This window comes from Bufo gargarizans, chromosome 6 (genome assembly GCF_014858855.1).
Source record: "Bufo gargarizans isolate SCDJY-AF-19 chromosome 6, ASM1485885v1, whole genome shotgun sequence".
NCBI classification, from domain to species: Eukaryota; Metazoa; Chordata; class Amphibia; order Anura; family Bufonidae; genus Bufo; species Bufo gargarizans.
This window is the reverse complement of record NC_058085.1, coordinates 84,292,438-84,580,795: the sequence shown is the minus strand read 5'-3', so window position 1 is coordinate 84,580,795 and position 288,358 is coordinate 84,292,438. Positions and strand designations below refer to the sequence as shown.

The window sequence follows — 288,358 nt, the reverse complement described above, 5'->3', positions numbered from 1 at the left end:
ATGCATCTTGCAAAATTTAGTTGGACAGAAATAATGGTCTGGGGATGTTCTTCATTGTTTGGGCCCTGAAAATCAAGTGAAGTAAAAATTGTAATTCTATTGCATACAATGACATACTGTACTTACCAAGCATCTGTCAGCATGATCAACCCTATTAAACCAGGCATGCTGATTAAAATTATATATTTGTTACAGTATGTCTGTAGGTAGATCTGTTGCCAAAACATCAGCATTTTAAGAAACATGCAAATGAGATGGTTTGAGCATCAAGGGGCCAGACGGAGCCCTCGGAGCACTGCTTTTCCCCTTGATTGACCGAGCTAGACAATCAAGCAAGCGGAGGGGGAAGTTCAGCAGATTGCAGGGGTGGTGTGGCAAATGGGAGTATTAGTAGTCACAGTTCAGATGCTCCCTGGGCCGTGCAGTGAAGGAAATGGCACACCTTTCTTCCCCTCAGGGCACTCCCTGATTCTGGGGTTCTCCTGCCTGGCGTTTGGTTGGGGTGCCCTTGGTGTTCAAAGTTGCTGTAAGGTGCAAGGCAGGGTCCCCTTGGCAGTAAAGGATGTTGGTGCAGTGTAGCAGTCTAGGAAATAATGAGACCAAGTTAACAGCAGAATGATTATTTTCTGAATCAAAGTTCAGGTACATTAGTCACAGTCCTCAGTACGCAGGGACTGGCATCTCTTATAAGTGCAATTTACACAGTTCTCACAGGTTACACAGCTACAGTAACAGTTAATAGGCCAAGATGTCTTTAAAAACTTCTCAAGTTCTGCACCTTTTTTCGCAGGTTGCTGTACCCTCAGTTAAAGGGGTTATCCGAAGTCTCAAAGACCCCCCCCCCCAATGCCCAGGCCCCTCGTAGACATTATACCTACCCGCTGCCCGGCCCCCCTATTGCTCCAGATCCCTGCATCTCCCTGTCGTATCCGGGATAAGGGGTGCAGCCAATAGCAGGCTGTGATAGTGACTAGCTTTACTAGCAGCTATCTAGGGATCATTTAGACTTCAGATAACCCCTTTAATGTTACTACAGGTTTCCTCTGTGGGATGTAGCGTGGTGGGCATATAAGGACTGTCTAGGCTAGAAGCCTTTCATCTTCTGGACAATGTCTGCTATGTAGTCTATAAGCGTCTCTTTTAGGCAGTTAATCTCCACAGATATTCTACACTCACCTCCTCTCAACACTGAATGCTTTTCAATGTTTTTCTCCACTTAAGCTTTCTTCTTTGTTGTAAAACAGCCCCACCTAGCAATTGGTTGGATCTATATGCATCAATATACAATAAATCACATTTTTGACCTTTTTGCAGCACACATATAAGAAATGCCCAGAAAATCCACACTGCCGTAGCTGCGGGACACTGCAGAAGTGCCCAGAGCATTGGGGTGGTTACACAAGCAGTACTAATGTGTTTTTACTAACAGTCCAACCAATAATCAGTAATTTAATGAATTAATACATGTTATCTGCAAAGAAAACATATTAGGACAGTCCTTGTTTCTTCTAATATCGTTTCAAGGGAGGTGAAAACAAAGGCTTTGTAATCATGAGATATAGTTTATTATCTAACGCTCACACTACAGATGGGCCATGTGCTAGTTATCTTTACATCTACATAATAACATAATATTTTGTACTCACAGATATAAAGCTGTTTTGGTGGCATGACCAAGAGACACAGAGCTAAGTAATAATTGTAGCATTTCCAGCTTCAGCAGTAAACAAGTGTTCCAATATTCAGTATTCTAACCAAGACCATATCATTGGTTTACAAAATTTAAAAGCCTGCTTTTTAGCTGTCTGGTATTGATTGATTCATTCATTCATTCATTCAAGTGGCCGGAGATTAGCTGCAATACCAAACACAGCCTATGAACAAGAGAGGCGATCTTTTAAGAATAAAGCCTGTATTACACAGGCAGATCAGCAAATGATTGTCGAGAGGGAAGCGTTCTCTCCCAGCAATCACTTACTAGCTAGCGGGGGAGACTGCTGCTATTACATGCAGTGATCTCCTCTGCATACCCATACTACAGATAGCAAGCCGCCCGCAAGCTCTGATGCTTAAAAACGTTTGCTCGTTCATCGGGTAATCGGCAGCAGTATCAGGCTACTTTCACACTTGCTTTCAGAGCGGATCCATCTGGGGTCTGCCCAGACGGATCCGCTCATATAATGCAGACGATGGGATCCGTTCAGAACAGATCCGTCTGCATTATATTGTAGAAAAAATTCTAAGTGTGAAAGTAGCTGCAGATGGATCCGTCCAGACTTTACATTGAAAGTCAATGGGGGGCGGATCCGTTTGAAATTGAGCCATATTGTGTCAAATTCAAACGGATCCGTCCCCATTGACTTACATTGTAAGTCTGGACAGATCCGTTTGCCTCCGCACGGCCAGGCGGACACCCGAACGCTGCAAACAGCGTTCAGATGTCCCCCTGCTGAGCGGAGCGGAGGCCAAACGGTGCCAGACTGATGCATTCTGAGCGGATCCGCATCCACTCAGAATGCATTAGGGCAGTACGGATCCGTTCGCGGCCGCTTGTGAGAGCCTTTAAACGGAACTCACAAGCGGAGCCCCGAACACTAATGTGAAAGTAGCCTTACACTGCAAGATGATCACTAATGAGTGATCATGCAAACGCTTGTTAGTGATTATCGGCCAGAGTAATACAGCCTTAAGAGACCCCTTTTTATCTAATCCTGAACAACTCCTGTAAGAGCTCCAGGTCTAGACTCCTACTGTATACTAGATCCGTTTAACACCCTTTCACGAGGGTTGTGATATAACAGCAGAGGTGATGTCATAATAGGCAATGTCAGTGACGCTGTCTGATATGTTCCTTTTAAGGCCACAGAACAGACATTGTGATGAAAAGAGAACATTGTGGAACATACCTGCGTGTAAAAGACTGTGGAGAGAACTGTGAACAGAGAACTGTGGACTCCAGGAGATGAAAGACATCAGGAGCCTGGACATACTTTAGAGGCATGTATGGTAAGGTCAGGCAGCACTGCGCGTTAGTCGGCGGGTGCTCGGTCTTGCGGATGTAATCCCGAAGTCTGCACAACGAAGAAAAACCGGCACTCCAATTTTCTTTGCTCAAAAGGATTTGTTGGTCACTCATGTGACGCGCGTTTCGACACTCACAGGTGTCTTTTCAAACAGAAAGTGAGCAGCAGATACTGCTGAAGTGAGCAGCAGATACTGCTGCTCACTTTCTGTTTGAAAAAGACACCTGTGAGTGTCGAAACGCGCGTCACATGAGTGACCAACAAATCCTTTTGAGCAAAGAAAATTGGAGTGCCGGTTTTTCTTCGTTGTGCAGACTTTAGAGGCAGACTGATGTTCTCCTAAACCTGTAATACCGCATTGTGAGTATAAGAAGAAGAGAAAGTGTGTATGTGCAGACAGCAGCAAGAGAGTTGCTGCACCCTATTTTCTGAACGCTAAAGCTAGAGAGAGAAGTGCAGTGTTAGGAAGATTGCTCCAGAGAAAGAACTTGGCCTCTTCACTACCATTGCAACCTGTGAAACTGTTAGGCTACTTTCACACTGGCGTTTCTGGGTCCGTTTGTGAGATCCGTTTCAAGGCTCTCACAAGCGGCCCAAAACGGATCAGTTCAGCCACAATGCATTCTGAATGGATAAGGATCCGCTCAGAATGCATCAGTTTGGCTCCGTTCAGCCTCCATTCCGCTCTGGAGGCGGACACCAAAACGCTGCTTGCAGCGTTTTAATGTCCGTCTGACGAAACTGAGCCAAAACGGATCCGTCCTGACTTACAATGTCAGTCAATGGGGACGGACCTGTTTTTACTGACACAATATGGTGCAATTGAAAACGGATCCACCTCCCATTGACTTTCAGTGTAAGTCAAAACGGATCCGTTTGCATTATCATAAACAATTAATTTTTTTTTGTTCATGGTAATGCAAACTGATCCATTATGAACGGATACAAGCGTTTGCATTATAGGTGCGGATCCGTCTGTGGAGATACCAGACGGATCCGCACCGAACGCAGGTGTGAAAGTAGCCTAATAATTGTGAAAATTGCAATTTGTGTGAGAACTGCCAGTTCATGATTCCTGAGAACTGTGAATGCTGTGTTTGAATTTTATTTGTCCTTAACCCCTTCCCGCATTATCACATACATGTACGTAGGGAATGTGGTGCCTTACGGCATTCCCACCTGCATGTACGTGATGGGATCGGGTGGGTGCAGAAGCTGCACCCTCCTGATCTGCAGCACGGTCCCAGCTGTTACTGATAGCCTGCGGCATCCACCGGCATCGCTGTATGCGGCGATGCCAGCGGATTAACCCTTTCACATGCCGCGGTCATCGCAGACCGCGGCACGTGCAGGGTTTACAGAGGGAGAGGGCTCCCTCTGACTCCATCGTGACACATGTCAGATTTGAAAAAAATTGCCTGGTCCTTAAGGTGAAAAATGGCTTTGTCCTGAAGGGGTTAAAACTCTGTTCTACCGTTACACCGGCCTCATCAGTGCCTGCACCCACACTTGCATCGTTGCACTACAACATCGTCTGCCTGGGACCCTGCCTTGCACCTCAACTACTAACACCTTGTGCCCTGAGGGCACATATGCAGCTAGTAATATAAACTGGCTCACCCATTTAAGTCTTAAGATTCCAGAAGAATGCACTTAAGCACCTGTGACGTAGATTATTCTTGACATGACATGTAGTTTGCATAGATTTCTGAATATTGTGAGATGTATATGTGGGGTTGGCCACTTTCTGATTACTGTTGACCAATATGTATGTAAGATGATTATATGGCACTTACTAATATAGCCCTTGTTTAAATTCTGCACCATTTCCTATATTTGATAAGGTATGCCCCCTTGTTTGCCAAGTCTTTTGTGCTGTCCACACAGAGGTCTTGTCCATAATATGGCTGCTGATGGAGGGTCATGTGATCAAGCAAATCACCTCCACGTGAGGTCTCCTCCATTCAAATACGCTGCACCTGTCATCTGCACTTGCAGTTGCATTTAGTGCAGGTGTAGTGTGTCTAAACACAGGAGACATCACATGGAGGTGATTTGCCTGGTCATAGGACCCCCCATCAGCAGCCGTTAGATGGACAGGACCTCTGTGTGGGCAGCACCAAAGATTTGCCTAACAAGGGGACCTGGTTTATAAAATAAAAAATATAGCACAGAATATAAACAGAGGCTATATTAGTAGGTATCATTTAGTCATCTTACATACACATTGGGCACAAGAAGCCAGAAAGTGGCCAGCAGCTTTAAGAAAAGCACATCCTTGAGCTTCAGTTTTTACGGTAGGAGCTGTCATCAGCATCTATGCCAATTGCTGACAGTTGTGAATTGTTGACCAAAGATTTCTGCACAAGGGTATCAAAATGGGAAATGTAATACTTTACACATGATTGCAAAAATCCCATTAAAGGATGGAGATTAAATCTGTTGTAAAGCCTTTTTCAATTGATGACCCATTCACTGGGAGCAGCAATGCAGTTGCGAGCAGTGTCCACTACTAGGTTGGCAGTGCTGTGTAGTTCTGGTGCCAACTCCCAGTGGTAGAGCTAGACAGAACAGCTGATCGGCGGGGTGTGGATCAGCTAGGGATGGCCTATCCTGAAGATAGGCCATTACTTAAAAAAAGCTGGACCACCCCTGTGAGTCAACCTTGTTCCAGTTACAATAAAATAGATCTACCCCACCACAGAGCTATTACATTTTAAGGTGTCCCTTAGGATATTCTTGTAAAAAAACGTGGATTTTATGTGAAAAAGGAAAAATATAAGTTCTGGGTTATTTTTGCTCCCATAGACAAGGCACTGCACTGTATTTAAAATAAAACCAGACAAGGAGCCGTGAGAGCAGATGAGAAGGGTGAGGAGAAATGATGATCCATTCATGTCTGTGATGAATCTGTGACCCAGTGACAGGATTATAGTTCCATATCTGATACAATGGCTATTATAACTATTTCCTGAACTCAAGCTCCAATACAACATAGGACAACCACAACACATATGATAGAACAAGACAAGGTATCATAGCTAGTTGAGTTTTGAGATTTAAAGGGGTTATGAGTAATGTAAAAAATTAAATCAGTTATCATATATTAACGAACTTAGAACCAGCCCTGTACCTCACATGTATCCAGAGATCTGCCCATTCATTGCTGCAATTGCTCTGCTAGATCTACATGATTTCAAGCTGTGATCTCAGGGGACGTGCACTTTCTCAGGGCTGTGTCCTTTCTGTTGCAGCTGGGGGACGTTGTAGGATTGACCTGAGCATGTATGTGAATCTCAGTGAGCTGGACACAGAATTTAGAAAAAGAGCAAACAGCAGGTGGCGCTGTAGAGATACATTTCAATGAATAACTCAATGGCTATATGACATTTTTAATTACATGCAATTACAATAGTATTCAGGTGCTGGTATGAAAAATGTAGAATGTTTTTCATGGGACAACTCCTTTAACTAACAGGACCAGACATCTGATGGCTTATCAAATATTCCAGATTATTTCTTCCTATTCAAAAAAAAATTGTCAGGGATGACCTATCCTTAGGGTCCATTCACACGTCCGCAAAATAGGTCCGCATCTGTTCCATAATTTAGCGTAACAGGTGCAGACCCATTCATTTTCAATGGGGCCGGAATGTGCTGTCCGCATCCGCATTTGCGGATCCACACTTCCGTATCCGTGCTTCCGTTTCCGCAAAAAAATAGAACATGTCCTATTCTTGTCCGCATTTTCTATTATAGTGCCAGCGATGTGCGGTCTGCAAATTGCGGAATGCACATTGCCAGTGTCCGTGTTTTGCGGCCCAGCAATTTGCGGATCTGCAAAACATTTCTGGACGTGTGAATGGACCCTTAGGCCTATACTACAGTCAAAAGCTGCTTGCCAAATTCTGCAGGCTACAGAGCTGAACTCTCCCAGTATTCCCTGCTTGTTCACTAACTGCACAATCATTCTGTGTTCATTGGGAAATACAGCGGTGTTCAAAGGCGAGTATATAGATCTGGTACATGATCCTAGTTGTTTGTACAATGCATGGTATATGGATATAGGCATTGCATTGAAGGGATTGTCTAATGGCATGATATGACGTCAGTGTTCCATCATTAGGGGTCCATCAGATGTGCTGCTTGGCAATTGCTAGAATTAAAGGGCAGCTGTCAACAAATTTGTGCCTATGAAACTGGCTGACTTGTTACATGTGCCCTTGGCAGCTGAAGGCATCTGTGTTGGTCCCATGTTCATATGTGCCCGCATTGCTGAGAAAAATGATGTTTTAATATATGCAAATGAGGCTCTAGGAGCAATGGGCTCAGCTCTCTCTGCAATGGCAACGCCCTCCTAGAGGCTTATTTGCATATATTAAAACATCATTTTTCTCAGCAATGCGGACACATATGAACATGGGACCAACACAGATGCCTTCAGCTGCCAGGTACACATGTAACAGGTCAGCCAGTGTCATAGGTACAAAACTGCTGACAGATGCCCTTTAAGTAGAAGCAAGTGTGGTGTCACTTCATCTTCTCTGACTTCCACTCAACCTTTTCCAGAGGCAACATGGTCAACCCATTATAGTCAATGCCCAACTATGTAGCCTTCGGAAAAAAGACAGTGTGGTCAATGCCTGACACAACTCCATTGAGTCCTAAATACTATTATCCCAGTGAGAAGTGTGAATGTCAGAGTAAATTTACTCACAAAACTTCACAAAAAGGAGGACGACTGCAACCACATGTTGAAGAAAATAACTTATATTTCTCCGTTTTGTATTTTCCACATGATATTTTTACATTGGTCTCAAGGCACCCATTTGACACATCACTTTCAAATGTCCCCCACTGCGTCTGCCAAATTACCATAGCAACACAAGGTTTGTCATAAGAGCGAGATAAGTGGGACATAATGATGCAATTTGTCATATTATGACTACCAATGAGGTCCGGAATTGTTTTCACGCTTGCCACATAAATTCAGCACATTTATAGAAAAATATTTCAGAAACTTCTTCTGCAAACAGCGAGCTGTGTAATCGATCACAATTACTGAGAGTGGCACAAGGCACTAAGGGTAACATTACTTAATTCTAATAAAGTGGAAATGCAAATATAAAGTAAGCCGATGTTAGCAAACAATTGTGCTAACCTGCAATTGGAAGGCAGACGGCAAAATCTGGGACCTACAGAAGAGCAAGGTCAGAGCAAGGACAGTACCCCCATCAGGGAGAACATATCATAGATGCAGTACCCTGAGGATGCAATGGAGATAATGAAGAGGGGTTCTTAACTCAGGTTACTCAGGTTAGTCCCTAGGATGGGTAACAGGTCTATCCGCTGGGTCAGGAGAGTCCTTCAGGCTTTATTTAACAGTATACTCTGAAACCCAGACCAAATTTATGCTAAGAATATACTTATTCATTTAGGAGTTGAACTCTTGAAAATCTATCTTTTGCAGCTCACTGACATCCTATACAAGATGGTTTCCTATGCTATTGTTATTATTACAGACGATACATATGATCCTGAGAAGACACAAAAAAATTATGTCTAAAGCCTTTAGAACAGGGATGGCCAACCTGTGGCTCTCCAGCTGTTGCAAAACTACAACTCCCAGCATGCCCAGACTGCCTACAGCTGTTCCCTTGCTTACCGCCGCGGTCCCGGGTGCCGTCTTCAGCAGTGCTTCCCATTCACCTCTGAAGTCCTAGGCTCTGTCTGTGTGGGTCCTGTTGTTCTGGGATCTGCTCCACAGTTTGCTCTCAGCTCTGGCCACAGCATGTTTGCTATTTGTTTCCTGCAGCACTTCCTTAAGGGCTGACACGCGTCACTTCCTGGGCTTTATGGGTTAGATCATGTGACCTCGCTGACCTATCCTAGCCCTCCTGCGCATATATAAGTGGTTCAGCCCCCTTTCCAGATGCTTAAGTGTCCAGCTCCTTGTGTCCTGCTAAGGTTCCTGGTTTCTGCTAGTGGGCCTTACTCGTATCTGTATTCCTGGACTCTGCTACCTGTTAGATCCTTACCTTCTTGCCTTGACTCTCCTGTTACCGACTTGGAACCTGTACCCTGACCTTTTGCCTGTCTGACTACGCCTTATCCTTTGGTCCCGCACCTCTGGTACCTTTTATTTGGTACCTCCTGGTCTGCCTGGACCAGCTGCCTTGTGTGCCAATCTTCCTCAAGAGGTAGCGACCTGGTGTTCCCCTCGGGAAAGTCTATGCCCACCATCAGGGGTACTGTGAAGATCAAGGGGTTCACTTAGACAACGCCCTTAGAGGAGTTAGGACACGTGGCACAGTGCGTTTACACCCGCTGGTTCATGACAACCGCAGGTTGAACATCACTGCTTTAGAACATTTATATGGGTCAACACATAGAGCAGTGTTGGTGAACCTATAGCACGGGTGCCAGAGGCGGCACTTAGAGCCCTCTCTGTGGGCACCCGCACCCTGGAAAAAGTCTTTGGCGTACTAATATGCCTTCGATTTTTACTGCCCTTTATCAGCACAGGGCTCACTATGAATAGCACAGGCAGCGCACTGAATGTAGGCAGGATATTATAGATAAATTATAAAGTACATGGAAGATATACTATATTGGTATTCAGGTTAAATTGCTGTGTTGGCACTTTGCAATAAATAAGTGGGTTTTGGGTGCAGTTTGGGCACTCGGTCTCTAAAAGGTTCACAATCACTGACGTAGAGTAACCGCTTTAGTTTGTGTAAATTACAACTTAAATTTCTAGTTGGGCTCAACTTTCCAAATCTCGGTGCTTACAGTCTAGTCTTGGTTCTGATTTTTGCAGTGAGCTGGATTAGAAAAAGTTTACATTTTAGGGTCCTTTCAACATGTGCCAATGAGCATTATTAGTACATCGGGCAGTGATCAGCCAACAAAGGAGCAAACTTGGATCTTTAAGGCTGGGGCTACATGGCAACATTGTATCTCATGATGGTCAATTGGGTCGCATTTAAATGTTTGCTGGTCGGCAGTGTAAATAGGGCATGTGCTGCCAACATAACGTGAAGTGTATGTGGTTCAAATGATCATAATGATGGACCAAGTAAAGGCTGTCTAAACAAATGTCGATCAACTTATTATATTTTCAATATTTTCGCTCTTTATTCCAGGGGCAGACTGGCCATAGACCCTATAGGGAACTTTTCCAGTAGGCCGATGCCCAGGGGGCTGCCTAAACCCTCCTCATGGACATCGGCCGGATACATAGCGATCTGATACTCTTAGCATTAATTAATGCTAGGAGCATCAGGTACTTATTTACCTGGCCGGCGGCCGCAGGTGCCGTCCTGGATTCAACTGTATCTCCATCCTTAGAACAGTGACACAGCTGAATACTGAAGCAGCATCAGCATTTTGTGCTCCACTGTGTCATTTGGCTCTGCTGGGGTGCAGAATTTTGTACCCTCCCCTACTTCTGTTGTCTCTGCTTACTTGTGTTGCCCGCCTTCTGTCAATCTGCACCCGGCTACAACATGTGGCCACTTTTTTTTTTTTTTTTTTTCCAAGGACACTTTAAGTTCCTAGTCCATCCCTGGTTATAGCCCTGCATTTGGCTGTATGAAAGAACCTTTATCAATTTATCTTGACTTTGGGTTTAGTGCACCCAGAAATGACATTTTATTGTTACAAATATATGTGAAAATGAGTAAAAAAAAAAAAAAAAAAAGTAAAATAACAAGTCTAAATGCATGTGTCATAAACAAATCACTGCAAAATGATTTTTGTTGCCCATGAAATAAAATAAAAAAGTTAGGGTTGTTAAACCACCACATGTGCAAAATCGCTAAATAAATGTCTGGTCATTTAAGGTCATAACACTGGATTTATTAAACCCACTATTCAGTGGACTAATTCATTTTCAGGTCCTGGAAAATTGACATCACAATTACAGTCTCTCTTGTTGTGAGATGTTGTAGAGGCAACGTCAATCAATATGATATGAGTGTATCACATCCACAAAACCATGGCATTAACGATTTCTCATCGAGCGTATATTACACAATGGACCAAGTCCACATTGTCACCTACAGGAATAGATGACTGTTCTCAATGCTCACTGCCCCAGGCTGATATCTACTATTTACAGAATGTCCTAAGATTTTTGAGGTTTGGCGTCTGGTTTCTCTTACCCCTTAGCGGGGCCTGTTTAATATTATGAGTGATCTGTCTTCTACTACAGGTATGTGTTTGGGCTGTAATCGCCCATAAGAGAATTCTACAGCACTAGGTATAGGATGAAACCTTCTTGGAGTCTTTTTTAAATTAAACTAGATTTCCGTTTCAGAAAAGACTGGACTGAGACATGACTTGATAAAGGAATCACCACAAGTTTTTTAATGATGTAGAAAAAATGTATTGTTGCATAACCACAATTGATTTCTGACTGTTCGCTTGCCTTGTGTTCTGGTTGCCTTTGCTTGAGGTTGATCACCTGGTTATCTAATTTACTCCTATCGTCTATTTCTGTACTGTGCTGCTCAGGTAAGTGCTACTTTGCCTCTATTCCAACCTATTTATTCATGAACTACTTTGCTCTGAATACCAAAGCCAAAATTGTACCAAAAGGGATTCCTAATAGTGAATTATGTACAGACCAGTGGTGTAACTAGGAGTCACCTCCCAGTCCATCATAGTCAGTCTTGTTAGCGGTCTATGAATTATTGAGGCTGTACCTTGTGGTTCTGTATACTTTTGAGTCATCAGTAGTTTAGATCTTACCTGAGAATTTTGGAGGGCTATGTTGCGACACCACAAATGGAGGAGAAACATGCTAGACCAACCACCGGGCTGCGGATCAGTACCAGGCCGTACTTCATCTGGTACTGGTCTGCAAGGAGCGCTAGAGTTGAATTGCGGGGACAGGCACAGGGAGATGCACTACTGGGGAGGGGGCTATTTTAAAGAGACCACTATTGGGGGGCACTATGTTTAAAGAGACCACAACTGGGGGGCACTTTATGTAAAGAAGGCACTACTGGGGGGCACTACTTGTGAAAAGGGCACTACTGGGGGACATTATATGTAAAGAGTCCACTACTGAGGAGCATTATATGTGAAGAGGGCATTACTGAGGGGCGTCATATCTACTGGGGCCTAAATGGGTATGATTACTAAGTAGAGGCATAAAATGAGCCATTAATACTAAATAGGTGTGGCCAAGAGACATCATCAGAGTGATCTGTGCAGGACTGAGAAAAAAGGAAAGAGAATGACTCCAGCCATAGGAGACATCACCTGTAAGCAGGGCCGATTCTAGCTCTTCTGCTGCCTTAGGCCCTCTGCACACGAACGTGTGCTTCCCGTTGCCATATTGCGGACTGCATTTGCGGATCCGCAATACACAGGTGCCATTCCGTGGGCATTCCGCATCACAGGTGCGGACCCATTTACTTGAATGGGTCTGCGGACCCATTCACTTGAATGGGTCCGCAAATCCAGAGATGCGGAATGGTACGGAACGGAAGCACAGAATGGAACCCTACGGAAGCACTATGGAGTGCTTCCGAGGGGTTTCGTCCCATACTTCCGTTCCGCAAAAAGATAGAACATGTCCTATCTTTTTGCGGAAGAATGGCCGGATCGTGGACCCATTCAAGTGAATGGGTCAGCTATCCGCTGTGGCTGTCCCACTGACTGTGTTCGTGCATTGCGGCTCGCAGCACGACCACAGGGCGCACACGTTCGTGTGTAGGGGACCTTAAGCTAAAATTTTAATTGTGCCCCCCTCCCATTAAAGAATAGTATGAAAGCCAAGTAGCCACCGAACTCCGAGACTGTTCTGCCAGATCTGGGCAGTACAAGTACAGTTGATGTTGTTAATATCACCTATCTTTGAGTACAGATACTATAGTAGATGGCCAAAAGTTTTGAGAATAACATAAACATTGGAAATTGGAAAAGTTGCTGCTTAAGTTTTTATTATAGCAATTTGCATATACTCCAGAATGTTATGAAGAGTGATCAGATGAATTGCATAGTCCTTCTTTGCCATGAAAATTAACTTAATCCCCCCAAAAACTTTCCACTGCATTTCATTGCTGTCATTAAAGGACCTGCTGAGATCATTTCAGTAATCGTCTTGTTAACTTAGGTGAGAATGTTGGCGAGCACAAGGCTGGAGATCATTATGTCAGGCTGATTGGGTTAAAATGGCAGACTTGACCTGTTAAAAGGAGGGTGATGCTTGAAATCATTGTTCTTCCATTGTTAACCATGGTGACCTGCAAAGAAACGCGTGCAGCCATCATTGCGTTGCATAAAAATGGCTTCACAGGCAAGGATATTATGGCTACTAAGATTGCACCTCAATCAACAATTTATAGGATCATCAAGAACTTCAAGGAAAGAGGTTGAATTCTTGTTAAGAAGGCTTCAGGGCGTCCAAGAAAGTCCAGCAAGCGCCAGGATCGTCTCCTAAAGAGGATTCAGCTGCGGAATCGGAGTGCCACCAGTGCAGAGCTTGCTCAGGAATGGCAGCAGGCAGGTGTGAGCGCATCTGCACGCAGTGAGGCGAAGACTTTTGGAAGATGGCCTGGTGTCAAGAAGGGCAGCAAAGAAGCCAAACAAAACATCAGGGACAGATTCATCTACTGCAGAAAATATAGTGAATGGACTGCTGAGGACTGGGGCAAAGTCATATTCTCAGATGAAGCCTTTTTCCGATTGTTTTGGGCATCAGGAAAAAGGCTTGTACGGAGAAGAAAAGGTGAGCGCTACCATCAGTCCTGTGTCATGCCAACAGTAAAGCATCCTGAGACCATTCATGTGTGGGGTTGCTTCTCATCCAAGGGAGTGGGCTCACTCACAATTTTGCCCAAAAACACAGCCATGAATAAAGAATAGTACCAAAACACACCAGAGCAAGATTACCCTATGCTAGACTGTCTATGAGGAAGGAGCACGGCGGTTCGGGCTTCCAGACCCATATGTGTACTACAAGGCAATAATTATGAAAAGGTGGCTCCAACTCAACTCCAGAAACCAGCACATTTATGGAGTGGATATGGATCACATCTCTGCTACTCCTCCCCACCTAGCGGGTCTTTGGGGTCTGAAAAAGAATGTACCTCCCTTCACTAACCCGATACTTCAGGGCATAGCAACAATGATACGCTCAGTAGAAAATGATAGGGACATCCTGGGTTCGCCCTCGCCTTTAATGCCAGCCTCGCTGATTCCTTTCCTGTTGAGGCCATTATTCCTTAATGTGCCTCAGATTTGGAGTAAGTTCAAAGACCAGACTTGGGCTAGTTTTAATACTGGCATGGTTTACAGAGACTGGTTGCCTCAGCCGCCGGACGTAGATGCGCTCTCATCCAATTTTCTAGATAGGGCGGAATTGCTATCAGCATGTAAGATCCTACATTCCAAAAGTCTGCAGATAGGAGATTTGACTTGGTTTGAAAAAATCTTAGCCAAGACTGATTTACCCAAGAAATTAGTCTCAATCTTCTACAATTCTCTTTTAACGGGGCAAAACAAGGGTACACCTGCATATATAGCCCAATGGTCAAAGGAGTTAGGTAGAACATTCACAGAAAGAGATGTAGTACGGATGCATTCATGTTCACATGGGTTCTCGCGTTGTATCAGAGTCCAGGAACATTCTTATAAGGTCCTAACACGCTGGTACAAAACCCCGCAGCATTTGTTTTCAATAGGTTTTGCTTCGTCAGGGAACTGTTGGCGATGTGGGGAAGACTCAGGCACATTGAGCCATATTTTGTGGTTCTGTCCTAGAATTACTGGGTTCTGGCGTAGAGTGGTTACGGAAATTGAGAGGATCATAGGCAAACGATTGCTGTTGTCTCCTGAATCCGTTTTGCTCTGGCTCCCTAATGAATCTTGGTGCCCGGGCAGGAAGGATCTCGCGACGCAGTTAATCCAAGCAGCTAGACTGCTTATTCCTCTTAAATGGATGGACACCAATCCCCCGACACTGGATATGTGGATTGACAAAGTAGAACAAATCTACAGATTAGAGGAACTCGTGAGTTGGGAGCTGCGGAAACGCCAGGGGTTTCTGAAGTTCTGGGCTCCTTGGAAACAATACAAGACCCAAGTCCCTCCAGATTGATTTTATGTTTTTTTGTCTGCCTTTACTGATGCTCTCAGTTTCTGGTTAACGCAGCGTATTCATGTAAATTGGAGTCAGTAGTTAAATTGTATGCTCTTGGCCGGTAGTGGAAACAGTCACAACCTTTGTCCTTTTAACATCAGCATTGCCTTACCTTTCCCCACTTCCTTCCCCCCCCCCCCCCTCTTTCCCATGAGTTCCCCTCCCCCCCAATTTTCAACTGTTTTTAAGGCATGTGTCCCCACACGGCTTTCATATTAAAGATGATGAAGGTGCCTTATTGATGTGTATTGTACAGTTATTGTATGTTTTCATGTCTCGATGCACGTGTGAACTGCTATGTCGGCGGTTATTCAGAAATGTTCATACAATTGGAACTTTTACCTCGATGCTGTATTATTTGTTTTTGCTTTCAATAAAAAGAAATTTGAAAAAGGAAAAAAAAAAAAAAGTTACGTTTTAAACATTAGTGCACGATGACTGAGTGTCATGAATTACTATTATTGTAAACGTCATACACTGAGTGGTCTTATTTGCAACTTTATAGTAGTAATGCCCTCTGTGCCCCCTTTATAGTAGCAATGCCCTCTGTGCCCTTTTATAGTAGTAATGCCCTCTGTGCCCCTTTATAGTAGTAATGCCCTCTGTGCCCCCTTTATAGTCGCAATGTCCTCTGTGCCCTTTTATAGTAGTAATGCCCTCTGTGCCCCTTTATAGTAGTAATGCCCTCTGTGCCCCCTTTATAGTAGCAATAACCTCTGTGCCCCCTTTATAGTAGAAAAGCCCTGTGTGCCCTCTTAATAGTAGTAATGCCCTTTGTGCCCCTTTATGGTAGTAATGCCCTCTGTGACCCCTTATGGTAGTAATGCCCACTGTGCCCCTTTTGTAATAGTAATGCCCTCTCCTCTATGTCCTCTTTATAGTAGCAATGCCCTCTGTGCCCCTTTTATAGTAGAAAAGCCCCCTGTGACCCCTTATGGTAGTAATGCCCACTGTGCCCCCTTTGTAGTAGCAATGCCCTCTCTGTTTAAAAATAAAAATAAAAATAAAATACACAACAAAAAATGACAGTACCTACTGACCTTGTCCCGTTCCTGAAGCTCACAGTGATCGCTCTGCAGCACTGTGTGGGAGGAGCTTATACAGATTTCCAGGCTGCAGGCTCCTGCCACACAGGCCGGCAGTGCGAACGGTGCCTGCAGGCTGAATGGTGGAGCAGGGAAAAGTCTCCGGGCTTCACCATTCTGTGCTCTGCCTGCCCTAAGAAGCTAAGGGAGCTGAGTGGTCGGTGAGTGACAGGAACGCAGCTCCAGAAGGGGGAGGGTACGGCTTAAAGGGAACACTGGCGACATCCACCAGCAGTGTTGCCGCCCACTCAAAAATAGTGAAAACTGCCACCTGAGGCTAGATTCTCATCTCGCCACATGTCAGAAACGGCCCTGCCTGTAATTCACTGAACGACTTACAAGGACCGAGAATCCGCCAGATAATTGCAAATAAGCATTCATAGGTATACTCATTAGCAATTATCTGGTGGTGTAAAGGTAACACCGATTACACGATGAACACTCGTTCGTTGGGTAATTGAATCATTTGTGCAGGCACCTAAACTGTTGTTTGCCGACAGCAGATCGTGCTGTCTAAACACGCTTTGCTGCTGACTGACAACGAGTCTGTATGGGGACAAGCGATGGCATTAAAAGATCGCTCCTCCGCATACTGTGGAGGAGATCACTGCATGTGAATGCAGCAGCCTCTGCTGACAAGCAGGCGATTGCTGGGAAGGAGCACTTAGTTCCCGACAATCACCTGCTGAATTGTCTCATCTAAAGGGACCTTAGGTCTAGGCTAAATGTTCTATATAAACACTATTATACAATACCGGAGATATAAAGGCTGTGTAAATGCTATAAAAGCAAAGACAGACTTTTTAGGCTCACAAGGGAGAGGAGGAAACCGATACAGAGGTCGAGATGCTCAAGGAGAACACAGCAACACTAGGATGCAGACGAGATGCCAGGTAAGGCTACTTTCACATTTGCGGCAGAGTGATCCGGCAAGCAGTTCCGTCGCTGGAACTGCCTGCCTAATCGGGCAAAATGTATGCCAACTGATGGCATTTGTAAGACTGATCAGGATTGGTGTCATCCGGCAAAACAGATCCGGCATTTATTTTTTTTCACCTTTTTTTCGGTCTGCGCAACGGATCGGGCATTCCGGTATTTTAAAAGCCGGATCCGGCACGAATACATTCCTATAGAAAAAAATGCCAGATCCGGCATTCAGGCAAGTCTTCAGTTTTTTGGGCCGGAGATAAAACCGTAGCATGCTGCAGTTTTATCTTTTGCCTGATCAGTCAAAATGACTGAACTGAAGACATCCTGATGCATCCTGAACGGATTGCTCTCCATTCAGAATGCATGGGGCTATACCTGATCAGTTCTTTTCCGGTATAGAGCCCCTGTGACAGAACTATGCCGGAAAAGAAAAATGCAAGTGTGAAAGTACCCTAAGGAATCAGACGTGGACTTCAATATCTCTACACAATTTAACTTAATCTGAATTGACTCTACTACAAAAGAGATTATCATTTTGCCCCACAACCCCTTAACATGTTTCAATTACAGCAGGAACTCATGAGGGTCTACCAAACCCTGAGACTAAAAAACGCACATTGAGCTTTGCTCTCCATCACCTAATACATCCCACACAACAACTGGAAGTCTCTATTACTAATCTGGGTCTGAGGATCCCCAGCAATTTCAGCCCTTCACGAACATACCACGCTACATATAGATAATAGATCTGATTGACCGAAACGTTAAACAGATACTCAACCCATACCAACCTTGTTACCCTCCCACACAAGAGAACCTCAGAAGATAAATTTAAAGCATTAATATCCCTTAAAGGATAACTGTCATTTTTTTTTTTTCTAGTATTGGATTGTGGTGATTAATATCACCTTGGTGGCCATATTTCAACTTTTCACTGTATATTCAATTACCCCTTAATTCCACAGTTTTGTTCTCTGTACTGCCTACTTTTACCTCTGCTTAAAATCAGGTTGCTAGGCATGGTCCGTCTATGTGTTGAAGGACGGAGGACGCAGAAGCACGCAGCGTGCAAGGTCAGATTACTGACAGCCAGGGACTGTAAGTAAATGATTAAAGCCAGGTCCTCCCCAGCAGCTGATAACAGTGCCTGGGCTGTGTGCACTTCTCCCTGTCCCTGCGCTTGGCAGATGCCCCCTCACCAGGGCCGGACTGGCCATAGGGCAGACCGGGCCGCCTCAGGGGGGCCGCCTCAGGGTTCGAGTTTGTGTGCCGTGACTGCCGGCCGGGTATGGCCTAATCACACCCCTGTCACTGTGACTGCTCCGCGTCCTGCCAGCCCCGGCCGCCCACTGTGACACAATGAACAGACACATATACTGACTGTGTGAGACTGTGCTCCGCCTCCTGTGCTCCGCCTCCTGTGCTCCGCCTCCCATCTTCCGGCGGCCGGCAGTGTAACGTCGCTCACTCCGACGTCACGCGCCTGCTCCGCCTTCAGTGTGGGAGGAGCAGCGCGTGCGACGTAACGTAGTGAGTGACGTCACGTCACAGTTACGCTGCCGCCGGCCGCCAAGTTTGAATGTTGAAGAGCGGGACTGGAGCACTGCCACGCCACCAGCTTCTGCCTGCCAGTGCCCGCCCCTGCGCCCCAGTAGTGCCCAACTGGCTGTCGCTGCCGCCTGCCCATGCCCACAGTCTGCCACAGACTGTGCAGTAAGTTAGTGATGATAGTGATAGATTATATTAGATAAGATAGTAACTTATGTAAGTGAGCTATTGAGCTTGTAAATAAACTTGTGCAAAGTATATGAGTAGTTACTAACTACTCATATACTTTGCACAAGTTTATTTACAAGCTCAATAGCTCACTTACATAAGGAACAGCGGGGTCTGTCTTACAATAGGGAGGGACACTGTTATGGGGGGGGGGGTATATCTGTGAATCATGTGGATGATGACACATATATATAGCACAAGATGCTTGCGCTGCCATATATGTGTGTCATCCACAGATCCCCCCCGGCCACCCATAACAGTGTCATCCACAGATGCCGCCATAACAGTGCCATGCAATCCACAGATATCCCCTTAACAGTCTATTAAGGGGATATCTGTGGATGACACTGTTATGGGGTGGGGTCTGTGGATGACGCACTGTTAATAACAGTGCATCATCCACAGATGCCCATAACAGTGCGTCATCCACTGATGCCCCCATAATAGTGTCATCCACAGATCTCCCATAACAGTACGTCATCCACAGATGCCCCCATAACCGTGTGTCATCCACTGATGCCCATAACAGTGTGTCATCCACAGGTCCCCCATAACAGTGTGCCATCCACAGATCCCCCATAACAGTGTGCCATCCACAGGTCCCCCATAACAGTGTGTCATCCACAGGTCCCCCATAACAGTGTGCCATCCACAGGTCCCCCATAACAGTGCGTCACCCACAGATCCCCCATAACAGTGTGTCATACTGTCATCCACAGATCCCCCATAACAGTGTGTCATACTGTCATCCACAGATCCCCCATAACAGTGCGCCTGCGCACTGAGGAGAGACAGAAAGGAGGGCAAATAATCATTGGAAGCAAGCAGAGGATGGCACAGCAGACGACTGAACAGCTTCTTTTGTAAGTAAATTGTTTTATTATAAATGTAGTTTAATGTTTTTGTCTTTTATTATATTCTGGCTTTTGCTTGGTTATGTATGATGCTTTTTGATAATAAGTAAATGTAGTGGTGCTATAATGTGGACCCCAGGCCTCTCTGATGTCCTGCAGGCTGGCGCTGTGGCAGCATACAGTTGGTCAGGCAGCAGAAAGGCTCTGGGGCTGTCATTGTGCTCTGGAACTTTTCCCTTCACAGCCACCTCTCATACAGTGCAGACTCTGCAGGAGGCATTCCGTTTGCTCTCCGTCCTCTTAAAAGTCTATGGGAATCAAAACGGATCCATCTGGTTACTGTTATGCTGTCGACAGGACTTTGTTTTCCGTCTTGCATAAGGGGACCCAGACTGATCCGTTATGCTTTCTCATAAACTTCTATTAGGACAGAGCAAAACGGAATGTCTCTTAGGGTCCATTCACACGTCCGTTGTCTCTTTCCTGATCTGTTCAGTTTTTTGCGGAACAGATCTGGACCCATTCATTTTCAATGGGTCCTGAAAAAAATCGGACAGCACAATGTCAGATTTTTTTTCAGGACCCATTGAAAATGAATGGGTACAGAACTGGTCCAGATCTGTTCTGCAAAAAACGGAACAGATCAGGAAAGAAACAACGGACGTGTGAATGGACCCTTAAAGGTTTCCGTTTTGCATTCCATCTGGCCATTCCGTTATATTCCGTTTGAAACGGAACCTATAACGGAATGGCATAACGCAGATGTAAACCCACCCTGTACGGAATAGGTGGTATTTGCCAGAGTTGCTGGAGAACTGTGAGTGCAATTTCGGGGGCACTGACCTGTACAGGGTGTGAGGATGGGGAGGTTGAGATCCACTGAGGATATTATAAGACTTTTCTGTAGCTTCCTATATTGTTGCAAAGCTTGTGTGTTGGCTGAAGCCTTCCTATCTTACTGGTGGCTGGCCCTGCCCCTCAATTGTGCTTCCGGGTTTGGCTCCGCCCCTAGACTGCAAGGGGGTGGGGCCTGTTGGGGGTCATGTGATTGGGCTGCTCAGTCAAAAATGCCCGGGCCTATTTTTTTGTCCCAGTCCGGCCCTGCCCCTCACTCAGCAGACTGGGACAATGCAGAGCCGAAGCAGCGCAGACCAGGGAAGGGAGATCTGCCGTCTGCTCAGTGTATAAATGAAAGCAACATGTGGTAAGAGGACCCCTTTGTGCTGCAGGAGATTAACCCTTTAGGGGGAGGGCTCTGGTTACTGACACTTTTGGGGGGCTATTGTTACTGGCTAGTGAGGGCAGGCGGGATTAGCCTCAGGGTGAGGGCAGTGGCGGCCATCTTAGGCTAGTTTCACACTAGCGTTCGGCTGTCCGCTCGTGAGCTCCGTTTGAAGGGGCTCACGAGTGGACCCGAACGCTTCCGTCCAGCCCTGATGCAGTCTGAATGGATGCGGATCCGCTCAGACTGCATCAGTCTGGCGGCGTTCAGCCTCCGCTCCGCTCAGCAGGCGGACACCTGAACGCTGCTTGCAGCGTTCGGGTGTCCGCCTGGCCGTGCGGAGGCATGCGGATCCGTCCAGACTTACAATGTAAGTCAATGGGGACGGATCCGTTTGAAGATGCCACAATATGGCTCAATCTTCAAACGGATCCGTCCCCCATTGACTTTCAATGTAAAAGTCTGGACGGATCCGCTCAGGCTAATTTCACACTAGCTTTTTTTTTGCCAATATAATGCAGACGGATCGCTAGTGTGAAAGTAGCCTTAACTGAATAGTGAAATTGCAGTTTTATGCAGACTGGTTGCTAAGGGCTGAATCTTATTAAATATGGGGTAAGTCAGTCTAATAGTAACTGATTCTGGAATATCATGTTATTAGTAACTGCATATATGAAAATTGAAATTAGTTTCTAAATGTGACAGTTATCCTTTAAGAACAATAAAAATATTGTTATTAAACCCACCGATAAGGACGGGGCCATCGTAGTGATGAAACGTAAAGACTACATAGAAGAAATACTATGTCAACTACCTGACACCACTACTTAGGCCTCTTTCACACTTGCGATGTCCGTCGTGTACTCCACTTGCCGGAATTACACGCCGGATCCGGAAAAACGCAAGTGAACTGAAAGTATTTGAAGACGGATCCGTCTTCAAAATGCGTTCAGTGTTACTATGGCAGCAAGGGCGCTATTAAAGTCCTGGTTGCTATAGTAGTAGTGGGGAGCGAGGGAGCAGTATACTTACCGTCCGTGCTGCTCCCGGGGCGCTCCAGAATGACGTCAGAGTGCCCCATGCGCATGGATGACGTGCCATGCGATCACGTCATCCATGCGCGTGGGGCGCCCTGACGTCACTCTGGAGCGCCCCGGGAGCCGCACGGACGGTGTGTATACTGCTCCCCACTACAATTTACCATGGCTGGCAGGACTTTAGCGTCCCGGCAGCCATGGTAGCCATTCAGAAAAAGCTAAACGTCGGATCCGGCAATGCGCCGAAACGACGTTTAGCTTAAGGCTGGATCCGGATTAATGCCTTTCAATGGGCATTAATTCCGGATCCGGCCTTGCGGCAAGTGTTCAGGATTTTTGGCCGGAGCAAAAAGCGCAGCATGCTGCGGTATTTTCTCCGGCCAAAAAACGTTCCGGTCCTGAACTGAAGACATCCTGATGCATCCTGAACAGATTTCTCTCCATTCAGAATGCATTAGGATAAAAATGATCAGGATTCTTCCGGCATAGAGCCCCGACGAAGGAACTCTATGCCGGAACAAAAGAACGCAAGTGTGAAAGAGTCCTTACCGTAAAGTTTCCTTTGACAAGTCTCTGCAAAAACCTCATGAGAGACCGATTGTGGCCTCAACCAACTCCCTTAACACTGGAAAGAACCACAATCGACAATAAAACATACTCTTACCTTTCCAATTCATACCCAGTAATCTCTGTTTTTATACATTTTACCAAACATACATAAGTCTCCACAAAAACTCCAAGGGAGACTGATTGTGGCCTCAGCCAACTCCATTCTCGCCCTATTGTCCATTTTCCTGGAACAAATCTCACTCCTCTCATGAAGGAAACTCTTTTCTCTTAGATACCAATCATTTTCTTCAGTTAATTCACAAACAAAAACAGGTACTCCCACATAGTATTTTAACTACTTTGGATGTTAACAGTCTATATACATCCATACGCTATGATCTAGTATCACTGCGGCACTCATATTCTCAACCATACAAATATCCTTCTGTGTGTGCATTTTGATAAATTATTTCAAATGGTAATTGGATTATGGACATTATGTTTGTTATTACCTATGGGTGGTCACATGTAATAAAAACTACTATTGCAGTACCCCTGAATAGGGTTCTTCCAAATTGTTTTTATTGCATAATGTTATTATGTTAAAGGAAACCTGTCACCTGGATTTTGGGTATAGAGCTGAGGACATGGATTGCTAGATGGCCGCTAGCACATCCGCAATACCCAGTCCCCATAGCTCTGTTTGCTTTTATTGTGTAAAAAATCAGATTTGATACATATGCAAATTAACCTGAGATGAGTCCTGTACGTGAGATGAGTCAGGGACAGGACTCATCTCAGGTTAATTTGCATATACACAAAATCCCGGTGACAGGTTCCCTTTAAAGGGATTTTCTGAAACTAGATACCTATCTTTCGGATAGTTAATCAGTATCTGATTGGTGGGGGTACGACACCCAGGAACCCTGCCGATCAGCTGCTTAAGAAGGCACCGGTGCTTGCAGTAGTGCTGTAGCCTTCTCTCAGCTCACCAACCACAGCACCCTACATTGTATAACGGCTGAGCTTGCTATCGCAGATCAGCTCCATTCACTTCAATGGGGATGAGCTGCACCTAGGCCATGTGACCAATGAATGTGACATGTGATCACATGGCCTAGGCTAAGCTTGAAGAAGGCCACGGCAGTACTGCAAGCGCCAGTGCCTTCTCAAATAGCTGATCGTCAGGGCCCTGGGTGTCAGAACCCCACCAATCAGATATTTTTCGCCCTATAAGACGCACCGGCCCATAAGACGCACCTAGGTTTTAGAGGAGGACAATAAGAAAAACATATTTTTTAATAAGACTTCAGGTCAAACCACCAATCATACCCCCAATGTTAATAAGACCCCAACAAGACCTCAGATCAGACCCCCAATGTGAATGACCTCCAATCAGACCTCAGATAAGAGCCCCATGCCTCTCATCAGCCCCCAGCAGTCTCATATCATCCCCCAGCAGCCCCCATTTCCTCTCATATCAGCCCTTAGCAGTCCCAATTGCCTGATAGCAGCCCCATATTGCCTCAAATCATCCCCCAGCAGCCCCATATTACCTCAGATTACCCCCCAGCAGCCCCTCTGCTACAGGGCTCTTCTTCCTCCTCCTCCATCGGCTGTGCTGTGATCTGACACGCACAGCGTGAGGTCACAGAGCGCCCTTACGCTGTGCACAACCACTGCACAGCCGACAGCCGAGGACCAGGAAGCGGTAAGTACACAGCCTTCACCGCTTACTGGTCCTCCGGTACTAATGAGCGCTTCCATAATGGAAGCACACATTAGTATTTGCCCCATAAGACGCAGGGGCATTCCCCCCCCCCCCTTTTCCCACACAATGCATCTTATAGGGCAAAAAAAATACAGCACTGATGATCTATCCAGATATCCAGATCCATCAGTATTAAAGTCTCTGAAAACTTTAACACCTGTCAATAGAACTTAGTTTTCCGTCCAGCATAACGGAAACCAGACGGATCTGTTATGCTTGCCCATATACTTCTATTATAACGGATCAAAACGGAATGCCTCTTAAGGTTTCCGTTTTGATTTCTGTCTTATGGATTCTGTTATTTTCGGTTATAACCATGTTATAGTGGAAAGCCATAATGAAATACATAATGGTGATGTGAACAAGCCCTTACTGTATCCATATAAAGGAAAACTCATATGAATGGGTTATCAGATGGTACTTTACGACCCAATTCTTAGCGGAGAAAGGTACTGTCCCATTGGAACAATGCTGGAGGTATGGAGTGAGTTCTGGGTCCTTTATGCCTCTGTGGCAAAATTGGAGAGTGACAATTACTTAAAACATAACTTTTACTGGTAAATATATTAAAATGTAAACATAACCACTGTATAATGCATCAATAATGAGAAAACCAGGGGTCCAATGCTGGTACCCCAACACTGGTAGAAAAGTAGAAAAAATGTATCATGCTCAACCTAGAACTAGGTGCGAGCAGTCTTACCAGAACCAAAATACGTAATGGGACCAGATTCTCCTGGATATTTCAGGGATGGCAATCCAGGATGAGAGCTTGACGTGAGTCCAATTGAACAAACCAAGGCTATAAAACAGGGTCTATGTAGATGGAGGAGCTCTACACCCTATTATGCCCTACTTGTAGGGGAGGGGTCTATTTCCATCCTACCTATCTATACAGAGCACCCGCCCTGATAGGGGCGACCCCGTCTGGATACCTGTCCCTGATCACGGCCCGGTCCCTGGTTCTAAATACTGATGAAACACTTTAATCAGCTCCTAATAGCATCCCCCAGTTGGACTCACGTCAAGCTCTCATCCTGGATTGCCATTTCTGGATTGCCATGCCTGAAATATCCAGGAGAATCCGGTCCCATTAAGTATTTTGGTTCTGCTCGCACCTAGTTCTAGGTTGAGCAGGATACTTTTTTCCACTTTTCTACCAGTGTTGGGGTACCAGCATTGGACCCTTGGTTTTCTCATTATTGATGCATTTTACAGTGGTTATGTTTACATTTTAATATATTTACCAGTAAAAGTTATGTTTTAAGTAATTGTCACTTTCCCCTTAGGGGTTGTTTGCTGCTATTAGATTTGGGAGTGCTTATTGAGTTGTACACTTCATTGTTCTTGCCAGTGATTTATTATCTGTGGCAAAATTGCCCTAAAGTCTGGCCCTACTGGCTAGCAGTTGGTGTTGCTATTAACAAGATTTGTTCTGTTTCTTTCCAATTAGCTCCAGAGCATGTATCCTTTTGGCTCACTAGGGGTGGATTTTCCCCAAGAGTAAATGACTTGGCTCCCCATCTTCTACAGCAGCGAAATTTCTGATTCCTTTTTATTGGAGGAATCCTGACCTTTCTACCATCAATATGTAGGTGACCCGGGTGCCGCAATTTTGCAGAATGGAGGAATTAGCAGGTTGGGAGACTAAAAATAGAGCCATCTTCTTGAGGGTTTAGTCATCTTAGTTGTTCTCTGGGTATCTACCTAATTCATCTGTTTAATCCACTCCCTACCACTCCTCTGATACCCTCACACCTTTGCCATAGTTTAATCGTCATATTAAAGCTATCTTAGCCCTCCTGCTTGGCTTCCTTCCTGCACTGCAAATATTTGCTTCTTTGCTAGTTACTTTTCCATGTAAGCCGTTAATGTTGCATGTTCCTTGATGTCAGAGTCTATATTTTCTGATCTAAGTGTTAACTAAATTTGCTCATAATTAAGGATGATATCCTTAATTGCATTGAAGGCTTACACTTCTGTTAACTTATACATATGCTTGGGGCAGGTAAAATCTGAAAAGGCGCCAGGAAGTGACGGGCTCCCTTTTGAAATTTATAAAACCTTCTCCCAGGTGTTAGTACCTGAATTAAAAACAACATTGGACGAGGCAAAAAAAATTGGGGACTTACCAGATTCTATGAAAGAGGCAATCATAATACTAATTCCAAAAAAGGGCAAAGAACAACTAGACCCGGGATCATATAGGCCAATATCACTTTTAAATACCGATGTTAAAATTTTGGCAAAAGTTTTGGCCGATAGACTCTCAAGGGTGGTTAAGGGTGTAATAAACCTAGATCAAACAGGTTTTATACCTGGTAGAACGATATACTCAAATATAAGAAGGTTGTATTTAAATATTGAAGCTAATAGAATAGAAGCGGGGGAGAAAGCCGTACTATCATTGGATGCCCAAAAGGCATTCGACTGTATTGAATGGGAATACTTATGGGCAGTATTAAAAAGGGTCGGTATAGGGGAAGGATTTATAAGATGGATACAGTTAATATATCAGGATCCGCGGGCCAGAGTGATGGTGGATGGGAGCTTGTCCCTGCCCCTTACCCTATATCGGGGCACTAGGCAGGGATGCCCTCTCTCTCCACTATTATTCGCCATTGCGATTGAACCTATGGCATCTATAATAAGAAACGATAGGGAAATTAAAGGTTTTCACTATGATGGTGGGGAAGAAAAATTGTTAATGTATGCGGATGATATTTTATTATTTATGCACAATACTGGAGACCAGTTTAATAGAGTTATAGATATAATAGATAAGTTTGGTTCTCTTTCTGGATTAAATATAAATTGGGGGAAATCATATATGTTGATGTTGGGAGATGCACAACCACAGGGGTCTTTAAAGGTGCAGGTGTTGGGAAAACAAGAAAACTTTAAATATTTGGGGATACAAATCTCCGGAAACATAGGAGAATATGAGAAATTAAATGTACTTCCCCTAATAAAAGAACTTAGGGCTAAAATACATGTCTGGCGTAGACTACCAATTTCAATACAGGGTCGGGTAAACTTAATAAAAATGGTCTTTCTCCCTAAAATATTATATGTCCTTCAAAATGCCCCAGTCAGGTTGTCGCAGGATACCTTTAGATTGCTTGATAGGTTAATGGGAGATTTCCTTTGGAAAGGTAAGATTCCCAGAATAAAGAGAGAGATACTTCAGCTCCCAGTGAGAGAAGGTGGACTCGCAGTTCCGAACTGGTTTTTTTACTATATAATTACACAATATGGTCAAATAAAGAGTAGTTTGGATGGGTTGGTGGGTAGTCAGGTAGTAAATAGACTGGGATGGAAAGAAGAATGGAACTTTTTAGAGGTGTTGGAATCGGGTACACTGGGGAGAAATAATATAGGAAATAGAGTTTTAAATTTAATGGAATATATATGGGTGGAGATTAAAAAAATACTAGAGATTAAAGGGTTTTTGCAATACACACCTACAGTCATGTGAAAAAATTAGGACACCCTTTGAAAGCATGTGGTTTTTTGTAACATTTTTAATAAAAGGTTATTTCATCTCCGTTTCAACAATACAGAGAGATTAAAGTAATCCAACTAAACAAAGAAAACTGAAGAAAAGTCTTTTCAAGATCTTCTGTAAATGTCATTCTACAAAAATGCCTATTCTAACTGAGGAAAAAGATAGGACACCCTTGCCCCTAATAGCGAGTGTTACCTCCTTTGGCTGAAATAACTGCAGTGAGACGGTTCTTGTAGCCATCTACCAGTCTTCGACATCGGTCTGAGGAAATTTTACCCCACTCCTCAATGCAGAACTTTTTCAGCTGTGAGATGTTTGAGGGGTTTCTTGCACGTACAGCCCTTTTCAAGTCACCCCACAGCATCTCAATGGGATTCAAATCTGGACTTTGACTTGGCCATTCCAGGACTCTCCATTTCTTCTTTTTCAGCCAATCTTTGGTTGATTTACTAGTATGTTTTGGGTCATTGTCATGTTGCATGGTCCAGTTCCGCTTCAGCTTTAATTTTCTAACTGATGGTCTCACATGTTCTTCAAGCACCTTCTGATACACAGTAGAATTCATCGTGGATTCTATGATGGTGAGCTGACCAGGTCCTGCTGCAGCAAAGCAGCCCCAAACCATGACACTTCCACCTCCATGCTTCACAGTTGGTATGAGGTTCTTTTCTTGGAATGCTGTGTTTGGTTTACGCCAAACATGTCCTCTGCTGTTGTGTCCAAATAATTCAATTTTGGACTCATCTGTCCAAAGAACATTATTCCAGAAGTCCTGGTCTTTGTCAACTTTATCTCTGGCAAATGTCAGTCTGGCCTCGATGTTTCTCTTGGAAAGCAAAGGTTTCCTCCTTGCACACCTCCCATGCAAGTTAAACTTGTACAGTCTCTTTCTGATTGTAGAGGCATGTACTTCTACATCAACAGTAGCCAGAGCCTGCTGTAGTTCTCGAGATGACACTTTAGGGTTTTTGGAGACCTCTTTTAGCATCTTGCGGTCTGCTCTTGGGGTGAACTTGCTGGGGCGACCAGTCCTGGGCATGTTGGCAGTTGTTTTGAAAGCCCTCCACTTGTAGACTATCTTCCGGACAGTGGAATGGCTGATTTCAAAATCTTTTGAGATCTTTTTAAATCCCTTCCCAGACTCATAGGCTGCTACAATCTTTTTTCTGAAGTCCTCTGACAGCTCTTTTGCTCTCACCATGGTGCTCACTCTCACTTCAACAGTCAGGAGCACACCAAACTAAATGTCTGAGGTTTAAATAGGGCAAGCCTCATTCAACATGCAGAGTAACGATCTACTAATTATGTGCACCTGGTGTGATATACCTGTGTGAGATCTGAGCCAATTTAAGAGGGAATACATGTGAGGGTGTCCTATCTTTTTCCTCAGTTAGAATAGGCATTTTTGTAGAATGACATTTACAGAAGATCTTGAAAAGACTTTTCTTCAGTTTTCTTTGTTTAGTTGGATTACTTTAATCTCTCTGTATTGTTGAAACGGAGATGAAATAACCTTTTATTAAAAATATTACAAAAAACCACATGCTTTCAAAGGGTGTCCTAATTTTTTCACATGACTGTATATGGAAAAATATTAACCTTAAGGAACTGCAGGGGATCAAAATGTATATAGACTGGGAGAAAAATGGGATGAAATACTTAAACCAGATATTCGAACAGGGTAAATTAAAAGACTTTAATACAATGGTTAGAGAGTTTGGTATACCGTATAAGGACATATATAAATATTTTCAGCTTAGGAATGCATTGAGGTCAGTTATGCAAGAGGATAAATATAAGATGGAAAGATCTGAGTTATTACACAAATTTACTAATCTGGGTGAAAGAAGAGGAATAACGGCAAAAAGATATAAGATACTGATGGGGGGAAAAAAGAAACGGGTCACAATATTAGCTAGGAAAAAATGGGAGAATGAACTGGAATTCTTTACGGAAGAAAAATGGAATGATGCATTAAAGAATTATTCTCGAGTCTCAAACAGGGGTTCACATAAGATTTCACAATTTTTTGTGGTTCATAGGTTGCATAGATCCCCATGGATATTGAAAAGAATGGGCGTAAAATGTTAATGTGAAGGACTATTGTAACGACCCGTTGGACGGTCTGATACTGTATATTTAATGTGTTTTGTATAATAATAAAGAAATAAAAAAATAAAAAAACTTATACATATGCTTGACTGTTAAAAAAAACAAACAGTTTTGAAAAGTATTTTTCCTAATTTTCTCATAAATGATTTTAAAAAATCCAAAAAGGAAAAAAAAAATTATATTATGTATACAAATACTCACAGTATAGTATGTAATAGCATAAAATATAGAATGCTTTTAGTATATTCATAAATAATATAGAATAATTAATGGCCAGCAATTGGTATAGTGTCCTCTACATTTCCCTTCCATATACTGGTTGGCTCAGGCACAGAATTTGCAGCAGAAATCTGGCTAGTAGCCACTACAACATTCAAATGGCAAGTAGCCAGTACTACGGTTATTTTTTTTTAAAGAATATAATTGAAAATTGTTAAGAGTTTAAAAACTATGTCAAGAGGGTCTTCATTCTTAGTAGCTAGGTACCACCAGGGATGGATTAAGTGTATCATAGGCCCGAGGCTGTTTACCCATCTTGGGCTCTGCAACACCTCACAGTATGCAGTATAACACCCTGTGTAGTACCCCACAGTATGCAGTATATAGTATAACACTCCACATTATGCATATACAGTACTGCACTCCACATTATATAGCTGTGATGGCTAACCTTGGCACTCCAGCTGTCGTAAAACTACATTTCCCAAAATGCACACTGTTCTCCATAGAAACTAATGAAGCATGTTGGGAGTCATAGTTTCACCACAGCTTGAGTGCCAGAGATTAGCCATCACTGGTATATAGTATCCCACAGTGTGCAGTATAGCACCTCACTGTATATAGCACCCCACAGTATGCAGTATACAGTATAACACTGTATGTATTATATGCTATAACACCCCACTGTATGCAGTACTCCTCAGTATGCAGCATATACTATAAGACCCTCTGTCACCTTTTCTTGATGTAATTTCCACATAAAACTATAGGAAATATCTCCTGCAGCAACACTCATCCTAAAGGAAAAGGTCATGTGTTTAAGTAATTGCCATGTGACGACTAACATCAATTTGTTACTGGTCACATGGCGATGATGTCATCACAAGTCCTTTCATCTACAAGCATCACACTCTCCTTCCAGTGATGGGCGCTACCGAAAAATCTGGCCCGGGCCTGCTGACCAAAATGTCTTATCATAATCTGATAATCTGTCATTGGGTACCACAAGCCTGTGTTTTTTTTTTTTGTTTTTTTTTTTTTGTTTTTTTTTTTTTGTTTTTTTTTTAAGAACAGAAAAAACCTACCCCCTTCTCTTCTTTTCAAAGTGCACCTCCAGGGAATGTGACATCAGAAAATGACCTGTTGTTTAGATCAGATTTTTATGTTAAACATTTGTAAATAATTTTTGGTGATGTGTTTTTTAATTTTTCCATATCCAGGTCACCTAGCATGTCTAGAAAACTCTCCCATTGAAGATAAAGGGCTCCCTTTGGTTTATTGTCCCATGGTGGCTGCTGTAAAGCATATCTCTAAATGCTGCTTAGGCAAGATGGTCCCCCCCCCCCAAAATGGGAAGCGGAGATGGGGCCGTTAGAGGAAACCCAGTGGCAGGAGATATTGGAGAGGATTCCGCAGCTCTCTCTCAGCGAGGCCCATAGGCTGTCGCACCTATATCTAATTCATAGGGTTTATAGAACTCCTCAGTTCCTGTTTAATATTGGACTTCGGTTAGACTCTAAATGCCCGCGATGCGGGGAGGAGGATGCGGGTATGCTGCACATGCTGTGGTCGTGCTCGGCACTGGAAGGTTTTTGGCGCGCAGTGCTGCATCTCATTAACTCTCTGTATGAAATTACGCTGGATGTGACGCCATTTGTCTGTATATTGGGGTATGTGGAGGACTTGCCAATCACTGAGCCCAGGAAAATAGCAGTGGCCAGAATGTTGTATATGGCTCGTAAGCTGATTGCTCAACATTGGCTGGATGAGGGTAGTCCTAGTAAAACCGAATTTGTAGCTAAGATTAATTGGTTACTTAACTTGGAACGAGGGATCTATAGAAAGAGGGGTGCCATGGCCAAATTCGAAAAGCTCTGGACTCCTTGGATTGATGCCCCCGGGTTGGCGTCCAGGGAACTTCAGAGATACCGTCTGGGATTAGTGTGAGGGATTTATCGATCATTGTACGTATTTGGCTCGGTGATTGGCGATTTCTCACTGAAGACATGGAATTCTTTTACGATATGTAATGTGGGGAGGTTATGGCCGATGACAGATGTATAGTCCAACTTCGATTATAAGATCATAAACTGTCTTTCAATATTTTGTGGGATTGTTGTAGGGATGGGGCTTGTGCCTGTGTAATTTGAATGCAATTGCACTGATGTAACCGGATGTTGCAGCTATGGAAGATGGAGGGCATCACACTGATGGTTTGTGGGGGGAGGGTATGTGGGGGTTGGGGCCTTACGTTTGTAATATTAAAAACTGCTAATAAAAAATTACTTAATTAAAAAAAAAGATGGTCGTCCCCATAGTCATGTTCATAAAATAGAATAAAACAATATACAATCACAAAAAAACTGATTAGAAAAAAAGGAATTGTGCCACTAGTTGGTAGCACAAAAATATACAGGTGACACATTCCCTTTACGATGTCATGTCTGATCGGACATCAGGATATTCTGCTGTACACTAGTCTGCACAGTTTGCCAGGCAACCTTATGATGCCCAGAGAGTGTTGTGAATGAGTCCTATTAATTAGAATAGGATCCAGACGTTCGGCATTGTATGATTTAGATCGGCCTCTGTAAAGCTCACTGTGTAGTCTCTCTCCAGATGTTAGATAGGGCAGAAGATCCTAAGTGAAGGTACACATTAAATGTGATGCATTAATGAACTGATCATATTTGTGAACACATACAGTACAGACAAAAAGTTTGGACACACCTTCTCATTCAAAGAGTTTTCTTTATTTTCATGACTATGAAAATTGTAGATTCACACTGAAGGCATCAAAACTATGAATTAACACATGTGGAATTATATACATAACAAAAAAGTGTCAAACAACTGAAAATATGTCATATTCTAGGTTCTTCAAAGTAGCCACCTTTTGCTTTGATTACTGCTTTGCACACTCTTGGCATTCTCTTGATGAGCTTCAAGAGGTAGTCACCTGAAATGGTCTTCCAACAGTCTTGAAGGAGTTCCCAGAGATGCTTAGCACTTGTTGGCCCTTTTGCCGGATGGAATAGCATGCCGCTGCAAGATGCTGTGGTAGCCATGCTGGTTCAGTATGCCTTCAATTTTGAATAAATCCCCAACAGTGTCACCAGCAAAGCACCCCCACACCATCACACCTCCTCCTCCATGCTTCACCTTTTCTGCGTCGCACAAAGAAACGGTGGTTGGAACCAAAGATCTCAAATTTGGACACATCAGACCAAAGCACAGATTTCCACTGGTCTAATGTCCATTCCTTGTGTTCTTTAGCCCAAACAAGTCTCTTCTGCTTGTTGCCTGTCCTTAGCAGTGGTTTCCTAGCAGATATTCTACCATGAAGACCTGATTCACACAGTCTCCTCTTAACAGTTGTTCTAGGGATGTGTCTGCTGCTAGAACTCTGTGTGGCATTGACCTGGTCTCTAATCTGAGCTGCTGTTAACCTGCGATTTCTGAGGCTGGTGACTCGGATGAACTTATCCTCCGCAGCAGAGGTGACTCTTGGTCTTCCTTTCCTGGGGGCGGTCCGCATGTGAGCCAGTTTCTTTGTAGCGCTTGATGGTTTTTGTGACTGCACTTGGGGACACTTTCAAAGTTTTCCCAATTTTTCGGACTGACTGACCTTCATTTCTTAAAGTAATGATGGCCACTCGTTTTTCTTTACTTAGCTGCTTTTTTCTTGCCATAATACAAATTCTAACAGTCTATTCAGTAGGACTATCAGCTGTGTATCCACCTGACTTCTCCACAACACAACTGATGGTCCCAACCCCATTTATAAGGTAAGAAATCCCACTTATTAAACCTGACAGGGCACACCTGTGAAGTGAAAACCATTTCAGGTGACTACCTCTTGAAGCTCATCAAGAGAATGCCAAGAGTGTGCAAGGCAGTAATCAAAGCAAAAGGTGGCTACTTTGAAGAACCTATATGACATATTTTCAGTTGTTTCACACTTTTTTGTTATGTATATAATTCCACATATGTTAATTCATAGTTTTGATGCCTTCAGTGTGAATCTAAAATTTTAATAGTCATGAAAATAAAGAAAACTCTTTGAATGAGAAGGTGTGTCCAAACTTTTGGCCTGTACTGTATCTCATAGCATCCCATTGGCCTCCTGAAGGATCAGAAGATGCTCTGTTGAGCCCAGGTTCTGACATGATAATGGGATCACAACAAAGTACAGTATCTGTTGTCCAGCAGAAGGCAACTATGACTGAAGCTGAAAGTAAAGCAGGGTCTCTTTTTTTAACAGTTGTTTCATAAATAACCCTTTGGGCATTACTGATGGCGAGGCCTACAACAGAGGTTATCATGCCACTTGAAGGACAAAAATTTACTCATTTAGCAGAGATGGAATGTGCATTATCACAATCATTTTCTGGGTCAAAGATACCTCAGTTAAAGAGCATATGTGAGTGGGAGAAATCCTATAATACCTGGTGGGGTTGACCCTGCTGTGTAAAATGATACCTCATTTAAGTTTCTCCATTGCGCAGTTCCTGAGAAAAATAACTTGAGCTCCCCAGAGCATCAGAGCTCGCCTACTCTGCACTTTACATCCAATGGCCCATTGTAGCAGAAATCTGGCTAGTAGCCACTACTACACTCAAATGGCAAGTAGCCAGTACTACAGTTATTTTTTTTCCTCAGCGCTGTTATTTGTTACTATGTATGTTACTAATCTGGTTTGGTTACTGACTCCTACACCATATGTTGGCTATTGCACCCCCTACACACCCTGCCTTGCATGCATACAAAAATGAACACCAAGGGCAACTCAATCTACCATCAGACAAAAGCCCTAACACCGGCGAGTACCCCGAGGGAAGAAAGGGGGCACCCTCCTTTCACTGCACTGGCCCTAGGGAGCTACGGTGTGAGGAAAACCACTGTGATAGACTTTCTGCAGCCAGAGCCATTACCACTCCCATCCTCCTCTCTGGCTGATCAGGGGCTTGCAGCACAGGCATTAATACCAATCAATGATAACACTTAACAAAACACAGCAATAAGTGGAATATAGTTTAGTAAATTAGTATATTCCCTTCCCACCAAGCTCTTGAGGGTGTCCTACTGGATTAAAGTAGGGTCTTTCATTTTAATTGACTTCAGAAGGAACATGGCCCTTACATATTTACATGCTTATATTTCATACACATAATCATAATATTGGCCACAGGCCATCAAATGTGCACACCCATTTTAAAGCAACCCTCCAGTTGTGACCTCAGAAAGCATGTGTTAATCAGTAACTGTAGGGGATGTTCGCCTGATGTTTATTTGCCTCAGATCTTGTTGCTTGGCTGCTTTTAGCTCAGCTCCATAAGGGTAGATTTGAAATCTTTGACTACAGTTTAGCTACAGTTCCTACAGGGGTCTGGAGGAAGTCTGAGATACGCCTCCTGTCTCATCATTGGTTCAGGCTCCTGCTCGCTCCCACCTCCTGAACCTCTGCCACCGCTGACTGGCTGTTATTTATTATTTAACACAAGCCTATCACAGCCTCCCCTGGAAGCCAGTGCATGAAAAGTGGATGTCCGCTAAACCTCCAGTGAGAAAAAGGTGGATAGAAAATAATTTTTCTGCATGTAGTGAGTAGAGTTGAGCGGACACCTGGATGTTCGGGTTTGATGGGTTCGGCCGAACTTCACAAAAAAGTTTGAGTTCGGGATCCGAACTTGACCCCGAACCCCATTGAAGTCAATGGGGAACTGAACTTTTGAGCACTAAAATGGCTCTAAAAATGTGATGGAAAGGGCTAGAGGGCTGCAAATGGCATCAAAATGTGGTTAAGAGCATGGCAAGTGCTCTGCAAACAAATGTGGATAGGGAAATTACTTTAAATAACATCAAATACGTAAAAATAAAAAATTATAATCTTGATCTAGGAGGACGAGGTCCATATGCATAGGAGGTTGAGGAGGCAGTGGATGTGGCGGTGTAGGTGTAGGCGGCAGTGGAGGAGGTAGCCTACACTGCTTTTTGGTTTTACATTTATTTATATTTTTTTAAATTAGGGTACACTCCAAAACATTGCGAAATAGAACCTGTGATAACCCCCTCCAGCCATGCTAAACACACGTTCAAATAATACACTGGCTGCAGGGCAGGCCAGCACCTTCAAGGCGTAAAGGGCAAGCTCAGGCCATGTGCCCAATTTGGAGACCCAGAAGTTGCAGGGGGCAGACCCATAAGTCAGTGTGTGTAGGCGTGTGCACACATAGTGCTCCACCATGTCGCACGTCCCTGTGATGTCCACGATCCAATTGGATATCTGCTCTATCAACTTTCGATGTTCTTTTCTGCGCCTACCATGGTGATCACAGTTAGCGGCGAATCAGGGTTCCACGCCGGAGAGGGAGCGTGAGAAAGAGAGACCACATCCAAGGGAGGTCAATGGATAAAATTTAATTGTGATCGAGCGGAAATGTGGGAGAAGCTATTAAAACTGAAGCATTGAAGGAAAGGAGGGGGCGTGTGGCAATTACCCACTCCTGACTCGGGAGGTAGTGATGATAAATAACAATACAGGACTCTTCAGATGCCCTGTTATTGGAATGATTAATGAAAAATGATAGGGAATGTCACTGCGGTATTTTGGATTTGGAAACGTTAGACAGGTGAGGTCCACAATCCATTTGGATATCTTCTCTATCAACTTTCGATGTTCTTTTCTGAGCCTACCATGTTGATCATGGTTATCGGCGAATCGGGGTTCTACGCCGGAGAGGGAGCATGAGAAAGAGAGACCACATCCAAGGGAGGTCAATGGCTGCAATGTGATCAAGCTGAAATGTGAGACGAGTTATTAAAGCAGAAGGATCGAATGAAAGGGCCAATTAAAGATGAATTTTACAAATTTAATTCCCTGTCACCTATGCAGGGCAGAGTTTTTCATCGCCAGAAATGGGTTAATGTCACCCACCAATGGAACAGATGATTTTTAAAAATTTCGGTCCCTGTCACCTATGCAGAGCAGGGGTTTATTCACGGCAAAAATGGTAAAATGTCACCCAAGAATGTAACAGAAAAATTTGTGAAATTTATTAACCTGTCTACTAGGTAGAGTAGGGGTATATCACACTCAAAAATTGGTGAATTACACCCGAATATGTAACAGACATATTAGTGAAATGTTTTTACCTGTCTACTAGATACAGCCGGGGTATATCACACCCAAAAAGTGGTAAATTTCATCCGAAAATGTAACAGACAAATTAGTGAAATGACAAAATAAAAGAAAATATGTAAAAAAAAAAAAAATTGATTTATGAGGTGGAGTTCCATATGGAGTAGGAGTTTGAGGAGGCGGTGGATGTTGCAGTGTAGGTGGAAGCGGCGGTGGAGGAGGACGAGGTAGCCAACACTGGTTTTTGGTTTTAATTTAATTAAAGATTTTTATTAGGGTACACTCCAAAAGAGTGTGAAATATCCAAAATACAACAATAAGCAATTGCGCTGTAGTATAACAATGGCTGGTTAAGGCCGGTATACATGTCTATTCTGCACAAGGTACGGACAAGTCCTGTAGGATCCATGCCTGGTTCATTTTAATAACGTGAGCTTGTCCACATTGGCAGTGGACAGACGGCTGCGCTTGTCTGTGATAACGCCCCCTGCCGTGCTAAACACACGTTCAGACATTAAACTGGCTGTGGGGCAGGCCAGCACCTCCAAGGCGTAAAGGGCAAACTCGGAGACCCAGAAGTTGAAGGGGGCAGACCCGTCATTCAGTACGTGTAGGCGTGTGCACACATACTGCTCCACCATGTTGGTGAAATGCTACCTCCTGCTAAGACGTTCCATATCAGCTGGTGGTTCTGGTTGTTGTGGCATGCTGACAAAGCTTTTCCACATTTTGGCCATGTTAACCCTGCCTTCTGAGGTGCTGGTGGTGCCGCAGCTGCGTTGGCGACCTCTTCCTCTGCCTTCGCCTTGTGCTTCCACTGTGCCCCCGCTGTCATGTGGGAATGCCACCAGCAGCGCGTCTACCAGCATGCGCTTGTACTCGCGCAACTTACGATCACGCTCTAGTGACGGAATTATGGATGGTACGTTGTCCTTGTAACGGGGATCTAGCAGCGTGGCCACCCAGTAATCACCACAAGTTAGAATGTGGGCAACTCGGCGGTCGTTGCAGAGACACTGCAGCAGGTAATCGCTCATGTGTGTCAGGCTGCCCAGAGGCAACAAAAAGCTGTCCTCTGCTAGGCACCAGTGATGGCTATGAGCTGGTTTAGGTGCCACCCCACTGTGAACACGGTTCCTCCTCCTCCATCTCCTCATCCTCTACCTCGTCATCCTCCAGAACTGTGCCCTGGCTGGACAATTGTGTACCTGGCATTTGTGGGTGCAGGAACCCACCCTCGGAGCCACTTGTGAATGACTGGCCGGAAACCTTATGAAATGATCTCTCTTCCTCCTCCTCCTGTGCCATATCCTCTTCCATCATCGCCAGCCAGGGCCAGTGCAAGGATTTTTGCAGCCCTAGGCAAAGATCCATTTTGCCGCCCCCTCATGTCACTCACTCACTGACAGACAGACACACACTGACAGACAGACACGCACACAGACACTCACTGAATGACGTACACAGAAACTCACTGAATGACGTACACAGAAACTCACTGACAGACACACATACGCTCACTGACAGACACACACTCAGACACTCACTGAATGACGTACACAGAAACTCACTGACGGACACACATACACTCACTGACAGACACTCACTGACAGACATACACCTCCTCACTGAAACACACACAGAAACTCACTGACAAACACACAGACACTTACTGACATACACACACAGATACTCAATGACAGACACACATACATTTACTAACAGAAAGACAGACATACATACACTCACTCACTGACATAAATACACAGGCAAACACTCACTCAGTCAAACACTTAAACACTCACCTCCCTGGGGTCCAGTGTGGTGCAGCTCCTCAGTCCTCCAGCGCGCCGTTTAGTATGCCGATGCCGGAATGACATCATAATCCGGCAACACAGAGGGCGCACGAGGGAGGAGTGGGGAGCTGCTAGAACAGCCTCCCTTGCCGCCCGCCTCCTCTCCTCCGGTAATTTACTGGCAGAGCAGACACCTGCCATCAGGGTAAGCAGATGCCTGCTCTACCATATTTAAGAAGGACCTCCACCTCCTGGCCCCCCTGTAACGGCGCTGGGGAGCCCACCAGGGGAGCCCACCAGGGCGACCCCCCCAGCAGGCCGGCGCCCTAGGCGAACGCCTAGTTCGCCTATATGGTTGCTAAACCGGCTAGGCCCAGAGGTGCTACGAGATTTCACCCTATATCGCACACCACCAGGCTCTACTTGAGGCTAACTGGCACCAACCACTCATCGGTGTGTTGTTCAAGGCCCGTCTACAGATCCTGCATGGTGTAGTGTTTGTCCCCCAAACAGGTACGTTTTAAAACTGCCTGCTGTCGTTTACCACTGGCTGTTATGAAGTTGGTGGTGAAGGTGTTACGCTGACTGGATGAGGAGCCGGTAGAGGATGAGGAAGCGAAGTAGGAGAAGGAAGCAACATGAGGCAAACTGAAGCGCCCTGCAATCCTCGGCGGTGGAAGGACATGCGCCAAACTGCTATCCGCCTCAGGCCCAGCCACCACTGCATTTACCCAGTGTGCTGTTATGGAGATATAACGTCCCTGACCATGCTTACTGGTCCACGAATCCGTAGTCAGGTGGACCTTGCCACAGATGGCGTTGCGCAGTGCACACTTGATTTTGTCCCCCATTTGGTTGTGCAGGGAAGGGATGGCACGCCTGGAAAAGTAGTGGCGGCTGGGAACGACGTACTGTGGGACAGCCACCACCATAAGGCTTTTAAAACTCTCCGTCTCCACCAGATGGAATGACAGCATTTCAAAGGACAGTAATTTTGAAATGCTGGCATTCAGGGCCAGGGATCGCGGGTGGGTAGGGGGGTACTTCCTCTTCCGCTCCAGTGTTTGGGAGATAGAGAGCTGAACGCTTCCGAAGAACTGCCACGCCAGGGAACTCCTTGGAGCTGGCTTTGGTGTGCTCGGTCCCTTGCTGCGGTGGGCAGTAGCAGGTGTACTGTCTAGGGGCGGGAGTTCCACTTTTGCACCCTCTTCTGCTGTGCTGGTGGCTCTGTGCGACCACCGCCTCTTCCTCCGAACTACACAGTTCACTCGCATGACCTTGATTTCATGTGGGGTCGAGGTCCTCCATATCATCTTCCACCCAGTCTTCACCCCTGCCCTCCTTGTCTGTCTGCACACTTTTGAAAGCCACAGCAGTTGGCACCTGTGTTTCGTCATCATCCGAGAAGTGCTGCGATGGTCCTCCCATGTACTCATCTTGAAACATAAGTGGTTGGGCATCTCTTCTAATTCTGGGGCAGGGCTAGGTGGATGGCCCTGGGAAACCCTGCTAGCAGAGTCATCAAAAAGCAGAAGAGACTGCTGCATGACTTGGGGCTCAGACTACTTGGCTGATTTGCAAAGGGGTGAGGTGAAAGACTGATGGACATCGGTTGCAGGTGCCAACTCTGATCTTTCAGCAGGAGCCTGGGTGGGAGAAAATGTAAAGGAACTGGAGGCACTGTCAGTAACCCAATCTACTAACGCCTGTACTTGGGCTGCATTAGGCCCAACCAAATACCGCTGAAGGTTCTGTCACCTACTCGCACCTGAAGAAGGTGTTTTTCACTTGTGCGTGTAGCTGGCACAGATCAACCACATCCTCTCCGTGCAACAGGAGCTCCACCAGCAGCACCACGACCGGGGCCACGTCCCTTATTTGACGCTCTCCTCATATTTCTCAAATTTAGGATCTTGCCCAAAATGGGTGTTTTTTTAAATAACAGAATAGAACAACAGTATCTAACGCGTGTATCTCACAATGACAGATGCAGCAAAGGCTGCAAAATTAAGTTTTTTGCCCTAAATGGGTGTTTTTTTAATAGTAGAATAGAACAACAGTAGCTAAAGGGTGTATCTCAAATGTACAGATGCAGACAAGGCCGCAAATTAAGATTTTTGCCCAAAATGGGTGTTTTTTTAATACGAGAATAGCACAGCAGTATCTAAAGCGTGTATCTCACACGTACAGATGCAGACAAGGCCACAAATTAAGTATTTTGCCCAAAATGGGTGTTTTTTAAAACCCTGAAAATTATTAAAGTATTTCAAGATTGTTTTAACAATCACAGATGCAGCAAAGGCTGCAATATTAAATACTTTGCCCAAAAAGGGTGTTTTTTTAATACCAGAATATGACAACAGTATATAACGCTTGAATTTCACATGTACAGATGCAGACAAGGCCGCAAATTAAGGTTTTTTCCCCCAAAATGGGTGTTTTTTTAATACCAGAATAGCACAGCAGTATCTAAAGCGTGTATCTCACACTGACAGATGCAGACAAGCCCGCAAATTAAGTATTTTTCCCAAAATGGGTGTTTTTTAAATCCCAGAAAATTATAGCTGCATTTCTAGCTTAAATTGCACACTGACTAATGCGGCAGAGGCCCCAGATGGAGAGTATTGCCAAAAATAGGTGTTTTTTAAAACCCAGATTGTTAAAAAGAAGCTTGAAATACTTCAATAATAATCACAGATGCAGCAAAGGCTGAAATATTAAGTACTTTGCCCAAAATGGGTGTTTTTTTTACTAACAGAATATGACAGCAGTATATAACGCTTAAATTTCACACTGACAGATGCAGCAAGGGCTGTAAAATTGAGTATTTTGCACAAAAAGGGTGTTTTTAAAAACCCTCAAAATTATTGCTGTATTTCTAGCTTAAATTGCACACTGACAAATACTGCAAAGGCACCAGATGTAGGATCTTGCCCCAAATGGGTGTTTTTTTTAAACCCAAATTATTATTGCAGTATTTCAAGCTTGGATTTGAATGTCACAAAAGCACATATGCTGTCCTGGTGCACTGAGCTTGCATAAAATGGCCGCCGCCACCCACCTAACTAACAAACGGATAAAAGTTATTTTTCTCTGTCACTGGGCTCAGGGCAGGGTAAAAAGATTGTGCACTGCACCCACAAAACTAAATCTAGGTAGATCGCCGAGTTAAAAAGCACTTCTGATTAAAGATTCTTTCCTATTCTCTCCCTCACAGCAGAAGCATCCTATCCCTACACTAAGCACAGCAGAGTGACGTGCAGCGCTACGTGACTCCAGCTTATATAGAGGCTGAGTCACATGCTGCACTGGGCAATCACAGCAATGCCATTAGTAGGCATGGCTGTGATGGCTACTAAGGGCACAGAGTTAAATGCTTGTTTATTGGCTGCTCTGCAGCCTTTCAAAAACCGCCATATAATAGCCGAACACCGAACCCGAACTTTTACTGAAATGTTCGGATTCGGGTCCGGGGTCCAAAAATCCTAAAGTTCGGTACGAACCCGAACTTTACAGTTCGGGTTCGCTCAACCCTAGTAGTGAGGTAAATGAGCCTTTGTAAGAGGGAGCCTGGAGGGTTGCTTTAAAAACTGCTTTCAAACTCAAGCGCTACTGATTCTAGAATGCATAATGCATATTCCGGGTCAGTTATGATTCTGTGACACAGTATTGCATGAGCATGTTATCTCTTCTACCTATATCTGGAGCCTTCTATGTAAATATACTTTTATCTAATATTTCACAAGCTTCACTCTGTGGTAGGAAAGGAAGGGAAAGGTCGTAAGCAGGGAAGAAGGTCTATGTGCAATCTGCAAAGAATATGATGCGATTTACAATGCGGTAGGATTTTGTAGGTTATTGTGTGCAGTGTGAATGGAAAAATATGGTTGGAAAAATATAGGTTCAAGTGTAACTGTCATATTATTTTTTATTTGCTAGTTTATTAGAGCTAGGCATGTATATCTGAGTTAGTCTGTCAATGATTGTCAAAAGATCTGTAATTACCATATAATAACAGTTTTTATTAATGTCCCCTGTCCCTTTCCACTGCTCCCTTAACCTCTTAAAGTCCCTGAGATTTTCCATTTTTGCGTTTTCGTTTTTGACTCCCTGCTTTCCAATTTTTTTATTTTTTCCATTCACATAGCCTTATTTTTTGTGGGACAAGTTGTACTTTCTAATGGCACCATTTATGGTTGCATACCATGTAGTAGGAAGTGGAAATATTGGGAAAAACCACAATTCTGATAAAGGTTTTTATTTTATTTTTTTACACTGTACCCTATGCGGTAAAATTGACCTGTTATCTTCATTCTCCAGGTCAGTACGGTTACAACGATACCACACTTGCATAATTTTTCTTGCATTTTAATACTGAAAAAATAATTAAAACCTTTTCTGACCCCTATAACTTTTTTGTAGTAAGGGGCTGTGTGAGGGCTCATTTTTTATGGGATGATCTGTTCTTTTCAGTGATACCAATTTGAAGTGTGTGCAACTTTTTCATCACTTTTTCTAAAAAAAAAAAAAAAAAATGTATAAAAAAAATGGCAAATTGGCATATTTTTTTTTCGTTACGCCATTTGCCGTATGCGATTAATATTGCTAATTATCATTTTCGCACACGGCGATGCCCATAATGTTTATTTTTTGGGAAACTACGGGATAAGGTGGCAGTTTTGTTTGGACTATTTTTAGGGTACATATGATTTTTGGTTGCTCTATATTACATTTTTGTGAGGCAAGGTTACCAAAAATAGAAATTCTGAAATTTCATCTCCATTTGCCATAAACTGTTGAGGAACACCTAAAGGGTTAATCAAGTTTGTAAAATCAGTTTTGAATACCTTGAGGGGTGTCGTTTCTTAGATGGGGTCACTTTTATGGAGTTCCTACTCTAGGGGTGCATCAGGGGTTCTTCAAATGGGACATGGTGCCAAAAAAAAAAAAGGCCATCAAAATCTGCCTTCCAGAAACCATACGGCGTTCCTTTCCTTCTGCACCCTGCCGTTTGGTCGTACAGCAGTTTACGACCACATATGGGGTGTTTCTGTAAACTGCAGAATCAGGGTAATAAATATTAAGTTTTGTTTGGCTGTTAACCCTTTTGTTACTAAAAAAAACGGTTTAACATGGAAAATTTGCCCAAAAATACCTTTTTTTTGCACCGCTTTGATTAATTTTTTTTGACTTTGTTCATCTGAGGGGTTAGGTCATGGGGTATTTTTATAGAGCAGATTCTTACGGACGCAGCGATACCTAATATGTCTACTTATTTTACATTTATTTAGGTTTTACACTAAATTATCCTTTTATAAACAACCCAAATTTTTTTTTTGTATCTCCATAGTCTAAGAGTCATTTTTTTTTTATATTTTTTTTTTAGCTGGTTATCTTATGCATGGGCTAATTTTTTTGCGGGATGAGAGGAAGGTTTCATTGGCACTATTTTGGGGGGCATATGACTTTTTGATCGCTTGCTATTACACTATTTGTGATGTAAGGTGACAAAAAAATACCCTTTTTTGCACCGTTTTTATTTAATTTTATTTTTACCGTGTTCATCTGAGGTTTTTTATTTTACAAAATAATATTTTTTTAGTGTCTCAAGTCTAAAAACCATATTTTTTTTTTCCCGATTGTCAGTTGCTAAATGGAATAAAAATTGGGGAAGGGGATTATAAATTTAGTACTCCATGGAAGTGTGGTACTCCCTGAAGCAACCAAAAATGTAGAGGCCCAGATGATCAGGGCACGTGTCACACTGAGAGGTGGTGTCCTTCCGTATCCCCCTCCTGTGACATACTGCACCTTTTTTGGGTCCGTCCCTTCTTTCCAGTATGGGGGACCACACCTAGAAAGTGTTGGCCAGGGACGATCCGGGTGCCTCCAGTTCTTTCCCGGTCAGAAAAGATCAGGGCCTTGAGGACTAGCCTCATAGAACTGGAGGAATTTCCCTGTGTTGCCAGCGCTCCGGGACAGCACAAAAGAGTAGTACAAGGCAACCTGTACCAAGTAAACCGCAACTTTTTTGGACCATGCCAGGGTTTTGCGCATGGCATTATATGGCTTGAGGACTTGATCAGAGAGATCTACTCCTCCCATATACCGATTGTAGTCGGCGATACAATCGGGCTTGAGGACCGTTGCCACCGGTACCTAGCACAGGGACAGGGGTGATGCCGTTACCGTGAATTGTGGACAGTACAAGGACATCACTCTTGTCCTTATATCTGACCAGCAACAGGTTTCCACTGGTAAGGGCACGGGTCTCACCCCTAGGGATAGGTACCTGGAGGGGGTGGGTAGGGAGGCCATGTTGATTTTTCCGCACGGTCCCACAAGCGGACTGGAACAAGGGGATACTAGTAGTGATGTCCGGATCATGAACGAATCGTTCTTTTGAACCGATTCAGTTCACTGATCCGGAAGAGTCGGTTCCTCTGACTGAGCTGATCCGAATGAAACGGCTCAGTCAGATCAGCAGCAGGCAGTGTAATAGGAGCCTCCAGTGGACGCTAGCCCCGCCCCTCCCCGCCCTCCAACCAATCAGAGGCAGCCAGCACTGCCTACCAGCACAGGGGGAGTCGCAGGGACATCGTCTGAGTCTATTAGTTAAAAGAATCGAATGAGTCAGAGACTCATTTAATTCTTTTGAGTTAAAAGAACCGTGAGTCACCGAGTCCCTGCCAGGCTCCCTGCTCTGCGGCTCCCTGTAAGTCCGTCCGTCCGGGGGGAAGGGGGGGCATTAATCTAGCATGTAGCAGAGCTGTGTGTGTGTACAGGGTGCATGCAGCAGTATAGCATCATGCTACACTGCTACATGCACCCTGTACACACACAGCTCTGCTACATGCTGTAGCAGAGCAGGAAGTCTGGTAGGGACTCGGTGACACGATTCTTTTAACTAAAACTCTCAGACAATTATCACAGTCTGCTTCACTGCAGCAGAGCTGTGTTTGCCAGAAGCCAGTCCCTCTTGACCTTCGGTTCACTTGAGAGCCGACTCAGCAAGTGAACCGAAGATTCGATGAGCTGAGCATGCGCATTGATCTTCAGTTCACTTGCCTCTGCCGGCTCATGAAGTGAACCGAAGATCCGATTCATGAATCGGTTCATTTGAATGAGCTGATTCAAATGAACCGATTCATGTGAAAGATCCGAACTTCCCATCACTAGATACTAGTATAAAGTTATCCACGTGCAGGTGGTAACCCTTATCTGGCAGTGGGTGCATAAGGTCCCACACAAGTTTCCCGCTAACACCCACAGTTGGGGGACATTCTGGGGGTTCAATACGGGAATTTCGCCCCTCGTACACATAAAACTTGTAAGTGTACCCTGAGGTACTCTCACAAAGTTTGTACAGCTTCACGCCATACCTCGCCCGCTTAGAGGGAACATACTGGTGGAAAATGAGTCTCCCCTTGAAAGCAATGAGAGACTCATCAACCGCGACCTCCCTTCCAGGTACATAGGCCTCCAAAAATTTGGCCCAAAAGTGATTGATGACCGGCCTGATTTTGTACAGGCGGTCATAGGCAGGATCACCTTGGGAGGGACATGCTGCATTATCTGCATAATGCAGGCATTTCCGGATGGCCTCAAACCTCTCGGCTGCACTGACCGGAGTCCAGCCACCGGCCCTAGCCAAAAAGGAGCCCGGGTGTTGAGCAATGAACTGTTCGGCAAACACGTTAGTTTGCTCCACCATCAGATTCACAAAGTGGTCACTGAAAAAAAGACTAAAATACTCATATTCAGTGAAGCCCACTGTGGGAATCTGGATTCCTGGTTGACCAACAAAATCAGGAATTGCAGGCTCAAAATGCTCTGGGGTACAACATGCAAGTTCATTGGTAGGGGGCTCTGGTGGACTTAACTGGTGGGCCGGAAAACAAATACGAGCCCCAGAGCTTCTCGTACTAGTGTGGGCCACAGGGTTCATATCATGGCGGTCCCCTTGCTCCGCTTGGTGGCATCTCCGCCACCTTGGGGGCTCATCATCATCGCTAGATGATGAGGAGGACGTGGATGACAAAAGTAAAGTGGGGTCATCCTCGTCCTCACTGGGGCTCTAGGAGTCAGAGGCAAGCTGGGCGTATGCCTCTTCGGCCGAGAACATCCGGTGGGCCATAGGGGAGTGTGTGTGTGCATGTGTGGAAATCTTTATTTAGTGTGCGTGTGTGTGGGGGCACGGGTGTTTGCGGACTTTGCCCTAAAACTAACATAAAAAAATTAATAAATTAATTTAAAAAAAGGCCAAAAAGTTGAAAAAATAAATTAGAAAATTCAAACTTGCTGATTAGGCCTCTTTCACGCTTGCGTTGTCCGGATCCGGCGTGTACTCCACTTGCCGGAATTACACGCCGGATCCGGAAAAACGCAAGTGTACTGAAAGCATTTGAAGACGGATGCGTCTTCAAAATGCTTTCAGTGTTACTATGGCAGCCAGGACGCTATTAAAGTACTGGTTGCCATAGTAGTAGTGGGGAGCGGGGGAGCGGGGGAGCGGTATACTTACAGTCCGTGTGGCTCCCGGGGCGCTCCAGAGTGACGTCAGAGCGCCCCATGCGCATGGATGACGTGCCATGCGATCACGTGATCCATGCGCTTGGGGCGCCCTGAGGTCACTCTGGAGTGCCCCGGAGCCGCACAGACGGTAAGTATGCCGCTCCCCACTACACTTTACCATGGCTGCCAGGACTTTAGCGTCCTGGCAGCCATGGTAACCATTCAGAAAAAGCTAAACGTTGGATCCGGCAATGCGCCGAAACGACGTTTAGCTTAATTCAATTTCAATGGGCATTAATTCCGGATCCGGCCTTGCGGCAAGTCTTCAGGATTTTTGGCCGGAGCAAAAGGCGCAGCATGCTGCTGTATTTTCTCCGGCCAAAAAACGGAAGACATCCTGATGCATCCTGAACGGATTTCTCTCCATTCAGAATGCATTAGGATAAAACTGATCAGGATTCTTCCGGCATAGAGCCCCGACGACGGAACTCTATGCCGGAAGAAAAGAACGCAGGTGTGAAAGAGCCAGCCGTCCAAAGCTGATCAGCGGTGGGGTGTGCGATGCGCTAACAGTGGCCAGACGCTAAGAGTTCCCCAAAAAATGTGTGAGGGGGGAAGGGGGGCAAGCTGGGGGGTCTAGGGTCACACAGCTGTGCTGTGGACCCCAGACACCCGATTAGGGTGATGCAACAGTTAAAACTATTTTTTTTTCCCACTAAACTTTCCCTGAATATCCCTGCCTAACCTAACCTGTCCCTAACCTTTCCGTAAATACCTTTTAGTGCCAGATGGCACTGTGGAGGGTCAGAAGGGGGTGCTGAGCACAGATGGGGGTGCTGGCTCTGGAAATCCGATTGCAGGCTCCTCTCTCCTCTCTCCCGGACACAGAAAAAAGGAGGAGAGGAGCGCTGCAATAATTTGAACCTCACGCCCGCCCTGCAGCCAATCAGAAGCGATCCTGAGAGGTGATTTCACCATCACCTCTCAGGATGGTAATTTGTGGTGTATTATCACACCACCGATCACCATCCTGTTCCAGGTTATCGGGTCTGAATTGACCTGAGGTTTGCCGCGATCGCCAATACGGGGGGGGGGGGGGGGGAGTTACAGGACACGCCCCGCATTGTCCCAGGGTGCCTGCTGATTGATTTAGGTAATGTGTCCCCAAGAGGTTAAGGAAAGGGGGGTGATTTAAACTTTTTTCTTTATATATATATATATATATATATATATATATATTTGTAAAAACTTTTTTAAAGTCTAGCGATGATATATTTGTAAAAACTTTTTTAAAGTCTAGCGATGATGATGAGCCCCCAAGGCGGCAGAGACGCCACCAGGCAGAGGAAGGGGACCGCCATGATAGGGACCCTGTGGCCCACACTAGTACGAGTGACAATATCTGGAAATCATTAGATTGCCTATTGTGTTCATTGATGGCTATATAGCCATCATTGACTCCATTTGCACTATACATACAATGGTGCCATCTAGTGGCAGGATTAAAGCTTCGGGCTATTTCATAGATATAGCAAGTTCCCCTGATCTCAGCCGGGGAATGCTGTTACAGGAGCTGAATCGCGTGACTTCTGCTTCTGGACTGATCAGATGCCGTGGTCACATTTGACCATGGCATCTGAAGGGTAAAATGTATGCAATCAGCTTTATGGCTGATCGCATACGTGCCGCGGGTCTCTGCTATTTAAAATAGCATAAACCCAGCGGATATGGCGCCCGCAGCACGCGCGAGCGGGCGCCATGTTTGGGGACCGGACTTCCGCTGTATATATACTATGGTTGCTATGGCTTGCCTGTATTCCCTTTAGTATAAACAGAAGACAGAGGGGCGGTCCTTTACACTGCATGTATGCATTAGGCTTCAGAGTGAGGAGGTGTGTCTCTCAGTAATCCAATCTGATTGGCTGGCAGGGAGTTGCTGGCTACAGCAAGTGTGTATGTGAAGTGAGGGAAAGCAGTTTTGGCCTCAGAGAACTGGCAGAGGAGCCATCTTGAGGAGGTCCTCATATTGTAAATGTTTAAACAGCCGTAACTAAGGGAAAAACTCAAGGAAAACAGTGGTATGTGAAGAAACTAAAGATTGCTTTATGCATAATGCTGCTGCCGCAGTATCATATGCTAAAATTTATTTTTTTTGTTGAAAACATGACAGTTACCCTTTAAAAAAAAAAACTTGATTTAGCCACATCAACATGCTAGAAAAGTGAATATCAGGTTAATCTCGCTTTAATAGAATTGATGAATCTGTCAGGAAACCTGAAAGCAAAAGTTCAGCTCTCCTTCAGCGCCACCACAGGGAAAATACTGTAAGAATTTATCAGTACCTTATGAAATCAAGTGTGAAATATATGGAGGATTGAGTCCAACATAATTAGGGTATTAAATCTGCACAAAAAAATGCACATACCGGTAAGGCGTCATGCACACAAACGTATTTTCATTTAGCGTCGACTCCGTTTTTTTTGTGGACCGTATACAGAACCATTCATTTCAATGGGTCCGCCCAAAAAAACGGAAGATACTCCGTGTGCATTCCGTTTTACATATGTCCGTATTTCCCTTCCGCAAAAAAATTATTGTCCGCATTACGGACATAGATAGTACTGTTCTATTAGGGGCCAGCTGTTCCGTTCCGCAAAATACGGAATGCAGACGGAAGTCATCCGTATTTTTGCGGATCCATTTTTTGCGGACCGCAAAATACATACGGTCGTGTGCATGAGGCCTAAATCTGCACCCTTTATAGTGGTTTTGGTGTGTTTTTTTAGTGCACTTCTGCTTATGTTAACTACCCCATTGAAGTCTATAGGGAAAACCCCTCTACATAAGGTGCTGAATCGCACAAACAATTGACATGCTGTGAATTTTAAAATCTGCAGCTCAATTTCTGCACCTAAGGAAAAATGCAAAGTATACAAGAGATTTTTCTAATCTCATTCACTCTGCTGGTACTGTATTATGCTGCATTTTTTTTCCCACATGAAATCCATGCAGAAAAATCGCACATAATCCGCATCCTATGCAGCCACCATAATGCTAATTTCGTGCCTGCAGCAGGGAACTCCGGCAGGCGGTTCTCCAAATTCAGCATTGCTGGATACTGCCGCCTTCCTGCTGGACTCAATTGACTATAATGGGGTCTGGCAGAGATCCAGCCGCTACCCGGCCAAAATACCGAATCAACCAGAAAAAGTCGCTGCAGGCAATGATTTTTGCCTGGCCTATTCCTGGCAAGGTCTGCAGGACCTGATGGCCGAAACACCTGGCAGCAGGTGTGAAAGAATCCTTAGAGACACTCTCTGTAGAGAACAGGTTATAAATGAGGAATTCCCCACCGTTAAAGGTAATGAGGGACATTTATTAAGCACTTTAGGCCACTATTGTGGGGTTAAAAACCGCATATCACAATCACAGCGTAGCGCGTCATAGCCAGGGAGAAGGTGAGCTTTTTTTGTCCTTGGCTGTGATGCTCTCCGCTGTGATTGGATCGCGGTACAGCCAGGAAGAAGGAGACGCCCATTGAGAAACCCTGTACCGATGCTCAGTATTAGCATACTGAGCGCAAAAGCTGCAGGGAGGAAAAGCGGGGCGCAGGAGCGATATTTAAAAAAAATCAGGCAGGGTCGCAGCATCAGCAGGGGGTACTTTCCAAGTAAAGGTATTTATCTCAATTAATAAAAAACCATGAAAGGTCCTCTTTAACATGAAAACCTGATTATAGCAATTGGTCATTTTCGGATGACACATTCCCTATAAGGTTATTTCTAAATCAGACAGCCCCTTTACACTTTATTGGTGTTAGCATCTTCTAGTCCCTGTAAAAAGCAACATTACCCGCCAATACCCTGCAGCAGAATACAGGCACAACATATGGCAACCTGTATTCTGTCAGTGATCCACTTACTGAGGCTGACGGTCATGGGCACATTGCCATTGCCTCTTCATAGACACAAGCTACTGTAAAGGTACTTTCACACTAGCGGTTTTGTTTTCCGGTATTAAGTTTCGTCCTAGGGGCTCAATACCGGAAAAGAACTGATTAGTTTTATCCTAATGCATTCTGAATGGAGAGCAATCCGTTCAGGATGCATCAGGAAGTCCCTCTTCCGTTTTTTGGCCAAAGAAAATACTGCAGCATGCTGTAGTTTTCTCTCCGGCCAAAAATCTTGCTGAATGCTGGATCCGGCATTAATTTCCATTGAAATGCATTAATGCCGGATCCACCCCCAAGTGTTCTGGCAAAACAGATCCGTTCTTTCCGTCTGCGCATGCGCAGGCCATAAAATCTGTGAAAAAAATTAATACATTTTCCAGATCACAACCGGAAAGACGGATCTGGTATTGCAATGCATTTCAGAGACGGATCCGGATCCGTCTCACAAATGCATCCATTTGCGACCAGATTGCCGGACGGCAGGCAGTTCTGGCGACGGAACTGCCTGCCAGAATCCTTTGCCGCAAGTGTGAAAGTACCCTTACTTGTGCCGGCAATTTGATGATGAAACCTTTATATCAGCAGGTAAAATTCCGATTTTCCTCCAGCCCTGCAGCCATATCCATAAAACCATAGCTGTTTGTAAAGGGGGTGGTTATAAATGGCACATGCTCTAAATGGACAAATTTTAGAAGCAGTGCACCCTCCGAGTTTTCAACTCTTACCAATTCCGTGCAAGAAACCTAATGGCAGATGAAGTTTAATGGTGATAAATGTAAAGTTATATATATGTTGGAATAAAAAAAAAACAACTTTTAATTACCGGTACGTTTTTTGCAAAATGTCCTAATAATGCTTTTTCTAATATATTTTATTAATGGATTTAGAATTTTTAAGAGTTTTCCATCCTTAAAGCGTACCTCTCCCAGTGCACTTTAAATTCACTTTTCTGTACACCGCTGACTACTCAGTGGTGTACGGAGTACAGACTGTACACTTTATGAATGGGGCCACAGTGCGCGGAGTACGGGCAGGAGCGCATATCAGCTAATCCTGGCATAGCACATTGTTATGGGGTAGGAGCAGTGTGCTTCTGCCCATACTCCATGCGCTGTGGCCCCATAAAGTGTAGACTCCATACACCGCTGAGAAGTCAGCGATATGCCAGAAGAGTGAATTTGAAAGGTGCACTTTAAGGAGGGAAAATTCAAAATCCATTTATAAAATATATTAGAAAAAGTATTATTAGGGCATTTAGTACATTTTATAAAAAAAAAAAAATTTTAAGATTAATTAAAGGGTCCTAATAATTGATCATTACCCAAACTATAGCACGTAATGTCAATCTGCTGTGGCCAAAGATGACATCATGTTTTCTTGTATTAGTAAGGGCAAGAGAAGACGGCCTTATTTTCCAATTCGAAGCGCACAGTGAGACCTGACCTTGGATGCGCAGTTCAATTTGCTGCACAAATCCATAGAAAGAAGACCTGAAAACTGGATCAAGTGCAGAAAGGGCAGCTAAATGAATAAGGGGCTTGGAGCCTTTGCAACAATGTATTCAAATTATTGCCCCTACAGAGAACGATAGGTAATTCCATTTTTTCCCCACCATTAGAGGGGCAAAGAGCTGTGGAATGTGCTCCCCCCGATACAGGTTATGATGGAAAGTGTTAAGAAGGTCTTGGACAAACATTAGAAACACAATATACCAATTCACCAGTATGGTTGAATGGCTTTTGCAACAGTACAAAACACCCTCACCCCCATCGAGCAACTGTTTGAAGAGGCCACAGGGATGCCAAGCACAGCATTGTCCATCATACAGCAGCTGTGCTTGGCATGCAGCGCAAGCCCATTCACTTGCATGGAATCGAGCTGCACATGCGCGATGTAACCGTCACTGGCCTAAGAATAGGCTCCACCCCTCAGCAGAGCACTGCGTCTCCATACAGCTGACTGGTGGGAGGGTGGGAGTGCCTGGAGTCAGACTCCACTGATCTGATATTGATAACCTAACCTGAGGACATATCATTAATATCCTACTCCCAGAATACTCCTTTAAAGGATTTGCTCATCTCCATTCAGGAGTGAAGAATTGACTTGTCCCCTTCAAGTAAATGTCCACCATATTTTACTTGTGTTCCTTATAGAAGGTCTACAGTCGTGGCCAAAAGTTTTGAGAATTACATAAATATTGAAAATTGGAAAAGTGGCTGCTTAAGTTTTTATAATAGCAATTTGCATGTACTCCAGAATGTTATGAAGAGTGATCAGATGAATTGCATAGTCCTTTTTTGCCATGAAAATTAACTCAATCCCAAAAAAAACTTTCCACTGCATTTCATTGCTGTCATGAAAGGACCTGCTGAGATCATTTCAGTAATCGTCTTGTTAACTCAGGTGAGAATGTTGACGAGCACAAGGCTGGAGATCATTATGTCAGGCTGATTGGGTTAAAATGGCAGACTTGACCTGTTAAAAGGAGGGTGATGCTTGAAATCATTGTTCTTCCATTGTTAACCATGGTGACCTGCAAAGAAACGCGTGCAGCCGTCATTGCGTTGCATAAAAATGGCTTCACAGGCAAGGATATTGTGGCTATTAAGATTGCACCTCAATCAACAATTTATAGGATCATCAAGAACTTCAAGGAAAGAGGTTCAATTCTTGTTAAGAAGGCTTCAGGGCGTCCAAGAAAGTCCAGCAAGCGCCAGGATCGTCTCCTAAAGAGGATTCAGCTGCGGGATCGGAGTGCCACCAGTGCAGAGCTTGCTCAGGAATGGCATCAGGCAGGTGTGAGCGCATCTGCACGTACAGTGAGGCTTTTGGAAGATGGCCTGGTGTCAAGAAGGGCAGCAAAGAAGCCACTTCTCTCCAAAAAAAACACATAATAGGCAGATGTTAAATGGTTTCTTTGGGAGTAGAATATTGATGACCTATTGATGATCAGTGGGGATACGATTCCTGACACCTGCCCCCCCCCCCCCGATCAGCTACTGAAAGAGACCACGATGCTCCTATGAGTGCTCTAACCTTCTCACAGCATACCACACACAGCGCCGTACATTGTATAGTGGCTATGCCTGGTATTGCAGACTAGGATCATTCACTTTAATGGGACTGAGATGCATATAGGCCTGTGATGGCTAATCTCCGGCACTCCAGCTGTGGTAAAACTACGACTCCCAAGATGTAAACTTGCTTGGCTGATCTTAGAACTCCATAGAAATGAATGGAGCATGCTGGGAGTCAGAGTTTCACCACAGCTGGAGTGCCGAAGGTTATAGGCCATATAACCGATGAACAACTTATAGGAAGAGGCCACAGAACTCCCCGGACTGTGTGGACCTTATCAAATATCTGATGGGTGAGGAAGTTGGGACCAACCATCAATAGTCTACTCCTGTAAAGCCTTGTTAAATTAAATGAAAGTCAAGATGCGCAGTCCTGGGCCTACATGATATTTCTGTGATTATATAAGGCTATGTTCACATATGTGTGTCACGCTTTGGTGTGGGAGGGAAACACCACACAGAGCATAGGAGGGAAGGGGGAAACAGGAAATCAGGCCTGAGAACTAGGGAAGGAAGATGGACACCTCCTAGTGAAAACCCTAACCATAATCCTGACTGACTACCAGTATGAACAGACCCCAAAGGGGTCCTATATGCATAGAGTCCTATCTAGGCCTATAGGACCCTGGTACTAATGGCAGAGACGAGACTACCTGTTCCTCCAAAAGGAAGGACGAACAGGAGTCTCCCTCAGGCCTAATACAAACAATAGGGAAATGCAACACACAGAACATAAAGAAAATACAAAAGGGAAAGAAAAGACTTAAATTCAAAGAGGCTATGGAAGCACCAGGAACTCAGCCAAAATCCAACCACAAACAATCCACAGGCACAGAAGCTATAAACCGCACAGCATAGTGGGAGAAGCAACTATAATTAAGGAAGGTTAAATGACCACATAAACAACACCTGGAGGCAAGGGGTGTGGCCATTACCAGAAATAACATTGACACCTATTGATCCGCAAGGAAAACCTGTCAGATCAAACAACGCACAGATCTCCTGTCACTCACTGTCACCGGGACGTCCATGTGTCTCGGTACCTCCGTGACAATGTGACACAGAAACTAGAATGCAGTACTAGATCCACCACCAGCACCCTCAGATTCCACAAGGTGTCCATCATTTTGACTGAGAAAACAAGGCAGCTTGCAGTGCTATTTTTCCTGTGAAATATGTCTAAATCTACAATGGAGGCAGCCAGATGTGACTCTAACTTTACCAAATCTTCTGTATATGTTTTATACTAGTATTCATGCTTCCTCCCACACATCTAATACATACTGAGGCTTAAATGGCTTCCTACGAAAATATGGCTATAGAATTTGTATATCTTATGCCTCATGCATACAACTCTATTGGGGTCATTTATTATACTCATAACCATGTACCGAGGTGGGCTCCCCAGGATACAGCGAAGTCACGAACGAGAAAAACAACTCCACCACCAGCTTTTGCCAAAACAGAATTTTACTTAAATGTGGTAATGAACACAACCACAAATGCTGGGAACATACAATAAATTTACATACACCCAGCCCGAAGGCTGAGACCCTTGTGCTGCACAGCACGGCGCCCTCCGATGGATGCAGGAGGAAAGTGCGATAATTTACCTATTGGCAGGCACAACTAAACTGCCACACCTTACCTGTTATTACCCTAAAAAAACAAGAATAACTGTATGGGTGTGTGGTGTGGGCCAGCCTGCGGTGCAGCACAACAGCTTACAATCTTACAATGCTCTACAGGATTCCCCCTCCCATAACTGGTGTTGTAGCACGTGCCTGACTATTCCTTCTGTGCAAAATGCCAGCCTGGCTTGAGTTTGTGGGAAGCTTATCAGCTCTCCAATGTGAAATGTTACTTTCAGTTATGGAGTCCTTGCAATGGACAATAGCAACAATTGTGGCCTGACACAAACAGAGACCCTATACAACTAACTACAGGCCTGGTCTCAGTCTCTAAGCGCCAACACTGTAATGAGGTGCATCCACAATCTTACCGACCCGGGTCTGCTCTGCCTCCGCTGGTGACTCTGAACCGAACAAAAGCCTCTCCAACAAGCATTCAGTCCTGCAGTGTATGTCGCTTTGCTCCTCAGCTCTCATCAGCGTTCCTGAAAGCAATTCTTGTTCCTCTGGACAGGATCAGGGTCTTGGACACGATCAGCTTCACTTAGCTGCAGCTCTCGTCACTGAGGTATGCCCCCACACCTGGATGCCGTCCGATCCTCTGCTGACACAGTTCCTGAGTCTCAGCTACCTCTAAGATGGCTGCTCCCTTTCTCTTCCTCTCCAGGCTCTGTGTAACTCCACCTCTCATAAATATGGAAATATATGCAGTCTGTAGCTGTGTTTAGGAAACAGCAGCATCTTGTGGCCAAACAGCAGAATGTCAGTCTAGGACCATGTAATCTACACAAACGGTGTTCAGACAATGAGAGCTGTTTCCCGGTCTGTGTTGCATTGGCATTTTTTTGTGGACCTAATAACTTCAATGGATCTGTGGTTGGTATCTTTGGCCAAGGACATGTACTATCTTATTGCGGAACAGATGTACGGAGGCGGAAAGCACATCTATGTGCTTTCTGCATCCGTATTTCCGTTCTGTAAAAAGACAGAATATGTCCACAAAATGCGAACCACGGACCCAGTGAAGTCAATAGGTCTGCAATAAAAATACGGAGCGCACACAGACTGCATATGTATTTTCCAGCACAGTCACAAGGTTCAGATAGCTCTTATAGATTGTGAGCTCCACTACTGACAGGGACTGATGTCTACATGTTATATACAGCATAGCGGCATACACTGCCCCTATATATTTGAGGTAATAACATTTTCACCTTTGTTCATGACAATGAGGATTGGATTCCCAAGTTGCAGTCCCCAGAATAAGGCTACTTTCACACCAGGGTTGCTGGATCTGTTTGTAACGGATCTGTCACAGAGATTATCAAAATGGAAGCAAACAGATGTCAATTTAATGGATCCGTTCGGTTTGAGGAATTATTGTTATTCAAATTATTATATATATATACAAATACATATATGTATGTATAAACACACACTACATTTTTTTCAATAAAAACAAGGTACTTACTCTGCAGGCCTAAATGTGCTGGTCAACAAGATGACCAAACCAAAATGTCCGAAAGGGGAGGGTTTAAATACATGACATGTGATTATCATCAATATCACGTGATAATCAACATGTCACACATCAAACGGATCTGGCCAAAACGGGTGCTTACAAACCGGATCCGGAAACCATTGACTACCATTATTTTTGGTGTCGAATGCGTTTCTATCCATTATGAAGACCGGAACGTACTTTTGACGGAATGCAAAACATCCTGATGCATCCTGAACGGATCTCTTTCCATTCAGAATGCATGGGGACATAACTGATCCTTTTTTTCTTCTGTTTTTGAGCTCCTCTGCCGGATCTCAAAAACAGAAAACTGAAACGCAGAAGTGAAAGTAGCCTAATCAGGTTTCTATAACCAGCCAATTCTGAGATCATCAGGCTGTGTTGGGCCATTGCATGAATAAGCACAAAAACCTTGGTGGCAGAAGGACCAGCTTCTACCTAAAACAGTACACGGCCATGAACACCAGTGGCACTGGATCAGAGCACATGTATGTAAATTTAAGCTAATACTACTGTCTTCAATTGTCATGTACTAGCTGTGGCCGTAGAAAAGGTCATTCAGAACATTCTTTTTGCTGAATGAATGGCATTACCCCTCTACATTTTTCAGATTTCTTTGTGAATTTTTTTTGAAAGGCACCGTCATGCGTACCGCAGCTGTCATGGATACTTTCAATACACACAGCCTTGAAACACAGACTGCTGATAAAGTCACAAGGCAGGAAATGAATTTACTACTGTCAGAGATTTCCATGCTTGCAGAAGGAAATGTGATTCAGTGCGAATGCTCGGGCAGTGGTCCTAGGGTAGGACGGAATTGATTTTTTTTTTTCGCAACATCTGATGGCCACATTCACAGCTACAGATGTCCAGTACTTATGCTTTTGCAGAACGCCTGGATTTTTACACTTTGCAGGGCACACATAATGTGCCCAGTATACTGAAGGCAAAGCAAACGCCCCACTCACATTATAGACACAGAATCTAAGTCCAGTACAAAGAGAGTGAGGAGAACAGCCGTTGTATGGAAGTGAACCCCAAACGATGTGACTGCCGGTATAGCATTCAGAATACCCAACTCCTTCCAGTGGTCTTCTGCCTACTGTATGCCGAGAGGCTCTGGACATTTTAGAGTAGAGACACCATAAGTATGACAATATGCACATCAGATGTTAGGGGGTTAGTCTACGGTATACCGTCCACGGATAGGTCCATGGATATAAAGATGACCTCGACTGGTCAACTTCATGCCATGAAACACTGACCTAACACCTTCCAGTGGTCTTCTGCCTACTTTATGCCAAGAGGCTCTGGACATTTTAGAGTAGAGATGCCATAAGAATGACAATATGCACATCAGATGTTAGGGGGTTAGTCTATGTTATACCAGCCACCGATAGGTCCATGGATATAAAGATGACCTCGACTGGTCAACTTCATGCCATGAAACACTGACCCAACACCTTCCAGTGGTCTTCTGCCTACTGTATGCCGAGAGGCTCTGGACATTTTAGAGACACGATAAGAATGACAATATGCACATCAGATGTTAGGAGGTTAGTCTATGTGATACTGGCCACCGATAGGTCCATGGATATAAAGATGATCTCGACTGGTCAACTTTATGTTATGAAACACTGACCCAACACCTTCCAGTGGTCTTCTGCCTACTGTATGCCGAGAGGCTCTGGACATTTTAGAGAAGAAACACCATAAGAATGACAATATGCACATCAGATGTTAGGGGGTTAGTCTATGTTATACCGGCCACCGATAGGTCCATGGTTATAAAGATGACCTCGACTGGTCAACTTCATGCCATGAAACACTGACCCAACACCTTCCAGTGGTCTTCTGCCTACTGTATGCAGAGAGGCTCTGGACATTTTAGAGTAGAGACACCATAAGAATGACAATGTGCACATCAGATGTTAGGGGGTTAGTCTACGATATACCGGCCACCGATAGGTCCATGGATATAAAGATGACCTCGACTGGTCAACTTCATGCCATGAAACACTGACCTAACACCTTCCAGTGGTCTTCTGCCTACTTTATGCCAAGAGGCTCTGGACATTTTAGAGTAGAGATGCCATAAGAATGACAATATGCACATCAGATGTTAGGGGGTTAGTCTATGTTATACCAGCCACCGATAGGTCCATGGATATAAAGATGACCTCGACTGGTCAACTTCATGCCATGAAACACTGACCCAACACCTTCCAGTGGTCTTCTGCCTACTGTATGCCGAGAGGCTCTGGACATTTTAGAGACACGATAAGAATGACAATATGCACATCAGATGTTAGGAGGTTAGTCTATGTGATACTGGCCACCGATAGGTCCATGGATATAAAGATGATCTCGACTGGTCAACTTCATGTTATGAAACACTGACCCAACACCTTCCATTGGTCTTCTGCCTACTGTATGCCGAGAGGCTCTGGACATTTTAGAGAAGAAACACCATAAGAATGACAATATGCACATCAGATGTTAGGGGGTTAGTCTATGTTATACCGGCCACCGATAGGTCCATGGTTATAAAGATGACCTCGACTGGTCAACTTCATGCAATGAAACACTGACCCAACACCTTCCAGTGGTCTTCTGCCTACTGTATGCCGAGAGGCTCTGGACATTTTAGAGTAGATACACCTATACATTTTGTGTTTGTATCCTGGACACCATCCGATGTACCAGATGAAAATAATATATTAGTATTGCTTCATGCCAGCCCAATAGGATATATAGAATGTTACACTATATATATATCTATATACAGTACTGGTAGCATTGCTGCACATAGATGGGACCTAGGATGCCAGCAGTTCAGCTGCAGAGCCTATTAGCTTGATTGCAGTCATTGTGAGTCCCTGCAATCCAGATGAGGCTGTTAACCCCTTGCAGCCTGCTGAATCAGCAGGGGACAGCCCATGACATCAGCTCTGGCTAGGGCACTGACCCCGCACATGCACTAGGTGGGGCATCATGTATATGTATTGCACTCCAGCATACACACCAAAGAAAATATCTTTTTTTTCTATCTGTGGAGGCTGGATCTGTCTCTCCTCCCTCCCTGCTCTCTCCCTCCCTCTCTCCTTTCTCTTTCTCTCTCTGCTCCAGCCTCCTTGTTTTCCTGCACTGCCCAGCCTCTTCTACCTTTTGCAGTATTCTCCGTGCTGCATTCCAGCTCCTCTTATTCATTTTATAGCAAGAGGAGGCTTCTTCTGGTTTTTGGGTGGGGGGAGCCCAGGAGGGTCCGTGCACGGTTTTGCCACATTGCCACTGCTCATTTTGCTCCGGCTTTGCCTGCGGAGGATGCATTCTAGACCGAGATCTATGGCTCGCTGAGAGGGAAGCCCACCCATAGCCCTCTGTCTGCTGACAGGTAAGTGACAGCCTTTTGCATGGGGTGTACACGGTTGTAGTCAGCTGCTGTCACATATGCGGAGTAGGTGCCATTTTTTCCCCCTAAGGTTCCACTTTAACCCTTTCCGCCGCAGGCCTCTCCTCTGATCTGCCCATTTAAAGGGAGCGATTAGGGGTCCAGTGTCAACCCTTTGCGAGCACCCGTAATAATAATGTCATTTTTGTAAATTGACTGTGCATACCTAAAAATGGAGATGCCAACTGGTGGCGTTACTGGAAATGACTGGGATTTTTGCGATCCCTCTATGTGGGTAACAGAAGGGAACTCCCTGATGATATGAAAGTGTCTGGATCCATGGTCAGACCCCCACCCTGGATCCTGCACATCACAAGCCGTCAGCTAATCCAGTGCACATCTGTCTGAGGCTGCAGTGCACCCACACCAGCCTCCTGCCCTATCCATGTCACCCACACCAGCCTCCTGCCCTATCCATGCCACCCACACCAGCCTGCCCTATCCATGTCACCCACTTGCTACCCGCTGGCACTTCACTGTTTGTCTGGGAATCTATAAATCTGCCATTTTTATTTTATTTTTTTACATACTGTATCATTGTGCAACACCACAATGTGCTGGGATCTTCTGTGAACACACATGCACACACCTACCTATGTGCTGAGGTAGGTACACACCCTTCATAGACAGTGATGATGCAGGCACAATGACACAAATCTGCCTTGCCTTTTGCCTTCCTGCTTATTGATTGCTTTGCACACCTTAAGGGCCAGTGCACACAAACGTATTTTCTTTCCGTGTCCGTTCCGTTTTTTTTTTCCGGACCATTCATTTCAATAGGTCCTAAAAAAAAAAAACGAAAGGTATTCCGTGTGCATTCTGTTTCCGTATGTCCGTTCCGCAAAAAGAATTGAACATGTCCGCATTACAGTTATGTGAAGGGCCAGCTGTTCCGTTCCGCAAAATACGGAATGCACACGGACGTCATCCGTATTTTTTGCATACGTTTGTGTGCACGAGCCCTAATGATTATAAAGTCATTAGGTGGCGCGTTGCTGTGTGCGGACCTCCACACCCATGAACAGGGGGGCGACAGGGGCTCCACACATGTACGGAGGGCACTTTTTACACACCTGATTGCACAGTGGCCAGCATTGCACGCATGTAATCTCCCAACCACTCCCTGTGCAATCTAGTGGGAAGAGGAGAGGGAGAGATAGTCTTTGTACACATAGGGTGTGACACAGGCAACACGATTTTCTTGCACAACACAAGCCAGTCATATTACATTCATTAAATGTACTCCTTCTTATTGCAATGAATGGATTCATTTATTCTGCATTCATGGTATATAAAATCAACCGTCATACAGCACTCAGGCTAGACATATATTAGGATTATTATATGTATGTATATTCAGGGCTGTTAATACCAATGCTCACATTCTATTAAAAAAAGCAACAAAATATTTAGGCTGGGGGTACACGGTGGCAATAAAATGGCAAATGTCATGTTGTGGTGTGGGTCTCTGACGACTGCCATGTCGCGGCAACCTGTGGGTCACAACGTGGCCATATTCACTATCCTTAGCTGCGTTGTGGTAGCATGACGCTGCAGTCTTATGTCGCCTGACTACAGGTCACCAAAATCAAGATTGTGTCCTTTGCCGGGAAGATACTGGTAAAATGAGTGTAAATTATATAAATCCATTAAAAGGAACAGGTAGCAGGTCATAGAGCAGGAGGAGCTGAGCAGGTCAATATATATATATATATATACACTCACCTAAAGAATTATTAGGAACACCATACTAATACGGTGTTGGACCCCCTTTTGCCTTCAGAACTGCCTTAATTCTACGTGGCATTGATTCAACAAGGTGCTGATAGCATTCTTTACAAATGTTGGCCCATATTGATAGGATAGCATCTTGCAATTGATGGAGATTTGAGGGATGCACATCCAGGGCACGAAGCTCCCGTTCCACCACATCCCAAAGATGCTCTATTGGGTTGAGATCTGGTGACTGTGGGGGCCATTTTAGTACAGTGAACTCATTGTCATGTTCAAGAAACCAATTTGAAATGATTCGAGCTTTGTGACATGGTGCATTATCGTGCTGGAAGTAGTCATCAGAGGATGGGTACATGGTGGTCATGAAGGGATGGACATGGTCAGAAACAATACTCAGGTAGCCCGTGGCATTTAAACGATGGCCAATTGGCACTAAGGGGCCTAAAGTGTGCCCATCCCCCACACCATTACACCACCACCACCACCACCACCACCAGCCTGCACAGTGGTAACAAGGCATGATGGATACATGTTCTCATTCTGTTTACGCCAAATTCGGACTCCACCATTTTAATGTCTCAACAGAAGTCGAGACTCATCAGACCAGGCAGCATTTTTCCAGTCTTCAACAGTCCAATTTTGGTGAGCTTGTGCAAATTGTAGCCTCTTTTTCCTATTTGTAGTGGAGATGAGTGGTACCTGGTGGGGTCTTCTGCTGTTGTAGCCCACCTTTCTTTCCCATTCTGACATTCAGTTTGGAGTTCAGGAGATTGTCTTGACCAGGACCACAACCCTACATGCATTGAAGCAACTGCCATGTGATTGGTTGACTAGATAATCGCATTAATGAGAAATAGAACAGGTGTTCCTAATAATTCTTTAGGTGAGTGTATATATAGTGTTGTGACAAATGATTCAGCATTGCTGGTAATTTATTCACTGTGGTTCCTGCTCTTTCTGTGCTCAGGAGTCCAGTGGGCGGTGCTGAAGAAAGTGCATACAGATTTAGCTGTCAGTCACTCAGTAGTACCGCCCACTGGACTCCTAAGCACAGAAAAAGCAGAGATTAAATGAATACATTACAAGATCTACTGAATATTTTCCCACAAAATCTACTGCTGAAGGTGCAGGCAGATTGTGCTGCATTGTCAATGGGGCTGATTCCCTTTGAGTTTCATCTACAGAAATATATTACCGCAAATTGATAGATTATATTTTAAGTCTTGCTGTAAAATGGCCGTCATTTCATTTCAATACGAATTACGCACGGACATTGGATATATCCAGTGAAATAGATAAATACCGTATCCCAATGTATGACACCCACTATGAATGAAGGTGACTATGGATAAGATAAATACTGTACATATATTTTGGGTGATGGTGTTGTCTGATTGAGGGCAATCTTAGATATTAGAGGGATTCCTCTGACTGGGACCTCCACTCTATAAGGGTACTCTCAGACTTGCAGAATTTTCCGCGACAAAATATGCAACATAAAGACAGCCCCTATGTTAGCCTATGCAGTGATAGGCAAACTGCGGCTCTCCAGCTGTTGCAGAACTACAACTCCCAGCATGCAAAGACTGCCTACAGCTTTCAGCTTACAGCAGAGCATGGTGGGAGTTGTAGTTTTGCAACAGCTGGCCTATAGGGATGAGAAGTGTCAATACCAGCAAATGCAAATAATGTTTTGTTGCACATTTCCTGTACCTGAATGACTCCATTCATTTCAATGGAGATGTAATCCGCACAGAAATCCACAACATAAGGCCTCTTTCACACGACCGTATGGCTTCTTCAGTGTTTTGCGGTCCGTTTTTTCACGGATCCGTTGTTCCGGTTTTTGTTTCCGTTCTATTTTTCTGTATGGCATATACAGTATAAAGTAATTACATAGAAAAAATTGGGCTGGGCATAACATTTTCAATAGATGGTTCCGCAACGGATACACAAGACATACGGATGCATTTCCACATGTGTCCCGTATTATTATTTTTTTGCTAACCCATTGACTTGAATGGAGCCACGGAACGCGATTTGCAGGCAATAATAGGACATGTTATATCATTTAACGGAACGGAAAATCAGTAACATGGAAATGGAATGCATACGGAGGACATTCCGTTTTTTTGCGGAAACATTGAAATGAATGGTTCAGTATATGGACCGTATACGGAACGCAAAAAATGGCCCATAAACGGAACAAAAAAAAAAAAGGTTGTGTGAACGAGCCCTAATTCACAAAGAAAATAACAATCCTATTCCATTGTGGAAAAATACGCAACTAAATCTGCAACAAAAAACAACTTTGTCGAATCTGCACCTGCACCCTAAGGCCTCTTTTACACGAGCGAGTTTTCATCGCGGGTGCAATGTGTGACGTGAACGCATTGCACCCGCACTGAATCCGGACCCATTCATTTCTATGGGGCTGTGCACATGAGCGGTGATTTTCACGCATCACTTGTGCGTTGCGTGAAAATCTCAGCATGCTCTATATTGTGTGTTTTTCACACAGCCCTGGCCCTATAGAAGTGAATGGGGCTTCAGTGAAAAACGCATTGCGTCTGGATGCAATGCGTTTTTTCACTGATCGTTGCTAAGAGATGTTGTGCGTTGCGTGAAAATCTCAGCATGTTCTATATTGTGCGTTCTTCACGCAACGCAGGCCCCATAGAAGTGAATGGGGCTGCGTGAAAATCGCAAGCATCTGCAAGCAAGTGCGGATGCAGTGTGATTTTCACGCACGGTTGCTAGGAGAGGATCGGGATGGAGACCCGATCATTATTATTTTCCCTTATAACATGGTTATAAGGGAAAATAATAGCATTCTTAATACAGAATACATAGTACAATAGGGCTGGAAGGGTTAAAAAAAATAAAAAATAATATAACTCACCTTAATCCACTTGATCGCGCAGCCCGGCTTCTCTTCTGTCTTCTTCTTTGCTGTGCACAGGAAAAGGACCTTTATTGACATCACTGCGCTCATCACATGGTCCGTCACATGATCCATCACCATGTTAAAAGATCATGTGACGGACCATGTGATGAGTGCAGTGACGTCATCAATGGTCCTATTCCTCTAAGAAGAAGACAGAAGAGAAGCCGGGTTGCGCAATCAAGTGGAATAAGGTGAGTTAATTTTTTTTTTTTTTTTTTTTTTTAACCCCCTCCAGCCCTATTGTACTATGCATTCTGTATTAAGAATGCTATTATTTTCCCTTATAACCATGTTATAATGGAAAATAATAAAATCTACACAACACCTAACCCAAACCCGAACTTCTGTGAAGAAGTCTGGGTACCAAACGTGCCGATTTTTCTCACACGCGTGCAAAACGCATTACAATGTTTTGCACCCTCGCAGAAAAAAACGCAAACATGGAACGCAATCGCAGTGAAAACTGACTTGTTTTAGTGTCAAAATCGCACCATTTTCCCTGAACGCATCCGGCCCCAATCCGCAACGCCCGTGTGAAAGGGGCCTAAGTCTAGCAGCACACAAATTTCCATGGGGGGGATTTCTGTGTGTTTCCATCAAATCTGCATTAAAATCTGCTTGCAGATTTTTTTGCTAATTTGATACATATCTCAATTGAAAAGGGTGAAATCGACACCGGAAATCGCAAAGAGAATTGACATGCTTAGGTCAGTTTCCACACGGAAGGAAAAAGCAAAGTGTACATGGGATTTTCTAATCCCAAACACTTTGCTGGTACTGTATCACGCTGCGGTTATTCTGCATGTATGGGCGGACTGGCCATAGACCCTACATGGAAATTTCCCCGTGGGCCAATAATGCCCCGAGGGCTGCCTAAGCCCTCCTCTTGGCTGCCAGCCAGGTACGTAAAGTTCTGATGCTTTCAGCATTAATTAATGTAGGGGCATCAGGCACTTATGCACCCGGCCAGCCGCCGCAGGTCCCCTCCTGAATTCAACTGTATTGCAGTCCTCAAGACAATGATACAGTCTCATACTGTGGCACTGGTGGCAGTATTTTGTGCTGCACTAGGGTAATGTAGGCCCTGTCTACTTCTGCTGTCCCGCCTTTCATCAATTTGGACATGGGGCCACTTTAAGTTCCGAGCCCGCCCCTGTCTGCACGAGAATCGGTACAGCAAAAATACGTGTGGAGGTAGCCTTACCTAGAGCTGCCGCCAGCACGTTGTCTCTGAAGGACCACCACCGCCCATTCTAATCACTGTGCATCCATTCATTTTCATGGACATCATGCAGTGTTTCTTCACTTACGCTGGGTTCACACCTGAGCGTTCGCGATGGAGCGCTCTGTATGCGCGATTGTACCGGCGTTTGCAATCACGCATACAGAGACAAGCGAACGTCCATTGTCGCGCGTTCCCAAAAGTCTATGTACGGGAACGCGCGACAAGACGCCCCAAAGAAGCTCATGTACTTCTTGGGGCATCGGGCGTTTTACAGCGCGTACTGGAGCGCTCTGTATGCGCGATTGTACCGGCGTTTGCAATTGCGCATACAGAGACAAGCGAACGCCCATTGTCGCGCGTTCCCAAAAGTCTATGTACGACAAGACGCCCCAAAGAAGATCATGTACTTCTTGGGGCGTCGGGCGTTTTACAGCGCGATCATACGCGCTGTAAAACGCCCAGGTGAGAACCATGCCGATAGGGAAGCATTGGTTTCTCCTTGTTGAGCGTTTTACAGCGCGTAGGAACGCGCTGTAAAACGCTCAGGTGTGAACCCAGCCTTACACAGTGGTGACAACAAGTGCTCATGGGTACTCCCAGCAATAGGATTCACCCCCTTACCGCCTTTTTTCTGGTAGCGCGTTGGTATTATAATAATAATAATAATAATGCATCATTGTAAAATGAAATAGTGTGATTTATTATAAAATCCTATTAAAAATTATGGCATAACCCCCCCCCCCTCTCAAATTTCCATATAGTAATAATAGCACCAAGACTGTATAAAGGTCTAGAATAAATGATTCAATCCCACAGAGGTGCTTCCATAGACTTGCGTAACCATCACCCTATGGTGAAATCTTTCATTTTTTTTACTACAATCACTTCGTCAGAGGTTAATATAGCATCTGCCGTCTGCTTGTCTCTGCTATGCCGGCCTAGCTGCCTGCAGCTGAGGTCACAAGACTCAAACACAACGTCAGCCATCTTTAAATATCCCCTCCAGCGATAAAAGGGTCCATTGGTGTTTCTTTTCTGTCGGATTTGACAGCAAAAGGCGTGATCAGTGCGGCTTCTGAGGGCATAAAAAAAAAAAAGATAAGAAGCGAGGATGGAGTCATGTAGGTTATTATATTAGGAAGGGTTATGTCTGAAAGGCGTCTTTGCAATCTGCATTTCTGGCTTCCCTGTACGGTGTGGAGAGAGTTTTCCACTGTGCAAATAAAAGAACATTTACACAAGATAAACTACTTATCCGTCTATTCAATTTGGGGTCAGGGGCATAGAAAGGGTTAAAGGGGCAGGCTGTAGCGGGTGAGCGTTGTGTGTGCTCATATGGGTTTCATAGCACAGATTTCTTCCAGCTATAATGAAACATAACAGAAAAATAACATGGGGGGGCCTGGCATAAGTTCACTAAGGCCCCTTTCACACCAGCGTGACGGATTACGTCCGGATGCGTTCAGGGTGCGTTCGGTGAAACTCGCACCATTTTGCAAGCAAATTCAGTCAGTTTTATCTGTGATTGCGTTCAGTTGTTTCCGCGCGAGTGCAATGCGTTTTAATGCGTTTTTCACACGCGTGATAAAAAAACTGAAGGTTTACAAACAACATCTCTGTATGGCCAGATTTAGAAACCTCGACAAACCTCTCAGTGGAGCATAACCCCACATCTATGGTGCTCTCTGCCGCTAAGTCTTTGGGGATGCCAATCAGGATATCCTAACAAACATTCTGTCATAAATGGCATCCGTATTCTGCTGACAGAACCCAACACATCATTGATGGATAGAGAAAGCTGAGTACAGAGCATTGCCTTCTCCATCAGTCCCATGAATGGAGGGGTACTGTGCATTTCAGCCACCACCATTCTCCTGACTGGTTGGACCACCACTAATCTACCAGTGATCCCCTATTCAGCAGATAGGGCATAACATTACCAGAATACCTCTTTTAATTGTCTGATTCAAGGGAGGGGGGGGGGGGATGCCAATCAGTGGGACATCACCAATCCCAAGCTTCCTATTCCTGGCATAGAAACTGGCTGTGTATGGTAAATCTTAAGGGGCAATCTCATACCTGGGATGGTGGAAATGAATTGCATATCCTATCGGCCTTCCATAAAAGTTTTCAGTGCCGCGGGGACCTGTCACATTAACATGATGCCTAAGCTGCAGATATCATGGTATAGAGCAGGAGGAGCTGAGCTGACTGATATATCGCTTTATAGGAAAACTTGTATTTCATTATTTTAAATTCCTGCTGATTCTGGGCTTTGGAGTCCAGGAGGCGGTCCTATCAGTGACTGACAGCCTTCCCTCTATAACTGTGTATACACAGATAGCTGTCAATCACTGATAGGACCGCCTTCTTGCAGTGAAAGTCCAGAATATGCAGGAATTTAAAGGAATGAAATACAAGTTATACTGAATCTTTTCCTATAAAACTACAGCATATACAGTCATGTGAAAAAATTAGGACACCCTTTGAAAGCATGTGGTTTTTTGTAACATTTTTAATAAAAGGTTATTTCATCTCCGTTTCAACAATACAGAGAGATTAAAGTAATCCAACTAAACAAAGAAAACTGAAGAAAAGTCTTTTCAAGATCTTCTGTAAATGTCATTCTACAAAAATGCCTATTCTAACTGAGGAAAAAGATAGGACACCCTTGCCCCTAATAGCGAGTGTTACCTCCTTTGGCTGAAATAACTGCAGTGAGACGGTTCTTGTAGCCATCTACCAGTCTTCGACATCGGTCTGAGGAAATTTTACCCCACTCCTCAATGCAGAACTTTTTCAGCTGTGAGATGTTTGAGGGGTTTCTTGCACGTACAGCCCTTTTCAAGTCACCCCACAGCATCTCAATGGGATTCAAATCTGGACTTTGACTTGGCCATTCCAGGACTCTCCATTTCTTCTTTTTCAGCCAATCTTTGGTTGATTTACTAGTATGTTTTGGGTCATTGTCATGTTGCATGGTCCAGTTCCGCTTCAGCTTTAATTTTCTAACTGATGGTCTCACATGTTCTTCAAGCACCTTCTGATACACAGTAGAATTCATCGTGGATTCTATGATGGTGAGCTGACCAGGTCCTGCTGCAGCAAAGCAGCCCCAAACCATGACACTTCCACCTCCATGCTTCACAGTTGGTATGAGGTTCTTTTCTTGGAATGCTGTGTTTGGTTTACGCCAAACATGTCCTCTGCTGTTGTGTCCAAATAATTCAATTTTGGACTCATCTGTCCAAAGAACATTATTCCAGAAGTCCTGGTCTTTGTCAACTTTATCTCTGGCAAATGTCAGTCTGGCCTCGATGTTTCTCTTGGAAAGCAAAGGTTTCCTCTTTGCACACCTCCCATGCAAGTTAAACTTGTACAGTCTCTTTCTGATTGTAGAGGCATGTACTTCTACATCAACAGTAGCCAGAGCCTGCTGTAGTTCTCGAGATGACACTTTAGGGTTTTTGGAGACCTCTTTTAGCATCTTGCGGTCTGCTCTTGGGGTGAACTTGCTGGGGCGACCAGTCCTGGGCATGTTGGCAGTTGTTTTGAAAGCCCTCCACTTGTAGACTATCTTCCGGACAGTGGAATGGCTGATTTCAAAATCTTTTGAGATCTTTTTAAATCCCTTCCCAGACTCATAGGCTGCTACAATCTTTTTTCTGAAGTCCTCTGACAGCTCTTTTGCTCTCACCATGGTGCTCACTCTCACTTCAACAGTCAGGAGCACACCAAACTAAATGTCTGAGGTTTAAATAGGGCAAGCCTCATTCAACATGCAGAGTAACGATCTACTAATTATGTGCACCTGGTGTGATATACCTGTGTGAGATCTGAGCCAATTTAAGAGGGAATACATGTGAGGGTGTCCTATCTTTTTCCTCAGTTAGAATAGGCATTTTTGTAGAATGACATTTACAGAAGATCTTGAAAAGACTTTTCTTCAGTTTTCTTTGTTTAGTTGGATTACTTTAATCTCTCTGTATTGTTGAAACGGAGATGAAATAACCTTTTATTAAAAATGTTACAAAAAACCACATGCTTTCAAAGGGTGTCCTAATTTTTTCACATGACTGTATCAATCTGCTCAGCTCCTCCTGCTCTATAACCTGCTGCCTGCAGATCGCACTGCATTTTCAAGTTGACAGGTTTGCTATAAGTGGGTATTCTGACTACAGGCATTTACGGCATTACCTGTGGATGATGGCTAGGGTCCCAAATACTGGCAAAGCGTGGGATTCCAAGCTACAGTGTGACAATCCGAGCCGTCTGCATACAGGAGGAGTAGTGGCAGAGAGCTGCCGGATTATTTCTGTAAGGCCTCTTTCACACGACCGTTTTTTTTTCCGTTTACGGGCCGTTTTTTGCGTTCTGTATACAGAACCATTTATTTCAATGGTTCCGCAAAAAAAAAAACTAATGTACTCTGTATGCATTCCGTTTCTGTTTTTCTGTTCTGTTGAATAATAGAACATGTCCTATTATTGCCCGCAAATCACATTCTGTGGCTCCATTCAAGTTAATGGATCCGCAAAAAAAAAAACGGAAATGCATCCATATGTCTTCCGTATCTGTTCCGTTTTTGCAGGACCATCTATTGAAAATGTTATGCCCAGCCCAATTTTTCTATGTAATTACTGTATACTGTATATGCCATATGGAAAAATGGAACGGAAAAACTGAACAGTAATGGAAACACAACGAAAAAAATAAAAAGGAACAACAGATCCGTGAAAAACAGATTGCAAAATACAAAAAAAGCCATACGGTCGTGTCCCATCCACTTCAGAGCTGAGCATATACCTCTCTTCTCAGATGCAGCCATGGATTACCAAACAGGGGTCAGGGGGCACCCCATTCTCCTATTAAATGTCTGTAAGCTATGGGTGACCCCTGTCAAGCATATGGATTAGCCAGAAAGCAGACTCCCTGAAAAAAGTGTCATTCCCGACTCATCTATGCATTAAACGGATGGCCCAAAGATATCAGCGGGGGTCAGGTAATGCTTCATCACCCTCAGTACTTCCCTCGCAGAGCTCAGGTTACCCTGTATGCACATTAAAGGGTTTCTACCACCAGAAATACTGTTATGTAGCTGACTGATATAGCGATACGCTAATGTCAGCACTACATAACAGTATGTTTCTAACAGTAGTTCCTGCAGCCGTTTTTGTTAAAAACGTACTTTTATAGATATGCTAATGAGCCTCTAGGTGCTATGTTGGCGTCATTAGCACCTAGAGGGCTCCGTCCACTAACCATTTCAGCCGCCCATCGCATCCCTCCAGCCCGGCCCGCTCCTGTTGATTGACGTGAAACTTCTCAGTATCGAGTACCAATTCCCGCGCCTGCGCCGTGCGCTTCTGTATTCGGCGCAGGCGCAGTGAGTGAATGCCACGCTCCTGGTGCCGGCTTCCTCATTGTAACGTAGTTGGCGCAGGTGCAGTGAGGAAGCCGGCGCCGGAAGAATACAGAAGCGCACGGCGCAGGCGCGGGAATTGGTACTCGATACTGAGAAGTTTCACGTCAATCAACAGGAGCGGGGCGGCTGGAGGGATGCCATGGGCGGCTGAAATGGTTAGAGAACGGAGCCCTCTAGGTGCTAATGATGCCCACATAGCACCTAGAGGCTCATTAGCATATCTATAAAAGTACGTTTTTAACAAAAACGGCTGCAGGAACTACTGTTAGAAACATACTGTTATGTAGTGCTTACATTAGCGAATCCGCTATATCAGTCAGCTACATAACTGTATTTCTGGTGGTAGAAACCCTTTAAAGTGGACCTGTTACTGGCTTGCATCTTTTCTCATAACTTTGTATTGTGCTGTTCCTCTGCAATTCCTCCTAGCAGTTTATAAAGAATTTGAAAACGGGGTGTTACCATTCCCTTTGTCAAAGGGGTGTGTCCCTACACAGTCTGACACTGGCAGCACTGATTGGATAGTGTCAAACTCCCGACTGGTATCACCTACTTGTTAATGTATTCATACATTTGTAGGAGGAACAGCAGAGGAACAAAGAGATTTAAGAAATTCCAGAATATTTCATGGGTAATATGAGAGTACTGTATTTACTAAAACAGAAATATCAGGAGAGGCAACAGATCCTTTTTAGAGATTCACATAACTAAAACTGCTCTCATTTACCTGCAGTCCGGTGACTCCTCGGGTTTCGTAGAGCTGTAATATAGTACACGTGAGTGCAGTCTTCTTCAGCCATGAGCACTTATACTTAAAATATGCCATCCCACACGTGTCCAGGAATAGCGGCCTGATTACAGACTTCTTAGGAAAACTTTTTTGTACATTACTTTTTATATTGTGCTACCTATCATATGACATTGTGTCATATATGCAGTTCAGATTGCTATGCCTACTCTTTCACTATATTTGTACATCCACAAGATATCTCCCCGGATAAAGTGTGAAAAACTCTACCCAAATATACATTTCCAGTTCTGGGTAAAGTTACATTTTTAAAGGGAGTCTATCAGCAGTTTTGACCCCTGAGAACTGCTGACAGCACACTATAGGTGTCAGAGAGAGCAGTGTAAACATACCTGTGCCTCGGGTGATGACCGAGAAATCCAAGATTTTATCCTCTCAGTGGCGCAATTGCGAGAGCCCAGGAAGCGGTCCCTTCATCTTAAGTGCCCTCGAATTTCTGCACTGAAAACTCTCCGACCCCTCTCCTCTGCTATCAGAGACAGCTCTTTGGTTCTCCTGGCTGGTGCATCATGGTGAAGTCAATGACCAGGCACTTGGGTTTCGATAAATAAAGTCTCTCTTTACAGAATAGATGTTGGGAGTTGCAGTGCATATAGCAAAAATAGGCTACAGTTCTGAGATATATTACAGAGTAGGCTTTTTCCATCAGCTGTGTATAGGAGCAGCAATGATGGTAGTAAGAGTTGGTTCACATAACGTTTTTCCCATCCGTTTAACATATCCCCTAAAAAAGTATACATTAAACGGATGCCTCAGACTGATGCCATACAGTGGCATCCGTTCACCATAGAGTTCCATTGTAAAAAAAAAAAAAAAAAGGTATACTTTTTTACCGGACTGTGCAGGATACAAGAACGTGGTGTGCTGCGTTTTTGTATCCTTTTTTTTTTCTCTAAAATATACGTCAAACTGAGGCATTAAACGTGATGTGAACCCACCCTTATCTCACTGTAAATGCCCAGTCCGTCTCCAAAGTGTTATCCACATGCAGTAAAGTCTTTTGCCATAAACGAGCATTACCTGTCCAGCACAGCCTTGGTTCTCAACCATCTATAAATGTACGGTCTCCTTCTCTCAGGGGTAGTCTTTCAGTCAGTTGCTTTTCTGGCATCTTTTAGTTTCACGCATGAAGATTCCATAGTTTTAAGGAGCTCACACAAGCATGTCCTCGCTGTAGGCTGATCAGCAAAGACCCTCTAACCAGGGGGTAGGACTAGCCCATCACTCTGGCAACTACACTAAGACTGCCAGTTTTATCTATCACTAAGTGAATGGTATCATTACATGCGCCAGTTTTTTGTCGCACTTTACGCCAGAGTACTGGAGTGCAGGCTTTGCATCATATTTACGAACTGTTTTACAATCTTTTCTAAGCATTTTATCTTTTCCGACAAGGGGGCGTGGCTTTGCTGGAAAAGGGGACGTGGTCTAAATGCAGCACCATGCACCAAAAATGTGCCTAAAACTAGGCCAAATTTTTGTTGGTGTAAACATAGATTTTTTTCTGGCGCACAGAACCAGTCATGCATCCCCGCAGGTTACATATTATTTATAATTAGGCTAATTGCATTTGAATCTGATCATCTATAAAGCCTTAATAGTCAAGTGAGTAATTGGCTCCTAGGGTGTTGGCCTAAAGGGTTGTCCAAGATCACAATACTGACAGCCTATCCTTAGACGGCCATTTCAAACAGCTAATTGTCCAGGCTGCTGAGAACCAGACCCCAACCAATCTAATTATGAAAGCCTATCCCAGTGATGACTAACCTCCGGCACGCCAGCTGTGGTAAAACTACAACTCCCAAGATGCACACTTGCTTGTCTTTTCTCAAAACTCCTTAGAAATGAATAGAGCATGCTGGGAGTCGTAGTTTCACCACAACTGGAGTGCCGGAGGTTAGCCATCACTGGCCTATTTTAAGGACAGACCATCCATATTGTGATCTATGGACAATCCCTTTAACATACTATCACTATGGTAAATAGCTGCTCTGTAGATACAATCTAGAGCAGCTTTGAGCAGGGATCGGTGAATTATTACGCAATTGTTTCATTATTTCGAAAAGAGGTAAGTCTTAGGTAAATACACTGCACTTATGGCAGTAAGTGAACCTTATAAAATGATAGCTGGGTCTTAGTTTCTTTGTGTGTTTTCATGTACCCAGGATTTCTAAATAAAATGCAGTGAATGTTCACCATTCAATACCATTTTGTATGTTTATCTAAAAAAAACCTCAGTGCTGATTAATTACTTAAAATATTTGATTACATCGGTCTGAGCGCCTTTTTTTTTTTTGTGCAGACCTCCAAATGCCCTGCACGTACATAGATACATAGATTTAAAGATACAGGAGAACTGCAGCTACCACCAGGGGGCGCCTAGAGGGTTACTGCACATTGGTATATATTGAGCTCACAGTATTCGGTGAGCTCTGCAGCTCCCTCTAGTTAGTGTTGACTGCATTCATATCTTACAGTGCTGCCCATAATTATTCATACCCCAGGCAAATTTTGACTTAAAGGGAACCTGTCACCGGGATTTTGGGTACAGAGCAGAGGACATGGGTTGCTAGATGGCCGCTAGCACATCCGCAATACCCAGTCCCCATAGCTCTGTGTGCTTTTATTGTGTAAAAAAAACGATTTGATACATATGCAAATTAACCTGAGATGAGTCCTGTACGTGAGATGAGTCAGGGACAGGACTCATCTCAGGTTAATTTGCATATGTATCAAATCTATTTTTTTACACAATAAAAGCACACAGAGCTATGAGGACTGGGTATTGCGGATGTGCTAGCGGCCATCTAGCAACCCATGTCCTCAGCTCTATACCCAAAATCCCGGTGACAGGTTCCCTTTAAAGTTACTTTTATTCAACCAGCAAGTAATTTTTTGACGGGAAATTACATAGGTGTCTCCCAAAAGATAATAAGACGATGTACAAGAGGCATTATTGTGGAAAAAAAAAAAATCTCAGCTTTTATTTACATTTGAGCAAAAAGTGTCCAGTCCAAAATTCTTCATACCCTTCCCAATAATCAATAGAAAAGTATTTATTGGCTATTACAGTAATCAAACGCTTCCTATAATTGCAGACCAGCTTTTTGCATGTCTCCACAGGTATTTTTGCCCATTTATCTTTAGCAATGAGCTCCAAATCTTTCAGGTTGGAGGGTCTTCTTGCCATCACCCTGATCTTTAGCTCCCTCCACAGATTCTCAATTGGATTCAAGTCTGGATTCTGGCTGTGTCACTCCAAAACGTTAATGTTGTTGTCTGCTAACCATTTCTTCACCACTTTTCCTGTGTGTTTTGGGTCATTGTCATGCTGAAATGTCTACTGGTGCCCAAGGCCAAGTTTCTCTGCAGACTGCCTGATGTTGTCGTTGAGAATCCTCATGTATTGCTCTTTTTTCATGGTGCCGGTTACTGTGATTAGGTTCCCTGGTCCATTGGCTGAAAAACAGCCCCAAAGCATTAGGTTCCCACCACCATGTTTGACAGTGGGGATGGTGTTCTTTTGGTTGAAGGATTCTCCTTCATACTGCTGTCTTGAGATGTTATTAATTGGAATAAGGCCTCATGCACACGACTGTGCTGTTTTCGCAGTCCACAAACTGCAGATCCGCAAAAAACAGAAGCCGCCCATGTGTCTTCCGCAGTTTGCAGAACGGAAGGCCCATTGTAGACATGCCTATTCTTGTCCGCAAAACGGACAAGAATAGGACATGCTATATTTTTTTTTTGCGGGGCCTCATAACGGAGCAACGGATGCTGACAGCCCATTGAAGTGAATAGGTCCGCACCCGAGCCGCAAAAACTGAGGCTCAGATGTGGACCCGAAAAACGGTCGTGTGAATGAGGCGTAAGATTGTGATAATTATTGCAACTTTTTAAGAATGTCAAAGTGTGCATTTTATCAAAACTGTTGTAAAAGAAAACTAGTATAGTTGCCCTTAGCAACCAGTCAGATTCCACTTTTTATCCTCCATAGCTCCTTTAGAAAATGGAAGGTGGAATCTGATTGGTTGCTATGGGCAACTAAGCCAGTTTTTTTCTTTACACCAGTTTTGATACATCTCCCCCAAAGTTGATAAATTTGGCTTTATTCAGCTCAACAGACTAACTACACTCACTTTCTCATCCACTTTTTAAAACTGGGGGGAGTGGTGTAAAAATGTTAAATGTTCTACAGTTTTTGCACTAATAAGCCCCAAAATTGGAAAACTCTGGCAACTTTTTGAAGCCTGAATTCTAGAAAATCTGCCCTATAGCTCTCCTTACATCTCTGAATCAACATGTGTATGGCCAGTTTTACTAGAGATATGTCAAACCTGAATGCTGTCCCTCTATTGCAAGAGGTTGTTCACTCAGCGTTTGGTGCAGGCAGAATTTGGCATGGATTCTGCACCAAAAATCCCCTTCCCATTGTTTTAAGTACATTCTTGGCATGTTTCTGCTATAAACCACGGCTGTATCAACAACAGTGCAGCCTCCAGTAAAAACACTGGGAGGTGGATTTCGCTCGGCTGGTGGCTTTTTGGTGTGGAATCCTTGCCAAATTTTGCCTGCACAGAACACTGTGTGAACGACCCCAAAGGCCTCTTTCACACGAACGATACGTATTAGGTCCGGATGCGTTCAGGGTGCGTTCAGTGAAACTCGCACCATTTTGCATGGAAGTTCAGTCAGTTAGGCCTCTTTCAGACAGGCGTTGCGGGAAAATGTGCGGGTGCGTTGCGGGAACACCCGCAATTTTTCTGCGCGAGTGCAAAACATTGTAATGCGTTTTGCACTCTCGTGAGAAAAATCGTGCATGTTTGGTACCCAAACCCAAACTTCTTCACAGAAGTTCACAGAAGTTTGGGTCTGGAATCGGTGTTCTGTAGATTATATTATTTTCCCTTATAGCATGGTTATAAGGGAAAATAATAGCATTCTGAATACAGAATGCATAGTAAAATAGCGCTGGAGGGGTTAAAAAATAAAAATTTAACTCACCTTAGTCCACTTGATCGCGCAGCCCGGCATCTCCTTCTGTCTCCTTTGCTGAACAGCACCTGTGGTGAGCATTCATTTCAGGAACAGGACCTGTGGTGACGTCACTCCGGTCATCACATGATCCATCACCATGGTAAAAGATCATGTGATGGAACATGTGATGACCGCAGTGACGTCACCACAGGTCCTGTTCAGCAAAGGAGACAAACGAGATGCCGGGCAGCGCGATCAAGTGGACTAAGGTGAGTTAAATTTCCAGCCCTATTGTACTATGCATTCTATATTCTGAATGCTATTATTTTCCCTTATAACCATGTTATAAGAGAAAATAATAATGATCAGGTCTCCATCCCGAACGTCTCATAGCAACCGTGCGTGAAAATCGCACCGCATCCGCTCTTGCTTGCGGATGCTTGCGATTTTCACGCAACCCCATTCATTTCTATGGGGCCTGCGTTATGTGAAAAACGCACAAAATAGAGCATGCTGCGATTTTCACGCAACGCATAAATGATGCGTGAAAATCACCGCTCATGTGAACAGCCCCATAGAAATGAATGGGTCAGGATTCAGTGCGGGTGCAATGCGTTCAACTCACGCATCGCATCCGCGTGAAATACTCGCCCGTGTGAAAGGGGCCTTATGTCTGCGATTGCGTTCAGTTGTTCAGTTTTTTCCACACGCGTCATAAAAAACTGAATGTTTACAAATAACATCTCTTAGCAACCATCAGTGAAAAACGCATTCACTTCTATGGGGCCAGTGTGGGTGCTATGTGTTTACGTCACGCATTGCACCCGCGTGGTAAACTTGCTTGTGTGGAAGGGGCCTTAAACAATAATAAACCAGCCAAAATACACTGGAGGTCATTTACTGGCGTTTTATGCCAATCTTTGATTCCCCCTGTGCTGCCAAAGGGTGCTCCTAATTTATGACGAGACGTGCACCTCATCATAAATAAGGCGCACTTTTAGCAGTCCGTGTGCCTGGCGTGAAAACTACTTCGGCCTCTGACTGGAGTAGTTTTTCCCCAACATTTACACCTGTTTCCAGACGTAAATGTTAGTAAATTTGCCCGGGCTGATCTCCCGCCCTCCCAAGTGGCGAGGACGGTATAAAAGCACCTGTGCTTAGGGGTTTTAAAAGTCGCAACTTTTTTTAACGTAAAAAACTGATGTAGGGGTGTTAGTAAATTACCCCCACTGTATGCCACAGTGACATAACACATTTATTTTTGGACCTTTATTTCCCCAAAATGTGTGTAATATAATAACTGCAAAAACATCACTAAGGAAATTCAGTGGTCCAAAAAGTAATACCTGAAACTGGATGAAGGGTGTGTACTTTGTTGACAGCGTAAGTTTTAGGTGTATCCCTATGGTTGGCACCAGGTGTGCTGCTCGTGTTCCGACCTGTGTAGTGAGGGCGTTTAAGGGGCATCTCAGGGTGTGTAAGAAGTTTAGGCCTTTATTATGTAAGGAGCAATGTACCTGTCTTATGTAAACAGAATCCAGCTTTACTATGCTCTCCACGATCTTCCCTATGCGTGATCGTGTACTCAGAAGAATGTGCCTAACAATATTTTGGAATTAAAAGGAAGAATTTAGGCACTGGTCTTCAAGTTGTGACTCTCCAGTTGTTGCAAAACTACAACTCCCAGCATGTCCTGACAGTGCAGAGAATCTTATCCGAGTTAAGAAAGGACGTAGTTTGTTAGTAAAGTATAATCTTGATGATCTTCGAACATCTGTCAGCAGATTTGTACCTATGAAACTGGCCGACCTGTATGTTGGCAGCTGAAGGCATCTGTGTTGGTCCGATGATCATATGTGCCCGCACTGCTGAGAAAAATTATGTTTTATTACGGTATATGCAAATGAGTTTCTAGGTACAACGGGGGCTTTGCTGTTACAGTTAGGGCTCACAAACATATTTTCTTTCCGTGTCCATTCAGTTTTTTTTTTTTTTTTTGGACCATATGCAGAACCATTCATTTCAATGGCTCCGCAAAAAAAGGAAGTTACTCCGTGTGCATTCCGTTTCCGTATGTCCGTTCTGCAAAAAATTAGAACATGTCCTATTATTGTCTGCATTATGGACAAGGATAGTACTGTTCTATTAGGGGCCAGCTGTTTCATTAAATATGGAATGCACACAGACGTCATCCGTATTTTTTGCAGATCTGTTTTTGTGGACCGCAAAATCCATACAGTCGTGTGCATGAGCCCTTAGACCAGGCATGCTCAACCTGCGGCCCTCCAGCTGTTGCAAAACTACAACTCCCAGCATGCCCGAACAGCTTGCAGCTATCAGCCTACAGCAGGGCATTTTGGGAGTTGTAGTTTTACAACAGCTGGAGGGCCGCAGGTTGAGCATGCCTGCCTTAGACCATAGGATCAGGCCACTTCGGTGATCTGTGGGGGCACAAAATGGGGTTTTATTTACTCAGTGTGTGGGCAGTCGTCCTCTACTTCCCATCAACCGACATATCCAAGAGGTTCGGGAACACGTGGAAGAGAGTATAACTGCAGGATCTGACTACACAGGTTTTGACTGCAGTCTGTAAGTATGGAGAAAAATAGGACAGCAAACCATATCACTTTAAGGGTACGTTCACGAATAGCAGATTTGTTGCAGAAATTTCTTAGGTTGAAAATAATTTTCATACATCTAAATTGGGTTGATTGTGCAGCAAGCACATGGAGGTCTGCAAGCCCCATTCAGATGAATGGGACAGTCACAGGAATTGCAGCACAACTGCCATGTGGGAATATGTCCTAGTGAAAATGGCAAGAGTTAAAAATGGAGCTAAAAAAATTAGCATTTTTTAAATGTATCTTTATTACCTGTGCTTACTGGTATTTACACCTTTTATTTATTTATTTATTTTTTTACTTTGTGCACTAAATAAAAAACAGGGAAACTATCTGCAAGCAGGCTTCCTGCTGTATCTTCTTTTGGGTTGTGAAAATTAACAGGATCAGTCATCTTATGAATACCTGATGTTCATTAACCTGTACATATGAATATATATGACAGGCCGTGCCCTGTCTGATGACAGCCCAGTCAAAACAGGGATTTTTGCCAATTATGCTATTGTAAGGTTGGCGCGCATACAAATGTAATCACAAACGTTTCCCTCAGTTTGGACAGAATGCTTCCTGTTCCCTCTGCGCAGACTGTAAGGTAAAGACAGCGATGCTGTCCAATAATAATAATATTAATATCGTTTTTTTAGGTCTTATCCACAGTGTCATTTTTATGCTGTGAACAAATCAATCCCGCCGCCTGCTCACTAAGTAAGGGCTCATTCACATGACCGTATGTATTTTGCGGCCTGCAAAACACAGATAAAAAAAAAAGAAGACATCCATGTGATGTGTGTGTTGCATACGTTTTTTTTTTGTTGCAGATCCATTGTAACAATGCCTGTCCTTGTCCACAAAACGGACAAGAATAGGACATGTTCTATTTTTTTGCGGAACACAGACTTGCGGACATATGGACATGGGATGCACACTGTGTCATTTCCGATTTTTTACGGACCCAATGAAGTGAATGGTTCTGCACACGGGTTGAAAAAAACCCGGAATGGACATGGAAAGAAAATACGGTCATGTGCATGAGCCCTAATAAAGAGTCACATAACAATAGCAGATTTGCCAATAGCAGCATGTTGACAGCAATAGGAATTTTGTACACTACGCAGGGTAAAAGAAACGTTAACTGTAAAATAAAGGTAAATAAGATATATTAAAAAGATGCAGATTTCAGATTTTTTCTCTCCAGTAAAACAAGTGATGATCAAAGATGTTGCAGCGAAGTGGATAAGATTTGAAAGGGAGTCTATCAGCAGTTTTGACCATGTTAAACTGCTGACAGCACTAGGTAGGGAATGAGGACAGCAGTATAAACATGCCTTTTGTGAAACTTTTCTCATTAGCAGTAGTGAGAATATTACATTTTATTCTGCCAAATTCTACTCTCAAGTGCCAAGGAGGTGGAGCTTCAATGTGAATTAAACTGCACTGAGCTGCTTCACAGCCCCTCCCCTCTGCTCATCTAACCAGGAGACCAGTACATCTGCCACTCAGAGCAGAAGGGAGGGGCTGTGAAGCAGCTCAATGCAGAGAGCGCTTCACAAGGAAGCCCCGCCTCCTGGACACGAGAGACCTGGCAGAATAAAACTTTATATTCTCACTACTCCTGATGAGTAAAAGTTCCACAAAAGGTATGTTTGCACTGTTCTCTTAAGCCCCTAACTGGTGCTGTCAGCAGTTTAGCATGGTCAAAACTGCTGACAGACTCCCTTTAGAAAATCTTATCCACACCCAGTGAAAAAACAAGTGCAGCATACCTGTGGTTCAATTAATGCTGTAGATGTCCAGTGCAGATTTTGACAATTGCAATGCAAGCAAATCCGCACCAAAATCCTCATCAAATCTGCAGTGTCCACTATATGTAGTGATAACAAAGGGTCATCAAAAGCTTCTAGGAATTTCAGTTTTCTAAAGTATCATGTGACATATCATTTGACATTCTTCTGCTGACAGGCACTGCTTATGTTTTATGTGTTATGGTAAGAAGCGGTGACATTTACTAGGCCTTTTAATTGAGGTTACAAAAGTTGTGTAAAACATTTACTAAGCTAACAGCAAGGTCGAGCGCAGGGAGACGGCGTCACTGGGTTACATCATTCTTGGGAGCTATGTTAGTATTTATCTCTGTATTATACACAGAGCACTGTGTGTATCTGTATTATAAACAGGGTTATTTATCTGCCTTTTATACAGTGCAGACTGTGTATCCGTATAACAGTGTAGTGTGGGGTTAGCTATTAGACACAAAGCTTTGTGTGCATGTATTAGATATAGAGCAATACATGAGCAGTGTATGAATCGTATCGTGAGGGGCCATAACTTAAAGCACTTAGGCATCGCTGCAAAATCTATCAAGGCACCTTTAAAGGAGTTTTCCGGTTATAATTATATTTTATGGAATGACCCTAGCCTGCCTGCTGAAAAAGAAGATTGGTACTTACCTTCTCCACACCGCTTCGGTCCTCCGCTGTCTCCAGCTTCCAGTCCCCGCAAAGTGGACGTGGTCATGTGCACCATTCCAGCCAACAACTGGTCACAAGCAGCACGTCACCGGTGAAGCCAGTCATTGGCTGGAATGGTGCATATGTCCATGCCCATGGCCAGCCGGATGTAAACGGCGCGGGGACCAGAAGATGGAGACAGCGGAGGACCAGAGCGGCATGGAGCACGTAAGTATGTTTTTTGTTTTTTTTCAGGAGGCAGGCTGCGAGCATTACATAAACTATAATTATGACTGGAAAACCCCTTTAAGGGTGTGACGAATACCAGACCTCGTGCCCTCTTGACGTCGCCTATGTCGAGCTCACGAGTCGCGGTATGGTCACGGGTTACCAAAAACGTGACGTTACGCCCTCCAGAGGAGCAGGTAAGGTCAGCTTGGTACAGTTTACACACACACCTCGCGGGCACAGAGAGGCAACAAGCTGAGAGAGCCTTTTCACTGCCGCAGTGAAAACAGCGCTGTCTCAGCCCAGGTATCTGCCACCAGCTTCTCGTTTGCTATAAGCCTGATCCGCTAACGGGATTATATTATATAGGGTGAGAAACCAACCCGCGGTAGCTTATAACTAGGCCAAAACACGGATGTGGGGATTCGTGATCGAGATACAAGATAACACAAGATTAAATTATATATTTAATCGCCTTAAGGGCACACTAGATATAACACTATACACAGAGAATATATACAGTGGTCTGAGGTTACAGATACAGGTGATATAGTACAAACAGGATTAAGCTGAGCAAAAGTCAATTACCGGGTAGATGAAAGTTCCGTTGGGTTGTGATGGGTTCTTTGCTGTAGTCATATGAAGGGCAGTGATCTCAGCTGGTTCCTGGGTTCCCCTAAACACATTACACGATGTGACCCTTCTTCAGAGAAAGACGCCGCCCGCTGGCTTTCATGGGCTTATGACCTGTAGCCGGCCGCTCTCCACACCGGCTATGGGTAGGGTCCACCCCTCCTACTCTGGTGCTGGCAGAAAATGACCCATAAAACCCCTTGGGGCTCATAGCCCCAGACCAGAATGTCGCAGGAAGATAGTTCCGGGCCCAAATGATCCACCTGGGTTCCGGCTAGAACTAGAGTCCAAGAATGATACCGTTATTTGGTTTCTGTGGGGAGATATGTATATCTCCACTCCCTGGCATTCCACCCTCAAACAATGACCATGGGCATGTACATCGTGGCCATTGGGACACAAATATGTATCCGGTTTGCGTCTGCGATGGCCGGGTGATTCATAATTCCTTATGAAATGTAAGTGCCAACATGTCTAGGAAGTATCATTGATCTTGGCAAGGGCTGATAGCTCCTGCTGGGGGTTTTCCTGCAGGATCCGTGCTGTCTGACTGGAGGTGTGAAATGTAACCACATGTAGCCTGCTGGGAGTTTTCTGCTATCTGGCTGCGGCTTTGAAGCAGGGCCCCCCTGTGGAGCTTGATTTCCTCTGCCATCTTTCAGCAAATGGTGGGTGTGAGGACATGGCTGACAGTAAATATTAATCCATATTCCTCACAAGTTGTCCAAATTAGATAAAAAGTGTGGCTAGCCCCAGGAAATGGTCAAAAGCAACAAACTAATTGATGTGCATCAGACCTCCTCGCAACTACCCGTATATACTCGAGTATAAGCCGACCCGAATATAAGCCGAGGCCCCTAATTTTACCCCCAAAAAATGGGAAAAATTATTGACTCGAGTATAAGACTAGGGTGGGTAATGCAGCATATGTGGGGGATCTGTGGAGGACGCTGTTATGTGGGGGATCTGTGGAGGACAGTGTTATGGGGGATCTGTGGAGGACACTTATGGGGACCTGTGGATGGCACTGTTATGGGGTGGATCTGTGGAGGACAGTGTTATGGGGGATCTGTGGAGGACACTTATGGGGACCTGTGGATGGCACTGTTATGGGGTGGATCTGTGGAGGACGCTGTTATGGGGTGGATCTGTGGAGGACGCTGTTATAGGGGATATGTGCTATGACACATTGGGCCATGAGGGGGGGGGGCAGCATAAGACATATAGCATCTTATGCTGGTCCCCCTCATGGCCCTATGTGTCCCCTCATGTGTCCTAAACTGCGCACATAACTGGCTTTGTGTGTAAAGTAATTTACTAGTGTGTAAAACAAGCTCTCTCCTATTGATAACAGGTCCGGCCTCTGTACTCACTGTCACGATGAATGCACTACAGCGAGCGGGAGCTGGCCGGCCGGCGCGTGACTGACGTCACTTAGTAACGCTCCTCCCACTTCAGGAAGCAGGAGCGTTACTAAGTGACGTCAGTCACGCGCCGGCTGGGCCGCTCGCTGCAGTGGCATTTTCGGGTCGGCCAAATCGAGACTCGAGTATAAGACGAGGGGGCTTTTTGAGCACAAAAATATGTGCCAAAAAACTTGTCTTATACTCGAGTATATACTGTATTTCTTGGCTGCAGTGGTGACAAACCGTGGACATAGATCACCGCTGCAGCCTATCACAGGCCTCACCAGCTCTCACATCCAGTATAGAGTTGAGGCCAGCGGGATAACGTAACTGCTGCAGTCAGGAAGACTATGTCAGTGGCAGGGAGGACTGGAGAGTGCCCCTGGAAGTGGCAGTGGTGAAAAAGGATGAGTTTTGATTCTTTTGTTATTTTATTACATTTACAAGGGCTGCTTGAGCTTTTGTTGAACTCGGACAACCCCTTTAAGTACTGCAGCCCTCTGAGGGTATGACCACACAGCACGGTCACAATGCGGTTAGGAACCGCAGCATCTTATTTTTCAAGTCAATGAAGAAATATTATTTTAAGACAGACACAGCACTTTCCATGGTCCACGTACAGCTGGTCTACGTACAGTTGATCAGCCGCTTGCGGTATATGTTTGACATATTTTACCACATGCATCACTATTTGAAGTTATTCAGAATGCCGAAGAACCAGGAAAATTCACAGCATAAACGATTGTGAACAAAAAATGCACCCCAAAAGCATGATGATACCTGTAGTAACTGCAAGTGCTCGGCCGCACGTGTTCCCTAACTGCAGCAAAACCGCGCCGTGTGATTGTACCCTTATATGCCAGAGATATAGATAGGCTGTAGGGCCCCTCGGGGCACCATGGTCTGGGTGAGACCCCCTGTAGTTACATCTCTGAGTGTGTGTATATCTGCAAGCCCGTATACGTGGAGCAGCGTGTGCTTCTATACTATACACATAGCAGTTTGTATACTGTCCGAGTGTAGTTTTTTATATCATGTATAGAAGATTGTGTATATTGGTATGTGTATTATGCGCACAGTAGTGTATGTACGTGAAAGATACATGGATCGGTCTCTCTTTTACATACAGAGACATGTATCAGTGCTTCATTAGTTTTACAGCTTGGAAAGTTTGCAGACTTTGAGTATACATATTCTCTCGGCCAGTAACCTCCAGGCAGATCAGTCTGTACTGATGTTTGCTTGACACTGACACAGCATACATAATCAGATAAATATCATTTGTAACTGCTACATGCAGATGTAGCCGAGCTGTATACAGTTGCAAGAAAAAGTATGTAAACCCTTTGGAATGATATGGATTTCTGCACAAATTGGTTATAAAATGTGATCTGATCTTCATCTAAGTCCCAACAATAGACAATCACAGTCTGCTTAAACTAATAACACACAAAGAATTAAATGTTACCATGTTTTTTATTGAACACACCATGTAAACATTCACAGTGCAGGTGGAAAAAGTATGTGAACCCTTGGATTTAATAACTGGTTGAACCTTCTTTGGCAGCAATAACTTCAACCAAACGTCTCCTGTAGTTGCAGATCAGACATGCACAACGGTCAGGAGTAATTCTTGACCATTCCTCTTTACAGAACTGTTTCAGTTCATTAATATTCTTGGGATGTCTGGTGTGAATCGCTTTCTTGAGGTCATGCCACAGCATCTCAATCGGGTTGAGGTCAGGACTCTGACTGGGCCACTCCAGAAGGCGTATTTTCTTCTGTTTAAGCCATTCTGTTGTTGATTTACTTCTATGCTTTGGGTCGTTGTCCTGTTGCAACACCCATCTTCTGTTGAGCTTCAGCTGGTGGACAGATGGCCTTAAGTTCTCCTGCAAAATGTCTTGATAAACTTGGGAATACATTTTTCCTTCAATGATAGCAATCCGTCCAGGCCCTGACGCAGCAAAGCAGCCCCAAACCATGATGCCCCCACCACCATACTTCACAGTTGGGATGAGGTTTTGAAGTTGGTGTGCTGTGCCTCTTTTTCTCCACACATAGTGTTGTGTGTGTCTTCCAAACAACTCAACTTTGGTTTCATCCTTCCACAGAATATTTTACCAGTACTGCTGTGGAACATCCAGGTGCTCTTGTGCAAACTGTAAACGTGCAGCAATGTTTTTTTTGGACAGCAGTGGCTTCCTCTGTGGTATCCTCCCATGAAATCCATTCTTGTTTAGTGTTTTACGTATCGTAGATTCCCTAATAGGGATGTTAGCATATGCCAGAGACTTTTGTAAGTCTTTAGTTGACACTCTAGGATTCTTCTTCACCTCATTGAGCAGTCTGCTCTGTGCTCTTGCAGTCATCTTTACAGGACGGCCACTCCTAGGGAGAGTAACAGCAGTGCTAAACTTTCTCCATTTATAGACAATTTGTCTTACCGTGGACTGATGAACAGCAAGGCTTTTGGAGATACTTTTATAACCCTTTCCAGCTTTATGCAAGTCAGCAATTCTTAGTCGTAGGTCTTCTGAGAGCTCTTTTGGGCAAGACATCATTCACATCAGGCAATGCTTCTTGTGAAAAGCAAACCCAGAACTAGTGTGTGTTTTTTTTATAGGGCAGGACAGCTGTAACCAACACCTCCAATCTCATCTCATTGATTGGACTCCGGTTGGCTGACACCTCATTCCAATTAGCTCTTGGAGATGTCATTAGTCTAGGGGTTCACATACTTTTTCTACCTGCACTGTGAATGTTTACATGGTGTGTTCAATAAAAACATGGTAACATTTAATTCTTTGTGTGTTATTAGTTTAAGCAGACTGTGATTGTCTATTGTTGTGACTTAGATGAAGATCAGATCACATTTTATGACCAGTTTGTGCAGAAATCCATATCATTCCAAAGGGTTCACATACTCTTTCTTGCAAATGTATATCATCTCAGTGTTTCTTGTTTGCAACTCGACGACTGTACATTTGTACTGCTCATTCATAAGGAAGGGGGTGGCGCTCCCCAAAAACATCACGTGGCGAGGTGCAGTGATGAGGGGCCTCACAGTTTTTGTGGTTTGAGGCAGATTTACTAATCCTGTCTAAAAAGCAGACAGAGTAAACTATGGTGTGCAGTCAAGATGCACCACATTTATCATGGTGGCTCATGCTGCATTATAAATTTGGGGCATGGCACATTTTTCTAGCTTTACCCTAGGTGGCTTACTTTGGGGCATAATTTTGGTGCACACTGTCACAATTTAAACCACGCCCGTACTGTTAAGCCATTACTCCCATCATCAAGCCAGGCACAGTGGAGTATTCATCTCAGAGAATCTGCGTCTGAAACAATGTGTATTGTACTAGAAAAGCACCAAATTCTAGGCGCAATCACATTAGTAAATAAAACAATAAATGTGGACATTTATCCTTTGTACTACAGAATTGTGAGTAGTTGCTTAGTTATATTGTCATGGAGGCTAGCCCAATGTACACCTGACCTGATTTGCTTTTGCTATACAGTCACTTTAAAGGGCATCTATCAGTAGATTTGTACCTATGAAACTGGCTGACCTGTTACATGTGCGCTTGGCAGCTGAAGGCATCTGTGTTGGTCCCATGTTCATATGTGCCCACATTGCTGAGAAAAATAATGGTTTAATATATGCAAATGAGACTCTAGGAGCAACGGGGGCGTTACCATTACTCCTAGAGGCTCAGGTCTCTGAACTGCTACTCCGTCTGCACTGTGATTGACCAGGTGTGATAATGTTTTCACTGCCTGGCTCTGTCAATAAAAGCGCATAGGGCGCGGCAGTTGCAGAGAGAGCTGAGCCTCTAGGTGTAATGACAACACCCTCATTGCTCCTAGAGGCTTATATGCATATAATAATGCTTAATTTTTCTCAGCAATGTGGACACATATGAACATGGGGCCAACACACATGCCTTCAGCTGCCAAGTGCACATGTAACAGGTCAGCCAGTGTCATAGGGACAAATCTGCTGACAGATGTCCTGTAATAGATTTCCTGTGGATATATATCTATATGTATGTAGACCATAAATATAACAACGTACATTAGGCCTCTTATTCTAAAACTAGTGTAAACATCAATGGAACTGTTGCCCATCGGATAAGTTCAGGTTAGATTAAAAGGGTCATCCAGGAGCAAAATATTGATGATCTATCCTCAGGATAGATCATCAATATCAGATTGGTGGGGGTCCAACACCTGCCACCCCAACGATCAGCTTTTTCAAGAGGCTGCAGCCTCCTCAAAGCATACCGAGCACCACGCCGTTCATCGTATAGTGGTTGTGCTTGGTATTGCCTAGGTCAGTGGTGGCGAACCGTTTAGAGGCCAAGTGCCCAAACTGCAACCCAAAACCCAGTTATTTATTGCAAAGTGCCAACACGGCGATCTAACCTGAATACCACAGTCCAATATACTATAGCTTCCATGTACTTTATCATTTAGCTATAATATCCTGCCTACATTCAGTGCGCTGCCTGTGCCATTCATAGTGCGCCCTGCACTGATGAATGGCGAGAAAAGTCTAAGTCATAATGGTACACCATATACTTTTTGCAGGGCGTGGGTGCCCACAGAGAGGTTTGCCACCACTGGCCTAGGTCACGTGACTGATGAACGTGACGTTGCTGGCCTTGGGAGAGGCCGCAGAGCTCCAGAGGGTGCTGCAGCCTCTTCAAACAGATGAAGAGGAGGTGTGGGGGTGCCGTGAGCTGGACCTCCAATGATCAGATATTAAAGGGTTTCTACCACCAGATTTGGTCCTATTTAGCTGACTGACACTAGCGATGTGCTAGTGTCAGCAGTCCATAACAGTGTTCTTACTTATCATCTTTCTGCTGCCGTTCACCTTAAAAACGTACTTTTAAAGATATGCTAATGAGCCTCTAGGTGCTATGTGGGCGTCATTAGCACCTAGAGGGCTCCGTTCACTAACCATTTCAGCCGCCCATCGCGTCCCTCCAGCCCGCCCCGCTCCTGTATCTCGTACCAATTCCCGCGCCTGCGCTTCTGTATTCGGCGCAGGTACAGTGAGTGAATGTCGCGCTCCTGGTGCCGGCTTCCTCACTGTAACGTAGTTGGCGCAGGTGCAGTGAGGAAGCCGGCGCTGGGAGAATACAGAAGCGCACGGCGCAGGCGCGGGAATTGGTACGAGATACTGAAAAGTTTCACGTCAATCAACAGGAGCGGGGCGGGCTGGAGGGACGCGATGGGCGGCTGAAATGGTTAGTGAACGGAGCCCTCTAGGTGCTAATGACGCCCACATAGCACCTAGGGGCTCATTAGCATATCTATAAAAGTACGTTTTTAAGGTGAACGGCAGCAGACAGATGATAAGTAAGAACACTGTTATGGACTGCTGACACTAGCACATCGCTAGTGTCAGTCAGCTAAATAGGACCAAATCTGGTGGTAGAAACCCTTTAATGACCTATCCTTAGGATAGGACATGAATATTCTAGTCCCAGAAAGGCCCTTTAATGATCTCATTGGCTGGTATGGTAACTGCTCTCCTTTCTGCTTCTGCTAGCTGTCAGGCCTGTTTATGCAGAGTTGTCAGAGGTTGTTGGGGACAGTGACCTAGCACTGAGTCATTGTGCTGCTCATCTCTGAAGACTAACATGCTTATATTCCAACAGAACGTGTATCTAGGTGAAATCCTTTCTAGTGTACAGAATCAGTAAACCAATATGAGGGATAGATGGTATAATGCAGGGATGCCCAACCAGCGGACCTCCTGCTGTTGCAAACCTACAACTTCCAGCATGCCAAGACAGCCTACAGCTATCAGCCTACAGCAGGGTTGTGGTGGGCGTTGTAGTTTTACAACAGCTGGAGGGCCGCAGGTTGGGCATCCCTGGTATAATGTATTTGATGTGTGTGACCCAGGACATTGCTGTATTAGTCTGGCAAAGCTGGTAAATAGTTTAAAAATACATAATTTATTTTTCAGAACTTCATTAAAGCGTGAAGCCGCATGGCTGTATACCTTTCTACATGTTTTCTCTCTTTTGTAACCATTTTGAAATGCTGTTGGGCAGCACATAGGAAAAATTTCCAATTAACAAGCTGCGTTTATTTCAAATGTGATACAATACAAAATTATTGTTAATAGAACATAGCTCCACATTCCTCTTACATCCAGTGTGGACATTCTCTTTCCTCATCTTCTCCATTCGGACCAGACCACCTTGACAACTTCTTTCAGCCACGTCTCTTCTTTCTGCAGAATATGGCACACAGATATCTTAGGTTCCTCACTTTTCCATCATACTCACTCTCCTGGTACCCCAACCTTGTCATCCTGCTGCCTCCCCCAATACTGTGCCCCCCAATGCCCACAGACATTATACTGCAAAAATAACAGTGCCATAGGATAGTCCCCCATAGTAATAATGTTCGCAGACTGCCCTCAATAGTAATAGTGCCCCCTACAGCACCGCCAATAGTGAGAATGCTCATTAGTAGCAATACCCTCTATATTGTTCCCAATAATAATGCACCCACGGTCCCCCCAGTACACCATGGTGTCCCCTGTAGAAATAAAACACCCTCCCTCTCATACCCCTAGCAGTAACAAGGCCCTTCTATGAGGCACCTCTTTACAGTCCCCAATAGTAATAAGACTGATCTATAAAGCACCTCTATGGAGCCCACAGTGGTAATAAAGCCCCTTTTAATGTCCCCAGTAGTTATAATGTTCCTTATAGTGGCCCCAGTATTTATTATGTCACCTGTAGTAGCTCCAGTAGTTAAAATGCTCTCTGTAGTAACCCCAGTATTTATAATTCCCCCTACATTGCCTTGTGTAGTTATATTGCCCTCCTTTTGCAAATACAGCATTTATTGTACTTAGAAAGTTGCTTAAAACACAAACATATCAAATTTAAAACCGGTCTCCCGTCATGTACCCCACCCGGGTTTCACCTCTGCTTCATCAGGGGCATTTGCACCACCTTTTGGGGGCATGTCCGTTATACCTAGCAGGGAGTAACTCCTCCCTCTCTATTTCATATTCACATGCTATTTCTTTGTTTCATTTTTCACCATATCCACATAAATTTCTGTCCATAATATACACTTCATTGTCTTATCATAAAACCAAAAATGACAACCCTCCGAAAGGTATTCATTCTTCCTCTATACCTTTCGGAGGGTTGTAATTTTTTTTTATTTTTATGATAAGACATGAAGTATATATTTTATGGACAGAAATTTATGTGGATATGGTGAAAAATGAAACAAAGAAATAGCATGTGAATATGAAATACAGAGGGAGGAGTTACTCCCTGCTAGGTATAACGGACATGCCCCGAAAGTTAGTCCACATGCCCCTGATGAAGCAGAGGTCAAACCCAGGTCGGGGACATGACGGGAGAACGGTTTTAAATTTGATATGCCTGTGTTTAAAGCAACTTTGTAAGTACAATTTTGTAAGTACAATAAATGCTGGATTTGCAAAAGTGGTTGCAGTACTTCACTATCTTCTGCCGCTCTGTCCGCTTTAATACAGGAGGGGCGGACCGGAGTCATTGTGGAGTCCACGCCTGATGAACCAGTGATTGACTACATAGAGAAAGTTGTCTATATATTTTGGAATGGCTGGATCTGTATCTACTGGGAGCAGCACGGTCTTTTACGGTAACTGCGCTTCCTCGAGCCAATAGCTTAGTGCGCAAGTATGCGCTTTTTTCTAGCGTCATCACTCACCTGTATTATAATGCCCCCCCTTGAGTGCTCCAACCTATATTAATGCCTCAGTAATGGCTCTATAAAAAAAAAAAAATTACTACCCTGACTCCTGCTCTCTGCCGCCTGTGGCCCAAATTGCTGCATCCCAGCGCAGGAGGTCGCAATGCTACGACATCACCACAGCCTCCTGTGCAGGGGCTCAGGCCGTGCAATGATATGGTCATGAATGCCAGCGTCCTGACACTCATCGCAGGAGGCCGCGGTGATGTCATTGCAACCTTCGGCACAGTTCTACTGTCTCTCTGGCTTCAGGCCTAGTGGCCTGAGGTTCAACGGCAGGGACCGGAGCCATAGGCTCCATTGGTCTGCTGTAAACTGCTGACCGCTGCCTTGAGCATCTCGCCTCATGGTCGCGGGCCGCAGATAATTGCCTCAGAGGCTGTATGCAGCCCGTGGCCCATGTGTTTGAGGGTATGGCATACAAAGCAATCAGCCATAACATAAGGTAAAGCAAATTGATTAGACTGGGTAGGTTATATTAGGCAAAAAGTAAGCAGTCAGTTCTTGTTGATGTAATGGAAGCAGAAGAAATAGGCAAATGTAAGGATCTGAGCTACTGTGTAGGGGGAGCATTGAAAATGTTTTATTTAACCCTTTATGATCATGACAATGGCACTTTAAATGCTAACTGAAAAAAAAGTGCGGTTTCAATTTGTGACCATATTGTAAGCAAATCTGTCTTTTCCATTTGTACAGTGCTGTGATTATAATTGTTTTTGGAAAAAGATGCTCTGGTTACACTTGCATACATCATCAGAACCACAGATGCTGATGTTTTCCTCTGTCTATTCATGTGGGTTTACATGGATATACACACAGTATCATGCCTACAGAACTGCCATAGACAGTACATGAGCAATAGATTTCTGACATGTTTTTTTGTTGTTTTTTTTTGTTTGGTCAAAACATAGTGCATAATAATGCAGACAGGCCTACATTTATAATGCAGGTAAAACTTTTCTACATAGCTAATGCCAGTGCGGGTCTGGTATAACCTGCAGAACAGTATTGCAATGTTACATGTTGGCATTTACTGCTATAGGTATTACAGCACTCTATACCTTGTAGCATATTCATGCCAATCACTTTGGGACGGGTTAGTTCTGGCCTTCAGGACCCTAATAAACATGACCGTATTTTTTCTGGATCAGATGCGAAGGAAGAGGAACACTATGTGTGGCACGCAAAGCAGCAACTTTTTTCCACACTAGGCACTCTAACTCTGCCCAAAACATAACTATACACCTAATCCCACCCAGTCCCCTAGTAATTATTCCCCCTTTTTGCCACCACACAGTAGTTATGCCCACATAGCAGCCTGAGCTGGTGTTAGGCAGCTTGCTGCAATGTGCATGCAGTTGCACATGGCAACCTGTCTTTGTTAGGTGTGTCTTTTGTATGTCTGGTGTGCACAGGGTTTTAGTTATGTGTGCACTTTCCCCTTTAAGTGGCTTCCATCCCTTTCCTGGTGTAGGAAGGGGTAACTCCCTCTATGTGTGAACACTGGGTGTGTCTGTGTGTGGGTGTGGCTACATGGGCTATTTAGCCTCAGTTGAGAGCAGAGGTCTGAGGGGTACTCCAGGCATGTTGCTGGAGTCATCCTCCTGGTTTGTATACCATCTGCCAGTGAGGGCCACCCTTGTGGTCATAAATGTTATATGCGATGTTAAGTTAATGTTGCCTTCCTTTTCATGTTTATTACAGCTATAGATGTCCTGGTTTCCTGTGTGTTTTGTGTGTTCTGTCTCCTTAGTGTTTGTGTGGACAGCAATACCTGGTGCATGGGTTCCAGTCAGCAAGGCTGTGGCAGGTTAGTTTGGAACCAGTGTTGTTCACCTGCCATATCTATATGTCTCCCCTTCCTTGCAGCTTGGCCAGTGAGACTCCCGTTCCTCCGTATCCAGGAGGAACAGGTCGTCTTACCCTGCTCCTAGTAAGGGCCACCCTGAGGGCTAGTAGGGACTTAAAGGTTCCGGAGTATGAGCCCTCCTACCATCAGGGTCGGCTCATACAGCTAGGAGTAAGGGTCAGATTAGGGATGCGATTAGGAGGTGACCTGCTCCCTAATTCTGTCGTCCTGGTCGAGCAGCGACCACCATCTTCTGGCATCGCACGGCTGAGGGTTTTCCCCATCCTCAGCTGTGACAGCCAATCACTTGCCACAAGAAAAAAGACTTAGACCTTGTTAATTATATGTCCTGTGTGTGCAAGAACAAAGAAGATTATGATGAAAAAATTGGAGGTGCACATGTTCTACAGAGATGTTGGGTGGGTCATCAGAATCATTTCTTCTGGTGGGCCCAGGAATAGCAGCCTGACATTGCAGTCATACACACAGACTATGTACAGAATTGATGTGTAATAAACGTACAGTACCTGTCCAAGCTCCATCATTGCGATCCTTAGGCCCAGCATGGACGATTCGGGAGAGATGTGCTGCTGAGCCACAACCCCTAATGACCAGTGCAATGCTCTGTTTCTTGGTACTTCGTAGCCCTTCTAGTTCTGACCCATTTGTCTGTTGGTATTTGTCCATATCTGCACTTATTTAGAGTAGGAACCATCGTCCAGTTGCATTTCTGCCAAGTAGGGTTTATACTGCAAGTAGGTAGGGAACGCGGGCTGGGTTCTAGGTTGGGGCTCACTGTCCCTACTGACAGGCATTACATGATGGTTGTTCTTTTCAGTACTTGATCAGTGGAGCTTCTCTATGTGACCTGCACAACTGACATGAAGGAAACATGGTGACCACCTGACAATTAAATTCCCTAATAAAGTAGTGACCAACTTGTGCCTTCCTTGTCAATTCAGATTGCAGGGGCAGGTAAAAGGAGCTCTTAAATGCGAGGGTATGCATTAGAGCACCCTAAAATTAGGCCTTGAGTATCACTGTATGATTTTGGGGGTGGTGAGGCATGGGAGATTAACTCAATTCAGTCATGGACTTGAAGGTTTGGTTGGAGTTGTCCTTCAAACTCTAATCTAGTGCATCTTCCCATATGTCATGTCGAGACTCCAGACAAGGTTTTGTGACATAAGGGTCATAGAGACCTAAGGTCTTAGAAAAACTATGAGGTGGCCACGTTGTTGTTCTTCTTACTAGGTTAATGTGTCTCTCTACTGGACCTGGGAAAGTTTGGGCAGCTGTAACAGGGTACAAGATTTGTATACTTGTCTTATGGATAGCTGGCACTGGATGCAAGGGTAGGCATAGCATTTGAAGCTCTGGGTACCAGGTGGGTCAGCTCCATAATAATAATTCTTGCTATGATCCTGGCCTCAAGTAAAGAGAGATCATTTGTGCAGACCGGTTGAGTTACGTTGACTTGCTTCTATGACCTTTACCTTACAAATTCTCGCATACCTTTCACCATTAATACTCCCTTTAATACATAACTGTACAGTGTAGCTTTACATTTGTTAAGGAGAACACGTTTAGACATTGATACTCGTAATACCCTTAGGTTAGCTAACATATGGTCATAATAACTGTCCATTACTTTTTCCCCATGGAGCCCTAGCCTAATTCTAAACCAATTTCTAATCTTTATATACAAATATGCTGTAATTTTTTTTTAACCATTTCTTAAAGCAGAGTATTGCATGGGGTTAACACCACCACTCGTGTGCAGATGAGGCTGTTGCACATATGTATATTGCTTTCTGTTGCAATCCTCTCTCTGTCTAGCCAGACATCAAACTAAGTCAAGGTCTCACCCCACCGCTCAACATTTCTGTGCTATAAAATTACCAAGACACAGACAGGTTTTTTATTGGCAGCCTCCTTTCATGAACACTATCTATGGAGAAAAAAAACACTTGCTATAATGAGTAAATCCTTTGCTTTAATTCACAAGTTGTTCCTTCCTATGTGTTATGTATCAGTCAATAGAAAGTAATGGCCTCTTCTGCCAAGCAGAGAAGTAGTACATATCAATATATCATCTGGAATGTCCTCATACACGCTGGTAGGGGCCTCCTGTGGTCATTTCCACTCCACAAGAAAACTTACCATGGAGATGGAAAACAACCATTAGATGAACATCTGATTGGCCCTCATGAGTGATTGGGTAAATAGCATTACAAGCAAACTAAATAGTTAATTGCAAAAAATGAAACACCCCCGTGGGTGCTTTTTTTATAATGCCTGATTGCCTGTATAGTATGCACATGTATGATTAAAGAGGTTGGATGACCACAGATTCTTATCCGACTACTGAAACTTTCAACTTTTGCTAGAACAAAGCTGGAGCATCTAGATAACTGCTCATGAGAGTCGTTGGTGAATGAACCCCTATAAAGGGCATCTGTCAGCAGATTTGTACCTATGAAACTGGCTGACCTGTTATATGTGTACTTGGCAGCTGAAGACATCCGTGTTGGTCCCATGTTTATATGTGCCCGCATTGCTAGGGAATATTATGTTTTAATATATGCAAATTAGCCTTTAGGAGCAACAGGGGCGTTACCGTTACACCTAGAGGCTCTGATCTCTCCTCAACTACCGGGCCTTCTCTGACAGGGCCAGGTGTGATGATGATTTTACTGCCTGGCGCTGTTAATCAAAGTGCAGAGAGCGCTGAGCCTCTAGGTGTAATGACAACGCCCCCGTTGCTCCTAGAGGCTCATTTGCATTTATTAAAACATCATTTTTCTCACCAATGCGGACACATATGAACATGGGACCAACACGGATGTCTTCAGCTGCCAAGCGCACATGCAACAACAGGTCAGCCAGTTTCATAGGTACAAAACTGCTGACAGATGCCCTGTAAGGCATCATACATTATTGCTATATTCCAGCTCTTAATTTTCAGAGCTGTAGTAGGACATCCATAAAGGGCACCATCGGATGCCACACTACAAAAGTGTTGTCTCCTAGAAACAGAGCTGTGGAGAATATCTCTCCCATAAGCTGAATATGGTAGTACACTAAGTGCCTACGACTCTTTAATATGAAGCCATAGAGACCCTGTGTGCCACCATATACGGTAGGTGCCATGCATGTCATACCCATGAAGCCTTAGACTGAATGCTTCAAGATGGCAGATCATTTTTTTTTTCTGTTGGCAGGATAGAAAGCTATAATCTCGCATCCAAGTTTACCAACAAGGTCTGACACAGATCTAGTAAACCACTACTCTAGTACTGGAATCTGATATAAATTTGGGATTATGCACATATTGAAATCAGAAGAGTGCTGAAAATGGATAGCCATGATATGGTAAACATGCAAGTCCACGGTACTGAAGGATGGAAATACGGCAGTTTCGCCTGCCGGATCCGGCAAACTGTATGCAAACAGATACCATTTGTAAACGGATCCGGATGCGGATCCGTCTCACAAATGCATTGCAATACCGTAGCCGAAAAAACGGATCCGGTATATATCTTTTTCACATTTTTAAAGGTCTGTACATGACCAGATCAGTTTTTCTGGAACACCGCATTGCATCCGGCATGAATGCATTTCAATGAAAAGAATGCCAGAATTCCGGCAATTGTTCCGTAATTTTGGACGGAGAAAATAATGCAGCATGCTGCAGTATTTTCTCCGTCCAAAAACCGTACAGTGACTGAACTGAAGACATCCTGATGCATACTGCTGGATTGCTCTCCATTCAGAATGCATTAGGATAAAACTGATCATTTTTTCCAATATTGAGACCCTAGGATGGAACTCACTACTGGAAAAGTTTAACGCAAGTGTGAAAGTACCCTTAGGCTATGGCTACACGGTGACATGTGTCACGTGACGAAAAGGGTACAGCTACACTGCGACATATGTCGCACAACATTTTTTATAATGATAGTCAATCGTGTGGTACTGGAACATGCTGCAACTGTGACAGTCGCACAGAAATCCAACTTAGATGGATTTTTTTGCGACTGGCATGTCGCAGTCGCAGCATGTCGCATCAGTGCGACACCCTTTACTATCATTATAATAAATGTTGCTGTGTCCTGGTTATTAAATGGTGGTGATGGATGGTCATGTGCAGGGCCCACGTCAGCAGCCGACATACGCAGGCACGTGCCAGGGCCCACAGCTGTTTGCAATGGTGAAGCAGGGAGCCGTTTACTCCCAGCCTCAGATCAGACCCCCATGAGACCCTCCTAGCCTCAGATCAGACCCCCATCAGACCCTCCCTAGCCTCAAATCAGACCCCCACCAGACATCCCAGCCTCAGATCAGCCCCCATCAGACCTCCTAGCCTCAGATCAGAATTCCATCAGACTCCCAGCCTCAGATCACACCCCCATCAGACCCTCCCTAGCCTCAGATCAGCCCCCATCAGACCCCTCAGCCTCAGATCAGACCCCTCCCAGCATCAGATCAGACCCCATAGCCTCAGATCAGACATTCCCCACCCTCATTTAGCCTCGGATCAGCCCCTATCAGACCCCAAAGCATCCAATCAGACCTCAGGTCAGACGATAAAAAAAATATAAAAAACGTACCTCTCCAGCTCTGGACGGCGCTGCCACTTGGCAGATTCACTTACCCTCCCTGGTCTTCTTCCCGCCGCGCTGTACTGTGACCTGTCAGCGCACAGAGTCAGGTCATAGGGCGCGTCTACATGCACTAAGTCCTTACACTATACATGTCAGGACACAGAACGGGGCCGAAAGAAGACCAGGGAAGGTGAGTACAGCCTATGCAGTGCTGTTTTCACCTACCTTGCCTCCCGCATGCTAATGACCTCTTCGATTATGGAAGCGGTCATTAGCATTTTCACCATATGTTATGGCAGGGGGCTGGGGGCCACATGAATTGATCCCGGGGGGCCGTAAGCGGCCAGCGGGCCGGAGGTTCCAAACCCCGCCATAGAGGAAAAAGACACCTTTGACTTATGGCCTTTAAATGGACCAACTTGGATTGAGCATTTTGAGTACAATCTACACATAGTTCTTATTAGAAAATTAGGTCAAGGCCTCATGCAGACGACCATATCTGTTTTGCAGTTCGCAAATCGCAGATCCACTGAGTCCGTTCCACCTTCATTTGCACAGTGCCCACTTTTCTGTCGCTCCTTGACACAGCGTACCCCACTGTCCGTCTGATGGTGCTATGTGTGGCCATTACTCATTTGGACCTGAAGGCCTGATTTTACTGTATTTGGAGCCAGTGGTTGTGCTGTCAGTTGCTGTGTTACATTGCCCGGCGAGTTTATGAAGGTGAAGTACTGGTGTGAGGCTGTTTGTGTGTCACAGGCATGTGAAGGTCGCTCTGGGGGGTGGAGTTGTTCCTCAGGTAATATTTCGGCAAGTGCAGCTGGTGCAGATTTCTGACGGTCTGCAGCACCGCCCTCCAGAACCTGTTTGAGGATCACTCTCTAGTTCCTGTACACTCCCACTGCTTTGCTGTCTATTGGTAGGGTTCACCCCTTCATTGCCAAGGGTCTGATTCACCCATATTATAATCTGATCCCTAATATTGAGCAGCCTGTGACGTTATTACCGTCTGTGATGGTATGGCAGCTCTTGTTCAGACTAGTGCTTTATTGTACATTAAGAGAGGAGTCTTAACCGGGAGCTAATGATTTCTTCTTGTTTTCTGCAGCCCCTGAGAAGAGCCCTGTGGAGCACGGGAGCTGTAAGTAACATTTGCACTGACATTTCTGGGTGTCTTCTGCCCTCTGACTATAGAATTACTATCAATGTATCCGATGACATAACGTCCACCTAAATACCGCCCTCCCTATTGTTTTATATTATCCCTTAATCCCTGTAGTTGATGTCACTGATTTACTTTTTTTACTTTTATTGTTTTATCTTAAGGGTACTTTAACACTTGCGTTGTGAAGATCCGACAGACAGTTCCGTCGCCGGAACTGCCTGCCGGATCCAGAAATCCGTGTGCAAACGGATAGCATTTGTAGACGGATCCGGTGTCGGATCCGTCTCTCCTTCTCTTGAAAAACGGATCCGGTGTTTATTTATTTTTGTTGCATTTTTAAAGGTCAAGGAAAAACTGGATCTGTTTTGCCAGAACACTTGGTGCCGGATCAGGCATTAATGCATTTCAATGTAAAATAATGCATTCTGGCAAGTATTCCGGAATTGCTGCGGTATTTTTTTCCGGCCAAATACCGTGAGAGTGACTGAACTGATGCATCCTGAACGGATTGCTCTCCATTCAGAATGCATTAGGATAAAGCTGATCATTTTTTTTTTTCCCGGTATTGAGCCCCTAGGACGGAACTGAACTCAATACCGGAAAACTTTAACCAAGTGTGAAAGTAACCTAAGATGGCTTTCTTAGACATAATGGTGGTAATTAATGACTTAAGGGATGATCATTATGTTCATAGCATTACATAGTTAATACGGCTGAAATAAGACATAAGTCCATCAACCAAGCCGTATCGTACAATGTTAAGCTATCAGTCATAGCTGGTTAATGCGAGGGGATGGTATTTGTCATTATCCCGGCTTCTGCTTGAATGCATCTTGACGGCAAAAAATACTAGAAAGTTTGTCTAATGTTGGGGGGCAAGCAGTGGGATAGCTAAAACAAAAGCAAATTTTTGAACAGGTCCCCCGCCCCTCAGCGACTTCTTTTGAACCCCCTCCTACTGTTGAGGGGGCCCTGACAATAAAATCTTTTACTCTTCCTCCTGGGTGGGCCCCTTCTGAGTTTGGGCCCCAAAGCAGCCTCTACCCCTGCAGCTATGCACCTGGGGGCAAGAATCTTGCATGACAGACCAGTCCATGTAATCAGTTTGTCCATTCTTTTGTAAGTAAAGATCAATCTTTGTACAATTAAACGTTACGCAACTTTGATTTATACTTTGGGTTTCAATTTTCTAGAGATTTCAAGACCATTCAAGTCATTAAAGGGGGTTATTCCATGAGAAATGTATCATATAGTATGTGCCAGTCTCTTTCTAACCAGCCCTGTACCTCACATGAATACAGAGATCTGCCCATTCATCGCTCCAATTGCCCTGCTAGATCTAATTTCAAGCTGGCAGCTCAGGGGCATGTCCTTTCTCAGAAGGTGTGTCCTTTCTGCTGCAGCTGGTGGCAGTTGTAAGATGGAACTAAGCATGTATGGGTCCGTTCACACGTCCGTGGTGTATTGCGGATCCGCAATACACCGGGCCGCATGAGGCCGGCACTAAATAGAGAAGTCCTATTTTTGTCCGCAGCTGCGGACAAGAATAGGACATGCTCTATTTTCTTGTGGAGCTGCGGACCGGAAGTTCGGGGGCGCGCTCCGGAAATGCGGATGCAGAGAGCACATAGTGTGCTCTCCACATCCATTCCGTCCCCATAGAGAATGAATGGATCTGCATTGTGCGGAACGGATGCAGACCACACTTGCGAATGTGTGAATGGAGCCTATGTCCACCTCAGTGAGCTGGACAGAGAATTTAGAAAAAAGCCAGACAGCAGGTGGCGCTTTACAGATAGATTTCAGTGAATAACTCAGTGGCTATACAAAATTTTTAATTACTGTACATGCAGTTACAATAGTATTCAGATCCAGGTGCTAGTTTGAAAAATGTAGAATATTTTTCATGGGACAACCCCCTCTTTTTTTAGATCCAGAGCCCTGATCATGTCCAACTGACTCAGAAGCATGGCTTCAGAGCTGTCTTTTTTCACGAGTCTTGCGCCAAGGGGACATGGTTAGTACAGGTTCTCAGCCTCTGAATGTAAAGAAGAAAGTTCCTATTCACTGACAGCAAGAAGAGATCTTGGAAATTGTGAGGACTGGAAAAAAAATAGTACTAGGTTGCTTGACTTAGGCTTACTTTCACATCTGCGTTTTTATTCTCTGGTTTGGAGATCCGGCATGGGATCTCAAAACCCTAGCAAAACGCATCTGTTTGAATAATACAATCAGCTGCATCAGTTCAGAACTAAGACCATGGTGTCCGGAAAAAAAACAGATCTGACAACATTGACTTACATGATTTTTGGTGCTGGATCCAGCTTTTTAGTTTATCATGCCGCACACAAAAATGTTGCTTCCAGCGGTTTTGTGTACGGCATGGGAACGCAACAAACCGGAACGGAATACGTTCTGGGGCACTCCGTTCCAGTTTGTTCAGTTGTCCCCAGTGACAAAACTGAAACGTTGTGCTGCGGTTTTGAGACACTGTGCCGGATCTTAAAACCGGACAGCACAGATGTGAAAGCAGCCTTATATTAAAGCCCTTCAGTAAAAGTTCCATATGCAGTCCTTAAAGTTCTGCAGATCTGGATAGATCATCAGCATCTGATCGGCGGGGGTCTGACACCCGGGACCCCCGCTGATCAGCTGTTTGAGAAGGCAGAACACCTTTAATTATGCTACCAAAGCTTCAGAAAAACGGAAGGAAACAAGTAGGGACACTGCGTATACTCATGTTTTACGTACAATTGGTATGTGCATTTAAACAATTTCCAACTGCCACCATCTAGGCCGTTCTGACCTAGATGTTAGGAGGTGTGGGGGCAGTTGTTACATAAGGACACACACGCAGAGAACAGGCTCCACACAGCTCAGACAGACCACAAGTAGAGAGGATAGTCTTACCACCCAACAAGCATGAGCAGCTCCCACAGTTGTTTGTTCACCATCCTGACACAGGTGGCTTCTTCATTACACAACCCTGTCTCTGCCCAGACCATTCCCAGCACTTAGTAGAAGAAAATTTGGTGTCACAATGCCCATGTACTACCATTCATAGCCAGCCAACCTTTGATTGCAGTAGTGTTGTGACCGGGAAACCTGGACGGCTATGGACTGGAACCATATCGTCTTTAGCGACGAATCCAGGTTCCGTTTGGAACCCATCGACGGTTAGGTTAGGGTATGGAGGACTCATGGTGGGCGCTTCAATCCTGCCTTTGCACTGGAGCAACTGCTGGTGTGATGATCTGGGGAGCCATTGCATAGGTCGGTCACCCCCAGTAGTGATACAAGGGACAATTACAGCTCAGCGATATGTGCAGGACATCCTGCAGACACATATGTTACCTCTCATGGTAGGACTTCCAACTGGCATTTTTCAGCAGGATAATGATCGCCCACACATATCAAGGGTTTCCTAGGAATGTCTCTGGAAAATTTCCACTCTTCCTTGGCTGCCCGGTCACTAGATTTATCTCAAATCGAGCATTTATGGGACCAGCTGGGACGCCAGCTTCAGCAACCTATGAGTGTGCAGGATCTACGGGGCCAGCTGCAACATCTGTGGGCAAATGTGCTGCGGGATACCATACAGAACCTGTATGCCTCCATGTCCAACCGTATGTCATACTGTATCCAGGCTAGAGACCGTATCTTATTTTGTATCTAGGCTAGAAGCCATATCTCATCTTGTATCTGGGCTAGAGGCTGTATCTCATTTTGTATCCAGGCTAGAGGCAGTATCTCATCTTGTATCCAGGCTAGAGGCAGTATCTCATCTTGTATCCAGGCTAGAGACCGTATCTCATCTTGTATCCAGGCTAGAGGCAGTATCTCATCTTGTATCCAGGCTAGAGGCAGTATCTCATCTTGTATCCAGGCTAGAGACCGTATCTCATCTTGTATCCAGGCTAGAGGCAGTATCTCATCTTGTATCCAGGCTAGAGGCAGTATCTCATCTTGTATCCAGGCTAGAGGCAGTATCTCATCTTGTATCCAGGCTAGAGGCTGTATCTCATCTTGTATCCAGACTAGAGGCTGTATCTCATCTTGTATCCAAGCTAGAGGCCGTACCTCATCTTGTGTATGCCGTACCTCATCTTGTGTACAGGCTAGAGGCCGTACCTCATCTTGTGTACAGGCTAGAGGCCATATCTCATCTTGTGTACAGGCTAGAGGCGGCCAATAGGGTCCTAGAGTCTTCTTTCAATTGTACAGTTTTCCCTAATAAACTTATCTTTTCCCTCTAATATTGTAATCACCTACATATATCATCATTAGGGTCCATTCACACGTCATAGTGTGCTCTCCGCTTCCATTCCGTCCCCATAGGCACCCGTTCCGCAAAATTGCGGAACGGATGTGGACCCATTTGCGGACATGTGAATGGAGCCTTACAGTCACACATAGAAAATGTCATTCCATTCCAGCAACTACTTCTTGGTTCTTTTTTTTTTTTTTTTTGCCATCCACAGATCCCCTCCATAAGTGCCATCCACAGATCCCCTCCATAAGTGCCATCCACAGATCCCCTCCATAAGTGCCATCCACAGATCCCCTCCATAAGTGCCATCCACAGATCCCCTCCATAAGTGCCATCCACAGATCCCCTCCATAAGTGCAATCCACAGATCCCCTCCATAAGTGCAATCCACAGATCCCCTCCATAAGTGCCATCCACAGATCCCCTCCATAAGTGCCATCCACAGATCCCCTCCATAAGTGCCATCCACAGATCCCCTCCATAAGTGCCATCCACAGATCCCCTCCATAAGTGCCATCCACAGAACCCCTCCATAATAGTGCCATCCACAGAACCCCTCCATAATAGTGCCATCCACAGATCCCCCATAACAGTGCCATTCACAATTTTTTTTAATATGGCCTTTGAACATAATTTTTCAAGTAAAATCATAGAAACCCCTTTTTTTGTCATTTTGGTGTTTTTTCCCAATTAATCGATGAAATTATCGACAACTAATCAATTATTCAAATAATCGTTAGCTGCAGCCCTACTACAAAGTATTGACTTTAGGGGGGTGAATAGTTATGCACATTGACCTTTTCTGTTATTTTGTCGTATTTGTTGTTTGCTTCACAATAAAAAAAAAAAAACATCTTCAAAGTTGTCGGCATGTTCTGTAAATTAAATGATGCAAATCCTCAAACAATCCACGTTAATTCGAGGTTGTGAGGCACCAAAATACGAAAAAAGTCAAGGGGGGTGAATACTTTTGCAAGGCACTGTATATCCCTACAGAGTCAGACTCTGTTAGCGCTGTGTGAAATTATGCAGGGACATGCACTCAAATGGTAAAACCCATTCGCCATTTTTTTTACATATTTCTAGGAGGAAGAAGAGATGAACTGTACAATGTAGAATTCTAAGAATAGATGCTCCAGTATTGTTACATCATGGAGAATGCAAGTGTTTATTTAAACAGACACGTCAGGAGAGATGACAGCTCCCCTTTAACCACTTCACATCCGGGCCATTTACCCCCTTCCTGTCAGAGCCTAATTTTGCAAATCTGACATGTGTCACTTTATGGGGTAATAACTTTGGAACACTTTTACTTATCCAAGCCATTCTGAGATTGTTTTCTCGTGACACATTGTACTTAATGACAGTGGTAGATTTGGGTCAATATATTTAATCTTTATTTATAAAATAATCCAAAATTTACCAAAATTGAGAAAAAAGATTTAATTTTCAAAATTTCTATTTCTCTGCTTTTAAAACAGAAAGTGATACCTCATAAAATATTTATTACTTAACATTCCCCATATATCTACTTCATGTTGACATCATTTTGTAAATGTCATTTTATTTTTTGGGGACGTTAGAAGGCTAAAAAGCAATTCTTAAAATTTTTAAGAAAATTTCCAAAATCCACTTTTTAAGGACTAGTTCAGGTATGAAGTCACTTTGTGGGGCTTACATAGTAGAAACTACACCCCTCAAGTTACTTTTTTGGCAGATTTTCCATTTTTATCGAGGGTCAACAGCCAAACAAAGCTCAATATTTATTACCCTGATTCTGCGGTTTACAGAAACACCCCACATGCGGTCGTAAAGGTGACAATTTTTTTTTTTTACAGTTTTTATTCTTTTTTTATGGTGTTTATCGGACTGGGTGGATCATGTGATATGTTTATAGAGCCTACCGTCACGGACGCGGCAATACCAAATATGTATACTTTATGATTTTTTTTTCTATTTTTAACATTTTTTTAAATTCCTTACTTGGGGAATTAATTTTTTTTACATTTGAAACATTTTTTAAATTTTTTTATTTTAACACTATTTATCTTTATTTTACACTTTTGCATTCCCCTTAAGGTCATAGCGCTTCCTGATCTGTAAACACAGCGCTCGTTGCAACCCCCATGTGTGTTTAATTGCAAATGTTTTTATGGTGTTTAGTTATATATGGTATGCATTTGGGACTTTAATAAAGCTTGACAATATCTTTTATATTTGCCCTTGGTGTGCTAAACTTTATTGCCTACCATTCTTCTTTAGTGTTGTATGGTTATCTTCAGGTATGGCAGTGTAGCACCCATCTGTTGCTTGTGTATATTTTGGATTGTTGCTGGTGTGCTTGCACAATATAGGAAAAATCTCTGACCTCTGTACATTCCCATGGTCTCAGCCACCAGAGAGGCCGTCACTTTTTTCCTATGGTGTGCCAGCACTGCCACCGCAGATGGTATGCAGGGTGGTCACAACCCCTTTAAACATGCAGTTTGTGATGTGATGGAAAAATGATTCCAGCCAGCAAAGAAGACAATATGGACAATCACCATACATTAGTGGCTTGTATTAACTTTCTATACATGATAAATGCAATTTGCTGAAGTGAGACAACCCCTTTAAAGGCTCATCCTGATGCTGAATATTTCTTCAGCTGCTTCTTACAATGTACCCTATTAGTCAATTTTGATATCCTAAAATGCACATAGGTATTCAGTTCCTGATAATTATAAAAATGGTGGTATATAACACAATGTACAGGACAGCAGAGACTGCATGTGATGACACTGCTGTGTACTGTATAGATATCCTAGAATACTGATTAAGAGCACCATAATACTTGCCTATTACAATATATCGCACATGGTTAAGGGTAGGTTCACACTTGAATTTATCGGATTCGTCTTAGTGAGATACTTCTGTTCACTGACGCATCCCATTCAACGGTTTTTGTTCGTCTGGAACCAAGGTGTCCGGACCCTCGCCAGATCCCATTATAGTCAATAGGGGCCGGCGGTGAAAGGCAGTATCTGGCTAGGCTGGATTCGGTGAACTCTGGAAGGCTGTTGTCACGGCGCGGTGTGGGGAAAACACTCCACAACAAACACGGAAGGGAAAAGGTACTAGGCCTGGAAACTAGGGATGGGGAAATGTCACGACCTAGTGAGTCCCTGCGCCGAGCCCTGACTACTATCAGTATGAACAGACCTTGATGGTAGGAATGTTCGTACGCAGGAACCTAAGCCCTCTCTCACCGGGCCCTGCAGATAGTGTCAGGACACAGATGGCCTATTCCTTCCCATGGTGGAAGGAATAGGAGACCCCCTAAGGCCTAATACCAGATGGTAGTGGAAGACAACAAACAATAGGAAGAAAATTACACTTAACTCCGATGTATGCGGACGAGCAGGAACTCAGAGGAGAACCAACACCAGCGCTTCCACAGCCAAAAGGATCTATCAACCGCATAGTATCATGGGTGAGGCCGGACTAAATAGAGGAAAAGGAAAGACCACTTAAGCTACACCTGAGACAAGAGGTGTGATCTTCCCAAACAACAACACAGAAAGATAAAACCAAAGAGGCTGTCAATCACGTGCAGCCAGTCTCCTCGATCTTCTAGTCCCCATCACAGGCGGGACTGTGACAGCTGTTTTCTGCTGAAAAGTGTGAACTACCCTTAGAGGAGTATGGGATAAAGAATTAAAAGGTTGCCTAGTATACTCTAATTATCCAAACCGGCACTGCAACAAGTGATCGAAAGAGAGGAGCAGCTGCAGGGGATTTACTTTCCTTATAGCTGCCAGAGGATCTCTGCATGAGGCCTTAGGGCTCATGCACATGAACGTATTTTCTTTCCGCATCCTTCCTGTATTTTTTATTTATTTTTTTGCGGACCGTATGCCAAAATTCCCATTCCCATTCATTTCAATGGGTCCACAAAAAACTGAAGTTTATCCATGTACATTCTGTTTCCGTATGTCCGTTCCGCAAAAAAAATAATAGAATATGTCCTATTATTGTCCACATAACTGACAAGGATAGGACTGTTCTATTAGGGGCCTGCTGTTCCATTCAGCAAAATACGAAATGCACACAGACGCCATCCGTATTTTTTGCGGACCTGTGTTTTGCGGACTGCAGAATACATACGGTCGTGTGCATGACGCCTTATTCACACACCAATGTTTGGTCAGTGATTTCCATCAGTGATTGTGAGCCAAAACCAGGTGTGGGTAAAAAACACAGAACAGGAGCCCATCCTTCTATTTATACCTTATCTTGGTGAAGGAGCCACTCCTGGTGTTGGCTCACTATCACTGATGGAAATCACTGACTGGACACTGACTGTATGAATCAGGCCTGAGCTGTTTACTTTGGCATGGATTTCATCCTATGCATTGCAAGTGGTGAAATCCACACCCTAAATTGACAGATTTTTTTTTCCTGCAGCATGTGTACGAGATCTTATGAAATCTTCTCCACTTTGCTGCAAATCTGCAGCACTTTCGCCTTGTAGAAACATACCCTTATAGGCAAGGATAGGATCAGATTCCCCCCCTGTGAGAACACCTGTATTAGACATATCTGGGTCACTACTGTATATATATAATCTTTCCAACAGAAAAACAAAAATGGTATGCACCATCAAATAGGTTTTACCAAGGCTGCATCACATGGAGCAGAATATAGCAGTACTTGGGAGTGCCTTTGGCTCCGTGGTATAGAGCAACAGGGACTCTGGGTGCCATTATTGCTTGCTGCAGACACATAGCTGTCGGCAGAGCATGCATGTGTCCGCAACGGGTAGAGGGGAGAAAGTTGCAAGAACAAATTAGTGGGGTGTGTTGAAATCCAACAGCTTGATCCTTATTCCTCCCAACATCTGTCATCTGGGGGGAGTCAGGAGTGTCCCATACAGATTAAATGGTCAGTCGGTGCTACTGACGTGCTTACGTTTGTTTGGGGAGGGCGACAACTGTGTATGGACAACATAAATTTTACCTGTAGACTTTTCTTCCCGTCATGATCAGAAATTGAAGGGACTGCTTAGTGAATTACTGTACTCACAAACCGAGTACTTTTAGATTCCATCATTTTAAAGAAATGTTATTAAAGGGACTGTCCTGCCTTTTTAAGTAATGGCCATTTAGGTAGGCCATCACTAGCTGATCGACGGGGGATCTGGCACCCCGCATCCCTGCCGTTCATCTGTTCTCTGTAGCTTTGTTGCTGGAATTCGGCACCAGAACTACACTGCAGTAGTGGACAGCGCTCATCAATGCAGCACTCCTCCCACTAAAGTCAATGGCAGGAGTGCTGTGGTGACTAGCAATGCCCACTACAATGTTGACGGTGCTTTATAGCTCCAGTTCCGTCTTCCGGAGACAGACCTCCCCCCCCCCGCTGATCAGTTGGCAATTGCCTGTCCTGAGGATAGGCTATCAGTTAAAAAAGGCTCGGCAACCCCTTTTAAAAGGTAGCAGTACCATGTATTATATTCGCATTCAGCTGGTGACCATATTAACTCAGAACTAAACAAGGACAGCGCGTGTATCCATGCCTTACCTAGCTGAATAATTTCATAATATACCGGTACCTTACCACCTTACCGGTACCTTTTCTGTTCCACACATTAGATATTGCAGAATGATCTGATTGTATGTGGTGCACATCATCCATAAAATGCTGAAAATAAAACAGATTTCCTACTCAGTCCTGTGCCATAATGCTCCTATTACAATCAAGGCTCCCGCACCTAATGTCATGTTTTAAAAAATGATTCCAAGATAATATGACATGAGTTACTTAATGTCACTGCTTAATGTGGTCGATAGACGGGAAAAAACGAAATATGGCTTTCTTTAACAGTTCTTTTAGACAGGCTGATTATAGCCCTGAATAAGCGCCAGTTGACAATATAACAAGCCGACTGACACGCGTTTAAAGGACCTTTTAGACAGTCTAAAAGCGAAAGGGTTAAAAAGTCAGATCAGTCGTCCCCCTTCGGCTGATTGTTGGCGAGTATTTTTCTGCTCACTTGAAAGATCCATCCTGTTTACATTGGGCAATGATCAGGAACGCGTATTCTGTGTAAAATATCCTGAATTAGGTTCCGTTCACACCTGCGCTATGGGATTCAATCAGGTTTTCCCTCTTTTTTAACGGCAAGAATAGTGCAGCACGCGTCATTATTCTTGCCGTCGAAATAATGGAAACCGTGATAGAACCCTAAGCATCCGTTACAAGGCAGTGGTGTCCTATTGGTTGCAGTTCAGAACCTTTAAACATGGATCCAGCAAAGAACAGAATCCAGTGTCAAGTGAACCTACCACCCAAGAGTCTCCTTACAAATAATAAAGTTAATATTCCAAATTTTTTAAACCAATCCAACACCTGGATCTGAATATTTGTGTAATTGCGTTTAAGTAAAAACATAGTATAGTCACTGAGTTATTAAAGAAAATGTATCTGCGTAGCACCACCTGCTGAATGGTCTTTTGCTTATTTGTCTGTCCACTTCAGTAACATCACTGAGGTGGTCGCACATGCTCAGTTCCATCTTTCAACTGGCAACAGTGCTATCTGCTGTTCTGAATCTGTGACAGTTAGGGCTCATGTACACAAACGTATTTTTTTTCTGTGTCCGTTTTCTTTTTTTTTCAGCCTGTATGCGGAACCATTCGTGTGCATGAGACCATACATGGATAGAGACATGCCCCCTGAGAAAGGACATGCCTCTTGATCTGCCGAAATAAATCTAGCAAAGCTCTGGGTAGATCTCTGGATCCATGGGAGGTACAGGAAAGGTTCCAGCTTTGTTTGAAAGAGACTGTCTGTCTGATTTTTATTCTTTACATCAATCATGGGATAACCCCTTTAATATAATATTCACATGACAATACATAGTAACATAGCAATGCAATATATTTGTGCATTTATGTTATTTATAAGAGGCAGCCAAAGCTAGAACCCAAGATCTAGGATTGTTGTGACAGTTGTGTCCCTGAGAGAACAGACACATCATTTGACCATGCAGAACCAGTTGGGTGACACTGTAATGCAGGAAGTCACATTGCCCATTGAGACATGCATTTGTCAGTGACTGCATTGTAAGATCAGCTTAAGGCTACATGGAGGAGATGCATGAGATCTTCATATTTCTTGTTATTATTCAAAATAATGTAATAAGAATCTGGAACCTAATGCTCCTGTTGACATGAAAGTTATTCATCTCTTTGGAGGGTTGTAGTACTTGTGCCTGAAAACCTCTGCCGTGTTGATCCATACATGTTATATCTCTTAGATGTGGCCTAATAAAGAGAGAAAGTTGCATTTTATAGAATAAACTGTGTTGTTGCAGAAGGGCTCATTTAGATTAACTATTTTCCCATCTGGGTGCTTTCTAAGTGTAGACTGATCACCTAACTAAAGTAAATGAGGCCATTCCCATGTGCCGCTTTCAGCATGGACCATTGATACATGCAGAGAATATCACTATATTTACCATCCACCTCTCATATTTCCCACAAGACTCAGATAAATGCCAGAACATGGACGAGTTTAACATTGTTCATCTGAAAGCGCATTTCAGGTTGCAAATTACACTTTCTAGGTCACGTCCTGGAAAATCCACAATGCTGAATGGCAATAAATTTACAAAATGACCTGATGGGTATGCAATGATGGTGCCACTCCCTAGCAAGGAACACTTGGTGGAGCCAGGACTGGTCAGTCACGTAGGATTTACTATTGGTGGTTCAGTGGAAACATCTTGTAGCCTCCTCCCTGGAAGTTTCCTAGTGCCTGAGGACTATATTAGTAGTTAAGAAACCTTGGCCCAGATTGTCAATTGGTTGGGCCATGCTGAGACTCTGCAGGCCATTCTATCACCATTGGAGCGTGCACAGTTCTCACAACTACCAAAACCATATAGTTGTCTGACTAGCTTGTTCAACCAACACTTATAAGGAGTTGAACTGTGTAATTACCTACAGTCTGTTGGATACATTAAACCCTTTAAGTAAAGCCTAACAGTGCGACTGAACGCGGTTTTGTATGCCCGTTGGCTGGTGTGGGTGTGCCATGCGGCCAGACATGCCTACAGACAAAGTGATAAACTCTGTGATGATATGACTACAAGGCTGCAGAGCTACTATTATGGGACGGAGTTCAACACTCTGGAGTATGGTTCAATATTGTGTGGTTTATTACTGGTACTGGTCTTGGTGTTAGGTCTATGCATTTAGAGTTACTTGAGGAAATTAGCAACTGCACACTACAGACATTATAATTAAGGACATACTGAACTTAATATAAGGGCAACTGAACTTGCGATCAAAGCCCAATTAATCCTAGATGTACGGCGCATGATGAAAGACGTAAAGAAGCTGAATCATAAAAGGCATATGGACGTCAGTGACCGCCGCCATGGGTCAGAAAAAAGAGTTCTGGTGGCCTCAAGCTGTCCTTTTAATTAGACAATTGCTTGAACAGTATACTGTGTAAAGAACAAAAGTACAAGAACTTCAATGGAAGTGCCCAACTAGCTGGTTTCCACATTTACCGTCACTTGAATCCTGCAGGAATAAACATTTTTCCTTGCATTATTTTCTTTTTATATAACACACATTAGCTTTGGTAAATAGGGCCCTCAGACCATTAAAGTCTGAGTGCATTTACTACTGCCTCTCCGCATGTTACCACTGGGTCCATAATTTACCTGTTTACTAGCTGCAAAGACATAAAGGGTACATTGTTTGACACATTTAAAGAGTACCAATCAACTGGATTGGGGCCACAAAACCACCAGCTTGGGATTTAGGGTCCCAAACCTGCCCATAGCAAGCCCATCCATCCCTGCAAAGAATAGTAAATGGAAATAGAACCCTGTCAGGGGCCAGACTGTCCACAGAACCTACAGGGAAATGTCCCGGTAGATCGATGTCCACGGGGCCACCCAAGCCCTACTCACAGCCGCTGGTAGGGTACATAATGATCTGATGCTCTCGGGATTAATAAACGCTGTGAGCGTCAGGTACTTATTTACCTGGCCAACGGCCGCAGGTGCTGTCTTCAACTCAACTCCTCAGGACTGTGATACAGTTGAATACAGTGGCGAGGATGGCAGTATTTTGTGCTGCACTATTGTATTTGCTTCTGCTGAAGTGATATTTTGAGCTGCACTGTGATATTGCTGGCCCCAACCCTTTCTGTTGTCCCAGCCTACTTGCGTTGGTCCGTCTTCTGTCAATTTGGACCCACCTAAAACATGGGACCCATTTTTTGTTTTTCTTTCCAAGGCCACTTTAAGTTCCCATTCTGCCCATTTTACCAGGAGAGGAGCCTGGGACTCATCTCCAGTGGCTTCGGGCGTAGCACGCTGTGCCAATACAGCCGAGGATGTGCACAGTGAATCAATGTACCGTTCCCGGCTTCATCAACTGTCCAACACCACTTAGTCCCTCACTCAACTCCTAGCAGTTCCATTTTCATTTACTATTCATTGCAGGGATGAATGAGTTTGCTATGAGCAGGTTTGGTTTTGTGGACTTAATCCAGGTTCTCTTATAGGAAATTCACCAGTCATTAAAACATAATAAAAAATGAAATCTATAAGATGCTAAGAACTCCTCAAATATCTGAACCCTTCTTTTGTTATCGACCTTTAACACAGATATTTCTATAGCTTGCAAAAGGTGAAAACCCATTAATATCAATGGAGTGAAGGTTGTTTGTGTATAGTTGAAGGCAACAGGGACAGGTACCCCCATTACTGTCATTTTGTGACATTTCCAAATCCTGACATCTGCACAAACAAGCAATGCTAAGGACAAAGCGTGGTTCATTTATTAAATTGCACCTTTGAGCCCAAAGGCCTTGATCACGGTATCAGAAACTACCTTTGCTTCAATATTATGTTTGCCATCTTCCTAATAATAGGTTATATTCATTCATGGAAAAGTGAATGCGCTTTGATCGGTCGTGTGCTTAAAAGAATGAAACCGTCCTTGACTTTCCTCTTTTATTATCATCGTGGCTATCATTGTGAGGCCAATTAAAATAATGAGATTGCGTACGCTGTTATTTCAGACATTAAATCTATATCATGTGGAGGTCTATGTCGCTGTCTTCTTCTTCCTTAGGCTACTTTTTACACTAGCATTTTGGCTTTTCGTTTCTGAGATCCGTTCAGGGCTCTCAGGAGCGGTCCAAAACAGATTAGTTTTGCCCCAATGCATTCTGAATGGAAAAGGATCCGCTCAGAATGCATCAGTTTGCCTCCGTTCAGTCACCATTCCGCTCTGGAGGCGGACACCAAAACGCTACCTGCAGCGTTTTTCTATCCGCCATGTGGTGCGGAGCAAGACGGATCAGTCCTGACACACAATGTAAGTCAATGGGGACGGATCCGTTTTCTCTGACACAATAGAAAATAAATCCTTCCCCTATTGACTTTTAATGGTGGTCATGACAGATCCACCATGGCTATAGAAGACATAATACAACCGGATCCATTCATGACGGATGCATGCAGTTGTATTATTGTAACGGAAGCATTTTTGCAGATCCCTGACGGATACGCAAAAGTCGCTAATCTGAAAGTAGCCTTACATTGATAGAAATACCTTTGTAGAGATATATAGTCAAGTAACTCGTTTTATGCAGGAATATTATACTGGCAGCTATAATTTTGAATGTTCAAGTGGGAAACAGTCATAAAACCTAAACCCGAATTGTATTTCCTCCAAAGTGATTGTTCTTATGACATAACGAGATAATACTTTTGTCCAATACATTATATTTAGATATGAGCAAATCGAAGTCGAATTCGATCCGAATTTCTTCACGCTTCGTGGTAACAAATCAAATGTTTTCCTAAAATGACTGCTGCACATGTTAGGACATGGATCAAGGAACTCTGGGAAGGCGGGATCACCCACAATGCCATGCATGCAGCCAATCAGCAGCCAGCCAGCCCTGTGATGTCACAGCCCTATAAATAGCCATCTTGAATTCAGCCATTTTGCAGTGTACTTAGTGCAGGTAGAGACGACAGCAGGTGCTAAGGACAGTGCTAGGAAAGACTTGAAAACTTATATTTTGCTCAATAGAAGTTCAGGAAAAGAGCATTAGAAGTTCAGGGAAAGGATAGGGAGGAATCATTCCACAGTATTGAAGCAGAATAGGGTTCAGTAGGTGAGGTTACAGCCTGGGTAACAGGAACAATCCTATTACACCTTGCTGCACTGACTGCGAATCCAAATTGCCATTATCCAGCTCTGTAATTCCAGCAAACCGTTCTTGTTATTGGGGTGCAAGTGCTGTTTGATACAGCCATTAACAGGGTTTATTACCAGGAAATATTTATATGTCTTATTTGCCCTTGAGCGATGCAGTTATATGTTCTAAAGCATTTTTTGGCTTGTGTTAGTGGGAAAAAGGGCTTATTTGCCGTTCAGCAGTGCAGCTATATGTTCTAAAGCCCTTTTTGGCGTGTATTAGTGTAAAAACAATATATATTATTTGCCGTTCAGCAGTGCAGTTATATGTTCTAAAGCCTTTTGTGGAGTGTATAAGTGGAAAAAAGTAAGGGCCTATTTGCCGTTCAGGGGTGCAGTTATCACTTTTTAGCGTGAATTAGTGGCAAAAAAATATATATCATTTGCCGTTCAGCGGTGCAGTTATGTTTAAAGCCTTTTGTGGCGTGTATAAGTGGAAAAAAACATAAGGGTCTATTTGCCGTCCAGCGGTGCAGTTAGATGTTCTAAAGCCCTTTTTTGGTGTGTATTAGTGGGGAAAAAAGGGCTTATTAGCCGTTGTGTGGTGAAGTGAGAAAATTACAGACTTTTTGGGGGTGTTTTAATTTACTATTTATTTATTTGATCTAACAGTATGTCAGACAGAGAAGTGCCAGGCCCTGCACAGGGGAGTGGCAGAGGCCTAAATGTTTCTAGCGCAGGCACACGTGGCAGCAGGAGTCGCAGCGAGAGGCCTGAGCTCCCGGTATCATCTAGCCGTCGTGTCTTGACCAGCAACCCAGTGGTTCTTGAATAGTTGACTCGGTCCCAAGAGACCTCAGACACCCCCAGCCAAGAGTCAGTAGGTTCGTCCGACACAACCCTCAGTTGGCATGGCCCGGGAGCAGGCCCTGTGCCATTACCTGTCCTCAACCTGCCTCTGTTCTTTTCTGTTCCCTCAGCCAGAGAAATATTATATGCTGTGGGCTCAGCTCCACTATACAGCGAAGACGAGCTGCTAGAGGACAGTCAGCAGCTACTGGCCAGCCAAGGAGTGGAGGAGACATCCGCTGCTTCCTCCAGTAGACGGGCAAGTAGTGATGAGGAGAGTGGCATGGGAGCAGGTGTTGCGAGCGGTCAGGCTCCTGACCCAGAGACCGTTGAGGAGGACATCAGTGACGTGCAGACAGTACTCGATGATAATGATGTAGCTGATAGCACTTGGGAGGCGGGTGAATTAGGGGCTTCATCATCATCGGGAGAAGAGTGTGGAAGCTTGCCTGTGAGGTAGCGGCGGAGCCAGCAAGTTGCTAGCGTTGCCGGGAGTCAGCAGGGTGACAGCAGTCGGGAGCCAAACGTGCCCTGGGTAGACTACCTGCTTCACAGAAGCCTACCTGCCCGGAAAGTAGTGGTGCAGGGGTTCACGGAAACAGCGGCGGTAGCAGTCAGTCAGTGCAGAGTGTTGGGGGTAAAATCACCTACTTGGCGGTGTGGCAGTTTTTTGTTAAGCCACCGGGGGAGGTGAACATGGCCATTTGTAGAATCTGTGGGCAGAAGGTAAAGCGTGGCCAGGGTGCCAATGTTGGCACCACGGCCCTCTGTCAACATATGCAGCATCACCATAAAGTGGCCTGGGAGAACTGTGGCTCCGATGTGGTGGTCCAGCCTGCCCCAGCAATTGCTGCATCACCCAGTGGCATGCACCCGATTTCAGGCAGTCAAGGCTCCACCAGCTCAGCCAAAGAGAGCTGTCTGTCCTTCCCATCATCTGCTGGTCCTGATGCTCCTGCTTCTCCTTCTACTCCTTTTCAGTCATTCCGTCAGCAATCAATGACCGAAGCGATTGCCAAGAGACAACAGTATGCGTGCACTCATCCAACGGCACAGAAGCTGAACATGCTCCTGGCCAAGTTGCTGGTGCTGCAGTCCCTCCCTTCCCAAGTGGTGGACTCTGCACCTTTCAGAGAACTGATGGCTTGTGCCGAGCAGAGGTGGAGAGTCCCAAGCGGTAATTTCTTTGCCAAAAAGGCAGTTACCAGCCCTGCACATGTATGTAGAACAGAAGGTGGGCCAGTCCTTGAGCCTGTTGGTGTCTGCCAAAGTACACGGCAGCGCCGATGTGTTGAGCTGTAACTACCGTCAGGGACAATACATGTCATTTACGGCCCACTGGGTGAATGTGATTCCTGCACAGCCACACCAGCAACTTGGCCAGGTGACGCCGCTTACGCCTCCACGTTCTCACACCATTGGTCCTGCAACAATGTTTGTCTCTGCCTTCTCATCTTTCACCGTGCCCTCAGCCTCCACTGCAGGGACAATTCACAGTGCCCCTCCAACATACCACATGTGCAGGACACGGTGGCGTCACGCTGTTCTGCACCTCGTTTGCCTGAGCGAACGGAGTCACACAGAACTGCTCCGTGTCCTTCATCAAGAAATCAAATCCTGGTTTTATCTGCAACAACTCAAAATCGGAACCATGGTGACCGACAACGGGAAGAACATGGTGTCGGCGCTGCGTCAAGGAGGGCTGAGCCATGTGCGCTGCATGGCATACAAGTTCAATCTGGTTGTCAAGCGGTTCCTGAAGTCTTCCACTCATCTGCAAGACATCCTAAAAATGGCCAGGAAACTTTGCATGAGCTTCAGCCACTCGTACACCGCAAAGCACACCCTCCTTGAGTGGCAGAACGGCATCCCCAAACATAGGCTGATATGCAACATTTCCACCCCTTGGAATTCCACCCTCCATATGTTGGACCGACTATACGAACAGAGAACGATTTCTTGAGGATCTAAGTGGACAGGAGTACTCCCCTGTGTAACTTCAATGTCAGCCAGTGGCAGCTCATGCGTGACACCTGCCGTTTGCTCAGGCCCTTTGAGGAGGCCACGTTATTTGTCAGTCGTCAGGACTACGGGATGAACAAGGTCATTCCACTGGTTCATGTCCTGGAACAGATGCTGGTAGATCTGGCTGGTCAGGGGACTGGAGACGTGGCGCCTAGATCTCACGGCCACATGAGCCCTGTGGGGGCTAAGCTGAAGGAGGAGAAGGACATTGGAGCAAAAGCAATGTGTAGCGAAATGGGTGGTTTTTCTACAAAGGTGACTGGAGAGGAGGAGCAGTAGCAGCCAGAGGAGCTACAGGGCGATGGGGAAGACGAGGCAGAGGACCCAGACACACCGTAGCAGTATGCAGTGGAGATAGAGGCAGGGAGTCCCTCCGAGTAACTTGCACAAATGGCCCGAAGCATGCTCACTTGCTTGCGTAGTGACAGCCGAATTGTCACCATTCGGCAAAGGGATGAATTCTGGCTCTCCACCTTGTTGGACCCTCACTACCGGTCCAAAATGGGGGCCTTTCTTACACCCGCTGAGAGGAAGGACAAACTGAACTACTATAGAGATATCCTATGTAGTCAGTTGGCCACTGCCTATCTGCGGCCTAGTCTATCCTCTCGCAGGTCTGACCGGGGGGCCCTTTGCGCTCACATTCCTCTGCCATGGCTGCTGTGGCGGGGGGTAGGAGCAGTTCTAGCTCCATCAGCAGCAACTTGAGTCTAGAGTTGCTGATAAGCGGCTTTCTTCACCCGCCTACTGAAGAAACTACTCACCAGCAGCAGCAGCTAGACCTGGAGCAGGACCTGAACCAGCAGGTGGTGGCATACTTGGACAGCACCTTGCCACCCCAGAGTTTGCCCTGGAAAATCTGTCCTGCCCAAATCTGTCCTGCCCGGCCAGTAGTGTGGAGAGACTGACCTTTGTCAAGATGAATCAGGTGTGGATCAGCCACCAATGCCTGATGCATCAGACTAGATCATCCATGGTGCCACACCAACACTGACAAAAGAGAATGGTTTCTTCTGGCTACCTGCCTCAGCTACTGTTCTGATGCTGCCACCCTCCTGATGACACATCTGATGCCAAGTGCTCCTTCTTTCACCCACCATCTTCAGCTAGTACTGGTATTGCCACCCACCTCCCCACTCTGTGGTCTCCTGATGCTGCTGCCACCTCCACACTATGTCACCTGGCCACTCTGTGGCCTCCTGAGGCTGCCACCTCCACACTGTCATTGTGCCACCCTGTGGCCTTCTCCTGATGCTGCTGCTGCCACCTCCACACTATGTCATTGTGCCACTCTGTGGCCTCCTGATGCTGCTGCCACCTCCACACTGTCATTGTGCCACCCTGTGGCCTCCTCCTGATACTGCTGCTACCTCCACACTCTGTCATTGTGCCACTCTGTGGCCTCCTTATGCTGCTGCCACCTCCACACTGTCATTGTGCCATTCTGTGGCCTCTTCCTGATGCTGCTGCCACCTCCAGACTCTGTCATTGGGCCACTTTGTGGTCTCCTCATGCTGCTTCCACCTCACCACTATGTCATAGGGCCACTCTGTGGACTTCTCATGCTGTTCCCACCCTACTCACTTCATGGTCACTATTTTGCCTTTCGCCTGGCTGACATCATCATGTATTTGACCCTTCTTCTGATCTGTCAGAAGGAAGTTAAAATGAGACGCACAACTGATGCTGTCTATGTAACAGCTGTAAGGCCTGCATGACATGGTCCCTATTTTGCATCAGAATTGGCAAAACACAGAAGACATGCAAATATTCCATTCATGTGTCATCTCTGTTTTGGATCCATTCCTGTTTTTTTGGCTTTAGCAATACTGATGGCTTACTGACCAAATGCTGACCGAGTGAAGGCGGATGCTCCACAGACAGGATCCGTTTTTTGGGGGTTATTGTTCTGACGGATCAGAGGAAGGGCAAAATAATCAGTGACGTCAACACAAACTTACTGCTGACACCCTCTCCACTCTGTCGGGGGGCTCTACTTGTAAAAGTGATTAAGAGAACAGGTACTACAGACATCTATGTGGAATCAGCTGCCGACAGAGTAAAAGGAGTGCGCTTCTTCTTGACGCTAACATTGACCTGTAAGACTGAGTTCACACTTTAGTTATTTGGTCAGTTTTGGCCCCGTAACTGCCCAAATAAGTGAAGTGTGCAGTGATTCTAAGAGCGACGCAGGTCATCTGCATGTCATACTGACTGACAGTATTGTTTCACTACCACAGCAGACTCCCCATGCATGTTACTGCAAGACACAGTGTTCTACACCACTATAAAGGCTCTCTGCAGCCAGAAAATAGCAATTTTTTCACGCAATTCGCTGCGAATAAACTCGGATCGAATCAAATTTTTTTGAATAATTCGGCGAACCGGTCGAATCTAATTTTTGAGAAATTCGATCATCTCTAATTATATTATTTCATAACCTCTGTGGATGCTGTTGGTTGCCTTTCCCTAGCAATAAACAGTAATCTTTGGGGGATTACCTGCAATAATTTTGGTCTGGAAGGGTCTTAGGTCATCTTGGTAAATGTGCAGTGAAGACAAGATCTGGCCCAGATATCTATTTTGCTAATATCCTGTTGTTCAGCATACTGGTGGTTATGTCTACATATATTAATTTACAATGAGAAGTTTCCATACCAACTCCAGCGTGGAATAAGCTTGAGCTTTTTGTAGGACAAAAGTCATTGTTGTGACTGTGGACTCATAAGCATGTGATATCAGTGATTATCTACAGATAGAGCACGATGGGTGTTTCCTGGCAGATCTTGCAGATTGGGTAGAAGAGTTGATATGTGTCCTTGTGTATGTCAGTACAAATGACATTTACATTTAACTGTGTGTACACTAAAGTAATCATTGATATCTAGTATAATGACTAGGGATTCTCAGATTCATTAAAAAAGCTGCTAGAATAGAAAAATACTGCAGTTTACATTTCTGACTATGGTAAAACGTTTAGAAATGGCCATTAAAGGAGTTGTTGTGTTCAGACAATTGCCTGCAGTGACCACTGCTCAGAAAATTACCGTAGTTCTAGATGTCAGCCACTCAAATGAATGACCAACCATGTAATAAATGGATGAGCCAAGTCTACCAGAGAAGATTATGAGGTCTTAAAAGGCATCTGTCATCACTTACCAGTAGGTGGAATGGTTGGCTGCTGTAGATTGGTGCTTATAGACGATGATGATATCTCTGGTATCTCCATATTTCCAGGCAATCAGTAGGAAAAAGGCTTTTTATAATATGCAAATTACCACCTAGGTGCAACTAAGGTGGTGCCATTGCATCCGGAGGATTCGCTCCCTCTCCTATGCAATGCCCCTACCACTGTGACAGACAGACCAAACAGTGAAAACATATTCACACCTGCAGGGGCGGACTGGCCATAGACCCCACAGAGAAATTAGCTGGTGGGCCGATGCCCAGGGGGGTGCCCAAGCCCTCCTCACGGCTGCCGTCTGTATACATAATGATCTGATGCTCTAAGCATAAATTAATGTTAGGATCATCTTGTACTTATGTACCTGACTATCATTCACAAGTGCCGTCCTGAATTATTACGTCCTCAGGACTAGAGTTGTTGCGATACCAATTTTTTGATTCGGTTTCGATACCATGAAAAAGTATTGCGATACTCGATACCATTCGATACCACGCGAAAAAAATAAACAAAAAAAGCCACGTGCATTCCTCATTTTTAAAAATGGCGAATCGCGCAGTTTTTATTTTATTTTTTCTGTTCCGGCATTCACCACCTAGATTTTTTTAATATATTTTAATAGTTTGGACTTTTCTGACGTGGCGATGTAATATGTTTATTATTTATATATTTTATATGTGAAATTGGGAAAAGGGGGTGATTTATACTTCATATTTTAGTGTTTTTTGTTTGTTTTTTTTACACTTTTTATTTAATAACTATTTCCCCCTTAGGGGCTAGAACCTGGGATCTTTCATCCCTTTTCCTATTCAGCCTGATAGATCTCTATCAGGGTGAATAGGACTCCACACTGTCCCTGCTGCTCTGTGCTTTGTGCACACAGCATCAGGGATGTTACCATGGCAACCAGGGCTTCTGTAGCGTCCTGGCTGCCATGGTAACCGATCGGAGCCCCAGGCTTACACAGCTGGGGCTCCGATCAGAAGCTGCCACTGCACCACTGCACCACCAATGGCTAAAAACCACAAACATGGCTAAGGATCTGGTGGATATGCTGTGGACCCCCTTTTACTGAAGCGCTGCGGATTTTCCATTTGGATATGCATACAAAAATATGCAGCTGATTATAGTAGGAGAAAGTGAGTAAGATTTATGCAAAGCCATCTGCATACATTTTTAAATCCACAGCCTGTCCATTTCTGACAGGATTGTTGCAGATTTTTCTCCATTAGAAGGGGTGGCACGTCACTAGGATATACAACCAATGTCCTCTGGAACGGGACCCCCAAAGAGAACTAGAGCGCACTGCGCGGCGTGCTCTCCGCTCTCTTCTGTGGGAGATCCAAGAACAGCAGAGTGCTCCAAGCATGCCCATCTCCTCCGTTCACCTCTATAGGACTGCCGGAAATATTTTCGGAACTTCCACAGAAGTGAATCGAGGGTGGCTGCACTTGTCCGCTTCGCTTTCGTTCATTTTGTGAGCCCCGTTTAGAAGTAGGTGGCATATCCTCAGCAATCCTAAAATGTTTCACATTTTGCTGAATTACCCATGCAGCCACAGCAAAAGTCCTAAATAAATAAAAATAGCTATACTGCCCTCCCTTCATCCCATGCCAGTCTCTGTACAACCTGATTTCCTGAGAGGACATTGCAGACAGCCTGGTTATACAAAGACTGGCACAGGACCTGGTACAGTATGTCAGGTAGTGACAGAGGAGGGGTATACTGCTTCATGTTCACCAGGAGCTGGAGCCGAAACCCAAAAGCAAATCTGCTCAATTTCCGCTGCTTTGGGCGCACTCAAGGGTAAGTCTGCTGTGAATCTTACTGCATTTCTGCAGCGAAACCCATGGAAACCGGCAGCAAAACCCACCGCTGATTTTACCATTTGCGCTGCAAAGTGTGAAATTCACAGCAGGGGGAGAGGGGCGGAGGAGGGGCGGCAATGAGAAGAGAGGGGCGGAGGAGGGGCGGCAATGAGAAGAGAGGGGCGGCAATGAGAAGAGAGGGGCGGGCGCACTGCGCCACCAATGATAGGATTATTTCCACACAGAGCGGCGCCCAGCGATGCCCCAGCACTCACCATTAGTCCTGGGCGCCGCTCCGTTCGCCCGCAGTGCCCCATTACTGTCTCCTCTCCTGCTCCACATGCTGCTGATTACTATCGGAGCGATGGGAGGAGACATCAGATTCACTAGTGGGCGTTCCGTCTCCCTGGCTGTAGCGCTGTCCAATCGCAGCGCAGGGAGAAGGAACGCCCACTAGTGAAGCTGATGTCTCCTCCCATCGCTCCGATAGTAATCAGCAGCATGTGGAGCAGGAGAGGAGACAGTAATGGGGCACTGCGGGCGAACGGAGCGGCGCCCAGGACTAATGGTGAGTGCTGAGACATCGCTGGGCGCCGCTCTGTGTGGAAATAATCCTATCATTGGTGGCGCAGTGCGCCCGCCCCTCTCTTCTCATTGCCGCCCCTCTCTTCTCATTGCCGCCCCTCCTCCGCCCCTCTCTTCTCATTGCCGCCCCTCCTCCGCCCCTCGCTTCTCATTGGTGGCAGCGGCAGCAGCACAGGGGGAGGGAGGACAGCTTCCTTCTCCCCGTGCTGCTGAGAGAACATGAGCGCGCCGATAGCAGCGCGCTCATGTTCAGAGATACTAGACTGCGCAGAAGCGCAGCCCAGTATCGAAAAAACGGAAATCCCGGTATCGTATCGATACCGGGACAAAAGTATCGATTGGGTATCGAAATTTCGATACCCGCAACAACCCTACTCAGGACAGTAATAAAGTTGAATACTGAGTCGCGGGCGACATTATTTTGTGCAGCACTGTGGTATCTGGTTCTGCTGGGCCAGTATATTGTGCTGCACAGTGGTATATGGTTCTGCTGAAGCAGTGTTTTGTGCTGCTGGACCGGTATTGATATGCCGCATTTTGTTATTTGGTTCTGCTAGGGCACTACTTTGTGCTGCGCTCAGGTACTGCTGGCCCCTGCCTAGTTGTGTTGCCCCCTCGTCTTTCAATCTGGATACAAAATGTGGCCACTTTTAGTTTTTTTCAGGGCCACTTTAAGTTCCCAGTCCGCACCTGTATGCCTGGCCCTGAAGTCTCGCAGGAGCGTGTTCGGCACATGAGCTGTATTGCTACATGATTTGGATTTGATTCGGAGCTGCCTTTGGAGCCAAACACATGCCACTAGGGTCTATTTCTTTGATTAAAAACCTGTCAGACTTTAGTGATTATATATGGGAATGGGCCTTGACAATAATTTTCTCTGGTGGGCCCCGGGAACCCCAGTCCGACACTGGTCGCTTACTTAGAAACTGAAGTTCCCTGCTATCCTTTTTCATACCCAAAAAATGGACAGGGCTTAGAATGAAAAAAAAAATTGTGTTTTTGGTTAGATGGGTGTACACTGCATAGACTTCCAATTTTTAGTGCAGTAGTCAGGCCTACCATTAAAAAAAAAGGTCCTTTATAGTGGCTGCTTTGCTAAGGAAGGAGCACTTCTAAATGTGTGCCTACATCTCTAAATTAAATTAGCACATAAATAATATATAAGCTTTCCCTGTTAATGAAACTTTGATTATTTAGTAATCAATGGCAGTACACCAGTAGACCTACACTGGGGCAAGCCAAGAACTCCATGTCTGTGTGCCATTCTTCTAATGCCACCATCTTGCTCTATGCATTTAGGATGTGTCCTACAAGTGACACAAATTAGCCTACAATTTTAGGAAACTGATCTCTCCCTTACCTTTTAATTACATCAGAACATGGCAATTTTTATTTTTTTTACCAGTGTGCATGTGATCTTCTGGACATAATTATTATCTATAATGTCACTTAGTGCTTATACAATTAATCATCTGCTGAAAATCGTCTATGTGGAATAGACTGTTACGTTCAATGACTAGTAGATTATCTTTTTTAACACTTTGCACACCGCCATACACATATGACTACTGCAATCATGAAATCTCCAAAAAGAATTCACTTGAAAGTATCAGATTATTTTCACACAGATTTACTATTGATGACATCACGTTAAAAAATTGAAGCTGCTATATCATAAAAGAACAGAGTACGTGAAAAATTGTCAAAAAATCAATTAAATTTAATGCCACTCAATAAAAGACATAAAATTTAATTAACATAGTGTGAAAATATTTATAGTCGGCATAAGCTACCTCTCCTGTAATTGATTTTATATAGCTCACTAATTAAAGTGAGGCGTTATTGAGAGAGTGAAAGCAGCTGATGAGGAATGATAGTGTTGTGTTACTAGTAATAATTGGGAACATTAAGGAAGATTTCCAGCAATGCATTTTGGTGCTACTTTTCCACGGTTCATGATTTTCATACCACCATATTTATCTCCATGTAATTTAGGATATTGGATTGTAGGATTGATCATTATCTGACCTGAGTAACCATATAAATAGCTAATATTTGAGAAAATGAACAGAAGAAGTGGCCAAAGTGGAGGTGAAATATTGTTGTTACTAGCATGTTATTCATGGCTGGTGCTTTGGAAACAGCAGATACAATAGAGATTAGTGTGGTGGTATGGTGGGCAGGGGTAACATGGCATTAGTTGGACTCCAGCAGAGGACTAACGCAGCACATATTGAGGCTGGCAGGAACAGAAAACTGTATGTCTTAGGTCTAAGATTTTTATTTATTCCACCCACCCCACCCAGCGGTATTTGTGATGTATACTTACCTACTCTACTACAGGTCTGTGGCTCCTGGGCTTTCTTAACTGCGCTCCTGTTCCCGGTCTGTCAACTACTGCATGGACAGGGTCACGTGGGCTGCTGCAGCCAATGAGTGGCCTCAATAGTGATGTATCCCCAAGAGGCACTTTACTGCTGGGTGAACTGCCGCTTAGTGAAACACCACCTCTGAGGCCGGTCATTGGCTGCTGTGGTACATGTGATCCATTGACAGACAGAGACAAGAAGGCCGGAAACAGAGCAGAGGGGAGCAGATAACTATAGATGTCTTCACAGGTACCACTGGGGCTGGATAAAAAAATAAATAAAAATCCTCGAATCCCATTTAAAGGGGTGTTCCCATCTCTAACATTTATGACATAATTACAGCATATGCCATAAATGTCTGATAGTTGCAGTCTGCATTTCTGAGATCAGCCCCAAGGATCAGTAAAAGAGGATCTTCCGGTGGGCACAGACTCCCTGATTCAGTAGTGGTCCCGAAAGTTCTAAGAGAAAAAAAAACATTTGAAGCTGCCGGTGGGGATAACCATTTGCCACTAGGGTCTATTTCTGTAATTCACAACTTATTAGACATTATTGATGATATAGAAGTTTTTTCCAGGGCCACTTTAAGGTCCCAGTCTGCCCCTGCCTATCACTAGAACAGGACTACCAGCCCAAACCAATCCCAACTGAAAGCAGCGACCAGAGGCAGTCAGAACTACAGAAACATTTTATGAGGCTGTGCTACACTGTCTCCATAGCTCCCATACAAGCAAATCTAAATTTCACAATCCCTGCACTTCAAGTGCCACCTTATAGTGCTCAATATGTTATCATATGTGAGAGATATTCTCCCCTAAAATAGAATATTTACGGAATAGTGTCCAACAGATTGCCTCCGTATGTAACTGGAGGTATATGGAGATGCAATCAGCTTGCATATACTTCTTCAGGCGCTGTATTGGCTCCACACAACTCTGAGGTTGTAGAAAGTCAAATTACAGGCACCTGTATGAAGACTAAGGGACAAAAAATGGTCATAAGCAACCTGTAGAAGCTGGTGACAATCGCAAAGTAATAATTCAAATATAGAATGCCGACCACCCCTACGTATGCCAAGAGCCTCTGTTTTATTTACACAGGGACCTATTTAATTATAGTACCGTAAAATTCTCCATGTCCAACACCAAGCTTTGTCCATTAGTCTGTTTATAAAATCATCGGCTGTGAAGCTCAATACATGTCAGTACAGTATGTCCTTGGTAGCATGCATTTTCAGAATTCCAGAGACAGCGAAACCGGAAGCCCTGTTCTGGATTTTAATGTACTGGCTACGGGGAGAACAGCTGGTGGATCAAACCCCAGGCAGGAGTCCATGTCTAGCCCACATGGCCTAGGAAAAACTGGAGAAGGCCGCGGCGCTACTGCAAGTGCCGCTGCCTTCTCAAATTGCTTATCGGCGGGGGACCCCCACCGATCAGTAAAAAAAACTTTCAAAAAAACTCTTTCAATAATAGGGGACCCAGCCATGAACCTTGGGGTACACCACTTATAGGACCATTCTGAATAGGAATCATTGACCACAACAGTTTTCAATCCATTTACAAACTATACTTTCTAAGGGCTCTTTCACACCTGCGTTCTTTTCTTCCGGCATAGAGTTCCGTCGTCGGGGCTCTATGCCGGAAGAATCCTGATCAGGATTATCCCCATGCATTCTGAATGGAGAGAAATCCGTTCAGGATGCATCAGGATGTCTTCAGTTCCGGACCGGAACGTTTTTGGGCCGGAGAAAATACCACAGCATGCTGCGCTTTTTGCTCCGGCCAAAAATCCTGAACACTTGCCGCAAGGCCGGATCCGGAATTAATGCCCATTGAAAGGCATTAATCCGGATCCGGCCTTAAGTTAAAACGTCGTTTCGGCGCATTCCCGGATCCGACGTTTAGCTTTTTCTGAATGGTTACCATGGCTGCCGGGACGCTAAAGTCCTGGCAGCCATGGTAAAGTGTAGTGGGGAGCGGGGGAGCAGTATACTTACCGTCTGTGCGGCTCCCGGGGCGCTCCAGAGTGACGTCGGGGCGCCCCACGCGCATGGATCACGTGATTGCATGGCACGTCATCCATGCGCATGGGGCGCTCTGACGTCATTCTGGAGCGCCCCGGGAACCGCACGGACTGTAAGTATACCGCTACCCCGCTCCCCGCTCCTACTATGGCAACCAGGACTTTAATAGCGTCCTGGCTGCCATAGTAACACTGAACGCATTTTGAAGACGGATCAGTCTTCAAATGCTTTCAGTTCACTTGCGTTTTTCCGGATCCGGCGTGTAATTCCGGCAAGTGGAGTACACGCCGGATCCGGACAACGCAAGTGTGAAAGAGGCCTAAGCCTATAGACCTTATTTTACCTATTAAACGTCTATGAGGGATGGTAACAAATGCCTTTGCAAACTCCAGAAACACTACATCCACAGCCGCCTCTCTGTCCAGGCCTCTCCTTATAAAAACAGGTTAGAATACGATCTGTACTTATAAAACCATAATTTAGAATGTAATTATAAGTGAGCATGTGTTCTGTTTGTTGACTGTAGGCCCTTGTAAGTAAATAGTGTAGAGCATAACAAGTATGTATCTTCTTAGTAGTCTTTTAGGATGGTTTTTTCCTAAAACATTTTTGGTTGTGCATGTATTTTGTATTTCAAAATGTCCTACAAATTAATTAACATACTTAGACAACAACCGTGCAGCCTTCTTTCTGAAGCTCTATATATAGTCTTTAACAAGTTAATGTTTCGTATCAAAGCATTTTTTATGCATATTTTCTTGCCGTTGCTATGACAGTTGGCTCTGGTAGCGGCAGCGCTGTGAACATTGTAATAATGCTGGACAAGGTTTTTTTGTTTATTAAGTTTGTAATACTTAGATTGTCCTGTCCCTGAGGGCGTCCTAATGGGAACATGTTGATCTAGCATCGGTAGGCATCCAGACCTACCCAACCTAAGAGGACACTGGAGCTTTACCAAGTGATGGGGTAATGCATTGCTTTATACTAGTTACATACAAACAGGGGCGTATACAGATCTGAGTGTGGGCCTCTTTGCCCAATCCAGTTTCCCAGGAAGCGTGCAACAATTGCTCCCAAGCAATGCAAAGCACAACACACATATTTATGACAAATTCTAGTTTAAAAAAAAAAATAAAAAATCGTTTTGGTGTCCACCTGGCCGTGCGGAGCCAAACGGATCCGTCCTGAATTACAATGCAAGTCAATGGGAACGGATCCGTTTGACGTTGACACAATATGGTGCAATTGCAAACGGATTCGTCCCCCATTGACTTTCAATGTAAAGTCAGGAGCCCCTTTTATACCATCGGATCGGAGTTTTCTCCAATCCGATGGTATATTTTAACTTGAAGCGTCCCCATCACCATGGGAACGCCTCTGTGTTAGAATATACTGACAGATCTGAGTTTTCACGAAGTGAAAACTCAGCTCTGAAAAAGCTTTTATGCAGATGGACCTGCGGATCCGACTGTGTAAAAGTAGCCTACGGCCACAGACGCGAATGCCAATCTTGTGTGCATCCGTGTTTTTTCACGGACCCATTGACTTGAATGGGTCCGTGAACCGTTGTCCGTCAAAAAAATAGGACAAGTCTTATTTTTTTGACGGACAGGAAACACGGATCACGGATGCGGCTGCAAAACGGTGCATTTTCCGATTTTTCCACGGACATATTGAAAGTCAATGGGTCCGCGAAAAAAAAACCTGAAAACGGCACAACGGCCACGGATGCACACAACGGTCGTGTGCATGAGGCTTTACTGTGTAATGTTTGAACGGCTGAGCCAATATAGCTAGACAGAACTGTCTTGATGCCCAAATGTATGATTGTCCTTAAATCTACAGACATTGATGTCTCTCTGCTCAAGTTGGGAAGGGGGGGGGGGGGGAGGGTGTTATTGTGTTATTGAATACAATGTTACGATACTTCAATCATTTCAATGCTGTATTGTTCATATAAAAACCTTCACTTCCCATAATTGCCTTAGGTGCCTGCGTACACCAATATCTTTGTATCTTGTTGTACTTATTTCCAACTATACAAAAAACTAAGAACTCCTTTTTGATGTTTATGTGATAATGTTTATTTCAATAAAAATAAACTGATAAAAAAAAAAATCTGTGTTAGGCTACTTTCACACTAGCGTTCGGGGTTCCGCTTGTGAGTTCCGTTTGAAGGCTCTCACAAGTGGCCCCGAACGGATCCGTCCAGCCCTAATGCAGTCTAAGTGGATGCGGATCCGCTCAGAAAGCATCAGTCTGGCACCGTCTGTCCTCCGCTCAGCAGGCGGACACCCGAACACTGCTTGCAGCGTTCGGATGTCCGCCTGGCCGTGCGGAGGCAAACGGATCCGTCCAGACTTACAATGTAAGTCAATGGGGACGGATCCGTTTGAAGTTGACACAATATGGCTCAATTTCAAACGGGGCGCACACGCCAGTGTGAAAGAGGCCTAAGGCTACTTTCACACTTGCGTTCAGAGCGGATCCGTCTGGTGTCTGCACAGACGGATCCGCTCCTATAATGGAGACGATGGGATCCGTTCAGAACGGATCCGTCTGCATTATAGTTTAGAAAAAATTGTAAGGGCTGTTTCACACGAGCGGATGCCGTGCGTGGCATCCGCTCCGTGAATGACAGCCAAGACCCGATGCAGACTGCAGAGGCACGGAGCATTAACATGACTGATAATGCTCCGTGCCTCTCTGTGACCTCTTTACTACGAAATCACAATGACAACTTTATCTCACTGGGATTTCGTAGTAAAGAGATCACAGAGAGGCACGGAGCGTTATCAGTCATGTTAATGCTCCGTGCCTCTGCAGTCTGCATCGGGTCTTGGCTGTCATTCACGGAGCGGATGTCACGCACGGCATCCGCTCGTGTGAAACAGCCCTTACAATTTTTTCTAAACTATAATGCAGACGGATCCGTTCTGAACGGATCCCATCGTCTCCATTATAGGAGCGGATCCGTCTCTGCAGACACCAGACGGATCCGCTCTGAACGCAAGTGTGAAAGTAGCCTTAGGCCTCTTTCACACTGGCGTGTGCGCCCCGTTGCCGTATTGCGGACCGCATTTGTGGATCCACAATACACGGGTGGTGTTCCGTGGGCATTCCGCATCACGGATGCAGACCCATTCACTTGAATAGGTCCGCAAATCCGGAGATGCGGAATGGTGCGGAACGGAACCCTACAGAACCGTACTTCCGTTCCGCAAAAAGATAGAGCATGTCCTATCTTTTTGCGATCCGCACACGCCATTGTGAAAGAGGCCTTAGTGAGCACTTCTCCTTTGCCAAGATAATCCATCCGATCTCACAGATGTGGCATATCAAGATGCTGATTAGACAGCATGAATATTGCACAGGTATGCCTTAGACTGTCCACAATAAAAGACCACTCTGAAATGTGCAGTTTGATCACACAGCACAATGCCACAGATGTCGCAACGTTTGAGGGAGCGTGTGATTGGCATGCTGACTGCAGGAATGTCTACCAGAGCTGTTGCTCGTGCAATGAATGTTCATTTCTCTACCATAAGCCATCTCCAAAGGTATTTCAGAGAATTTGGCAGTATATCCAACCGGCCTCACAACCGCAGACCACGTGTAACCACACCAGCCCAGGACCTCCACATCCAGCATGTTCACCTCCATGATCGTCTGAGACCAGCCACCCGGACAGCTGCAGCAACAATCGGTTTGCACAACCAAAGAATTTCTTCACCATTTGTCAGAAACCGTCTCAGGGAAGCTCATCTGCATTCTTGTTGTCCTCATCGGGGTCTGGACCTGACTGCAGTTCGTCGACTTGAGTGGGCAAATGCTCACATTCGATGGCGTCTGACACTTTGGAGAGGCGTTCTGTTCACGGATGAGTCCCGGTTTTTACTGTTCAGGGCAGATGACAGACAATGTGTGGTGTCGTGTGGGTGAGCGGTTTGCTGACGTCAACGTTGTGCATCGAGTGGCCCATGGTGGCGGTGGGGTTATGGTATGGGCAGGCGTATGTTATGGACAACAAACACAGGTGCATTTTATTGATGGCATTTTGAATGCACAGAGATACTGTGACGAGATCCTGAGGCCCATTGTTGTGCCATTCATCCACGACCATCACCTCATGATGCAGCATGATAATGCACGGCCCCATATTGCAAGGATCTGTACACAAATCCTGGAAGCTGAAAACATCCCAGTTCTTGCATGGCTAGTATACTCACCGGACATGTCACCCATTGAGCATGTTTGGATAGCTCTGGATCGGCGTATACGACAGAGTGTTCCAGTTCCTGCCAATATTCTGCAACTTCGCACAGCTATTGTAGAGGAGAGGACCAACATTCCGCAGGCCACAATTAACAACCTGAACTCTATGCGATCGAGATGTGTTGTACTGCGTGAGGCAAATGGTGGCCGCACCAGATACTGACTGGTTTTCCCACCCCCACCCATTAAGGCAAAACTGTGCACATTTCAGAGTGGTCTTTTATTGTGGGCAGTCTAAGGCACACCTGTGCAATATTCATGCTGTCTAATCAGCACCTTGATATGCCACACCTGTGAGGTGGGAAGGATTATCTTGGCAAAGGAGAAGTGCTCACTAACACAGATTTAGGCCTTGTTCACACTTCAGTGTTTGATCAGTGATTTGTGAGCCAAAACCAGGTGCAAATCTAAACACAGAACAGGAGCAGATCTTTCCCTTCTACCTCATGTCTGTGGAGGCTCCACTTCTGGTTTTGGCTCACAAATCACTGATGGAAATCACTGACCAAACACTGAAGTGTGAACGAGGCCTTAGACAGATTTGTGAACAATATTTGATAGTAATGTTTTTTTTGTGTATGTAGAAAATGTTCTTTCAGTTCAGCTCATGCAACAAGGGAGCAAAACCAAAAGTGTTGCGTTTATATTTTTGTTCAGTGTAGTTTCCTTCCATGCTCGAAAAAGATTCAAATAGGTTAATCGGCCCCTATATGTGTCTGAGGCCCCATTCACACAACACATTGAGGACCGCAGACTGCGGGTCAGCAAAACATGGGCACCGGCTGTATGCACTCTGCATTGTGGTGCGGACCCATTGACTTCAATGGTCTACAATCCACAAGATGCGGCGAAAGATAGAACATGTTCGATCCTTTGCAGCGCAGAGGCATGGACTCGGAAACACACGACTTTGCGCTGCCAAAGATAGGACACATCTTGCGGATCGGGGACCCATTGAAATCAATGGGTCCGCACCATTATGCATAGTCCACACGGCCAATTCCCGTGTTTTGCAGACCCTCGGTTTGAGGTTCGCAACACAGGCAGGGTGGGCCCCACGGTTGTGTGAATGGGGCCTGAGGTAGGGACAGATGTGAATGACAACTATCTCTGTACACTGCTGCAGACTATGTTAGTGCTATATAAGTGGCTTTTTATCTCTATTGGCTACAAAAAGGACGCCTTATCAGAAACATAAAAACGCATTAGGATTCATTACCTACTGTAGGTGCTCCTAGCTGTGGAAAATAGAGATTTGGACCTCTGGACCTTTCTTCTGGTTCCATGCAAATGGCAGACATCTACGTGTCTTGTAAGGGGTTGATAACTTTAATTAAAATAGGGATATATGGGGTGATTGGGCTGGATAGCGTTAACGCTTTGCACTGTGCTAATTTTTCTTTCCCCATGCCTTGCTAACATTACATGTGTAGAAAGATGAGGATTTATGTGAGGATTTGTCATAGTTCTTCCATAACGAACTGCCTGAGGTTTGGGTGTGATGAATGACCGCCATCTCACCTCACACCCTGCTTGGCACAAAATGCTGTATACTCTAATAGAAAAAAAAAAAAAAAAAAAGACGTGGGAGAATCAAAAACAATTGGCAGAAAATGGGTGGTAGGTTGAAGGATAAGCAAGAGGCATGAAGAAAGATGGGTATGTAGATGGAAAACAGCACAAAGTGAAATGAGCAATAGCAGAGCTCACTAATGGGGGTAGAGAGGCACTGCACCGTATACATGTATACATGGGAGGTGTCAGCCAGCACAGCCGGTGACGGTGATGCTCCCACTGCAGCATGCATTAAGAAGGATGGGTAAGGGGGGGAGGGGGATCTTGTTCTTTCACACCCCCACCCGGCTATGCAAAGACATCTGTGTGGGTGTAGTAAAGATATTTTTTGCTTTGCCAATCTGGGGTAAAAGACAGCACAAGAACAAGGCATGAAAATTCCGAAATTCAAGGCAGTTGTTTCCTTATTATAGTCTTTGACATGAATCAAGAATACTTATATATTCAATGACAGAACCACTTATATATGTATCACGCAGATTGTAAACCCTCACGGGCCGGGTCCTTTCTCCTTCTGTGCCAGTTTGTTAATTGTCTTGTTCACGCTTATTGTACTTGTTTTGCTTTATGTATGTTCATCCCTTTTCATATGTGCAGTGCACCATAATACTAAATATTAATAGCATATAGGTTACAGATTATCAAGAAGTGATTGCATAGCAGTGGAGTTTATTGTACAGCCTAGTGACAGAATGCATACTGGTGGTTTCCATATAATGTCCAGTGATCTCCTGACTACAGATTATCAGGACAGGATCAGACAGCGCTGGGTTTCCATATAATGTTCTGTGATCTCCTGACTACAGATTATCAGGACAGGATCAGACAGAGCTGGGTCTCTATATAATGTCCTGTGATCTCCTGACTACAGATTATCAGGACAGGATCAGACAGTGCTGGGTCTCTATATAATGTCCAGTGATCTCCTGACTACAGATTATCAGGACAGGATCAGACAGAGCTGGGTCTCTATATAATGTCCAGTGATCTCTTGGCTGCAGATTATCAGGACAGGATCAGACAGAGCTAGGTCTCTATATAATGTCCAGTGATCTCCTGACTACAGATTATCAGGACAGGATCAGACAGCGCTGGGTCTCTATATAATGTCCTGTGATCTCCTGACTACAGATTATCAGGACAGGATCAGACAGTGCTGTGTCTCTATATAATGTCCAGTGATCTCCTGACTACAGATTATCAGGACAGGATCAGACAGTGCTGTGTCTCTATATAATGTCCAGTGATCTCCTGGCTACAGATTATCAGGACAGGATCAGACAGTGCTGGGTCTCTATATAATGTCCAGTGATCTCCCGACTACAGATTATCAGGATAGGATCAGACAGTGCTGTGTTTCTATATAATGTCCAGTGATCTCCTGACTACAGATTATCAGGACAGGATCAGACAGTGCTGGGTCTCTATATAATGTCCAGTGATCTCCTGACTACAGATTATCAGGACAGGATCAGACAGAGCTGGGTCTCTATATAATGTCCAGTGATCTCCTGACTGCAGATTATCAGGACAGGATCAGACAGAGCTGGGTCTCTATATAATGTCCAGTGATCTCCTGACTACAGATTATCAGGACAGGATCAGACAGTGCTGGGTCTCTATATAATGTCCAGTGATCTCCTGACTGTAGATTATCAGGACAGGATCAGACAGTGCTGGGTCTCTATATAATGTCCAGTGATCTCCCGACTACAGATTATCAGGATAGGATCAGACAGTGCTGGGTCTCTATATAATGTCCAGTGATCTCCTGACTACAGACTATCAGGACAGGATCAGACAGCGCTGGGTCTCTATATAATGTCCAGTGATCTCCTGACTACAGATTATCAGGACAGGATCAGACAGTGCTGTGTCTCTATATAATGTCCAGTGATCTCCTGAATACAGATTATCAGGACAGGATCAGACAGTGCTGGGTCTCTATATAATGTCCAGTGATCTCCTGACTGCAGATTATCAGACAATACAAATTTTCTATTGAGATGGTTGTAAATATTAGTAATAATTGTTACATTATTATATTGGTTATTATACATAACCAATCAGCTATGGGGGGTGCAGAGGTAGTAGTCGCTACTAGGCCTAGGAGCCTGAGGGGGCCCAAAAAAACCTCTGCCACATAAGACATCATAATTGTAGAATGCAAATTGTAGGTGAGTGGCCCTGTTATAGATTTTGCACTGGCCCTAGGATCTTTAAGTTACGCTTCTGATGACTTTCAGATCACTTTTTGAAGGACTTCTTCATTGTTTGCCGACCTCTAGTGCAGGAAAAGGAATTTACATGTGAGTGTTTGTAGACAGGCCGCTCACATATAACAGGTCAGAGGATGACTGTAATATCTGGGAAATGCGGAGGAGGTGAGTCTTCAGTAAGGTTGTGGCTCGCTCTGGGTGCCCGTGTTATATAGGGATATACTTTTATATAACTGCATTTATTTTTATAGGGCCAGTATATTCTGCAGTGTTGTACTGAAGTCACTTCCATTTTGTACTGAACAATCCCTTTCTCCTTTCTTGCAGCCTGCAATAATCTGAGGAGTCACAATGACCACAGAGGTGGGGGCTGAAACTGAACTCAATCCTGGCGCAGATGGGCATGCCCAGGATGGGGTACATAATCCTGCACTACTCCCCCACGACACCCCGCAAACCCCTGCTAACAATGTGGACCGGTCAGGAGTCAATGAGAATTTAAGGAGAGCTGCGGATGTAAGTATACAAAGGTTCTGTCACCTCTCCTGACTGTCTATTTTAGTAAATACAGTACTTTTACTTCCATGGAGCATCCTTCTTTTATTCCTCTGGAAATATGTGAATAACTGGGTGCCATAATTCTCATTTTCATTGGGATGTGTTTCTGCACAGTCCAAGCGATGCTGAGAGTATCAGACTGTTTATGGATAAAACCTATTAACAAAAGGAAAGCTTAGGTCCAGCTGTCAATAGGTAATATATTACCAGGAGGGATAACAGAGTAACGGCAAAATGCAAAGATCTATGGAAATATCCTCCAATATTATTACTTTATGAAGAATGCAAGTATTAGCTAAGGGCATGTTCACATCTGCCTCAGAAGCTCTATTAGGGGCCTCTGTTGAAGATTCTGTTAAAAAAGCAAGACAAAATAGGGCAGCATGCAAGTGTTATGTCTAGTAAAATGTCAGGGAGCATGACGGAAACCTGACGGACCCCATTAGTACCTTTCCAGCACTTATGTTATTTTCAGTATGCGTCTCCTATAATGGTGCAGAACAATGAAAATACAAGCATTAACGTGAATGAGGCTTTAAATATATGTCAGGAGAGCTGACAGGCCCTCTAGGTGATGTTCAGTAATTTTATAACCTCCTCAATGACCTATACAATGAAAAAGATACTGAATTGTGCAATAACCCCTTTAAAGAGGATCTGTCACCACGAAATGCAGTGCAATCTGTAAGCAGCATGTTATAGAGCAGGAGAAGCTGAGTAAATGGATATATAGTTTTGTGGGAAAAGATTCAGTAAAACATGTAATTTTATACATTTAAATCTCTGCTCTTTGTGAGCTCAGTTGTACACAGGGGCCAACTTATCAGCGACTGATGGCTATCTGTGAATGTACATCTACACAGAAAATGCTATCAATACGTGATAAGATGACCCCTGTGAAAAACTATCAGTGATCTCTATATACTGTACATACTTACACATAGAATGCTTTCAATCACTGACAACACCTCCCCGTGTACAACTGAAGTCAGGAAGAGCAACGATTCAAATGTAAAAATTACAGGTTTTGCTAAAGCTTTTCCCACAAAAAGATATATATCAATTTGCCTAGCTCCTCCTGCTCCATAACATGCTGAATGTCATGCTGACAGGTTCTCTCTAAAAGGCTTATGCAATGACTGATGTAAAAACTGAAATTGAGATATCATATAGTACATTTGTACAAGATGACAAGGGGGCATACTCCTTAAAATTATGGAGTTCCAGCAAACAGACCTTAATACCAATCCCATTTCACGAAAGCTAAAATATAATATACAATGGAAACCTTGTGAAGGACAAATGTCTATAGACAAACATGTGCACATTCAGTCCCAAATGTGGAGAATCCAAAATAATCGGACAAACCCAAGCATGATTCCTAATAAAGATACAAAGTTGAAAACATGACATCAAAATGCAATATAATAAATAACAACACCCACAGTGATAAAGAGTGTCCTGGTTAAAATGTGCACATCTACCTCGCCCCATGCTTATTGCTGGGAACACCCAGCTTCCTCAGTGGTCTCTAAAAATGTAGTGTGGTTCACATTTATATACCCAATAAAATCAAAAACATAATAATCACCTGTCTGGAGGCAAGGGGTAATGTGATGCAGATGGCTCGAGGTGACACACATTTTCGGTTGTGCTCTATGGGAACATTGGGGACATGGGTGCTTGGGTTTGTATGGTTATTTCTGATTGTCTGCATTTGGGACTGAATGTGCATGTTTGTGTATGGACATATTTTGTCCTACATAAGGTTTCTATTGTATACATTATTTTAGCTTTTGTGGTTTTCAGTAAAGATTAATTGATTTTACTTATTGGATGTACAGCTCTTTGTACGGTTCTTCTTGCTGTTTTGGAATATCATACAGTACACGAAAATCACTTTCTAGTAAAGCTAGAACCAGCCCTGTACCTCACAGAGATCCAGAGATCTCCCCGCTCCAATTGTTATGCTAGATCAGGCTGGTAGCTCAGGGGCGTGTCCTCTCTACTGCAGCTAAGGGTGCGTGTCCTTTCTGCTGCAGCTCTTTCCCTGTAACTGCAACAGCTTCTAACAGCAGATATGGCTGGTGACAGTTGAAGATTTAAACTCAGCGTTTACGACCACCTCAGTGAGCTGGACAAGACATAAGGAAAAGAACAAACAGCAGGTGGCGCTAATCAGATAGATTTCAGTGAATGACTCAGTGGCTGTACTAAATTTTTAATTATATGCAATTACAAAAGTATTCAGATCTTGGTGCTGTTTGCAAAAATTAAGACGCCTCTGTATGCCAAATTGCATGCTCTGTAATGGGTTTTTGCATGTTTCTGATTTTAACAGAATACTTATTATCTTTGTGAATTGTAGAGTGAAGAGAGGCTTGATATAGCACAAGACAGAACAACACCCTCTCACAATCAGAGATCACCGCAGAAAACGTCTAGAAAACCCAAAAGTACAGTTTGTATTGTGACGCTCCTGGACTCTTCCAACTATGAATGTGAAATAGAGGTAAGACATAGCTGCAGTCCTTATGGGGTTAAACGAAGGGAAGAGGAGAATTTTAATGACTTAATAATTTACGGCTCCGATCAATATTGTGACGGCTCCTTTGTCTGCTGGCTTCTTGTTTTTCAGAAACATGCCAGGGGGCAGGTCCTGTTCGATACAATATGTGAACACCTCAACTTGCTGGAGAAAGATTACTTTGGTCTTACGTTCTGTGACACTGACAGTCAGAAGGTAATGCTTGTAAAATCCAAGTGAGTGCGCTTGTAACGAGACAGTTCGTTATGCTTCTAGCTGTTATATTATGCCATTATCTATACTTGATGCCTCCAAAAAACTAGGTTGTATAAAATCCAGACCCCCCCCCCCCCCCCCAAAAAAATGAAGAGGTACTTCCAAAATAGACTAGGACTCAGAACCGCTATACATGCTCTTAAGCTTGTAACAAAATTACCAGAGGGTGTAGAGGTCTTCCCATTGTGATCAGTATATTCCTCACTTGAGACCACCAAATGGTGTACTCTTCGAAGGACCGGATGCACTTAACATCTGGTCACCCTCCATTATCATTATATCCTGTGCTGACCAGTGACCTCATCAGTCCAGATGACACCTAATTTCCTATTCACTGTCTTAAAAGGGCTGTTCAATTTCGAAAACCTACTTTCACATGAAAATTCTGAGTTAATAGGGAGGAAGTCTTTCCATTTAGGACCATCATCCATTAGGCAAAGTAGGAAATGGCTACAAAGAGTGCTACTCTCTCTGGAGGATCCGACATGTCCATGCTTTACATGGGTAGCTCATTGACTTAAATGGAAACTGTGTAATTCTTCATTGTCCCTGTGGTGGCGCAGCAGGGAATTTAAATGGGTTTCCTCGAAGATTACAGCTGATGCACTTTGATTAGTTTATTGTTGGGGGACACGTCTACCAGAGAGGGACAGTGCAAAGGGAAGGACCCTTTTAATTTAGATTTGTCAGGAAATTATAAAAATGGTGCAACTACTAGTAACAATATAAATGAGATTAATGAATTACGCAGGGCACACAAGTAGCAGTGGGTTGTTTGTTTTGTCAGAGCCAGGCACAACTGATATGACCAGTTGGGCCTCCATAGCCTGTAGTAAAACGTCTGAGCAATTAAACTTGTATTTTCTTCTCCTTGAACACATTTCGCTAGTCATCTGATTGGCTTTCTCAACTAGAATGGCTTGTGCGACAAATTCTTGCCATTAAATATTGGCGATTCATGCTTCAGTCAATGAGGTAAGATGTCGATAGCATTTGTATGACTGAAGCTATTAGGTGTGATTAAACTGCCTCTGAAGAGGTGTTAAAACAGCATGGTAAGTGGTAGACATTACACTTTTCCATCTCTATTCAAGATTGGTTTCTCTAATTTAACAAATATCTTCTTTATCACCTCTGTTGAACTTGTCCTCCTCTGTGTCTAAGGCTACTTTCACATCTGCGTTTTTCCCTTTCCAGTATTGAAATCAGGCAGAGGATCTAAATACCGGAGGAAAAGACTTCTGTTTTGTCCCCATTCATTGTCGATGGGGATAAAACTGAACTGAACAGAGTGCACCTGTCACGGCTGAGGATGGGGAAAATCCTCAGCCGTGCGATGCCAGGTGTTGTAAAGGCTACTCGGCCATGCGAACAGGATAGGGAGCAGGTCACCTCCTACAGCGTCCCTACCCTGACCCTAACTCCTAACCTGCATGGGCCGACCTTAAAGGTAGGAGGACCCATGCGCAGGAACCTCGGAGCCCTGTCTTACCCTCCGCAGATCCCTGCGCTAGGAGCTGGGTAAGACGACCTACTCCTCCTAGGCACGAGGAGCAGGAGTCTCAACGGCCAAGCTGTTGGGAAAAGGGGAACTCATAAACAGCTATACGGGAATGGCAGGCGAACAAGAAGTTCCACCAACCTGCCACAGCCTTGCTGACTGGATCCCTAAGAAGACTGGAATCCAGAACCGTATGCTGCACCAAATACAAAGGAAAGTCCCAACAGAATATAACATACAATATAAACACACAGGCAAACTTAAACATAAACTTAGACCTATGACCACAGTGGTGGCTCTCACTGGCAGATAGCAACACAGGAGGCTGCTCCAGCTAGCAAGGCTGAAGCAACCTACTGAGCCATACAAAAGGCCCAGGCTATATAGGCCAAGAAGCCACACCCAACGGAAGGACACACCCAGTGACATCACACACACTGGGAAGGGAGTTAACCCTTCCAACACCACAGAAGGGAAACTCACAAACATACAGGGGAAGTGTCCAACAAACATCACACACTGTGGCTGTTGCCGCTGGCAATGACATGGATGGCAACCCTGTCCTGGGAGTCAGCCCGAAGGCCGGGACAGTGCCACCACATGTACACAATACCAGCAAACGTTGCCACGGACAACCACAGTGAGGGGAATGGTGTCAGTGCACACCACACATACTACACAGAGTGCACACAGACATACAACACAGTGAACACAATACTTACACCTAACATAGAGGTTGCTAGGTGCAACCGCATGCACAGCAGGAAAGCTGCTACATACATACGTTGTCAGCGGCAACCACAGGTGAGGCAAATACCACTGCCCTCACCTGTGATTGACAACAAAACAAAACCGCTGACAATCGCATGCGGTTGAGAGTCACGGTCATAGCCATGGCCGTGACAGCACCAGAATCAATTCCGTTCCGTTTGGTTGCATTCCCATACCGGACAGAAAACCACTGCAAGCAGTGTTTTTTTTGTCCGGCATGGGATGTGGAGCAAGACGTTTTCTCGGACACAAAAGAGAACATATCCGACCCCCACTGACTTACAATGGTTTTAGTGCCAGATCCGTCATGGCTATTTTAAAGATAATACTACCGGATCTGCTCATTCTGTCTGTTGTATTATCTAGACGGAAGCGGTTTGCTGATCCATGCTGGCTCCAGCAAAAACGCATATGTGAAAGTAGCCCAAGATGCAAATCTCGCTGTCAGCAAACAAGTGTCCTTTTGTACACAGGACCACAGGTCCTGACCACAGGTGTTAGCACTTACAATGCTGTTTTAACAGCTCTCTATGGATTAAACTATCCCATCTAATAGCTTCAGTCATGAAAATGCAATCAACGTCTTACCTTCATGACTGAAGCAGGAGTCGCTAGTATTTAATGATGGAGATTTCTTGTACAAGCCATTCTAATTGAGAAAACCAGTCGGATGACAAGCAAAACGTATTCAAGAAAAAAAACATAAAACATCCCAGTTGTTCTGACTAATTACTACTGGTATATCATGACCTGGGTGAATAAGAACCTTCACAGACATACCGGATAGTACCAGTACCCCAGTATGCCGGATAATGTGAATTATTCCATAGAAATATATAGCATCAGTTCTGGCATCAGTTTCCCTGCATTTCTGTGCCACATTGGAGGGAGACTGTAAAGGAGCCCTTAGCTGACCCCATTTATGTGTGTACTTAGATATGCTAAGACACCTCAAGCAGCGATTGATTGAATGATTCTTCTGTACTAACATTGCTGTAACTTTGGTTTTACAGAATTGGCTGGATCCTTCCAAGGAAATAAAAAAACAGATCAGAAGTGAGTGCTAAAACTCACACGTGGCATTCCCTTCTCACCCTACCTTCACCTCTTGGACATCTCTCTTGGCTTTCACAACTATCTTCATGTTTGCTTCTTTCTACTGCTGATGTCTCTTTTAACTATACACTTCTTTCTACTCGTTATATTCCTCGTCCAGTTTGCCTATCCATCTAACCAGCTCTACTTGTTTCTTCAGGTGGTCCCTGGACTTTTGGTTTCACGGTAAAGTTTTATCCCCCTGATCCAGCTCAGCTCACAGAAGACATCACAAGGTGTGAGGCATTTAACAATGGTGGCATTTGTGAAGTCTTTGAGAATGTGACAATGATGGTGAAAGGATAACCTATTTTGGGACAAAATGGAACCTACTGAAATCAATGGAATCCATTTTGCCATTTCTGTGTCCCCCGTGGCCGTTCTGCAGCCCGCAATGCACGAACACCAACCAAGGGGCAGCCGCAGTGGATCGCGGACCCATTCACTTTAATGGGTTCGCGATCCGGCCGTTCTGCAAAAAGATAGGACATGTACTATCTTTTTGCAGGACGGAAGTAAGGGACGAAACCCCACGGAAGCACTCTGTAGTGCTTCCGTGGGTTTCCGTTCTGTGCTTCCGTTCCGCATCTCCGGATTTGCGAACCCATTGAAGTAAATGGGTCCGCATCCGTGATGCGGAGTGCCCACGGAACGGCGCCCATGTATTGCAGATCCGCAAATGCCTTACAGAAATTTCTGCAACAAAATCTGCCATGTATGAAGGCGTTCTTACAGTTTCAACAAGGTGTATGAGAGTTTATGTAGGCCTCTTTCACACGAGCGTGACGGATTAGGTCTGGGTGCGATCAGGGTAACTCGCACCATTTTGCAAGCAAGATAAGTCAGTTTTGTCTGCGATTGCGTTCAGTGGTTCAGTTTTTTCACGCGGGTGAAATGCACATTGATGCAGCTATCAGTGAAAAACGCATTGCATCCGCACTTGCTTCCGGATGCAATGCGTTTTTCACTGAAGCCCCATTCACTTCTAAGGGGCCAGGGCTGCGTGAAAAACACAAAATATAGAACATGCTGCGTTTTTCATGCAACGCAGAACTGATGTGTGAAAAAAATGTACACAGACCCATTGAAAAGAATGGGTCAGAATTCAGTGCGGGTGCTATGCGTTCATGTCACGCATTCCACTCGCGTGGAAAACTCACTCATGTGAAAGGGGCCTTAAACTCATCCACATGCTGCAGAAAAAAATCTGCAGCAGAAACTGAGCTGTGGTGCAGATTTGATATATGTCAATTGATGCTTGGGGGGGGGGGGGGGAATTATTGTGGATTTAAACCTTTGCTGAAATCTGCTTCAAAACAGCAGCATTTCCGCAACAAAAAACTGTTTGGTCAATCCTTTTCTGCTGTGGATTTCATGCAGAAAATCTGCATTGTTTATGTGTGAATCCTTAAAGGGAACCTGTCACTGGGATTTTGTGTATAGAGCTGAGGACATGGGTTGCTAGATCACGGCTAGCACATCCGCAATACCCAGTCCCCATAGCTTTGTGTGCTTTTATTGTGTAAAAAAAAAACGATTTGATACATATGCAAATTAACCTGAGATGAGTCCTGTATGTGAGATGAGTCAGGGACAGGACTCCTCAGGTTAATTTGCATATGTATCAAATCGTTTTTTTTAACACAATAAAAGCACACAGAGCTATGGGGACTGGGTATTGCGGATGTGCTAGCGGCCATCTAGCAACCCATGTCCTCAGCTCTATACACAAAATCCCGGTGACAGGTTCCCTTTAAGGGCCCTTTACACAGGCTGAGAATCAACCAGATAATTGCAAACAAACAAGTGTTCATAGGAATGCTTGTTGGTGAATATCTGGCGGTGTAAAAGTGCTGCTGATAAAAGAGCAGTTAGGCCTCATGCACACGGCCATTGTGCGGCAACATCCGTGCAGCGGGCCGGACCCATTCAACTTGAATGGGTCCGTGGTATGTCCGCGCCGCAAAAAAAAAAAAATGACATGTCATATTTTTGCGGTGCGGAACCACAGAAAGAAACACCACGGAAGCACTCCGTAGTGCTTCCAGTGTTCCGTGACTCCGTTCCGCATCTCCGGAATTGCGGACCCATTCAAGTGAATGGGTCTGCATCTGTGATGCGGGGTGCACACGGCCGGCGGCCATGGATTGCCGACCCACCTCCGCGTGCATGAGGCCTTAATCGCATCTTTCATGCGGACACCTTAATCGTCGTTTGGCGGCAGCAGATCGTGCAGTCTAAATAACCTCTGCTGCTGGCAAACAATGATTCTTTATGGGGACAAGTGATGGCATTAGTGATCACTCCTCCCCATACTGTGGAGGAGATCGCTGCAAGTAAATGTGGTCTCCTACACTGACATGCAAGGCCTTGCCAGGAAGAAACGATTCCTTGCCGACAATCACCTGCTAAATTGTCTCATGTAAAGGGACCTTTAGTCCCAAAAGATCCTGGAGATGGATGATAATGTCAGGTGTGAACAAGCTTTTAGTTCACAGAATTGTCTTAACCATGTTCAAATTAAAGGGGCTGTGCAATAAAGTTAAAGTTCTAATACTTTAAAGAGGTAATCCAAGCCCTATAATGACTAGCCCCAATGCCTGGTCCCCTTGTCTACATTATACTTACCTGCTTGCTGGCACCCACCTTGCTCCAGATCCCTGCATGGCTGGCGCTACATCTCCCCATCGCTTGGATCGAAACATCTGGCGATGGGGAGAGCAGTCAATAGCAGGCCACAACTGGGACGAGCCTCTCTAGCATAGCGGGTGACGCTGTGGCCGTGCTGTGATCCAGAGAAAAGTGGGTGCCAGGGAGCAGGTAAGTATAATGTATACGAGGGGCCTGGGCATTGGGTGGGGGTCGTTATAGGGGTTGGATAACCCCTTTAAGGGTATATTCACAAGTCAGTATTTTGAGGTGGATCTCAGCTGTGAATTCCATGCTGAAATCCATATTCCAAAATACAAAAATTTCTACACTGATTTTATTCATCCCTGGAATTAAATGAAGTGTCTCTTATTTCGTGTGTGAGGATTAGCCACAGGGCGAATCAGAGCACATCCGCAGCAGAAATCTGAGGGTCAGCCTTGGATTTCTGCTGCAGGAAATACACATTGGATGTGAATCTGTTGTGTGAACATATGGCATTGATATTAATGATGATAACAGCTGTCATAGGCTTTCCTCCTGTGCTGTGTACAGTATCTTAAGTGGTTGAAAATGAATGACCTACAAATCAAAGAGTGATTCTGAGATGACGTAGGCTAATGAATTCCTCATTTAGATGCATGAGTCCTATTTCGCCGTTAGACAGCATATCCGATGGAAAGTCGGTTGCTTAGCAACACCAGGGATTCCTCATTTATGGACTACACTAAACACCTGTAGTGTCTAGGAGCCTTTAAGCTCCAGAATACAATAATACAAAGCGCGGTTTATATATTTAGAGGTCTACCAGTTACAGATTTTAAGCATTCCAGTAAGTACTAAAAGCCCTACTGAACGTCAGCTGCAATAACATGGATCTCAATGCATAATCATCACATAAGCCTTCCTACAAATACTACTGAACTAGCAGAATATCTATTAATCTCATTCCTCTGTCGGGAAGTACAGTCCCTGTCAGGGTGAGTAATGGCCGTATGGATGTAACATACATTACATAGGTAAGGGTAGGTTCACATTTGCATTTCACGGATCCGGCAGAGAACAGCCTGCAGGACCTGACTGGATCCTGCCGTTCACTGCAGGACCCCATTGACTATCATGGGACCCAATGGGGATCTGGACGATTTCCGGCATGAGTGCTGGGATTCGGACGGAAAATAAAACGTTGTTAGCCCGGCCGCAACCCCACACTAAGTAAATAAATGAAAGCAAATAAAGAACAAAACTAGGACATGCTGCGTATTTCAAATACTGACAGAAATGAAGCACGCGTGTGAATAGCCCTATTCATTTACATTAGCTGCGTATTTTGGTACACAATACGCGCCATATACAGATTGCAAATCCGCTCGTGTGAAAGAGGCCTTTACTGGAAGGAATGGCAGCATAAACCCAGATATGTTGTTGCAAAAACATACTTTTTTTTCAGCATTTTTTTATTGCATCCAAAACTCAGCACCGATCTGACGTATGGCAGCACCCTATCATATGGAAATTTAAACTATAAGGGTACCTGCACAAATTTCCAAATCGCCCACATCGCTCCAAAATCTACAATATCTAACAGCGGCGTTTAGCGCGGATTTCCCCAGATTGCCCCAGATCTCCCACTTCAGTCGAAAAGGGTTAAATCCACAGATAAAAACCGCAAACTTTGCTGGTACTGTACTACACTGCGGGTTTTCCGCACGGGAATCACGCGTATTCTGCTACATGTGCAGGTAACCTAATCTCTCCATCTAATAGGTCCCTAAAGGGGTTGTCTCACTTCAGCAAATGGCATTTATTATGTAGACAAAGTTAATACAAAGCACTTACTAATGTATTGTGATTGTCCATACTGCCTCCTTTGCTGGCTGGATTCATTTTTCCATCATATTATGTATTGCTTGTTTCCAGAGGTCACGACCATCCTGCAATCCAGCAGCGGTGGTCGTGCTTGCACACTTGCACAGAGAGGCTGGCATTTTTTCCTATAGTACACAAGCACGACCACCACTGCTGGATTGCAGGACGGTTGTAACCGCTGGAAACGAGCAGTGTATAATATGATAAAAATAAAAAATTAATCCAGCCAGCAAAGGAAGCAATATGGATAACAACAATACATTAGTAAGTGCCTTGTATTAACTTTGTCTACATGATAAATGCCATTTGTTGAAGTGAGACAACCCCTTTAAGGCCTCATGCACACGGCCGTTGTTTTGGTCCGCATCAGAGCCGCAGTTTTGGCGGCTCGGATGTGGACCCATTCACTTCAATGGGGCTGCAAAAGATGCGGACATCACTTCGTGTGCTGTCCGCATCCGTTGCTCCATTCCGTGGTCCGCAAAAAAAAAAATATAACCTGTCCTATTCCTGTCCACGTTTTGCGGATAAGGCAGTTATATTAAAGACTGTCCGTGCCATTCCGCAAATTGCAGAACGCACACGGACGCCATCCGTGTTTTGCGGACCGCAAAACACACAGCGGTCGTGTGCATGTAGCCTAAGTCTGTATAAAAAAACCTACATACTGAATGTAACATCAGTCGGCATTGAAGCTTATAATCGGGGTGTTATAAAGCTTTACTGTGCTGGTATTTAATCATAGAATTGAGTGAATGTGCTGTGATTGTGTATTTGACAGCGTGTATGACTGTTGCTAGGAGACACGAATGACCACGCGCGCTCTCGCTTGATTTTGCCTCCGACACATCCAATTCTGTGAGCTGAGAATATCACAGTGCTCCGAAGTTATGTGATTATATTCTGTATTACTGCAAATGCCTGTTAGTAGGAAAAAAATATATATCTCAAATTGGTAGTAAAAGCACACTGATGTACTAATCCTGTCTAAGAGGAACCTGCACACAATGCAAATTACGCACATTTTTTCTGTGCGGATTTTCATGTAGGTCTATGAAATTAGACACTTTGCTTTTTTTATCCATATAGAAACTGACCTGCTGTGCAGATATAGAAATCTATAGCATGTCGCTTCTTTGCGCTATCTTTTGTGTGGGTATCAACTTTAGCGATGCAAGGGTGAGATCTGCAGCAAATCCACATCAAACACGGTTTTTGGTGCGTATTTGGTGCAGAAATGCACAGAAATCCGCATGGCCAATTCATGAAGAATTTCCGCCCGCACCCATGTGTAGGTGCTCTGAGAGTATGTTCACACAGCAAAATCAGTGGCAGAAAAATCTGTAGCAGTTTACTAGCTGAAAACAGGTTGTTTTGGTTGCTGATTTCTAATTTGGAGGAGGTTTTAGATAAGTTTTTACAAGAGTATCTCTGGGTACAATGGGGCTAGCAATATCATCAAGCAATCCCAGATCCAGAGAGCTCCGACAGGTTGTTCCGTTCCCTGCTGGAACTACTGCAGGCAGTGTGAAACAGGTGAAAATTAGTGGGCAATACGAGGAAGGGTAAAAGAGGCGAGAATCCCCAGTATTACCAGGCTGTTATTATACAGCATCATTGGATATCAGTAGAGGAAAAAACTACAACTACAACACTGTTATTGTAGGGCATCAGTGAAGATTACATGGAGGGGAATACAGTAGGTCAAAACTACAACTCCCATTATTAGAATGTTATGGGCAATCCCAGGACACCACTCGCCTCTCCTCCAGACACACAATGAAGTTCCTCACCATGTAGTTGAACTACATTTTCCTCTCCACTGCTGAGCTTCAGCTCCCTGCCCTGGTCACATGACGATGACATCATCACAGGTCCTTCAGCTGTAAAACTACTGACTCTGTACTCTGTATGGCTGCCCTGATTACATGCTGATGACATCATCACGGGTCCTTCTGCACAACTAGCTAGGTTTTCAGGGCTTGCTATGTAAGTGTAATTGGGGGCGGGGCTTTCCTGCAGGGTACACTGTAAACCTATCAATAACTAGACCTATCACAAGGGCACACCCAAAAATAGAAATAAACCTACAAGAAGCGATGGTTCAAATACCCAAAGCAGAAATAGCCATAGAGTATAAAAATTAATTTCCATTTATTGAATGCAATTAAAAATACATATATGGAAGTTTAAAAATTGGAGGAATCCACACAACAGTAGGCAAAGAAATTCATGTGAGGGACACACTCAATGCAGATTAGGGCTGCAGTAAACGATTATTTTAGAAATTGAGTATTCTATTGATTATTTTTTACGATTAATCGAGTAATCTAATAAGAAAAAATGAATTAATTAGATCTACAGAAAACTACACGCCATTAACTGCCAGCAACCTAATAACACCCTACAACTAGCTCCTACCCCAATCACTTCCCTCCCCTGTCCAGACGTGGCTGCCAATCATTACAACCAGACCCTCAAAACCACCCTAGATGAAGTTGCTCCAATATCAATCCGACCCTCTTGACACAGAACACGGCAACCATGGCACACACCTGAAACACATTTTCTACAGTACTGCTCCAGATGTGCAGAACGCTTATGGAGAAAATCGCAAATACCAGCAGACTTCCTCCATTATAAATGTATGCTCAAAACATACAATTCGGCTCTCAACATTGCCAAACAAAAGTACTTCACCTCTCTCATCTCCTCACTCTCAAATAACCCAAAACGACTCTTTGACACTTTTCATTCCCTTCTAAGCCCTAAAGTTCCAGAACCTGTCACTGACCTCTGCGCTGATGACATGGCCAAGATTGGCAGGAAATAATCTCCCAGTCCCCAAATAATTTCAATCCTTCTCCCTCCAATTCCTCCACATGTCCTCTCTCCTCTTTTGACCATATAACAGAGGAAGAAGTCTCCAGGCTTCGCTCTTCTTCTCGACCCACGACCTGTAGCAGTGATCCTATTCCATCACACCTCCTCCAGTCCATCTCCCCGGCTGTCATCACTCACCTAACTACAATTTTTATTTTCTCTCTCTCTCTCTTCTGGTATGTTTCCCTCCTCTTTCAAACACTCTATTATAACCCCACTACTAAAGAAACCATCTCTTGACCCGACCTGTGCTGCTAACTACAGACCTGTTTCTAACCTCCCCTTCATCTCTAAACTCCTTGAACGTCTTGTCTACTCTCGCTTAATAATCTATCTCTTGGCAAACTCTCTTATTGACCCCTTACAATCTGCCTTTCGCCCTCTTCACGCTATATAAACTGCCCTTACTAAAGTGTCTAACGATCTCCTAACAGCAAAAAGAAATGGTGACTATTTGCTACTGATTCTGCTGGATCTCTCTGCAGCGTTTGATACCATAGCCAGTGATAGGCAAACTGCGGCTCTCTAGCTGTTGCAGAACTACAACTCACAGCATGCAATGACTGCCTACAGCTTTCAGCCTACAGCAGGGCATGTTGGGAGTTGTAGTTTTGCAACATCTGGAGAGCCGCAGTTTGCCTATAACTGCCATAGACCATAAACTCCTCCTCACCATGCTCCACTCAATTGGCCTTAAGGAAACTGCTCTCTCTTGGTTCTCTTCCTATCTCTCTGGCTGCTCCTTTAGTGTATCATTCGCTGGCTCTTCTTCTCCTCTTCCTTTTGATGTCGGAGTTCCTCAGGGCTCAGTACTAGGTCCTCTACTCTTCTCCCTCTTTACAGCCCCCATCCGACAGACTATCAGTAGATTTGGCTTTCAAAACCATCTCTATGCTGACGACACCCAACTATACACTTCATCCCTTGACATCACCCCTGCTTTACTCCAAAACACCAGTAAATTGTCTGGGAGCTGTCTCTAACATCATGTCCTCTCTGTATCTAAAACTGAACCTCTTGTCTTTCCCCCATCTACTAACTCACCTAACTCACCTAAACTTGATATATTAATTTTGGTCTGCAGTATTATCATAACTCCTGTGCAACATGCCCGCTGTCTTGGGGCCACATTTGACTCTGATCTTTCCTTTGTTCCCTATATTCAATCACTTACACGCTCTTGTCGTCTGCACCTCAAGAATATCGCCAGAATCTGCCCTTTTCTTACGGTGTAAACTGCAAAAACTCTTGTTGTTGCCTTGATTCATTCTCGTCTTGACTACTGCAACGCATTAGGCTACTTTCACATGGGCGTTTTGAATTCCGTTTGTGAGATCCGTTTCAGGGATCTCACAAACAGTTCAAAACGGATCAGTTCAGCCCTAATGCATTCTGAATGGATAAGGATCCATTCAGAATGCATCAGTTTGGCACCGTTCCGCCTCCATTCCGCTCTGGATATGGGGAGCCAAACGGATCTGTCCTGACTTACAATGTAAGTCAATGGGGATAGATCCGTTTTTACTGACACAATATGGTGCAGTTGAAAACGGATCCGTCCCCCATTGACTTTCAATGTAAGTCAGGACGGATCCGTTTTGACTTAGACTTTTTAAAAAAAAGAATAATGCAAACGGATCCGTTCTGAACGGATACAATCGTTTGCAATATAGGTGCGGATCCGTCTGTGCAGATACCAGATCGATCCGCACCTAACGCAGGTGTGAAAGTAGCCTAACTAATCGGTCTCCCTCTCACTAAACTCTCCGGCCTTCAGTCTTCATCTATCCATCCGACCGCTACACTGATGCTACTAGTCTGTGCCAGTCACTTCACTGGTTGCCCATCCACCACAGAATACAGTTCAAACTTCTCACCCACAAAGCTCTGCCCAGTGCTGCACCTCCATACATCTCCTCCCTCATCTCCATCTACCACCCTACTCGTGCTCTCCGTTCCGTTAGCGACCTAAGATTAATAACTTCCATAATTTGTACCTCTCACTCCCGTCTTCAAGACTTTTCTCGAGCTGCACCTACTCTCTGGAATACTCTGCCCCGGAATACTAGGTCAGTTCACAACTTCTCTACCTTCAAACGTGCCTTAAAAACGCATCTTTTCAGGCAGCCTTATCAAGCTACCTAAAATGACTTTTCCCAGACTAAACCTTTACCCCACCAAATCCTCTGGCCTAAACTCGATCCTCTAGTAGTCCCAAACCCAAAGCAGATCGGCCGGCACCACTCCTGTCAGTTCAATAATGGCTCAAATCCAACTTATCACAATCAACTACCTTATGTGTCACCCCCAATTCCTCATAGATTGTAAGCTCTTCCGAGCAGGGTCCTGACTCCTAGTGTTACAGTTGCATATTAGCCAGTTACTTTTGTTTCGTACATGAACCCTATGAATTTGTAAAGCGCTGCGGAATATGGTGGCGCTATGTAAATACATTTTATTATTTTTAATTGACTGTTTTCCTTTTATAAAAACTCATCAGACCCGCTGCCATCAGTCTCCAGCACCCTTTGTTCCCCCTGTGCGATCAGCCCAAGTGCATCAGTTCCATCAGCTCCGTTCCCCCAGTGCCATCAGCTCCGTTCCCCCAGTGCCATCAGCTGCTCCCTCAGTGCCATCATCTGCTCCCCAGTGCCACCAGCTGCCACCCCAATGCCATCAGGCTGCTCCCCAGTGCCACCAGCTTGCCCCCCCAGTGCCACCAGCTTGCCCCCCCAGTGCCACCAGCTTGCCCCCCCAGTGCCACCAGCTTGCCCCCCCAGTGCCGTCAGCTTCCCCCCAGTGCCGTCAGCTTCCCCCCAGTGCCGTTAGCTTCCCCCCAGTGCCATCAGCTTGCCCCCCCCGTGTGCCACAAGCTTGTCCCCCAGTGCCCCCTCCTAGCCATGTCGCCAGCGACAGTACTTGCCTTTCCTGTAGGGGCGCCACTCCACAGCTCCTCCATCTTCTTCTCTGTGCGCTGCACTGTCGTCCTGACGTCACACAGTGTTGGGTCATAGTGCGCGCTTACGTGCACTATGACCTGACGATGTGTCAGGAAGAAAGTGCAGCACGGTGCGGGACGACAGGTAACAGAGCGGTAAGTAATAGCAAGAGCTTCACTCCCGCTCCGGGGTCACATGACAAAAACGAATCCTGGCAATCCAGGCCACATAAGATGGCTTAGTAGCAAAAAAAGAGCAAAAGGTAGTCTGCATGAGAAACGCTCAATCATCTAACGCGTTTCGCCAAAAGCTTTGTCAGGGGAATCTCTATTGGCTGTTTCTGCTTTGGGTATTTGCACCATTGCATCTTGTACATTTTTACACTGCTGCATCGGGCCATGTAAAGGGCCTCTAGCCTAGACCTTTGGCACTCCGGCTGTTGTGAAACTACAACTCCCATGAATGCACACTTGATAGACTGTTATTGTAACTCCCGCAGAAGTGAAAGAAGGATTTTGGGAGCTGTAGTTTCAGGAGAGCTGCAGTCCGGAGGTTGCTGATCTCTGGCCTAGACCGTCTAAAGATAAGCCAAATTTACCAAACTACCTTTTGCTGGGTGATAGGTATATTTCGGTCTCTACCTAGTTAGATATAATTTTATATTTACTTTAATATTGCAGGTAAAGACCTAGCCAACGGCAGCGTTAAGCTGTATACTTCTTTACTACTTCTTTTATGGGCATGCATGATGCATCCAGATAATCTGTTATATTTGAAGTGTTTGCTTAGCATATAAAATTATGTACTTTTTTATTTTTTTTTAAAAAGATCACCATGCCATCAGGATCTATAAACTACAGAACCTAATCAAGAGTAAGGTGGCTTTAGGGGTTGTCCTATTGCAGAAACATATCCCCTATTTACAGGATAGGGGATAAGTATTTTAACGACGGAGGTCCGACCGCCAGGGCTCCCCATTTGCTCTCCATTCAACTCTATAGAGAAAGCCGAGTACAAGCGCTTGGCGATCTCGCAAGGCTGCATAGAGTTGAAGGGTTCGGCAAAGTGGTGTCTGGCAGCAGCTTACTCCCCTCTACCCATTGAAAACACATGCACACTTAGCTGAAGTAAATATGTATATGTATAGGGCAGGCAACAGCAACCTCCAGCATGCCAGCTGTTGTGAACGTACAACTCCCAGCATGCTGCATTCACTTCTGTGAGAGTTCTGAGAATGGCTAAGCAAGTGTGCATGCTGGGAGCCGTAGTTTCACCATAGCTGGCATGCCAGAGATTGCTCACCCGTTCTTCAGACTTCTTGATAATTCAGCCACTCTGCCCAACAATGAGCAGTCAGAGCGATGCTTGATGCATCTTTGATTACGGTACAACAGCTGGAAGAATAATCCACTGGTCAGTAATTAAGAGCGGTTCCAGTTACTACAGAAATAGTGCTCTTGAATTATCTCCTTACCTGCAATGTGAGTGGTCATTACTACAACTGGAATACTCCTTGTGTGTTTCCTTGCAGGTACATGTCCACATGTGCACTGCGTGTATGGCGGTTGGCTGTGTGTCTGTGTTAACTATTTATTTAGTTTAATTCCACAAATTCTGCATTGAAATGTAGTATTATCAAAAGGGACATTTCTAGTTGAAGAAATACGACTTTTTATTATTCGGCAATGTCCACCCTCACATTTTCTACACTGGCTTATTGTCATAATCTTTGTGGCAGGTATTATCTGTGCCTCCAGTTACGTGCTGACATCATCAGTGGACGCCTACCCTGCTCCTTTGTCACTCATGCCCTGTTGGGGTCTTATACTGTACAAGCTGAGCTTGGTGACTATGACCCTGAAGAAAATCATGGGAATTATGTGAGTGAACTTCGTTTTTCCCCTAATCAGACAAGAGAGCTGGAAGAACGAGTGATGGAGCTGCATAAAACCTACAGGTAACAGCACTGAGACGAGGATCCATGGATGACTATGTGAAGAGTATATTCTCCTTTCCCTGTTTATACATGAAGTAGATATAATCTATGTTGCAAGTTGAGTAACTTGATTTGTCTTGTATTGTTCCCTAAGCTGGCCATACAAATTAGATTAAAGGGGTTTTCTGACTTTTTTTTTTTATACCGATGACCTATCTGGATAAGTCATCTGTATCTAATTGGTGGGGGTCCAATACCAAAGAACCCCATCGATCAGCTGTTTCTCGAGGGCCATCGACGGCACATTCTTCGTTCACGTGACCTAGGCGCAGCTCAGTCCCATTCAAGTGAATAGGGCTGAGCTACCATACCAAACACAGCTCATATACAATGTATGGCACTGTGCTTGGTAAGCTGTGAGGAGGCAGCGCCGCTCACAGGAGCTTCACGGTCTCCTCAAACAGCTGATTGGCAGGCATCCCAGGTGTCGGACCCCCACGATAAGATACTGATGACCTACTCAAAGGAAGCTTGTTGACAGACAGATCCCAAGCAGCTATGCCTCTATTCATACTTCATTTTTACCTATCTTTGGAGGTAGACTCCATACATCCACCTGAAGGCTGCAACATATAACACCGTATGTGCTCATTGACCCTTACTGTACAAAACATATACCATGCTGTAAGCCTTTTTTGCTGTATGCCTCGGTATAGCAAAATAACAGCAGACTACGAACCAGCCCGACGTATGGCAACAGGAGACTCTTAACATGCCTCTGTTGCATGCATGGGGCCCACTAAATATGTACGCCATATGTGCCAGGAGCCCTCCCAGAATTTACAAATCTTATTTGAGCCTCCTATAAAGCTCTGTGACGCAAAGCATTCTGGGACTGTTCGTTTTCCCCATAACATACTGTGAACAGTAAATGTTGAGATGGTTCAGCTCCGAGGCCTCCATAATTATGAATGCAGGTCTGGACAAGCAGTAAATAAAGACTAATACAAGATCCGTGAGGCAATGGATTTGCAAAGTTACTCAACTTTGTATACCAGGGATGGTCAACCTGCGGCCCTCCAGCTGTTGTAAAACTACGATTCCCACCATCCCCTGCTGTAGGCTGATAGCTGAAGGCAGTGTGGGCATGCTGGGGGTTGTAGTTTTGCAACAGCAGGAGAGCTGCAGGTTGGCCATCCCTGTTGTATACTTATTGACTCTTTATGTAAATTAGAAAATAATCCTTGGGGGTGAACATATGCCCCAAACAATATATTGGCGCCACTTGCAACAGTATCTTTATATAAGGCAGATGTTATTCACCATAATAAATAATGGTACTTTCTATACAGGCGTTTCTATACGGGCGTCACAGGAGTATAGAGAGGAAACGTGTTTTCTGCGGAAAGCTAGGCTCCCTAGTGCTGGAAAGAGGGTAGCAAAGTGACTGTTTAGTCATGAGACTGATACAGAAGAACTGAGGCGCCTCCAGAAACAATCAGCCTTCTCTACCTAGTAGTGAGGTTGGAGGCCCAGTACCTTCCTTTCGCAGATGTTTGATATAATGGGGGAACACAGCTTCTCATTGTCCTACGTCACGGCTATAAATTGTCTGGGATTACCTCCATGGAAAAACTAGTTTTCCAAAAAATGTATCTGATGCCACCTTGTAATCAGGGGCGTAGCTCATGGGCCCTGGTGCAAAAGTTCAGCTTGGGCCCCCCTTCCCTCACTGCTTTGTGGTCAGGGACAGGGGAGCACATAGCCTTCCTGCTGTCTGAGGCAAAAATTGAAACGACACCGCCCCCACCATGCCAGATTTTTGACCTATCCCCTTCCCTCCAGCCAGAGGTGTAACTTGATCAGTATGCACCTTCTATAATATCGGTGTCTTCTTATGCGGCACAAAGGTCTTTGGGCCCCCTCAGGCTCCTGGGCCCGGTAACGACTGCTACCTCTGCACCCCCTATAGCTACGCCCTGCTTGTAATCATAGCTTCTATTATAACCTATGTGTCCTGTGTTACTGTCACAGATATATTCTGTATATATGTAACATACTGTCCCTTTAAATATAATTTACATGTTTGTATATGTTTAACCAGAGGAATGACTCCAGCTGAGGCCGAGATTCACTTTCTAGAAAATGCCAAGAAGCTATCAATGTATGGAGTAGATCTGCACCACGCCAAGGTAATGGGATGTAGAGATCAGCTTGGTACTGAGGGATCATTTACAGGATGCATCACATGAACAGTATGTCCAGGGCTCTACTGCCACTTCTTTTACAGAGTAAGGGCTCATACACACGAACGTATATTCTTTCCGTGTTCATTCTTTTTTTTTTGTGGAAGTTAGGGCTCATGCACACGACCGTATGCCCTCCCGCACACATGAGTGGCCCAATGCACACAGCACTGTTGGCTCCCGTGCGCACGATGTATGCCGCTCCGGGACATATGGCCCGCTCACAGACCGTATGTCTCGGAGGGCATACAGTTGTGTGCATGAGCCCATACTCCGTGTGCATCCCGTTTCTGTATGATAGAAACTTTTAAATACAAGGAAATCAACAAGGTAAAAGAGGAGAGAACATTTAAAAGAAGAAAAACTGCTACAAGAGGACATAGTTTTAAATTAGCAGGGCAAAGGTTTAAAAGTAATATAAGGAAGTATTACTTTACTGAGAGAGTAGTGGATGCATGGAATAGCCTTCCTGCAGAAGTGGTAGCTGCAAATACAGTGAAGGAGTTTAAGCAGGCATGGGATAGGCATAAGGCCATCCTTCATATAAGATAGGGCCAGGGGCTATCCATAGTATTCAGTATATTGGGCAGACTAGATGGGCCGAATGGTTCTTATCTGCCGAAACATTCTATGCTTCTATGTTTGTGTTTCAGTTCAGCAAAAAAATAGAAAATGTCCTGTTATTGTCCGCATTACGGACAAGGATATTACTGTTCTATCAGGGGCCAGCTGTTCCGTTCCGCAAAATACAGAATGCACACGGACGTCATCCGTATTTTTTTGCGGACAGCAAAATACATACGGTCGTGTGCATGAGCCCTACGCCTTGTAAGAAATGAGCTTTGGTTTTAGGGAAATATTTTAAAGGGACCAAACAGAACACTTACATGGTGCCCTCCTTCATCTTTTCAGCTACAAATCCACCGGTTCCCTGGTTCCTCTTCTGTCATCCAAGACGGTTGCACCGCATCTCTGACTGTCTGATGCACACTGTGCATCTGGTAGTCCAAAACCTTTTCTGCTTGTCCAGTTCGGCCAATCCGAGGGCAGCAGGAAGTGTCTCGGACTACCAAAAGCACAGTGTGTATCAGGTAGTGATATGTCGGGTATTTATTTTACATAAGATATGAAACCATAAAAATATGATTTGATATTTTTATGAAAAATAAAAAAAATAAAAATTGAAAAATTTAATTGGCGGACATATAAACGCCAGTTCTTTTATTGATGAGATCTAAAATTAATTTGTGCAGCTAATGAAACAGGGTGCAATTAATTATACAAAATATAATTTATTATAAATACAAGCAGAAAACATGGCATACAAATGAATACAAAGATAATATCAAAATTGACCATAAGATGGTGCTCCACCGTTTACAGGCTGACTTAAGTACAATACAATACTACTTTTTCTTTTTACCAAATTATTACCGATTAATATACTGGTAATCAAAATATTATAATGCAACAACAACAAAAAAAACAATAGAAATGAATCTGTGGAAAATCCCTTATGCTCAATCAGAGAATATGGCAGTAAGAGACACCTTATAAATACGCCCGTTGACCTAACTACGGATAATAAAATCCGATCAGAGATTCCACTCTGATAGCAATATTATAGGAATTCTAATGATGTGCACGTTCATTAAAATTTCCTGTAAAATTAATGTTAACACTATTGACCCACTAATAATGGGGTCTCAACTATATGCCAATTGGAGCGATTTATAATTACTGCAAATAAAATGGATTATACATTACCCCTTGCTTTGGGATAAAGAGCTTTTAGAAGGGACCCAGCTTTCCAAGATTCAGATCTATCCCGTCCTGAGGTACGTTCCTGACGTGTGAAGTGATGCTGATGAATGAATTCCCAAGTGTTCTCCCTGAAGAAGTTCCAAGTGATGTTTGGCTCCAGTCCTCTTTGTCTCAAGTGATTTTTCAAGTGATCTTAGTTTCTTTCTTCCTCTCCAAAAACTGCCTTAGATATCCTCATCCTTATCTATGCCCATCCCCTCTTGGATTAGGGATTTCCAATTAGATAAGGTGGGTGTGACGTATGGTAATCATGGGTATGATGTCATTTAATTGGCATTCCTTCTGCCCATCTACCACTTGATGGCACTGTTGTATCATATAGCAATTTTTAGAATTAATATATATATCCGGCTTTATTACACCTCTTAACCTTTGGTCTCTCCCAACTTAAATCAATTAGGAGGTACTCTTTCTGACACTTTAGGATCACTTTCCCAGACACCATGGATCCATTTTGACAGTCAACAGACCATCTTATTTATGGTCAGATAAGAGAACCATAAACTTCTAGCTTTTGCCCTGGTTTGTATACACCTAATTGTCACAGCTATTTGAATAATGATGTTTGAAATACCCTCAGCTCCTCTGAATAGACCCTTCTTAAGAGAAGAAAACAACAACTTGCTATATCCCCTCAATGAGATACAATACAAAAAGATACATTAATAATGTCTGGTTATAATACTTAATATTGCATAGTATATATGAATCCATTAATAAGTTCAAACGCCTAAATAAATGCACACAGGAATATATATATATATATATATACGAAAAGATACCCATTCCACACCAGATGTGTTTTATGGATGTCTCTTATTAGATCATGAAGCTATATAACACCCATTGTTCCTCAGACTGATATGTTTAGAGAAACCAGTGTTTTTAAGCAATAACCTCTCATGACCCCGGTAGTTAAGACAGTTCATGTGAGACCCATTACAATCTCTAAGATACCACATCTGTTGGCAATAACTTTTAAAACAATATACATTGTATGCCAGTGACCATTCCTTCTCTGGCTTATTCCAGCAGAGTTTTTGGCCTCTTAAAGGTAATGTGAATCTCCATTTTGGTTCTAATATTGTCAGACCTTAATGTGCAGATATGAATATGCCCGACAAATCCCCCTTCATTCCAAAATATTCCATAACATGTGAATGCATTTGGAATGTAATAAAGGGCTTTCATATATTTTCTTCGATGCGTAGACTTGGCTTATAGTGTTCCAACCAGAGCTTGGTTAAAGTTCTTCTGGAGAACCTTATCTAACGCATGACTTGGATGGGACACAAATTCCAACATCCTATAAATCCTGCAAAACAGGATATAAGTTCGATAAAGGTTTGTTTTGATCTCCATCTCCACATGAATGTTTAATAGGTTCCTTTTCAATGAACCAACTTCAAGTCCCAATGTCTTGATAGAGATGGAATCGGCAACTGTCACACCGGTAGTAATAACAGTGCCCACTATGCCAAAATTATGGCGGCTACGATTGCAAACATGAATCGCTTTGGTCTGTAAAAAAAACTGTTCTCTGGTCAAGGTCTTCCTTGCTTGCTTCAGGATCTGCGTAATCCGTTCTTGGAAATATCCGATGTGCATCTGGTACCAGGATTGGAGCTCCGTCGACAGGATCTCAGACACTGTTGAGTTGTTTTCGACGAAGGACCGAGGATCCAGGCTGATGTAGATCTTCTGGGATAATATCCTCTTGTTCGTCAATATGAACCCCGCGGTGTCCTTGCAGCATGATTCCGGACGAAGGACCTGGCACAGCAATCGGCTCAGCATGGAACTCCTTCCCCAAGATCAGGACGACGTAGATAATGGCAATCATCTTTGATGACATCTTACGCCTATAAAATATTGTATGACATATATGAGTACATACACTTTTCAACTTTATCCTGCAAGAAAAGAGTTACTAATACCATATACCTCTGATTGGCATAAGTTCTTTTCTTGGACAGAGTAAGTTCTGGTTTCAGAGGTGAGTTAGGAGACATTTTGTTACAGAGGAAACATACATCAGGATGGGTTAGTATGAGTTAAAGATGTACAATAACAGATAACACTTTTTAGTTCATACGATACCAATCCTTATTTCCGTCTTTAGCTGGAACCAGTAAAGTCTCTTCACCTCTTTTCATCCAACTCCTTCAATCTCTCGAAGTCGTGCACTAGGGTGACAAACACGTAGCTGATTAATGTGCACCCATTTTTCAATAAACTCATCCCCCTTAGGGATTTTGATCTTGTAGACCACTGGAGATAATTTGTCAGTGATGACATAGGGACCTTTCCAGGAAGGTAGGAATTTTCTCTCCTTCACTTGATCCCGAGCGAAGTTATAGAGATATACCCGATCGGAAATTTGATACTCCTTCTGTGTAGTCTTCAGATCGTAGTATGTCTTAGCACTCATTGCGGCTTTCTCTATATTCTTCTGTGCGAACGCAAAAGCATGCTGAAGGTGCTTGCGTAAATTTTCCACATACTGATGCGATGTTGTAGCATTGATCAAGTTATGGTCCGTTGTTCTGTAAAGTAAATGCTGGGGTAACACCATCTTCCTTCCCGTGATCATCTCGAAGGGAGAAAGCTTAGTTGCTGCGCTTGGGGTGGCTCTGATGGCCATAAGCACCAAAGGCAACTTGACATCCCAGTCCTTACCAGATTCATTGACAAACTTTTTCAGGATGTTTACAATGGACTGGTTGTAACGTTCTACTCCACCACTAGAGGCTGGTCGATAAGCTATATGTAGCTTCCTCTTTACCCCCAGGATTTCCCACATCTTTGTCATCACCTCACTGGTGAAGTGACTTCCACGATCGGATTCAATGCGCTGGGGAAGACCAAATCTAGAAAATACGTGGTTAATGAGCAGAGATGCACATACGCTTGAACTGCATGTTTTGCACGGCAAACATTCCACCCATTTGGTGAACAGACAAGTTACGGTTAACATATACTTGTTTCCTTTTGATGAGGTTGTTACTGGTCCAATGAAGTCAATTTGGATGTCTGACCATGGCATGGACATCCCCCTTTTCATCAGCGGTGCCCGATGAGTGGGTCCTTGTGGCTGGAATTGAGGGCAGATTAGACATCCCTGACAATATGTTCGCACATCTTGTAACATATGTGGCCAGTAAGCGTAGTCCCGTAGTAACTCGTACGTTATTTTCTCACCTCGATGACCAGCGGTTGGGGCATCATGTGCATGTTGCAACATCAGACCTCGGTATGCTGCAGGTACTACCCATTGTGTGATACCGTTCTTCGAGGTCCTTATCAGTAATCCATCCTGTAATGAGAATTGGGACTTACCTTTCATCAAAATTCGTAACTCCTCGTTATCCATACAGTCTTCCGTGGTTATGGGACAGTTGTGTGGATCCTCAATGTACTTATAAAAGAGACCAATAATCGGATCCCCCTTTTGGCTCGCAATGAGATCTTCACTAGGGGAATCTTGGCTCCACTGTGCCACATTGGCTTCAGCTCCCTTTTGGGCCTGACTCCTTGTCATAGCATCCACTTGGACAGTTCCCATGAGGTCGTCAACATCAAAGACTTCTCCGTCAATGGCTGCCTGCTTGGCAAGGGAATCTGCTAGGTCATTCCCCTCTTTATCCATGCCTGGATACTTTGAATGACCTCTTACCTTCTTCCAATAAACGATAAGACTGTGGACGGTAACCATCTCATCAATTTTACAAAACATCTTACCATGCTTTACTGGCTTGTTATTGCTTCTCATCATGTCTGATCTTTTCCATCCGGGAAAGTACTCCACAAAGCTGTTACGAACATAATCAGAATCTGTGATGATTACAAACTCCTTAATATCATATTCGATAGCCATTTGTACGGCTTTGTACACAGCAGTAAGTTCTGCAACCTGGCTGCTTTTAGAACCAATTTTGTATCCAATAGATACATCTAGGAACGTATTATTCCATACGACTCCAATACCTGCAACCAATGTACGTTCGGATCCTTCATCGGCATGGAATGAACAGCCGTCTACATATACACATGGTAACGATTTGCAGTACTCCTCTTCATAAGATTTATATGGTGATGATGATTGTTCCTCCAGGAAATCATTTTCCGTTGTCTCACCTTTACGTTCCGTATTGGTACAGTCATGGAGTTCTGCTAATCCCTGAGCAACTGGGTTTTTATTATTTTGTTTGTACCTGATCTCCAATGGCCATCCCATTAAGGACATTGTCCAGGCGGTTATCCTGCTGTTTGACAAGTTTCCATCTCTTATACGATCACTCTGCAAGTATTGCAGTGGCTGGTGTGCGGTCTCCACAATGATCCTTTCGCCTTGGATAAAACTCCTAAAATATTGCAAAGCCCACACAGTTGACAATAATGCTTTTTCACAGCTATTGAATTTTACCTCTACCGGTGACAAGGACTTGCTGGCATAGGCGATGATCTTGTTTCGGTTTTCCTGTTTTTGGAAAAGAACTGCACTTATGCTTTTATCAGTGAAACCTGTTTCCACAAAGAAAGGTTTTCCCCCTTCTGGATAAGCAAGGCATGGAGCCTGGATAAGTTTGGCCTTGAGCTCAGTTACAGCTTGCTCATGACGCTCGCTCCATTCCCATTTTACTCCTTTCTTTAGCAACTGTAAAAGAGGTTTTGTAATTTCTGCATAATTATCTATGAACTTACGTGAGTAGTTCATCATACCCAGGAATGATCTCAACTCCTTAAGATTTGTAGGAGATTTTGTCTTGGTCACTGCTTCCACCTTCTTTTTCTGTGGGTTAATTCCATCCGCAGTGACTTCATGACCTAGGAAGTTAACCTTGGTCCGGCACCATTGAGCCTTCTGCAAAGAAAGTTTTACACCTGCTTTCCTCAGCTGGGTTAGTACATGCCTCAACTCCTGAATATGTTCCTCAAAAGTTGTACTTTTGATCAGGATGTCATCCACATAGGATAAGGTACCTCGTTCAGCGGCATCAGGCATTGCCTTATGCATGAACACTGCAAATTCATGGCCCGCATTTATGTACCCGAAGGGCAATCGGGTCCATGCATACTGTCGTTTGCCAAATGTAAAGGCCAGTTTGTACTGATCCCTTTCATCTATCTTAATCGTCCAATATCCTTGTGCACAGTCAAGGGCAGTGAAGATTTTGGATCCTTGTATTTGTGCCAAACTTTGGTCAATATATGGCACGGGCCATCCGGACATATAAACACGTTTGTTCAACTGTCTTAGGTCCGAGCAGAGACGAAATTGACCGTTAGGTTTGAGGACTCCAAGTATCGGATGATTGAATGAACTGTGTACTGGACGGATGATACCCCTTTCCTCCAAGTTCTTGACGATTTCCGATAGTGACTCGTAAGCCGCCAGGGGAAGTCGGTATTGTTTGACAAAAACAGGGGGTGCATCGGGATCTGTTTGGATTCTTGTAACGTGTAGGTTTGTTTCCCCACAGTCATAAGAATCCTTGGCAAACATCTCCTGGAACTCTGCAAAGAGCTCCTTTAGCCGTTGACGCTTCGACTCGTCGGAGCATGCGTCAGCCATGGAGATTTGTTCTTCCATTCGCTCCTGAAATTCTGGGAAAATCTCAGGCTGACTTAACTCGTAAGCTTCTTCAAGCTCACTAGTTAAATCATTCTGGGTGTAGCGTACCTTATCCTTTCCTTGCTGGTATGATTCATACTCTTTTTCATCGATCTCATGGTTGAAAACTAATGATGACTCTTCGATGTGGCATGTACCTTCTTCAGAGCTGAAAGGATAAACAGAGTGTATGTTAAATAACCCCTCAGGGACTGAGGAAAAATGTTGTTCCACTGTTTGTTCCTCTGTCAGGTATTCATCAGGAATTATTCCAATAACATCATTTTGGAATCCAAACGTGTAGTATTCCGAATCCATAGCTAAACCAATTACGGTGTCCTTTTGTAGGGAAATGCTATGGGGAACCATGTTATGAATTACCATGTGTAACTGATCCTGATGGATGTTTATCAGTGGAGTAGGTTTTACCTTTAGGCCGAGCTGCTGCATTCTGTTGGATAAACAGATCAACGCGTCTGCGTTCTTCAGCTTCTGTCCCTTCTTTACTTTAATGGGGAGAAGAAATGGTTTGCATCCTTCAGGAATTTCAACTTTCTCAGCAACCATGATACTTACGGCATAGGGCATCTGTTGTCCCCATCGTAAGGCTTGTTCTTCATCCTGGAACCCCTCTGGGTTTCCCGGCAATCTGGACCATAAGGTGTTATTTACCATGTCAATCTGTATGGCAAATCGGTGCAGAAGGTCATTACCTATATACATTTGATACCGTGATTCATTTACCACGATGAAAACGTGCTCCGTAGTTTTACTTCCTATGGAGATAGATAAAACACATCTTGCAACAACATTATGACTCTGGAAATCTCCATCCAGATCATGAATCCATTGGTCCTGTGGAGAGGAACTCTTAATCATTTTAGGGTTGGTGATCTGTTTTAAAAGTCCTAGGCTTATGTAACTCGCTTCGGATTTCAGATCCAACTTGGCATATTTCACCCGGGCTATATTGTTTACCTGTACGGGAATCAATAAATTGTCATTGACCTTTTCAATCCGTACCATCGATTGAATGTGCCTGGTCAGGTCCAAGACTTCTTGATTCCCCCTTTCAAGAGAAATGGTTAATAGATCATCATCCAGAGTTACCTTTTTGATTTTGTCCCTCTGGATGGTAATGGTGTGAGCAGCACCATTGATATCTTCCTCGGGCTTACCATTCTTCAGGATTGTGACCTCCGGTATTTGATTGTTCCTGAAATGCACTTCAATAGAGTTAGGTTTCTCTTCAATCACATGACAACTGCGTTGTGCTTGTGTGTTGCAAGAGTATTCATAGGTAATGGGTGCCTTCACCTGAGTCCATACTGCTTCATTAATGAAATCAACTATGGGACTCAATCTTTTTAATAAATCGATTCCTATGATCATCCGATCATATGGAAGCTCCACAATCAATGTGGGATGTCTAATTGTCTTCTTGCCAATCTTAAATGTCAACCAGGATGTTCCTTTTACCTGTAAGGCATTTCCGCCTACACTTATCAAAGAGCCATCAAATGACCTTAATCGTGGCTTCTTTGATGTTAAGTCTGAAACTTGTTTGAAATAGGTGTAAGATAAAATGGTGGCTTGTGATCCAGTATCTATTAATCCTTTGATTGGTCCGATAAGTTCATTTTGTAGATATATGTCCACAAAGTATCGGCCATCCACCTGCAACAAATCACAGAGAAAGTTAGGATGTTTACCCATCTGCAGTTTGAGAGGTTGACCTCTCTGCAGCTCCGTGACCTCTGCATTCCTGAGTCTCCCAGGACAAGCTGGAGGAGCAGCGTTAGCCCCCCCCTTTGGGACAAGCTGTGTGACATCACAAATCACAGCTTGCTCATGGCTAGATGCTGGGACGATGTGATTACACACTGGAACAGACATCTGGTCAACTGAATTGACATCATTAGACTGCAAGACAAATGACATATTAGACATTTCCCCCCTGGCCCTAATTTCAGGGTCAGGAGTACTGCAAGGAAATAAAGAATTAGGAATCACATCAGATTCTACTACAATCAATTTAATATCCTTACAGTGGCCTGGGTTCTGACCCGTCCCAATCTGCTTTATGCTGTTACATTGCTGGGACCGGCAGTTGCCCCTAAAAAAGGATTAGGCTGTTTTTCTGGGGATAACTGGGACAACTTATTTACCATATTGCTCAGCTGGGCCACTTGCTCTACCAGCTGATCAAACCTGTTTGGTTTGGGTACATTTTGGCTTTGTTGGGCACCCTGGTTATTAGTAGGTGACCTACTCCTGGGTGAATTCAAGGATTCCTGCCTATCTTCCCTCTGTTGTCTGGGCCTATTATCCCAACGTCTATAACCCTGATAAACTCGATTGTTATAGGGCCTATATCCCTGGGGACCGTAATTGTAATAGGGACGGTAGTTAGACTTCCCATTACCTGAATTATTCCCCTCTAATCCATTATTATTTAGGGGTTTGGTCTGTTTGGGCGGTCCTACCTGTTGTTGCTGGGCTTGTTGAGAAGGTCCTGTAGATTGAGGGAATCTTCGTGGCTGGCTTTCAAATCCCAAGCTAGGGTTTACCTTAGCTTCAGCTACCTTTTTCTCTGGGGAATTTTTAAACCTTTTCTCACCTGTTGCATGGCACTCACTGATATTATACAGCATGGTGGCAGCCGTCACCAACCTATCCAAGGGAGCATCAATATCCAGATCTCTGGCTAAGTTAAGTTTGATCTGGGTTGGCATAGCATCATAGAATAACTGCTTGAATTCTTCAGATTCCCAATTTGGGGATCTATATGCCAACCCATAGGCATTTTTGAGGACAGAGAGGAATTCACGGGGACTCTGATTGGGTCTACACGTAAGGCTATATATGTCCCGTTTTGCAGCAGTAGTGGTTCGGTATGGACCGAATTCCAATTTAACCTCATGCAAAACACTTGGCCAATCTAGTACTCCTCTCTCCTTAAAGGATGTAAAATAATGACGATATCTATCATCAAATGCCCATGGAAGGAACCTAATCCGGTCAGCATCAGAGTATAATTTTAAAGAATCCATAGTGGATTCATACAGTTCTAAGTGATTGGCTATCTGAGAAGAACCTTTCTTGGAAAACTTGGATACTGTACTATTTAAAAACTTTATTATGCTGGAGGAGCTCTGATCCTTTTCTGAATATTGGGAATTTTTCTTCCTAGAAACCACCTCAGCATACGTTGGTCGCCTGTGATTCTGTGGCAAGGAATAAGTCACACGCTTCCCCACATCACCGTCAGACTCACATGCACTTTCACAACTTTCATGAGACTTATATCGCACAGGTGATTTAACCCTAACCCTAACATGTCTATCCAGGGGAGTATGAGGAGAGACACTTCTAGGGGCTTCCATAATATCAACACCTAGTAAGGTGGTTACAGTTTGGAATGCCCGACCTAATTGGGTTAATGCCTCCTGTTTAATCATGCTAACACTTTCAGGTTGCTGAGTGTTTTGAATGGGGTCTGCTGTAAAAGCATGTGATGGCATGTCTGGATATTGGGGAGTAAGAAATGGAGGGTCAGGAGATCTCACAGTGTTAGATGGATCCCTTTCAGCATTGACTATATTACGGGCTGATTCATCTGTCTGTTTAATTTTGGAATACTGGAGATATAAATCCTCTAAATCACTTTTTGCCTTTTGGTATGCATCAAGGCTGAGACTAAGGTTGTACTCTAAGTCTTTGATCTTCGCTTCTGCGGATTTTAGTTCTGATTCCATTTTGGATACATATATTTTTGTACCCATTATAGACTCATACCTAATTTTAGAAAGAGTACTGACTGCCAACAATGCATACAAAACAGGTGGCAATGCACATAAGAGGTGTTGGTCCCTCTTGGTATTATCATTTGCCAAATCCATATAGGTCAGGTATCTATCAACCATGCCACCTAACTTCCATACATCACAACGTTCTTCAAAGGCTCTCATTTGCAGCTCATTAGTCCATTCATCTATATTTTTATCAATCTTCAAACGGGAATAAACATAATTGATAACCTTAGAGATTATCTTGTCTGGGTCAGAGGGACTATCTGCTAAAACCTGGCCATTACCTGGGTCGCTGTTTGTTACACTCATGATTATGATCAATAATCAATAACAACAACAATTTGACTTGCCAATAAGGACTAAATAATATTTTCACTAATTGCACAAATTGGTTATAGAAATATCTCAATCAATCTCAGCAGTGCCTCCAGATATGTCGGGTATTTATTTTACATAAGATATGAAACCATAAAAATATGATTTGATATTTTTATGAAAAATAAAAAAAATAAAAATTGAAAAATTTAATTGGCGGACATATAAACGCCAGTTCTTTTATTGATGAGATCTAAAATTAATTTGTGCAGCTAATGAAACAGGGTGCAATTAATTATACAAAATATAATTTATTATAAATACAAGCAGAAAACATGGCATACAAATGAATACAAAGATAATATCAAAATTGACCATAAGATGGTGCTCCACCGTTTACAGGCTGACTTAAGTACAATACAATACTACTTTTTCTTTTTACCAAATTATTACCGATTAATATACTGGTAATCAAAATATTATAATGCAACAACAACAAAAAAAACAATAGAAATGAATCTGTGGAAAATCCCTTATGCTCAATCAGAGAATATGGCAGTAAGAGACACCTTATAAATACGCCCGTTGACCTAACTACGGATAATAAAAATCCGATCAGAGATTCCACTCTGATAACAATATTATAGGAATTCTAATGATGTGCACGTTCATTAAAATTTCCTGTAAAATTAATGTTAACACTATTGACCCACTAATAATGGGGTCTCAACTATATGCCAATTGGAGCGATTTATAATTACTGCAAATAAAATGGATTATACATTACCCCTGGCTTTGGGATAAAGAGTTTTTAGAAGGGACCCAGCTTTCCAAGATTCAGATCTATCCCGTCCTGAGGTACGTTCCTGACGTGTGAAGTGATGCTGATGAATGAATTCCCAAGTGTTCTCCCTGAAGAAGTTCCAAGTGATGTTTGGCTCCAGTCCTCTTTGTCTCAAGTGATCTTTCAAGTGATCTTAGTTTTCTTTCTTCCTCTCCAAAAACTGCCTTAGATATCCTCATCCTTATCTATGCCCATCCCCTCTTGGATTAGGGATTCCCAATTAGATAAGGTGGGTGTGACGTATGGTAATCATGGGTATGATGTCATTTAATTGACATTCTTTCTGCCCATCTACCACTTGATGGCACTGTTGTATCATATAGCAATTTTTAGAATTAACATATATATCCGGCTTTATTACACCTCTTAACCTTTGGTCTCTCCCAACTTAAATCAATTAGGAGGTACTCTTTCTGACACTTTAGGATCACTTTCCCAGACACCATGGATCCATTTTGACAGTTAACAGACCACCTTATTTATGGTCAGATAAGAGAACCATAAACTTCTAGCTTTTGCCCTGGTTTGTATACACCTAATTGTCACAGCTATTTGAATAATGATGTTTGAAATACCCTCAGCTCCTCTGAATAGACCCTTCTTAAGAGAAAAAAACAACAACTTGCTATATCCCCTCAATGAGATACAATACAAAAACATACATTAATAATGTCTGGTTATAATACTTAAATATTGCATAGTATATATGAACCATTAATAAGTTCAAACGCCAAATAAATGCACACAGGAATATATATATATATATATATACGAAAAGATACCCATTCCACACCAGATGTGTTTTATGGATGTCTCTTATTAGATCATGAAGCTATATAACACCCATTGTTCCTCAGACTGATATGTTTAGAGAAACCAGTGTTTTTAAGCAATAACCTCTCATGACCCCGGTAGTTAAGACAGTTCATGTGAGACCCATTACAATCTCTAAGATACCACATCTGTTGGCCATAACTTTTAAAACAATATACATTGTATGCCAGTGACCATTCCTTCTCTGGCTTATTCCAGCAGAGTTTTTGGCCTCTTAAAGGTAATGTGAATCTCCATTTTGGTTCTAATATTGTCAGACCTTAATGTGCAGATATGAATATGCCCGACACTAAAAAGACGTGAGGCTACCTGGTATGACAGAAGAGTAGCCTGAGAATTGGTGGATCTGTATAGCTTAAAAGATGAAAAGGAGGGCACCATGTTAGTGTTCTGTTTGCTTCCCAGTCAATGTGAATGTTTGTTTTGTTTTTTTTCCCCATAAACCGGAGGAAGTAACTGTTTTAATGGCAATTCCTCTGATATTGTGTTATTATTGGTATCCATTGTTACCATATGGCAGCATTTCATTTGATGCCCTGTGAGCTGATCAGCAGACTTAAAGAGGATGTTTCACCGCTCCTGATATGCCTGTTTTATCATCTTCATGCATTCCCCATGTAATAACAATACTGGAGCATCTATTCTTATGTCTGTATGTTGTGCCATTACTTTATTATTCCTGCTAGAAATTACGAATGAATTGCTATTAGCCTTCAGTAAGGGTACAGAGGGGAGGTAACCAGTTGGGGGGGGGGGGGGGGGTGTACCTGCACAGTCTGAAAATGGCAGCACTGATTGGATTTAGTGAGTCTGTGCAGGTACACCCCCTCCAACTGGTTACCTCCCCTCTGTACCCTTACTGCAGACTGCTACCAATTCATTCATAACTTCTAGCAGGAATAATACAGGAATTGCACAACATACAGACATAAGAATAGATGCTCCAGAATTGTTATTACACAGGGAATGCATGAGGCTATTAAAACAGGCATGTCAGGAGAGGTGAAAGGTCCTCTTTAAAAGGTACAATTTTTGAGTTGCCAAGGCAACAAAGACACCACATTTGAATTCTAATACGCACAACGGAGAGGACTCCTGTGCATGCGCCCATAATGAAGATGACCCCAGGACTAGTCCTCTCTATGCATGGCACGGACACTTTGCAGGCACCAAAGGGGAGAATAGCAGTGACTAGAAAGATAACAATTGCTAATTTATATTATCCATGCTTTACTTTATTTTATGGAGGGGGGTAAAAATCACTTTAAGGCCTCTTTCACACTACCGTATGGCTATTTCAGTGTTTTGCGGTCCGTTTTTCACGGATCCGTTGTTCCGTTTTTCTGTTTCCGTCCCGTCGTTCCGTTTTTCCGTATGGCATATACAGTACATAGTAATTACATAGAAAAAATTGGGCTGGGCATAACATTTTCAATAGATGGTTCAGAAAAAACGGAACTTATACGGAAGACATACGGATGCATTTCCGTATGTGTTCTGTTTTTTTTTGCGGACCCATTGACTTGAATAGAGCCACGGAACGTGATTTGCGGGCAATAATACGACATGTTCTATCTTTTAACGGAACGGAAATACGGAAACGGAATGCATACGAAGTACATTCCGTTTTTTTTAGGAACCATTCATTTCAATGGTACTGAATGTACGGCCTGCAAAACGGAAACAAAAAACAATAGTGTGAAAGAGGCCTAAGGCCTCCAGCACACGACCGTTTTTTCCCCCTGTTTACTAGCCGTCTTTTGCGTTCCATATACGGAACCATTAATTTCAATGGTTCCGCGAAAAAAACGGAATGTACTCTGTATGCATTCCGTTTCCGTTCCGTTTAAAGATAGAACATGTCCTATTATTGACAGCAAATCACGTTCCGCGGCTCCATTCAAGTCAATGGGTCCGCAAAAAAACTGAAAACATACAGAAATGCATCCGTATGTCTTCCGTTTCCATTCCGTTTTTGGCTGAACCATCTATTGAAAATGTTATGCCCAGCCCAATTTTATCTATGTAATTACTGTATACTGTATATGCCATACGGAAAAACGAAACGGAACAGAAACACAACGGAAACAAAAAACAGAACAACGGATCCGTGAAAAACGGACCGCAAAACACTGAAAAAGCCATACGGTCGTGTGCAATAGGCCTAAGGTTTGTCAGTGCTGAAGTTAAGATGACAGCTGTGGGTCCCTATATGCAGTCATCCTTCTACAGCACACCCTCCTAAATGTACAGAAACAGATATTCTTGCCCCATTATGTACAGGATGTCCATTTGATTGGAATCCCAAACATTTCATACAATCTGCCCACCAGCAGGGCCATCTGTCTATGACATATTTCTTTTTTCATTTGCTCTCCAGGACTCTGAAGGTATAGATATAATGCTGGGAGTTTGTGCTAATGGGCTCCTGATCTACAGAGACAGGTTGCGAATAAACCGGTTTGCCTGGCCCAAAATCTTAAAGATTTCATACAAAAGAAGCAACTTTTACATTAAGATCCGACCAGGGGAGGTGAGTGGCGTGAAAAGAGCCATGGAGAGGGTGTTTTCAATGGGATGCCATATCTATAGGTTCCATATAAATGTTTTCTGCTTCATTTGGAGTAATATCCATATCATCTCTTGTAGTATGAGCAGTTTGAAAGTACCATTGGATTCAAACTACCGAATCACAGAGCTGCTAAGCGTCTTTGGAAGGTCTGCATAGAACATCACACATTTTTCAGGTGAGTAGTGAAATTTCCATCATGGAGTGGAGGACTGCACTACCTTTTAGTATTACAAAGTATATTGCATTCATCAAGCTGGTTCTGTTCACATTTAGGTTTGCACTTGTGAGAATAAGTGTTTAGCACAGCAGACCCCAATGTCTTTAATGGGATCCTTCAGATTTCCATTTTCTTTTACTATATAGAATAGAGTAGCAAACTACATTATTACACCCATCCAATGAATCGGACACAGTGGGTGCTAAGGGTGCATTCACACAAGCGTAATTCTAGTTCTCATCCTGCAATTTTGCGGAACGGGTGCAGACCCCTTCATTTCAATTGGGCGGCAAAAGATGCGGACAGCACAGTGTGTGTTGTACGCGTCCATAGTTCTATTCTGCGGCCCCGCAAGAAAGATACAGCATGTCCTATTCTTGTCCGCAATTGTGAACAAGAATAGGCATTTTCCATATATCCCCATCTTCACCTCTCCGGCCCCCCTGATGCATGTGTGAAGTGTAGAACATTTTGCAATACTGAATGCACAAAGCTTTGAACTGGACAGAGACGAACAGACCAACATCTACAAAAATCGGACTTTCATAGACACTAGTTCTCTGTTAAGAACACCATTTGTACTATAAAAAATGAAATGAAATGAATGCGGCTTAGAGCATTTATATGCAGGTGACATCCTGTTCATGGTCAGGGCAAGAGGGTTGACATATCTCATAGCGACACGCTGACAGGCGAGTTAATATGCAGATGATGATGGCACTGCAGTGACAGTGCCATGTGTAGGGTCACAGTAGGCTGGAGAAGAATGACAATGTTGTCTGTTAGGAGGCCCCTTTTATAATAACACAGCAGGCGGAAAATATTTTTTTATAATCACTAAGCAGTGTGAAGAAAAGAAACATTAAAATCTTTCTTTCCACATTTCAGGCTGGTTTCCCCAGAGCCTGCCCCTAAGGGTTTCCTAGTGATGGGCTCTAAATTCAGATACAGTGGACGCACACAGGCACAGACTCAGCAAGCAAGCGCCTTGATAGATAGACCTGCCCCTAACTTCAAGCGCTCCGCCAGCAAACGCTACACGCTGTCCCAGAGTCACGAAGAAGGTACGTATAGATACAGAGCCTTATGGAGAACGATCATGAAAAGGTTCATGTATGAAGACTGAATGTAATGAAAAGGTCCTAGTCGGTCAGGGTCAGACTGAGATTCCTTGGGCCCACCAGAAGAAATTATTTTTGGGACCCAAACCCCAAATCAATAAAGTCTAATAGATTTGGATTCAAAGAAAAAGACCCTAGTGACAAGTTTTGGCCTCAAAGGCCCACTATGGGATTGCAATGATGCCCATCTATATTGTGGCCAATTACATATAACGTAGAAAAAGTACAATGAAATCAGTAAAGAGTCATGGGGGTGGAGTCCTCTCAAAAGTCACACTGGCTGGTCCCCCTCCTGGCTTGATTGACAGCCCACAACGTCATCACAGGCTAAATCTGGGAACGTCATCACAAGCTAAATCCAGTGGCATGCAGCGCATGCGCAGTAAAGCGGGGTGTTGCCTCAGCTTTATCTGTGCATCGTACAATCAAGCCAGGAAGGGGATCTGTTAGCATGACTCCTTACATAGAGGGCGAATATTAAAGCACTTTTAATACCTTATGCAGAATCATCATCTTTGACCTATTACCATCCTGGATTACAGGTTGGTACCATTTGGGGGCCTAAATCCTCAGTCTCCAGGATTTCTATTAATGTTTTATTTATTTTGCCTCCTGTTATTCACATACATCAACCCATTGCTGTCTTCAGGATTTTTAAAACAGGCTGCAGTCAATGAAAACCATGAGTCCACACCAGAGAAAAACCACGAACCATCTGATCATCGGGGAGAGGAAGAAGATGAGGAGGAGGAGGAAGTAACAACTCCAACCAAAATCAAGGAGCTAAAGGTGAGCTGAAGGTGGTTAGGAACATATAAGCCAGCCTTTAGAGCAGGGATGCCCAACCTGTGGCCCTCCAGCTGTTGCAAAACTACAACTCCCAGTATGCCTGGACAGCCTACAGCTATTAAGGCATGCTGGGAGTTGTAGTTTTGCAACAGCTGGAGGGCCACAGGTTGAGCATCCCTGCTTTAGAGAAGTCGTTACTTGTTACTTATCAATAGAAATATTAAAACTTTTCACCTCTGTATGGAAGGGTGACTTTTTAAAGGGAGTCCGTCACCTAATCTGAGCCTTTTAGACCGCTCAGATCAGGTTATAGACTCCTTTGTCCTCATTACAATGGTACCTTTATTTGTTCTGTTCCTCGCAGACATCTTCAAAAAAAGACTTTTTAGACTTATGCTAATGAGGTTCGGCAAGTTCCCAGGGACGGCGTTACTGCAGCAAGTGCCCAGGCCCCTTGGCGATGTGCCCAGAAAATTACACCTCTTTCAGCCCTCTGGCCCACCCTTGTTTCCGTCCAACTACCTGTTCCTCTGCCCATAATGGGCACAGCAGTGCGCAGGTTCAGGACAAGTGTGGAGCGGTGCAGGTGCGAGATCTTGGAGGGAGAGGAGGAGGTAATAATAGGAAACAAGGGCAGGCCAGTGGGCTAAAAAAAGGTGTGGTTTTCTGAGCAATTCGCCGAGGGGCCTGGGCACTTGCTGCAGTCCAGTTTTTAGGAATATATTGAATCATACGACAATCAACTTCCATGTGATGTTTGAAAAACAAAATATATGGAGTACAGAGATGGGGGAACGTATCGGCTGCTGTTAAAGGGGTTTTACCTGTCTGGACAAACCGTCCTCTAAATGAGGATCCACTGGCAAGTAGCTGATCACCATTAAAGAGGTCAAACTCCCTGCAGTTTTCCTGCAGGAGAAATGTGTTAGTACATGGTTCCCTTTTGAATAAATGGGCGACCGAATTATAGATTGCCCTCCAGAGAGGCCACCGATCTTCACAGGAGATCTCAGTTTGTCTGGCTTTGAGTCCTCTTAGGTCCTCTTCTATGACATCAAATATGCCCCAATAGGACAGATGAACGGGGATTGTCCTAATCAGTAAGTCCCGGCTTAAAGAGGGCCTGTCCCCTCTCCTGACATGTCTGTGTTAGTAACTACTTGCATTCCACATGTAATAAAAATTCTGGAGCATCTATACTTATGACTCAATGCTGTGCCATTCCTGTATTATTCCTGCTAGAAGTTTACAAATAAATTGCTAGCAGTCTTCAGTAAATGTACTGCTGGGTGTTAGCAGGTGTGTCTTACCAGTGTCGGACTGGGGTGCCTAGGGCCCACCAGTAAAATGTATTTTATTGGGGCCCACCGTACGGATACATTCAAATATTACCTGCTCACACAGCAGCAAGATGCTACCAGATCAGAAGGTAGGTCCTGGGGAGAAGAGGACACTGGCAGGTTTCCTCTATACCTAGAAGTCATCTCAGCTCTGATCGTGTCTATAATAATAAACTGTGGAGTTTCTTTAATAATCTATCACGTTTTGTATGAACATAGGCTGGTTGAGGTGCTGTATGGAATATATGTATGTAGTGCAGTAAGTCTATGTGCCACTTGTGTAGGGGGTGGGCGACTAGGGGCCCACCTTGCTCAGGGCACATCGAGGGATTCATCTGTACCTGTGTCTGACTGTCCAATTGGTGCTATCGGTGTCAGACTGTGCAGGGACATACCCCCAACTGGTAACACCCAACTGTACCTTTACTGCAAGCTGCCAAAAATTAATTCATAACTTCTAGCAGGAATAATTACATGGGAGATGAAAGTAGTTACATGTATGGAGAGGTGACAGGTCATCTTTAAGAGTACGTTCACATATAACAGACTGTTTATTGCATCTTGGCTATTTTGTTACATGTTTATTAAATGCCGTGTCGGTAGTCATCCTAGTTTTGTCTCCTTTTAGTCACATTATTTCCTCATCAGGTCAATAAGTTAAATCTAGTCAAAAATTAATACAAAATTATGACATGTACCAAAGAGATAAAAATGTGTGTACTTAACCATTGGATTTGTAGCAGTGTTGTGCTCTTTCCGCTGCAACACCACCTTTAAATATACACTACATAAATATCACCAGGTGTTGCTTAGTAACAAATACTTACATTGTCTATTGTTTGGTAGCTGAAAACGACCTGTTAAAGGGCACCTGTCAGCAGATTTGTGCCTATAAAACTGGATGACCTTTTACTTTTGCGCTTGGCAGCTGAAGGCATCTGTGTTGGTCGCATGTTCACATTTGGCTGCATTGCTGGTGAGAAAAATGATGTTATAACATAAGCAAATGAGCCTCTAGGAGCAATGTGGGCGTTGCCATTACACTTAGAAGCTCTCATCTCTCTGCAAGTGCTGCGCCCTCTGCACTTTGATTGACAGGGCGTGATGCCATTTTCACTGCCCGGTCCTGTCAAAGTGCAGAGGATGCAGCAGTTGCAGAGAGAGCAGAGCCTCTAGGTGTAATGGCAAAAAACGATATGGGACCAACACAGGTGTCTTCAGCTGGCAAGTGCACATGTAACAGGTCAGCCAGTTTCATAGGGACAAATCTGCTGACAGATGTACTTTAATTGGGTGTCTGTAAGAAAAGTAAAATTTGCTAATTTGTACTTCATATAAATTTAAGCTTTCTAGCTTTACCAGCTTTCAGGTCTTTCATATCGATCATCAAATCGGACTTACAAACTGTATCATGTATCGCTTCTTTAAACCAACTCTCCGGTTTAAGAAAAAAAGAAAAATCACATTAAAAGAGATTTTCCCAAAGATCAATATTGATGACCTATCCTCAGAATAGTTGGAGGGGTTGTCCGGGCTTTTTCTATAAATTACCTATTCTCAGAATAGCTCATCGATATCAGATCGGCCAGGGTCCAGCACCCGGCACCCCAGCCGATCAGCTGTTTGAGGAGACAGCGCGCGCGTCTCCTCTCTTTCTTCCTGGTCAGTGCTGCAGTCCCATAGACAGCGGTGAGCAGGAAGAGAGAAGGAAAGTGCACCCTGCGTGCACCGTCTTCCCAAACCGCTGATCGGCGGGGGTGCCCGGTGTTGGACCCCCACCGATCTGATATTGATGACCTATCCTGAGGACAGGTCATCAATATTAAAAGCCCAGAAAAGCTTTCATCAATGTCTGGTCGGTGGGGGTCTGACTACAGGCATCCTCGTGGATCAGCTGTTTGAAGAGGCCATGGTGCTCCATTGAGCACCGCTGCCTCTTCCTAGGCCAATGACATTACGTTCATTGGTCACATTGCCTATTTTTCAGCCCAGACACATTGAAGTAAAAGGGCCTTGGTTGCAATACCAAGCACAACAATATACAATGTACAGCTCTGTGCTTGGTATGCTGTATAGAAGCTGCAGCGATCACTGGAGACCCGCAAGAGTCCCAGGAGTCGGATCTGCACCAATAAGATATTGATTGCCTATTCTGAAAATAGGCCATCAATATTGTACTCCTGGAACACCCTTTAACTAGGGAGAGAACAATACACTTACATGGTGTCCTTCTTTTCATCTTCAGATCTACCAGTTTCCAGGCTCCTTTTCTGTTATCCAAGATGGCCGTGACTCTTCCTGCTAGTCCAACCCTGCTCTTGGATTGGCCAGCACTGCTCACATGAGCAGTGCTGACCAATCCAAGGGAAACAGGAAGTGTCTTGGACCACCAAATGCACAGTGTGCACCAGGTAGTCTGAGAAGCTGTGCGGCGGCAATCTTGGGTGTTAAAAGAGGAGCTCAGGAACTGGTGGATCTACAGCTGAGTCACCAGATAAGTGTTCTATTTGTTGCCCAGTTAATGTGATTTTTTTTTTTCTTGAACCAGAAGGTCGCTTTAATACTTGGATTAAACACCGACTTTTATAGCATGACAGCTTTGATTTCTACTGTTGCCTCGACAACTTCATCAGTAATGGTTACACTTGTGTGCAAGTCTTGCTTGATATTTTTTTTCTCATTTTCTGGTTCCAATAATATTTATTAAATGCCGCATGCTGTGTTTTTTTCCCCATAGGATTCTCTGTAGGAGTTGAAAGAGGCTTGCAATACCACAAGTTAATAAAGTAATAAAGATAAAAAAAACACCACCAAAAATGTAACAAATGCAGTGAAAAACACATGTAATTCATGATGTTTTTTTTACAAGATAAAAGGCAGACGTATGTGGTCCTATGGAATGCAGTGGTCACAGTTGTTACCACAGCTGTCATGCTACTAAGTCTATGTGTCACCCCCTGCCTAAACATTTCTTTCAGCATAGACTTCTATTACCATTATACCCTTAGGGTACCTGCACAATATGTGGATTACATGCGTTTTTTCCACACAGATGTTCATACGGAAGAAATGCAACGTAATACAGTACCAGCAAAGTGCATGAGATTAGACAAATCTTCTGTACACTTTACTTTATTCTTCCATGTGAAAATTGACCTGTTGTGCAGATTTTAAAATCTGCATCATGTCAGTTATTTTTGCGATTCCGCACCTTCTGTAGAGTGGTTTTCCACATACAGTACAGACCAAAAGTTTGGACACACCTTCTCATTCAAAGAGTTTTCTTTATTTTCATTACTATGAAAATTGTAGATTCACACTGAAGGCATCAAAACTATGAATTAACACATGTGGAATTATATACATAACAAAAAAGTGTGAAACAACTGAAAATATGTCATATTCTAGGTTGTTCAAAGTAGACACCTTTTGCTTTGATTACTGCTTTGCACACTCTTGGCATTCTCATGATGAGCTTCAAAAGGTAGTCATCTGAAATGGTTTTCACTTCACAGGTGTGCCCTGTCAGGTTTAATAAGTGGGATTTCTTGCCTTATAAATGGGGTTGGGACCATCAGTTGCGTTGTGGAGAAGTCAGGTGGATACACAGCTGATAGTCCTACTGAATAGACTGTTAGAATTTGTATTATGGCAAGAAAAAAGCAGCTAAGTAAAGAAAAACGAGTGGCCATCATTACTTTAAGAAATGAAGGTCAGTCAGTTCGAAAAATTGGGAAAACTTTGAAAGTGTCCCCAAGTGCAGTCACAAAAACCATCAAGCGCTACAAAGAAACTGTCTCACATGCGGACCGCCCCAGGAAAGGAAGACCAAGAGTCACCTCTGCTGCGGAGGATAAGTTCATCCGAGTCACCAGCCTCAGAAATCGCAGGTTAACAGCAGCTCAGATTAGAGACCAGGTCAATGCCACACAGAGTTCTAGCAGCAGACACATCTCTAAAACAACTGTTAAGAGAAGACTGTGTGAATCAGGCCTTCATGGTAGAATATCTGCTAGGAAACCACTGCTAAGGACAGGCGACAAGCAGAAGAGACTTGTTTGGGCTAAAGAACAAAAGGAATGGACATTAGACCAGTGGAAATCTGTGCTTTGGTCTGATGAGACCAAATTTGTGCGACGCAGAAAAGTTGAACGGATGGACCCTACATGCCTGGTTCCCACTGTGAAGCATGGAGGAGGTGTGATGGTGCTTTGCTGGTGACACTGTTGGGGATTTATTCAAAATTGAAGGCATACTGAACCAGCATGGCTACCACAGCATCTTGCAGCGGCATGCTATTCCATCCGGTTTGCGTTTAGTTGGACCATCATTTATTTTTCAACAGGACAATCACCCCAAACACACCTCCAGGCTGTGTAAGGGCTATTTGACCATGAAGGAGAGTGATGGGGTGCTGCGCCAGATGACCTGGCTTCCACAGTCACCAGACCTGAACCCAATCGAGATGGTGGGTGAGCTGGACCGCAGAGTGAAGGCAAAAGGGCCAACAAGTGCTAAGCATCTCTGGGAACTCCTTCAAGACTGTTGGAAGACCATTTCAGGTGACTACCTCTTAAAGCTCATCAAGAGAATGCCAAGAGTGTGCAAAGCAGTAATCAAAGCAAAAGGTGGCTACTTTGAAGAACCTAGAATATGACATATTTTGAGTTGTTTCACACTTTTTTGTTATGTATATAATTCCACATGTGTTAATTCATAGTTTTGATGCCTTCAGTTTGAATCCACAATTTTCATAGTCATGAAAATAAAGAAAACTCTTTAAATGAGAAGGTGTGTCCAAACTTTTGGTCTGTACTGTAGATCTCAAGTGATGTTAAACAGAAAATCTGCATTAAAAAAATTGCACCAAAACCACGATAAATAGTGCAGATTTATGTGAGGTATCTGGAGCGGATTTCTTGCAGAATTTCTGCATGCAAATCTGCACTGTGTGCAGGTACCGTTAAAGGGCTTGTGCAGCCACTAATTTTAATGACCTATCCTCAGGATAGGTCATGAATATCTGATCAGTGGGGGTCCGACTCCCGGCACCCGGGACGATCAGCTGTTTGAAGCTGTTCAAGATTAAACTGCGTGCCATTTCGCTTGCAGCGGCTGTGCAGTATAATTACAAGTGCTTGTTCCAGTTACGTGAATGGAACGAGCACTTGGAATTATACTGCGGCGCCAAGACTTTGGAAACGATGCGCAATGTAATCTTGAAGATGAAGACTACTGCATTATGGTGGAGTGAATATTATGTTGTGTCATCCTCGTAAAGTTTTAGAAACAAATCTCAAACAGATAAGAAATGACAGATAAAAACTTTTTGGGTTCTAGCACCTATAGTATTAGAATACGCAAAAGGCCGGTTTTACTTGAGCGTGTTCTATGTGACGGCTGCATTTCCCAGACCAAACACTAATCCTCTAACCTGAACCCACGGCATCATAATGATCTTTGATGCTGTGAGTCCCTGCCTAACCGCAGGTCCACTGCACTGTACTCACATTGGGGGTCATTTATTAAGACCAGCGTTTTAGACGCCGGTCTTAATATCCCCTATATTAAGTGGCGGGGGATCTGTCGGAATTATGTAGAGGCGCTGGCCTAGCTGTCTTACATTTAGACCACCTAAACCAGACGTAGAAAACCTTAAAAGAGACGGGCCTCCCGACCTGTCCCCTTCCCTGTCCATGCCACGTCCACTTTTTTAGACCTGGCGTGAGTGGGGAAAAGTTGCAGATTGTGGTGCAAAGGACTTTTGCACTGCAATCTGCGCCTAAAATAGGACTAATATAGGTGTGTTTCTCGTTAGTAAATGACCCCATAATGCCATGAGTACAGTACAATAGACCTGCTGTCCGGCAGCAACTGACAGCATTGTTATGATGCCGTAAGTTCGGCTTAGGCCAGGTTCACATCACTGTTTCTTTTTTAGTTTTTCACAGTTATCCACATTTTGCATCCGTTTTAGCCATTTCTGTCTGAGAGACATTATTTTTGATGGAAAAAAAGTCCTACACGGAGTATTATTTTCATCTAAAATAACGGATCGCAAATGGAAATGGCTAAAACACAAAAGTGTGCGTAACTGAGCATACTGGACGCTTAGAAAACATGATCCTTTTTTTTTTTGTATTTTCTGTTCTTCTTTTGGATCAGAAGAACGGAAATCAAAACGGTTATGTGAACCCAGCCTTAGAGCAGCGGTGACCAGTCCAGGAAATGCAGCCATCACATGAAACGTGTTTTCCGGACTGAACATGCTCGGGTGAAACTGGCCTTAGGTGTTACATCCATAGCCATGCGCTTTCTTATCACCGAGCAGTGAACCGGTTCAAGGTACTGCAGTTCACAACTGTAAAAATACATACAGTGACCACCCTGATAGTCTCCTGATGAGTGGTCTTCACAAAGAAGATGGCCAGTATGCATGATACATATAGTGGAACCGAATATCTGTCAGAGGATAAGAAGGTGGCTTTCACTGCTATTGAATATGTCCTTATTTATTGATTTACTGACTAATTTTTCTTTAATTCCAATGCTTCTATTCCAATCCTGGTTGGGTTTTACAGGCTGCTAGATATGCGTTCAGAGCACTTCAGAACACGAGCGTATAAACCTCAGAGCAAGATCACCACACTAACAGTGAAACATGATTTCTGCTGGCCGAGAAGAACAGAGCGTCACAGCCATAGCATTGCTAGCTTGCAGACACCGTTCTCATGCTTGCTACACATATATGCACGGGAAATAAAAATCCCAAGAAAACCTTGCACCATGAGGAAGCACGGAGCACCAAACCAATACACTATATACAGTATATGTAACTTGTTGTAAATGAAAGAAGGATATCATTTCTTCTGTAGCTGGGACCTAAGCGTCCAGTGTTACACTAGGCCCAATAAGTACCTGGTTGCTTCTGAATTACCTATAGAGAAATGTATAGCTGTTATGCAGTAAGCTGGTGTACGTCCTTTTGATCTTGTTTGTGTATTTCTTACCATATGTAAAAACAGATTTCTCATATGCATTTTGTATGTTTTTGTACACTATATGCATCTTGTGTATCTGCATTCTTACCTACTTACATTGCAATCTACATATCTTTAAATACGAGTAAACCAAGTTTATGTCATAAGTCATTATATGTCCACAAGTAAAACTCAGGCGTTGGATCTAGATGTTTAGTTGGTGCTTATCTCTACTTCTGTGTATCCATATATGTCTGTATGTGTTTCTCACACTCACTCGCTTGCTTCTGTTTCTTGCCTATTGCTACCAGTCGGAGCAAGAGAGCACTCCCCGGCACAAGGAGGTACCCACCCGTAACCAAACATTCATTTACCTATCCTAGTTCCCATCTACCTACCCCAAACCTAGTATCCAGCTAGTACCCCTGTATCCCCTGATGTACCTTAGTACCACTTTTGTCACTGTGGATCCCATCAACCTATCCTAGAATGTATCCCAAATTCTATCAACCTTTTAACCCTTTCCCTAATTGTATTAAATCAGCACTGTGGTGGCCAGTGTAATAGATTATTGGGGTCTTCTATGCAGTCCTCAGTTCATCCTGGAAAGTATATGTATGGGCGCTGACACATGTATTTTTTTAATATACTACATAGCAATAGTACTGAACAAAATAAGCATAACATACCCCCAGGAAACATTATCCAAACGACTATACATTTAGCCGATGCTTTTAATGTAGTTGTAATATGTCAATTTTCGATTTCATTTAAAGGGGTTGACCAGCGTAAGACCAAAAAAATTAAAAATAAAGTAATTGCCATAAAATACTGAAAAAATGTATAGTAATAGTTCAACCCCTGACGCTTCCAGTGCTACCACTCTGATCATCCCCGCAGCTGTAGCCATGAGATCATCTTGCCTGCAGGCATATATACTGGATACTGCTGCAGTCAATCACTGGGCTCAATGGTATACAACACAAGGCCACTGAGACCAGATTGGCTGTAGCAGTCATATGGAGTATACTGGCATGTCTTCCCTGCAGCCAAACAAAAAAAAAAGGGCAGCGGGGAGGATCACAGCTTTTTTTTTTCTACAGAACCCCCCGTATATTTTGGCGCCTTATATTATAATGAGGCGACTCGGTTATACTAGGCGGAGACTTGTATTTTCCCTGGGAGTGGTTATTTTCTCCCTGGCTCTTAGCTCAAGGGATGTCTCACTGAGCTCAAGGATGTCTACACGTTCAAGTTCTCGCGAGAACTTGAGCTCATTCTCCCTGGCTAGGAGCGGGGCGCTCTGATTGGATGCGCTCACAGCCAGGGAGAAGAGAACCATTCGCAGGAAAAATACTAGTCTCGGCCTAGTATAACCGAGACTACAAGTCTCCGCCTAGTATAACCGAGACTACAAGTCTCCGCCTAGTATAACCGAGACTACAAGTCTCGGCCTAGTATAACCGAGACTACAAGTCTCGGCCTAGTATAACCGAGACTGCAAGTCTCCGCCTAGTATAACCCAGTCGCCTTATTATAATATAAGGCGCCAAAATATACGGGGTCAACAGCAGATGAATGGGTGGTTCTGTAGAAGAAAAAAAAGTGCCATGGCATTAGAGGGGGCCGCCCTATAAGGTAGGATAATAATTAGACTAGAGCTAGCCTGATGAAAGGTCCTCTTTAAAGGTTTGACATCATGTCTCCTATGGAAGTGGGTGACTGTGAAGTCTTGTATAACTATCCAGGCTCATTGCAATCCTTTACATTAGGGCTCATGCACACCGCTGTATATAGGGTCCGTGTCCAATCCACATTTTTTGCAGATCGCACATGGACCCATTCATTTCTATAGGACCACAAAAAATGCGGCCAACATACGGATGTCATCTGCAAATTATAGAACATGTCCTATTCTTGTCTGTTTTGTGGACAAGAATAGGCATGTTTACAATAGCACCCACTGAAACTGTGAGATGCACACGGCTGGTATCCGTGTTTTACAGATCCACAGTGTGCCAGATCCCCTAAATTGTTAGATTTGAGTGTATGAACCAAATGTTAATGTCACACTCTTGGAAGTAAAGATGAATTCTGAAAATATTTGGAAGGAATTGAAACACATGCACAGACTGTGTCCTCTGAGGACTAAACTAGACCTTCAGGGACTTGGACAAAAGTATTTACACAGTAAGACATTTAGATATTGTGTCCACACAAGCAAGAAGTGACAGTATTCTGGAAGAGCCTATCTAAATAATAAGGCCTTTCTGCTATCTGCGGAAAATCTGCATGAAAACTGCATAAAAACACGCAAAAAACTGCACATAAATCTGCAATATTTAAGGCAGTTTTTATGTATTTCTTTTGTGTTTTTATGCAGTTTTTGGTGCAGATTTTCAGTTTTTTTTGTTAACAACCCCATTGAAGTCTATGGGGAAAGCCATTCTACATAAGGCGCAGAATCGCACAATGGACATATTGCAAATTTTAAAATCTGCAGTGTGTACATGAGATTTGGAAAATCTCAATCACTTTTACCACCCGTGTAAGATAGGTGCGGGTCCCACCTCTGGGACCCACAACTATCTCTAGAATGGGACCCCTGAAGTGAGTGGAGAGCAGATTTAAAAGCAGATCTACAAAGACAACAATCAGCCTTTTCTAGAGTTGCATATCCATACAACCAAGCATTTGGTATGGTGAAAGAGCATATCCACACCACAAGACAATTACAGCATTTGAGAAGAGCCTATCAACATAAGTTTAAAGTATCTTGGAAGATCATGTCCAGCAGTCAGACTATTCTGGAAATGCATATCCACACAAGAAATTTAGATTATTGTGGAAGAGCATATCCACACATGACATCATTCGGACTTTTCAAGAAGAGTCTATGCACATAAGACATTTAAAAGGAAATTTATTAAAGTTCTAGTGATTTTTTTCTGTGTAGAAAACTTTTAGGGAGTTCCATTTTGCACCAACATTTGCAACACTTCTCCTGTTTTCCAACACACTTGCCACTTTTGTATTAAGTGGGCTTGGGGGGCAGGCAGAAACTTATCAGTCCAACACATTTACCAATATGTGCTACATAAATCTGGTGCACATTATACTAGAAACAAATGCCACCTCCTCGCTGGCATAGATGATTTTCTGGTCCAAGGATCTCCCAAAGATCCCCCCACTTAATTTTGGTGCCAGCCATAAAGGGGTTGTGTCACTTCAGCAAATGGCATTTATCATGTAGACAGAGTTAATACTAGGCACTTACTAATCTATTGTGATTGTCCATATTGTCTCCTTTGCTGGCTGAATCCATTTCTCCATCACATTATACACTGCTTATTCCCCGGGGGTACAGCCACCTCTGCAGCGCAGATACAGGGTGGCCAACCTGAGAATTGCTGTGCATGCCTATGTGCACTCCTACAGTCCCTGCCACCAGAGAGGTCAACCCTTTTTCCTATAGTGTGCAAGCACGACCACCGTGACTGGGTTGCATGGTGGTGGTCGAGCAGTGTATAACTTGATAGAAAAATGGCCCAGTAAATGAATGAATGAAGCCAGCAAAGGAGACAATATGGACAATCACAATACATTACTAAGTGCCTTGTATTAACTTTCTCTACATGATAAATGTCATTTGCTGAAGAAAGACTACCCCTTTAATAAATTCCTCCATAAAATATTGTGGAAAAGACAACATTCAGGTGATTCTGGAAGCCCCTGTCCACACAACAAGGCATTCATAAATTGCAGAAGGGCCTATCCAATTCAAAGAAAATTTCTGAATTTTGGAAAAGTCAATCCACAAACTGTAGAGGAGCCACAAAGCAGCAAGACATTCTTGTTAAATGATGTTATTTTCCTAGAATGTTCTTATTAGTAGCTGCGGACATAAATAGAATACGCCCCTAAACAGAATACAGTACAACCACACCCCATATACACAAATTCCATAGGACTGGATTGTCATGTCTGATCAAGTCAACCTCTTAGGCACAGACACTCCAGAGTTGTCAATGCAAATGCTTATGTGTCCTCTCTAAGCCACCCGCTGTCTTTCTTTCCTGCCCACCCCTACATCTTTCCTGCATTTATTTCCCCATTTTACTACAATTTTACCAGTTTAGATGATCCATGGTGGGCATGTCTGCTAAAACTCTGCATCCCTCATAGTCATATAATCACAAGTTTTGTTTTTTAAACTACAGGAACCCCTTCACTGCCAAGAGAGGTCTACAGCATGTGGTGGAGTGAAGGGGTTACGAGTTGGACGCTGACACCTCTTTGTTATATCCCTTCCTTAGTTCCTGGACAAGTCACAGGATGTCCTATTGAAGCATCAGGCCAGCATCAATGAGCTGAAGAGAACACTGAAACAACCCAACAGCAAACTAGTCCACAGAGAGCGCGGGCGGGAAAAGAGGCTGCCCTCCTCGCCTACATCCTCTTCCTCCAAACATGAGGTCAGTGACAGATACCTCTACTCCGGATTCCAATATTAAAGGAAAGGGGTAATCAGAAAATGAGTCCAGCACTTGGCCATCTCAGACAGTCCTATCGAGAATGTAGGAAGCGGCAGGGCGCATGCTTGAACTGCCGCTCCATCAGACTGAGGGACGGGACCTTGTGCTTGGGATTGGCTGGGGCCCTAGCATTCAAACCCCACAGATCAGTTAGTTATGACCTAGCCGCAGGATAACCCTTTAGTAAATCATTAGCTTTCAGGGCTTCTGGATGCCAAAGTAACAGGGATCCTACAGCTCTATAAAGGGATTCTGTCAACAGGAAATTTACAAACATTTGATAATCAAATAAATAAATAAATGAATGAATAAAAATAAAATGAGCAATACTCACATTACCAATCCCCTCCCGTGCCAGCACTTGCCTGGTTGCTCTGCAAGTCTGTGTTTGTCTGGCACCAGACACGTGAATGCTGCAGCCAATTACTGACTGCACTGCTACAGCCAGCGGTCATGTGTCCACACACCACCTCATCACTGGAGCCCAGAAAACAGAAATCAACAGTGGACTAGGAAAGCGTAGAGGTTACCATGTCATGCCTCATGAAGGAGCCAAGTTCGACCTGTCTCTCCATTAGAACAGGAGAATGGGACCCCTGTTTGCAGAATAGGTGGGGATCCCAACAGATGTACCCTAATTGATCAGTTAGTTATTCCATATATTGTGGATTGGGGATAACTTTAAAGGGCATCTGTCAGCATGATGGTCCCATGTTCATATGTGTCTGCACTGCTGAGAAAAATGAAGTTTTAATATATGCAAATGAACTACTAAGAGCAATGGGGGCGTTGTCATTACACTTAGATGCTCCGCTTTGTAAATGTGATCACAACAGGCCCTGCCAAAGTCAAAGTGGAGAAGGAGTAGCCGTTGCAGAGAGAGCAGAGGCTCTAAGTGTAATAGCAAACCCCCCCCCCCCCCCCGTTGCACCTAGAAGCTCATTTGCATATATTAAAACATTTTCTCAGCAATGTGGGCACATATGAACATGGGACCAACACAGATGCCTTCAGCTGCCAAGTGCCCATGTAACAGGTCAGCCAGTGTCATAAGGACAAACCTGCTGACAGATGTCCTTTAAAACTTTGCACAACCCCTTAATAGTGAATATCGACAGAGAGAGATACGGATAGAAAAGTCAAATACAATATAGGATGATTGTCAATAAGATAATGATTTATGCACAGCATTCTTGGACTTTGCTTCCACTGAATATGATTTAACTATGCTTATGCTACATAGACTACTTCTTAGTGGTAAAAAAATCTATATAATTCCTACAAAACAGCCTGAATTCCTGCAACTTTCTTCTATGTATATGAATAAAAGCAGACTCCTTATCATAAAAAAGGCCTTCTGATTAAATATCATTTAATGGGAAAAAAAAAGACTGATCCCAAGTGGCATTTCCAAATCCATATCAGGAAAGGTATCTAAATGGATTTTGTGACCTATAGCGTTTCACTCCAGCATCAGTGACATAATCAAGCTGTAGTCTGGAGATATTTCATCTTTTGTATGATGTCTAAGGAGGTCAGAATTTTTCCGGGCACATGTTTGGAATATTAAAGATACACATTGCAGTCGTACTTCCTGGTAGAGGTAACGTAGCAATTGCCTCATTAATCCAGAACCCCATAGAGACTTTTCTTCTGAAGGTTCTGTCTGGAACATCTTAATTCAGCTTGATCAGATTTCTACTTCTCTTACGTCTCCCCAGAGATTTATCAAAGCGTTTACCTAGGGGCTAGATCTCTACTGGAGGCGTCAGCAGCAGCTCACTGTGTCTTGATTGGACTGAAGCAGTGGAAATTCAGCTTTTCCCCTGCAACCATCTCAGCCTTCGTTATTCCTAAGATACGATGTTCTATATTTTCCAGCTCTTATTAACATTTGGCACCATGGCTTAACAGTCTGTTGCTCCTCCTGCCATTATCTTCTTTTCTGTAACCTTCTGTTATTTTTGGGTTTATGTACGAGAACCCTTGCATTGTGTTATACATGGTTATTAGATGGGAAGATAATAGTAAAGATCATCGCTAATAAGCTTTCCTAAGAACGCTTGTTAGCGATGATCCGGCAGTGTTGCCGATATTGAATCTTTTAGCGGGTTTAAAAATCATTGTTTGCCGGCATCAGATCATGCTGTCTAATCACGATCTGCTGCCGGCAAACAATGATTCGGTATGGAGCTGAGCGATGGCATGAGCGTTCGCTCCTTCCCATACTTAGGAGGAGATCGCTGCATGTAATAGCAACAGTCTCCTCCACAGGTGATTGCCAGGAAGGAATGCTTCCCTCGCTGACAATGGCCTAGATCAGGGCTGGCCAACCTGCGGCTCTCCAGCTGTTGCAAAACTACAACTCCCAGCATGCCTAGACTGCTTACAGCTATCAGCCGACAGCAGGGCATGGTGGGAATTGTAGTTTTACAACAGCTGGAGAGCCGCAGGTTGGCCATCCCTGGCCTAGATGATCTGCAGGTCCAATATAAGCCTTAGGGTATGTTCACACCACAAACAATGGGGCAGATTTAATAATACTATCCACATGGATGATAAACCTGGCACACCTATGGACTGTCTAGTATAAAAGGTCCTTTTACACAAACCAATAATCAGGCCAGTTGCTGGGGGATCAGAGTTTGTAGTATTGCTCATTCCAGATAATTGCCCTTTGTTAAAGGTTTCGGCTATCGGCTGATAGATTCAGGTGATCGTGTCTTTCAGCCGCCACCTGAAATCATCATTTCTGGGTAGCAGATAGGGCTGTCGATACAGGCATCTGTTGCCAAATGATTTTCTATGGTCACCTATCCCCATACAGTGGAGATGACTGCTGCATTTTAATCTCCACTGACGATCAGGAAATTATCAGGAACGTTTGGTTCGTTTCCGATAATTGCCTAAAACATTGGTTCATGTAAAAAGAACCTACCTGTAAGTTTTTACCACCTACTAGATGGCTTAGTTTTTACCAGAATTGTGTGCCTGAATTTTGGCACATCAATAGCTAGCCCTTCCACCATACCTCTTCCTGCCCCCTTGTTGGTCAAGGCAACAAAACATTCTGCAGCACTTAATAAATGAGCCCGAATTCTGGTGCATTTCCAGCAGTACATTTATCCCATTGGGGGTTTGTCCAACGTAAGAATGCTCTACCATGTAAATATGGTGGTTGTGCAGTGACAAAATTGACATTATTTTCACCAGATTTACTCCAAAATATGAAGCCTCCAATATGTTACCTTCTGCTGGATATGGGCACATGAATTCTGATGTGTAGAGAAAGAGTCTAATCTCCTGAACAATAATGGTCATGGTCTTCCAGCAATCACCATAGTTTGTGGGGAACTGTGGGCTCTTTCTAGACTGGCCGTGGATTCTCGGGCACTGCCCAGGTGGCAGAAGGGTCAGTTTGCCCCTGAAAGTGGAGATAGATCAAGGCAGATTACACAAAAGGCATAATATTTATAGGGCCAGATTTATTATTAGCTCAGGTCAGAATAATGGAGTGAAAAAGTCTCAAAAAAAGGTCCCAAACGCTAAAACTGCGCACAAATTTGCGACTTTTTTCTGCTCTGCACTATGCTCGCCAGTGGGCGTGTTTTCTTATGTAAATGAATCTCTAGACAGATTTACTATTGGGACTATTTAAAAAGTCGCAATTTCACTCGTGAGGACCATGCTTATCTTATGAGACTTTTTAATTGAACATGCGACTTTTTCAAAAAAACGTGCGACTTTTTCAAAAAAACGTGCGACTTTTTCGTAAAGCTGCTTACTGACGGATAAACTGCTACCGTCAAACCACATTTATTACAGTCTTAAAGGGCCGATCATTAATCTGACTTGGCTAAAACTGACTTTAGCCATATGTTAAAGTGGAGTGAGCTGTCAGAGTCATGATAAATCTGGCCCATTGTGTTTACCTTATAACAAATGCAGCACACTCATTTACTGCGTATTCACATAGAAAATGTGAGAAGCGAGCCCACTAAAATATTACAAACCACATGTAAATTATAAAGCCAGAACAAAGAGCAAGACAACAAATAGGCTTGCAGATGGTTACTGACAATTCAATGACTAGTTTCCAATGTTTTGCAAGGATATAATCTTCTGATGGGTTTGCAGGACAACAACTAGTGATTCTCACAATGATCGAATAGTCAAAGGATGAGCTCTAAAAATGACTAGGGCAATATAATAAATAAAGCTGTCCAAGCCATACAACCAAGTACTTAGGGTCCACGTCCGATTTTATGGGAACACATTTGCTGTATTGTGCCTTTATTTTTTATTATTATTTAGTTTTTTATTATTATTTCCAGGACATGGAAGACACTGGAAAAAGAGAAGAGGATGATCCTGATGCTGCTGCTGCCCAGGATTCAGATGTTTTCACCCAGAAAAGCTTGGCTTCGTCTCCCGAGGTGCCTCACCATACTTTTTACCTATTGTTTGCTCTGGTTAATGCAATGTACCGCTTACTTAGTTCTAGGGACAGCCTGCTGGGATGGAGAAATTGCTATAAAAATAATTCTTCCATTTCTACATGCTTTTTGGTTACACAGTTTTCCCGGTGTTTGACCCAAGATCAAAACTGATCATTTCACAGCCAACATCTCAGGCAGGATTAGTTTAGAATTGCAAAATGATGTGTCATCTGTATTCTTTCCTAACATCAGTTTGGATTAACCTGGTCATGTACAAGAATTCTCAGTCATAGTGCCATAGGGAATTCTACTGCCAGAGAACTCCTAATCCTATAATCCGCGTCCGACTGCACTACTTTTTTGCGGTGCGGAGGCACGTACAGTAAACCCACGGAAGCACTCCGTAGTGCTTCCGATCCGTGCCTCCGTTCCGCATCTCCCGGATTGCGGACCCATTGAAGTGAATGGGTCTGCAATCCGTGATGCACACGGCCGGTGCCCGTGTATTGTGGACCCGCCGTATGCGGGCCGCAATACGGCATGAGCCCTTAGAATGTACTCTCAGGTACCACGGGAGGCCTCAGAAACTAAGGTGCATATGAAATCAATGTTCTAGAGTCTTTTTTAATACCAAAATTACAGGGTTATAAAAGTGGATGCAAAGTAGTTTGGATATAAAATAATCCCTTCCTACATGCGGTATTGCAAGTAGTGCACAGTCCTAGCGCTTTGTGCAGGTGGTCATCCTTCTTCAGTATCTCTCCACTGGAGCACAACGGGAATTGGTCAGCAATCTCTAGCAGCACTACACCACTTCTCTGCTTTTCCAAACTCCTCAGGTTCAACACAGTCTAATGGCGGATTGGGTAATGGTTTAGGCGATTAACGACAACATCGCATTTAGCGATTTACAGCCGATGACAGACAGCATTTTCATGCAAAGATTATTGTGTACAAATTTGCTTGCATGAGATTGTTTACTTAATCAAGGATCGTTCACTGTATCTAGACAGCAACAATTTCATAAAACACGCTTGTTTTTACATCGTTAACAAGATCACACGATGTACCATTATATCATAATAATGACAAATAATAATTTATTAGTTTGCATAATTGATTTTACAAGCATTGAAATAAGCATTTTCGTTACAATTCTTCAGTCCCTACATTCATTTACGCTGCATGATTATCGTCCAACATGAATCAACCTTTTGAATTGTAACAATTATCCGTTCTCCCAAATCCACCATTAGTGGAGATCAAGGAGAAAGAGACCTTTTGCAGGACCTTTTGATAACATCCAAACTTTAATGGTCCTACTTACTTTACAATAAAGCCCATAACATGCATTTGGCTAAACCAGCACAAAAGTTGTTAAAATGGATCCGCTTTCCCCTTCCAACTACTTTTACCGTTTTGGTTTTAAGGGCTAAAGCGGGATCAAGGGTACGGCAGTCCAGATTTGGGTGGAACCAAAGATCTGAAACTGTATTGAACCCAGGGAGTTTGGAAGAGCAGAGGAGGAAGAAGTGTCTAGAGACTGTCAGATGCCAGATTGCTCATCTTCCAGTAGAACAAAAAGATTGGGTGTTGAAATTCAGCATGCCTGGTCCTTCTCTCCCTGACATCATCTTTAGACTGTTGGCCGGTGCCACAGAAAGTGGTATGTTCGGCTGACGATAGTCTTAGGGCTAATGCACACAAACGTATTTTCTTTCCGTGTCAGTTCCGGCTTTTTTTTTGCGGACCGCATACGGAACCATCCATTTCAATAAGTCTGCAAAAAAAATTGAGGTTACTCCGTGTGCATTCAGTTTCCATATGTCCGTTCTATTTTTTTTTACAGAACGTGTCCTATTATTGTCCGTATTACGGACAAGGATAGTACTGTTCTATTAGGGGCCAGCTATTCTGTTCCGCTAAATACGGAATGCACATGGACGTTATTCTTTTCTGGTATTGAAATCTGGTAAAGGGTCTCAATACCGGAAAAAAATGCTTCCGTTTTGTCCCAATGCATTCTGAATGGAAAGCAATCCGTTCAGTATGCATCAGGATGTCTTCCGTTCCGTCCCTTGTACGGTATTTGACCGGAACACTACCGCACTTGCAGGATCCATTGAAATGTATTAATGCTGGATCCAGTACCAATTCCGGAATTGCCGCATCGCCGGATCCAGGTTTCCAATCTGCGCATGCGCAGTTCTTTCTAGCTTTGAAAAAAATAGTAAATACCGGATCTGTTATTTTCCGGATGATACCGGAAAAACTGATCCGTTATTTCAATGAATAAGTCTACCAGATCCGGGAAAAAAAGATATACGTTTGCATACAGATTTCCAAATCGGACAACGCTAGTGTGAAAGTACCCTAATATAGGGGTATTTCTGGATAGTAAATGATCCAAGTTGTGTCACTTGGATGTTTTATCGGGCAGTGTAATACCACCTCAAAGGGGTTGTGTCACTTCAACAAATGTCATTTATCATGTGGACAGAGTTAATACCAGGCACTTAATAATGTCATGTGTGGAGGTTAGCTTTACAAATGGTAGGTAGTCGGCAGGATTGGATGCAACATAAGGGTTTTATTGGAAAAAACACAACAAAAATTGTTCCAACAGGGTGGCTTGGCTTCAGCCCATCCAAGTTCAGTCACATAAAGCACTTATCTTCAGCCCTCATGTGTCATATAACAGTTCACCTTTGTGCAGAGTCTTGTCTTTTCCCTTCTCTGGAACACTGTGGAGAGGAATGTTCCCAAGTCCTCTCCAGACCACCAACCCACACATACTGACATTGTGTCTTTTAAATTAGCTTCCAGCTGGGTGAGGTGGTAACACACGAGATGGAGTATGGGAGTGACCTTCCAACCCAAACTCTTCAGTCACTCCTAAATCCCGGATCCAAATTCCAGCTACCACAAACTCAGCAATCTAACATCACTGGTTGCCATTTACATCACTGAGAGCAGCAGCCTCAGTGACACATACTTACCATCAATAACCTCACCCCTTGGATGCTTACAATTGTTATTCTCCATATTGTCTCCTTTGCTGTCTGAATTCATTTTTCGATCACACGGCTCGTTTCCATGGGTATGACCACCCTGCAATCCAGCAGACGTGGCCACACTTGCACACTATAAGAAAAAGCACTAGCCTATATGTGCTTCTGCGGTCTGGGCCACCAGAGAGGCCGACACTTTTTTCCTATAGTTTGCAAGCACGACCACTGCTAATGGATTGGAGGGTGGTCATAACCATGGAAACAAGCAGTGTATAAATGTGATGGAAAAATAAATCCAGCCAGCAAAGGAAGCAATATGGACAATCACAATACGTAAGTGCCTAGTATTAACTTTTCCTACATAATAAATGCCACTTGCTGAAGTGAAACAACCCCTTTAAGGTGGTATTACACTGCCTAATAAAACATCCACCCTGATTAGGCTGGGTTTACATCTGCGCTTTTAATTTGGGCAGTGTGTTCCAGTGGTGGAACAGACTGCAGGAATTCACAGTATCTGGCGCACATGGTGGCTTTCGGCCGGATAAATAATACTACACGCAGCATTATATGCTGGAAAGTTGACGGATCCTTGCTGGATCCCATTAAAATGAATCAGGATCCAGCTGTGCACGGTGGTATCCAGCTGTGCCGGATACGGTAAACTCTGGCAGTCTGTTCCTCTTCTTGATGGAGTTTAACAGAGCAGATATGAACCCAGCCTTACACAGGCCGATGCAAACACAATGTGGGAGGACCGCCTCATTCCTTCCCATTCTATTCATTATCAGCAGCACATCCGCAGCACATCCCTGGTTACAATGTGTTGCTGATAATCGGGCATCTTTCATCCCTGTTGCAGCTGATGGACGGGCATTTGTCGGCTTCTTAATTATATGAGCCAATTATTGCGAACAAGTGTTCCTATGAACGTTTGTTCCCGGTAAATTACGGATAATTGTTCAGTCTGATAGAAAATTTAGAAGGCAAAGCACAGCATCCCACAACTCTGCAGGTGACACATGATCGGAAGGTGATGGTGGTCAAAAGGACTGGTTAACATACTGTAAACATAATGAGGGTTTAAAAGAGTTATTTAAATATTATAATCTTGAGTGTGATTTTGGCAAGGCTTTTATGTTTTTTTTTTAATTGCTTATTACATGCCTATTGTTTGCTGATTTGTTTTTGCTGTTTTCGTGTCGTACATATTTATATGTGGATGATAAAACTCTATTTTGGCTCATTTACAACTGAGTACTACGTAAACATTGTCATACACACAATCACTTGTAAAAATGTGTATTTAAAAACATAATTATATACATGACTCCGGTATGGAGTGAAAGGCATCAAAGATCCATTCAGATAGAACAAAGTGAGCAAATCAAATTGGTATTTTCTATTTACCAAGGCTTTATTGTTGTAGAGGTATTTCATGTTATTTGTTGTTTTTCGCTGTTATATAAATGTCATATTTATACTGTATATTTAAACGAAAGACACATTACAGTTCAACTTTTTTGATAGAACACTAACTTTTATCAGATATTATTATACCACTATTGTTTTTTTGTCATTATCTGATTGTTTTTGATAGAACTATGTCTAGAATATAAAATTAAATGAAATACTTGTCAGATCTTCCAGGGATCACATAGAGACTGTTTAAAAAAAGCTGGAACCACACATTTAGCTAAAAGTTAGATGTATACAAGTTAGGTCCATATATATTTGGACAAAAACATTGGTACATTGTGTGTGTTTGGTGGCTCACCAATTGGGCACAGTAAAATGGGTGCACACTTCACTGGACTCGCCCGTCCCAAGAAAAGCAAAATGAAATTGAAATGTGGAAGGGCACTCACTAAATGGGAATAAATAATAAAATTGCATAGATATATCCATTTAAAACAATGGTAATAAAACAATAATAAAATATATTGGCACAGCAATATCAAACACCAGACATGAAAGGCAAATGTCTCATATGTCCACAATCTTATATTACATATGCTGCCTGATGATTGTATTAGTTACCGTGTACCTGAATCGAGGGGGACTATATCCTAAACCAAATATACTAATACAATCCTGCTACTAACCACCTGTTGCTGTCCACCTATTACCATCTGTCTATCATAGCATTTATGGGACATAGTAGGTCCGTGCAGTATATATGAATCTAGCAGGCCTGTGTAATATATATCCAACCATCTGACAAGTATAAATTTGTGAACTTATCAGTTACACTATATTTCTATGGAGAGTGTGGACTTCTAATTCAGTCTTCGTCTGGATCCTATTTAGTGGGTTGTGCAATATATAGTAGGCTTGTGCAATCATCAGGCAGCATATGTAATATAAGATTGTGGACATATGAGACATTTGCCTTTCATGTCTGGTGTTTGATATTGCTGTGCCAATATATTTTAATATTATTGTTTTATTACCATTGTTTTAAGTGGATATATCTATGCAATTTTATTAATTATTCCCATTTAGTGAGTGCCCTTCCACATTTCAAATTCATTTTGTTCTGTACATTACCACAATGGATTTTGAACAAAACAAATTCAGATGCAGTTGAAGTTCAGACTTTCAGCCTTAATTCAGTGGGTTGAACAAAACGATTGCCTAAAAATGTGAGGAACTAAAGCATTTTATAAACTCAATCCCTTCATTTCAGGGGCTCAAAAGTAATTGGACAATTAAATATTTGTAAAGAAAATGTTAATTTCTAATACTTGGTTGAAAACCCTTTGTTGGCAATGACTGCCTGAAGTCTTAAACTCATGGACATCACCAGATGCTGTGTTTCCTCCTTTTTAATGCTTGGCCAGGCCTTTACTGCAGCGGTTTTCAGTTGCTGTTTGTTTGTGGGTCTTTCTGTCTGAAGTTTAGTCTTTAACAAGTGAATTGCATGCTCTATTGGGTTCAGATCAGGTGACTGACTTGGCCATTCAAGACTATTCCACTTCTTTGCTTTAATAACCTTCTGGGTTGCTTTGGCTTTATGTTTTGGTTCATTATCCATCTGTATTGTGAAACGCCGCCCAATCAGTTTGGTTGCATTTGGCTCGATTTGAGCAGACAGTATGTCTCTGAAAACCCCAGAATTCATCCGGCTGCTTCTGTCCTGTGTCACATCATCAATAAACACTAGGGACCCAGTGCCACTGGCAGTCATGCATGCCCAAGCCATCACACTGCCTCTGCTGTGTTTTACAGATGATGTGGTATGCTTTGGATCATGATCTGTACCATGCCTTCGCTATACTTTTTTCTTTGCATCATTCTGGTAGAGGTTGATTTTGGTTTTATCTGTCCAAAGAATGTTCTTCCAGAAGTGTGCTGGTTTTTTAAGATGTTTTTTTTTAGCAAAGTCCAATCCAGGCTTCTTATTCTTGAGGCTTATGAGTGGCTTGCACCGTGCAGTGAACCCTCTGAATTTACTTCCATGCAGTCTTCTCTGTATGGTAGATTTGGATATTTATACGCCTATATCCTGGAGAGTGTTGTTCACTTGGTTGGCTGTTGTGAAGGGGTTTTTCTTCACCATGGTGATTATTTTGCGTCCGTGTTGTCGTCCGTGGGCGTCCAGGTCTTTTTGCATTGTTGAGGTCACCAGTGCTTTCTTTCTTTCTTTCTCAGGATCTACTCAAACTGTAGTTTTTGCCACTCCAAATAGTGTAGCAATTTCTCGGATGGGTTTTTTCTGTTTTCGCAGATGAAGGATGTATTGTTTCACCTGCATGGAGAGCTCCTTTGACCGCATTTTTACTTCTCTGCAAAATCCTCAAAATGCGCGCACCACACCTCAAATGAACTCCAGGCCTTTTATGTGCTTAATTGAGAATGAAATAATGAAGGAATTGCCCACACCTGCCCATGAAACAGCCTTTAACCACCTCCGGACCGCCTAACGCACATGTGCGTTCCGGAGGTGGCAGGCTGGCGCACAGTCACGCATATACGCGTCATCTCGCGATACGCGAGATTTCCTGTGAACGCGCGCACACAGGCGCGCGCGCTCACAGGAACGGAAGGTAAGCGAGTGGATCTCCAGCATGCCAGCGGCGATCGTTCGCTGGCAGGCTGGAGGTCCGAATTTTTTAACCCCTAACAGGTATATTAGACGCTGTTTTCATAACAGCGTCTAATATACCTCCTACCTGGTCCTCTGGTGGTCCCTTTTGTTAGGATCGACCACCAGAGGACTCAGGTAGGTCAGTACAGTCGCACCAAACACCACACTACACTACACCCCCCCCCCCCGTCACGTATTAACCCCTTATAAACCCCTGATCACCCCATATAAACTCCCTGATCACCCCCCTGTCATTGATCACCGCCCTGTCATTGATCACCCCCCTGTCAGGCTCCGTTCAGACGTCCGTATGATTTTTACAGATCCACGGATACATGGATCGGATCCGCAAAACGCATACGGACGTCTAAATGGAGCCTTACAGGGGGGTGATCAATGACAGGCGGGTGATCACCCATATACACTCCCTGATCACCCCCTGTCATTGATCACCCCCCTGTCATTGATCACCCCCCTGTAAGGCTCCATTCAGACGTCCGCATGATTTTTACGGATCCATGGATACATGGATCGGATCCGCAAAACACATGCGGACGTCTGAATGGAGCCTTACAGGGGGGTGATCACCCATATACACTCCCTGATCACCCCCTGTCATTGATCACCCCCCTGTAAGGCTCCATTCAGACGTCCGCATGTTTTTTGTGGATCCGATCCATGTATCCATGGATCCGTAAAAAATCATGCGGATGTCTGAATGGAGCCTTACAGGGGGGGTGATCAGTGACAGGGGGGTGATCACCCTGATCACCCCCTGTCATTGATAACCCCCCTGTAAGGCTCCATTCAGACGTCCGCATGTTTTTTGTGGATCCGATCCATGTATCCATGGATCCGTAAAAAATCATGCGGATGTCTGAATGGAGCCTTACAGGGGGGGTGATCAGTGACAGGGGGGTGATCACCCTGATCACCCCCTGTCATTGATAACCCCCCTGTAAGGCTCCATTCAGACGTCCGCATGTTTTTTGTGGATCCGATCCATGTATCCATGGATCCGTAAAAAATCATGCGGATGTCTGAATGGAGCCTTACAGGGGGGGTGATCAGTGACAGGGGGGTGATCACCCTGATCACCCCCTGTCATTGATAACCCCCCTGTAAGGCTCCATTCAGACGTCCGCATGTTTTTTGTGGATCCGATCCATGTATCCATGGATCCGTAAAAAATCATGCGGATGTCTGAATGGAGCCTTACAGGGGGGGTGATCAGTGACAGGGGGGTGATCACCCTGATCACCCCCTGTCATTGATAACCCCCCTGTAAGGCTCCATTCAGACGTCCGCATGTTTTTTGTGGATCCGATCCATGTATCCATGGATCCGTAAAAAATCATGCGGATGTCTGAATGGAGCCTTACAGGGGGGGTGATCAGTGACAGGGGGGTGATCACCCTGATCACCCCCTGTCATTGATAACCCCCCTGTAAGGCTCCATTCAGACGTCCGCATGTTTTTTGTGGATCCGATCCATGTATCCATAAAAAATCATGCGGATGTCTGAATGGAGCCTTACAGGGGGGGTGATCAGTGACAGGGGGGTGATCACCCTGATCACCCCCTGTCATTGATAACCCCCCTGTAAGGCTCCATTCAGACGTCCGCATGTGTTTTGCGGATCCGATCCATGGATCCGTAAAAATTATACGGACGTCTGAATGGAGCCTTACCAGGGGGGTGATCAATGACAGGGGGGTGATCCGGGAGTCTATATGGGTGATTACCCCCCTGTCATTGATCACCCCCCTGTCATTGATCACCCCCCCCCTGTAAGGCTCCATTCAGACATTTTTTTTGGCACAAGTTAGCGGAATTTTTTTTTTTTTTTTTTTTTTCTTACTAAGTCTCATATTCTACTAACTTGTGTCAAAAAATAAAATCTCCCATGAACTCACCATACCCCTCACGGAATCCAAATGCGTAAACATTTTTAGACATTTATATTCCAGACTTCTTCTCACGCTTTAGGGCCCCTAAAAAGCCAGGGCAGTATAAATACCCCACATGTGACCCCATTTCGGAAAGAAGACACCCCAAGGTATTCGCTGAGGGGCATATTGAGTCCATGAAAGATTGAAATTTTTGTCCTAAGTTAGCGGAAAGTGAGACTTTGTGAGAAAAAAACCAAAAAAATCAATTTCCGCTAACTTATGCAAAAAATAAAAAATTTCTAGGAACTCGCCAGGCCCCTCATTGAATACCTTGGGGTGTCTTCTTTCCAAAGTGGGGTCACATGTGGGGTATTTATACTGCCCTGGCTTTTTAGGGGCCCGAAAGTGTGAGAAGAAGTCTGGGATCCAAATGTCTAAAAATGCCCTACTAAAAGGAATTTGGGCCCCTTTGCGCATCTAGGCTGCAAAAAAGTGTCACACATCTGGTATCGCCGTACTCAGGAGAAGTTGGGGAATGTGTTTTGGGGTGTCATTTTACATATACCCATGCTGGGTGAGAAAAATATCTTGGTCAAATGCCAACTTTGTATAAAAAAATAGGAAAAGTTGTCTTTTGCCAAGATATTTCTCTCACCCAGCATGGTTATATGTAAAATGGCACCCCAAAACACATTCCCCAACTTCTCCTGAGTACGGCGATACCAGATGTGTGACACTTTTTTGCAGCCAAGGTGGGCAAAGGGGCCCACATTCCAAAGTGCACCTTTCGGATTTCACAGGCCATTTTTTACACATTTTGATTGCAAGGTACTTCTTACACATTTGGGCCCCTAAATTGCCAGGGCAGTATAACTACGCCACAAGTGACCCCATTTTGGAAAGAAGACACCCCAAGGTATTCCGTGAGGGGCATGGCGAGTTCCTAGAATTTTTTATTTTTTGTCACAAGTTAGCGGAAAATGATGATTTTTCTTTTTTTCTCTTTTTTCCTTACAAAGTCTCATATTCCACTAACTTGCGACAAAAAAAAAAAAATTCTAGGAACTCGCCATGCCCCTCACAGAATACCTTGGGGTGTCTTCTTTCCAAAATGGGGTCACTTGTGGCGTAGTTATACTGCCCTGGCAATTTAGGGGCCCAAATGTGTGAGAAGAACTTTGCAATCAAAATGTGTAAAAAATGACCGGTGAAATCCGAAAGGTGCACTTTGGAATATGTGCCCCTTTGCCCACCTTGGCAGCAAAAAAGTGTCACACATCTGGTATCGCCGTACTCAGGAGAAGTTGGGGAATGTGTTTTGGGGTGTCATTTTACATATACCCATGCTGGGTGAGAAAAATATCTTGGTCAAATGCCAACTTTGTATAAAAAAATGGGAAAAGTTGTCTTTTGCCAAGATATTTCTCTCACCCAGCATGGGTATATGTAAAATGACACCCCAAAACACATTCCCCAACTTCTTCTGAGTACGGCGATACCAGATGTGTCACACTTTTTTGCTGCCAAGGTGGGCAAAGGGGCACATATTCCAAAGTGCACCTTTCAGATTTTGCAGGCCATTTTTTACACATTTTGATTGCAAACTACTTCTTACACATTTGGGCCCCTAAATTGCCAGGGCAGTATAACTACGCCACAAGTGACCCCATTTTGGAAAGAAGACACCCCAAGGTATTCTGTGAGGGGCATGGCGAGTTCCTAGAATTTTTTATTTTTTGTCGCAAGTTAGTGAAATATGAGACTTTGTAAGGAAAAAAGAGAAAAAAAAAAAAATCATCATTTTCCGCTAACTTGTGACAAAAAATAAAAAATTCTAGGAACTCGCCATGCCCCTCACGGAATACCTTGGGGTGTCTTCTTTCCAAAATGGGGTCACTTGTGGCGTAGTTATACTGCCCTGGCAATTTAGGGGCCCAAATGTGTGAGAAGTACCTTGCAATCAAAATGTGTAAAAAATGGCCTGCAAAATCTGAAAGGTGCACTTTGGAATATGTGCCCCTTTGCCCACCTTGGCAGCAAAAAAGTGTGACACATCTGGTATCGCCGTACTCAGGAGAAGTTGGGGAATGTGTTTTGGGGTGTCATTTTACATATACCCATGCTGGATGAGAGAAATATCTTGGCAAAAGACAACTTTTCCCATTTTTTTATACAAAGTTGGCATTTGACCAAGATATTTTTCTCACCCAGCATGGGTATATGTAAAATGACACCCCAAAACACATTCCCCAACTTCTCCTGAGTACGGCGATACCAGATGTGTCACACTTTTTTGCTGCCAAGGTGGGCAAAGGGGCACATATTCCAAAGTGCACCTTTTGGATTTCACCGGTCATTTTTTACACATTTTGATTGCAAAGTTCTTCTCACACATTTGGGCCCCTAAATTGCCAGGGCAGTATAACTACGCCACAAGTGACCCCATTTTGGAAAGAAGACACCCTAAGGTATTCCGTGAGGGGCATGGCGAGTTCCTAGAATTTTTTATTTTTTGTCGCAAGTTAGTGGAATATGAGACTTTGTAAGAAAAATAAAAAAAATAAAAATCATCATCATTATCCGCTAACTTGTGACAAAAAATAAAAAGTTCTATGAACTCACTATGCCCATCAGCGAATACCTTAGGGTGTCTACTTTCCGAAATGGGGTCATTTGTGGGGGTTTTCTACTGTCTGGGCATTGTAGAACCTCAGGAATCATGACAGGTGCTCAGAAAGTCAGAGCTGTTTCAAAAAGCGGAAATTCACATTTTTGTACCATAGTTTGTAAATGCTATAACTTTTACCCAAACCATTTTTTTTTTGCCCAAACATTTTTTTTTTATCAAAGACATGTAGAACAATAAATTTGGCGAAAAATTTATATATGGATGTCGTTTTTTTTGCAAAATTTTACAGCTGAAAGTGAAAAATGTCATTTTTTTGCAAAAAAATCGTTACATTTTGATTAATAACAAAAAAAGTAAAAATGTCAGCAGCAATAAAATACCACCAAATGAAAGCTCCATTAGTGAGAAGAAAAGGAGGTAAAATTCATTTGGGTGGTAAGTTGCATGACCGAGCGATAAACGGTGAAAGGAGTGTAGTGCCGAAGTGTAAAAAGTGCTCTGGTCATGAAGGGGGTTTCACCTAGCGGGGCTGAAGTGGTTAAATCAATTATCCAATTACTTTTGGTCCCTTTAAAAACAGGGTGCCACATGTAAAGGAGCTGAAACTCCTAAACCCTTCATCCAATTTTAATGTGGATACCCTCAAATGAAAGCTAAAAGTCTGGACTTTATGTCCATTATATAAACAGGCAATAAAAACAAAATTTGTGTCAGTGTCCAAGTATATATGGACCTAACTGTACATATTTTCTTTATACATATCCCTCTTTACATAAAGGGCTTGTCCGGTTACAGGAGGAAACCAGACAATTCTTGAGATCTGCCTGAAGTAATGAACTGGTAAGCACTTAACTGACAGATGTCATGTTGCTGTTCTGGTTCTCCTGGTTCTCTATTTTCCTGGCTACAGCTGTGATGCCATGTCCACAACACGTGACTGCTGCAGCCAATCACTGGCCTCAGTGGTGAACCCCCAAAGACTGGCTGCAGTGGTCAAGTGTCACCACTGCAGCCGGGAAAATAGAGCCCAGCCAAAAAAACTTAATTGGCGGCATGGGATCTGTCAGGTAAATACTTAATACTTTTTCACTGCAGGCAGATGAGAAGGGTTTCAGCAATTAAAGAGGACCTTTCACCTCTACTGACATGCTTGTTTTAATAGCTCCATACATTCCCCATGTAATAATTCTGGAGCATCTATTCTATGACTCTATGTTGTGTCATTTTATTATTTCTACTAGAAGTTATGACTGAATTACTAGCAGTCTGCAGTCAGGGTACAGAGGGGAGGTAACAAGTTGGGGGGGGGGGGGGGGGGGGGGTTGTATCTGCACAGTCTGAAAATGGCAGCACTGATTGGATAGAGTAAGTCTGTGCAGGTACAAACCCCCAACTGGTTACCTCCCCTCTGTACCCTTACTGCAAACTGCTAGCAATTCACTCATAACTTCTAGTAGAAATAATACAGGAATGGCACAACATAGAGCCATAAGAATAGATGTTCCAGAATTGTTATTACATGGGAAATGTATGTAGCCATTAAAACAGGCCTGTCAGGAGAGGTGAAAGGTCCTCTTTAAATCCCCAGTGACTCCAGTGCTGACAGTCTCATGGTCTCTGTCGTTCACTGCAGTGATGACATGCTGTACTGACATGGGATCTTTGCAGCCAATAACTGGCCGCAGTGGCGTATGTATGACACGTAACACCTATGTTTAGTGATTGGCCACATGTAAGTATGGCACATCATCAGTGCACTTTAATAGAAAGGTATGACAGTGCTAAAGCAATAGACGAATTGAAATGTGAGGCTTATAAAGGATTTTCCCATAACCAACATGTGTCATCCGCCCACTGAATAGGTGATGAATGTACAATCATCTGACTGTCATGAGAATGGGTGTCCGTATGTGAATGGAGTGGTGACCACCGCTCCACTTACCTCTATGGGGCTGATAATTATAGTGCTTGACTGTTTCCGTTAATCCCACAGAAGTGAATGGAGCGGTGGCCACACATGTGTAATACTACTCTATTCACACAGGTGATACGTGGATAGGCGATACATGTTGGTTATGGGAAAAACCCTTTCCTAGTTATTTTATCACACAGGCTACTGCCATAAAAGTCCAAAGGCTTTAATCTGGCACTATACCAACAATGACGCATTTTTATAAAATGATAATAGTAATTTATCGTAAGTACGCAAGGGCGTAGCTAAAGGCTCAAGGGCCCTGGGGCAAGAGTTCAGCTTGGGCCCCTTTTCCCTCAGTGCTTTGTTGCCAGAGTTAGGGAAGCACATAACCTTCCTGCTGCCTGAGGAAAAATTTTTAACTGTACCCACCCCCCCCCCCATGCCAAATTTTGGACCTAACCCATTCCCTCCAGCCAGAGGTGTAACGTAAAGATTCTGGGTCCCAGTGCAAAATCTATAACAATGCCCTCCCAGCATGCACTTTCTATAATACAGTTGTCTTCTTATGTGGCACAAGGGTCTTTGGGCCCCCTCAGGCTTTTGGGTTCTGTAGCAACTGCTACCTCTGCACCCCCTATAGCTACGCCCCTGTAAGTACGTCAAGATGATTATAAGTTTATTAATCCTGTAAGACTAGGCATTGTGTTCCTCAAGGGATCAATTGGTTTCTGTTTTTGCAATTTGCTTCTAGTGCATTCACCTACCAGAGGACTCAGTCTAAAGTAATGCACCACATCCATATGCATAATGCAGGCGCAGATTTTTTTTTTTTTTTTGTGCAACTGATTAATTTAAGTAGCACATTCCCTGAATGTCCCAATAGAATATGGCCTCCATTCAGAAGGCTCATAGCATCTACAGTAATTAGTCCGGTTATGGTCTGCTTTCACCATCCTTGCATATAGGGCAGAGCTATGTACCATGTCTGAATGTATACTTTTCTGTGAGTGTGAACCTTACTGATGTATCATTAGTAAACGATATATACACAAGAGAAACAAATGAGACATTATATATTGCCCATTCTTACTCTCACTGTGCATTAGTAGCTAACTCGTCTTGCTCTGATTACCATGCAGGGCATGGAGCATTGGGTTTTTATAGAAAGGAGAACCGAAAACTCTCATGCTTCATTTGAAGAGGTGCCAAAATCTCAAACTGTCCAGATTCCTGGACAGGAATTGTCCCCCAACAGGGAAGATGACATACAACTTCTCAAGGATAGGGGGAAGAGAGAAACTGAGGACCCACACGAGGAGAAAGGTACTGAAAAAGTAGTACCTATGGTAAAGGGAGTGGAGAGAAGAATCAGGTTAACACAAAGGGAAGAGCGCCTGGTGATGGTAACTAGTGAATGGGATTTAGTGGAAAGTAAAGCCAGGACAGCGCCAGATGGTGCACCTGCAGATGAGAGCCGAGAATGGGCTATAAAAATGGATTTAAAACAAGGACAAGTCTGGAGTAGGGGAGAGGAAGTAGATGGAGAAGAACCCTCCATAAAGCGGACAGAGAGAGGAGCGGTAGCATCTGGATCATCAGAAAGAGCTCATGATATGAGTAGGACCATTGTGGAGATTGGAGAGTGCAGGCGTGTTATTTTATGTGATGAAGAAGAAGCTGATGACAGTGCTGATGAAACCGAAGGCGAGTGGAGCAACGAGGCCCACTGGGAAGACCAACAAAAAACTTTAATATGGTGTGAGAGTTCAGGATACCAGCAACCTAAGAAATCAGACGATGCAGAGGACACAAGCATATGTGCAACATCCCAGCATCCTTATGAGCAAATGGAATCTTCTGTACTAACTGGTAGAAAAGAGGAGAGGCAGCAAGATGAAACAGTGAAGGAAACCTTAAGGGAGTATGTCACGACTGATATCCTAATGCCGGATGATCATACTGAAGAAATGACTGAAGACGGATGTGCAACAAGCACAGGTAATACAGAAGAGGCTTCGACATCTAAACTTCCGAATGAACCAATGTCTTCAAGTGTACAAATGACAGCCGAAAGAGGCACAGAAGATTTATCTCTGGAAGATTGGGGCCCACCAGTGCTTCACTTTATGCTACCAACCATCATACCATTACCCGTGAGCCTTCCAAGAGAACGGGGTCATCAAGAAGTAGTTGCAGCCAGTAATCAAAGTGAACAAATTCTTGTTCAACCAAATCCTAGGAACCATGCTGCTCCTTATCAAGAAGGAACCGCCAGCCCTGCTGAATCCACAACAGACACTCCTGGGGACCTTTCATCTCCAGACTCAGGCTGTGAAATAACACTCACCGATGTGGCGGTAACTGTGTTAAATCCTCGGAAGTAGCATGTTTGTTAGGGGGGAGGGAAAGAGGCACCAAAACTGCTTGGCATTAGAGTGTTGTGGTTTGGCTAGCACGCCCGGTCCCTGTGTGTGTATACGAAGGGGCATGGTGTCATAATGGGATCTGTCTGCCTGTCTGTGCCAATTCTCTCCCACCATCTGCTTCTGGCTGGAGTACCGTCTGGCTTAAAATACCCCGTCCCCAAAAATATCAGTCTGAAAAGCATGGAAGCAAAAGAGGAGACGGGAAGGAGAGCTGGTGGAAAAGATAAAGAGAGGTGAAGCTACATCCTCTTCTTAACTAATCTGGCAACATCACTAAAATACATCTTCCCCACTCCAGGAAATCAGGCGCTTTCAATGACATGACAGTGATTCATTGGCTCCTGCAGTAATTTTCTTAGTCGTCTGGGAAAATCAATGCTTGGCAGGTACCCTGCAATTCATGTCTCATACTAAATGCATAAATGGATTGAAATGCCTTGCGATTTGCTCCTTCATGGATAAGAAATAGTTACTAATCTCCATCCCACCTCCTCCACACTCACTGCACCGAGGCTGCTGTTTTCTTGCTTTTGTGCTATGCATTTGGACACTGATTCACTGAGCTGTATTAAGTCTTGGAATAAGATGAAATATGTTCTTAAATATGTTCTACAATCTTAGCCAACCCACATCTCCTTTCATGTAGGCCTTTGGTTTACTTTTTAGCCTCTTTCACGGTTTTATTTTGTTCATATATCCATCGGTCTGTTCCCTATATTGTCATTTAGTTCCTGTGCCCCTACTTTTATCTACACTGTATAAAATATAGAAAATACAACCAATATGGTCCCTTGGGAACAATTTAATACAGCTTAGTGAATCAGCATCCCATCAAGCCTCGCTTTGATGCTGTGCTGCCCAGCATCAGTCTCATGCATTGTGCTGAAGGTCTTGCTCTCTGCCCCTTGGAAATTCTTCACTCTAACCCTTCTCTCCTGCTCTAGAGTCAACCACTTGAGTCAACTTCTTGGGAGGAAAGGGACATCCCATCTGCTCTCAGAGAGGTCTCCCTGCCGGACCAGGGTTATAGGAAATCCGGGATTGTTCTTTTTCAGGTCAGGGCTATGGCCTGCCCTGATTCTGTTTGCACAGTATCATTTTCTGACTTAGAAGGATGTATAATAAATTATATATGCAGTAAAACATGATCTATGGAAAAAAAAAAAGAAAACCTTTTTTTTTTTTTTGCTAAACTACATGAATGGTAAACTACATTGTAACACAACATAGAAATCGGCATAACATTCGTTGTCTTCTGACATCACAATGCAGTATAGATACATCATCAGGTGTACTCTGAGAGTTGAAGTAAAATGCAAATCCTAAATGAGCTTGATAACCTCTACTGAACTCAAGAGATCAGGAAGTGATGTGCCGAGGTTCACACATTTAGGATTTGCATAGAGCAAATTTTATATGTATTTTCCAGCAGAAATCAGAGGCTGACACTCCTATTTCTGCCATGGATGGGCTGGAGTATTTGCACAAGGATTAGCCCTATTGCCAATTTAAAAGTCCGCAGCATAGTCGGTATTCCATGCGGATTCTTTCCTCTGCATGTGAATGGGTTTCACTTGCATATAAGTCAACATCCATCTCTTCAGCGAGACTTGTTTCAGGGAGTTTTTCCTTTATCAGTACAGAGTAGGATAGTAGCTTGGGGAAGGGGGGTCTGGTTTTCAATATCGATGACCAATCAGGTGATCAGTATAAGACTGGTGGGGGGTCCGACTCCCAGCATCCTTGCCGATCAGCTGTTTGAAGAGAGCACAGCACTCAAAGGCATCTCACTCAGCCAACCAGCATCCTACTCCATATCTATGAGGGTTAAATACCCTAAAACAGCTGTCAACAGATGGATGGGTGGCTTGGTAATTTTCCTTAATCACGTTCCAAGAATTGTTAAAGTCAGATGTTGACTTATAAGAAATCACATGAAATAGGTGGCACTAGTGAAACGGTTCTCATTCTCTGGGAAATACATACAGTATTTGCATTAATTTAAATTGGAAGTGGGATGTCAGTGGATTTGATGAGGATTTAGGTGCAGAATTTGTGCCTAAATCCTTGTCAAATCCTTAATGTGTCGCCTAATGCGTTCCATTAATGGACATATTCACATAATAATAGCAGTTGGATGTTTACTTACGTTGCTATGTCCACTTAAATCAGATTCCCTTTGGATAAGCTGGAGACTTATAAAAAAATAATGGGTGTAATTGTTAATAATCCTTTGTAAATTTTTCCAAATGATTATGGAAGGGCATTATCACAAGCCCATCTGAACTCACCATTCCCCTTTGAGTAATGTCACACTGAGATCTTTCGCCATCATGGCTTTTTACATTCCCTTAGAGAGTGAGCAGCAGGGAAGCAGATGAAGGACGCACGGCAGGAGAGGAGGAGCAAAGTGCGGGGCTCCTAAAGGAGAACCAACTGAGCATTGAGAGGAAGTGCTCAAGCATAACCGTCAGTTCTACATCCAGTCTGGAGGCCGAGGTGGACTTCACCGTCATTGGAGATTACCACTCCAATGTAGGCTTTGAAGATTTCACACGCAGCCTGCCAGAGTTGAACAGAGACCAGGGTGATGGAGGCACCACTGACAACCCTACAACTGCCCCCCAAGAAGAACATGACGGAGATAAGACAGAGGAGGAGACAACGGAGGTACAGAGTTACAGCATGGAGTGTCCAGACGTACCCTTGTCTGTGTTGTCATTCCTTCCAGTAAATATGTGACCTGCGGCATCTTAAAGTGGCTGTCCAGGTCTGCGGTACATCACTGAAAGTGTCAAGTGCCTCGAAGGTGCTGGAAATGCACGTCACGGTCCAATACGTACACGTTTATGTCCAAGTTTCCACCCTACATTTATTGTTGTTTGTGTTCCCCAGCTTGTTACTTGACATTGCATGTCACTGTGCCATGACACCACCATGTGCATGCTCTTAACCTCCATCTTTACAGCCTAAAATTCTACAGGATGTCATCTCCACTGACGCATGGCATTGACAGGTTTTTCTAGCATGTTCATGTACATCATTTTATTAAACATCCTAAACCCATCCTGTGCATGTTTGTTATGGTCATTCATGTCTTCCATATTCATAAGCTGTTTTCCATGTATTTTGCCTAGATGTTTGTAACCCTATTCTTTTTTTCACACAGTCGCATCTGAAGACAGTGCAGCAAGAGGTCATCACTAGTGTGAACGCGGTTAGCAGGACAGATGGAGAAACCATTACACACACACAGATTACTACTGTGCAAACCACTCAGGTAACAATTTCAAAAAAGAAGAATGAACCCGGTTGTTCAGTGAATCCACAGTCTTATGTCTGTAAAGCTTTGGCAACTTTCCATTATAATTTGTGTTTCATCACCATTTAACGTGACATCTGCTTGCTGTCAGCAAATTGAACTATTCTTATGTTGATTTATTGTGTAATTTGGCATCCAGATGTGTATGTCAGACATACTAGACAAATGTGGTTTAAAAATAGCTTTAGGGTCCATTCACACGTCTGTAGTGCATTGAGGATCCGAACGACACCCGGCCAGCACCCCCACAGAACTGCCTATTCGTCCGCAATTGTGGAGAAGAATAGGACATGTTCTATTTTTTCCGGAGCCGCGGACCGTAAGGTCGGGGCCACGCTCCGGAAATGCGGATAGCACATAGTGTGCTCTCCGCTTCCATTCCGTTCCCATAGAGAATGAATGGGTATGTACCAGTTCCACACAATTTGCGGAACGGGTGCGGACACATTCACGGACGTGTGAATGGACCCTTAAAGGGGTATTCCAGAGGCTAGGTCATCAGTAAAAAAAACTCTCTGAAAATCCCTTTGACAAACAGTCTTTCCAGCAGCATACTGTTCTGAGGGATTAATAAAATGCCTATATGCCACTAAGGAGGTATAACCATGTCAGAAGCTTTTAGCTCTCCAAACCGCCACCACTGACTGACTCTTTCACTCGTGTGCTTTATAAAGGTGTGCTCATCAGCCAAAGAAGATGCAGGATTAAAAAAGAATTATAATCCTTGAGTGCACTGAATGCTAGTTAAAGGGCATCTGCCAGCAGTTTTGTACCTATGACACTGGCTGATCTGTTACATGTACATTTGGCAGCTGAAGGCATCTGTGTTGGTCCCATGTTCAGATTTGTCCATATTGCTGAGAAAAATTTAGTTTTAATAAATGCAAATAAGCCTCTAGGAGCAATGGTGGCGTTGCCATTACACCTATAGGCTCTGCTCTCTCTGCAACTTCTGCTTCCTCTCCACTTTGATTGACAGGACCAGGTGTGATGACGTTTACACTGCTTGGCCTTGTCAATCAAAGTGCAGAGGGCATGCCAGTTGCAGAAATGCAGAGCCTCTAGGTGTAATGGCAATGCCCCCGTTGCTCCTAAAGGCTAATTTGTAAATACTAAAACATCATTTTTCTCAGCAATGCAGCCAAATGTGAACATGGGACCAACACGGATGTCTTCAGCTGCCAAGTGCACATGTAACAGGTCAGCCAGTGTCATAGGGACAAACCTGCTGACAGATGTGCTTTAACGTTTTTGAAGTCAAAACACTCAGGAGAAAATGTAAGCTGGCCATGCCCTAATCCCACCCAATCTACCTTAATTGATATCCCTGAAGATGGTGCATTATCTGAAGCTGGTCCACAATCCTATGCAGCTAGTGGTGGTGGGTTGAGACCCAAAAAATCCCTGACAGGTTCCTTTTAAGGAGAGAAGGAACGCAGTTCACAATGAACCTGTTTTGTTATTTATACACATGACTCCCTCATTCCAGTCTAAGGATAATGCCACACTTTGCTCTACAAAACAGCAAGGAAAGATGGTGGCGGACATGTTCAGGGTCCCTTTATCCCACAATGGGTATGTGTCATAAGCACCAGGTGGTTGGCCTCATTTTATTATATGGGGCTTCTTCACCTCAATAGTTGACTCTATGGACTCTTGTCTATGAAAACAATCAGTGTGATGGAGTAGTACCGTGATGCTATAACGAACAAGCTTGGCACCTAGTAGATTGCAGTTGCTTTGTACAGAACCATGTATATGTTTGGCTTAAAGGGAACCTGTTGCCACAAAATGCAGTGCAATCTGCAGGCAACATAGTCTAGAGCAGGAGGAGCTGAGCAGATTGATATAAAGTTTTTCAGGAATAAATTCTGTAAAACCTATAATTTATGCATTTAAACCTAAGGTCTTTTTATGCACAAGAGTCATGTGGGTGGTCCTAACAGTGATCTTTATGCTTAGTTATGGAGAGTTAGCTGTCAGTCACTGAGTGGCTCCAACCACCGGACTCCCATGCATAAAATGAGCAGAGGTTTAAATGAATACAGTTTTATTGAATCTTTTCTCACAAAACTATATATCAATCTGCTCAGCTCCTTCTGCGCTATATTTTACAGTATGCAGCTAGCACTGCATTTCATGGTGACAGGTTCCCTTTAATATTATTTACATGGAGTTTTTATTAGAGATGAGCAAATCGATTCTATACTAATAGAATTTATTATGCATTTCCCAAAATATTCTACTTTCAGTGAATCTGAAACTTTTGTGATTCAGCCACCACAAATGCTCACTCACAGTGGGAGCCACCAGTTTACATATCAGAAGACAGAGAAAAGATCTGCCACTAAAAACAGATAATTTTTGGACCATTTAAATTTTTTTTTTTATTCCGACAACACAATGGGGGACATTTATCAATAATTGTGTAATTTGCACCAAAAAAATACTAACATTACAAATCAAAAGTGGTGATTTATTTTACCTCATATATAAAAAAGGTGCACACCACTTTTAAAATGTGACTTTTTAAAATATAAACTTGATTATCCGCCTATTTCTCCCTATTTGCGACATTTTAACACCAATGGCACAAAAATGCGCCTTTTTTTAAAACCAAAAAGAGCCATTTCAGCCACCCTCCTGCCAGACCACTCTTGAGACTTTTGAAGCATATTTTGCGACTTTTAAAGCATATTTGCAACATTTTCACTGGTAAATTGCAACTTTTGTCTCACACTCAGGACGTTTTCGTTATTATTTTGTTTTTGTTGGATGTCAATTTACTGACAGAACCCTGTTGTTTAGCTCATATTAGAAAAATGTAATGCCTCCTGTTTAATACTTTAATCACTTGTTCGCACAATGAGTTGGTTTTCTTTTTATAAATGCGACTTTTTGATAAAAAGTCGCATCTTTATTCCATAAACACAACTTTTTACACAAAACACCACCACATAAGCTGGCTTAATTGTCCTCAACAATTGGAGCCATTTCTTCAGATAAGAGGATGATAAATGAGGCGAAATATGCGTCAATTTGATAGCCCCGTCCACTTTGACATTTATAATTCATTTCTGACGTGATGCATTCTTTACAGTGAAAATTAATATAGTTGGCGCAAATCAAAATACCATTCTTTTTGGCGCATTTTACTCTATAATTCTGGTGCAACATGCTTAGTAAATGTCCCCCAATTTGTTACCACCGGCTGCCATTCGTTACCCATAGCCATATGTCGCTGTCACTTTGACATTACTAAAACTGTCTTGGTGTTAAAGATCATGAAAAGGGTTGGATATGGCCCTAAGAAACCTCAAAGTCTCATACACAACTTTTCAGGGCAAAGGGGGCAGTTCTCGATTCACTGAATTTATTTTTCCTGAATCGAGTCTATCAGCCAATTTGGCCAAATGGGACCTGAAATGAATTTATGGAATTTTACTTTTTATATTTTTTATGTATTGATGCAGCTGCTCTTGGATTTTATGACAAGGGACTAATAGCATCTTATTTTTATGTCTGTGACTTCTGGGCTGCATGGTATGAAGAAAACACTGTAAAATATTGTCTATGGTCATTGTTGTTACATCTTGACTGCATTGCAGGTGGAGGAGAACAGGACAGACCTCGGAAGTGGAGATCTTGGAAAAGCCGAAGCATCTGGTGAGAGCATCCAACCTCTACAGGCAGATGTGGCTCGTACACAACATGTAAGTTACACAAGAAACCAAAGCGTTACTCTCATGTTGATATTAAGTGGACTTTTGTTACTAAGTGCAGAACGTATTCCTTCAGGTTTCCCATACTGCAAATATTACCCACGGCACAGCAGAAACATTGTCATCATCCACAACTACCCATGTGACAAAGGTGAGGACATTTTGGAAAATGCATAGTAATGTGAAATATATTTTAATACTTTGACATTAGAAGAATAATGAGGTGATTAATAGAATTTGCTTGCTGCGCTTTTGTGTGCGTCATGGGAACGCAATGAAACGGAACGAAATGCTTTCTGGTGCACTCCGTTCTGTTAAGTTTTGTCCCCATTGACAATGAATGGAGACAAAACTGAAGCGTTTTCCTCTGCTATTTAGACCCTATGACGGATTTCAATAGCGAAAATGGAAAACGCTCGTGTGAAAGTAGCCTTACCAGACTCTTTTGAGGGTCTGACCGTGACTTATAGGCCCCTTTCACACGGGCGAGTTTTCCGCGCAGGTGCAATGTGTGAAGTGAATGCATTGCACCCGCACTGAATCCGGACCCCTTCATTTCTATGGGGCTGTGCACATGAGCGGTGATTTTAACGCATCACTTGGGCGTTGCGTGAAAAATCGCAGCAAGCTCTATTTTGTGCGTTTTTCAGGCAACGCAGGCCCCATAGAAGTGAATGGCTGCATGAAAATCGCAATCATCCGCAAGCAAGTGCGGATACGGTGCGATTTTCACACACGGTTGCTAGGAGACGATCGAGATGGAGACCCGATCATTATTATTTTCCCTTATAACATGGTTATAAGGTAAAATAATAGCATTCTTAATACAGAATGCATAGTACAATAGCACTGGAGGGGTTAAAAAAATAAAAATAATAATTTACCTCACCTTAATCCACTTGTTCGCACAGCCGACATCTCTTCTGTCTTCTTCTTTGAGGAATAGGACCTTTGATGACATCACTGCGATCATCACATGGTCAGTCACATAACCCATCACCATGGTAAAAGATCATGTGATGGACCATGTGATGAGCGCAGTGACGTCATCAAAGGTCCTATTCCTCAAAGAAGAAGACAGAAGAGATGCCGGCGCGCGAACAAGTGGATTAAGGTGAGTTAAATTATTATTATAATTTTTTTAACCCCTCCAGCCTTATTGAACATAAGCTGGATGTAAATACCCTCAGATTTAAGCTGACAGTCTGCAGTTAAAGCACATCTTGTTTGTTTAATTTCAAATTCATTGTGGTGGTGTATAGAGCCAAAAATGTTAGAATTGTTTCCATGTCCCAATATTTATGGACCTGGCTGTAGCCTTATTTTAGGCAAAGCTACTTTTACAGTGTTCAGAATTATAGGTCTACCCCGACCAAGCAGACTTAGTTATTGATGATTTCAAGCACTGTTAAATACTTTAAAAGAAGGGCAATATACACTCACTGGCAATAAAATAACGCACCAAAAAGATGTTGGAATGGAATGAAACTTGCTATGTGTGAATGTGATGATGACATATGTAAGTGATTACAATATTAGAGCGAAAGGATACGTTTAGGACTACAGTTGAAAGGAGGCTCTAGGACCTGTTGGGTCACCACTATCCTGGATACAAGATGAGATATGGTTGGACATGGAGGCATACAGGTTCCATATAGTAATATGCTGCAGATGGCCCTGTAGATCCTGTACATTCTTAGATGAATATAACTTACACCTTAGCCGTTCCCATAAATGCGGGTGACCAGGCAGGCCAAGGAAGTGTTACAATCTGGAAAACCCTTGATGTGTGTGGGTGAGCATTATCCTGCTGAAGAATGCCTGGATGTCCTGCACATATCACTCAGCTGTTAGTGTCCCTCTTATCCCTACTAGGTGTGATGGCTCCCCAGATCATCATACCAGCAACTGGCCAGTGTGTCACTCCATAGCAAAGGCAGGATTGAAGTGCTCATCACCAGGCTTCCATACTCAAACTCGACCGTCGATGGATTCCAAACAGAACCTGGATTGGTCGCTAAAGACAATGGGGGTCATTTATTAAGACCAGCATTTTAGACACCGGTCTTATGAAGCCCCTGTTCTGGCAGTGGATCACCAAAGTTATGTAGAGGCGATGGCCTCTACATAACTTTGGCGCGCCCAACGCCGCTTCTAAATATAAGACAGCTTGCTAGCTGGCTTACATTTAGACCATTTTCTACACCTAAACCAGGCGTAGAAAATGATGAATGAGGTGGGCCTTCTGGCCCGTCCCCTTCCCCACTTACTCTTTGAGACCTGGCGTGAGCGGGGAAAAGTCGCAGATTGCGGCGCAACTACCCGTTGCGCCGCAATCTGCGCCTGAAATACACCTAATATAGGTGTCTTTCAGGTTAACAAATGACCCCCAATATGCTTCTAGTCCATAGCAGTCCAGGTTTCTCATTTACCACACCACTGTAAATGAAGGCGACGGTGGCTGTCAATGACAGGACAAGTAACGAGCACCATGACACCTTTCTTCTGCTAAGCTCCTGGAAATGGTGCGGGCAGAGACAGGGGTGTGTAATGGAGGCGCCACTTGTGTCTGGATAGTGGACAATGAAACTGTGAGAGCTGCTCAAGTTGTTGTGGATTAAACCATACTCTCTACTGGTGGTCTGTCTGAGGCATCCGGAGCCTGTTCACTGTGTGTGTGCCCCCATGTAACCACTGCTCCCAACACCTCCTAACAGTTAGATCAGAACGACCTAGATGGCGGGAAATTTGTCAAAACGACCTTCCTGCTTTTCTCAGTCTAACGCTGGGTTCACACCTGAGCCTTTTACAGCGCGTTCAAACGCGCTGTAAAACGCTCAACACATGAAAACCAATGCTATCAGTGTGCTATCAACTGGTTCACACTTGAGCGTTTTGAACGAGCTGTAAAACGCCCTACGCTCCAAAAAGTTCTTGAGCTTCTTTGGGGCGTTTTGTCGCGCGTTCCCGTTCATAGACTTTCAGGATTGCGCGACAATGGGCGTTCGCTTGTCTCTGCGCGATTGTAAACGCCTGTACAATTGCGCATACAGAGCGCTCCTTTCAGAACGCTCAGGTATGAACCCAGGGTTAGAGGCATGTCTAACAGTCAGTAATCTCTTACCAAGAGGTACACTACACAAAAGTAGCCTCTGAGAGTCTTTTTATGGGGCAGAGAAGCACTTCTAGGCCCTCTTGTGGCAAGATCCATTGTCTAATCAAACCACACCTGTAATCATTTTCATATCTGCCTGAGACATAACTGCAGGCAGAGTTTTTACAGCAATCCAACCCAGCAATGTGGATGCGTTTATTTTTTGTCGATGAATGTATTCTATATGTCAAATACAATGTGTAATATAGTACACAGAATATGAATACAGGCAACCATTAAAATTCCTATGCTTACATTAATGTTTTTCTGATTTCACCAATTTCTCCTTTACTTGATCTTTTGTCCAATATGCTTAAGCAGACAGTGAAAGGTGGATTTTCTGAGACAAGGATAGAGAAGAGGATAATTATTACTGGAGATGAAGATGTAGATCAAGAACAGGTAATACTGCAGTACATGACAGCTCATTGCAGAGTAATCTGACAGCATACTTCAGTGCAATACAGCCTCATTAAAACGGTTCGGTTAGGAGGTTTTACGATTATTTACTGTATACTACAGTATCAGTTAAACACGTATTCAACTTAGAAGTCTTTGTGAGGTGTAAGGGGTACAGTATGTGCCCACAGCCTGTGGTGTATCTTGGTTTTGTGCAGCCCTAGGTGAGACTAAACTCGGGCACCCCCCTAATATAAATTTGACCCACCCCTTCCTGTCAAGGCCAAACCCCTTCCCATGTAATCCCCACCCCTTCCTCTTTAGGCTCCACCCTTTCCTGTTAGAGCTTAACATCTTCCTTTCTGTAAAAAAAATCATCACAAATGTATGTATGAAATAAAATAAAATGTCCATCATCTAAAAGTAAAAAAAAAAATATAAACTATGCATATTTCTAGTTAAACACAAATATTTTGCAGATGTATAAAAAATATATAAATAGTATGTGTGTGAGAAGTTGCGCTTTTTTAATTTTTAGAATAATGATACAGGCAGCCATTTTATTTAATACATTTGTGCTAATTTCTGTGTTGGTTGGAGGGGGCTGAGGGGCAGTATTACACAATCTGTATAAAAATATATATAAAGATTGTGTAATACTGCCCCTCACCCCCCCTCCAACAGCACAGAAATTAGCATAAATACATTAAATAAAATGGCTGTATTATTAGTCTAAAAATTAAAAAAGCACAACTTCTAACACAAATGTATTTTACAGATTACTTTTTTTTTTTTTTTTTAAACAATGTGCAGGGTAGAGATAGTACAGTATTGACCCCTCCCTAATTCTCCCCCCTCTAACCACCCAACGGGTCCCAACCCCCTTACCTCATAAAACAACAAAGTAATTGATTTTTTTTGTGAATTACTGTAATTTAACCACTTCAGCCCCGCTAGGTGAAACCCCCTTCATGACCAGGCCACTTTTTACACTTCGGCACTACACTACTTTCACCGTTTATCGCTCGGTCATGCAACTTACCACCCAAATGAATTTTACCTCCTTTTCTTCTCACTAATGGAGCTTTCATTTGGTGGCATTTTATTGCTGCTGACATTTTTACTTTTTTTGTTATTAATCAAAATGTAACGATTTTTTTGCAAAAAAATGACATTTTTCACTTTCAGCTGTGAAATTTTGCAAAAAAAACGACATCCATATATAAATTTTTCGCTAAATTTATAGTTCTACATGTCTTTGATAAAAAAAAAATGTTTGGGCAAAAAAAAAATGGTTTGGGTAAAAGTTATAGCATTTACAAACTATGGTACAAAAATGTGAATTTCCGCTTTTTGAAACGGCTCTGATTTTCTGAGCACCTGTCATGTTTCCTGAGGTTCTACAATGCCCAAACAGTAGAAAACCCCCACAAATGACCCCATTTCGGAAAGTAGACACCCTAAGGTATTCGCTGAGGGGCATAGTGAGTTCATAGAACTTTTTATTTTTTGTCACAAGTTAGCGGAAAATGATGATGATTTTTTTTTTTTTTTTTTTTTCTTACAAAGTCTCATATTCCACTAACTTGTGACAAAAAATAAAAAATTCTAGGAACTCACCATGCCCCTCACAGAATACCTTGGGGTGTCTTCTTTCCAAAATGGGGTCACTTGTGGGGTAGTTATACTGCCCTGGCAATTTAGGGGCCCAAATGTGTGAGAAGAACTTTGCAATCAAAATGTGTAAAAAATGACCGGTGAAATCCAAAAGGTGCACTTTGGAATATGCGCCCCTTTGCCCACCTTGGCAGCAAAAAAGTGTGACACATCTGGTATCGCCGTACTCAGGAGAAGTTGGGGAATGTGTTTTGGGGTGTCATTTTACATATAACCATGCTGGGTGAGAGAAATATCTTGGCAAAAGACAACTTTTCCCATTTTTTTATACAAAGTTGGCATTTGACCAAGATATTTTTCTCACCCAGCATGGGTATATGTAAAATGACACCCCAAAACACATTCCCCAACTTCTCCTGAGTACGCCGATACCACATGTGTGACACTTTATTGCAGCCAAGGTGGGCAAAGGGGCACATATTCCAAAGTGCACCTTTCGGATTTTGCAGGCCATTTTTTACACATTTTGATTGCAAGGTACTTCTCACACATTTGGGCCCCTAAATTGCCAGGGCAGTATAACTACGCCACAAGTGACCCCATTTTGGAAAGAAGACACCCTAAGGTATTCCGTGAGGGGCACTGCGAGTTCCTAGAATTTTTTATTTTTTGTCACAAGTTAGCGGAAAATGATGATTTTTTTTTTTCTCTCTTTTTTCCTTACAAAGTCTCATATTCCACTAACTTGCGACAAAAAATAAAAAATTCTAGGAACTCGCCATGCCCCTCACGGAATACCTTGGGGTGTCTTCTTTCTAAAATGGGGTCACTTGTGGCGTAGTTATACTGCCCTGGCAATTTAGGGGCCCAAATGTGTGAGAAGTACTTTGCAATCAAAATCTGTAAAAAATGACCGGTGAAATCCGAAAGGTGCACTTTGGAATATGTGCCCCTTTGCCCACCTTGGCATCAAAAAAGCGTCACACATCTGGTATCGCCGTACTCAGGAGAAGTTGGGGAATGTGTTTTGGGCTGTCATTTTACATATACCCATGCTGGGTGAGAGAAATATCTTGGCAAAAGACAACTTTTCCAATTTTTTTATACAAAGTTGGCATTTGACCAAGATATTTTTCTCACCCAGCATGGGTATATGTAAAATGACACCCCAAAACACATTGCCCAACTTTTCCTGAGTACGGCGATACCAGATGTGTCACACTTTTTTGCTGCCAAGGTGGGCAAAGGGGCACATATTCCAAAGTGCACCTTTCGGATTTTGCAGGGCATTTTTTACACATTTTGATTGCAAAGTTCTTCTCACACATTTGGGCCCCTAAATTGCCAGGGCAGTATAACTACGCCACAAGTGACCCCATTTTGGAAAGAAGACACCCCAAGGTATTCCGTGAGGGGCATGGCGAGTTCCTAGAATCTTTTATTTTTTGTCGCAAGTTAGTGGAATATGAGACTTTGTAAGGAAAAAAGAAAAAAAATGAAAAATCATCATTTTCCGCTAAATTGTGACAAAAAATAAAAAATTCTAGGAACTCGCCGTGCCCCCCACGGAATACCTTGGGGTGTCTTCTTTCCAAAATGGGGTCACTTGTGGCGTAGTTATACTGCCCTGGCAATTTAGGGGCCCAAATGTGTAAGAAGTACCTTGAAATCAAAATGTGTAAAAAATGGCCTGCGAAATCCGAAAGGTGCCCCTTTGCCCACCTTGGCTGCAAAAAAGTGTCACACATCTGGTATCGCCGTACTCAGGAGAAGTTGGGCAATGTGTTTTGGGGGGTCATTTTACATATACCCATGCTGGGTGAGAGAAATATCTTGGCAAAAGACAACTTTTCCCATTTTTTTATACAAAGTTGGCATTTGACCAAGATATTTCTCTCACCCAGCATGGGTATATGTAAAATGACACCCCAAAACACATTCCCCAACTTCTCCTGAGTACGGCGATACCAGATGTGTGACACTTTTTTGCAGCCTAGATGCGCAAAGGGGCCCAAATTCCTTTTAGGAGGGCATTTTTAGACATTTGGATCCCAGACTTCTTCTCACACTTTCGGGCCCCTAAAAAGCCAGGGCAGTATAAATACCCCACATGTGACCCCACTTTGGAAAGAAGACACCCCAAGGTATTCAATGAGGGGCATGGCGAGTTCCTAGAATTTTTATTTTTTTTGCATAAGTTAGCGGATATTGATTTTTTTTGTTTTTTTTCTCACAAAGTCTCACTTTCCGCTAACTTAGGACAAAAATTTCAATCTTTCATGGACTCAATATGCCCCTCACGGAATACCTTGGGGTGTCTTCTTTCCGAAATGGGGTCACATGTGGGGTATTTATACTGCCCTGGCTTTTTAGGGGCCCTAAAGCGTGAGAAGAAGTCTGGAATATAAATGTCTAAAAATGTTTACGCATTTGGATTCCGTGAGGGGTATGGTGCGTCCATGTGAGATTTTATTTTTTGACACAAGTTAGTGGAATATGAGACTTTGTAAGAAAAAACAAAAACAAAAACAAACAAAAAATGTCCGCTAACTTGTGCCAAAAAAAATGGCTGAATGGAGCCTTACCAGGGGAGGGTGATCAATGACAGGGGGGGTGATCAATGACAGGGGGGTGATCACCCATATAGACTCCCTGATCACCCCCCTGTCACTGATCACCCCCCCTGTAAGGCTTCATTCAGACGTCCGCATGATTTTTACGGATCCATGGATACATGGATCGGATCCACAGAACGCATGCGGACGTCTGAATGGAGCCTTACAGGGGGGTTATCAATGACAGGGGGTGATCAGGGTAATCAGGGTGATCACCCCCCTGTCACTGACCACCCCCCCTGTAAGGCTCCATTCAGACGTCCGCATGATTTTTTACGGATCCATGGATACATGGATCGGATCCACAAAACGCATGCGGACGTCTGAATGGAGCCTTACAGGGGGGTTATCAATGACAGGGGGTGATCAGGGTAATCAGGGTGATCACCCCCCTGTCACTGATCACCCCCCCTGTAAGGCTCCATTCAGACGTCCGCATGATTTTTACGGATCCATGGATACATGGATCGGATCCGTAAAAATCATGCGGACGTCTGAATGGAGCCTGACAGGGGGGTGATGAATGACAGGGGGGTGATCAGGGAGTGTATATGGGTGATCACCCCCCTGTAAGGCTCCATTCAGACGTCCGCATGATTTTTACAGATCCATGGATACATGGATCGGATCCACAGAACGCATGCGGACGTCTGAATGGAGCCTTACAGGGGGGTTATCAATGACAGGGGGGTGATCAGGGTGATCACCCCCCTGTCACTGATCACCCCCCCTGTAAGGCTCCATTCAGACATCCGCATGATTTTTTACGGATCCATGGATACATGGATCGGATCCACAGAACGCATGCGGACGTCTGAATGGAGCCTTACAGGGGGGTTATCAATGACAGGGGGTGATCAGGGTAATCAGGGTGATCACCCCCCTGTCACTGATCACCCCCCCTGTAAGGCTCCATTCAGACATCCGCATGATTTTTTACGGATCCATGGATACATGGATCGGATCCACAAAACGCATGCGGACGTCTGAATGGAGCCTTACAGGGGGGTTATCAATGACAGGGGGTGATCAGGGTAATCAGGGTGATCACCCCCCTGTCACTGATCACCCCCCCTGTAAGGCTCCATTCAGACGTCCGCATGATTTTTACGGATCCATGGATACATGGATCGGATCCGTAAAAATCATGCGGACGTCTGAATGGAGCCTGACAGGGGGGTGATCAATGACAGGGGGTGATCAGGGAGTGTATATGGGTGATCACCCCCCTGTAAGGCTCCATTCAGACGTCCGCATGATTTTTACGGATCCATGGATACATGGATCGGATCCGTAAAAATCATGCGGACGTCTGAATGGAGCCTGACAGGGCGGTGATCAATGACAGGGGGTGATAAGGGAGTGTATATGGGTGATCACCCGCCTGTCATTGATCACCCCCCTGTAAGGCTCCATTCAGACTTCCGCATGATTTTTACGGATCCATGGATACATGGATTGGATCCGTAAAAATCATGCGGACGTCTGAACGGAGCCTGACAGGGCGGTGATCAATGACAGGGCGGTGATCAATGACAGGGGGGGTGATCAGGGAGTTTATATGGGGTGATCAGGGGTTTATAAGGGGTTAATAAGTGACCGGGGGGGGGGGGGTGTAGTGTAGTGTAGTGTTTGGTGGGACTGTACTGACCTACCTGAGTCCTCTGGTGGTCGATCCTAACAAAAGGGACCACCAGAGGACCAGGTAGGAGGTATATTAGACGCTGTTATGAAAACAGCGTCTAATATACCTGTTAGGGGTTAAAAAATTCGGATCTCCAGCCTGCCAGCGAGCGATCGCCGCTGGCAGGCTGGAGATCCACTCGCTTACCTTCTGTTCCTGTGAGCGCGCGCGCCTGTGCGCGCGCGTTCACAGGAAATCTCGCGTCTCGCGAGAGGACGCGTATATGCGTCCAGGAGGAGTAAAGCAACCACCTCCCGGACGCATATACGCGTACGGCGGTCGGGAGGTGGTTAAGTACTTACAGTTTTTGAAGACAGCAGGCTTAGGGATCAGTGCATTGGTGGCCGGGGCCTGGCCTCACGACTTGTTCATGGTGACCGTGTGCAGGATCCGTTCTGCACTTGGAGGAGATAAGGCTCACCCTAGCGTTGCTGGCCCGTGGCTCCACCTCTGTTCGACGTTACGACAGCAACGCACGAACGCAAAAGGCAGGGGAGGTCGGGAGGAAGTACCGTATTTTCCAGCGTATAAGACGACCCCCAACTTTTCAATTTAAAATAAAGGTTTTGGGCTAAACTCGCCATATAAGACTACCCCTGAATGCCCAACCATCCCTGTCTTCAAGACGATCTTCTCCAGTCCAGGGAACTGACTGGGATCTGTGGATGGCACTGTTATGAGGGGAATCTGTGAATGGCACTGTTAAGGGAGGGGGATCTGTGGATGGCATAGTTATGGGGAGGGGAATCTGGATGACACTGCTATGGGGAGGGGGATCAGTGGATGACACTGGCATTTATACACAGGAGAAAGACGATTCGATCTCCAAAATGCGGAACGCAAACAGCAGGTATCAGAAACGGATACGGTCGTGTGTATGAGCCCTAATTCTCATGAAAACCTGAACATATGAATGGACCCTTGGGGTTCTGAAATTAGGGTCTAAACAAGCATTGGGGCACTTTAGCGCAACAAAGTACCGGTACTGGAAGAAAAATGGAAACAGTGCTATAATTTTCAAAACCTTGGCCTTTATTTATGCTGCTTTACTTCTAGGCCCTCGCCATGGCTATAAAGGAGGCAAAGCTGCAACATCCAGACATGCTGGTCACCAAGGCAGTGGTGTACTGTGAAACAGAACCTTCTCCTGAAGAGCCTGGAGAGCGACAGCAGGTAAAATGTAATGGGGTAGTTACTTAAAGGGAATGTGTCACCAGTAATTATTTCTGCCAGTTAATACCAGATAGTGTATATCATATACCATATACACTCAGCTAAAGAATTATTAGGAACACCATACTAATACGGTGTTGGACCCCCTTTTGCCTTCAGAACTGCCTTAATTCTACGTGGCATTGATTCAACAAGGTGCTGATAGCATTCTTTAGAAATGTTGGCCCATATTGATAGGATAGCATCTTGCAGTTGCAGTTCATCCAGGGCACGAAGCTCCCGTTCCACCACATCCCAAAGATGCTCTATTGGGTTGAGATCTGGTGACTGTGGGGGCCATTTTAGTACAGTGAACTCATTGTCATGTTCAAGAAACCATTTTTCCAGTCTTCAACAGTCCAATTTTGGTGAGCTCGTGCAAATTGTAGCCTCTTTTTCCTATTTGTAGTGGAGATGAGTGGTACCCGTGGGGTCTTCTGCTGTTGTAGCCCATCCGCCTCAAGGTTGTGCGTGTTGTGGCTTCACAAATGCTTTGCTGCATACCTCGGCTGTAACGAGTGGTTATTTCAGTCACCGTTGCTCTTCTATCAGTTTGAATCAGTCGGCCCATTCTCCTCTGACCTCTAGCATCAACAAGGCATTTTCACCCACAGGACTGCCGCATACTGGATGTTTTTCTCTTTTCACACCATTCTTTGTAAACCCTAGAAATGGTTGTGCATGAAAATCCCAGTAACTGAGCAGATTGTGAAATACTCAGACCGGCCGGTCTGCCACCAACAACCATGCCACGCTCAAAATTGCTTAAATCACCTTTCTTTCCCATTCTGACATTCAGTTTGGAGTTCAGGAGATTGTCTTGACCAGGACCACAACCCTACATGCATTGAAGCAACTGCCATGTGATTGGTTGACTAGATAATCGCATTAATGAGAAATAGAACAGGTGTTCCTAATAATTCTTTAGGTGAGTGTATATAGTAGTAGAAACAAAGGCAGCACTCCAACGCAACGTGAAAAAAGTGGATGGTTTATTAACCCATCTAGCAGCAACAGTTCAGCTCCACTCAATGGAGCCTTTGTTAAGCTGTGTACACAGTTTAACAAAGGCTCCATTGAGTAGAGCTGAAACGTTGCTGCTAGATGGGTTAATAATAAACCATCCACTTTCTTCACGTTACGTTGGAGTGCTGCCTTTGTTTCTACTACTATTGAGCAGACCTTGGTCTCTGGTCCATATTGAAGGATTTGCACCCTCATTGCTGTGTGCTGCTTTTTACTTTTGTTTTGTTCTATATATATAGGCATGCTCTGTGCAGAGGTCATTGTACAGGAAGGTAGAGTAAATGTGACCACCAGCTATTGTGAATGGTGGATATATCGATCTACATATAGGTGATATCTGCCATTCTAATCCTGCCTGTGATGATGAGATGCCTATTAGTCGGTTTAGTGGCCAGTATGAAAACATGCCGTCGGATATTGTTTTTCTGTTCCGTTAGAGTAATAGAAAAATGGTAATGGACGTAAAAAATTTATCTGTCACATGCCGAACACCAACAGCACAGAACAGACTGCATGGACTATAATGGGATCTGTCCTGTAGTGTTACATCGCCGGTCATTTAACCGGTCAACATAGTGCTGCTTGCTGTGCTATCATGTTCGTCATTTCTGACAGAATCTGTGACGGAGCCTCCAACACAGATGTGCCTAAAATGCATAAGAATTCACATTAATCATTCTAATTTTCTTCATCCTCTAGCAATCTTGACCTTGGATTTTGGATGTGAATCCTCCCTTCATCTCCCTCTCTGCCCCCGCCTCATAAAATAAGGACTATCCTCCCTTCCCTGATCCTACAGCACACGCCAGCTGCAAAGCCTCAAAATCAGCAAGGGGCCTCTGAAACCATGCTGACATCATTCCCTGACAACGAAAGACTTGTCACCTTCCATGGAGCAGCGTAACATCTCATGTGAAGAAGACTATGGGACACTTTCTTCTCCACTATTGCTCTTCTTCTGGGAAGCATGCCTAGCAATGCGTGAATAGAATGCATGTGGCATCTGCAGAGTCAGTTTTACCTGCGCAGTTTAGGAAATTTGTGCTTTAAAAAAAAAAAAAAAACTGAAGAGTTCACCGAAGAGATTCCCTCAACGTTCCTCTGGGCGCTCCAGCGACAGTGGGGTTAATAATTCTTCATAAACTCATCATTTGTTATACGCATTAGAAACCTAGCAATTCGCTCTCTGATATATCTCAGCCAGGAAATCTCTCATATAGATACTTAGCGCTGTACGATTCTGTCCTTATAACCTGCAGTGAAATTATCACATTAGATAGAATTGCAGCAGTGGAGTCTGTCCTGATAATACAATGTTTAACCCTGGTCCCGTTTAGTATCGATTTCTGTTCTGCACAGCTAGTAATATGGAAATGAAAGGCGACTGAGGTTTTCAAATGCTGTTAGACTCTCGTTCTTTGGACCCTGCTAGTGGGACTTTCTGCACAATTAACCCATTTGTTGCCGGCAGCGGAGTCAGAAGACGTCCTTACTAGTTGAGGGGGAAAAGGGCTGAGCCATGTGTGTGAAGAAAAGGTTTTAACGTCGCACAGGGGGAGGTCTGATCCACTGCAATGCTGTGCTCTCCCCCAGTCCCCCCTCCTCCCTGTGCACCGTGATCACTGCTCTATAGCCAATAAAAACAAAGTCAATGTGACATGTGACTTCTTCCTGATTCTGAATATCAATCATTTAAAGGGGATGTATATTAATACATAGAGTTATATAATGTGAGCACTTGAAGAGCGGAGAGGAGTAAGGTTACTGGAGCCAAGAATGTGCTGCAGGACGGAGCAGCTTCTATCAATTTTCTACGCCCTGAGAGCTGCCAGCACAGCTGGGCCTCTAGCAGATTTGGCTTTCTTCCCTCTTTCTACCGTGGGTAACAATTTAACAGGATGGTTATGACACATTTGGAGTATTTTAACTTTATTATTTTATGTTTTTGAAGCTCACTTTGCAAACCAGTTCATTCCAGCCAAATCAGTATGGTATGAACTAATATGAACTAATTAACATACCTTTTCCCATTGAGAACTGCCTGAAAAATAAGTCTCCGTGTATCACTGCATCTATTTCGGTACCCCCTGAACTGTAACGCAATATAATATTGGTCTACACCTCTTTAAAGGGGGTTATCCCGTGATTAATTTAAAATATGAAAATCAGACATCATATAGGTCTGTGATGGCTAACCTTCGGCACTCTAGCTGTAGTAAAACTACAACTCCCAAGATGTACACTTGTTCTGAGAACTCCAGAGAAATGAATGGAGCATGCTGGGAGTCGTAGTTTCACCACAGCTGGAGTCCCGGAGGTTAGCCATCACTGATAAAGTACATGACAATCTCTTTATAACAAAGCTAGAATCAGCCCTCTACCTCACATGGATCCAGAGATCTCCCCATTCTTTGCTCCAATTGCTCTACTAGATTTATTTCAACCTGGCTGCACAGGTGCAAGTCCTTGCTGCTGCAGCTCCGTGGGTGTCTCCTTGCTGCTGCAGCTCTGTGGGTGTCTCCTTTCTGCTGCAGCTCCGTGGGTGTCTCCTTGCTGCTGCAGCTCTGTGGGTGTCTCCTTTCTGCTGAAGCTCAGTGGGTGTCTCCTTGTTGCTGCAGCTCCGTGGGTGTCTTCTTGCTGCTGAAGCTCAGTGGATGTCTCCTTTCTGCTGAAGCTCAGTGGATGTCTCCGTTCTGCTGAAGCTCAGTGGGTGTCTCCTTTCTGCTGCAGCTCAGTGGGTGTCTCCTTTCTGCTGCAGCTCAGTGGGTGTCTCCTTTCTGCTGCAGCTCAGTGGGTGTCTCCTTTCTGCTGCAGCTCTCTCCCTGCAATTGTCACAGCTTCACAACTTCTATAGTAGATATGCTGGGGGCAGTCGAAGGAAGAAACTGAGCAGCCTTGGCCACCTCAGCAAGGTGGACAGTGAAATAAGGAAAAGAACAAACAGCAGGTGGCGCTTTACATATACATTTATTGAATAACTCAGTGGTTATACTATTTGAATCCATCCAGTTACTAAAGTAATCAGACCCAGGGGCTGGTTTGAAAAATGCAGAATATGTTTTGTGGGACAATCACTTAAATATTTGCTCTTACATATAATTTTGCATCTTAATGGAGAGGACAGTATATCGCCGAGGTGGAATCTCAGCTAGGATAATATGGTGAAAACTAAATTAAGGAGTTACTGAAAAATTGTACCAGTGGAGAGATCGATATACACATCTGCACTGTCTCTTAACTTATGGCAGCTAAAAGATGTCAGTGATTATCGGGGAAGTCCGCTTTCCCAAAAATTTATCTATTCTGCATATTACTAGCATTTATTTGTCATATAAATAACATACAGAACCTCTCAGTGCTGAGCGGGAAATGCATTCACGACTGGCTTCACAATCCAATGTCCCTACCTCAGGGGCAAAACTAGGACCAATGTCATTCAAAGCCACAGGATGTCCAGCAGGATAAAAAGTTTTAGTTAAGGAGCAGATTAAAAAAAACAACAACACTAATGATCAATCCCCCTTCCCCCTAACACTTACTGGGTCTGTTTCATGGTCCTGACTTAGCCAAACACTGGCAACAGCGGCGGCCATCCTAAGCCAGTGACTGACTGAATGAGTAAACCCTGCCAATTCCTGTCTGTCAACCATTGCTCTGGGGGGCCTCCGGAATACTCCGAACTCATAAATGATGTGCAGGAATATTCTTTCAGTGCTCCTAGTAGCCAAAGGGCACAACATTTTACTGCCGTTTTTGTTTCTAGCAGAACAAATCTGTAGAGCTGAAATATACTTAAAAGAAGAAAAACTACCACAAGAGGACACAGTTTTAAATTAGAGGGGCAAAGGTTTAAAAGTAATATAAGGAAGTATTACTTTACTGAGAGAGTAGTGGATGCATGGAATAGCCTTCCTGCAAAAGTGGTAGCTGCAAATACAGTGAAGGAGTTTAAGCATGCATGGGATAGGCATAAGGCTATCCTTCATATAAGATAGGGCCAGGGACTATTCATAGGATTCAGATATATTCGGCAGACTAGATGGGCCAAATGGTTCTTATCTGCCGACACATTCTATGTTTCTATACTGATATTTTATAGGGCAAAAAAAGCTTCACTCACCTTGATGTCACTGTCCTGTCACAGGTGTGCAAGGAATACGTGGAGTTGACCCGCTTGGTAAGCGATGGGTGCCGACTGCGTTATACAGCGGACACATGCTTGTTGTGGTCAGGATAAGAGATAAATCCAATCCCGATTGTTTGACCCCAACATTGGTTGCTATGAAGCCGTGAGCTTCATGCAGCCGCTGCACGAGAGTAATACACTCATATGATCTATACAAGTGTATTACTGTAGTGCAGCGGCGGCATGAAGCGCACAGCATCATAGCAACCAATAAGGCCGTGCGCTACTGCTGTCAGCAGAATGCCAGGCCGGGATACCACGGACCGCTCACAACTGTGTTCCACGGCCGTGTGCATTCGGCCTAAGGAAGTGACTGAACAATTGTTGGTTCAAGTCCCAAAGGGGACAATTATATATATTTTTTTTAATGTAAAATCTAATAAACAAAGATTAAACATTCCAATTACCCTTTCTCCATTTATCATATTAAAGAATAGACATAATTGGTATTGCCATGTCTGAACACATGAGCACTGTAAAAAAAAAAAAAAAAAAAATACTGACACCAGATTTGCCATTTTTAGTCACCCCCCAGATCCCCCCCCAGATCCCCCAAAAAATTGAATATAAAAGAATTATGAAAAGGTTTCATTTTCTTCAAAATGATATCAACAAAAACTGCAGCTCACCGGGCAAAAAGAAAACCCTCACATACAGTGCTGCCCATAATTATTCATACCCCTGGCAAATTTAGATTTAAAGTTACTTTTATTCAACCAGCAAGTAATTTTTGGACGGGAAATGACATAGGTGTCTCCCAAAAGATAATAAGACGACGTACAAGAGGCATTATTGTGGGGAAAAAAATACATTCTCAGCTTTTATTTACATTTGAGCAAAAAGTGTCTAGTCCAAAATTATTCATACCCTTCCCAATAATCAATAGAAAAGCCTTTATTGGCTATTACAGTAATCAAACGCTTCCTATAATTGCAGACCAGCTTTTTGCATGTCTCCACAGGTATTTGGAATTTGCCCATTCATCTTTAGCAATGAGCTCCAAATCTTTCAGGTTGGAGGTTCTTCTTGCCATCACCCTGATCTTTAGCTCCCTCCACAGATTCTCAATTGGATTCAAGTCTGGACTCTGGCTGGGCCACTCCAAAACGTTAATGTTGTTGTCTGCTAACCATTTCTTCACCACTTTTCCTGTGTGTTTTGGGTCATTGTCATGCTGAAATGTCCACTGGTGTCCAAGGCCAGGTTTCTCTGCAGGCTGCCTGATGTTGTCGTTGAGAATCCTCATGTATTGCTCTTTTTTCATGGTGCCGGTTACTGTGATTAGGTTCCCTGGTCCATTGGCTGAAAACCACCCCAAAGCATTAGGTTCCCACCACCATGTTTGACAGTGGGGATGGTGTTCTTTGGGTTGAAGGTTTCTCCTTTTTTACGCCAAATTTAGGAAACATCATTGTGACCAAACAATTACATTTTTGTTTCATCTGACCATAACACAGAAGACCAGAAGTCTTCTTCTTTGTCCAGATGAGCTTTTGCAAAGGCCAAGCGAGCTTTTGTGTGCCTTATCTGGAGAAGTGGCGTCCTCCTTGGTCTGCATTGTGCAGTGTCCGTTGGATTGTCTGCCTTGAGACATTGCCACCAGCAGAGCCCAGAATCACCAGGATGGCCTTGGTGGTGATCCTTGGATTCTTTTTCACCTCTCTAACTATCCTCCTGGCCAGCACAGGTGTCACTTTTGGCTTCCGACCACGTCCTCTGAGATTTTCCACAGTGCGGAACATCTTGTATTTTTTGCTCAAATGTAAATAAAAGCTGAGAAATGTATTTTTTCCACAATAATGCCTCTTGTACATCGTCTTATTATCTCTTGGGAGACACCTATGTCATTTCCCGTCAAAAAAATACTTGCTGGTTGAATAAAAGTAACTTTAAGTCAAAATTTGACTTTGGGGTATGAATAATTATGGGCAGCATTATACTTCTGTCGACAGAATAATTAAAAAGTTATGACGACACAAATTAAATATTTTTTAACACATTTTTTTATTTTTTAAATAGCAAAACAAAAACTATATACATTTGACCTACAGGTTGTCAGTATAAGGTCATCATCTCATCTTTTCTGTATAGTGAACCGAAAAAGACCCCAACAACAATGGCGGAATTGTGTTTTATTTGTTTCTAAACCCGCATATTATTTTTTTGACAGTTACACAATACAATATATGGAATATCAAATGGTGCCATTAAAAAGTACAAGTCGTCCCACAAAAAGCAAGCCCTTATATGACAATATCAACAAAAAAATGTAAAAGAAGTAATGGCTCTTAGAAGGCGAGGAGAAAATATCAAAAACATTGTTGCCAAATTGGCTTGATCTCATCAGCGCCACCACGAGAGATGCCTGTATTACCATATTGAAGATAATACTTCATATGAAATAATACATTGTCCATAACTTCGGCTGAACCACCGCCAGCTTAGGGGTTTATTAAGGCCGGCGTCTAAAACGCCGGTCTTAATAAGGTGCCCCTAAATTTTTATGGACGGTATGTTCACACAGGACTGAAACACGGCAGGATTGCCACTGAACATTTGCATGCAGCAATTCTACAGTGTTTTACAGTATCAGCAATGTGGATAAGATTTTATGAAATCTCACCACACGCTGGTCCATGGTGTGAACTGACCTGTGATGTGTGTCAGTTTATGCTGCACATTTCACCCTTGTCCTTCAGCGATGACTCACTGGCATCAGTGACGATGGTAGTATTCACAGCATGAGACCACTGAGGCCAGTGACGGGCTTCTGCGGTCATGTGGATGCATGACATCATTGCTGGAGGAAAAAAAAATAAGAATGGCGAGGCCTACCAAACCACTGGACTGGACCAGTGTCTAGATCTGGCAGATGATTTATGGTTGATTTGTTATAAAGCATTCTGCAGCTACTTTCAATTATTATACTTTCTGACAACCACTTTAAATAACTGAATGTATAATTCACACAATTTAATGAAAATAATTAAAACATTTCACCGAAAAAATTCTAGAATCTGACATTGAAAGAGGAGACTACCACACTTCAGCACCATGGGGGAGGTTTATCACTAGATTTACTCCACAAAACTGTCTTTAAAATTCACACATTTTGGATCATGCATCATTTGCACAACATTTTTTGAATCGCTCACAGTACCGTTCAAAAAATTGGACATGGCTTGGGGGAAGGGGCATGGCCCTCTGTAGCCTTACTATAATTTACTGCAGCAACTGTCCCTAGTAACCAAAGTAAGTTTATAAAGCAATTACTGCCTTGTCAATTATTCATTTATGGCATAAATGATAGAAACCAATGCCAAGGTCAAATCTTGTGATTAATACTATATACTATACTACTAGTGGCTCATAACAGGCAGGTATACTACATGATAAAGAAACAAACTGTAGTATCCATAAGGCCAAACACTGGCCATACACATTAGTCTAAAGTTGATAAAAATTTATGATTTCAACCAAAACGTTTGTCGGGTGAAACTTAAAGAACAATCATTTTAGTCGACTGATGACAGAACATTATAAGCCATGTTTAATATTTATTTCTGATAGTCAGACAAAAGATCTTTTGTTCAAAGAGAGATCATTTGTGAACGAAATATGTTTCTTTGACAGAACGATCTTTAAACCATCACTGGTTCCATTGGACATGTATGGCCAGTAAATGCAGCGCTTCACCTCCACTTAATGAGCAGCCGACTGGAAAATGCTTCCTTCCCGACAATTGGCTGCTCTTTGGATGGTGTAAATGCCACCTAATTGCAAATATGGACTAAAATGCGTATGGCTGCGCCTGTGAAATGAATCTTCACCATCAACCAACTTCTATCCAATGTGTATGAACACTTTAGACTTGTCACATGTAATATCAGCAAAGCTTAAAAGGGTTTTCCGAGATTTTAATACTGATAATCTATCCTCTGGATAGGTCATCAGTATCTGATCAATGGGGGTCTGACACCTGGGACCCCCGCTTCTCAGCTGTAAATGCCACGGTCTCCTCCCTGCTCACCAAGCACAGCGCTGTAATTTGTATAGCGGCTGCGCCTGGTATCAATAGGGCTGAACCGTGCCTAGGCCATGTGACCGATGAACATGTCGTCACTCGGCCTGGGAAAAGCTGCGAGAAGGTTGTGCTCACAGCAGCGCCGCTGCCTTTTCAAACAGCGATCAGCTGGATAGGTCATCAGTAGAGATGAGCGAATTTTTTAAAATTTAGATTCGCCTGATTCGCCGAATTTTACAAAAAAATTTGCTTTGTGACGAGTTACTTCATTACGAAGCACATTTTTTTTTGTAAGCAGTGGGTGCAATGACAGGGAGCTGCAATGGTGACGCCGCCCGTCATTGTCCCCCAGAGATGCCGCGTTCATACATGATTGCGGCATCAGAGTCTAAAAACACTGTGAAATTACCATAACTTTTTTTTAAATCAAACTTACCGCCTCCATTTGATCGGGACGGCCGCCGCCATCTTGCTTGAGGAGGTAAGTATGAATTGTTTTTGCTTTTTACACTATTTCAGACTAAATCGATTCACGAAGAAATTCGGCTTCGAGGCGAATCGAATTGATCCTGAAATTCGGATCAAATTCCACTTTGTGCGATTCGTTTCTCTCATTTCTAATCATCAGTATTAAAATCTCGGAAAACCCTTTTAATCACTCTTTGGTGATAAAGAACATTTCCCATTTGCATGAACTGGAATCAATTCAGTTACCATAAGATGTTCTAGCTGAGCATCACTATCATCAAAATAAGTCATTCAGTGGGCTGCAAAGCAGCTTTCCACATATGTTCTTGGTCTCTGTGTGCCATTCACATGAGCAGAAAGTGGACACACATTTACCCACAAGGATAAGTCAAGGATGGGGATACAGAACTGGCATTTGATTTTTGCAAGATTAATTAGGGCAAAATGGCATCTGCCATCTCAAACTCCAAACTCTAGCCAGTGAGGTCTCCAACCTGAAACAAATGTAGCAGACCAGATCAGCACATTCAGATCAGACTCCCCAAGGTGCACATAAGTGATCTGGGACAGTGACCTTAAGGTGGATTTAGACGGGACTATTCTGCAGCCGATTGTCGGGATGGAAGAGTTCCTTACGGATAGTCGGCTTCACTGTATGAGGACAAGGAATTGTTATTGCGATCCCTCGTCCCCATACAGAATCATTGTTTATGGGCATCAGATTGCTGTTTGGACCACACGATCTGCTGCCCAGAAATTATGATTGGTGGTGCCTGCACAAGTGACAGGATCACCCGATGAACAAGCATTTTGCTTGTTCATCGGGTGATCAGCCGCACATTTACATGGCCAGATTGTCGGGAACAAGCATTCGGATAATCAGCTCGATTCTTGGGCTGTCTACATGTATCTTTACTAGTAAAGATGGCCAAAAAAAGAAGAGGACCCATAATAAGTAAGGTTGATAAGTGACCGCTGGGTACAATTAAACCCTTTTTGCTGAATTGTGTGATATATGACTAATGGTTGCACTTTATTCAGCAAATTATTTTGGCAAGTTTTATTATTCTTTATTATTGAAAAGTTTTTATTATTTCCTTAACCCCTTATAACTTGTCAAAAAACTCCCACTATCTTTCATTTTGATAGAAACCCATGCAAACCAAATGGAGAACAAAAAGTACCTGGATATGTGTTGTAGATAGCTCCAATCTAGACATTAGGATCTTCTTACAAAAATCTAATTTCTATGGGCCCTAAGAGAAGTTCACTTGCAGCCATCAGAAAAAGAAAACAAGAGATTATAGAGTATATGGTCTTGTCATAGGCCCAATGTGACAGTTTATGGAAAATAGCTATTGATCAAATGACATATATTTCCTTTTAATGTTCCAGTCCCTTCTCCCCTTTGAAAGGGGTACAGGTGCAGGTCCAGCCAGCTTTAGGAGAAATAAAGTAGATACTAGGACAATTGTTATCTTAGGGTCCATTCACACGTCCTGTTTTTTTTCATCCTGAAAAACGGTCCGTTTTTTGCGGATCCGTTGTTCCTGAAAATGTTTCCGTATGTCATCCGTTTTTTGCGGATTTCCAAAAACGGAAACATGTATACATTTCAATAATCAAATAAAGTTGTTTGGATTTCTTTGAAAAAAAATTGAAAAAAAAAAACATTTGTTATGTGTTTCCAGGAACGGAATCCGCAAAAAACGGATGACATACGGAATGACATCCGAATGTCATCCGTTTTTTGCGGATCCATTGACTTTGTATTGTACCAGGATCCGATTTTTCAGGACAAGAATAGGACATGTTTTATATTTAAACGGACATGCGGAACGGAACAACGGAAACGGACAGCACACATTGTGCTGTCCGATTTTTTCCAGGACCCATTGAAAATGAATGGGTCCAGATCTGGTCCTGATCTGTTCCTGAAAAAACGGAACAGATCAGGAAAGAAAAAACGGACGTGTGAATGGACCCTTAAGGGTGTATTACACAGCCTGATCCTGCAGATGATTGTCCCGCAGAATCGCCTGCTCGCTCACTGAGTAGACTAATGCTATTATCTGCAGCGATGTCCTCAGCAACATGGTGGAGGAGCGATCACTATGCCATCGCTCTTCCCCATGCTCTACAATAGTTTGCTGGCGGCAGATCGTAATTAGACAGCACAATCTGCCGCCGGCAAATCCCGATCTTTCAGCATGCTCGTTCATTGTGCAATTGGCGGTAGTATTAGACTGCCAGATGATCGCCAACAAGTGTTACTATAAACGCTCGTTAGCGATCATCGGGCAGAAAATCTTCCAGTCTAATATACCCTTTAGTGTACCAGCCAGCTACAGACATAAGATAACCATAAAGGAAGAAGGGACACCAGGTGCTTAGCAGCCATTTATCTCTGAGAGAATCAGAAAAGAATCCTTACAAATGTTGCCTGTTCTTCACTCATTTATTATCCATTTCTTCTCTGTACAAAAATCAAATAATTCATAGGATCCTGCTTATATTGTAATCTCCATCCAAAGCAGTTTCATGGCAGACCAGCGGACATTCCAGTTTGTGCTCCATGGATAGTTCTTGAATCATTGAAGGACTCCATACCCATAAGAGAAAAGTCAGTCATTCAAACAGCTGATTTCATAGGGAAATGGGGTCTCCTATCATACCATTGAAGCCGTGAAAACAATACAACCAAACACACAGAATGAAGCACTAGAGCTGAACCAGGGTCCATAGTGCATGGTATTGATAAATATACAAATATAGGTGACCGGGCTCACTATGGAGCCACTTACTCTGGCCCTGTGCCCATAGTATGGGCGGTTTGCCCATAACAGATAGCCCCCTTGTTGTCCTTGTGCTGTACTCCAGTCAGGTTGTTAAAAGGGTTGGTGTTCCTGAGACTGAAAATACTGGCAAATGCATAAAGACAACATGGCCGCAGCTCTCATCCACTTGATGTGAATGGTGAGTGGCCACATCCTGAAATCACTTGACTCCTTTGTCCATGAGCTAGGCCTCTGCCCTTCAGCTTAAGGTAAATCTGCATAATTACACAGAAATATGAGTAAGTGGGTTTGTATCACTGCATATTTTGGCAGATTTGACATTAAAAGGAACCTGTCACATTGAACGTGTTGTGATAGTTGCATGTTACAGGGCAGGAGGAGCTGAGCAGATTGATAAATAGTTTAGTATAATTTGTATTTGATTCATTTTAATTCCTGCTCCTTCTGGTCTCAGTAGTGCAGTGATCAGTCCTACTCAGTGACTGACAGCCTTACCAGTATAACTCTGCATAGATAGCTGTCAATCACTGATAGGACCGCCCCCTGGACTCCTAAACACAGGATGAGCAGGAATTGAAATCAATAAAATACAAATTACATTAAAGCTGATCATCTACTTTAGATAGATATCAGGAAATACTTCCCTCACCCGGAGATTCCTTTTATTCATATTAGGCCAAGTTCACACTATAGTTATTTGGTCAGTGATTTCCATCAGTTAAGCCTCATTCACACGTCAGTGTTTCACGGACGTATGCTGTACGTATTCACACATCAGTGTTTTAGCACTGTCCGTGGGTTCGTTTTTGTTTTTTTGTTGCACGGATGCATGCTCTATTTTGCCCGTGTTCACAGATCCATCCGTGAAAACCACGGATACAACACGGATGCCATCTGTGTTTCAAGGATCATTAGGAAGATATGCTTTGAAAATTATTTTTCAGCTGTGCAGGGTCAGGGATCCATGGATGACACACGGACAGCAAAAAACGGACACATGGACCCAACACGGATCCATCACGGACATCTTCACGGAGGCATCACTGACCAACTTTTCACGGATTTAAGCAGGGACGTGTTAATGAAGCTTTATTGTGAGCCAAAACCAGGTACGGGTCAAAACACAGAACAGGTGAAGATCTTTCCATTATACCTTATCTCTGTGTAGGCTTCACTTCTGGTTTTGGCTCACAATAACTGATGGAAATAACTGACCAAATAACTGAAGTGTGAACTCGGCCTATCTCTCGATGCCCATATACCTTTAGTAGTTATTAGTCAAAAACTTGTTTTGCTTATCTGAAAGCCTTACCTCTCTACCCCTCCATAGGCATACACGTGCTCAATAGGGAGAAGGGAATAAGACACTTCCAGTCATTACCGGCGACTGCTTCTCTCCCAAGAGAACAAAGAATCACGCATGTTGAAATCCCACGTGCCTAATCCTTCTTTTTCCCCAGCATCTACAGTCAGGGAGGTTCAGCTAATGTGTATAGTCACATTAAGTCCTACATGAGCAATGCTTCTCAGGTGCTAGGCTTCCTCCCAGCTGGTTAGCACCACTTATTTTTACCTCTGCCTCTGTATTTTATGGTTATGCCTATGTTAGATTATTGTTGGTTCTGTTATTATGCTCTTATTATTATGTTTTACTTAAAGTGCCCCTATACTTGGGAAAACTTTTGATATGTTATAGTGCTCTGACCCCTGCTAGAGAAGTGAATATCATTCAATTTTCCTTACTCAGCTTCTGCTCAGAAGAACAGAAGAAAATGGCTTCCACAGACAAAATGGCTCCCATATCCGGCTACAGCTTCTTTTCACCTCAAGCAAGCAGCTTCAAGCAAACAAAGAAACGAAGACTAACGGCTTCACCCATCTGGCAAGGAGGGGGGCCTCCTCTTTGCACACAGATGTGGCAGAAAATAGATATACAGTGGCGGAAATAATTATTTGACCCCTCACTGATTTTGTAAGTTTGTCCAATGACAAAGAAATGAAAAGTCTCAGAACAGTATCATTTCAATGGTAGGTTTATTGTAACAGTGGCAGATAGCACATCAAAAGGAAAATCGAAAAAATAACTTTAAATAAAAGATAGCAACTGATTTGCATTTCATTGAGTGAAATAAGTATTTGAACCCCTACCAACCATTAAGAGTTCTGGCTCCCACAGAGTGGTTAGACACTTCTACTCAATTAGTCACCCTCATTAAGGACACCTGTCTTAACTAGTCACCTGTATAAAAGACACCTGTCCACAGAATCAATCAATCAAGCAGACTCCAAACTCTCCAACATGGGAAAGACCAAAGAGCTGTCCAAGGATGTCAGAGACAAAATTGTAGACCTGCACAAGGCTGAAATGGGCTACAAAACCATTAGCAAGAAGCTGGGAGAGAAGGTGACAACTGTTGGTGCGATTGTTCGAAAATGAAAGGAGCACAAAATGACCATCAATCGACCTCGCTCTGGGGCTCCACGCAAGATCTCACCTCGTGGGGTGTCAATGGTTCTGAGAAAGGTGAAAAAGCATCCTAGAACTACACGGGAGGAGTTAGTTAATGACCTCAAATTAGCAGGGACCACAGTCACCAAGAAAACCATTGGAAACACATTACACCGCAATGGATTAAAATCCTGCAGGGCTCGCAAGGTCCCCCTGCTCAGGAAGGCACATGTGCAGGCCCGTCTGAAGTTTGCCAATGAACACCTGAATGATTCAGAGAGTGACTGGGAGAAGGTGCTGTGGTCTGATGAGACCAAAATAGAGCTCTTTGGCATTAACTCAACTCGCTGTGTTTGGAGGAAGAAAAATGCTGCCTATGACCCCAAAACACCGTCCCCACCGTCAAGCATGGGGGTGGAAACATTTTGCTTTGGGGGTGTTTTTCTGCTAAGGGCACAGGACAACTTATTCGCATAAACGGGAAAATGGACGGAGCCATGTATCGTGAAATCCTGAGCGACAACCTCCTTCCCTCTGCCAGGAAACTGAAAATGGGTCGTGGATGGGTGTTCCAGCACGACAATGACCCAAAACATACAGCAAAGGCAACAAAGGAGTGGCTCAAGAAGAAGCACATTAAGGTCATGGAGTGGCCTAGTCAGTCTCCGGACCTTAATCCAATCGAAAACCTATGGAGGGAGCTCAAGCTCAGAGTTGCACAGAGACAGCCTCGAAACCATAGGGATTTAGAGATGATCTGCAAAGAGGAGTGGACCAACATTCCTCCTAAAATGTGCGCAAACTTGGTCATCAATTACAAGAAACGTTTGACCTCTGTGCTTGCAAACAAGGGTTTTTCCACCAAGTATTAAGTCTTTTTTTGTTAGAGGGTTCAAATACTTATTTCACTCAATGAAATGCAAATCAGTTGCTATCTTTTATTTAAAGTTATTTTTTCGATTTTCCTTTTGATGTGCTATCTGCCACTGTTACAATAAACCTACCATTGAAATGATACTGTTCTGAGACTTTTCATTTCTTTGTCATTGGACAAACTTACAAAATCAGTGAGGGGTCAAATAATTATTTCCTCCACTGTATGTATCTATGCAGTGCTTTTGGCCAATAGTGAAGATATACGCCACCCTACATTCCCCCTACTTCTTCCTGTTCTATATTTGCTACCCTATATAATGTCAGCTGTTCCGCAATAAAGTTGAGAAGTTACTTTGACCATACCTGAGTCAGTGTGATTTCTTCTGTGCATGCACATATACCAGAAAACAAGATTTTTGTGAACTCACCTGTAAAATCTCGCTGTTCATTGGGGGGACACAGGACCGTGGGTATAGCTGTTGCTGCCACTAGGAGGCGACACTATGCTAAAAAGTGTTAGCTCCTCCTCTGCCGGCTATACCCCCTCCAGCCAGGAGAGAGCATATCAGTTTGTGCCCAAGCAGTAGGAGCAGGAGAAAAAAAACATACATAAAAGCAACCAGAACACAAGGAATGCAGGAAGGGTCGAACCAAACTGAGGACCCCACTGCCAAACAAACCGCCAGCACCTGCAGCCATAATGGAAAACAATGGGTGGAAGCTGTGTCCCCCAATGAAGCAAGAAAGACTTTACAGGTGAGTTCACAAAAATCTTGTTTTCTCGCTCGTATCATTGGTGGATACAGGACCGTGGGACGTTCCAAAGCAGTCCACGGGGCGGGAAGAACACACCCTCATGGAAACTGCCTCGCGGAAGCTCAAGACACTGCTGCCTGCAAAACTTTGCAGCCCAGTGCAGCGTCCGCTGATGCAAAAGTATGCACCTGGTAAAACTTGGTGAATGCCACCCCTTGCAGGAAGGACTTAACCAGAGCCTGTAGTGTCAGAGGACGCTGGAAAAAAATTGACAGCGCCGACACCTGCCCCTTCATGGAACTCAGGGCAAGGCCCAAATCCAGAACTGATTGCAGAAATGAAAGGATGGCGGGAAGAGAGAAGCGTAGCGGGGGGAGGCTACATTCCTCACAGAAACGCAAAAAGGACTTTAATCATGGTGTGGATGACCCTGTTCCGAGAAACCTTGTTGCTTCAGAATGGCGGTTTCAACAGCCACGCCGTCAAACGTAGCAACTCTAAATGCTGGTGGAAGACAGGACCCTGAGAGAGAAGATCGGGCCTGAGTGGAAGAAGCCACGGTGTGTCTCCTAGGAGAAAAACGTGTCTGTGTACCACGCGCAATGAGGCCAATCTAGAGCGATGAGGATCGTTTGGATGCCCTCCATCCTGATTCTGCGTAAGACTCGGGGAAGGAGAGGGAGAGGCGGAAACACGTACACCAGGGAGAACCCGTCCCATGGTGCCACCAGCATGTCTACTGCGCATGCCCTGGGATCTCTTGTTCGAGAGAAGAAGACGGGGAGCTTGTGGTTGAGTCTGGATGCCATCAGGTCCACCTCTGGTTGGCCCCACCAGAGACAGATCACTTGGGACACCTTCGGGTGCAGAGACCACTCCCCCGGGTCCATCGTCGTCCGACTGAGGAAATCCGCCGTCAAGTTCTCCACTCCCGAAATGTAGACCGCCGAAAGAGCTGGCACATGAGTCTCTGCCCACCGCAGGATCTTGGCTGACTCCACCATCACTGCTTGACTGCGGGTTCCTCCTTGATGATTGATATAAGCCACTACCGTGGCTTTGTCTGACTGTACCCGGGTTGGCCGGCCCTTCAGGAGAGGGGCCCAATGTAGAAGGGACAGATGAATGGCCCGGAGTTCCAGTATGTTGATGGGCAGTTTGGACTCTGACTGAGACCATACACCTTGGACTATCCGGGGCGGGAAGACTCCGCCCCAACCTTGGAGACTGGCGTCGGTGGTGATGAATGTCCATGAGATCGGGAGAAAACATTTCCCCGACTCCAAGGTTGGGGGCGAAAGCCACCACCTGAGTGCTGAACGGTCCAGGGAATCCGGTGACTTGTCCCACGACGACTAGATTGTCCGCTGAAGTGAACGAGTGTGAAATTGTGCAAACGGAACCGCCTCGAAAGAAGCGACCATTGCACCCAATACCTTCATGCAAAAACGAATTGAAGGATACCTGCGCCGGAGGAGAAGGCGGATTTACCGACGAAGTGCCAGCCGCTTGTCCAGAGGGAGGCGCACCAACGCCGTGGCTGTATCAAGGATCATGCCTAGAAAAGTGATCCGTCTGGTAGGACGCAGGGAAGACTTCTGAAAGTTCACCAACCACCCGAACCGGGCCAGGGTATCCAGAGTGATGTCGTCCAGATAGGGAATCAGGGTGATGCCCCTGGTACGAAGAAGTTCCAGGAGAGGAGCGAGTACTTTTGTAAAGACTCGCAGTGCCGTCGCCATGACAAAGGGAAGGGCGACGAACTGATAGTGGTGGAGCCCCACTGCAAAGCGGAGGAAACGTTGATGTGCCGGGGCAATGGGGACATGTAAGTACGCGTCCCGAATGTTTATAGAAGAGAGAAATTCGCATCAGTCTAGTGAAGCAATCACGGAGCGAAGGGACTCCATTCTGAAGTGTTCAGCAACTTGAGCTCCAGAATCGGGCAAACTGACCCTTCTTTCTTGGGGACGACAAACAGGTTTGAATAAAACCCTGAGAATTGCCTGGAAAAAGGCGATAGGCCGACCTGGATCCATGGGTGGTTGGGAGGGAAAGAGGAGGGGACGCAAACTCAATCTTGTAACCCGAGGTTACGATTTCGAGTGCCCTCACGTCGGAGATGTGGGCCCGCCACACTTCCTGAAAAAGGAGTAGGCGACCCCCCCACCCAAGCATCTTAATGCAGAAGACTGCTTGCCGAACGAGAGATGGGCAGGCTGTGTCCACGGGCGCCAGGCTGGTTCAGGCCTGAAGAATGGCTTCTTCCGCTGGTCCTGCGTGGAGGATCTGGGAGGGGCTGCTGCAGCTGCCGGGCACGTGCCAGAGAAGCGACAAAAGGACTGGGCCCGGGAGCTTGTCTGCTGAGCGCGAAACGTGCGCTTGGATTTGCCCTGAGGGAGGTGTGTACGTTTACCACCCATACCCTCGGAGATAATTTCATCAAGCCGGGCCCCGAACAACCGGGAGCCGGCAAACGGAAGGCTGGTAAGGGAACGCTTTGACGAGGAGTCCGCTGCCCAAACCTTAAGCCAGAGTTCGCGCCTCAAGGTTACCGTGAGAGCCGATGAGCGGGCAACAAGTGCACCCGTGTCCAAGTTCGCCTCACAGAGGTACTTCCTTGCCTGTGAGATATGCAGAGACGAGGACTGGAGCTCGGTGAGCGGGAGGTCTGCCGCCAAGTCCTGGTTTAACCGTAGTGCCCACTCCGAGACCGCCTTAGCCCCCCAAGCGGAAGCGAAAATTGCAGTGAAAATGGACTTCGCCCAAGACTCCATGCGGCGATCCACAGGATCCTGAGGGGCTGAGCCATCGGCCACCAGAATGGCGGTGTTTTTGGCGAGGGGTGCTTCCGGAGGGTCCACCTTGGGAGGAGAGGACCACTTAGCCACCCAATCAGCCTGAAAGGGATAAAGCAGATCAAGGCCCTTTGACGTGCTAAAGCGATGATCTGGATGGTCCCCCGCCTTGGCATTGACAACCGAAAAGTCGTCATGTAAGGGGAAGGCTTTAGGAGTTTGCCTGGCTCGGAGAAAAGACACTCCCGGGTGACTCATGGAGAGGGAGTCATCCTGCACCTGGAAGGTGTCACGGACAGCAGACACTAAGCTGTCCACCATGGAAAAAACCTTGGAAGATTGTTCCGGATCCATATCCGAGTCTGAGTCACGAATTTCCCCATCTGACAGAACTTCCCCTGGGAGGGAGGATGTGTCCGAGCGTGACCCATGGGGGGGAGGAGATGCTGAGGCGTCAGAGGAGGAATGACGACCTGTTCTGGGCCGTTTGTGCGAAGGTCTTCCCCTAAGGCGCTCTCCAGAGGAGGGCGCGGACTGCGCAGGTGGAGATTTATCAATCAGTCGACCCATGAGAGTGAAGGTGGATTTGAATATCTTAGAGAGGTCATCCACTGCCCGAAATAAGGCACGGGCCCAGTCCGGTTCCATCCGGTCATGCGGCTGCATGGGCTGGGGGCAGAACCTGCGTGGGCGCACAGCATGCGGAGCAGACAGAGTCCGGCTCGCCGCGAGGGAACTTAATTTTGCATTTCACACATGCATAATAAGTGGCGACTGTTGGAATGCGGGGGTCACTAGTGGGTTAGGAATGTGGCTGGCCAGTGGCCACTACTGTTCTCAAGGCTGGGGAGGGAAGGAACAGTCCTACCATCATGCAGGGGATCCTAGGCCCTGTGGTCCCTGAAGAACTGTGCTGCCAGCTGAAGCAGAGTCCATGCGGATAGCTGCGGTCCTGCTGGGTCCTCTGAGCCGCGGCGGGAAGCTTAGCACTGCCCCCTTGCATCACTGTGGGAGGCGCTTGTTGCGGCCTACACTTCCCAGAAGCCGGGGCCTAAATTTGTGGTGGGTGGCCGACCGGGAGGCACTTCCGGTCAGCCGGAAAAAGGAGGGACCCGAAGCGGTGTGCGGATGCGCCCGCTTGCGTGTACCGGCCGCAGGAGCCCATCCCGCGAGCCGGGAATAAACCAGCACGGGCCGGAGCCCGAAATCTAGGTAGGCCCGAAGTAAAGCCGGGGCCTAAAGGGAAAGGTGACCAGCCGGGAGGCAACAGGGAAAATTGAAAAAGCGTGGGCACCCCCCCAGACATGGTATCCCAGTGTCCCTACCGCGGAATTAAAGAATAGAATCCGTCTACCTTAATGAGGTGGCTGAGAGTGGGGGGGGGGATACGGAGAATACTCACCCAATTCTGACTACTCACCCCATCTTCATTCTCTTCTCTTAACCCCTCCTCAGAGTACCAGCAGGGTCACCTCTTCAGCAGCTGGCATCCGAAGTGGCAGGAGACTGGAATGGCGGGGGGTCTCGCCGGAACCAGCTGACCCTTTGGCTGGCGGAAAGCAGGGGAGCTGGACTGCCCTTTTTGCTTCTTGGGGGAGGTCGAGTGGTGAGGGAATCCGACACCGGTCTAGCTCCCGGGGTAGACAGAGGGGCTAGGTGCCTCTGTTTCCTCTACCTAAAAATGGAAAAAGATAAAACAAAAAAGAAAAAATAACAAAAGGAAGCCGCCCTGCAAGCAGGGAGGTTTGCCTACTACGACACTAAGCTAAAAACTGATATGTTCTCTCCTGGCTGGAGGGGGTATAGCTGGCAGAGGAGGAGCTAACACTTTTTAGCCTAGTGTCGCCTCCTTGTGGCAGCAGCAGCTATACCCACAGTCCTGTGTCCCCCAATGATCTGAGCGAGAAATACCATTTTAATTTGGAGCAACAGAGGAAATCATAATTGCCCTGTTTAGGGGTGACTTTAACACCCCCACTAATAGTTAAAACGAGGACAGAGAAGCTCTCACATAAAGCATATTCTCTTCACTGCAAGAGATGGGCTCAACAGAAAATGTATGGGCCCGTCTTGATTCCGTCTCCTGCAGCGAGGAGAGAACGCGTGCTACGTTAACCAGGGGCATAGCTAAAGACTTATGGGCCCTGGTGCAAGAGTTCAGCCTGGGCCCCCCTTCCCTTAGTGCTTTGTGGCAAGTGACAGGGGTGCACATAGCCTGCCTGAGGCAAAAATTTAAACGGCACCTCCCCCATGACATGACAAATTCTTGACCTAAACCCTTCCCTCCAGCCAGAGGTTTAACTTGACCAGCATGCACTTTCTATAATAACAGTGTCTTCTTATGCGGCACAAGGGTCTTTGGGCCCCCTCAGGCTCCTGGGCCAGGTAGCGACTGCCACCTCTCCACCCCCTATAGCTACGCCCCTGACGTGAGCGCTTCTCTTTCCTTGTTCTAGTAGTTGGTGAGGGTCTCAGCACTCTAATGAATCTTACCCCACAAAGCTATATATTAATCTGTTCAGTTATTCCTGAACTTTAACTTGCTTCTCTTTGAGGGGTCTAGAAAGGCTGAGTAAATTCTACTGTGGGAGCTGTAATGGTGGCTATATGAGCAGTCAGCCCTCAAAAGAAATAAAGAAGATATTAATAGAATTTTAGAAAACTCTCAGAAGAGGAAAAATGTAGGACATAATTAGTGGAAATGCTCTTTATCTGTGTTTTTGCTAGGGAAGCTGTGAAAACACAGTTCCATATTCTTGAGCTCACATGCCACCTGCATTTCTATTCAGTGAAGTGCGGCACTTATGCTGCAGTGGTCCCATCCCAACGCCAAGAGCTACTTGACAGTCTGTATGCAGATAATGGGTCTGGCTTGTGTAGTTATAATTGGACGGCTCTCATACTGCAGCTTTCCCACTTGCACGTTCACCTTCCATTGCTATCTGAAAATATGACCAGATGTTCACCGGGGATCTATATTACTACCACTTCATAAAGACAGGCATGAAAACTTCACAAACTGTTCCTAGAACTGCTTCTATGGCCTTATGTTCTAAGGTCTCCTACCCATTCAAGGCAATGCGAAAAATGCCACATAATGAAAAACAAAGAAAAATTGCATGAATTCAATGGAACCATCATTGTAACCACTGTGTAAAGTACAGAGGGGTCTATTTAACTCTAATTCTAACTTCCATCTGGAAATATATGTCCTCCGGGCAAGTATCTGGGGCTACAATTATTAAAGAAGTATTTCTGTATTTGGAGGCGAGACTGAGACTACACTAACACTACATCCTAAACTTGGAAATTACCTTTTCTTCCTGCCGTTGTGCCCCATGTACTCTAGATTTAAGCTGTCTGCAAGAAAATAAACTTGTGGCTTTTTTACCACTGTGATTATGCTCATGTTTTTTTTTACCACACATTGCGGTGGCTTCACCCGTTTGAAGGCGTTTTCTAGTCCTGTTGCATCAGTAGCGAGCTGAACTTCAGCAGCAGCCCATGTTGGTACAGACTACAGTTCCCATTATGCATTGCTGACATCTATATTCCAGGCTGTTCGCCTCTCCCTGTATTCACCTGGCTGAGGAAACACAAGCCTCCTTCCTCTTGTGCATCTCATATTGTGCTCCCTCACTGCTGAGCCTCTCACATCAGTTCCCAGTTACATCCTCCTATAAAGCCTGCTACTGGAGTTAAGCATGCTCGACCAGCAAGTTGAAGCTGAGCTACAGGTCGTGAGGTACACAGATCACATTTTGTGCCACTACGTGGGGATTGATTATGTAAAAACTGTCTGCTCCTTGACTACTGATGGCCTATCCTCAAGATCGGCTATCAATGTCTGATAGAGGGGAGTCGATCGGAGTGTACGGAGCTGGTTACTGAATGGAAGCAGCGCTGCAGTTACCACGGTATAATGAACACAGCTGTGTAGTTCTGGTGTCTACCTTCGGCACTTGAGCTAAAAGTTAACAGTTGATTGGCAGGGGTGCAAGGTGTGGAACCTCCACCAATCAGATATTATTAGCCTTTAAAAAAGATATGACATCAAAGTCAGTGGACAACCCCTTTAATTGCTATGTATTGAGGGTTTTTACTTACTGTGACTCCCCCTTACCTGCTTAGAGGGGTTATCCCAGAATCTAAGTTTTCCATAAAGCCCTGAACCCTACTAACATCTACGAACATACACAAATATATATATTAAACTTACTCCGCCATTTCCTTACACTAGCTCTGCCTCTGGTTCCTCTGTTCCTCCTTGTGTATGAAGAAAAGTGGATGCTGACAAGACTGTACGCTTTCAGGGAACTACATTTCCCACAAGCACTTTGCATCTCCTCCAGGCTCCCTGTACTCCCTGTATACTGCTTCTAAAGTGCCATGGTGCACACTGTGCATGCATGTAAGGATGGTAGAAATGTGGGTGCAATATCTCATTGGGTGAGGGAAAAAAGGCTATAGAAATCCCACGAAATGACGAAGCATGGGCCATTTTGGTGGTTGGTAGTAGATGGAAGCAGGAGCACCATTCATTGTACTCAGTTGTATTTGACTTAAATTTACTGCATTTCTGGTCCAAAAAACAGCGTCACTGTACATTTATCATCTAGATTTAAGCTGTCTAAAAGAAAAGAAACTTGTGGCTTTTTTACCACTGTGATTTTTTTTTACTACACATTGCGGTGGCTTCACCCTTTTAAAGGGGTTTTCTAGTCCTTTTATATTGGTGGCAGAATCTCAGGATAAGCCATCAATATCTGATCGGCAGCCTAATCCTCTGCTGATCAGCTCTTCCTGAGTAGCTCAAGCCCCGAAAGTCGGTATCAGCACTACAGCTCCATTCTTTGGGGCACATTTACTACGACAGCTTTTTACGGCTTTTCTCTTTGCGCTGCCATTAAACTTGTCTAATTTATGCCGAGGCGTGCTCATTTATGGCAGTCCTTGTGCCTGGCCAGTAAACCATGCCATGCAACATTTACGCCTGTTTCCAGAGTTCTGCCCGGCCTAAACAGCTGCCGAACACAGTGTGAAACTGGTCGTGTAACAAAGTCCGTTAATAAATGACCTCCACTGTGTATAGGGGACGGAGCTGGGTACTGTAGAAAATCTGCATACACTACACTGCCATGTTCATATAACCTTAGGATACATTACAGCAGTGAAGGTTATGCAGATTTCCGTGTGGTTTTCGCTGAGTCTCTGTACCAAATCCACACGATAATCCACAGGTTACTTTTGGATTTCAAAATCTGCACCACAGGTCGATTTCCATGGGTAAAATTTTTGCACCATGTTGTTGAGATTTTAGCTGATCCTGTATTACAATGCATATTTTCCACACAAAAAAAATCTGTGTGTAATACGCACCGTGTGCAGATACCCTTATGGTGTGTTTTACTCCTCTGTAATATCTGAATAATACCCACTTTACATAAAATGTCCTACTGTTCCTATTTGATGCTAAGACCTTGTGCAGTTAGACGTCTCCTAGAAAATACGTTTTTACCTTTATAATTTTCCTTTTTCTTTAGGTTCAGCTTCTGGGTTTGGTTGTTTTTAAAAACTGCCTCAAACAGAACCGTGTGAACAAGGCCTGTTGGTTTGTCTTGTATCACAGATCTGCTAATAAAATAACGTTAGAATTATATATGAAATAGTACAATGAGCATATGATTATTGAAAGTTTTTAGATTTTTAAGACTTAGGGTACTTTCACATTAGCGTTTTTCTTTTCCGGCATAGAGTTCCGTCCTAGGGGCTCAATACCGGAAAATAACTGATCAGTTTTATCCTAATGCATTTTGAATGGAGAGCAATCTGTTCAGGATGTATCAGTTCAGTCCCTCTTACGTTTTTTTGGCCGGAGAAAATACAACAGCATGCTGCAGTTTTCTCTCTGGCCAAAAATACTGAACACTTGCCGGAATGCCGGATCCGGCATTAATTTCCATTGAAATGCATTAATGCCCAAGTGTTCCGGCAAAACGGATCCGGCTTTCCGGTCTGTGGATGAGCAGACCTTTAAAAATGCAAAAAAAAATATAATACCAGATCCGTTTTTTTTTTTTACAGATGACACCGGAGAGACGGATCCGGTATTTCAATGCATTTGTCATATGGATCCGCCTGACAAATGCCATCAGTTTGCGTCCGGATTGCGATGGACCTGTCTGACGGAATCCTCTGCCGCAAGTGTGAAAGTAGCCTTAGGTGATTATTTTTAATATGCATAACACTCCATATATTTTCCCGTTCCAGCCATGACCACCAGGTGGCAACACAGACAAATCTAATCCAACCTGATAATACATGACATGATAGATGTCCTTTGGAAACAGGAAGAAATAATATTTTTGGGGGGGGGGGGGGGGGGGAGGGGGAATAATGTACAGATTGATATGCATGTAATGTAAAAAGTGGCAAACATAAGTGCAAATTATCTCAATTTATAAAAATCGTTCCCACACCACGTGGAGACATTAACAAAACAATAACCATAAAAAACATAATTAGTATATCTGCGTCTGTAAATTCACAAACTATTGAAATATAAAAAGGTATTTATCCTACATGGGGAAACGTCATAAAAGAGGAAGAATGACCAAATCATGTTTTTTTTTTTGTCACCTTGCCCCCCCCCAAAAAAAACACAAATTAAAAAAAAGTGATAAAAAAATCATCATACCTATACACAGCTTGCCCTGCGAAAAACAAGTCCTCACACAGCTCTGTAGAAATAAAAAAAAAGTTATTGGTGACACAAAAAGCATAATAAACTACATAAATTTGGTATCACTGTAATCGTACTGACCCGCAGAATATGGTCATGTCATTTTTAGTATACAGTAAACAGCATAAACAACAACTATAAAATCCCAGTAACAAAGGCGGAATTGTGTATTTTTACTTAATTTCGCCCTACAAAGAAGTTTGTTCTGTTTTTCAATAAAATATATAGTAAATTAAAAATTATGTTAAAAAAAATAAATACAACTTGTCCCGGAAAAAAACTAAGCCTACATCCACCTATGTGAACGGACTACCAAAAAGGCTGCAGTTTTTGGAAGGCTGGGAGAAAGAAAGCGACAAAATAAAAAAAATCGAAACTTGGCTGGTTCCTGAATGATTTAATTGTGTTTTTAAGTGAAACATTTTATTTTTTAGAATTTGTGGAGATTTTTTTTTTTTTTCCATTTTCCATGTTGCTGTTTTACATCCTGCAATTTAAGCACTGGGCTATCGATCAGCTTAGGGTACTTTCACACTTGCGGTAGGACTGATCCAACAGGTTGTTCACCCTGTCGTGTCCACTATTTCGCCGTGCCACCGCTCCGTCCCCATTGACTATAATGGGGACGGGGCGGAGCTCCCGCGTAGCACAGCAGTGCACGGCGAAAGGCCACCGGACTAAAAGTCCTGCATGTCTGACTTTTTAGTCCGGCGGCCTCTCGCAGCGAACTGCGCCCCGTCCCCATTATAGTCAATGGGGATGGAGAGGCGGTCCGGTGGCACAGTGAAATAGCGAAAGGACGGATCCGACAGGCTACTTTCACACTTGCGGCAGAGTGATCTGGCAAGTAGTTCCGTCGCAGGAACTGCCCGCAGGATCTGGCAAAATGTATGCCAACTGATGGCATTTGTAAGCCTGATCAGGATCCTGATCAGTCTAAAAAATGCCTGATCAGTCAGAAAAATGCATTGAAATGCCGGATGCGTCTTTCCGGTGTCATCCGGCAAAACGGATCCGGAATTAATTTTTTTCACCTTTTTTTTTCGGTCTGCGCATATGGATTCGGCATTCCGGTATTTTGAATGTCGGCACTAATACATTCCTATGGAAAAAAATGCCGGATCTGGCATTCAGGCAAGTCTTCAGTTTTTTTGGCCGGAGATAAAACGGTAGCATGCTGCGGTTTTATCTTTTGCCTGATCAGTCAAAAAGACTGAACTGAAGACATCCTGAACGGATTGCTCTACATTCAGAATGCATGGGGATATGCCTGATCAGTTCTATTCCGGTATTGAGCCCTTTTGACGGAACTATGCCGGAAAAGAAAAACGCAAGTGTGAAAATACCCTACTATTGAGGGAGCACCCTCAGAAACGCATGATATACGCTATATGGACAAGAGTATTGGGTCGACTACACATTACAACTACAGGGGCTTTTACGGCATCCCATTCTAGATCCATAGATACTTATATAGGTCCTGGGAAGGCTTTATACTACATTTTGTCTGTGGGAATTTTTGCCCATTCATCCAGAACACAGTTGTGAGGTCAGACACTGATGTTGGAGAAGTTCTAGATCAACACACATCAAACTTTACCACCCATACCTTTATGGACCTTGCTTTATGTACCCAGCAGGCATGATGTGTGCCCGTAGTGACTGCTGGGCAGCAAAGGAGGTGCTCTGATCATCGGGGAAACGCTTAGGTAAGTAGTTTATTTTGTATTATTTATGGGGGTGGTGCTACTGAAAGGGGGGCATAACTACTGTGGAGGCACAATGAGGGCAATAACTACTGTGAGGGGGCACAATGGGGGTATAACTATTTGTGAGGGGGCACAATGAGGGTATAACTAGTTGTGAGGGGGCACATTGTAGCTCTAACTTCTATGTGCGCCTCTGCTATTGTCTCTCTTTGTGATTTTCAATAGTTGGGAGGTACAATGGCACACCTCAATGCTGTAATGAGTGTCCAGATACTTTTCTCTATGGACAGCTGCCCCTCTTCTCTGCATTAGTTTTCTACGTGGTGCCCAGAACAGAATACGGACTCCTATACAATAGCTCTGGTATAGTACAGCACTACTGCCTCACAGTCCTGGCATATTCATGACTGAAAAGCGCGGGAAACACTCGATAAGCAGGCAGAATGAAATGTGCGCGGAACCACATGTCCGGGCGCTTGTTTCCGGGGGGTTGATACTTGCGATGCACGGGAAGTAGTGCTCACAGTTCACAGGTGAGAACGTAACTAATGTTACTGTACTGGGTTTACCGTTATGTAAGTATTACATGGAGAGGAATGCGGAGTATTGTGGAGCGCAGGGGGGAAGCAGCGCCCCCGTTATCTGTCACCTGTGTTATATGAGGCTGTATCCTCCTTCTCCTCCAGCAGTCTGCATGGAGTGTAATGGCGGGCAGCCATAGCTGTGATGAATATTCCGGGCTCCGCTCATAGGACAGGAAGCAGCAGAGAAGCCCGCATGGCTGTACATTGTGGCAGTCCCCTAGTCTACCCTGATGAGAAGCTTAGGTGGAGGGTTCCCTATTTGTCCGCAGTCCAGTCCCCTGCTGTAATCTGTCAGGAAGTGCAGCGCCCCTACTGGTGACATAAAGCAGTACACAGCGCACATTAACATCAGTGGGCTGTGGAAGGGCTTGTTCAAGGTTCCGCTTAGAGCCTTCATAAGGAGTATCAGCCATAATGTACAGCAAGAATAGTGCAGCTATCAACAGTGTTCTTCCCATCAAAATGATGGACACTGGCAGAATAGGACGGGGTCCACCATGCGCCATTGATGGACGAGGTAGTATGTTTTCCAGAGAAACTGCGAAGGCTGCTTCTGTCAGACCCATAGATAATGAATGGATCATCAGGGCGTATGATTGACTGCTATGATATTAAGACTCCTCGGGACCCCCAGTCTGTTGATCACCAGTCATCAGATGTTTTTTGTTTTTTTTCAATAGTGTGGACAGTAAGTAATCCCACCATGTCCATGGTGGGATAACGTCTTAAAAGGAGGTGTCCAGGCTAGCTGTAAAGAAATCCATACCCCCCTGCTCCGTTCACTGGTCATCCAGTCCCCATTAACTTCCTGGATGGGGGTCATGTGTGCTGCTGCTGCCAATGACTAGTCTCAGTGCTGACGTGTCACCAAGTGGCATATAACTGCTGGGTCATGGGCCCCTTGGGGACATGCCACTGCTAAGGCCAGTCATTGTCACATGTGACCCTGTCCGTGGCGTTAGCAAATCAGGACTGGAAGTCAGGTGAAGAGAGCCAGAACCAAGTAGTGGGCACCAGATGAGTATGGGTTTTTCCACAGTTACCTCTTACTATGGGGTAGATTAAAAGGCCTGTCCAGGTTTTTGCTTTTAAAGAGGTTATCCAACAGTATAAGGGTCCATTCACACATCCGCATGAATTGGTGCAGACCCATTCATTTCAATAGGGTCACAAAAGATTCGGACAGTGGTAGTTCCGTTCCGTGGGCTTGCAAAAAAGATAGAGTATGTCTATTCCTGTCCGCAGCCACGGACAAGAATAGGCATTTCTATCATAGTGCCGGCCACGTGCAGTCTGCAAAATGCGGAACATACGTGGCTGGTGTGAATGGACCTTAACAGACGTCACAGAGTGGTCCACCCGCAGTGGTGATTATACTTACTTGGTCCCTGCTGCTGGCTTCGGTCTCCATCGCTCCATTGGCGGCTCATCGTCTCCCTGCTGTGCTGTAATCAACATCTGGTTGGGGGGCATGTGACCGCAGCAGCCCATCGCTGGCCTCAGTGGTGATCTGCTCCCTCACTTGTCAACTGTGCGGTACAGTAGCAAATCGCTCCTCCTGCTTGTGCCCGCTTTGCCAATGCCTAACATAGCCCATCTATGCCAGGCTTTAGGAGAGCAGCACTGGTACAGGTAGGAGCAATGATGTTTTGGCCTGTGCCGCGCCCAGAGTGGCCCCAGGGGAATCTGTACTCTGATGCACAGTGTTGTATGAGAGTACCAATTCTAAAGCGTATCCTGAACTTACGTGCGTATTTCACAAGGAAAACTAATTTTAAAAAATTACCGCACATTAGAAATATTATTTTCAGCACATTTACAATCTCTTTTGATGAAGTCTATTTCTAAGTTTAGTCGGGGGTCAGGACATCTGTGGGAAACAGTCGGCGCGTTTCCATTGGGTCAGTTCACATAAATTAAATCCCCAGGGCCATGATTAATCGGTTACCATTTTTCTTTGAGCAGATATGGAAAGTTCATCTACAGAGATGGATCCAGAATTGGCACGACAGTTGTTTTTTGAAGGAGCAACAATTGTGATCTTCGGCCTACCAGAGGGCTCAGAATTCGGCATAGACTCAAACAGTTGGCAAGTTGGCCCTCGATTCAAAGGCGTGAAGATGGTGCCTCCAGGGATTCATTTTATTCACTACAGTGTGAAAAGAATAGGAGGTGCTCCCGGAGAAACTGGTCCACGTTCAGGGATTTTCTTTTACTTGGAACAAAAAGAGATCCGTCTCCTGCACTGGGACTTTCAAGAAGAGGAGATGGTTGCCGCCCCCCAGGAGGAGGCTGAAAATTTACGGGAACAGCTGACCTCATTGGACCCATCTTTGGGGCCTTACCCATATGAAAGTCTTCGCCGCTGGGTGTCTCTGACCAGTCACATATCTAAAGAAGCCATGTTGAACCTACAGCCATCCTGTGGGACCATCTGCTCCTTTCCAGAGGTTTTGCCTATGGAGAATATGACCCACACAGAGGACCGGGCCAAACATAACTTACCCAGGTAAATATAGAAGGAAATATTGCGGCTTTTCATGTGGTTGATTCAGGGAAACTTGACTATTTTCATTCTTCTTCACTTTCTTTTAGTTCCTTCATCTTTTGCATGCATAGATTCTGGTCTGGGTGATTTTTACCGTTCAGATTGAGATCCTATCTGGCTTTCAATATAAAACAATAGCACAACATCCACCTTATTAAAGGGGTTGTCCGGGATTTTGATATTGACAGCCTGTCCTCAAGATAGGCCATCACTTTGGCCTATCAAATTGGCAGGGGGTCTGACACATCCTGACGATCAGCTGTTTAAATGTAGTGCTGCGACTGCGCAGCTCTGTCCATTGTGTAGTGGGCGATACTGGTAACTCATTAAAGTGAATGGGGATAGATCAGCAGTTACCAGCTCTGTCTACGACACCATTACTAGTGACTAATTGAGATGAAAGAAACCAAGAATTTCTATGTTTTTACCTTCCTTCATGGCCATTTCTTCTATAGATTGAACCCATGTTGGATTTGAATGTAGTCACATTTTTGTTTTGTACAGGTATGACACTGTGTGCCAGAACTATAAAGAAGGCATGTCCAGACTGCCCCAAATGAAGCAAAAAGAAGGAACCGAAATCAGATTTAGCCAGCTACCAGAGAAGATGTACCCCGAGAATGCCACCCCCGCAGAGATTACACAGCACAGCATGGACCTGTCCTATGCCCTTGGACAACTGATTGACATCAACTATCCAGGAAATCCACTAGCTATTCTAGGTCAGTGAAAAGCTGCTAATACCGATATAGTATGAAGCTCTTTCCATTATGAATATATTAAATACCACTAAACCAGACATCCCATGCTATGCTGACTTGTTTAAGCAATAATAAATAATATTAAAACTTTGACGCATTTTTATTTTTTAATGAATTATTTTTTTTTATTTTTTTTTTATAGCTGAACTGCAGTTTTCCTTTGTGTGTTTCCTTTTGGGTAACGTCTACGAGGGGTTTGAACAATGGAAGCAATTGCTGAATCTTTTGTGCCGCGCAGAGTCGTTCTCCTTGCAGCATACAGATCTCTACAGTGAGGTCATCTCAGTCCTGTATCACCAGCTGGCACAGGTTCCTACAGACTTCTTCATAGACATTGTGTCGCAGAACAACTTCCTGACAAGTACTCTGCAGGTATAATAATCCTATGACCTTTTCCTTACTGCTTGGTATTTTTGCCAGTAACTATCATTGTAAATATTTTTAGACTGTTCTGTATTCATCGACCTTTCCCCAAACCTTAAAGGCAATCTGTCACCTCGTTCAAGTGTGTCTAACAAATGGCAGTACATTCTAGTTCATTGTACCAACATCACAGCTGTACCTTTTTGTTAAAGAACGCACAGGTTCCAAACATCAGAAGTCTGATTGATATGAAAATTAGGCTGCAAAGATCCCAGTGGGGCGGTGTTATTGGTTGTAGAGGCCCAAGCCTGCCCTCTTATAAGTGCCCGAGCCTCCTCCATGAAAAGCCGAAGCCCGCCTCTAGATGTGTTCCCTGTGCTGCCCCTTGCGGCATTGTCTGACCCTCTCCTCTGTGACAACATGATCTGGCCACAACTCCGCCCGCCTGGTCCTGGTACGTCCTGACGAAATCTCGCACATGTGCAGAGCAGGAGACTGGCTGCACTACTTGCACTGGCATGGAGTGCCCTACAGAGGCCATTGGACTCAGTGCCGTAAGTGCGCATGCACCGAGCCCTGTGATTTCTTCATCCTAGGACCTACTCTTAACATGTGCAAGATTTTGCCAAGGCACACCAGGACCAGGCAGGTGGAGTTGTGGCCTGATTGTGACGTCCTAGAGGAGGGGGCAGGCATAATGGCGCAAGAGGTGGCATTGGGAAATCGTCAAGATGTGGGTTTGGGCAGTTCATGGAAACAGGCTCGGGCACTTGCAAGATGATAGCTTGGGCTCCTACAACCGATAATCCCAGACCTCTGGGCATTTTACAACCTAATTTGCATATCAATCAAACTTCATTTTCTGATGTTTGGGACCTGTGCTTTCTCCAAAAAAGGTACAGTTGGGATATTGGTACAGTGGAATGCATTGCCATTTGTTGGATACACTGGAATGAGGTGACAGATTCCCTTTAAAGAAGCACTCCAGTCTCTCCTGTGTGGCTGACTTTCTGTGAACTACATGATGGCCAATCTCTTTAGGAAGCTCTCGGACACCTCCAAGACACTCATTGCTCCTCAGTATCTATCTCTGTGATATAATTTCTTCCTTATTTAAGGACTAAGACTGCAGTGATTCTGTAGGTCCTGCAGTGATTAGCTGCAGAATTATTTAACCCCCCCGATACACACTAAGGGCACTTTTACTAAGGCCGATGCACGGGTAATTATCGGAAACCGACCAAACATTCATGATAATTGCTTGATCGTCAAGCAGAGGTGATCGCTGCATTTACAGTATGGGGACAAACGGCTACTGGAATCTTTCATCCCTATACGGTTTGCTGGCAGTACATTCCTGTTTACACAGTGATGTGCTGCCCACAAACAATGATTTTATGTGCCACTTAAAAGATGCGATCTCCTAAAAATCGTAAGGGCTCATTTATTGTCACTGATCTATACAGAAGACATACCCGAGAGCCCCAGCATTAGTCTTTAGTAAAAGTGTGTATTGCTTTTATAATAGCCCAAAAAATGCTGGAGTGCTTCTTTAAATTGAAACTTCTCCTGTAAGAACACAATATGAGAGTGTTGGATGTATCACTAGGCAGATTTACCTTTTGAAAATTCTAGGAAAGTTGGGCTACAGCCCATATGAGAGCTGTATTGGCAGCCATATTGGCTGGTCATAGTAACCGCTGAACAGAAATTTTCAGGGGGATAGCACAAGACTTATAGCTAAACATGCCATGTTAGGGGGAAAACTTTGCTAAGGGTCCATTCACACGTCCGCAATTTTGCGGAACGGGTGCAGACCCATTAATTTTCAATGGGGCCGGAACCGATGCGGACAGCACACTATGTGCTGTCCGCATCCGCACTTCCGAATCCGCAATTCCGTTCCCGAAATAAAATAGAACGTGTCCTAGAAACTGCATTTTCTATTATAGTGCCGGCGATGTGCGGTCCGCGAAATGCGGAACGCAAATTGCCGTTGTCCATGTTTTGCGGATCCGCAATTTACGGACTTGTGAAAGGGCCCTTAAAGGGAACCTGTCACCAGAATTTGATGTATAAAGCTGAGGACATGGGTTGCTTGATGGCCGCTAGCACATCCGCAATACCCAGTCCCCATAGCTCTGTGTGCTTTTATTGTGTTAAAAACCGATTTGATACATATGCAAATTAACCTGATATGAGTCCTGTATGTGAGATGAGTCAGGGACAGGACTCATCTCACGTTAATTTGCATATGTATCTAATTGTTTTTTTGACACAATAAAAGCACACAGAGCTATGGGGACTGGGTATTGTGGACGTGCTAGCGGCCATCTAACAACCCATGTCCTCAGCTCTATACACAAAATCCCGGTGACAGGTTCCCTTTACCCTGGGTTCACACTTGAGCGTTTTACAGCGCGTTCCTACGCGCTGTAAAACGCACAACAAGGAGAAACCAATGCTTCCCTATCAGCATGGTTCTCACCTGGGCGTTTTACAGCGCGTACGATCGCGCTGTAAAACGCCCGACGCTCAAACAAGTACCTGACCCTTTTTTTGAGCGTTTGTCGCGCGTTCCCGCACATAGAAATTCGGGAACGCGCGACAATGTGTGAACGGCAATCTCTGTATGCGCGCTTGTAAACGCCCGTACAAGCGCGCATACAGAGCGCTCCTTTCGGAACGCTCAGGTGTGAAAGCAGGGTTAAGGAGGCCCTTTCACTGGTCCTGATGTTACAATAATCATACCTGGCAGTGTAGAGCATTACTAGTAGATGTTAGGGCGCTTTATTTATTTATTTTTTTCAGATTCACTGCTCCGTACCTCCTCTGTGCCCACTGTTCACTTTTGTCGCCCTGTATGCTAATTAGTACAGGGAGGATGAGATGGCCGCTTTCTCAAGGGGCGTCTCCGTCTCCCCGGCTGTGAGCTGCCCAATCGCAGTGGCACGCATCACAGCCAAGGAGAAGCAGATGTTCCCCCTTGAGAAACGCGACTGTCTCTTCCTCCCTGTACTGATGCTACAGCTAATGCTGTACATGTACGACATTGTGCATTAAGGGGTATTCCAGGATTTTAATATTGACAGGCTATCCTTACGCTAGGCTATCAATAACAGATCTGGGGGTCTGACACCCTGCACCCATGCTAATCAGCTGTTCAAGAGTATCTCCAGCCCCGTCCATCGTGTAGTAGACGGAGCTGGTAACCTCACTGCTGCTCCCTCTGAAGTGAATGGGAGCAGCACTGGTCACCAGCTCCTTCTAGTACACAACAGACAGAGCTATTCTAAAATAGCTAAACGACCATGAGTATAAGCCTCCAATATTCAAATCCGGGAAATCCCTTTATAGGAAATCAATATTAGATTGGCGGGGGTCCGGCACCTGGCACCTCTGCCAATCAGCTGTATGAGGAGATGGCACGTGCTGTCTCCCTTCTCTCTTCCTGTCCGCTACTGCTGTCCCATAGACATACAGCAGCGAACAGACATGCGGTCTTCTTGTACAGCTGATCGGCTGGGGTGTCGGTCCCTGCCGATCTGATATTGATATTGATGATGTATCTTGAGGATAGGTTATCAATAGAAAGAGCCCGGACAACCCCTTTAAGGCTCAGGCATTTCACATTTATTTTTTTGACACGTTTTTCCTAAACCACTTTGTTTTATATTTGGTTTATACCTAAACTCATTTTCTCGCATGTTCTAGATGTATGTCGGATATAACATTAGTTGGGGTTGTTGTGCTCCGGCCCCCCTGATGCCGACTAAATGGACTGCAACACTTCCTAAAGCATTCAGTTGAACTACTTTTGTCTCACTCCTCAGGTCCTTTTTTCATTTCTGTGCTCCCCGTCCACGAATAAGGATCTGAGGAAGAAAGCTCTCCGCTTCCGTGCCCATCTCACCAAGAGGTTTCAGTGGGACTTTGAAGAGGATCCCCTAGACAGTGCTCCTTTAGTCGTTCAGTTGCCTGAGGGCTGGGAAAACACTGTTAATACTGTTAATACTGATCATACTGCACAGGGTAACACTGAAGTTCCCGTTACCACAAAATGAGGCCACTGTATAGTTGGGGACTCTCCTGCAGCTGCGCTAGTGAGAAAGTCGCACATGACGCCTGGCTGGACAGGATACGAAGCTCAGCATATTAAGGCATTTAGGTCTTGGATCAGTAAAGAGCTGTACCCTGAATGGAAGGCACACGCGTTGTTAGGTTACCACAGACGTCTCAGCTAAGCAATTACTATTTCTGGGTGGTCTGAAATGTGGCACAAAATGCCAAGCAACTCTGCCACATGTTTGCAAGGACATGGTCTTCTCCCAGTAATGCTCTTTGTATCGATGGAATAGCTGTACTCACCTGGTGGCTTAATCCCAGCATATAAAATGTATGTGTCAAGCAATAGAACAGCATCTTCTGTCTTCATCATCGGTCAGCAGAGGGCGCTGCTTTACCTAAAACGCTAAAACCTGTGTCATATAGTATATGAATAGGTGTATACACATATACAGCATTTAATTCATGTCATTGAGGAGCCTTTATCCAGAACCACCTGCAATGGTTACCTGTGGGCTCAGATGGTAATTTAAAAGAAATTATGCATTTTCCAGAAATGCAATTCAGGAAAATTTGATGAGATCGTAGCTCAGATGTGTGTATATATAGCCTGGTAAAAAATTGAGATGCTCATCCGCCTCTGCAGAACTCCACATTTGTCACTTGGCAACCAAAAGAAATTCGCCAAGTTGCTCCAAGATGTCCTTTTTTACTTTTTGATTATCTCTCATTTGTAACTCCGGGGATGGGTGTTTGTTAATTCCACACAATGAGGAGCTCCATAATAAAATAATTAAAAATGCTACAGTACATTGCCCTATATGTCTCCAGCATCCCCCGTGGTGCCTGAAGAAGCTCCCTGCGGTGACTGAAGGAGAAGACAATCGGTCATTGTGTCTGTGTACATAACATTCTTAGTTACTTCTAATTAATATAGATGGCAGGACCATAAATATACATCAGTATTATGGCAAGTCCTGGAACAAACGCTCATCAGCTCAGAAATAGCTTTCTTAGTGATGTCGCAGAATTATTATATTTTTTTTTTTGTTGTTTCCTTTTGGCATTTAGCATTTTTACTGCTGTTTCTTTGTTGATGTTTTTTGGAGCATGTAGTGTTCCAACAAGATATCACCCACACTATACAACATGCTCTTCAGGGTCCCCAGCAGCTCCCCTGACCAGCACAATGTCCAAATCACCCCCCTCCCCCCCCCCCCCCCCCCAAATCAATGTCTGGGACTGGATGGGGTGACTGATCTCCCGTGCACAGCAGACCACAACCACCTTGGCTGAGGTCGAAAGAGCTTGGAATCGCATACCACAGAAGATTATCCAGCATCTGTTTGACTGTTACCATGTCAGGGTGGCAGCCTGTATCACAGCACGGAGATATGCCTTCCAGTATTGATGTGACCCTGCCTCATCATCTACCTATCTCCTGCAGAACCCAAAATAAGGCTACATACACACTCGCTTCCCGCAAAACACGGATGCCAGCTGTGTGCTGAAATGGAATGGGCCACCCATAGTGGAAATGCCTATTCTTGTCTGCAAAATGGACAAGAATATGATATTGTTCTATTTTTTTATTTTTTGCAGAACGGAGTGCTGTTCGCATCTTTTGCAGCCCCATGAAAGTAAAAAAATGTGACTCTGATGCGGACCCAAACAACGTTGCATGAGCCCTAAAGTAGGCACCACCTTGGCTGTGTAATCATTAACCCAAGTACCACTAGCAGTGTATACTTTGTCAATAGTGTTACGTTTTCCAGGTCTCCTTTTTCTTTTTCAGGTAGTGTAAAGGAATAGCAAAATGTATTATATTTTTTTTTTTTATGCAACGATAGAGCAACAGCAGGTACCCACCATGGCCTATAAGCTAGCAGAATGCAGACTACTATTGTGGCAACCTGTATTATGCCTATGTAGCTTCAGTCACATGCTGACGTAAAACATCATTTGGGTGGTATTCTTCTGTAAAGCTATTGGGAAGATCTCCCTGGGGTTTCTCTGGCCTGTGAGTAGAACTATTCAAAAGGCAGCAATTCAGGTAATAGACATTTAGTAGACATCTTTGTATAAGAAGCTCCTTAATATACAAGAGTAGGTTAAACCTTCAATCAACTAATGAAGCTTAAAGGGGTTCTGCACTTTCATTGAACTGATGATCTATCCTCTGGATAGATCATCAGCTTCTGATCGTTGCTGGAGCACCGCTGCCTTCTCAAACAGCTGATCGGCGGGGTTCCCGGGTGTCGGACCCGGCCGATCAGATGCTGATGATCTATCCAGAGGATAGATCATCAGTTAAATGAAAGTGCAGAACCCCTTTAATGCATTGACCTATTCTTTTGTAGTCCACTGGAGGTTCTAGATTTTGATGACCTATTCTCAGGCTAGGGACTGCCAGAGCTAGTCGAGCACTGTACTCTTCAGTCCCAAAGACAGTGAATGGAGCGAGGTCATGCATGCGCACTAGTGCTCTGTTCACACAGGGGACTTATAGACTCTTGTTCTAGTGATGGCTTCCGCCCTGCTGCTGTAGGAACACTGGCTATTGGCTTCAAGCACAGTATACAGCTGAACACAGGGCTCCCAGCAGCAGGTTACACTGGGATCAGATTATTATTGGGAGGCCCTTGTAACAAAAAAAAAAACCACAGTGGCCAACCATTAACTGTCCAAAGACAATACTTGGAATCTTTCAAAGATGTTGTTTAGGAAGCGAGGAGGGGTAGATGGATACAATGTTCTTCAAAACTGCACTAGGGAGAAGGGTCTTTTTTTATTTATTTGGATTACCTTTAGGCCCCTTTCACACGGGCGATATTTCCGCGGGGGTGCGATGCGTGAGGTGAACGCATTGCACCCGCACTGAATCCGGACCCATTCATTTCTATGGGGCTATGCACATGAGCGGTGATTTTCACGCATCACTTGTGCGTTGCGTGAAAATCGCAGCATGCTCCTATTTGTGCGTTCTTCACATAACGCAGGCCCCATAGAAATAAATGGGGTTGCGTGAAAATCGCAAGCATCCGCAACAAGTGAGGATGCGGTGTGATTTTTCATGCACGGTTGCTAGGTGACGATCGGGGTGGGGACCCGATCATTATTATTTTCCCTTATAACATGGTTATAAGGGAAAATGGAGGGGTTAAAAATTTTTTAATTGAACTTCCCTTAATCCACTTGTTCGCGCAGCCCGGCATCTCTTCTGTCTTCATCTGTAAGGAAAAGGACCTTTGAAGTCACTGCGCTCATCACATGATCAAAGGTCCTTTTCCTCACAGATAAAGACAGAAGAGATGTTGGCTGCGCGAACAAGTAGATTAAGGTGAGTTAAATTATTATTTTTTTTTAACCCCTCCAGCCCTATTGTACTATGCATTCTGTATTCAGAATGCTATTATTTTCCCTTATAATCTACACAACCTTGAACCCAAACCTGAACTTCTGTGAAGAAGTTCGGGTCTGGGTACCACATTCAGTTTTTTTATCATGCGTGTGCAAAACACATTGCACCCATGTGATAAAAACTAAACAACGTAGCGCAATCGCAGTCAAAACTGACTGCAATTGCGTACCTACTTGCACGGGTTTGCTGCAACGCATCCGGACCTTATCCGGACACGCTCGTGTGAAAGAGGCCTTAGGTATGCTGTGGTAGACTTAGCTGTAACTTAAAGGGATTTTACTGGAGAAAAAAGGGGCCACAATTCTGTAAAAACATAAATAAGCATTACTCACCGATCTCCTGCCACTGATATTCTGTTCTCTGCAGGTCGACACAGTGGAAATTCCCCCTCAGCCAATTACTGGTTAAGGCGGGGAACTACTGCGCTAGTGATTGGCTGAGCGTCAGCTCCTGCCGTCTCCTGTGTGTGGAGAGCAGCAGGGACCTGAGCAGTGTCAGAATGGCAGTGGAGGGGGATCGGTGAGGAGAATAATGCTTTGTTTCTTATTTTTAATCCCTTGTGGTCCTTTTTTTTTTTTTATTATTATTCCCCCCACAACCCCCAGTAACCCCTTTAATTAGCTGATGGCATAAGTAATAATACTTCTATTTCTTTTCTGCACTTATATAGCGCTGCTATATTCCACATCGATTTACAGACATTAGCATCATGTCGTGAATTACACATTATTAGCATCCTTATCACACGTAATTGCACTTGCTTGGCTCTAATTGGACAGGACATTGCATGCTGGTGTATAAGACGGCTGCAACTAGCTAAAACCCTCAAGGACGTTGAAGGACGTTTATATGTAAATTTAGAATGCCACTAATTTTATGAATCATCCACACTCCATGATTAACATACCGTACACCATACCACTTCTACACACAGTTAAACACCAAGTTTCGTAATAAAAAGCAAGAGCTAATTTTGGGGATGGCAGGAAGAGGCAAACACTATTTTAAGGCACTGTCTTAAAAATAGTCTGTGTCTACTATTGTTCATAGGCCGAGCAGACTCGTATATACTGAATGTTCTGAGACATTCTTGTAGACCTGCACATTCACTTCCCTCCCCCGGTTGTCCAGCTGAGAGCTGCTTTGAGATGATTAATGTCCTGGTCACCTCCCACTCCTCCTTCAGTCTTGCTATTGCATTTTATGAACCAGGCACCAAACAATTCTGTTCTGTGACATCACTATGTGACATCACAAAGAACAGGTCATTTCAGCATGTTGTGTGTATATATATATATATTGTACTACTATATTCATACAGTTTTTCACAGTTGTCCGTTTTAGGCATTGTTACAATGGATCCACACAAAAAAATGGATGGCATACGGATGTAAGCTGTCTTACATTTAGAATCGGCACTGTATACGCCAAAGTTATGTAGAGGGCTTATTACGACTGGCATCTAAAAACGCCGGTCTTAAAAGGTATACCCCAAAGTTTTGGGGGAAGATTTATCAAAACTGGTGTAAAGGAAAACTGGCTTAGTTGTCCAATCAGATTCCACCTTTCATTTTCCAAAGGAGCTCTGAAAAATGAAAGGTGAAATCTGATTGGCTGCTATGGGTGACTAAGCCTGTTTTCCTTTTCACTAATTGTGATAAACCCCCCCCTTTTGAGTTCTATGTTCCTTTTGATTTTATCTTGGAGATCTCATTCACATTTCTGAAGAGAGCTAATGAGGACTTGTCAAGTTGTCTTCAATTATTAAACCAATTTAGATCAGTTGCAGCGGAAATACAAACCTAACATGTGCCACTTTTTCCCATTTGCTTCTCTCTAAGGTTTAAAAATTACAAATGTAATAAAATTAAAAATACAGCTGAAAAAGCGTGTGGGTGAGGTTACAAGAGTTTAAAAATGCTAAAAAAAAAATGGGTGTGAAAACAGTGTCTTTTTTTAGGGACAAGTTCAAATTCGCTTTTTGGTGAAGCAGGGCATAATGCTCGGCAAAGACCATTTTATAATCTTTTGCATGCGCCAGGAGATCTGCCCGGAGAGCAGCCTACAGTATATATTGTCTTCAAAGACCACCCTGACTTTTAAAGGGGTTATACGGGAATTTGATATTGATGGCCTATCCTCAGGATAGGTCATCAATATCAGATCAGCGGGGGTCTCGCTCCTGACAACCATGCCAACAAAGCTAGAAGCAGTCTTGTACCTCACATGGATCCAGAGATCTCCCCATTAAATGCTCCAACTGCTCTGCTAGATTTATTTCAAGCTTGCTGTTCAGTGGGCATGTCCTTTCTGCTGTAGCTGTTTTCTTAATACTGACACAGCTTCTAACGGAAGACATGGCTGGTGACAGTTGTAAGATAAAAAACGGAGCGCGTGCGACCACCTCAGTGAGGTGGACAAGAAATAAGGATAGGAACAAACAGCAGGTGGCCCTGTACTGATACATTTTATTGAATAGCTCACTGGCTATACCAAATTTTTAATTACATGCAATTACAAATGTATTCAGACCCAGGTGCTGGTTTGAAAAATGTGTTTCGTGGCGGAACCTCTTTAAGCTGAAGAGTGATCCGGCATGACACAAAGGATTATTATGCGTGTCCTCTGTAAGCCTTAACCAAAGTAGATGAAATCTCAGTTCATAGGGTAATCAACTGAGGCAGTCATTGAAGCTTTTGCTGAACATGTGCTGCTCCTTGGCCTTTGGAAGGCATCTTCTGAATAGATTAGCCAAAATGAAGTCATTTATCAATGTTTTGGGATCTCATGCCGTGATATCAGCCAACTGTCCTCCATCTCTGCCAGTATCAACTATGTGTGACTCAAGGCGTTAAGAAGGTGAGGAGTGTGAAAAAGCCATAATTTAACCCCGCACCAACAAAAAAAGGTTGGCATTTACAGTTTAGTTCCTGACAATTTTTTTTTTTTTACGGTCTGATAATGAAATGGCAAGAGTTCAAACCAACATGACTCATTCTTTCTAGTACAAACTGTTCCACTCTGGATTTTTTTTCATTTACTATCCTGAAGGTGCAGGTATAATGTACTTGATTTTTTTTTTTTCATGTAATGATTTAATACTACATACCTTACATTATTGTAATAGTAAAGTTCCGAGTTGCAATAAAAAGCCACCAGGGATTGGGTGCTGAAGGTACTTTCGATAAAATGGCAGAGTTCTTAACTATTCTTTTTTGTTCCTTCCTGTATTGACTTTGTGGGTCACTTTGTATTTGCAGTCCATGTGTATGTACTCTGGGATGTGTGTGAGATGTACTTTATCCAACATTAAAATGCTGGCAAACTGATCCTAAAGACTGGTTGCGTATGAGTAGGAATGTTACAATAGAGGGAGCAGAGGTTGTAGTCACATTTTATAGACATGTTAGCAACAGATTGAGGCTTCCATGGATGGGACTTGTTTTCCAGCACATCTTACATGTGCTTTATGGAATGAAATTTGAGGAATTAAAAAAACAAATCAACACCTTGAACCCTTTGTTCCAGTAACGTATTTACCTCTATGCTCCATTGTGTTGCCTGTCCCTACCAGCCACCACCGATATGGTCTTCTCAGTGGAGATGGTGGACATACTGGGCAGTGCCGTACCACCAGTTAGGAGGGCCATCCTGCCGGCCAATCAGGGGCTGATAGGGTGACCTATGTGAATGTGGCTTCTGCTGCTACCTTTGCCAGTTATTGTGTCCCACAACCTGGTGCAACTACATTGTGACTGGGTATCTTGCTTATCTGACCCAGGTCTTACTTGACCACACTCTTGGATTAACTCTTCTTTTTCTGAATAGATATTGACATATATGATTTCTCATTTGTTAACAGTTCTATCACTTGAAGTCCCCTCTGGTTTCACATTGCCTGGCTTAGACACTCTTTCTGCTATTTGGTTACGCTCCTCTCCTGTTTACTATACCAGTTAGCAATTACTTTGCAGTTGCAACCTGAGAGTAAAGACCAGATCCCAAAACAGACGTTAGGGAGTGAAAATCTAGGGTCTCTTAGATTATGCTTACCAGAGTGGCTAGCAAAATCTGACCATAGAAGCTCTATTTTTTTAAACCGATGAATTAGACCATTACAGTTCCTCAATCTATTCCATAACAATTTTTTCAGTATGGTTAGGGGAATTATCCTGCTGAAAGATGTCACTGCCATGAAGAAGTGTACTTGGTCCGTACAATATTTAGGTAGTTGGTACATTTCAAAGTGACATCCAAATGAATGCCAAATTTACCCAGCAGAACATTGCCCAGTGTCTCAAACTGCTTCCACTGGCTTGTCTTCTTCCCATTGTGCATCCTGGTGCTATCTTTGTTCCAGGTAAGTGATGCACACACATCGGCCATTTACATCATATAACGAAAGTGTGATTCATCAAACCAGGTGCCTTTTTTTCAATGTTCTGTCGTCCAGTGCTGATGCTCACATACCCATTGTAGACACTTTTGGCTGTGGACAGTGTTTAGCATGGGTCCTCTGACTGGTCTGTGATGCCCTATGTGTTCTGACATCTTTCTGTCATGGCCAATATTAACTACTACAATTTGGGCTACAGTAGTTCTGTGGGATCAGACTAGATGGAGTAGCTTTTTGTCCTTATGCGCAAATTCTTCAAGCAGGAGAAATACTCATCTTGCTCCATCCCTGGCACTGCAGGAGGTATGATCAATACACCTCACACTGACAATACTTCTGAATGTAAGTGATACATCCTGCTCCATACAATGGACCTAATATTAGTCAGTGCTTAGCAAGCAGCCGAGCCAAGTGATTATTCGTCAGGACCGCATGTGCTCAAGCGCCATGCTCGAGTCTCCTCGCACATTTCTTGGCTGCTACGCAGCCAATAAACGTGCAGGTAAGTACTGCCCTCACTGTAATACCAGTAGCCATGTTGGCTATTGGCATTACAGTGATTGGCTGGCCGGAACGCTTCATCGGGTGCTATATAGCACCCGATGGCGCATGTTCGGCTCATTCGTAGTCGGGGACAGCTAAGCATCGGAAGGGACAGAGAGTGTAGCGAGTGTAATTGAATATTTTTTTGTACAAAAACATTTCAGAGACCCAAAAGTCCTTGTAAGGACTATTGTGTGTGACAGCAGCAATATATGTTTGTAGTGCAACCTGCTCTAAATTGCTCAGTGTTAGGGAGAGCTGTGCATAGGAAGGGACATACAGTGTACGGAGTGTAATAGGAAGATTTTTATACAAAAAACTTTTCAGAGACCCAAAAGTCCTTTTAAGGACTATTGTGTGTGACAGCAGCAATATACACTCACCTAAAGAATCATTAGGAACACCTGTTCTATTTCTCATTAATGCGATTATCTAGTCAACCAATCACATGGCAGTTGCTTCAATGCATGTAGGGTTGTGGTCCTGGTCAAGACAATCTCCTGAACTCCAAACTGAATGTCAGAATGGGAAAGAAAGGTGATTTAAGCAATTTTGAGCGTGGCATGGTTGTTGGTGCCAGACGGGCCGGTCTGAGTATTTCACAATCTGCTCAGTTACTGGGATTTTCACGCACAACCATTTCTAGGGTTTACAAAAAATGGTGTGAAAAGGGAAAAACATCCAGTATGTGGCAGTCCTGTGGGCGAAGATGCCTTGTTGATGCTCGAGGTCAGAGGAGAATGGGCCGACTGATTCAAGCTGATAGAAGAGCAACGTTGACTGAAATAACCACTCGTTACAACCATGGTATGCAGCAAAGCATTTGTGAAGCCACAACACGCACAACCTTGAGGCGGATGGGCTACAACAGCAGAAGACCCCACTGGGTACCACTCATCTCCACTACAAATAGGAAAAAGAGGCTACAATTTGCACGAACTCACCAAAATTGGACTGTTGAAGACTGGAAAAATGTTCCCTGGTCTGATGAGTCTCTATTTCTGTTGAGACATTCAAATGGTGGAGTCCGAATTTGGCGTAAACAGAATGAGAACATGTATCCATCATGCCTTGTTACCACTGTGAAGGCTGGTGGTGGTGGTGTAATGGTGTGGGGGATGTTTTCTGGGCACACTTTAGGCCCCTTAGTGCCAATTGGCCATCGTTTAAATGCCACGGCCTACCTGAGCATTGTTTCTGACCATGTCCATATCTTCATGGCCACCATGTACCCATCCTCTGATGGCTACTTCCAGCAGGATAATGCACCATGTCACAAAGCTTGAATCATTTCAAATTGGTTTCTTGAACATGACAATGAGTTCACTGTACTAAAATGGCCCCCACAGTCACCAGATCTCAACCCAATAGAGCATCTTTGGGATGTAATGGAACGGGAGCTTCGTGCCCTGGATGTGCATCCCTCAAATCTCCAGCAACTGCAAGATGCTATCCTATCAATATGGGCCAATATTTCTAAAGAATGCTATCAGCACCTTGTTGAATCAATGCCACGTAGAATTAAGGCAGTTCTGAAGGCAAAAGGGGTATTAGTATGGTGTTCCTAATAATTCTTTAGGTGAGTGTATATTTTTAGCGCATCCTGCGCTAAATACCGTGTAATAGGCCGCTGCGGACAGTTAAATTATTAGTGCCACATCTCCTGTGTAAAGTGTGCGCATCCCCAAAATATCAGTGACATCCAGTGAGGATGAGGAAAACCCTCAGCCGTGCAGTATCAGCAGATGGGTGGTCAGAGCATGGCCAGGACAGGAATAAGGGAGAAAGTCACCTCCTACACAACCCTAATTCTGACCCTGTCTCCTATCCGTATGAGCCAACCCTGAAGGTAGGAGGGCTCATGTAACGGACCGTTTCCGCAGACAAGGGGTTAAAATCCGTTTAGGTGATATGCCCCTTTCCGAGAGACAGGCACAGCTACGGCAGAACACCAACCTCCCGAACTGGATACAAAATAGCACTCCAAACTGGAACCTCCCAAATAGCTGTCAGCAGGCGAACAGGAAAAGCATTCAGTCGGCTTACACTCCTGGCAATCAGTCTCCAACAGCATACAGGGAATCCCCCCAATGACGAGACAAGGCTCCGTGATCAGGGTCAAGCAGTGGTCTGAAGTGCTGGCACACCCAGCCTGGTTTTTATTACAGTTTGTTGCAGATACAGGACAGATACAACATATCCCCACAATGCATCATGGTTTCCTCCCCTCTGTCCCGGAGACGACCGAACACAATCCAATTATCTCTCAGGACAAAGGGGAGATCACCAATACACATGTGGAGACAACAGGACAGGAATCACCACCCAAACACACAATGGCACACCCCCCACAGCAAACACAGACATTTAACATATCCCCAGATAGCTCAAGTCTGAGTGCATATCATTAGGTGACTGGCACTCAGAATACATGAATACAATAATATTAGCTATCTGGGTGCCCTCACATAACATACAATGTAACCGAACGCATAATAACATAAAATACAATTCTACAGACAGATTTAAGCTGTGCGGCCGGTCTGTTTTCTCCTTTAAAGTTACTATGGGCCATAATCCTGAGGCAAGAGGCTTTTAAACAGCCCCCTCCAAAACCCAGTGGCGAGGTTGGTTTCGCCACACATCTCCCCCCCCCCAGGGAAGACTAACCAGATACCTGACCTCACGCCGGTCGGTACCTGAGTTAGTCTGGCAGCCCACCCACAACCCAATACTGGACCTGTAGAATTTAGTAGCCTGTCTCTGTCCAGTGAATCCACCAAGGTTATATTGGTAGCTGGTACTCCCGGTCTCTGAGTTGCTCCCTGGCTTGGAGTGGAGGTTGCTTTGTGGGCAGGGATCAGCGGGACTCTGCCCTGGTACCAGCGCTACCACGGAAGAAGCCTGGTTGGAGCCTGGTTGTTGGAGGGGGAGACCGACTGTCCCTACCCACTGTGCTGTAAGTGCAGAGACCACGGTCCCATCTGCAGAGTTGTGGGGCTTACTGTCTCCCCCTGGTGCGTTAATCTGCCGCTGGGGAGAGGGGGTAACGAGCTCCTCTCCCATACATACTTCCAGCTGCTGGGGAGGGCGACCGACCACCTCCGCTCCCAATACAGTGTCCTGCTGCTGGGGAAAGGAGACTGGGCTCCCAATTCCCAAAAAATCATGCTGCTGCTGGGGGGCAGGAACAACTACCTCTGCCCCCTGTAACTCAGCCTGCCGCTGGGGAGGGAGGCCGCTGCTCTCCCCTCCCTGCACTTCACACTGCCGTTGGGGAATGGAGACTAGGCTCCCAATTCCCAAACAATCATGCTGCTGCTGGGGGGCAGGAACAACTACCTCTGCCCCCTGTAACTCAGCCTGCCGCTGGGGAGGGAGGCCGTTGCTCTCCTCTCCCTGCATTTCACACTGCCTTCCCGGCACATCACTCTGCTGCTGGGGGGCAGGAACAACTACCTCTGCCCCCTGTAACTCAGCCTGCCGCTGGGGAGGGAGGCCGCTGCTCTCCTCTCCCTGCACTTCACACTGTCGCTGGGGAATGGAGACTAGGCTCCCACTGTCCCGCAACCGTAACCTCCGATGGAGGTCCACCCAACGTGGCAGCTGACCGTCACCTTCTGCCCGGTATAGTAGGGTCTTAGACACTAGATTCCTCACGAACTTCACGTATTTCTCCGCTGGATTGGGTCCGAAGAAATTCAGCCGCAACCACATCATACGGTCAAATTCCTCCACAGAGTATCTGTAATCCACTGCTGGTTCCATCCTGGTGCTTTTAGGGTCACTGTACTGAGACATGCGTTGCCCTTAAATTGTAGAATCCACAGAAATGGTGTCTCCTGTAGCTGTCCTTCTGGCTGTAGGAACGATCCCGCTGCTTGCCACCAATGTAACGGCACCGTTTCCGCAGACAAGGGGTTAAAATCCGTTTAGGCGATATGCCCCTTTCCGAGATGCAGGCACAGCTACTGCAGAACACCAACCTCCCGAACTGGACACAAAATAGCACTCCAAACTGGAACCTCGCAAATAGCTGTCAGCAGACGAACAGGAAAAGCGTATCCGTCAGCTTACACTCCTGGCAATCAGTCTCCAACAGCATACATGGAATCCCCCCAATAACGAGACAAGCCTCCGTGTTGAGGGTCAAGCAGTGCTCTGAAGTGCTGGCACACCCAGCCTGGTTTTTATTACAGTTTGTTGCAGATACAGGACAGATACAACATATCCCCACAATGCATCATGGTTTCCTCCCCTCTGTCCCGGAGACGACCGAACACAATCCAATTATCTCTCAGGACAAAGGGGAGATCACCAATACACATGTGGAGACAACAGGACAGGAATCACCACCCAAACACACAATGGCACACCCCCACAGCAAACACAGACATTTAACATATCCCCAGATAGCTCAAGTCTGAGTGCATATCATTAGGTGACTGGCACTCAGAATACATGAATACAATAATATTAGCTATCTGGGTGCCCTCACATAACATACAATGTAACCGAACGCATAATAACATAAAATACAATTCTACAGACAGATTTAAGCTGTGCGGCCGGTCTGTTTTCTCCTTTAAAGTTACTATGGGCCATAATCCTGAGGCAAGAGGCTTTTAAACAGCCCTCTCCAAAACCCAGTGGCGAGGTTGGTTTCGCCACAGCTCATACTCCAGAACCTGATATTCCTGCTCGCCCTCAGGGTGGCCCTGGACTAGGAGCAGGGTAAGATGACGAGTTCCTCCTAGACACGGAGGAACAGGAGTCTCCCCTGGCCAAGCTACATAGAAAGGGGAACATAAACAGACATATGGCAATGACAGGTAAGTGAGACTAGTACCACACTTACCTGCCACAGACACACCACCTGGAACCCACGTGCAAGTGCTGCTATCCACAACCAACACAAAGGACACAGCACACAACAGACATCATACGGGAACCCAGTAAACCATATGCTGCAATAACAGATAAACCATAAACTAACACCAGACATAACGTTTATGACCACCAGGGTGGCCCTTACTGGCAGATGGTAAATAACCAGGAGGATGTCTCCAGCAAGCATGGCTGAAGCACCCTCTCTGACTACTGCTATTCACTGAGGCTTTATAGGGCCAAGTAGCCACACCCACAGTCAGAAACACCTAGTGCGCACACACACTAGGAAGGAAGTTAACCCTTCCAACACCAGGGAAGGGAAGACATCAACTTAAAGGGGAAGTGCACACAACACATATAACACCCCGTGCACACCGATAAAAAGGCACACCTATAAAGAGAGGTTGCCAGGTGCAACCGCATGCCTATTGCAGCAAGCTGCCTAGCATCGCTCAGGCTGCTCTGCTGCCACATACACAATGTTGCCAGCGGCAACCACAGGTGAGGCAACATACTATAGCCCTCACCTGTGATTGACAACAACACCAAGACCGCAGGCAACTGCGTGCGGTTACAGGAGTCACGACCATGACCAAGGGTCGTGACAACTGTGTCCGCTGCGGACAGTTAAATTATCCGCACAACATCTCCTGTTTCAAGTGTGCGCATCCCTAAAAAATCAGTGAGATCCAGTGTACTTTTTCCGTAGACACTGCGAACAGTGACATTACCTGTCCTATATAACGTTTCCTCATCACAAATACCTTTGTAAATTTTTGGGCGCGTACACTTCCAAATCCTACGCTACTGCACGTGTGACATACAGTAGACACCAAAAGTTTGGACACACCTCATTCAAAGAGTTTTCTTTATTTTCATGACTATGAAAATTGTAGATTCACACTGAAGGCATCAAAACTATGAATTAACACATGTGGAATTATATACATAACAAAAAAGTGTGAAACAACTGAAAATATGTCATATTCAAGGTTCTTCAAAGTAGCCACCTTTTGCTTTGATTACTGCATTGCACACTCTTGGCATTCTCTTGATGAGCTTCAAGATGTAGTCACCTGAAATGGTTTTCACTTCACAGGTGTGCCCTGTCAGGTTTAATAAGTGGTATTTCTTGCCTAATAAATGGGGTTGGGACCATCAGTTGCGTTGTGGAGAAGTCAGGTGGATACACAGCTGATAGTCCTACTGAATAGATTGTTAGCTGCTTTTTTCTTGCCATAATACAAATTCTAAGTAAAGAAAAACGAGTGGCCATAATTACTTTAAGAAATGATGGTCAGTCAGTCCGAAAAATTGGGAAAACTTTGAAAGTGTCCCCAAGTGCAGTCACAAAAACCATCAAGCACTACAAAGAAACTGGCTCACATGCGGACCGCCCCAGGAAAGGAAGACCAAGAGTCACCTCTGCTGCGGAGGATAAGTTCATCCGAGTCACCAGCCCTAAAAATCACAGGTTAACAGCAGCTCAGATTAGAGACCAGGTCAATGCCACACAGAGTTCTAGCAGCAGACACATCTCTAGATCAACTGTTAAGAGGAGACTGTGTGAATCAGGCCTTCATGGTAGAATATCTGCTAGTAAACCACTGCTAAGGACAGGCAACAAGCAGAAGAGACTTGTTTGGGCTAAAGAACACAAGGAATGGACATTAGACCCGTAGAAATCTGTGCTTTGGTTTGATGAGTCCAAATTTGAGATCTTTGGTTCCAACCACCGTGTCTTTGTGCGACGCAGAAAAGGTGAACGGATGGACTCTACATGCCTGGTTCCCACCGTGAAGCATGGAGAAGGAGGTGTGATGGTGTGGGGGTGCTTTGCTGGTGACACTGTTGGGGATATTTTCAAAATTGAAGGCATACTGAACTAGCATGGCTACCGCAGCATCTTGCAGCGGCATGCTATTCCATCCGGTTTGCGTTTAGTTGGACCATCATTTATTTTTCAACAGGACAATGACCCCAAACACACCTCCAGGCTGTGTAAGGGCTATTTGACCATGAAGGAGAGTGATGGGGTGCTGCGCCAGACGACCTGGCCTCCACAGTCACCTGACCTGAACCCAATCAAAATGGTTTGGGGTGAGCTGGACCGCAGAGTGAAGGCAAAAGGGCCAACAAGTGCTAAGCATCTCTGGGAACTCCTTCAAGACTGTTGGAAGACCATTTCAGGTGACTACCTCTTGAAGCTCATCAAGAGAATGCCAAGAGTGTGCAAAGCAGTAATCAAAGCAAAAGGTGGCTACTTTGAAGAACCTAGAATATGACATATTTTCAGTTGTTTCACACTTTTTTGTTATGTATATAATTCCACATGTGTTAATTCATAGTTTTGATGCCTTCAGTGTGAATCTACAATTTTCATAGTCATGAAAATGAAGAAAACTCTGAATGAGGTGTGTCCAAATTTTTGGTCTGTACTGTACTTTCAAGCATATATCACATTTAGAATGAAGAAGGCGAGCAGTAAGGGACAGGGAAGTGGGCGTGATGCTGATGGTGCACGCAGAGGCCGTGGCCCTGGGCGCAGAGAAACTGTGCCTGCTGCCAGAGCACAAGAAAAACAATCATCCACGATACCTAGCTTCATGTCCCAGTTTGCAGCGCGGCACAGGAGAATGCTTGCGACGTCAGCCCAGTGTGAGCAGGTGGTCGGTTGGATTGCAGCAGATAATGCTTCCAATAAGCACCACCCTGTCTTCCACCAAGTCCAGTCTCAGTAGCCAGGAGTCTGGTCAACACAATCCTCACCCAGATCCTCCTTCCCCCACCATGTACAGTCTGCCCAAACAAGTGATCCCACACTCTGATAGTCCGAGGACCTCTTTTCATCGCCATTACTTGATTTGGCCCTCTCGCCAAGCACGCTTGAGGAGGGATATGAGATCTTCTGCCCTGATTCCCAACCTCTTGAGCATCCACAGTCACAAGAACATGATGGTGGGGAACGGCAATTAGTGTTTAATGAGGTGGATGATGATGAGACACAGTTGCCAATGAGTCAACCGCAATTACTGTCTCAAGAGGTTGATGAAGAGGATGAGACACAGTTGTCAATCACTGAGGTTGTGGTTAGGTCAACAAATCAGGAGGATGATCTGAGGAAGTGGAAGAGGAGGTGGTGGACAATGAGGTCACTGACACAACCTGGGAACGTGGAAAGCCGAGCGAGGACAGCAGTACAGAGGAGGAGGGATCTGCAGCACCACAACAGGCTGGAAGAGGCAGTGAGGTGCCAAAAGGGAGAAGGGGCCACACCAAACAGGCCTGCAACTGTCCCACGGAGCACCCCCTTGCGGAAATCTCCCTTGCCAAGGGTTAGATGTTCCGCAGTATGGGGCTTTTTTGAGGAAAGTGCGGACTACAAAAGAATAGTAGTTTGCAACCTGTGCCATACAAAAATGAGCCAGGGTGTGACCACTAGCAACCTCACCACCACAAGCATGATCCGCCATATGGCATCCAAGCACCGTATTAAGTGGGACATTTAGGCTTATGGACACTGAGGCCTTCCACAGCCTAATGTGGGAGGCCGTCCTGCGTTACACAGTCCCCAGCCGTCCCTATTTTTCAAGGTGTGCCGTGCCCTCCTTACACCAACATGTGTCCCATAACATCACACATGCCCTGACCAATGCAGTTACTGGGAAGGTCCACTTAACCACGAACACATGGACAAGTGCATTCAGCCAGGGACGCTACATTTCCCTGACGGCACACTGAGTGAATGTTGTGGAGGCCGGGAGCGAGTCGTACCCTTGGATGGCACAGGTGCTACCGACGCCGAGGATTGCGGGCCCTAATTCCATCAGGGTTTTCGCCAGCACCTACGTTAGTGGCTCCAACCCCCACTTCTCCACCTCCGAATTATCCGCGTGCAGCACCAGTCGGTAGCTGGAAGCAGTGTAGCACTGCAGTGGGGAAGCGGCAACAGGCCGAGCTGAAGCTGATATGCTTAGGGGACAAACAGCACACCTCCGCAGAGCTGTGGCAGGGGAAAAGAGACCAGACTGAGCTGTTACCCTCGCCACTCAACCTACAACCAGGCATGGTTGTGTCTGATAATGGCCGTAACTTGGTGGCGGCTTTGGAGCTCGGCAAGCTCAGACACATCCCATGCCTAGCCCACGTGTTCAACCTTGTGGTTCAGCAGTTTCTCAAAACCTACCCCAATTTGCCTGAGCTACTGGAGAAGGTGTGCCGCATGTGTGCACATTTCCGCAAGTCATCGACAGCTTCAGCCGGTCTGTCAACGCTGCAGCAGTGCTTGAAATTTCCAGATAACCGGCTGTTGTGCGATGTGAGCACGTGCTGGAACTCCACGTTCCACATGTTAGCCAGGCTTTGTGAGCAGCAGAGGGCAGTAGTGGAATACTAGCTGCGACATGGTCATAGCCTTTCCAGTCAGCTTCCGCTATTAACAAGCGAGGAGTGGGCATGGATGTCTGATCTCTGTGAGGTTTTAAGAAACTTTGAGGAATCAACACAGAAGGTAAGCGTCGATAACGCTATTATCAGCGTAACCATCCCACTTCTGTGTCTACTCAAACGCTCGCTGCTCGCAATTAAGGACGGCGCTTTGCAGGTGGAAAAGGTGGAAATGGGGGAAGACATTACACAGGGTGATAGCGAGACCACCCTCAGTTCGTCTTCTCAGCGCAAATTGGACGATGAAGAGAAGGAGCAGGAGACGGTTGCCTCCGCTACAGAGGGTAGTACACATGGAAGTTTAATTCCATCTGTTCAGCGTCAGAGGAGGAAGAGGATTAGGAGATTGAGAGTCATCCTCCTGATGACGACAGCGAAGTCTTGCCTGTTGGGACTCTGGCACACATGGCTGACTTTATTTTAGGCTGCCTTTCCCGCGACCCCTCGCGTTATACGTATTTTAGACAACACGGATTACTGGTTGTTCACTCTTCTCTACCCCCAGTACAAAGAGAACTTCTGATCTCTCATTCCTCTGGTGGAGAGGATGAGCAAAATGGTGCAATAACAGAAGATCCTTGTTGAAAAATTGCTCCAAAAATTTCTATCTGACAATGCTGGCGGCAGAGTCCGTACTTCCTTGGCCAACCAAGGAGGGGAGACAAGGGGAACGCACAGCAGTTCCAACAGAGGCAGGGCAACACTCTCCAAAGCCTGGGACAGTTTTATGACACCCCGCCAGCATCCTCACCCTGATGCGTGGCCTAGTGTCACAAGGAGGGAGAAATTTTGGAAGATGGTGAAGGAGTACATAGCAGACCGCATCAGCGTCCGCAATTATCCCTCAGTGCCTTACAACTCCTGGGTGTCCAAGCTGGACACGTGGCACAAACTGCCGCTCTATGCCTTGGAGGTGCTTGCCTGCCCTGCCGCCAGCGTTTTGTCTGAGCGGGTATTTAGTGCTGCTGGTGGCATTATAACAGATAAGCGCAACTGAAAATGCTGACAGGTTGACTCTTATAAAAATGAACAAGACCTGACCATTGACCATGACTTCTAGACTCCACCAGAGGAAAGCTGATGAACATAAAGGCACTTTAAAGGAGTTTTCTCATCTTGCTAATTCACCCTCACCTGCAGCCAGCTCTGCTGTTCACTTCCTGGTTTCCTGCTTCTAAGGCTGGGCGGGCTTAGGCAGTTTGAGTGAAGGCCGGCCACACCTCTTTATGACATCTACACTAAGAACTCAGTCCTTACGTGCTCATTCATGTGGATAGTATGAGTCATCAGTCTGGCAGCCTGCAGTGTCTGTGAGTCCCTTCCCTCCTGCTGGGGAATCATCACTCAGAGAGCAATGGTCAGAGAGCTCAGTAGACAGTAACATGTTCTGTCCTGCTGTCTAATACAGTTTTACACACAAAACCTCAGTCTTATCTTTTACAAACCCATTCTGTGCAGCAAAACAATAATTTACTACTATACATTAGCCCAAAAGCATCTGTCTTCCCCAGTCCCCTACCAGCAATGTGGTTGAATCGCTTCATATACAGCTTTGCTACATCTGTCTTCCCCTCCCCCACTAGCACTGTGTATGAACCGCTTCATATGCAGCTCTGCTACATCTGTCTTCCCTGAACGGCTTTATTTACAGCTCTGCTACATCTGTCTTCCCTGAAAGGCTTTATTTACAGCTCTGCTACATCTGTCTTCCCCACCCCCACTAGCACTGTGGATGAACCACTTCATATACAACTCTACTACATCTGTCTTCCCTGAAACGCTTAATTTACAGTTCTGCTACATCTTTCTTCCCTGAACTGCTTCATTTAGAGCTCTGCTACATCTGTCTTCCCCTCCCCCATAAGCACTGTGGATGAAACGCTTGATATACAGCTCTGTTAGATCCGTCTTCCCTGAACCACTTCATATACAGCTTTGATACGTCTGTCTTCCTCTATACTACCAGCACTATGTTTGAAACACTTTCTATACAGCTCTGCTACATCTGTCTTCCCCTCCCCCACTATCACTGTGGATGAACCGCTTCATATACAGCTCTGCTACATCTGTCTTCCCAGAACCGCTTCATATACAGCCCTGTTACATCTGTCTTCCCCTCCCCCACTAGCACTGTGGATGACCCGCTTCATATACAACTCTACTACATCTGTCTTCAATGAATCGCTTCATTTACAGCTCTGCTACATCTGTCTTTTCTGAACCACTTCATTTAGAGCTCTGCTACATTTGTCTTCCCCTCCCCCACTAGCACTGTTGATGAGCCGCTTCATATACAGCTCTGCTACATCTGTCTATTCTCACCCTCCACTCCATAATGTCGTCCCTTCTGTGTCCCTCCATTCCATAATGTCCTGCCCTCTGTGTCCCTCCATTCCATAATGTCCTGCCCTCTGTGTCCCTCCATTCCATAATGTCTTGCCATCTGTGGACCTTTTAGAGAACAGTGATTAACTAGTAGATCATCGATCGGCACTCGTCCCTGGCCACGTGTAAAAGGAGCCTCACTTACTAGGTGACAATCACATTAAATCACTGTAATTGATGACCCTCAGGCAGTACAGTGAGGTGACTCACGATGGGCAGGCACATGTTCATTCAAGCATGGTTGCCAGCTTTAGGCACCAGGGACAGAGGCCTTTTGAAGGGCAACACTGGAACAGATCCAGCTGTAATTCTAGAGGAAATTATAGAAAAGACCACCACAAGATTTCATCTATCAAGGCCATGTGGACCAGGGGCCATGGGGCTCTATGAAGACCCTCCATATGGCAGACAGTACTAGGCATCATGTAGAAGCAGCTGCTAGCAGACTAATAATCCTCTAGGCAAGAAGCGCAAAGCAGGAGGCACCTTATCAGAGAAGGATTCGGAAGAGCTGTCACATGACCTTCAGGTTCAAGGTGCCAGTGGCAAGGGGGCACAGCACAATAGCAAGGTCTGGTCAGTGTGAGAGCTGGAGGATGCGTGCAGAGCAGCAGATGTGCACTGACTGGTCTCCCATGGCCGGTCATGCGGCACGCCGAGCACATGTTTTCACTCACACAGCAGAGCGGAATAAGTCAGTCCAGCGATAGTCCTGGACTTATCTCCTCATGCTTATTGCTTATCTCAGAAGTCTGCGCTGCAAACAGAGCATGCGCGGCTCTGTTTCAGACGTGGCACAAAGGAATAAAGAACAGCGCCATGCACGTTCATGAATGAAACGAGAGGCCGGCCACTGGATCAATGTGGTTCATCTGCGCAAGCGCGGCCCATGGAATCGGCAGGTGAGCGGTGGCCGTAACTATGGGAAACCAAAGGACAACAATGAGGTAGGAGGTAAAGAATTTGATCAAGAAGGGTGGGAATTTGCTTATACAATATACTTACAAAAATGATCACTGGCACCCTATTAACAGATTAAACTGTGATCATTGTGATATACTGAATATACTGTATTCCCATGCACCCCTTCCACCACCAACAAGGATATATGGTTGAATTTTCCTTTTCTCATCCTCCTTCTTCTCTTCCATCATATCAACACATGCCTATTCGTTGCATATAATGCCTTCGCATATATGTCCTTCGCATATAATGTTTTACAGGGTCAGCTCACCAGCAAGCCCTCACCTACAATGTTTTACAGGGTCAGCTCACCAGCAGGCCCTTGCATATAATTTTTTAGAGGGTCAGCTCACCAGCAGGCCCTCGCATATAATATTTTACAGGGTCAGCTCACCAGCAGGCCTTTACCTACAATATTTTACAGGGTCAGGTCAGCAGCAGGCCCGCACCTAAAATCTTTTACAGGGTCAGCTGATCTGCAGGCCCTCACCTAATGACTTGCTTGGATGTGGTAGCCATAGCTGTTTTTCAGGACCCTCTCCGGAATCGAACCATGATTCCCCCCGTTACTGATGGTCTACATGGTTTGGGCTGAAAATAACATCGAAAGTTCATAGGGCAGACATCCGAATGGATCGTCACCATCACGGAGACGTGCAATCGGCCCCAGGTTATCTAGGGTCACCAGGCCCATACCCATAATGTTTTAGATGGTCAGATCAGCAGGCCCTTGCTCCAAATGTTTTTGAGGGTTACCAGCAGGCCATCAATCAATTTTTGAAGGCTGTCTATGATGCCCCCCTTTATGTGTAACAAAGGGTGTATTGGAGTGCCGGTTCCTTGTAATTTTTGGAAGTCCTTTTACTTAGTGCATAGGCTTTATGAGTGTAGGAGTCCCACTACCTGAACAATTGTACCGCAATGTGAATGAGGCCCTCCTTTATGTGATATACAGGTTGTATCGGAGTGCCTCTTCCTTGTAATTTTTGGCAGCGCTTGTACTTTATATACAAGTAAATATACAGGAAAGAATGTTTCCTAACAATTTTTCCTCTAAAATCGATTTTTATCTTCGGTTTAGTGCGTATTATTGTCTGTAAAAGTGGCGTATTACTTAGACAACATCGTTCCCAGCAGCGACCTGGGAGTCCAAGATGCCTCCAGACATCCTCCCCATGCTGTTCCCGAACCATTTATGTGGCGTTTCCATCTTTTTCTGAACTTTTCCTATGAACCAGGCACCCTCCCCTCTTCAGAGCAGGGGGTGCCTGGTTTAATGCTCAGGTTCTCCCATTGACTTCCATTATACTCGGGTGCTTAGTAGAGCACCCGAGCATCCCGATGTGTTCGGCCACAGCACCCAAGCACTTTGTTGCTCGATCAACACTAGTTAAGAAGTATGACCTTTTTCATAGAGCATGACTATATTGCCAGTATACTGAATTTAGGAAATGTTACCAGCATCCAAAAAGATGGATTTTCATGGCAGGTTTAAAAATCTGTTAGGGTACAGTCAAGCACTCAAGTTCATAGATGCAGTTTTTGAAGCCAAAACCAGAAGTGGATTAAAAAGGGAAAGTAATATTTGTCCTTAAAAGTTTCTCTCTTTTTATGATCCACACCTGGGCAAACTTGAAAGTGTGGCAAACCGTATTTAGACACTGGGGCACATTTAAGGACTTTGCAATTATTTTAGGCAAATAAAATGTTTCATGTCCATTTTTTTATTGGCCATGCGACAATATTTTGCACAGATAGTTGTGCTTTTTCATAAGTGTATAAAACATTTATCTAAATATCATAATGGTGGAAGACAGGGTAGTGCTTATTGGAAGCATTATCTGCTGCAATCCAACTGACCACCTGCTCACACTGGGCTGACGTCGCAAGCATTGTCCTATGCAGCTCTGCAAACTGGGACATGAAGCTAGGTATTGTGGATGATTGTTTTTCTTGTGCTCTGGCAGCAGGCACAGTTTCTCTGCACCCAGGGCCACGGCCTCTGCGTGCACCATCAGCATCACGCCCACTTCCCTGTCCATTACTGCTCGCCTTCTTCATTCTAAATGTGATATATGCTTGAAAGTACAGTACAGACCAAAAGTTTGGACACACCTTCTCATTCAAAGAGTTTTCTTCATTTTCATGATTATGAAAATTGTAGATTCACACTGAAGGCATCAAAACTATGAATTAACACATGTGGAATTATATACATAACAAAAAAGTGTGAAACAACTGAAAATATGTCATATTCTAGGTTCTTCAAAGTAGCCACCTTTTGCTTTGATTACTGCTTTGCACACTCTTGGCATTCTCTTGATGAGCTTCAAGAGGTAGTCACCTGAAATGGTTTTCACTTCACAGGTGTGCCCTGTCAGGTTTATTAAGTGGGATTTATTGCCTTATAAATGGGGTTGGGACCATCAGTTGTGTTGTGGAGAAGTCAGGTGGATACACAGCTGACAGTCCTACTGAATAGACTGTTAGAATTTGTATTATGGCAAGAAAAAAGCAGCTAAGTAAAGAAAAACGAGTGGCCATCATTACTTTAAGAAATGAAGGTCAGTCAGTCCGAAAAATTGGGAAAACTTTGAAAGTGTCCTCAAGTGAAGTCACAAAATCCATCAAGCGCTACAAAGAAACTGGCTCACATGCGGATCGCCCCAGGAAAGGAAGACCAAGAGTCACCTCTGCTGCGGAGGATAAGTTCATCCGAGTCACCAGCCTCAGAAATCGCAGGTTAACAGCAGCTCAGATTAGAGTCCAGGTCAATGCCACACAGAGTTCTAGCAGCAGACACATCTCTAGAACAACTGTTAAGAGGAGACTGTGTAAATCAGGCCTTCATGGTAGAATATCTGCTAGGAAACCACTGCTAAGGGCAGGCAACAAGCAGAAGAGACTTGTTTGGGCTAAAGAACACAAGGAATGGACATTAGACCAGTGGAACTCTGTCCTTTGGTCTGATGAGTCCAAATTTGAGATCTTTGGTTCCAATCACCGTGTCTTTGTGCGACGCAGAAAAGGTGAACGGATGGACTCTACATGCCTGGTTCCCACCATGAAGCATGGAGGAGGAGGTGTGATGGTGTGGGGGTGCTTTGCTGGTGACACTGTTGGGGATTTATTCAAAATTGAAGGCATACTGAACCAGCATGGCTACCACAGCATCTTGCAGCGGCATGCTATTCCATCCGGTTTGCGTTTAGTTGGACCATCATTTATTTTTCAACAGGACAATGACCCCAAACACACCTCCAGGCTGTATAAGGGCTATCTGACCATGAAGGAGAGTGATGGGGTGCTGCGCCAGATGACCTGGCCTCCACAGTCACTGGACCTGAACCCAATTAAGATGGTTTGGGGTGAGCTGGACCGCAGAGTGAAAGCAAAAGGGCC

The 288,358-nt window shown here is 44.2% G+C and overlaps 2 protein-coding genes across 6 annotated transcripts; both read left to right on the top strand.

Moving 5' to 3' along the window:
- The first annotated feature begins 60,967 nt into the window (after positions 1-60,967).
- On the top strand, positions 60,968-230,442 carry EPB41L1 (erythrocyte membrane protein band 4.1 like 1). Of its 4 annotated transcripts, XM_044296862.1 has the most exons (24): positions 60,968-61,267; positions 101,128-101,160; positions 137,913-138,101; positions 140,512-140,655; positions 140,782-140,886; positions 144,232-144,274; positions 144,474-144,549; positions 156,392-156,610; positions 158,694-158,781; positions 174,459-174,611; positions 174,728-174,825; positions 175,756-175,931; positions 176,638-176,777; positions 189,414-189,572; positions 193,967-194,068; positions 208,748-209,965; positions 210,979-211,089; positions 212,390-212,704; positions 213,204-213,314; positions 216,965-217,069; positions 217,155-217,229; positions 220,554-220,634; positions 227,604-227,720; positions 229,485-230,442. In XM_044296862.1, the coding sequence occupies exons 3-24, from the start codon at positions 137,937-137,939 to the stop codon at positions 229,491-229,493; spliced, it is 3,810 nt and encodes a 1,269-aa protein (XP_044152797.1). In that variant the 5' UTR covers positions 60,968-61,267; positions 101,128-101,160; positions 137,913-137,936; the 3' UTR covers positions 229,494-230,442. The 4 variants fall into 4 exon arrangements, with proteins under 4 accessions (XP_044152797.1, XP_044152794.1, XP_044152796.1 ...); XM_044296859.1 differs by lacking the exons at positions 208,748-209,965; positions 210,979-211,089 and having other exon boundaries at positions 60,974-61,267; XM_044296860.1 differs by lacking the exons at positions 60,968-61,267; positions 208,748-209,965; positions 210,979-211,089 and adding an exon at positions 100,924-101,036.
- A 25,632-nt stretch (positions 230,443-256,074) lies between these two features.
- Positions 256,075-264,719, top strand: AAR2 (AAR2 splicing factor). 2 transcript variants are annotated; one of them, XM_044296863.1, is made up of 5 exons: positions 256,075-256,124; positions 258,141-258,684; positions 259,228-259,445; positions 259,627-259,856; positions 263,681-264,719. In XM_044296863.1, exons 2-5 carry the CDS (start codon positions 258,143-258,145, stop codon positions 263,909-263,911), a joined length of 1,221 nt encoding a protein of 406 aa, XP_044152798.1. In that variant the 5' UTR covers positions 256,075-256,124; positions 258,141-258,142; the 3' UTR covers positions 263,912-264,719. The 2 variants fall into 2 exon arrangements, with proteins under 2 accessions (XP_044152798.1, XP_044152799.1); XM_044296864.1 differs by lacking the exon at positions 256,075-256,124 and adding an exon at positions 256,132-256,166.
- Positions 264,720-288,358: the final 23,639 nt, after the last annotated feature.

Excerpts from the sequence above, each read along its gene's own strand:
- EPB41L1 (XM_044296862.1), top strand. The coding sequence starts at position 137,937 with ATGACCACAGAGGTGGGGGCTGAAACTGAACTCAATCCTGGCGCAGAT. Across the intron at positions 194,069-208,747 it reads GCTTGGCTTCGTCTCCCGAG|GGCATGGAGCATTGGGTTTT; the intron begins GTGCCTCACCAT and ends ATTACCATGCAG. Across the intron at positions 212,705-213,203 it reads CAGAGGAGGAGACAACGGAG|TCGCATCTGAAGACAGTGCA; the intron begins GTACAGAGTTAC and ends TTTTTCACACAG.
- AAR2 (XM_044296863.1), top strand. The coding sequence starts at position 258,143 with ATGGAAAGTTCATCTACAGAGATGGATCCAGAATTGGCACGACAGTTG. Across the intron at positions 259,446-259,626 it reads AAATCCACTAGCTATTCTAG|CTGAACTGCAGTTTTCCTTT; the intron begins GTCAGTGAAAAG and ends TTTTTTTTATAG. Across the intron at positions 259,857-263,680 it reads TCCTGACAAGTACTCTGCAG|GTCCTTTTTTCATTTCTGTG; the intron begins GTATAATAATCC and ends CTCACTCCTCAG.